Source organism: Buteo buteo, chromosome 7, assembly GCF_964188355.1.
Source record: "Buteo buteo chromosome 7, bButBut1.hap1.1, whole genome shotgun sequence".
NCBI classification, from domain to species: Eukaryota; Metazoa; Chordata; class Aves; order Accipitriformes; family Accipitridae; genus Buteo; species Buteo buteo.
Genome location: NC_134177.1, coordinates 33,053,513 through 33,328,909, shown reverse-complemented (window position 1 = coordinate 33,328,909; position 275,397 = coordinate 33,053,513). Strand labels below are relative to the sequence as shown.

Here is a 275,397-nt window from a genome sequence, read left to right as displayed (position 1 = left end):
ATGCAAAAGGAGGAACTAAGCACGAAAATACAGTCCCTGTAGGAAGAGTCACCTGTTTGTGCAAAACTGCTGCATGCAGAGGAAGATCGGTTGTGGGTTGAAGGTAATGCATCATTCTGGACACAGCACACAAATAGTGACAAATGCATTTCAGCTTTCTCTGTAGAATGAGTTTGACATACTATACTTTGTCAGGTTTTGATTTGACATTAATATTCTGCTAGTTCAGTACCTCAAGAATAAAAGATATGCTGCTAAATGTTCTCGGATTTTTTTTTACACTTATTAAAGAACAGTTCTAGAGTCTGTGAGAGTTCACGAAAAGCAACTTATATGTCTGACTTCTCTCTGAGAACCTCTAGATTTCTATTCTGTCCTTCTGAAATGTCTGACAAAGGGTTTCAGAACGATTGCCTCGAGGTGTGTATTTTTTCAGTTGCATTGAGTTTTCTTTGGTTGTTGTTGTTGTCTTGTCCATCTTCAGTTCCCTTCCAGAGGCTTTGAGGCAATGTTCTTTGGTTAGAGAATGAAGAACCTTAAGGGGTGGGGCATGGAATTTAATTATAATCCTGGGCTGTGATTCTACATCCTTTTCCTTTGTGCCAAGTCAGCTTCAGATCCTCCATTTCCTGGCTTCACTCCTGTTCCCTCGCAGGGCTTTGTCCCCTCTGTTGTACCTACTTGACTGTTAGTGCAGCTGCCCTCTGAACATCTGTGAACTGATGCAGCACAAGAGCCTCCCAGATGGAAGTGCACTTTGGCAGGCAATGTAAACCTTTGTTCTGGTTTAGATTGTAACCCTGTGGTCATACGTGTTTGAGCTGAGATAACTCTGGGTATATGTCTGTTGGGAGAGTTGTAAGGCTTTATAACTGAGTTTTCTGCCAAGGGGACAGTGACATAGAGCTCCACCTTCTAGTCTTTTTGTGGGATGAGGTATGTAGCTGGATGGGGTTTTTTTATTTTTTTTTAAGATGTTCACACTGGCAGTACTCTGTGTAGTTACTATTCTCTGTGTATCACCAGAAAATAAACTCCAGTTATATAAATTGATAAAGTGTCAGTTTGCCAAAGCCAAAACTTCATGGTAAGTATAAACATAAGATCTTAGGGTTTTTTTTTATAGTAGGGCTGTGCATTTTGGAAGTGAAAGTATGTAGCTACTTGACAGAAGTAAAGAATGCTGCTTTCAGAATGGAAAATCTAAGTCCTTAGAATTGAGATTAATTTGTCCTTGGTCAGAGACCTGTTTTTCCATCACCCAATTGCTGTCTATTAATTAGACACTTCAAAATTAAAAAAAAAAAAGTTAAAATGACTGCTCCAGCTTGACACTGGAATCTTACCTGTAGGTTTTTAATGTAGGTCTGTCCTTCTGAGTTTGTACTAAAAATCAAAGTGAAGGACACTCGTCTGCTTTGACACTATAGAGTATAGTGGCACAGGAAAAAAAACAGTCTTTTTTTATTTGGGGGTTGCAGTTTATTTGGATCAGTTGCATGGATCAGTGATAATATGGCTGTTTCTGGTAAAGTCAATTTTAATTTTTTTTCTTTTTTCCTTCTTTCTCCTCTCGAATTTTATACCGATGTACAGCTCTTAAAGGTGCTTCCCTAAGACCTATCATCAGGGCATTTGAAACCACTTGGAACTCCCTTGGCTATTTAAACCCTTCTTGGGCCCTGGTCTAAATTTGATTTGTCTGGTGTCAGACAGAATATTACTGTCTTTCCACTAGGTGTTGCCACAGGAGGATCTCTAAACACAATGAGTTAGGGGGAAGGATTCCACACAAGATGATTAATTTCAAGAGGGGTGTTGGTTATCGGTTAATAACTGTGGAATACAGCAGAGCAATATCGGTTTCCTGAAATCCTGTGAAAGACTAATTAATGAAAACTCAGTTTGTCAAGCTGTCAGTACAGCTGTGTGAAATCATAGGTTGCCTGGTGGTCTAGTCATCAAATCTTAAATCCTGCTATTCTTGGAATAATGGTTGCAGCCAAGAAGGCTGTTGCTCTTGCTCACAAACCTGAACACCTTGTAGATTTTTCACAAGTTGAGGAATGATGCATATTGAAGATGGGATGGCCAAACTCTCCTCAGAGGACTGCTGTCACCAGGAAACAACATCAGAGTGACAAGCTGTTTTAAGCCTAGTATTACTAGCCTTCAAATGCTACAGTGCGATTTCATGGCACAATGTGATGTATAGCTGTACACCTTTCAAAGAGACTGGGCCTAGGTCAAACTCTGTTTAAAGACCCAAATGGGTCAGGGTCAGAGAAAAGTGTTATAATGATGTATTTTTCTCTGTCTCTAAGCAGATGTATGTTTATGATGATTTCCAGATGCTTCAATCCAGTAAGTAAGTAAATGGCTTCATTTATTTAATGTTAAACAAGTTATCTTCAGTGTTGATCGCTTGTGCAACTCAAATGCGTTCACTTAATGGTGATGAAGAGCTCATCCTTATGTTCTATACTCTGGGGTTTTTTTTAAATATCCACTAATGGTTTCTCTAGGTGGTGTAAATGGATATAGAGCAACCGATGCATCGTGCATCGGTCCATCTGCAAATTCTGTCAGTAGAAGCAAGTGTGCTCTGTGCTTCCGAGTGGAGAAATTGTTAACTGTTGTAGGAACCGTATGACATCTTGTCAAATGTAGTTGCAATCTGAGTGTGAATGTTTTCTCTTGCCGAGAGGTAGGGTTGAACAGCAAGTATGCAAATTGGCAGCCAGTGGGTGCATCTGAGAGGTTTTGGAGGTGTTCCTAGGTGGAGAAGTTTGCATACGCATCATGGCAACCAATGCAGGTGAGCTGCAGGAGGGAGAGTATAGAAAGTTTTCTCCCTGACCTGGATGCAGACCATAAATGACACGTGAGAGACGCTGAGCTCCCAGACAGATTCACAAAGAGCCTCAGCCTAGATTGCAGAAAGGTAAAGAATTTTGTTTTCAGAAAACTAGGCTAAGGATCTTGGAGAGAAAGGTGGGTAGTATGCTAACTGGGAAGAGTCACAGGATTAAACGATGCAGTGTATCCGTAGAGGCAGAAGTGGAGCAGTGAGCAGTGACCTGGAGAAAAAGTATCACTGGATGAATGCCATAATTAAAGGTCCAAGTCCGTACCAGGTCTTCCATGCAGAGTGTGGGGACAACGAGAGTCAGAGAGTCAAAGGTGAGTCCAGGGACATGCAAGACAAACCCCTGTCCAGCTGCACGTCCTGAATTGAAGCAGTAAAGTTGAGCGCATTAATGAAGATTTGAGCTACCTGATCATGGCAGGATCCTTGGAAGAATTGTCAACAGAAATGAATGGAATTTTTATTATTATTATATTTTTTATTATTATGCTTCTAGGAGTTACACGTCACCTTTGAGTGTGAAAGATTTACATTTAATGAATGTATCTTTTTTGATGCAATTCCTTTATGAGACAATGTTTGATTAACACATTTCCAGCTAATAAGAATAGTACAGCTAAGCTCCGTGTTAATTTGAATAAGGCCCTGCCAGGTGCCCACCAAAGCCATTCTATCACTCCCCCCTCCTCAGCTGGACAGGGGAGAGAAAATATAACAAAGGGCTCATGGGTCAAGATAAGGACAGGAGAGATCACTCACCAATTACCGTCAGGGGCAAAACAGACTCAGCTTGGGGAAAGTTAACTCAATTTATTACCAATCAACCAGAGTAGGGTAATGAGAAATAAAACCAAATCTCAAAACACCTTCCCTCCACCCCTCCCTTCTTCCCAGACACAACTTCCCTCCCAGATTCTCTACCTACCCCCCCCCCAGCGGCGCAGGGGGAGGGGAATGGGCTTTATGGCCAGTTCATCACACGTTATCTCTGCCACTTCATCCTCCTCAGGGGCAGGACTCATCAGACTCTTCCCCTGCTCCACCATGGGGTCCCTCCCACGGGAGACAGTCCTCCACAAACTTCTCCAATGTGGGTCCTTCCCATGGGCTGCAGTTCTTCACAAACTGCTCCAGGATGGGTCCCTTCCACAGCGTGCTGTCCTTCAGGAGCACGCTGCTCCAGCGTGGGTCCCCCACGGGGTCACAAGTCCTGCCAGAAAACCTGCTCCGTGGGCTCCTCTCTCCACAAATCCGCAGGTCCTGCCAGGATCCTGCTCCAGCGTAGGCTTCCCACGGGGTCACAGCCTCCTTCGGGAACCCACCTGCTCCGGCGTGGGGTCCTCCCCGGGCTGCAGGTGGAGATCTGCTCCACCGTGGACCTCCCTGGGCTGCAGGGGGACAGCCTGCCTCACCATGGTCTTCACCACGGGCTGCAGGGGAATCTCTGCTCCGGTGCCTGGAGCATCTCCTCCCCCTCCTTCTTCACCAACCTTGGTGTCTACAGGGTTGTTTCTCTTACATGTTCTCACTTCTCTCTCCAGCTGCCGTTTCCGTCTGTCCCAGCAACTTTTTTTCTTTCTTAAATATGCTATAACAGAGGTGCTACCACTATCGCTGATTGGCTCAGCCTTGGCCAGCGGCAGGTCCGTCTTGGAGCCAGCTGGTATTGGTTCTGTTGGACACAGGGAAAGCTTCTAGCAGCTTCTCACAGAAGCCACCCCTGTAAACCCCCTGCTACCAAAACCTTGCCGCACAAACCCAATACAGCATGCCACTGGGTCTCAGCAGAGCTACTGAAGCACAGCCACAAGACTCAACTCCATCCATCGCAGGGGTCTATCTGCCATTTCAACAACAGGCTACCCCCAGATTGCCTCCATACAGAGCCTGGAGATTCCTTGCCCTACAGCCATTCCTGCACTTTAATGGGAAACCCCTGCCTTTCTCCCCATGAGCCTGGGTTTCAATTCCAGTATCTAATTCAACAGGGCAACAAAATCAAATCAAGAAAACCCGGCTTTTTCTCCCATCACTTATCTTTGGACAGTTGGCATATCATCACCTTTCTCCATCTCAAGTTCTAACACTGACTGGACCAAAAGTGACAGATGACTAACCACAAAATGTTCAGAAACTTAACATCTGTATGGCTACAAGCATTTCAAACCACTGAAACAGGCTAGAAATCAAGTTCTTTCTGGCCCCATTTGTTTGCAGGCTTGCAGCACTATCTAGTTTGTTTCCAGTTTTTCGGGGGGGATTTTCATACAGCAACAAGGGTGGATCCCTCCCCATGAGAAGTTCTCTTTGCAAGAAAGCACCCTGAAAGCAGAATACACAGAAGCAGGTGAGACTTGAGGAATTTTACATCGTTGTCCAGATTCTTCCGAGATTTGTCCAAAGCTTCCTATGCAGGAAAAAAAAGGAGGAAAAGGGCACTCACACTACCAGACTTTAGGACCACACACTGAGGTACTCAGGGAGACCAGAGTCAGCAGAGAGGGACACTTTTCAGGGATGCCTCTGCAGTAACCTAGAGACTCTGCCGACTCTGCAGAAAGATCAGCCTCTCTATCTGGAAGCTGAAGCTCAGTCCATACAAACACCCTTTTTGCACCCTCACCCAGACCTGCAATATGCTTCAATTAATTGACCAACATCAGGGCTAGGACTTCCAGACCAGTTTTCCTTTGGCACTGGTGACACTCAGCGCCTAACTAGTAAATGTTGTTTCAGCACAACTGGAGGACACTCAAGTAGACTCAAGTGTCTAGTTTCTTTAGGAAAGAGAAGAAAGAGGAGGGGAAAGAAAAAAAAAAGAGCAAGCAGCACCTCAAACCAAGCCCAAATAAAAAAAACTAGACGAGAACACATGCCCTCTGACACAGTGATCTTACACAGTAGCTGGAGGGATAATCCTAGAAATACACAACCTGTCATACTTCACCTAAGACTTGCTTCTCCTCTGTATACTTCCACTTTTCAAAGCCTGTAAAATAACCAAAACAGTATGTTGCCATCACAGAACACAGGCACCATTACAACATCTTTAAAAAACAATGAACAACTCTAAAATTGGTGTGCTCCTTTGCTACCCCAGGGGATATAATTTGCCCTTTTTCTGAGAAAAGCCTGAAGAGCCACACACGCAGTGCCATGAACTGATTCCGTTTAAGCAACTAACCCACAAGGGAAGTAGAATTATGAACGTCACAAGAAGAGCTGTTTGTGAAGCACCCGTGGCAGTGCTCAGCGGGAGTAAATTGTACTTCTGGGACAGGTGCACCTCTGGGAGAGCTATTCTCTGGCCAGGATTTCCACCTGGAGGGAACTGCATTCCTTTTCCTTGCAGGATTTCCATCCAACTCTCCACTACCAACTGGAAATTAAGCCTGAGGCTCACTGCTTGGCATTACTGATGAAGATACTGAGTACAGAGATGAGAGGAACCACAAGGACACAGGCAGACTAGCTCCAGGCAGTCTGCCAGGAACTGCGCAGGGGACTAGAGCTACTCTGTGGTGGTGGCTGTGACCTCCAGCAGAGACAGGAGAACAGAGCACGTCCCAGCCCTGTCTGTCTTCTCAGCTTCAACCAACCGCCCATTCGGCACCAAAGCAGCGAGGTACAGGCACACTCTGCTCCACCAGCAACAGCGGCAGGGCAAAGGCATTCATCCCAGCAGAACAGAGGCGTCAGTAAGCTGAGAGTTTAGTGCCTGCCAAAAGTCTAGCAGGAGCACCCTGGAATCCTGCACTTTAGCTGAGCAGTGGGGAAGACCATCACCCTGGAACGCACACGCTTCACAGCTGAACCCGAAGGCCATCGGACCTATCTTCTCCACCCAGTCCCACAGAAGTTCGAGGGAGTTTCAATGCACAAGGCAGCAGGGCATTTGGGGTAAGACTGAGCCTTTCCTATAGCAAGCAGGATGACAGCAGGTGCTAGTGCAACATGAGCTAACAGCAAGTTACCTCTGTTACCTTGCTACATGGAAAGCTTCTAGCTTGTGTTAGTGAAGCCTGAGGTACGCTCTTCAACCTTGGGGAAAAAAAACAAAACAAAAACAAACAAACAAACAAAACAAAAACAAAAACAAAAAACCACAAACCAGTTCATTTATCACACTGGCTCGTTACAGGAGATGGCCAACCAGAACAGCTAAAATGGGAAAAGCTTCCACAGCCTGGGACAAAAAGCATCCTGGGTTGTAGGCAGGTTATGAAGAACCCATGAGCTACAGCAGCAGCACACTCGGGAACCTTGGCTCATCTGGAAAATGGAGAGATTTAGTTCATTTTGAACAACCAGAACACTCATGCCCCTAGCCCCCATTTTCCCTCAGCACCTCTGCAGGCCCTCCATGTCGTGTCCCCCTGCAATAGCCATGCTGCAGAACAGAGTACGCAAACTCCGGTTGTGCAAGCCAATACCTGGGACAGGCAGAGGAGGAACAGAGATCCATTTTTGCTCCCGGCACTGCTGAAAACTACAATTCAAACACACTTTTGAAAACTCCTGCACTCCCACAGTTTGGGCTTGATGGGCAATACTCCCAGGGAATCCATCCCTGGGCTCCAACAATTACAGCTTAAAATGACCATATTCCTCTATGTATAAACAGTGTCATTAGACCTGTACTTTTAAAAAATAAGATCAACCCAGGCCAGGGACAGGTCTACAGATAAAGCAGTAGCTTCTCTCTTATAAATACATTTAAAGTTGTTTGATTACAAGTAGCCCTCACTCCAGGTAACGTCACTGACACAAAGTACCTGCACACACGCAGCCCCTAGACTTTCACAGAAAGCCCAGGAGCAACCCCTCTCTGAGAAAGGAATCCTACCTCACAGCAAAGTAGGGGAGGGGGCACATGGCCAAGATAGCCTCAATGTGGGGGAAGAGGCATCTGGACTCAATACAATAAAAAGAGATTTCAAAAACCCTTCATATAAAGCATCAAGGAGGTTAAAGCAAAAAACTGCTTCAAAAAGAGGAACAAAACTGCTGGAGACCAACAGAAATCTCTGCCAAAAAATAACTTGCCTTGAAATCAGAAAACAACGGCATCACATGGTTTTGTTGTTAAAAAAAGGAAAAGAAAAGGGGAAATCTGTATAAAGACCAGCATTTGTAAAGAGTTATCATTAGCTCCAGAGACCAGCGCAATTCCCATGAAGTCCTGATGGAAGGGGACCTCCTGCCACAGAGAGTTTTGTCCCAGACAAGTCAAAGCAGTGGGTTTGAAGAGCATTTGGGAAGAAATTTAGGTCAGAAAAAATAGTTCCTCCAGGTTTCATTAGGATTCTGTTAAAGGAAAGGTTAGATTGTTATTGCTGCCAAGCCAACCCAAAACCTTGTCTCACAATAGCCAAAGGTAGCTTCCAGAGCCTAAGAAGAATCTTTTCTATTAACACTCCCTGAAGCTTCAGACAAATCAACTTCCTGAAGACACCAGATTTGTCCTCAGAAAAAGCTTCAGGACATTTGGGCCAAACACTGGAGGGGGGGGAGGTGAAGGGTAGGGAAGATACCAAGCTTCCCTCCTTTTTAAAGTTACACCAGAATGATAGAAAAGGTAATGGCTAGAAGTTAGACAAAGCCATTAACTGCTTTATGAGAACATGCAGGAAATTGAACTCAAGTGCCTTCCATGGCATTACCTCAGGAAGCCACACTTTCTAAAATTGCACACAATTAAATGAAATCACTCTCGCTTTGAGTGCCACGCTACAGGAGCATAGTTTGAAAGGAAGACAATGTCTTTTGTGTTTGAGGTTCTGAAAACTACAGGTCAGATGACATTCAGAAATATAAAGATATAAAATCTAGTTCGTTCATGAATCGGTGTGCAAGAGCAGTACTCAGTATGACTTACACTCAAGCAACCAACCTTCAATACTCTTTCAGAAAGCTTTTGTAGAAAGCAATTCTGCAGCACTTCTTGCATTTCATGCATGATTACAGTTATTGGTTACATGATCACTGTTTTGCTGGGATGCCTTTCATGCAATAGCTCCCAGTACTATAAAAAGAACCACTTCTCAAGCTCTGTGGCACCCCTGTGTAAAAGGTCTCCTACAGCCTCAAGCTACTCACCAGCCAGCCTTTCCCAGTAGTCAACTGCAAAACTCTGCTTCCTCCTATTTCTGCTTCTGTCCATGGCAGGCACAGGGGGGCTTTTCACCCAGAAACCTCTGGGCTCTGATACTGTAAAACAGGAAGGAGCCTTGTCCCGTTCCCACTGTGATGATGTGCTCGTAGAAGCTCACCCATCGAATACTTGTCAAACAAAGAAGGGACATACAACGCAGTGAGGAAGATGGATGCTTCGCCTCTGCAGTGCTGCTGCTTGAAGTCTAGTATTTTCTTTAAGAGGAACTACCTACTCGTATTATCCACAACGCTGAAGCTTCCCTACTGCTAGGGAGCACTTCAGACAAATCCCATGGATGCTACTGAAGCAGCAGCTTCAATTCCATACACTGCTTCCCTTCTCCTCTGAGGCCATCAGCTCCACTGATGGTGCACAGCCAGAAGCTTCATGCTCAGCAGGCCCCAGCTCCACCAGAGAAGCAAAGATCACAAGCCATTTTGGATCAAGAGCAGCTTTGCTCTGTCTTCCACAAGCCTCTAAGGGAACACACCATGAGCTAGTATGTGGCAGCAGACAGAGGAAAGAAGGTCACACTGATTACCCCCATGAGCTCTGTCGTGGTCTAACCCCAGCCAGCAACTAAGCACCACACAGCCACTCACTCACCTCCCTCACAATGGGATAGGGGAGAGAATCAGAAGAGTAAACGTGAGAAAAAAAACCTTGTGGGCTGAGATAAAGACAGTTTAATAGGTAAAGCAAAAGCCGCACAAGCAAGCAAAGCAAAACAAGGCATTCATTCACTACTTCCCATGGGCAGGCAGGTGTTCAGCCATCTCCAGGAAAGCAGGGCTCCACCATGCTCACACCCCATCTAGCTACCTGCCAAGCTGCGATAGGTGACCATGGGAGAAAAACTCCTGTCCCAGCTGCCACCAAATGCATTTTGCTGATCAACAGGCTAGCTGTAAGCAAGTATAACCCTGATATTCACTAGTCACTTTGCTGCTCAGATAGGTCAGGCTCTTACATAATTTTGAAGCTCTCTCCACTCAAATATTCTCACACAAGCACACCTTACTCTTTGTAGCTCTGTACACTTTTAGCACTTCACCCAGCAATGAAAACAGACTAGGAATCCTGCAACCTAAGCAACACCATGTTCCACCACTACATGGGAAGCTACAGCAAGCTTCCCGTCCTAACAAAACATTCTAGCACCATTATGTTGTGCCGTGAGACTGAGTAAAAGAGTACATTTTGCTTTCACAAAATCTAAATGTGAAACCTCAGGTAAACAAGGATCCCTTGGCAAATAGTCGGGGGGGGGGGGGGGCAGTCCTCTATGCAGGAATTTGCAATTTGCAAAACATCCCGTCATCTCATCTCTATTGTGCAAAAGGTTGGTTCTGTGTACGCACTCTACCCCCCACCACATCTATGTTTTTCCTTCCTGCACACCACAACCCCAAGTTACAAACCCTAGGGCTTTTAAAGCCCTCTTTAAACTACCACTGAATTACAGCCTAAACAAGCATTCAAACAGGAGGGGAAAAAAGGGAGTTATGCCAGCTGCATCCACGTGCCAACTGCTGTCACCGTACCAAGTGAGACCAAACACCACAAAACTTGTAACCTACTGGAATACACCCAGTGGTACACATGGCACCAGACATGCAAGAGGCATGGACGCAGCCAGGGAGTTTCCCCTTCCCCTCTGTACAGAGTCCTAACCAGAAACACATCCTCATCCTTCCGCCTCCGCAATCTCCTGATGTTACATCCACAGCCACCAGCATCTGTGACACACACTTCGCACAGGCAAGGCAAACCATCCTGCTCCAGATGTGAGGTGAAGTCCTGGCTGTAGGCTTAGCAGGTGTTAAACCACTGTGCAAGTCTCACACCTGCTGGATTAGATTTACCAGATTCAGGTAAGAATCTCCCACTTCAATTCCGAGAACTACAAAGGCATCTCAGAAAGTTGGAGACATGCCCCCCTTCTCCCCCCCAACCCCCCATTACAAGGGCCTGGCTCTGCAAATACATGCAGAAAGCTTCCAGCCCTCTGCCATCAGCAAGAACAGTCACTTGCCTAAGAGGAGAAAGGCACAAGAGGGGACATCCTCTGATTTTTGTTCCAAAAGTGCTCTTGACAAGCAACCCAGCACAACTCTTCCTTAACAGAAACAGGTGATGGAGGATGAAAGCAGATGGCATATACTTTGCAATGCCATTTATTAATAAAAAGCTGTAAAATGCAGAATGACTGTGGATCTTTCTCCAATCCAAAAAATTAACTGAAGGAATCCCTGATGTACCCACGACTAAGAGGATGTGTAGAACAGGCATTCAAGAACAGCACTTCAAATTGGCTCCTAAGGGGCTGAAGTACCTCAGATTCATCGTTCCCATCAAACGAAAAGCACAACCTGCGCCAGGAACTGATCACGGTAAGCTCTCCAACACGGCCAGCACTCTACCACCTCTGGACCTGGACTACTTGGGTCAGCAAATTGAGTCTTACTCCTGAGAGGCAGGGAGGCTCTACAAATCCCAGAAGGGAAGGAGGACACAGTAGCATGTCCTACACAAGAAGCAGACACAGGGTCTGTGCTGCACAACCTCTGTCCGCTACATTAACATTGCTACCTTCAGGATATAAAGTCAAGGGCACACGACACCGCACTGCATGCCAGTCGAGCAGAAAGCAGTTGCTCTTGCAGATCAAGAACTAGAGTCCAGGGCCTGCACTTCCCTGTACAGCTGCTAAGAAAAGCAACACTTACAAGATCCACTAAAAAGTATTAGCTACCTTCTTATGGGGAGAGGCAGGTTTATACCAGGTAAAAAACAGCGCCAGTTCCAGTCTTAGGAAGCGACCACCTTTCTCTGACCTGCTTTTGTGAACAACACTAAGGATCTGAAGTTGATGGGGACTTACCACACTCCGCAGGTGCATTTGGAAGTTGAAAACACATTCAGGTAACACTTCAAAGCACTTAAAAGTCAACCCAGATGTTAGTCCGCAAATCAAGAGTGAGCCTCCTTTCTAGAGGTGCTGCACCACTCCAAGTCCCAGTGAGAGCAAGAGAAAGTTGAAACACTCAGTATCTCAGGAATTAATACTACCTAAGTGCCTCCACCACCATGCAAAAAAAAAAAAAAAAAAAAAAGTCTGCCTACTATACAGAGCAGAAAACAGCACTGAACAAAGGTGCTCTCCAGACATGAACTGGAGATGCCGCAGAGATACTACCTACACATAGATCATCCCCCCAGCAGGGATGATGGCATACAGCGGCTTTCAGCCACCAGTCACCACTGGGCACGACGCTGCAGTAACTTGGTATTTCTTCCCTATGATACCGAAGGATGACAGCGTCAGGAGCTCCACAGAGCCCTCGCTGACAGTGGGTCAGGTCAAGGACTGCTGCTGGTAAGGTGGGCAGGTGACAACACAAGCTGGTGAAGCACCTTTTCTGCCATCACAGAAACTTCTGCATCTGAAAGAAGCAGACCCTGACATTCATCTAGACAGCACCATTCAAACTCCAGTAACCACATCAGTAAAACCTTCCCAATCCTTGCCTACATGCATTCTCTTTTCATAACTTGCCTGATGGAGATGGAATGCCTAGAGCCCAGCTAAATAAGGACTGCAATTTAGTAGTCTGGGATTCATATAGTTTAAATCGGGCATCACAGCACGGTGTCTTCTCATGCTTGAAAACAAAGGCTAGGAGAAGAAGCTTATGGGACCACGCACCCTGCTAGCCCTCACGCTTGGCCCTGCTGTAAAGTTCCACTGGACATACTGCATCCACATCAGAAAAGGAAAACGGCACACAAACCTGCAAACTATTTTGTTTTGTTTTGTTTTGAAAGAGTGAGCTTTTGTATATTTGAAGCAAATAAATACTCACTGAAAATTAAGAGTCTCACTCATGGCTTTAAAATTACAAAGCAAGCATTCACTCACAGCACAGACTCCCAATATGAGACCACGGAGCAGACAACATGCTTTTTGTCCATTCCCAGAGAAAAATGCAAGAATAGACAGTATTAACAGCGGTACAAAGACTGGATTTGCTTTGAGATTAATTAAAACAGAGTAAGACACAGTACAAAAAGAAGCAGAAGCAAAATGCACACTTTTTAAAGTTCAGTAATATTTGGATAGCGTACAATTTAGTTGATCATAAAAGCACTCATATTGTCTATCTTTAGATTTCAGACTTGCTTTCGTGTTTGGTTTCTTGGTTGCTCAAGGAATACTGTTATAGAACACTTCTGTAAGCTATGTTCAAGGAAGTTGCCGTGAAAAAAACAAAACAGCTAAAAAATAACTTCACCACAAAAACAGACCTTTAAGAGAAAAGCAACAACCTGAGCCAGGGAAAAAAAAACTGAAAGAGATGGGATGCCTTATTTGAACAAAGCTGAGATGATAAAGGCTGAAGCCAAGTATTATGCAAAGAACAATGGACATTTTGGTCAATTCTTTTAGCAAACTCAGCTGTGGCTGCTTAGTCCAGAGCTTAATTTTATGCCTATGGACTGCTGAAATAGACTGCTGCAGGGTTTTTTTATCCTTTTCCCTTGCATATCTGTAATCACCTCTGCTGTTCTCATCAAGCTTAGGAGCTGACTGCTGCAGGGTTTTTTATCCTTTTCCCTTGCATATCTGTAATCACCTCTGCTGTTCTCATCAAGCTTAGGAGCTGACAATGTTTTCTTTAATGCAGATAGTTGGGCTGGAGACTTGCAAGGATCAATGTTTGCATTTAATTCAAAATCAAATTCCAGGATTAGCTTTCTTGCTTTTGGGGGGAAAAAAAACAACAACAACAAAAACCCCAATCTTACTGACCTAACAATTCAGGTATTTGATTTTTATACGAGACTGTTACGATCATCTGTCACCTGCAGTGTGTCACCTCCTCACAGAGAATACTACACCCTGCAGTAGTACTCTACTGCAAAGACAGTAATACTCTATCTGATACTAGAAAAACCAAGTCTAGACCAGGGCCCTACAAACAAAACAAAGGGAAGCACTGTACTGAGACCAAGAAGGGTTGAAATAGCCAAGGTAGTTCCAAGTGTTTTTTAAAAAAAAAAAAAAAACAACAACTATTTTAAACATATGTATGTATGTATATATACAGATTATATATACCACACACACACGCAATCACAGAGTACGTAGGAGGATATAGAAGAATAAAAATTGTAGGTGTGGGTATACGCATACACACACAGAGTAGGATATTAAAGGGAAAAAAACGCCTGTAGGGGTGTGCGTATATAAAGACACCTGTAATATATATATCTATGGGCATGTATAGATATATACACACACCCCTACAGACTATTTTTTCTTTAACTAATACCCTACTATCTTTTAATGAAAAAAAACTGAAGTACAGAGGCAACTCTTACTAACAAGAAAGATCTACACCACCATTCATTTCTACTTATCAATTTACTCCATTTTTAGAAAAAAAAACAAAACCTTCCTCCTCTGCCAGTTAATATTGCAAACCTGAAGACACCAAGGGAGCTGCCCATGCGGTAGCAGCTGCTATAGACACATGGGTAACACTCAGGCCAAGGCTGTTTGCAGTGTTCATACTGCTTGCCATGCTGACAACCAAAGAGGTGGTGCTAGGGGCTGAGGTTGAAGCAGTTGAAGAGGTTCCTGAGGGCTGGAGCAGAGGTGTGTTCTCAATGCTGGTGACAAAAAGAATGAGGATCACAGAGCAAATAAACCACAGTGGGGGAAAGAAAAAACCAACCAACAAAAACCCCCTAACCAATGAACTTTTAAGTAACAGCAGCACATGCAAAAGATAGGCATTATTTATATACCAAGCAAGCAACTAGAGTTGCATGCTTGTGATTTTTAAGTATTCAAAGAAAATTATTATGAGTTCAATTCAAACCACTATATCATCACAAAATTATACCACAGTAACTCAAATCTCACTCCACTGCATTATTTCTTGCCCTTTGCTTTATACTCCTTTAAGATAGTACTTGTTCTGTTAAATAAACTCCTACATCCTTCCGAAAGGCAGCATTTGTTTTCAAAAGACAGGACACTGCTATCATGATTTCCTCAATGCACTTGTGCAATTTAAAAGATTAAAACTGTAGTGCCCCACAACAGAGTCAATGTGATAAACTCAAACACAGACCAGATGTAGGACAGGAACACAGAAGGATAAAGGAGTTCCTGGTTTGAATCCAGCACAATACAGTGCCTTAGCTGTAAGCCAATCACACCTGCAAAACAGTGTCATCAACACACAGAAGCCAAAACAACTCCGACAACAGAAAAGAAGGACAGCTGGACAAGTGTGAATTTTTAAGTTGCTGTGATGGGTTGACCCTGGCTAAACGCCAGGTGCCCACCAGAGCCGTTCTATCACTCCCCCATCCTCAGCTGGACAGGGGAGAGAAAAATATAACAAAAACTTGCGGGTCGAGATAAGGACAGGAGAGATCATTCACTAATTACCGTCACGGGCAAAACAGACTCAGCTTAGGGAAAATTAGCTCAATTTATTACAGATCAGCCAGAGTAAGGTAATGAGAGAATAAAACGAAATCTCAGAACACCTTCCCACCACCCCTCCCTTCTTCCCGGGCACAACTTCACTCCCGGATTTCTCCACCAAGCCCCCCCAGCGGCACAAGGGGGACAGGGATGGGGTTTACGGTCATCACACGTTATTTTCTGCCGCTTCACCTCCTCAGGGTGAGGGCTGATCACACTCTTCCCCCGCTCCAGCGTGGGGTCCCACCCACGGGGTCGGTCCTCCACGAACTTCTCCAACGTGGGCCATTCCCACGGGCTGCAGTTCTTCACGAACTGCTCCAGCATGGGTCCTTTCCACGGTGTGCAGTCCTTCAGGAGCACACTGCTCCAGCGCGGGTCCCCCACGGGGTCACAAGTCCTGCCAGAAAACCTGCTCCACGGGCTCCTCTCTCCGCAGATCCGCAGGTCCTGCCAGGAACCTGCTCCAGCGCAGGGTTCCCACGGGGTCACAGCCTCCTTCGGAAACCCACCTGCTCCGGCGTGGGGTCCTCCACGGGCTGCAGGTGGAGATCTGCTCCACCGTGGACCTCCCTGGACTGCAGGGGGACAGCCTGCCTCACCAGGGTCTTCACCACGGGCTGCAGGGGAATCTCCGCTCCGGCGCCTGGAGCATCTCCTCCCCCTCCTTCTTCACTGACCTTGGTGTCCGCAGGCTTGTTTCTCTTACATGTTCTCACTCCTCTCTCCCGCGGCTGTTTCTCACTCTCCCAACTTTTTTTCCTTCTTAAAAATGTTATCACAGAGGCGTTACCACTATCACTGATTGGCTCGGCCTTGGCCGGCGGCGGGTCCGTCTCAGAGCCGACTGGTATGGGCTCGCTCTCTCTCGAACACAGGGGAAGCTTCCAGCAGCTTCTTACAGAAGCCACCCCTGTAACCCCCCCCGCTACCAAAACCTTGCCACATAAAACCAATACAGTTGCATATTCAGTAGGGATAGAGCATGACAAACCAAACTACCGGCATAAAGAAAAGCAGTAACCTACCTGCACACCCCAACTGGGATTGTACAGAAGTACCCCAGCACAGAACAAGGCAGCGCCTCTGACATTTGTTTGTGCAACCCTCATCCACAGCACTGTGCTCACTACCATTTGCCTTGCTCTCTCAAATGCACTAAATACGCAGGTGACAACAATGCCACATGGCAAACTCTAAAACCATCTGTCATGAGGCATTTGTCATGACATGTATCACTCCATCACCTGCATTTTGCCAGCTAATCTCTCCAGTGGAGACTGCTAACAGTCCACATTTTGGAGCAGTCTCAGAGAGCCACTTCCAAAGATTTATTTTTTTTTTTAAATACATTTGTTACAAGAAATTCTTCCTGTATTTCATCCCCCCATGCCAGCATGAAAGTTTCCTCTGCAGTTGTGTGACTGGCCAGTCTCTGTAATAGCCATTCCTGACCTAGTACAAATCACAAGTGGGAAAGACTTTTTTTTTTTTTTCCACCAGGAGAGAGAGGGCTGGCAGTCCTTCTTCCCTGAGATAAGGCTCCTTTTGGTTCCTCCTGTACTGGGACACAATGAACATTAAGAGAGGGGCTTAATCATCAGATAAACTGACTATGTGACAAACAGCTGTTCAAATGCAAACAGGACTTACCGCATGCCATATGCTTGAAGACAGCCCTGAGGAAGGGGAGAGGCTGCTCTGATGACTGGAAAGGGAGCTAGAAAGAAATTGCAAAGAATTTTTCCTAAAATCATTTCAAATGCACATATGTATGGATATACACACACGTATATAAACACATATGTACATATACACAAACGCAGAGTAGGTAATATGATACTAGTTAAAGAATAAAAGCTGTAGGTGTGTGTATACACATACAGAGTAGGATATTAAAGGAAAAAATGCCTGGAGGGGTGTCCCCTACAGAAAATGTCTTCTTTAGCTAATATCCTACTACCTTTTAATGAAAAAGAGCTGAAGTACAGAGACAACTCTTACTAACAAGAAACATCTACAACACCATTCATTTGTATTTATCAGTTTACTTTTAGAACAAGAACAGTTGCTTCAAGCATTCTGCAGCAACGACTCCTAGACACATGAAGTCCAAAACCAGAAGGCTGCTCACCCCACACACACTTTGTTTCTCAGTCTTTCCCTGAGCAACTGCTGCTGCCTGCCCCCGAGCACTGGCATCCACTAGCTGAGGCAGTGCTTTGCTTTCACTCACTATGCTATTCCCAACATTTTAACCTGCATAACAGTAGTCAAGCCATTCAGACTGCAGGGTATGTGCCCCAGAACTCGGCCAAAGGCCCCAACACACTCCCAAAAGACAGGGCTCAAACCCCCCCCCCAAACCAGCAAATGAAGAGCATCTGCGAAAGCCCCCAAATTAGCCAGACTACCACAGAATCTGGTCATTTACTCAAGGCTGGTTCATACTGTTACTGATTTATCATTGATTTGTTATTAGTTAGAATTAATCATATTCAATTTTAATAGGAACATAGATTTATAAGAAATATTTTAGCAAAAAATTATATACCTATTGCATTTTACACATTTAACCGACAACCAACAGCTGCTGTGAAATCCTCTGTATAACCCTGTACCAAGGCCGGAGGAACTGGTCAAAATCACCTAGTAGGAACATTTAGAACTTGGATAACAAGCTTAAGATTTAAGATAATATGGATATAGTGTTTATTTGTAGGAGTATATTATAGCTTAGAAGAATGTATAAAATGTCAGAATTTCAAATTAATGGGAACCGAGAAGAGTCGAATGAAGCAACTTGTAGTTATCTGCCAAGAAACAGTTAGTTACCTGCCAAGGGCCAAACTGCGCAGAATCACCTAAAGAAGGTCAAGAAGCGGGCAAGTGAGGAAGACTATGAAAGACCACCAGAGGACTCTAGAAGACCACCAGAGACCTTCAATGCTCCTGCATAAAGGACATTAACGTATGCTAATGACTTCCCAGAAATGTAATGAATATGTATGAATAAGTTCAATATAAGGTGTATGATTTTGGTGTTCAGGGGTGCGTGGTTCGTGAGAGGAGTCGCCTGCGCACCCGGCCATCAATAAAGAAGTGTCTGCTTATCTACACTAAATTGGTGTTGATAAGTTCTTTATTCCGAGTTTTTCGGCAACAATACCACTCCACCAACAGCCATTTCCTCTTGGAAAAGGTGAATCGCAACTACCAGTTTGGCTTTATACGCACCCTGTAAAACAGGAAAATAAAGAATCCCCTGCTGAAAAACATCGGCAGGTCACTGCACCCACGGGCTGCTTCCAAGATCCCTAGTCCCTGTTCCAGCCTTTCCCCTTCTCCGCCAGTCCGGACTGACTTCTGCGCTGCTTTTGGCTGGGTCCTGGTACAAAGCACCAGGAGGCCCCTCGCGCCCTCCTCCCCCCGCTGGGATGGGGAGCGGAAAAGAGAAAGAAAAGCTCCTGGGTCGACACAAGGACAGGGAGGGCTCACTCACCAGTTACGGTCACGGGCAAAAAAACCAGACTCGCCTTGGGGAAGCCTGGGGCAGAGTCTGCCAAGTGGGGTGGGAGAGAAAGCCCTGTGCAGGCAGCAAGGCTGGTGAAGGAGGCGCAGGAGGGGCGCCGGAGGAGGGGGTGCCCCTGCAGCCCCGGTGAGACGGCAGGCTGTCCCCCCCCAGCCCAGGGAGGGGAGCGGGGGAGCAGACGCCCACCTGCAGCCCGGGGAGGAGCCCGCGCCGGAGCAGGGAAGGGTGAGGAGTTCTCCCCCCGAGGAGGAAGGAGCGGCAGAGCCAGGGTGGCACGAGCGGACCCCCAGCCCCATTCCCCGTCCCCCGGCGCCACTGGGGGGGGGGGGGGCGGTGGACAAAACCGGGCGTGGAGTTCAGCCCGGGAAGGACGGAGGAAGGGGTGGGGGACGGGGGTTTGAGGTTTGGGTTTACTCCTCATTATCCTGTTCGGATTTGATTCGTAACAAATTAAATCGACTTGGGGGGGGGGGGGGGTGCCCAAGCTCAGTCTCGTTTTTGCCTGTGACCATAACTGGTGAGCGATCCCTCCCTGTCCTCGTCTCGACCCACGAGCTTTTTCTTCCCTTTTCTCCTCCCCATCCCACCCGGTGGGGGCGAAGCGAGCGGCCGCCTGGTCCTTTCTTGCCGGCTGCGCTGAAACCAGGAGATAGGGATTACCGGGAAGCGAATCCGTTCCAGCCCCAAACGGAGGAGAAAACGGATCTCTGCCATCTCCAGCTTTCTGCCCGCTGAAAGCCGGGAGGAGGGATGGGGGAGACCGCAGCACGGCAAGCAGCAACTCCGAGGCAGCTCTTCCCCTTAGAGCTGGCAGCTGCCCGGCTGCTCCGGCTCCAGGCAGCCCCCGCCGTCGGCTCCGACACGCCGCCGCCCCCCCACGCCGCCGCCCCCCCACGCCGCCGCCCCCCCACGCCGCCGCCCCCCCACGCCGCCGCCCCCCCACGCCGCCGCCCCCCCACGCCGCCGCCCCCCCACGCCGCCGCCCCGTGCCTCCGACGCAGACCCTGCCCGCCCCCCCCCCCAGGCACCACCGCCCTCCTCGGGGCTTTCTCCGGGACCCGCCGGTCCATTGCTCGGCCCCCGGCCACCTTCTCCCCCGGGTCCGCCGCAGCCCGGCCTCCGCTCCGCGGCTCCCTTGGCTGCCACCGGCCCCGCCTCGGCCACCGGGGGCGAGGCAGCACCAGCTCCTCCACCGGCAGCCCCCCCCTTGACGGGGGGGGGTCGTCCCCATCTGCCTCACTGCCCGCACCTGGGGCTCTTCCAGCTCCGGCCCGCAGCTGGAGCCCAGCAGGAACGCGGGGGGGCACCGCCCGGCCCCCGCAGCACGGCGCCTCCTGCCCTGGGCTCCCTCCCAGCCCTCCCCTGCTGCAAAGGGAGCGCAAACGCAGCCGGGACCGCACGACGACTCCTGGGCAGGAACCTACAGGCAGGCCACGGGCTGCTGCTGTAAGGCAACAGAACTAAAAAACCTCCACTGAAGAGGAAAGCAGCTTACCAATTCCGCAATTAGTTCTTGAGCTTTTCTTACTGAGCCTGTCATGCCACCTCCTGGCATGTTCTGTTAACCTCCCAAACACGGCTTGGAGCGCCAAACCGCTCTCAAGCGGAAGCATGGAAATCCAACCATCGGTCATCCCGTAGGCACGCAGCGGTGAACATCCTCTGTCTCCTCTGTCCGCACACCCGAGGATGGGAAGCTGCAAGTGCTGTTCAGGTACCCAAGCCTAAAGAGGTTTAGGATCTCTACTGCATTCGGGGAAACACAAGCCTGAGAAAGATTTGCTCTGTACCTAATCACCACTGAAACACTGAATCAAAAGGAAGCCGAGGAGAATGGAAGACACGCCAGGTCTGCCAAGCAAAGAAACCGAGGAAGTTTCTCCGTGGACAGAAGCACAGCTAGAGACATAACTCCTGCTGGCATGCAGTCAGGAGGATTGAACTTCATCCATTTGGGTCCCTTTGGAAATACCAAGCATCTGCATTGTTCTGGAGGATGCAGCATTTTACAGAGGGGACCCTTGGAAAGAATCAGAGAGGGGCAGTTTTATTCCCTGGGAAAGTGCTCTGACACTTACCTGCTTCCCAGATAGGGTAGGACCATTAAAATACAGCAACTCATTAGTAAGAAGGGGCTAATTTCTGGCCCATCATGATTCTAACAACAGCCAACAAATCCCTCCACTAGTTTTGTTCAGACCGTATTTATGACAGTTCTTTTGCTCTGCATTTTGGGGGAAAGCAGATTACACAGCTTGCATCTTCGATGTGGAGAGCTGGGTTTCAAAAGAATACTACAAGCCTAAAAGAGCACAGCATAGTACAGCTTATACATAAAGTAAATATTGCATCATAAGCCATATTGCACGCTTCTATCAGAGAAAGTGGGCTTTATGTAGGCACATGGGAAGTGGGCCTTTTGCTCAAAAACAAAAGAAAATCCTGATTTAAAAAGTTCATATACTAAAATGGTCACGCGATATCCTTTTTGATTCGCCTCTAAATCCACATGTAGATTTTATTCCTTCACTGCCATCTGAATTCGTACTGCTTGAGGCATTTTTCATGTAAAACCAAGAAAGCTCAACTCAGAAGGCAAAGACCCTTCTTAACGGAACTGAGCATCTGTGACTACAATACACCCTCCCCCTCGTTTAAACATAACAGCATAGTAAACACAGTTTTTAAATTCCAAGCAGAGAGATTCCAACTTTGAAGACTACCAGACGTTCTCCCTTTGGCACAAAATACTTTCTTTCACTTACCTCATGTTTCTTGTTTTCCATGCTGCAGCACAGAAAGCCAGTACCCACAGCTGCACAGACTTCCACTGCTCACACCAGCGTGCAAAGCACTGAGGAGCCTTGGCTCAGTCTTGGCAGTACAGGAGCAATCCATCTCAAGTGCACTACACATTTGGCGTTTGGGGGCATCACATAGAGAGAGTTAATTACTGCTTTTCCTCCCAGTAACAACAGCAGAAGAAAAAAAGAAACCCTCCTCGCTTCCACAGCTCTTTTTTCCAGGCTAGAGATTTACGGCAGCAACTACCTATTTTACCCAACCTACATGGCACCTTTTGAACAATTTTCAAAGCTGGCCCAAACCCCAGTTCATAAATAATCATCAGTCTAAAGAAGGACCAGAGGTCTCTGCACTACTAGAGATAGGCAGGAACACTTAACTTACTAGAATCCTTCGTAAAAACAAAATGTTTGTGATGGCATCTGAACTACAAATTTCTTTTTAGACTTAGAGACCTAGTGAATGGGAATATCCTGCCACACTTCAATTGCTTGTTAGCACTTGCATGGTTTCAGAATGCATACGTAATGACACTGACTGTATGGAAATATTTTTGCTATTAGTGCCAAGGCCACAGTTGTGTGAGGCATTACCCAAGCAAATGAAATCCTTGCCCAGAAGAGTTTGCAAACCACTTGTGTGTTAACACAGTCACTGCATTTCAAGCCTTCTACCTGTGACAACATCCTCTCAGGGCGCACACTTGCCTGCTCAGATCAAACACTCACTCAGCACAGGGGTTCCTTCCTGGGGCCTGAACACTGAGCTGTTGGTGTCAGAAGCTTTGAAATCCCCAGCTTTCTAAGTTGCTCATCAGCCAAGTGGCTTGTGTTCATCTGTGTAAAGGCTCAGATTGTCTTCCTGTGCAGAGCACAGAGTTTTGCCCTCTAAGTGCTGCGGGATACTCTGCTCATGCAGACATTTGAACAGCTGTGCTTGTGTATCTCAAGGTGTATAGAGAAACCAAACTGTGAAATCCTTGCCTGTGGGGGGGAAATACCGAGCCTGAGGTTAGAGCTGAGGTAGGCTTTGCTGACCCAGTGTGTCAGGTAGGAAGCGCAAGCACTGCTCTCCAGCCTTTCTCCCTGGTGCATGCACACAGAGCGAAGGGCTGGCTCCTTCCAGCTGGCAGCGTGGGTGGGCACGAGGGTGACAGACACCTCCTCATCCCTTTAGCTGTGACAGTCTCACCACCCCCAGCTGAGACTTGCCATGGTGTTCAATCCCGGCAGCAAGGCTTTTAACAGACCCATCAGTCAGTAACTGGATAGAAGCAAAACTCCTTGTACCTTTGAGCTGAACCATACATTTGATGACAGGCACAAGAGCTTGCCAAGTTTACTGGGACGAACACTTCCACTGTACATGCCAGTTCTTACAGTGCAGGCTGGGTTTTAGACTGCAGTTGTGCTTCCGTGTGGGAGCCAAGCTAAGCTTGCGTGAGCAGCCCTGCTCTTTGCCATCCCCTTCCCCAGTGCTTTCCTCTGCAGCATTAATGCCTTCTAGTGGCATCTGGCCTTACGTTGCCACTTAGTCAAGTGGCTTCAGCTTCTGTGGGAGCCTGTTGAGAGGTAGCCATCTCTATGAAGTAAAGCCATCATTTTGACACTGGCCATGAAGTGAAAATAGATTTGGATAATCCATAAAATCAAGCAATTCTGAATTTCCATGTGCAATGTTCATCTCTCTCCCTTTAGTTCCTGCAGCCATAGCCTCTCCCTCTCCCCAGAGCCTTGGGCCATATCCCTCCCTCTCTCCCAAGTCCCTTCTGCCTGGAACAACAGGGATCATAATGCAGGAGGCCCTCATAGTACAATTTCCCTTATCAGTGGCTCTTAGCTATGAGCTTTATTTCATGAGGTTACCAATTGTAGCTGTCTGTTGCCTGGACTACAGTTAGTTTTGTCCTACAAGCAGTGAACTAGACAACAGTTTAATATATCTTCTAGCAAGCATAACATTTAAGACCTAGGAGGACTGTCACCCTGTTGTGGGCACAGTTAATAAATCTCTCAAATACTGCAGAAAAAGCTACATGGGCTGTTCCGCTGTACTTACTCTTCTTCTTGCAGAAGGAAGAGCTTACGAGGTTGTTCCATTCCCTTAACTTCTTCCTAGTATAAGAGAAGCCAAGGAGAGGGTGAGCTTCTCTGTCTGCTCCTTTCTCTCCTTCATTGGCTTTCAAGGTGGAAGTAAGGACCAGAGAAGAGCGGGCCCTTGCTGAGATGGTGGTCTGACATGGGTATTAGACACTTGCCTGATGTTCTAGTGATAAGGTTTTTGTGAGCAAGAGGAACTTGAAGCCCAGTGGAATGCTAGTTCAAGCAGCAGCTTCTCCTCCTCTTCCTGCAGAGTCTGCCAGATCCCTGGGCTGTGTTGCTGCAGTAAGAAAATGGACTTTGAAGATACTACTAATGCTGGGGAAACAGGAAAGCTGCAAATGAATTCATTCTTGTCCAGCTTTAAGGCAAGCGTAGAGTGTGTAGTGGTGGGGGGTTTTTGTGTGTTTATGGCCTCAGCGGTCTCCAGTGCTAATTACATGGGGCTGCAGCTTACAGAAAGAAAATAGAAATCTCTTCCCAGTCCCTCTTATTTTCTTCTCTCAACTAAGTCAGGCTCTGTGATTTCAGGAGCAGTGCTTCTGCACCCAGGGGATGTTCCCAGATTCCAGCAGTCTCCCACTGGCTGCTCTGCAGGATCAACTGGAAGTAAAATACTCAGTCGGTTTTGCAAATTAAAGAAATAGGACGTATGCAACCACTCGTTCCCTTGGTTTCCTTCCTCTGCTTTTATTTGATAGTCAAAATGTAGAAACCAAACCAACAAAATCAGTCACAGTTCGATACAGAAGTGGAAGGAGTGGCTGAGCCACCAGGAGATCCTGCTGCCACCCAGAGGGACCTCGATAGGCTGGAGAAATGGGCTGATGGGAACCTCCTGAAGTTCAACCAAGGGACACGCAAAATCCTGCCCCTGGGGAGGAACAGCGCCAGGCACCAGGACACGCTAGGGGTGCCTCGCTGGAAAGCAGCTCTGCAGAGAAGGTCCTGGTGGACACCACATTGAAGTTGAGCCAGCAAAGGAGGCCAGCGGTGTCCTGGGCTGCACGAGGAGGAGCATTGCCAGCAGGTCGAGGGAGGGAATCCGCACTGGTGAGGCCAGCCCTGGAGTGCTGTGTCCAGTGCTGGGCTCCCCAGCACAAGAGAGACAGGGACAGACTGGAGAGAGTCCAGTGAAGGGCCACCAACATGGAGAAGGGACTGCAGCATCTCTCCAATGAGGAGGGGCTGAGAGAGATGGGACTGTCCAGCCTGGAGAAGAGAAGGCTGGGGGGATCTTCTCCATATATATCAATATCTGAAGAGAGAGTGCAAAGAAGATAGAGGCTGCCTCTTTTCAGTGGTGCCCAGGCTCCATCTGGCTCAGGGTGGCCCTCCTTCAGCAGGGGCTTGGACCAGATGAGCTCTGGAGGCCCCTGACAACCGCAACCGCTCTGTGAGTGTGTGATGCTGGCAAAACAACCAACAACAACAGGGACCGCCTGAAAGGGGCCTGAGCGAACGGAGAGGTGTGAAGCACGCTGCCAGATGGGGTTTGCATCGCAGGGTGTGTCTGTGAGACTGGGGGAGCTCCTGGGTGCGCCCCTGAGAGTCTTGTGATGTCACCAGAGAGTCAGTCACCCCATGACATCACTTGCAGTGGGCAATGATACATGCCAGTGGCACATACTGCTAGTGGCACATGAGAGGTCGAATCCTGTGGGCAGCGCCTGAGCCGTCAAAGTCCTACCAACAGCACACTAGACGTGACCTGCCAGCAGCCGAGTCCCACCAGCGGCACCCATCAAGTCCCGGCAGCAGCAGCGCTGGAGGGGCCCAGGCATGAGCTGGCGGTGCTGGGACCCACCATGAGGTCCCGGTAGGGGGACATCTGCCCCATCTGCCTGGGTCCCCTCGAAGACCCCGCTGCCGTGGACCCATGCTGGCATGAATTTTGTCACGTGTGCATTCAGCGCTGGGCTGCCACCGCCATCGCTGCCACCTGCCCGCTCTGCTGGCAGCCCATCATGGCCGTCCACCACCTGCTGGTGGAGGATGACCATGGTGGGGTGGGCCTCCATCCCCATGGCCGATTCCATCCCTACGTGGGGCTGTGGCAGGGCCGGCAGGGGTGGTGGCAGCAGCAGTGGGGTCCCAGAGGTCCCTGGTGCCAGAGACTCTCTGTGGGGCATGGGGAGCGCAGCCCCCCCATGCCCCACCAGCATCTCCAGAGCCTGTCTGGGCAGTAGGACAGTGACAGGCGCAGCCGGCCCCACTACCCTCCAGAGAACATCCAAGACCCATCATGGCTGCGGAGGCAGAGGGTCTGGGAGGAAGAGCCGGGCTCAGGGGACCACGCACACTGCCTCCCCTGGCTCCACTTCTAAGCAGGGCAGCCGGTACCCCTGGGGTCCCTCTGAAACAAAAACACCGGGGATGCTGAGAGAGGCCATGCCTGGTTTCTTCCGTGCTGCTTTGCTGATTGCTGCAGAACTGGGGGAGTGGGAGGGATATGGCCCTGGGAACTGGGGGAGAGGGATGCACCCCCAGAAAGGGAAGGGGAAGGGAGAGGGAAGGGGAAGGGAGAGTCCACTGGGCCTCTTCTAAGCAGATCCCCAAAAGGGCCAGTGCCTGCTCTCCTGAAGGCCAGGGCGAGGAAAGAGGCTGAGGTGGAGGTTTGGGGGAGACCCTCCTCTCCTCTCTTGGTCCCGCACACCCCTGTGCTGCGGAGGGCTGCGATCCTGTGGGGAGGCTGTCCAGGCTGGGGGAGGCAGCCCTGGCACAGCCGCCTGCTGAAGGGCAGCTGCCTGCACTGCCCATGGGACAAGCGGCCCCAGCCGGGATGTGCCTTGTATTTCGGAAGTCTCCAGGGAAACCCAGAGCTCCCCCCACTCCAGGGCCTCCCCAAGAGCTGTGCAGTGGGAGCATGCCCCAAAGGGTGCCAGGCCCTCGCTGCCGCCCCGCTCCATCCCCTCCCGCAGACCGGGTGGCTGGGAGCTCCCGGCGTTGGGGCTGAGCTGCTGCCCACACCGGCCTGCCGCCTTGGCAGACCTTGCTTCCCAGCGAGCGGACCCAAACGTTGGTGTCGAGAGTTTTGGCGGCCACATCTGCCCCAGCAAGGGCAGCCAAGCATGAGGTGAGGCTGCTCAGGGTGACCATGGGCTCTCAGTGCCTTCTGCCCCAGACATGGATGCAAAGACGAAAATCTCATGGAGATTTAGATCGGAAAACTGGCAAGCAGGAGGTGGCTCTTTGGCGCTTCCCAAAGGCTCCCTCTGAGCAGCATCCTCTCATTGGAGGTCCCAGGCCATGCGGGGCATCCGGGTGGCCTTTTCTGTCCTTCCCCGGCACTCCAAGAGAGCAGGAGGCAGGATGTTTGCAAGCGGCTTTCTGGTACCTAGAGGAATATCTAGCCCTTGCAGGGCTTTTGGCAAAATCTCCCCTTGGCCCAGCAGCTGGCAGAGCTCCAGCCCTCGCCCGCCATGCTGGCAACAAGATGGGAGCAGGTGGCTTGTGTCACAGCTCCCAACATCTGTTTGCTTAACCTGAGACACGTGGCGCAGCCGGCGCCAGGCCATGTTCCCGTGTTTCATACTACATCCCCATCAATATTGCAGGATGCTGTGTTGCCACCGGCACAGCGTAACCTGCTCTGCACTGCAGCTGTATTGCAGGGTAGTGTCGGCTCATCAGCCCACGAAAGCCACTCTGTGCCGGGCATCAGCCCATGCCAGGGCCAGGGAGGGATTAAGAGGCTGAATCTGTAATTGATCCTCACCAGGCAACAGGTGTTTAAAGGCTTTGATCTGCTGCTTCTTGATTGTATTCCAGCCCCTCGCTGGAATTTCTCACATGTAACCGAGCCCCGCTAATCCATCCTGGCCATATATAATGGATGGCGGTGGAGTGAAGGAACACAAATGTGGCTGAATATCGGTAACAAATGTCCGGGCAGCGGTGCAGCAGGTCCCTCTGCCGAAGATCCCCCACTGCCAGTGCCTGCCCTCTGTGCCAGCCAGCGCAAAACCCTTCCTCTGTCCCCAAAACCTGGCTTGGCCGTGTGCGGGGGCAGGCGCCGTGATCAGCTTTGGCCATTCTCGGCTGGCCCGAGGAGCAGGACGAGGCTTTGGAGCCAAGCCACCGAGCCGCTATTTCCAGGACCGGCGCCGGTGCCACCCACTGAGCCCCGGTGCTGCCACTCGATGCCCCCGTCAAATATTAATGTGCTGTTCACTGCGCTCTCTGCCCTGCCCCAGCGCTGCAGCCGTGGCTCCTGCCCGCTCCAGGGCTGCCCAGCCCCTTCGACCTCCCCTCCCGCCCCGTAGTGCTCGTTGCTCCCAGCGTGGGGACTTTGAGGGTGCAGCTGCACCCACCTTTGGGTGTTGCCCGGGCAGGGCGGGACCTGACCCCCTGCACTCGGCGGGGGGCTCCCGGGTGCCTCCTGTCCCCGGCAGCCGGATCAGCCCCCCCGCGGCAGGTAAGGCCCCGCGGGGCGGGTGGGCCGGGGGCACGGGTCGCCCGGAGAAGGGCTGGCGGCAATGGGGGCAGCCCCGGGCTCGGTCCTCGGCAGCGGGGGCGTCACGGTGTCCTCCGGGGGCGAGGGGTCAGCAGGGGCTCCGCAGCTCCCTCCCGTCTGCTGAAGGAAACGCCCGCCCGTGGGTCTCTCCCGGGGAGGGTTCCCCGCAAGGACCGGGGTGATGTGCCGGGCATCCTCACCCGGTCACGCGTGGGGGACCCTGGGAGTGTTGGGGGCCCATCTCCCCTTGCCTGCCCTCCTCCAGGAGGAGGCCTGCGCCTCTGCCCCCGGCAGCCGCCCGGCCCGGCGGGGGATGGAGCTCGGCAGGTCGGTGCCGGCGGAGCAGAAGCTCCGCAAGCCCTCGCAGCGGGCCAGGATCCCGGCGCCTTTCTTCACCCACCCGGTAGGTCGCTGGCTCCGCCCGCGGCCCCCGGCTCGTCCCCTCGGCTGCCGCCCCCCTTCCCGAGCCCCCCGCCGTGACTCTGCCCGCGCAGGATGGGGCGGCCGAGCCGGCGGACCCCCCCGGGCAGGACCCCGCGGAGGCGGACGCGGACTCCCTGGTGCCCACGCACGACGAGCGGGGCCGCCCCATCCCCGAGTGGAAGCGGCAGGTGATGGTGCGGCGGCTGCGGGCCCGGCTGGCGGACGAGGAGGCGGCGGGCGGCCAGGTGCGTCGGGGCGTCCCGGGGCCGGGGGGGGAGAGCACGCTGCCGGCCCGGGGTCGTGGTGGGGGAACGCTGACGGCCCCTCTCCGCAGGACGCGAGCTCCTGGCGCTTCTCGCCCTCCCGCCAGGCCGTGCTGGGCCCCTTCGGGGAGCTGCTGACCGAGGCAGACCTGCAGCAGCTGGAGCGGGCGGTGGAGAGCCTGCGGCTGCGGCGGCGGGGCGAGGCGTACCAGGGCGAGCTGCGGCGCCTGGCGCGGGAGCTGCGCGCCCTCCTGCCCGCCCCGCTGTTCAGCATCACCGTCCGGAGCCCCCCGCCCGGCCCCGGGCAGCCCCTGCCCCTCTGGTGTGGCCGCCTGGCCGGCGCCGTCAGCAGCCTGGCCGCGCTGCTGGCCCACGCCGAGGGGGCGCGGATCGCCTCCCCCGCCGCCGCCGCCGCTCCCCCCGCCGCCGCCGCCGCCGCCGGCGGGCAGCCGCGGGAGCCGGCGGGCAGCCTGGCGCAGCGGGAGATCCGGCAGTGCGGAGTCTGCGTCCGCAGCCTCCGCGGCGCCTTCGAGCCCCCGTGGGGGGCGGCGGACGGGAAGGCGGCCGGGGGGAGCGGTGCGGAGGCCGCCAGCGACTCGGGCATCAGCTGCGAGGAGGCGTTTTCCGACGGCGGCGGCGGCGGCGGCTCCCCGGCGCCGGGGCCGGGGCCGGAGTGGGGCAGCCTGAGGAAGGAGCGGATCGTGATGCTCTTCCTGAGCCACTGGAGACGGTCCGCCTACGGGCCCCCCCCGCCGGCCGCCGGGGACCCCCGGGAGGCAGCGGGGACCGGGGAGAGGGGGGCGGCCCGCCTGGCGCGGCAGAGGGCTGCCATCCAGCGGCTTCTGGGCGGCTGGCGGGAGGCCGCCTCCCGCCGCCCGCCGCCCCCCGCCGCCGGCCGCGCCCCGCTCTCCCCGGAGCAGTTCGTGGAGGGGGCCGGGGGGGGCCCGGCCGACTACGAGAGCCTGTCGCTGGAGCTCTTCATGCTGGGCTATTTCCGCATCCTGGAGCAGGAGCTGCCCCCCGAGGAGCGCCGCGGCCGCCACCTCCTCTGCTTCGAGGTCTTCGAGCAGCTGGGCCGGCACGGCTGGCGGGCGGTGCGCGCCTTCCACCGCGCCGTCACCGACGAGATCGCCGCCGGCCGGCGGGGCTGGCAGGACGGCTTCGACGACATCAAGGCGAGGTATTTCGGCTCCCCCCAGAGCTCAGCCCGGCGGCCGGGGGAGGCCGGAGGAGAGGGGGAGGAGATCTGCCGCTACATCGACCGCAGCTTCGCCTTCTGGAAGGAGAAGGAAGCCGAGATCTTCAGCTCGGAGGAGTGATGCCCGCTGGCGGGGGGGCGGAGGGCTGCGTGAAGCCGCGGGCTGCAATAAACGCCTTTCCCCTTCTGTCCGAGCTGAGCGAGGCTTCCCGGGGCGACGGAGAAAGCTTTTGGGCGGAGGGGGACCGTCCCGGCACCCCGACCCCCTCCCTCCCTCCCCCAGGGATCGTTGTCTTGGCCCCCGGCCGCCCGCAGCAAGGCGGCTGCCGCCGTTTATTTGTGGCCGCCGAGGAGTGAGATAACGTCCTATATTTAACAGTCGGCCTCGGCGGCCACAGCCGGGGGGAGGAGGGACGTCGCGGGGACCCCCGGCGACCGATGGGGCTGGGGGAGGCGGGGCGGGGCGGGATGGTGGGGGGACCCTTTTCCCCCCGGGCTTGCGGTGCCCGGCTGGCCGCGGAGGGGTGCTTTCCAAAAAGCAAAGCCGCGGGGCAACGGGGATGGGCAGCAGCGGGCAGCTCTGCCTGTACGGTGCCTTTAAGAGCAGGGAGCGGTGTCCCGATGCCGCCTAAAAATAGCGTGTTCCCCCGTCTCGGCTGGATCCCGTGTCGAGCCGGAGTGCCCCTCCCCGGTGCCGGGACTGCGGCCACTTCGCTCCCGGCGGGCCAGCCGCAGGTCTGCAAAGCCCAGGTGAGAGCGGGAGGGAGCAAGCCGGAGCGGGGCTCAACCCAGCCCCAAAACCACCCCCACCCCCGAAAAATCGGTGGCAGACCCGGCAGGGCAGCTCGGAGCGTGGGGAGGAGAAATCACGGCCATCCGTGGAAGTGGGAGTGGGGGGGCTCCAGGGGGTGCTTCTCCTGCCCCTGCTGGTGCCTGTAAATCAGGCGCTGGGAAGGGGCGGTTGTGCCAGGGGAGGGGGGAGAGAGGGAGATGTCATTGGCTTTTCCTGGCAGGGACACCCTTACCGCACTCCGCTCGGGCTCTGTCTGCTGGCAAGGCCCCGCGGCCATCCCCAGCACCATGGTGAGGAACGTGGACGACTTTGACTTCTGCCTGCCTTCGCACGCCCAGGGTGTGCTGGAGGGCCTGCAGCGGCTGCGCACCAACCCCAAACTGGCGGATGTGACGCTGGTGGCGGGCGGGCGGGAGTTCCCCTGCCACCGCGGCGTCCTGGCCCTCTGCAGCCACTACTTCCACGCCATGTTCTCCGGCGACTTCGCCGAGAGCATCGCCGCGCGGGTGGAGCTGAAGGAGGTGGACCCCGGCGCGCTGGAGATGCTGCTCGACTTTGCCTACACTGGGAAGGTCACCATCAACCAGGGCAACGTGGAGGGGCTGATGCGGACCTCCAGCCAGCTCCACTTCCCCACTATCCAGAAGGTCTGCAGCCGCTACCTCCGGCAGCAGATGGATGCCACCAACTGCCTAGGTATCTGCGAGTTCGGTGAGAGCCACGGCTGCCCCGAGGTCTCCTCCAAGGCCTGGTCTTTCTTGCAGGAGAACTTTGAAGCCGTCTCTCTGCAGGAGGAGTTCCTCCAACTCTCCAAGGAGAGGTTGGCCACCTACCTCTCCAACGACCAGCTGCAGGTGCAGGAAGAGCAGAGCCTGGCCGAGGCCGTGCTGCGCTGGGTACGCCACGACCCGGGGCCCCGAGCCCAGTTCCTGCCCGAGCTGCTGGAGCTGGCCCACCTCGTCTCGCTGCCTGACCAGTACCTGCAGAACCTACTTGCCACCGAGCCCCTCGTCCGTGACTCAGATGCCAGCAAGGCCCTAGTTGCCCGATCCCGTGCCATGGTGTGTACCCCCTGCCCCAAATCCCACGCCCTGAGGCGGGGGGGAGGCTCAGCTCAGAGCCTGATGGTCCTGCCCCGGCCTCTGTCAGGGGCAGAGCGATGCCAGTGCCCAGAAGAACTCCCTGACGCCACCGCAGAAGCTGGAGGAGGTGCTGGTGGTGGTTGGCGGCCGTGTGCTGGAGGAGGGCGAGGATGAGGACAGGGGGCTGGAGATGCCATCCACCCCCAGGAACTTCGCCTTCTACAACCCCAAAAGCAGTAAGTGCCCACGGCAGGGATGGGGCAAGCACATACACACACCCCCCCCCGCATGTTAATTAACCCTCCGTCTACCCCAAAGCCACCTCTTGCCAAACGATCTGGTGTCAGGAGGGGCACTGGGGGGAGGACAGGGGAGGGAAGCATGAAACAGGGCTGGCTTAAAAGCATCATCACTGTCTGGGGGGGGGGGTCATCACTTGGCTCTGCTGGGTTTCAGGGCAATGGATGGCTCTGCCCGACTTCCCTGATTACAACAAATGGGGCTTTTCCCTGGTGGCTCTGAACAACGATGTGTACGTCACAGGTAGGTGCCGGGGCTCCCGGTGCAGGTTGGGGGTCCCCAAGGAGCGGGGATGGAGGATGGGGGACAACGATGTGGGCACAGGGTGCTGGTGTGGGGCTGGGGGCTACCCTCCTCCCCAAGCAAAGCCCTCTCCTTGCTCCCCTCTTGGGCGGATCCAGCCTCTGGCAAGGGATGCCCAGGGATGGCTGTGCTCAGAGGGGTTGGCCCGCCTGACCCATCCCTCCCCAGGCGGCTCCCGGGGGTCCCAGAACGACACATGGTCAACGACACAGGCCTGGTGCTTCTGCCCAAGGGATGGTGCCTGGAAGCGCATCGCTTCCATGCTGAAAGCCCGGACAAACCACACCAGCGCCATCCTCAACGGTGAGATCTACGTCATTGGGGGTAAGGCCATGAAGACCCCAAGGGTGCTGTTGGGCCGGGGGTCCGTGGGTGCCCGGAGCAGTTGGGTGGCTGCAGCATCCTACTGCCCTGCAGGGACGACGGTAGACGCAGTGGAGGTGGAACGCTACGACCCCTACAACAAGAGCTGGTGTGCCATCAGCCCAGCCCTCAAGTACGTGAGCAATTTTGCGGCCGCCAGCTGCTTGGGCAAGCTCTACCTGGTGGGCTCCTGCGCTGTCAAGTACAACGCGCTCACCCTGCAGTGCTACAACCCTGTCCAAGGTGAGAGCTGGACCCTCCGCTGCACCCCACCACTGCCTTCCCAGGGAGCAGGACTAAGTGGGACCCCCAGGCAGGCGACACCCTGTGCCGCCAGGCATGGTCCCGTGGGATGCGACCAGGTGCTAACGGGGTCTGGCGATGGCTGTGGCATGGGGCCAGGGGCCAGCCAGTATCATGGCTGCCAGCAGCACGACTTGAGTCGCAGACCTCCAGCACAGCCGGGACCTGAGCTTCAGTGGAGTGGGATCCCCGGGGCAGAGGGGCAGGGGAGGCTGCCTGCCTTAGGGAGGAACTAAACCCCTGTGACAACGCTACCTCCTCGAACAGCCTCTGCACAGTCCACAATGGTCTCCCCATCTCACACCACCACTACAAACAATATCCCCACTTTGTTTTATGCAAGAGCCTCATCTGGGATGGGGCCTGCAGGTGCCATCCTGCCTGGCTGCTCTGTCCCCTCTCTTTCAAACTCCCCCTTTAAATAGCTGCAAGCTCGGCAATGCTTTTTTCGGTCGCTGGCAGCTGCATCAAGAGCCAAGGTTGGGACGTGCTGCTGACGGCTGCTCCTTGCAGATTTGTGGAGTGTGATCACTTCCCCCTTCATCCCCAAGTACCTCTCGGCCCCACGCTGTGCCACCCTGCGTGGGCTCATCTACCTCATTGGGGACAACACCAAGAAGGTCTACATGTACAACCCAGAGGCCAACATCTGGCAGAAGGTAGCGGGATGTGGGGCTGGGCACAATCACCCTCTCAGGGACTTGGGGGAGCTGTTCCCTCCCCGTCAGCAGCCTACAACCATACCCCTGCACCTGTTGCCCCCAGGTGCCAGCACCCCCTCTCCCTCCTGCCCACTCATCCCTTGGCTGTATTAACCCCTGCAGGGCTGAAGCTGCCCCCATCCTTCCTTCCCTGCTCCCCATCACACCCACACTAGGAGCACAGCTTTTGCACCACAATTACTTACAGCGTTCATGCTGCAGAAGCCCACAGGACCCCCCTTTTTCCAGCACCACCCTCTGGAGCGGTGTGCCGGGCTCCTGCGTGCACAGTCCAGCAAAATCCTGCCTGTCCCCTCCACCATCCAGACCCCGCCACTCCGCACAGCATCCCCAACCTTGCTCCCATACAAGCACAACGTGGGGATGCTGCTAAAAGCAAGACACGGCCCCAGGGGCCCCCAAACCTCGCAGAGGGGATGGGCAAGGGGACGCACCCGGTGGGTCAACATCCTCTGCGGTGGGAGCGGGAGGTCCCTGGGGGGGTCCCCGCACATCTCACCCTACCCCTCGCACAGGTGCAGCTCCTGCACACACTTCATGAGAACGGCGGGATGGTACCGCTGGGCGACCAGCTCTTTGTCACCGGTGGCCACTGGAAGGGCATGGACGGGGACTACCGGGTAGAGATGGAGGTGTATGACTGCGCCAAGGACCTCTGGACACGGGAGGGCTCCCTGCCCTGCCTCTGGCTCTTCCACAGCTCCTCCTCCATCTTCCTGGACACCTCCAAGTGGACGGAGGCTTTCCACGGTGCCCATGGGTGGTAGAAGAGCCCACAGCATTGCCTGTCACCCTGCGCAGCTGCTCTCCTGCCTCTCTCCCTGCTGCCAGTTCAGCTCTGGGGGGGGGACAGATGGAAACCCCTCTGCCAGGCTGGCTGGGGCATTGGGAGCACGTTCTCCCCCCCCCCCCTCGCCACTGCAGGGAAAAGGCTTTTCATTATAAACACGCTTTGGCTAACGCTCTCTTTTAGTTTGTTTCTTTTGTTTTTAAGAACTGCTTTTTTCCCCCCCCTCGAAAACCCCAAAGCTTTTCAGGTATTTCGAGGCCTCCCAAAGTGTGGCCCATCCCATCAGAGACTGGCATTGCTGCCTGATGGCCCCTTTCCCCATCACGTTGACCCAGTATGGGGAAACAAACACAAGGAGCACCAGGGGAATCTCTTTCCTGACACCCAAAGCTCTCCAGCACCTCAGTGGCCCACATGGAAGTGTCAGACACACTCCAGTGCCCCATGGAGCAGAATGACAGGAGATAAACCAGTTTTTGGATGCTTTGCATCCTTGGGTGGCACACTGGCCTGCGGTGGGGTGCTTCAGCCTGATTTCTGTCCTGGGATAAGCAGCAAGCACCCCGGGAAGTGACCAGCAGCAGCCAGCACCCTGGTGGCTTGGGGTGCCTGGACAGAGCTGGGCAGTGCCTCCTGCCCCGTCCCCATCTCTGCTGGTACCAGGTGGCAGAGGACGCCCCAGGATGGGCTGAGCACAAGGCAATGCTTCCCCGATGGCCGGTCCCACCACCAGCACCGGGACATCATAGCTCTGCCAGAGTCGTTTGAGGATTAATCTGCTCTGTGTTAGGTTTTTTACTGTTTCCGAAGCATGCCGAGGGGCAATGCGGGTCCTGGGGGGAGCCCCCCGCCTCGGGGAGGGGGGGGGGGCGGCGCGTCCCCCGCTCCCCACGGCTTTCACACACGGGGGGGGTCCCCGGGTCTCTCCCGCGGCAGCAGCGCTGCCCGAGCCCCCGCAGCGGGGCGGGCCCCGCGGCGCCCTCGCAGGCTCCGAGGCGGGGCCGGGGCCGGGGCCGGGGCCGCCCTCCGTCCCGGTAGCGGCGGCGGCGGGATGCGGCTGCCGGAGCTGTGCCTGGCGCTCCTCTGCGCCGCCTGTTCCGCGGGGGCGGCCCGGGAGGGGTCGCCGGGTCCGGGAGCAGCCGCGGGGAGGTCGGCGGAGGCTGGACGCGGGGGGACGGGGGCGGCCGCCCTCCGGGCCGGCGGCGTGGACCCCCGTCAAGCGTGGCTGCTGCTGGCCGGGAGCTCCGGGAGGGGGAGCCGCAGCCGGGACCGGGGCAGGACGGGCACGATGCGGGACGGGACGGGGGCTGGCGCAGCTCCGGTACCCGGAGGCCAATCTCCGGGACAGCCAGCCCAGGCTGCCCTGCAAGTCGGTGTGCCGGGCGCTGCCCCTGCCCCCCGCGAGGCCCCCGCCGTGCTGGAAGAGCTGCTGAGGGAGCTGCACCTCCTGCTGAAAGGTACCCGGCGGCCCCGGGGAGTGCTGCAGGAAGGGGGGGGGGGGGTGAGGGGGACCCCGGGGCAGGAGGAGGGGACAGCGGGGACGAGGCACCGCGGGGCCGGGCGGCAGAGCCGGGCGCCGTCTCCTCTTGGGGCCAGGAAAAGCCGAGGTTCCTTCCTAAAGGCGAGCCCTGGTCGGGTTTTGGGGTCAGGCATGGTGAAGGAGCAGGCGAAGACGCGCAGGAAGGCCTGGGAGGGGCGTGAGGAAGAGGAGGAAAGCGGTGAAGGCAACCCACAGGCCGGGTCGCACCGTCGCGTGGAAGCCGCCTTCCACTGTCGGACACGCGAAAACATCTCCGTCGAGCAGAGAGGGCGGCAGGAGCTGCAGCTCTACTACATCGTGAGTGCCCAACCTGCTGCCCTCTCCTGCCTGCTCCATCTTCCTGCCCATGGGGCACCCGGCCTGGCGCAGGGGCCGATTCTTTAACCCGAGCCTTTCCCCATCCCCAGCCGGAGAGGGAGGGGATGTTCCACCGTGGCCCGGGGCTGAACCTGACCAGTGGGCAGTACACAGCCCCCATCGCGGGGTACTACACCTTCACGGCCACGCTGCACATCGGTGAGCCCTCGGGGACCCCCCACGGCCCCGCCGGGGAGGTCCAGGCCGGCTCTCACCCTCCTCTCTGTCCCAGTGCGCAGAGAGCAGCAGAGGAAGGGGCAGCCACGCAGAGGGAATCGTCTGCGGCTGCTGATCTGCGTGCAGTCCCACTGCCAGCACAACAGGTAGGGCAGGGCAAAGCCAGGAGGGGAGAGGGACCCTGGGCCAGGGAGGGAGGAGGGAGTCCAGCAGCCCCAGGGGAAGGAGGGACACACTCTCCCCAGCACCACCCTCCCTCTTCCGCAGCAATCTGGAGACCGTGGCCCGGCTGGAGAGCGGCAGTGACCTTTTCACCATCTCCGTTACCGGAGTCCTTTACTTGCAGGTTAGTGGTACCAGCTCGGCTCAGGACCCTGTCAGGCAGGAAGGCACCTTCCATGGTGCCAGCTCCAGGGCCGGGCATGGAGTCTGTTTCTCAGCCCAGCTCCAAGCCCAAAGGACGCTCAGGGCTGAGGTCTGCTGGGACACTACAGCACATACTAGGGGTGGTCTGCCCCACCAGCCTCCGTGTCATCCTTTTCCCAGGATGCCAGGGGAGCAGCCCCTCCAGCTCCCAGCTGCTGTGCGCAGGGGAGAGCGCCCTCCTTTGCTCTGTCAGACTGTGCCCAGTGCCCAGAGATGTCCCAGACCCATTATGCCCTCTCTCCCTCCAGGTTGGGCAGTATGCCTCTGTTTTCGTGGACAACGCTGCAGGCTCTCCCCTCACCATTCAAAGTGGCTCTGATTTCAGTGCCATTCTGCTGGGTGTGTGAAAAGGTGCTGGGCACCACCCAGGGAACTGAATTGGTGCCAGGAGCGGCAGGACCCTTCCCTCTGCCAGCCACCATCATGCCTCACCGGCTCAGCACCAAGCCCAGGGAAGACCTTTTGCTGCTGCAGGAGCTTCAGGCTGGCCCAATACTGCTTGTGCTGCAGAACTATCTGAAGCTGGACAAAAGATGAGGGAGGAAAGGAGGAGGAGAATAATAATAATAAGCCTGACAAGGAGCTAAAGGAGTTAACTTTTATCTAAAGGCTGGGGCTGGAAGTTTATATTGGAAAATGCTGCTGACAGTGGCAGCAGCCAGCTGCTTTCTCTGCAGGGCTCAACATCGATGCTTGGGATGAAGCCCCAGACCTCCATTTTTGCTCTCAGCAGATTTCCCTGTCCAGCTTCTCAGCAGCCCATAACAGATTATTTGTATCGCTTTAGCTTCCCTGCAATGTATTAGCAGTGAATATTTGCTGGCAGAAGCCAACATCCTTTGCAGCTAATCTTCAAAGCAGAGCAGTGTTCCGATAATGCCGCACATTCGATTAAAGCAAATTCCTGTCCCGTGGCCTTCCACGCCAGGCGTTCCCTGCCCATGGCACAGGGCCCAGGCCGTGGGCAACTCAGATACGCTCCTTGCTTCAGCCCCGATAGCCGTCTGAGCCGAGGATGGGCGCAGGGCTACGTGCTGGAGCGAGGGCTGCAGGAGAGGTACCAGGGCAGACTGGGTGTGGGGCAAGGGAGCCGCACGTTTTATTTTTTAGTAGCATGTAACACTGGGCAAGCTGTGCCAGCAACCCCATGAGATAGCCCAAACTGCACCCAGCCCCACCTTCCCCAAGGGATCTGTGCACGTAGGCAGGGGAAAGCAGTCTCCTTGCGCTGGACCTTGCTCATGAGGGCCTTCCTGGCCCTGCCTGGCCTTCTCTGCAGGTTCCATCTCCTCAAGGAGCCTAGTGAAGTAGCTGTTGCTGCAGCTCTTCGTGGGTGGGCATGTTTGGATCTGGGGGGGCGGGAGGGAGGGCTCTGGCTGTGCAGTTTTAATGCCGACTTCTTCCCCAAGGCAAAGAAAACTTGTCTCTGAAAGGAAAGATGTGCTTTTCCCCCATCCAAACAGATGGGCAGCAGCATCCTGGCAGAGATGAGGCCTCTGCAGCTCCTGCCCAGCTGAGGAGCTCGTCCTGGGCAGCATCTCCCAGTTACCATGCGTGACCATGAGCCAAGGCAGTCTCGCTCAGATCAGCCACCATCCCTTCCTACCAAACACACCCAAGAAGATACAAAAGGACTCGCTGTTGGAGAGTAGGGCTTGCCGAGCTGGTAAGCTGTCCTCTGCAAGTGAGAAATAAAGAGCCCAGTGCACTTGAACACAAAATTGAAAGTTAATTGAAAGACTTGATTAAGTCAGAGCTACTGGGGGGCTAATTTAGGTGCGGGGGGGGGGGGGGGGGGATTAGAAACTCAGTCAGCCCCAAGGGAGGGGAGCTGCATGAGGGGAGCTGCATGTACAGCACTTCTGCATGGGCCACCCCAGGGTGGTGGTCCCAGAGCTCCCCATGGTAGCACGATGCTGCTGAGCAATACAGCAGGCAGAGTTTATTTTCAGGAAACCTCTTGCAGACCCCACCCTACCAGGAAATACAAGCAAACTGTTTTTTGACTTCCACTAAAGCTGGGGTTGAACTTGCCTTTCTAACTGTCTGGCTACTCACAAGCATGGTGAAACCTGCTCCACAGTGCTTCCTTTTCCCCTTTGCCCTGAAAAATGGACAATAAGATCCATTTTATGGAAACAGTTATTAACTGTACCATAACACTGTGCATTATTGTTCCTAGTTGGAGTTATGCTTTCAATACTCTTTCCAAAGGGAAGGAAAGAAGAGTTTTAAGAGGGAGGGGGAGAGAAGACAGTCAGAGAAGGACAAGCTGATACTGCTCTCACCAGTTCTTGCACTGGAATTAAGAGGGGCTTCCTGGAGGGAGCACCAGAGAGAGGGGTGCTTGGCTCAGCTCTTGCAGCGCAGCACACAGCTCTCCCCAGTGCAAGAGCTGTGAAAAGCAGGAAGAGAAGGAAGGGCGAGTTGCCTTTCTGAGATCTGCCATCAGGGTTTCTTTTGCCACAGACTGAACAAACTCCATACTACTCTGTCTTGGCTCTCCAGATGCAGCTTTCAAGAGCAGAAACAGCAGAGCGTGTTACTAATATGGGCAATTCCTTCTCAGCTCACCCTGCAGTGTAACCTTACATCAGAGTACACAGGAATGGCTGGGAGCAGAACAAGCTGGTGGAGGCGTGCGCGCGCTACCCGAAATACATGCCGGAGGCCTGCTTCCTTCCTCAGTGCTCTGCAGAAGATGCGGAAAGCTAGTGCAAGCTAGACCGTAACTCGGCCCGTGAACTTTAACTGACTTGTACTGTAGCACAAATAGATGAAAGAAGTCAAGTCACCTGTCCCAAACAACAGGACGTCTTTTGCGTGCTCAAGAAAACGGACAGCCCAGGATCCAAGACCATCTCCCAAAGCTCCAGAAAACACAGGGAACAGAAAAGAGCTGAGGAAGCCTCACAACCCTGCACAGGACTATGCACAAAACGGCAGGCACCATTGCCACCAACCTACCCAACCTCTCTCTGGGACTGCACCATTTCTCATGCAGAGTGAGGAGGTTGCGCAAGAAACCACTGCACGGACCCACTGGCTCATCTCCCTCATTGCACTGTCTCACCCACAGGACGGGAAAGTTGAGTAATCTGGAATTCAAGTGCTTTGGTAGCCCAATCTGTTTAGCTTTCACTCTCTCATTTGGTCTTAAGCCAAATTTTTTCTGGAAAACATCACACCAACTCTCTGCAGCAACAGTTGGTAGAGAAATGTGGATGGGATGAGATACAGGACACTTAATAGCAACAAGTACCTAAAACCCGAGATGCCTGCTCCTCAGATAGCACACAGACAAACACAGAGCCTGCCCTTATCTCAGCTGCCTGGCAGGTCCATTTGGTGAACACACTTTCCCAATAAACATAAGGAGCAAACTCCAGCTACTTTTGCCATATTAACAACTGGGATAAAACCTCAATGTTTTCTGCAAGCAGAGGGAAGGTAAGCTGCTGCTCTGCAAGCAGAGTTTGTATCACTCAGCTTCATGCAACCTCACAACCCAGCTTCAGAACCAAAAGATTTCCTTCCCAGCACTAAGAGAACAGCCCACACTGCATCACAACCTGGTGGCCTGGGGTACTGCACAGTCTGTACGCTACAGCCCGACTGGGAGCTCACACTGAGTCTTAAGAGCTCAGGACTCTCCCAGGGCCTCACACAAAGCTCAAAGAAACGAACAGCAGAACGGCACCATTTGGAACAGCTGGCAGAGTTCATGCCCACAGATGCCTGCTCTTGCTAGCACCTCTGCAAAATGGATTTATTTGGTTTGCCAAGACATTCACGGGGGATTGACAGGACAAGAGATTTCCGCATAGGCTGATCCACTGTGGCAGCCACTTAGAAAACACTGCTAGCCAAGTGAGCTAAAACTATTAGAAAAAAAAAACAAACCACCTTTATTTACACTGAAGAGCATCCAGCAGGACCCTCCCTCCCCCGGCCACACATGCACGCACACCGACTTCTTTATTCCCTTACATCCGCTGCAAGCTAGGGATCCTGCTGCCGCACTTCATCTCTCAGTGCTCTATCCGGACCACCATGACCGTAACGTTGTCTGCTGACCCTCGCTGTACTGCCTTGTTGGCCAGTCTGTTACAGGCAGCTTCATATCTAGCATCTGCTTCTAGCTTCCCTTCTCTCGTCTGGATGTTCTTATCCTGTTGGGATGAGGAAAGACAATGCTGATTGCTCCCAGCAAAGCACATAGATGCAAGCACATAGTAATTTCCAAGCATGGGGAAGCAAAACAAATAAGGACAACCTCATGTAAAAGGGAGGATACCCTGGCAGAAGTACATTTCTGCAAGCTGGAGGCATTCCATTTCGTGTCCCCTGCCCTGACAAACCCAGCCCCCATGCTGCCTTCTCCTCACCTCCAGGCAGGATACAATGAAGTTCACAGCTTCTTCTGGTGTAAAGACTTTAAAGAGGCCATCACATGCTATCAGAATGAACCTGGAAATCAAGCAGAGACAGGTTCCAAGGCTGAATCTTTGGCTCCCCAGCCTCAGCAAAATCCCTCCAAGCTATTTTATGAGTACCCACGCTCCAATCAAAAGGGAAGATGCCATAAAGGTCATCTGGAAATCCCTCAGAAGCACCAGAAGTCCTCTGGTGCTCCAGAACCTACCATTCACAGAACTGAGGCAATTCAAAGTACAGGCCAAAGAGTCAGGCAAACAATGCAAGACCTAGATCAGGACATCCTGACAGTCCTACTGACACTACACTGTTAGGCAAGACCATATACCACGCCCTGCTGGAAAGCTCCATTATTTCTCTAAGGACTGCTTCTTTCCTTTGAGTCCTTTTCATTCACGTATTTTCCCTGTGAAGTAGCTAATGCAAGGAAATAGAGAAACACAGCCAGCTTAATACCTTATGTGCATCCCTTTAAATCCTTTACATTTCCATGCTCCTGAGGTATGCGGTAATTTAAATAGAAATATTAAAAAGAAAAGCAAGCAGCTTAACCCAGCAATAGAGGCATAACTGTGATCAGAAAACTCTGCCACAAGGTATTGCTGCAGGCTGCAGAATGTTCAGGGGACACAAAGCCCAAGGCCAGGAGAACTGCCTCCTAGCTCCTCACCAAAGGATGGCAGGGGGCAGCCTGCTGTGCACTCCCTGCCTGCACAGGGGATTGTATTAACCAGGAGCCCTAACCAGAGTCACCAGACAAGGAAAACTACAACTATCGCACAGAAGTGGCCAGACTGCCACAGCAGCACGTCTCTGAAGATGTCGTTTCAGAGCCTGATACTCAGAATATCTTTAGAAATATTTGAGTGGATCACTTGATATGCAACTCTAATCCCAGAAAAAGCAGCAGTACTGGGTTACATTCTCACCTCGGAGAGCCTGCAGGGCCATACTGACCTGAAAGCTCACAGCAATTTGTCATTGCCAATCATATGTTAGTAAAGTATCTCAAATCTCCAAATATCAAGAGCCAAATGCAATGGTATTTGTGGGTACCAATGACTGCTAGAAACAACTCTTGGACAGGACAGGGATCCAAGAATTCAAGCCTTAAACTGCTTCATTCAGAGCATGAAGGAAGTCTAAGGCTCGTGTATGTTATCACTGCTGTGAGGCCAGTTTCTCCAACAGGAGCCTTCACAGCATCTTGACAGAGTGAGGCAGCAGCATTATCCCACTATAGTGGTAAGAACAGAAGCAGAGAGACATCAGCAGTAAGAGCATCCTCTAATTCTGCATGATCAGTCTGAAGTGCCTTGGCCCTAAGAGCAGAGCATACGGCGTTGTGCAGCTTGTGCTACTTCTGCTGAGCAGAGCTAGGATGCAGCCAATCCCCTTGTGCACGGGCATGCTTTACCTGTCGTTGTGCGTGAGTTGGCAGCGTTTGATATCTGGCACAGAGATAACACCACACCGTTTGTACTGGCCATCCCCAATGGAGCGGGAAACCTCCAGCACTCCTAGGACTCTTCCGTCCCTGCACAAGGAAAGAAAACACTGAGAGCCCTCCCTACACACACACAGATCTCACTGCACTGGCTGATGGGACTTCATGGGTGCGTTCAGCTGCCTCGTACAAATCCTGACCCACTTCCCCAGCAAGTTCAAATCTTCCCTTCAAAGTCTCCTTCCCTTTCTGCATGTTTGTGAAGCTTTGGGAAACAAGTGGAGAGGGGGAGGAAGAAATGAAGTCAGGAGAATTCAAGACTGCTTTCTGTCTCCCTGCCCGAACTCAAGTCCCGCTTAGCCTAGCAAGCCAGGGAAGTAAGAGTTATGTGCTGAGCTGAACTCCCAGAGGCAGAGGTTTGAATTCACAGATTATTTTTTGGCAAGGTATCTAGCCAACTGCATTTCAATAGAAGCACAGAGTGCAGCAGGCAAGACCAGGGTCTGAGCCAGCAGCCCCTCCTGTCCTCTGCCTATCAGGACACCAACCCCTATAGACTGGCTCAGCTGGGGGCAGTTCCAAGGAGCAAAAACCATGGCACTTTCTCCTGATCACTTGGTCTTTACTAACCACCGATCACAGCAACCAGTTCTGTGAAACCCAAGTTACAGTCCTCCTTAGGAAGCAGTTTTGTTTGCTAAACTTTTCCAATTAACTGAGTGCTGCCCCAACAGAAGCACCTTCCTACACTCCACCTTTCCAACAATTCAGCATCTTCTCCCCCAATAGGCTCTTCTGTGCACTCTGGAAAGCCAGAAGCTCATTCATCTCTTAGTCCAACCAGCCCCGCTTGAGATAAAAGCAAGAAGTGAGGCACGTCACAGAGAAGGGATCTGATGCTCATGCACTCTGCAGCTTATCTCTTGGGACCAAAATATTGAATTACAAGCAGTGGGAGAGGCTCCCAGGCAGCTGGGGAGATGTTTCCCCAGTTCTGAAAAGAGCTAACAGACACTGGCCCATCTCTTTCCTGCGTGCAAAGATAGATCAGTGCTAAGCATAAGAAGCACCATGTGCTCTCCAGAGATAAAGGGAACAAGGCGCTCCAGACATGGCAGCGTGACAGAACTGAGCCCACCCTTCTCCACCCCGGGGAGGGGGGGCATTCTGCTTCCGCGGGCACCAAGGTACTTCACCTGCACCAAGTCCTCTCTTGTGAGGATGCCATTAAATCAAGAAACAGCCTTCAGAGAAGGGAGAGAACCTAGCCAGGGAAGTCAGACACAGCTGCCCAAACAGCCATGCACACCTACATGCACAGGATATGCATTAAGATAATCCCGCTCTGGCTCCAGAAACCTCCCTCCTACTGCAGACCACCTCAGTGCATCAGCAAACCCTCAGGGCAGCAACACCAACTGACATCAAGGGCTTCTCATGCCCTCTCAAACCATCCCCCTTCTCAGAGGACAAGGAAGGAGAGGTGATGTCACAAGCAAGGAAGTGAGTTCTGTTCACAAAACACTCTACAGTGTGCAGGAAGTCATAATTTCTTAAACAACCAAGTCCAGCTCTGTAGGTCAAGCTTAAGCATGTCCATGCTTGCACCACACTGCCAGGCTTTCATACGGGTTCCTGCCTTTGCAGCACAGCACCCCACTGCCATTGTAAGCCCCTGGGAAGCCAGCCCCCATCAACCAACTCAAGCCACTGAATCCTTAGACATCTCGGGCACCACTGTGCCTCCCACAGACAGCAACAGATTCTCTCTGGGCTCTCACTAGCATATGCACTGGGCTCAGGAAACACCAGAAACTTAGTGCTTGGGCCCAAAGTTGGGCCAGGGTTTAGATTTGCTCACTCACACCCTTTAGGCACTTACCTGACATTTCCCCCAGCTTTCTGTATCCGCATACGCTCCTCATATTGGGTGGGGTTGTGCTCCTTACTGAGGCTTAAGGCTGCATGTTTCTGACTCTCTTCATTGTAACGACACAGAATCGCCTGTGCTGACAAAAGTCCCTCGTGACTAAACAACAACAAAACTGCAGCAAGAAGAACTTCTTGAGAGCAAGCTACAAGTTGTAGTGAATGGGGCTATGTCAGGCTGGTGACCGGTGACCAGTGGTGCTCCTCAGGGTTCAGTCTTAGGGCCAGTGCTGTTCAATATTTTTATCAGTGGTCTGGATGCAGGAGTTGAATGTACCATTAGCAATTTTGCTCACAGTACCAAACTGGGAGGTGTTGTTGACTCTCTGAAGGAACAAGAAGCCTTGCAGAGGGATCTAGATAGATTGCAGCATCAGGCAATCTTCAATAGCATGAAATTTAACAAGTCCAAGTGCTGGATTCTGCACCTGGGACAGAGTAACGCCAGGCACAAGTACAAATTGGGAGAGGAGTGGCTGTAGAGCAGCCCTGCAGAAAGGGATCTGGGCTGCTCGTCGGCAGTAGGCTCAACAGGAGCCAGGAATGTGCACTCTGGCAGCCAAGGGGGCAAACCCCATCCTGGGGTGCATCAAACACAGCATGACCAGCCGGTCAAGAGAAGGGATTGTCCTGCTATATTTGGTGTTGGTGTGGCCTCACCTCGAGTACTGTGTGCAGTTCTGGGCCCCTCCATTTAAGAAGGATGTGAAGGTACTGGACATTCATGTCTAGAGGAGGGCAACCAAGCTGGTGGCAGGGCTGGAAGGAATGTCCTATGAGGAGTGGCTAAGGTCACTGGGTTTGTCTGGTTTGGAGAAAAGGAGGCTGAGGGGGGACCTCATTGCTCCCTGCAGCTTCCTGAGGAGGGGAAGTGGAGACGGAGGTGCTGAGCTCTTCTCCCGGGGATCCAGGGACAGGACACCCAGGAATGGTTCAAAGCTGCACCAGGGGAGGTTCAGACTGGACATCTGGAAACATTTTGTTACCCAAAGGGTGGTCAAACACTGGAACAGACTTCCTGGAGAGTGGTCAATGCCCCAAGCCTGTCACTGTTTAAGAGGCATTTGGACAATGCCCTTACTAATATGCTTTAATTTTTGGTCAGCCCTGAAGCGGACAGGTCATCAGTTGGACTAGATGGCCATTGTAGGTCCCTTCCAACTGAAATAGTCTATTCTACTGTGAGATATGTAGCGTCACCAAGAGAGTGCTACCACACACTGTTGTTTTACACTATGGGAGACAACACAGAAGTACCCTGCACCTACCCAGAACAAGATGCTTTCTAGGAACAGTTGGGGAGCTCAGGGCAACTGGGACATCCCACACAAACACCTCACCCTTCAGGGCTAATAAAGCTCTCGGAGGAACTGAGACGCCAGCAGTGGGCTTCTCCATTCTGCTTACCCGGCTGTCCCCAAGGTTGGCTATGTAGAGAATATTGTCGACAGCTAGGACACAAGTAGCTGTGGAGCCATCTTTCCATGCTGGCTTCCTGAAGGGAACAAAAATGAGATTACTAAGTGGGGAAAACAATGTTTAAGAAGTTAGTCACAGTGTGCTCCTGGGGACTCAAGGAAGTGTCGTGTGCCAACACGCAGCAGTCAGCTAGCACAAGCCCCCAGTAGCTGCCTGCAAGCAGCTAGAGAAACGGTGGTAAATAGCGAGCTGGTCAAGGACAGAGGAGCTGCACAGAGTACTGCCTTCTAAACACACGGCCAATGCCCAACTGGTTCAAATACTGCCAGCCATGCTTCTCATATCAACCCTTCTTCACACTCAGCTCCCCGGAAAGCTCATCTGTGGCTGGAACTGGCTCAGCCCCGATGACTGCCCAGAAGCTATAGCATCATGAGCAAATAAGCACCCCAAACTCATCCTTGGGAGGCTCCTTCTTTGCAGCAAAAGGAAGGCACAGCCACGATTGCCACAGAGTTGCCTTCCTTTTTGCTTTCATTTCCCTTCCTTTTTTCAGCATACCCCTGCCCACCTGTCTCAGTCCTCACCACCCCACCTCAGCAGCAATACCACTCATTCAGGCATTCTCCTGATATTTCACTTCTGTAGTTACGCTTGTATCTCTACAGCTCTAGGTAAAACAAGAAGCGTTTCTTAGATTACAGCTGCCAGACTAGCCCTCCCCACAATGAAGCCCGGCTACAGTGACACACTTCACTGAAACTAGCTTTGAGAAACTCATTTCTAGACATATTTCATCCAGTTCTTCCCAGCTTCAAAGGTGCAGCTGAATGAAGATCATTCATTTCATCATCAATACAGCTATCGCTAGTGATCCTTTATAGCACCTTTGTCGTAAGTCACGTTTCTGACGAAACAGAGACTGGTTTGGGAATGACACTGTTGTGACAGACTCAAAGAAGCTTTTTCCTTTTGCTTGGTCAAACTTGTTGATCTGATTAGGATTAAGAGACTGAGCCAGTTTGCAATTTACTTAAAATTGAAAGTTAGCAGGCAATCTCAGAATCAGATGCACCAACAGTCTGTGTTAGAAGTGTCACTATGAAATCAGAAAAAAAAACCTCCACCCCAAAAAAATGTGTAAAGGACCGGTAACAAAGTGACTGTATTTTAAATGCAATCTATATCTTCCCTAGTCCACACAGTTGGTGTGCCAGTTCAGCAGAGACTGAGAGAAGGTAAGGGTGCTTGCACTCAAAACCCAGCTGGAAGGCAGGCTGGCAATTATCCCACAGAAAGTAGCTGCTGTGCTTTTCAGCTTTGTTTTAAAATAATCTGCTAGAAACAAGCTTAAGATGAGGGACATTCATTATCAACATCTCTGTTTTCAAAAGAGGTGAAGAAAGCAAGATTTAAACTTACATTGGGAGAGTTAAGTCTTTCAACACAGGGCATTAAAAACAACCTCAGAGATGTGCTCCAGCCTGGCAAGCACATACTCACCAACAGGAATGCAGCTCTAAAGAAAGCTGCACACAGCAGCCTGCAAAGTACTGCTCTACAGATGCCCTCCTGCCACTCTTTGATGCCGTCAAACACAGAGATCCCATTTCAGGCAGTATGGGATAAGTCACTTAAGCAACATGCTAAGTCTTTAAAAAGAAGGCAAACAAGATGCCATGGTAAGGACAGAGGTGCATTCGTGGTCATGTTTTGGTTCCTTCCTTTACTACGAACATGTATTTTAGTCTAAGGGGTCCTACAGACCACTTACCACAGAGTAAAACCAGAACGTGCCATGATCTAGCTCTAGCAGGCACTCAGCTGGCAGTTACAGCCTGGCACAGCTAAGCTGTGAATGGGGTTTTGCCAACGCATAGACACAACTCAAGGTTTCCTCTGCCCTGCTCAGAACTAAGGCCTGTGAGATGCAAGCTAAGAAATTGTCATGGTTTAACCCCAGCCAGCAACTAAACAACACACAGCCACTCACTCACTCCCCCCCCCCCCGCCCAGTGGGATGGGGGAGAAAATCGGGAAAAAGAAGTAAAACTCGTGGGTTGAGATAAGAATGGTTTAATAGAACAGAAAAGAAGAAACTAATAATGATAATGATAACACTAATAAAATGACAACAGCAATAATAAAAGGATTGGAATGTACAAATGATGCGCAGTGCAATTGCTCACCACCCGCTGACCGACACCCAGCTAGTCCCTGAGCAGCGATTCCCCGCCCCCACTTCCCCGTTCCTATACTAGATGGGACGTCCCATGGTATGGAATACCCTGTTGGCCAGTTTGGGTCAGGTGCCCTGGCTGTGTCCTGTGCCAACTTCTTGTGCCCCTCCAGCTTTCTCGCTGGCTGGGCATGAGAAGCTGAAAAATCCTTGACTTTAGTCTAAACACTACTGAGCAACAACTGAAAACATCAGTGTTATCAACATTCTTCGCATACTGAACTCAAAACATAGCACTGTACCAGCTACTAGGAAGACAGTTAACTCTATCCCAGCTGAAACCAGGACAGAAATACAAACACATGAGAAGCATTTACACTTACTGGCTGGATGCCTGCTTTAGAAACTCTTCATCTGTGTGTTTGAAGGTGTCCAAAAGGCATCTCTTCACAGTTTTCTCCACGCTGACTACCTCACCTGTCAGACAGGGAAAACGGCAACTAAGCTCCAGCCAAAACGTATCTGACCTATCCCAGTCCCTCCCTTCGCTCATCCAACATTCAATCAGGCAGTGCATCTCTCAGACCCTGTGCAGACCACCTAGGGTGCATCCTGGGCTCACACTACCAAAAATCTGCCCAGTAACGTGTGGAGAATTTATGACATACCATTCACCCCCACAGGCATATTTTAATGCTTGAAGTGGCACTGCCAAAACTGGCAACAGTGCATCTCACACTTGTTTAGCAGTTTACAACTGGCTACTTGTACCCTTGTGCCAAAACTTTCCCGGGAGACAATGCAGTCTCACAGGCCCACTGGGAAAAAGGGATGGGAACTGTAGAACTATGCCCAAACAAATAAGTTTCCCTATCCACTGCCATAATGTCAAGGCAGAAAAGGTGATGGTTGTCCTACAGCCCTTATTCCACTCCTCTCACCTTTAGGAAATTTCTTAATCAGGTTTTGGTGCAGATTCTGTGCTGCAAATTTTGAGGCTCGGACTCCCCCATGGCCATCAAAAACAGCGAAGTATGAGACACGTGTGCTGTGAGGGAACAAAGAGCAGCAGAAAGGGGCTAAGAAAGGCCATTAGCCAGAGGGTGGGATTGAGTACATTTGTCTCCGTAACACCCTGCCCTGTGTCAGCCAGACTGAATAAATAATGCACTCCAAGGCACAAACAAAGGTAGCACACCTCTAAGCTCACACATTCAAGCATTTATGCGGTTTATGTGTGCAAGCACTGAGGTGAGAACTTTCTTGTAATTTTCCACCCCTCAAGAAAACGAAGGGCAAAAGAGAATTTATAGACCACAACTTGGCATAAAATCAGCTAAACATTTCACCCCAAGGGCACTGCAAACTCACCAGCACTACACAGATGTAGTCCCACAGTTCTTTCCATGCCTAAACTTGTTGAAACCATGCTGCAAATAAGAAACTCAGATCCCTCAGCACACAAAGCTCTCGGGACAATATTAGTTCAGAAGCTAAATCCAGTTTCAGGATGATGCTTAAGAGCATTTCTTTAAATACACACACTCCCCCTTACACACTTAGATGTGTTAATTTGCTAAGAGATTTAAACTTTTCAAATGAGAGAGTTCTGACATCTGTTTTCTCTTCTTTGAGTGCTCTCCATTGTCACAGCTAGGGTTTTACACACTGTAAAATCCCCAAAGCAAGGCCCGATTACTTATAATTAAACTGAGGATCTCTAAACACCCACACTTACATTTGGGTAACAGAGGCTCAATATCCAGAGTTACCAGGCCCTCACAGGTATTTGTATATAATAGTCCCGTGATTTGCCCAGGAACACAGCTAATGATTCAGCCCAGGTCTCCCAATAACAAGCCCAAACCACATACCGTGACACACGTGTAATCAAGAGCATCAGCTGCTCAAAAAGGATCATATCATGCGCTTAGCTGAAGCAAGCTGGAGCTCCTTCACCCCTGTGATGGCTGCCATCCACAGCTTTATTCTGGCAGTTGCGGCCCACTTACATTTGGGAGGGCAGAGGCTGGCATTCTTCAGTGATATCGTTTAAGATGACATGTGCATCCTGCATGTCTTCTCTTTCACCTTTCCTCTCTGCCACATAACCCTTCAATCCAAGAATGCCCGCTGACCCTAAAGGGGAACAAAGCAGACACACGCACAAAAATCAAACTCCTCCATCTCCTCAGCTCAGGCTGAAAACCAGTAAATCAGTAACCACTTTCCAGCTTTCAGAACCCTATCCTAGCACTGCAGCAAAGTACTGCCCTCGTCCTGCAACACATCTGGCACTTTCTGCTGAACAGGATATATTTCTTTTGTAACATGGGGTTTTAAGTGCCTCCAAGGTCAGCAGCTATAAAAACCACTTGCCCCCATTTTGGCAGGCAGCTGTAGCCAAGTGGGACTGCTGGCATTGGACAGGGCTCTTGCCAAAAAAGGGGGGCGGGGGGGGAAAGCATATGGCACTGAACCTGCAAATTAAACAAAGCACAGGTTTAAAGAGGGTGCTAAGGACAGGAAATCAGGGTCTGCTGTTTCCAGAACATGTCCCTTCCTTTATACCCCTGAACACATCTTATTCCCAAAGCTGCAACATAACAGGCGGGCACCTGCACTGAAGTCTAATGCCCTATAGGTAACAGCAAGTCCCTCTCTCTGGTTTTCTTAGCAGCCACCCAGTGGAGAGATTTGTGGATGTGGCAAAAGAAACTTGTGTAGCTCTAGTCTTCCAGAGGTTTCACAACCAATCCCCTCCTGCGCAGCATAGGAACTTAACCTACAAACACCAAGGTGCTTGCTGCTCAGCTTCTGCCACTTCAGCAGGGCTGGTAAAGGCCCAGGTGAGGGAGGCAGAGAGTGCCAGGGAGCTCAAGGGGCTTCCACAGACCGCCACAGCAGTTTGTTCCCTATGAGAGGCTGAAAATGCAAGCGGACTGAAGAACCAAAGCTCAGCTTTGGTCTGGACTTACTCAGCCCAACATCAAAAGTACAAATCGAGTACATTTGTTTTCAAACTGTCTGAAAACCTTTACAAACTTTCTTTTCCACAAGTTCTTCCCTGCCATTCTTCTCTTCCTCCTCCAAGGACTTTCTCTTCTCCCCTTTCCCATGGCTCCCTGCTGATGAGACCTGCTCAGTAGCACTGGAGGCTGAAAGAAAGCAAAAACGCAGGTGGCTGAAGTCTTCCAGCTCTGTTTTACTTGTATAAATTCAGCAGCTAGTCCTTTTATACTGAAGCACTCTCAAGTGGGCAGGCTCGCACGCTCACACAGTATTAAGTGACCAGAGGTATTACTGAACAAGACATATTAACTGACCACAAACGCACACACACAACTTCACTTAGCACATACAACCCACGGCACACATCGCTGTCTAACCCAGCAAGTGCTGATTTGATCACTTTATGTTGTATGACCCTACCTCAGGCACAGTACCATTGTGTTTGGCTGGCAGGCTGTCGTTTCTCCCCAACAACCTACAGTTTGTTTCTTAGCTACCAGCCTTTTTTGCAGTTAACTGCTCAGGAAGTTAACATTTCAGGTTGGAGGACTTCTGATTTTTTTTTATTATTTTTATTTGTGTCCATAAATTGTGCCCACAACAATGCAAAGAAGTGTATTTTATTACTCTGAATTTGCTAAGGGTTTCAGAAGACAGGTTACAAATTAAAGCTAGCAAACAAAATACGATTCCCATGATGTCAGAACCCTAGCCTTTTCCTTCTGGAGATTTATTCTCATATGGTATAGCAAATCATCTCACCTCCTCCCAGGTGCTAGCAAACACCTGGTTGCCTGCAGAAAGTCTTGCTAGACCAGCAGTCTGATTTTGAAGACATCTACAGCTAGGAACAAGAAGGCAGTCTGTGCCCACAGCCGAAAAGCAACAGAAGCCAGGGCAGTGGCAGCACCAGGCCAGCGCTGCCATCACTCTTAGCAAATACACAAGTACTTTCACTCCCAAAGCAGGGAGCTTTCAGGCACAGACAACAGGGGTCCTCAGAAGACACTGGAGGGATGTACTGCTGGGAACAGATCTAAGTTTACTTTTAAAGAGTCAGAATCCCGACTTAAACAATCGGGGCACAAACAGATCACCATGACCAGTATCAGCCAACCCGGACACCAGCTTAACTTGCTGTGGGGCCAACAAAACAAGCTACATCAGTGGGTCTTCCCGAGAAGGGCAAGTCAGCAGAGGCTTGGTGAGCTGACACAGCTCCTTACCTGTGTCACCGCTGCTGGCTGGCGGAAGATCATCAAAAAGTAAAGAACCTCCTTTTCCTGGAGCACAAGAAAAAGGCAAGAAGAACTAAATACCTTTGTTCCTTTCAAGGAATAATGCTCTGTGTACACCCCTCCTGAGGTGCAGAAATTATAAAATGCCAGTTTACCAAAGCGAGCCAAATTTCTACTTCTGTTATTGGATGGTGGGGGCAAACTCAGGCCTTACATTTCTTTCAGGGAATATTTATATGGAACATATGTGGAACATCTATAACATTCTGGTTACCAAAAAAAACCACAAGAAGAGGAAAGCAACTGCTCTGCACACAGGTGCTGACAACTCGACTGTCTTTATCCTGTCTAACAAAAAGGGTTTACACGAGTTTCACCCCAAGAAATGCTGATGCACAAAACACGGGAAGCCAAACTAACGGCAGGAAGGGAGCACTCATACCTGAGTCAGCACTGCTGGCTGGTGGGAGATCGTCAAAGAGCAGAGGCCCTTTCTGGGCTTCCTTCCCTGTAAGACACGAGGGCAGAGTCAGGACCCGCTGCAGGCATTCAGGGGTTGGTTTCTGGAGGGACTGCCCCCCACATGAGCATAGGTAGGGTAACCGAGGAGAGCATTGGCTATCTTTCTTCCATCTCTACTTTAGGCAGCTCCTACACGAGCAAAACAACCACCTGCCTGGGGATGACGTGAACTTCTATCTTGAAAACAGATTTATTTTTTTTTTGCTAGCAATTCACTCAACTTGTGTTAACATCCCTCAGCAGCCCGATCAAGATGTTACAGGATGGGAGGGGCCCAGAAAGCACCAAATTATTTCAAGTAACACCATTACAGCTCTCCACGGACCCACGACCCGCAGCAGCACAGAGGGGAAAGCCTCCAGCACGACCTAAACCTCACGGCTAACGCTTTGCATCTGAACGAGTCCCAGGCAAAAAAAAAAAAAAACCAAAAAACAAAAAACCCCAAACCCTGTAATTTCTCCAAGGGTTTTTGAGCCACTCCCTCCCGCAGCCGCCCCCTCCCCCACCCCCACTCGCCCCTCAAGCCCTCTGCTGCTACCGCCGCCCCCATGCTCTCCCTGTGGCGGCGGGAGAACGGGACCGGCGCCTGCCCCCGGAGGGGCTCGCTGCCCCGGCGGCGCTGAAGCAGGCCCGGCGGGGCCCCGCGGCCTGTCAGGCCCTGCCTGGGCGAGGCCCCGCCCCGGGGCCGGGCAGAGCAGGACGGCGATTAGGCGCCCGCCCCAGAGGTGGCGGGCCCCTCACCCGCCACCGAGGAGCCGGGCTCCGGGAGGTCCCCGAACAGATCCATCCCGCCGCCGCGCCGGCAGCGCCGCCGCCGAGGCCGCTTCCTCCTGCCCAGGCGCCGCTCCGGGCCCGCCTCCCCGCCCCCCAGGGCTGCCAATCTCCCCGCGAGGCCAATCAGCGGCCTCGGACGGGCCGGAAGTAGGCGCGCGGCCCGGCGGCGGCGGCGGGGCTGGAGCGGAAGGCCGCCGCTGGGCCCGCCCCCGCGAGGCGCCCGTCAATCCCCCGGGCGGGAGGCGGGGCGCCCCGTCAAACTCCCCCGCCGGGAGGCAGCGCGGCGCCTTCTCCGCCAATGGGAAGGCGGGGCCGCCCTGCCAATCGGTGCCGTTGCCTCGCGCCTTGCTCCGCCAGGCTGACCAATCCCGCGCGGGGAGGGGGGGCGGTGCCCAGCACCGCCCTGCTGTGCCTACCAATCGCTGGCGGGGGCGGGAGGGCGCCCGCCGCGTGCCCGGCAGGGCGGGAAGGGCGCGCGGTGCCCCCTGGCGGCGCCAGGAGGAGCTTCGTGCCGGTGCCCGGTGCCCGGACCTCGTGCGACCGACCTGGCCCAGCAGGCCCCACAGCGGCACAGGCCCCACAGCGGCACAGGCCCCACAGCGGCACAGCCCCCTCGCCCGCAGCCCCGGGCCACTGGGGGCCTCCCCGCTGTCGCTGCTGCCGGCCTAGAGGCACCCGCCCCGCCTGCCCACCCGCCCCAGGAAGGAGAGCTCGGTGTCGCGGGGGCGTTTGCGTTAAATACCACATTTATTTCAGAACCGAACAAGCCTCACGTGTGCGCGGACGGCCGGGACCGGAGGCGCCAACCCCCCGGCCACAGGGCAGGGAGAGCCCGGGGGTGCTGCCGTGGCCGGCAGGAACCGGAGGGCACGAAGGGCACAGCCTCCCTCCTCTGCAGGCCCCGGGCCTGCCTGCCGGCGCTCGCCCGCCCTCCGTGCCACCGGTCCCCTCTGAAATTTCCCTTCTGATGGGGCTCACAGTCGTGCGTAAACCTCAGGTTTGCATTCTTCATCCTGGAGGGCTGTGGTGGTAGAGGGGACGGGGAGGGGGGGGACAGGGGCCTGACCGGGGACACATGTGGTGCTGGCGAGAGCAGAGCCGGTAAGACAGCAACGGTGGCCTGCGAGCCGGGGATGTCCCGCAGGGATGCTGCGGGCATCCAGTGAGCAGCCATGTCGCCCTTGGTCCCCAGTGCGGCACCCCCCAGCCGAGCTGTCTGCTCTGCAGGTTTGCTGGCCTCAGGCACATTTCGGCTCTGGCTGGAGGACGCCCGGCCCATGGCCGCCCCTTGCCTGCAGCACAGGCAGCACCGCCCAGCTGTGGCCGGCGAACCCGTGTCTGGTCCCTGGCAGACACGGGTCCTGTCTCTGCCAGAAGCTGCCTCCAGCCTGGAAGAGCCTCCCCTCTCCCCTGGGGCACCCAGTGTTTCCACCCCAAGCCCCTTATGTTGAAATTTGGGATGGTCCCAACCACTCCTTGCCCAGGGCAGAGGAGCCAGGATGTGGCAGTCTGGGCCCCTGCTTCACCCCAGCTCTGCCCCTCCACACCCCTGGGCGGGCACCTCTCCCTCCGTAAAGGGCGCGAGTCAGCCTCCAGGTCTCTAAGATGGATCACAGGGGGGAAAATAACCCAGCTTGATAGGGAGCTTGTCCTGGGCAGGCAAGCTGCTGCCTGCCCAGGGTGCAGGGCTGGGAGGGGCAGCCCTGCTGTGGCTTCAGGCCAGAGCGATGGGGTGAGACGCCCAAGGAGCTGTGGCGAGGCTGGGCAGAACCAGCAGCGACTCAGGAAGGATCCCCAAACCCTTTCCATCACCTGAAACCCAAGCTGAAAGGCGCCCAGCATGCAACGAGGGGGTCCCTGCAGGCCTCCACCCACCTGCCTGTCCGTGCCTCCCACGACACGAGCATAACAAGGAGAAGACAGCACCACATCCGATACACACACACGCACCCACCCCCCCCCACACACACACACTCCACAAACAGCACAAGGAGGTGCGGCAGAGCCAAGGCGCAGCAGTGCCGTGCGAGGGAAGGTCAGTTGCAAAGGCGTGACAGCGAAGCTGGGGGCGGGGGCTGCCCAGGAGATGCATGGAGGAAGATGCTCGCCTTCCTGCTCAGAGCTGTGCCAGATGCCACTGGCCACTCGGGAAGCCCTGAATGAAAGCATCCCCCCATGGGTGAGAGATGGGAGAAGGAGGAGAGGGAGAGCTGCTGCTGGGGGAGGTGGGAAGCGGTGATGGCTGGAGGAGAAGGTCTTTTCGGCAAAGCCACCTCCGCCATGGGAAGCCCCCTGGATTAACGTGCCAGCGGAAGCAGGATGGGAAGGAGGTGGGCGCCCGCTTCTGCAGGAGGGGAAGAGGAGTGAGAAAACACCAGCTACAACAGTAAAAATAAGCCCCATCCCCACCCTGACACCCCCACACCAGGCTCTCCCATGCTCCTTTGACCTGCTTCAAGTCTGTTCTGCTAGGAGGAGAAAGGATGTGACAGCCCTTTTTGGAAAGGGCGACAAGGATCCTGTGGATTAGGATGGTCGTTCCTACCCCAGCTCCTGGAGAACTTTCCCATCTGGCTTTGGAAGCAGCCACTTGAACCTCCACACTCCCCACAGGGATGGGACCCTTGGCATCCTGCCCTAAGAGCGGGGGAATCCCTTTGGGCAAAGCCCCAGGCTGGGACAGTGGAGGTGGCCTGTGTGCTTTTGGTCAGGAAGGACAGCCCTGCATGAGGTGACAGGCAGAGCTGTCCCCAGAGCCCTCCTTTTCCCTCCAGCAGGACCAGGCTCTGAAGGAAGGTGACCCATCCGCATGGATGTGGGTGCCCCGGCCAGCTGAGATGGTAGGCTCCCCCCCTTCCAGAGGTAGATGGGGCAGGTAGGAATTGCCTCCTGTGGGAAGACATGGTGGGCTGTCCAGCCACCGCTCAGGGGAGTAGTTTAAGCTGCAGGGAGGGCAAAGCAGAGGGTTGGGGAAGGGTGGGGAGCAAGGGTGAGACCTCAGCTGCTGGGCACATGCCGGGGATGTCCCAGGGAAGGCATCTCTGGGACCCTGGCCCACCGCCAAGGCTCTCCCCTGCCTGGGGGAGGTGTTGTCTGGGGGCCAGGACCCAACTTATGGGATTTTTGTGATGTAAATAGAAATAAATACTTTATAAATATCATCTTAAACTACCGACACCTGATCTTACCCTGCCATCTCTTGCAGAAACATCAATAAACTAGGAAATCCCCATACCTAAACTACCACTTTCCCTTCATGTGGAGGCAATTCCTCCTGCTCTTCCACCTCCAAGCTCTACTGCACTCCCACCTCTGTAGATCAAAGACCAGCTTTTAGCCGAAACTGCCCTCCTCGCTCCCTCCCCTCTAACAGGGACCTTTCTAGAGCGTTACAGATGGTGTGACATGAAGGTCACCCATGGGGGGACAGGCAGAAGATGGCATGCGCACGAGAAATCCTGCCCAGGTGGGTCCAGGCTTTTGCAGCTACGAACGGAAGTGAGTTTCCCCCGTGAAGATGTGAATCGAGACAGATCCTTCCATGGAGCAGACAGCTGGGGCAGCAGATGGTGTGAGAGATCAGACGTTAACATGGGGAGTCTTGAGACAGAATCAGCTATCTTATCCTGTTGGCAGATGGATGAGGTGGAGGGTGTTTTTCAGGTTAGATTCTCATCTGGGCTGTTCTCCTTCTGGACAGCTTGGATCTGATTTGGAAAACAAGGGACAAAAGGGGTCAGAGATGTGGACAAGGAGAGGTGTGGTCCCCTGGGTTTGGTGTCCTGGCTCCAGGCTGGTGCTTGAATCCAGCCAGAGCTGGAGGGACACAGAATTAATGTGTCTTCAGCCAGAGCACACAAATTTCTGTGCATTTACTTCTATTCCGCTAGTCTTGCCACTTGAGATGGTCTCAAGAACTTTGTGAGATGCTCTCAAGAACTACATGAGATGCTCTCAAGAACAGGCAAGGGCCAGTGTCCCTGCTGCCAGGCATGGATGTTGCTTTGAACTCAGCACAACAACGCCTCTGTACCAGCCGGGATCTGCCCCTAGACTGACGCATTTAAGTGGGGAGAAGCTGAAATCAAGGTTAATACGGACCAAGTTTTGCCAGCTGAGAGCCTGTCCAGGCACACCTCTGTGCAGGTGCTCCCCACACCTGGCTGGGGGGGGCTGCAGCAGGGAGAGCTGGGAACAGGGCAGGGAGCACACTTGGCTGCCTGCAGACCCCCCACCAAGGACTTCCCTGCACCCCCCTTCCCCCAGCTTCCCCCAGTACCTTATGGACCCAGCCAGGAGGGGGTTGAAGGCGTAGAGCCAGTCGTGCATGTCCTTGTCGCTGCTTGCCTGCAGCAGGATGCCCCGGTGCTCCGTGCACACCGCAAACGTGTTCGGGGTCTGCCAGGGGAGAGCTGGGGCTGAGTCCCTTGCCCGAGGGGGTGTGCAGAGTGGGGCTGGCTGCCGGCGCCCTACCTTGAGCATGGCCTGCTGGTCCTCGCTGTACTCCACCTGGGCCTTGGAAAGGTTGAGTATGGCCCTCTCAACCGCGTCCTTGTCTGAGTTGTAGATGTAGACGTACGGGCGCCGGACCACCACAAAGCGCTTCACCCACCCGTTGGTGTGGGGCTCCAGGAAGTGCAAGTAGCCCTTTTTGGAGACGATGGGGCTGCAGAAGGGACCGAGGTCAGGGTAGGATGCAGACCACGAAGAGGTGGCAATGGTAGGTCATGGTCCCCCCCAGCCCCAAGGCACTTCCCTCACTGGCTGCCCCAGCTGCTCCTACCTGACCCGGATCTCCTGGATGTCAGGCACCAGCAAACGCTGGGGCTCCTTCTCCTCCTCAGGCCGGCGGGCCGGGGACTTCTTCTGCTCTCCCTCTACTGCAGGCTCCAGGTCGGGGCTCTCCGCCCTGGAGGAGATCTGGGGGGGTCTGGGGAGGGAGGAGAGGCTGGGGTGTAGGAAGAGTGATGGCTGGGGAACACCTGTCGACCAGGACTGCATCCCAGTGGTACAGCTGCCCTGCTCAGGGGATGCCAAGGCATCACCCGAACGTCCCGGCCACCTTCTTACCTGACCTCCATGGCGTTGTAGCGTCCTTCCACCAGTGACGGGCAAGTCGAGGAGGGGGTGAGAGTGGTGACCCCCAGAGCTGGCATGGAGGGGTCTCTTATTAGGGTCACGGACATTTCGGACAGCTGTGGAGAAGCAGAGGTGTGGACTTGAGTTTCTGCCCGAAGCCGGACACAGGCAAAGGACCAGGTGCCTGCTCATAACAGGGAGAGGCAAGACCTCCAGCCAGCCGGGTCCTCTCCTGGCACTGTCCTGAGAGCCAGCAGCTCTAGGAACACCAGGGTGAGTGGAGGGGGTAGGGACCCCGGAGCAGGGACCACTCAGGCCATGGTGCCCATCTGGTCCCTGCCAAGCCAGTCCCCACCAGCCACGTATCCCTCCCGGCCCCTGCCAGCCCGGTGGAGCCCAGGCAGCGGCAGTACCTTGCTCTCGCTGGCGCTAATGCAGACATGGCTGTGGCTGTACTCCCTGTTGAAGGTATGCGTGAGCAGGCGCAAGCACTGCGGAGAGAGGAGGATGATGGTGGGGCAGGAGGCACCTTCCTCCACCCTCCTCCTCCCACTCTTCTTGGGCTTTGTCCTGCCGCAACCCCCTCCCACCCAGTGGGAGCCCCTTCCTGACTTCATCCCCACAAGCTGGGGATGCTACAGGATGGTACCTTCACAGCCAGCTCCTTCTGCCTCTCACTGGGGGTCTCGGTGGGAGAGATGCGGCCCTCAGGGGCCCCGTCGACAGAGAGTGGGGAGGAGACGCTGGAGGTGCTTCGGGACTCGGAGTCCTCACTGGAGCAGGGGGAGAGGGTCTCCAGGCCCAGGCGCTGGGTTGTCTCCAGCTTCTCGCGCAGGAGCAGGTAGTGCCTAGTCTTCTCCACCTGGGCACAGGCAGCCAGGCTCAGGGGTGGGCCCCTTCCCCCAGCCAGCATTCTTTCGAGGACCATGCTTCCCAGGCCCCGTTAACCCCATCTGCTCATTAGCTTCGGGTTGCTGGGACCCAGCTAGCAGCAAGCACTGATGGTACAGCCCCACTCCTGCCTCCTCCCACAACTGGGAGGGCTGAGACACCCAGTTGGCACCGGCAGGGCAAGGGGCTGACCTGCAAATTGCACCATCTTGGCCCATTTCTAGCCCAGACTCTTACTTCTTGCAGGAGGCTGAGTTTCTCCAGCTCCCACTGATGGTCAAGGATGAGGCTGTCGCTGCGGGGCCGCCAGCCAGCCAGGTTCTCCTCTCCCCGCACGTAGGCTACGGAGGTGTCCAGTACACGCCGGCGCCGTCTCTGCATGCCTGTGGGGACAGACACACAGCTGGGGGGACAGACTCATGGCCCCAACTGCCACACTGTGCCTCCCGGCCTCATGGTGAACACCCGGGCAGAGACACGGCACCCACCTGGGCTGCCGGCATCGGCCACGCGGCAGAGGCTGAGTTCATAGACTCCTGTCACGCGGTTGCTGCAAGCAAGGGGAGATGAGGTGTTACTGGCTCTGCCCCATCCCCATGCCCCTGTTATTTCGCCCAGGCTGCTGGGATGCCCCTGTCCCCAGGTGATGGCTCTCCTCCCCCAGAAAGGCATGAGCATCCTGGTACCTCTCGGAAGCCCGCAGGGTGCCGCTGCCAAAAAGGTTGCGGATGGAGCGGGACGCAGGAAGCTTGGCATCCCGGGAGTAGAAAACCATGCAGAAGTCTTTGGTGATGACGGCGGGCTGAGTGCAGTTCTCCATCTGCAGCAGGGTAGGGGGGGAGACGTCACGGGAGCTGCAGCCTGGGAGCCCAGCGGGTCTTTCCCACCCCTGGTGCCCACCCATTTCCACTGCTGGGGTCCCCCAGGGCCCCCATGCACCAGGTTGAATCCTGCACTCCATTAGCATTGGTGCCAGCTAAGGAGGGGTTCACACTGGCTGCGCCCTGATGGTGGGGGAAATACCAGACTTTGTTGGCATTATAATGGCCCCGACTAAGGTCCTTGCCTCGATGTAGGCAGAAAGGGTGATGTAGATTTTCTCCCGGTACGGGGTGACACGGTTAAGCAGCAGAGAGTTGTGCATGGAGCTATCCCACGCTGCCTCAAACTGGTAGAAAGTCCTGCCAAAAAAAAAAATAGCAGAGCCGGTAAAACACCCCCCCCCGGACCCCAAGCAAGCGAGCAAGGAGATGCCATCGTCCCCCCCCGCAGCGCTGCGGCAGGCCTGCAAGGACACATGGACATGCACACGCGGTGGGGACAGATGGGGACAGCCACTCTGGAGGACGCAGGCTCAAGGCAAAGGGGGACAAAGCGTGGCGGGAGGGGGACGCGGCACCCTCGAAGCGGCACCCTTGAAGCGGATTGGGGTTTTTGGGGAGGAGGGACTGCGGGAGGAGTGGGGGCTCAGCTGGAGTGCAGGCAAGGCAGGGCAGGCTGGGAAGGCAAAGGAGGGTGCATGCCCCACCCCCGTGCTTGGAGTGGGGGGCTGCCACCCCCAGCACGCCCGGGCCAGGTCCCCACCATCCAGCCCCGGGGTACGCAGCACCTCCTGGCCCCCGCCAGGAGCGGCTGTTGCCCTTCAGGTGACAATGGCCAGAAGGGAAAGGAGGGAGGATGCTCAGCGGTGGGGGATTGCTGCCAGCCCACCCCTGGGAGAGCAGCCCCCCTGCCAGACAGGTCCCCTTCCCCAGCACTGCCCCCATCTGCCAGCCCTGAGCCCCGGCGGGACCCGAGGACCACAATTTGGTGGCTGGCTCCTGTCAGGCTGTCTCCCCTGGCTCTTGCTCTGCCCTGATCACCAGCCCCATTCCCACCAGGCTGCCTCGCTCCCCTCGCTGTGTTTTCCATGGCTCCCAGGCTGGGAGAAGGAGTGGGGGACACCCGGCTCCACTCGCCCGGTGCCTATGGTGTCCCATAGAGGACGGCGCAGCCACCCAGAGCAAGAGTGGCAACCGCCCTCTTCAGGTCAAGGAATCAAGGTGGGGGGAAGCAGGAGGCGGCTCTGGTTCGAGAGCATGGGGGATCCCCATTTCACCCCCTGCCCCACTCCTGGGCTCCCTCCCCGGCCAGCCTTCGGGTTATAGGACACCCACTCCCCACTGCCATCCAGAGCTGCGGCAGCCCTGGCTCCCGCCTGAGCATCCTCAGGAAGCCGTGCCTCAGCCATGTCTCAATGAGGACGCTTCAGCACATCCCTGAAGCAGCATCTAGGCGGCTGAGGGGCTCTTTTAACAAGAGCTGGGTCAGCCAGAAGGAGCAGGGAGAGGCTCTTGGCTGCGATTGTCCTCGCATTGAAAGAAGAGGGAGAGCGACGCTTTCAGGTGTATAAAATACAGAAAAAACCCCATGTGAGACAGAGCCAAGGCGAAGGATCGCTTTGCAGACACAGGTAGCTTGAGAAGACAGTGCTCCCCAGGGAGGAGGAGGAGAAGAGGAGCCTCAGGGGAGAGGGGAAAGAGCAAAAAGCGAAGGGAGAAGGCAAAGGAGAAAGAGAGAGAAGCAGGAGGGACGAGACCGAGCGGGTGTGAACAAAATACCTAGTGTCATTTCCGAACGAAATGCTATAAGTGGAAGGCGACCCAAGGACAAACACACACACGTACACACACAGAAAAACGAAAGGTCAGAAAGCATCGTCCGTACGGGGCTGGCGCGGGAGCGGTGCTGCAAGGAAGGGGAGCCCCTCTCGAGGAGGACTTGCCCCGTATTGGCACCACTGGCTAAAGGAGCTCCTGCCTAGCTGGACCCTGAATCGGAGCCCAGAAGGAGCTCGGTGAGGGCAGACAGAGGTTTACCTGCTTGGGTGAACACCCTCTGCCTCCCACCTTCCTCGTGGTCCAGCAGCTGGGAAGCAAGCACATGCATGCTCCCCATCCCCTTAACTCTGCCCTTGCTGCCATCTCAGGGCAAGGAGCTCCTGCTCAGCGCAGCCCCCCGAAGATGCCCGTCGTGGGGGACCAGCCATCCCACCACCACCCACGCAGCAGGAGATGATTTCTTGGCCTGTCCCCTGGTCCACAGGGAGGGCATCACTGTGCTGAGAGCCCACAGGCAATGCCAGTGTGAGCCCGCATGCTCCTGCAGCGGGGGGCTAGATCCATGCTGGATCCGTCCCCCTGCAACCCAAGGGGACAGGGTGCCACTAGAGGGACAGCTCTGCCCTTGGGCATCTCCGAGCAGGACCGGCTTCTAGCTGCTCTAGGGAGAACAACCTCCCAGGCACAAAGCTATGTAGCCCACCAGGACTTGGGAGACCCCATCCCCTGTCTCCCAGATGCATCCCCCTCTTCTTCCACCATGGGGCACGGTGGCAGGACGTCCCCTCCTCTGGGGCCTCAGCGATGCTCCCGTCCAGAGGCTGGCAGCAGCATCTGGGTCAGGTGGCTCTTGCCCACGCGCCGCATGCCAGGCTCACCCTGCGGTCCCAGCTGAACCCCTTCTGTCCCTGAACAGCTGTTCCCCCCATTACACAGGGGCATAACAGCCTGTGCCACGTATGGGCATGCGCACGCACCATCACGCCTGCGTACAGACGCACACCGCCCGTATGCCGCACCTATGCCCGCGGGACTACTGTGCATGGGGTGGGCAGCCACTGCGCGTGCCGCCACACCGCCCGGCGGTGCTGCCACCGTCACCAGGTGCCTGGGCGAGGGCTGGAGGCACCCCGAAGCCCCCGCCGTGGTCCGCACCAGCCCTGCGGCTACTCCAAGCAGCGCCGGGGGCCGAGCTGGGGCTGGGGCGGGAGGTGATGGGGGTGCGGCACGTTTGGTGCCAGATGCCAGAGAGATGGGAGAGCAGCGAAGTCAAAAAGCAAGAAGAAAACCCAAATCAGGCGATGGGGACGTAGGCGTGCGAGGGGGAGCGGCAGCCAGCGAGAGCGTGGCCCAAACGAACAGCAAAAGGGGGCTAGTGAGCGAGAGGTGCCAGGGCGGGAGGGAAGAGGGTTGGGGCGTGTGGAGGGATGGAGGGCTGGATGTCCAAGTGCTGCCTCCAGTGGGAGTGAGCGCGCTGAGGCGAGGGGGGAGAAAGAACGAAGGGAGAGAGGAAGGGGGATGGGGTGGAAAAAAAACCAATGGAAACAAATAATACCTAGGCATATCCGAATCAAGAAACTGCCTGCAAAAACACAAAACAATCACATGGTTAGTGTGGGCTTGGATGGGCAGCAGCAGCGGAGAGAAGCGAGGGGGGACACTGGGCGCTGCCCCCCGCGCCGCCTCCCTGGGCGCTCAATGCAGGGATGGATGGGGGCCGGGGAGGGAGCCGTACCGCTCCCCCGGTTTCCCTCTGAGTGGCTCTGGGGGACTGGGAAGGCTGCGGAGGGGGAGCCAGGGCTGCTCTGGCCGATGAAGGCTGTGTGGTGTAAGGCAGCGAAGCAGGGAGCACAAGCAGCCGGGGAGGAGGGTGAAGCGGGCCCTGGCTCTGCCCGCTGCCCTCCCTCTGCCTGTCCTTGCAGGCTGCTGGGGCCGAAGCGTGCGTGCCTGCATGCGGGATGGAAGCGGGGGGGGGTTGCGGCGAGCACCCCTTGGCATCCCACGGGAAGCCGGCTGACCCCTCCTCCCCCTGCCCAGCCCTGGCCAGGCTCGACGGGATGGATACAGGATGGATACAGCGTGTACGCTGGCCCGCGGCCCCGATTTGGGGCTGGCCCTGAGGCGCAGACCCTCTGAGCGTGCGGGTGAGGTGAGCTCTTGCAAAACGCAAGCCCATGTCTCCCTGCTTCTCTCCACACCCGGAACATCCCCCCAGCCTGAGCTGTATCCCCTTGCCCGGCAGGAGCCATGGGGGGAAGGCAGGAGCAGGAGGCACATCTCCCCTGCCAGGCTACACTAGGGATGCTGAAGATCTGATCTGGCTGCACCTGGGACCAACCGGCCACATCAGGAGCTGACGTAACACAGCGCAGCCCCAGGAGCCCGCGGGTGCCACAGCCACCCAGCTCCCAGCAGCCCAGCAAAAACTACCACAGCTCTGCTGCGCCGAGCCTTACTTGCCTGACTGTCCCCGCCTGGCCTTGCTCTGTTGTCCCTGTGGCTGTGCCAAAGTCTCCTGGTCCAACACTTGCACACATACCCGACCCCGTGATTCGGCTCTGCTGCCCGGGTACCGCATGCCTGCTGCTCCACCGTGCCCATAATCTGCCCTGGGAGTGCTGCAGGTTGGCACCTCCTGTCCAGACCCCTGTCATCCCCCACAAAAACACCCTGCCGTGGGACAGGCCACCTTGGGGCAGCAGTGACCCCAAAGAAAACGAGGGGAAAAGTGGTCCCCGCTCCCTGCTGGGATGCTCCTACACCAGCAACTGCCACGCACACAGCCCAGGACCAGTCCCACTGCTCCTGGTGCTGCCAATGACTGTCTCCGTCTTGTCACAGCTGCCCGCACACACACATTCTGGCCAGGGACCCCCGCCAGCCCCCTGAGTTTCGCCAGCAACCCTGGTGCAGAGGAGAGCTCTGCCCTCTGCACTCACTGCTCCCCTCCACCACTGCAGAACCCAGCCAGGGAGATCTTGGAGATAAAAAAACCTCCGGCCCCCGCTGCCAAACCCACAGCAGGAGACACAGCCCCTGGGACTGGTGTGAAGGGGCAGGCATCCCCAAAGTCACCTGGCAGCAATGGGGGATGGCTTTCCTGCATCACCCCTGCACAGATAGGGACCAGCCATGGGCACCAAGTGGCCTTTCCAGCGAGTTTGCTGGGACACAGGTCAAATAGCCCTTTGTGGCAGGTGCCCTCCAGCCACTGGGTCAGTACATCCTCCTGGCACCAAGTGGCTCTCTGCACCACGTCATCACAGCTGCCACCAGAGAGCAGGACCCCCACCCAAATTCCCTGTAGTGCCAAAGCCCGGCGCGGAGAAGCCTCGGGGAGGAGGAGGAAGGGAGCTGGCGGCCCTGAACCCCAAGACCCTCTGCTGCTCCAGAAAAGCCCCCCCAAGGCAGCAACAGGACAGCAGGACCCTGCAGAGGGGCCGAGAGCCCCCCCAGGGGACAGAGGGGCTCCCCACATCCTCCCCCCAGCCCTCACCACAGCTGGGGAAGAGCAAGAGAAGAGGCACGCACCGGTCCTCCTGTGAGGGGTGGATGTACCCTGAGGAGAGGATGTTCAGGGACAGGATGTTGGGGTCGATGAGAGACTCGTCTGCTTCTGGGGTGTTCCGGATCCGACCTGCAAGCACAGCATGGGGACACTGCTCAGGCGACAGCTGGTGGCCCTGTGAGGGTCTCCGCGAGGGGCAGGGGCAGCCCACCTGCCTGCATCCCCCAGCAAAGCAGCTCCCCCATCACAGGTAGCAGCCACCCAGCACTCAGCCACTCAGCACCAGGGGTCCTGGTCCAGCTCCTGGGCACGGTGGCCAGGACTGAGGCATCCTGCCCAGGTGGCATCCCGGTGTCACCTGCCGGGCAGCTGCTGCTTTGCTATTGCAGGGCGGGAGGGGAGACGAGGCGTAAAGCCCCACATGGGAACATGCGTGAGAAACAGCCTGAGAGGATGCTTGGGAGCTTGGTGGGCTGGGGGCTGCTCACTCAACCTGGCTCGGCTTACCCACAACTAGCTCCCTCACTTCCTTCCAGCGGATGAGGCTGCCTGTTTCATGCACCAAGGTGACGGTGATTCTCCTCTGGATGCCCTGAGACCCATGAGGCCAGAGAGAAGGGGCAGTGGTTAACACAGGTCCCGGCAGGAGCCAGAGCCAGGACAACATCTTGGGGAAGGGAGTACCTGGTGGAGGAGGAAAGTCCCATGGCATGGCATGCCTCCACGGTGGTCCACGACGGCAGGGATGTAGCTGGAAAAGAGGATCACAGCGTGACACAGAGCCCCATCAGCCTGCCTGGAGGTGCCAAGCACTGGGCAAATCACCGCACTGCCTCCCTCTCCTTCCCACTCCCCTTTCCGGCAGGACTTACTCGCCGTTGGCTTCCAGCTCACAGATCTCAAAAAAGACCATCAGGTCGTACTTGCACTGGCACGGGCCGGCACTGGGCCGAGTCATGGTGCTCAGCTTTGTCGCAGGCACTGCAGCAGGGCAGAAAGATAGCTTAAAGGGCGAGCTTGCTGTTGACATTTGGAGTGAGGCACATCATGGTAGGCAGGGTAAGGGCAGAGCAGGCAGGGACCGTGGGGAGACAAATGGAGACGGCAGCAAGGCAGAAGGGAGTGCATAGAGGGTGACAGCCCCATCCCGGGGACCTCACTGACCACCAGCATGCCTTCTCCCATGCCCAACATGGAGCAGTGAGGGTGTCAGGATGCAGCCAGCCTCACCCATCCCCAAGGTGGACACCCTGAGCCCACAGCCCTGACACAGACATGTCCCAAACCACGCAGCACTTCTCCAGGGATCGCTTGGGGACAGCTGGAGGGAGGGTCCCCCGGTGCTGTCACAGGAACCGCACAGCAAACCACAGTGCTCAGCCAAACCCCAACAACTCGGGTCTCGGCAGCCAGAGCACAGTAGGGACCACGCAGCCCCTGCAGGATGGCGGGGCTGGGTGGCCATCGGAGCCATCCAGGGTGGGTAGCCTCCTCCCTGCCACTCCGCAGGAGGTGAGAAGAGGGCTTTGCATCAGCCGGGTGCTGCGGGAATGGGCGCCAAGGGCTTTTGGGTGCTCTGGCCTGCTGTAGATCTTGTGGTGCCCCTGGGGTCCTAACTGGTCCCCCTGGGGAAGGGGACCTTGCACCCAGCATGGGGACCATGGGCAGGGGGAGGAGCAGAAGGCCAGATCCCCTACCTGGTTTGGAGAGCGGCATCACACGGGGGAAGTGACGCCGGGATGGCCTCAGCGGGCTGCAGAGAGAACCAGCTCGGTTAAAGCATCCACAGGACCCCTGAACTGGGCCAACCACGCCTACGCCCTGGGGCCACCCCCTGCCGCCACCTGCCCCCCCTTTCTCTGGGTCTCCAGGAAGCCGGCTGCACCAGGTGCCCCTGTGGCACCCAGGAGCCAGGGGTGGCCCAGGGTGTGCCCACCTCAGGACATCCTTGCAGAGAGGTGGGAAGGGGTGCTGCTGGTAGTGCCCGAAGACTTCAAATACAATCGGCTGGCTCTTGATGTATTCAATGAAGGACTTGGTCACCTCCACAGCGATCTGGAAGAGAAAGAGCCGTCAATGGTGCAATTTACCTGGGAAAAGGATGCAGGCGGCAACAGCACCAGGGAGCTGGGGGGTGCAAGCCTGTCTGATCCCCCGCATCTCTCACTCAACCCCTTCTCTGTGACCCAGGGATGCTCTCCCCACCAAGACCGCTGCCATGAAATCCCAGCCTTTTCAGGTGGAGGGAAGCAGCTTTTGGTCTTTCCCCCACACATCCGCCTTGTCTAAGCTTGGCTTAGCTGGGTGGCTGTGATGGGCTGGGAAAGCCAGGATGAAGCTGCTCCCCTGAGGAGAAGATCCAGCCACAGCCCCATGGAGACCCCGGCAGTCATGGGGATGAGGGGGTGTGGGCAGGGGAGGGGTACGTACGTTTTGGACGTGATAGAAACCCAGCGGTGGCCCCCGTCCCGTGTTCTTCAAGGGCTCTGTCGAAAAGGCCTCGTCGTGGCGATGGATGAAGCTGTGGAGGGCAGGAAGATGGCTTGGGGGCTGCGGGATGGGGACGTGCCAGAGCATGGAGGGGAGAGAGGGTAGGGACCGGGAGAAAAGCCTGCTGCCCCCAGTGCTGCTGCCCACACCCTGGGCTGGCACAGGACCCCCCTGCCAAAGGTGATGGGAGCCTCTCCCTGCCTTTTGTCAGTTACCAAACAAGGTACCAGATAAACACATGGGCTCATCCCACAGCCCTTGGTTTTGCCTCCCCATCCATGAAGGGCTCAGAGGTGGGGGGGCTGGGGCTTCCCGACGTTCACCGCCAGCCCCAAGGCCAGAGCACAGTGGGAGATGCGGGGCCAGGGGCTCACTTGAACTGGCAGAAGATGTCTGCGTATTCTGCGGAGATGCTGGAGGCTTGCAGGACTGTCACACGGAAAGTGAAGATGCTGCCCAGCTTCAGGTGGTCCAGAGCCGCCTCCAGTGGCCCGTCCGGCGCAGGCTTCTCCGGGCTGTCCAGGAGAAGGTCTTCTGGGGTCACTGCAGGGAGGGGAGGGTCCTCAGCAAGGCGGGGAGGTCACCCCCCTCAGTGTCTGCCAGCAGCCCTGCACCAGGGCAGTGGGCTTTTGACACTGGGGTGGGCACAGGAGGCTGGGTGCCGGCGCGGGGGGGGGCCGCTCCCCAACCACTTGTCAGCACCCCTTCACCTGCGCAGGTGTTGTTGTTGACTTCATCAGCGGAGGGACCCACGTCGCTGACCTGCCCCTGGCCTTCGACGATGCGCAGCTCCTCCTGGGAGGTCCCCGAGCGAGACATCCCCACAGCTGGGCACGACTCCGACTGGAACTGCGCCAGGAGTGGGGCTCAGGGATGCTGGTGGTCCCCGAGGTGGTCTCGCTTGTGCTGCTGCCACCACCCTGAGCACCGGGGCACCTCCAGCTCTCCCCTCCCACCCCACGGCAGCCCCCCCCCGGGACACGGGCAAGAGCAGGGGAGTGCACCGGTGGGTGCCAGAGGGTTGGGGTCTGCCAGGTGGACTGGGAGCACGGCCCCTTCAGCGTGATGCCTGCAGCTCTGGGAGCCCGGTGGTCCCCATGGGGGAGCATCACCGTGGCGGGCAGGGGTCTGCGGTCCCTGGGTACCCACCGAGAGCTGGCCGCTGCCATACCTTCTCAAAGTGCTGGTCATCGAAGGATATCTTGGCCGTCCCTGACTGCCGCACACCGGAGCCGTAGTCGGGGGCTTCCTCATCCGCTGGAGGAGGGATGGGGGTGAGCCAGTGTGGGGGGCATGGAGGATGCGAGGGGCACGTTTTGGGGGGAGTCCCCCTCCTACCTGAGATGGCCTGGACGGCCACACGCAGGAAGCCCTTCACCTCACCCTTCTCGCTGACGATGGCCACGCGGTGGACCAGGGGCACGGGGTAGAGGAGGTTGCTCAGGTAGACGAAAGCCCTGCCAGAGAGGGGGGGGACACACACAACACGGGGGGGAAGCGGTCACTGCTCCCACCCGCGGGTCCCCAGGCGCGGGTGGCGCGGCCGGCGGCGGCCGGGATCCCAGGTCACCGCTCACGGCGCGACCGCGGCGCTGCAAAGCAAAACTAAAGAGAAGGCAGCCAGGGCCAGCCGAGAGGGGCAGGGAGCGGGCAGCGGGTGGGCAGCGTGCCGCAGGCAGGCGGGCGGGCAGCGCACCGCGGGCAGCACCACGAAGCAGATGGGGCTCGCGTACCTCTCCGGCTGTCACCTCCGTGGCGGGCGGGGAGGGGAGGGGGGCTGCGCTGGTGCCACCGTGAAGCTGGGAGGGAAGAGGACCTTCTCTGCAGTGGAGAGCCGGAGGACTAGGGCAGGAGGTGCTGCGACACGACTCGGGGGCAGCTGCGGAGTCACCGTGGGGGGGACAGGGGCAAGGCAGGGGCGGGAGGGAGGGTGACGAGGGAGGTAGAGGCTGGCAGGAGCGAAGGAGGGGAGAGGAGGAGGTCCTGGCTGGAGGCCAGAAGCCTCCAGAGATGAACGTGCCAGGGGGGTCCTGGCCCCGGCTCTGCCCGTGGTGTCGGAGGACCACTGGTGGCTGCAGGCAGCCTTTGCCCGGCTGGGAGGGAGGCTGCACGGCATGGCTGGCGACATCAGCGGTGTGCGTCCCCCTGCCCCATCCCTTCGGATGCGTGGCTTCGGGGTCCTGGGCCGCCTGCCAGTGCATCGCGGGGACGGCACAGCCGGCTTCTCCCTGTGGGCGAGGAAGGAGCTGCACACCCCCCGTGCAGCAGGTCTGAGCCTCCCCGCCGTCCTCCGTGGTGTCCGGGTCGCTGACGCTACTGCGGCAAGGTGCCACACCAGGGTTCAACTTGATGGCCACACGACATCTCTGCCGGGACCTCCCACCAGGCCGCAGCTCCCTGTTTCTCAGGTGTTTTGTCTCCTCTTGCCACCTTCCTCAACCTCACCACCGGCCGGCTCGCTGTGAGACAGTCCTGGAGCTCTGGCAATGGCGGCGGACCGTGCCCTCAGAGGTGACAAGTCACCTCCGCAGCCGTTGGCACTGAGCTCCCTGCCCGAATGGTGCGAACTACCCTTGCCTGCGGGGCAGCACAGCTCCCAGCAAGAGGTGGTGCAGGGTGCCCGGCACCCCTCCCCAGGGCACCCACTGGCATCTTGACACGCAGCGTCTTCGGGTGTCGCGGGGCGGGATGGTGCTGGGGCCAGCCAGGACACTTCTGCTTTGGGAGGCTCCCATGAGGGTTGCATCTCCAGGTGGCTGGCAGTGTTGCTTGCGACGTCCCAACCTCGCAGGTGTCTTTGCAGACATCCAATGGCACCCAAAAGTGCGCAGGGGGGCTCTTGCAGGAGGCCCCAGCCCCACACTTGCAGCCCGAGCCCCAAGGTCCATGCTCTGGTGACTCCCATTGACCTCCAACCGCTGACTGAGGCTTTTTTCTACCCAAAGCATCTCCAAGGACTCAAGTTGTGGAAGCAAAGGTGATGCCCCATCACCGTCTCCTGCTGGGCCCATCTCACCCCATCTCTTCTTGGAGGCCACCGGGGACAGGTGGCTGGCCTGTGCCAGAGCTTCCCGGCAGGATCATATGCCCAGAGCAGAGCCCTGCGACCACGGGGATCTGGATGTGCCCGCCCGCCCGAAATCGCAGGGCAGCTGGTGTTGAAGCCAAGGGGGTGCAGGGGAGGAAAGGGGGGAGGGGCGGGGAGGAGGGGGACAAGTGTGTCACTAGAGGAAGGAGGGCAGGGACACTAACCACAAGATTGGTGAGGTGCAAAGATGGCATGCTCAGACCAAAGAAAAGCCTTTCCAAAGGAAGACGAAAGTGAAATAACCCCAATTTTTGCTAAAGCTTTGGAGAGATAGAGCCAGCAGCTAAAAAAAAAAAAACAACCCAAAAACTAAAAAAAAAAAACAAAACCAAAAAAAAACCAAAAAAAAAAACCTAAAAGGAAAAAAAGAAAGAAAGGAAAATAAACCAAAAGACAAGGATCCAATCATAAACCAATCCAAGCACACTTCACAAGAAATGTGGCCGGCAGAGCTGCTGCATGGGGAGCCAAACCCAGGGCAGACTCAAAAGAAGTCGGAAGGTGCCGAGCTCCGGGGAACATGCCCCCGGCACAGAGCGGGGCCGCTGCCGCAGGGCCTTGTTTGGTTTTTTGAGGTGCCCCCAAGAGTTTTGGGGTTTTTTTGATGTTTGTTTGTTGTTTTGTTTTTTTTTTAAATAAGCAAAAAAGGAAAAAAGAAAAAAAAGAGGGGAAGAACCCAGCTCTTTCGGTCTGAGGCTGCAGGACTCTTACCCCACCTCCACCCTCTCTGCCTGTGCTGGTCCCCCTCGTCCCCACCTCGCTGCCCGCACTCTGCCCGGCAGGGATAAACCTGGCTTTAGCACACCGAGGAAGAGGAGGTCCAGCTCCAACCGTCAGGGCAGTCCCAGCAGGGAGAGGTTCACCATCATGAGCACCTCTGGCTCCTGCCTGGGGCAGAGGCTCTGGGACTAGCTCTGGGTGCACAACCCCTTGGGAAAACCCCGGAGCAGAGCTGGGCAGATTGCAACCGGGTTTGGTGGCACAGCCAGTTTTGTGGTGGCTGGTGGGTTTCTCCAAGACTGATGGAGCTCGGGGGGGTCTCCTGGCCAACAGGTATGAGAAACCAAAGCTCTTATCTTCGGCCGGAGCTGAGGAGGACTTGGAGCCTGCACCCGGGTCCCCGCGATCTCCCTGAACATCTCTTGTGCCAAGCCAGCAGGGATGGCCCAAGCCAAGCACTGGGCACAGGCAGTGAGAGAAAAATGCCACTTTTCGCAGAGCCCTCCTCTCCCTCCTGTGCCCGGCTCTCCCCTCACTCCCATCAGCTTCGTCCAACCGAACGCCTGGGGACATCCAAGCCTCTGCGTCTGGGGGGAGCTCACACTGACCGACGCAGGTGGGACGGCCAAGCTGGTGGCAGAGGCACACGCGGCTTCAAAGTGCCTGCATGGCCCCAGGCAGTGGCACCGTGGTGGGTCACCCCAAGCCAGCTGGGAGGTGGCCCTCCCTGGGACAGAAATGCCCAGGTCCGAGACCCCCGTGCAGCTCGCCCAGCTCCTCTGGTGCCGGAGATGCAGCAGAGCTCCCCTTCTTGGGGGCTGCCCCGGGGAGAGGGATCTGCCTAAAGGGTCTCCGGCGGAGCTGGCGCTGTCCGCCTTCCCTCGCTATTCCCTACTGCCACTGTGCTCATCACACAGCCCTACCTTGGTGGGCACCTCACCGCCCTGCTTGGCGCCCCAGGCTCAGCAGCAATCTCAGCCGGCCAGCCACCCCCTGTGCCTCTGGGACGCCCTGGAGGTGGGAGTCGTGTCCGAAAGCAGTTCCCTCATGCGAAAGAGCTAGTTCCTTCCCGGCATGCTCTCCTAAAACCTCACCAACCTTCCTACTAAACTGAACAGGGGGGAGCGGTCGTAAAACGGATCCCGGCCATCACACAGCGGGCACTCCGGAAAGATGTCTTCCTCCAGGTCCTCCGCCTCCTCCTCCTCCTCCTCCTCCTCCTCCTCCTCCTGCCCCTGGTGCTGCTCGTCAGCAGGCTCGGTGATGTCGGAGTCGGGGTTCGAGAAGGTAGGGGAGGGGGTGAGATCAGCCATGCGCTCGCTCATGCATGTGTTGAAAAGAGGAGAGCTGTTGCAGCCAGAGATATCTGAACTAAGGTTAGTACAACAAGATAGAAGACAGGTTAACACCAGCTGTTCCAAACAGAGAGAGCAAGAATAGGAATTTTGCTTTTTTGGGGGGGTATTTTTTTTTTCTTGGTTGGATTTTGGGGTGGGTTTTTTTTCTGCTTAAACCAAGGGATGTCGGGAAATAAAGACCTGCCCATCCGGTGCGTTTCTAAAGGAAGCCACCAACAGCCGTCGGCTATAAAGGGCAGAAAAAAGAGCGACCCAAGGAACCGGTGCAAACGGTGGGGATTCCCCTCACTGGCTTTGCGGACAACACGGGGACAGAGTGGGTGGCACGAGGCTTGCCGCCACCCCCACCACCGAAGGGAATCTCTCCACATGCCGTGGCATGGGGGGGATGCCTCCACGGCAGATGCGGTTGCTTGGGCCATGCGGCTCAGCCCCCTGCTCCCCCTGCCCGCCAGGGCAGACCCCTCCTCCAGGGTGGCCCGTCCTCATCGCTGGCACCGCACCCTTCCAACCAGCATGCAGGAAGCGCATGGAGACGCGCGGCACATACCGTACAGACGGATGCTTGGACACCAACGCGTGCACATGGACACGTGCCCACCGGGGCAGAGGTCGCGACGGCACGGGCTCTCGGCCTGCGGGACAGCCGCAGCCCCCCGCCTCCCACCGGCAGCAAGCCAAGAGCCCGTGCCTCACAGCACTGTGTTAGGGCAGGCAGCAGGAGCATTGCCAGTGGCTTGTGGGTCCTTCGGGGTCCCGGCAGCCAATGCAGAGGACAGCCACGGCAGGCAAGATGGGCCCTGACCGGCACCGGGAGGGCAATGCATCCTCCCACGGTGCAGCCCCAGGGAGATGAACGCCCTGCACACGGCAGAGCCAGCGTCGCTTCCTCCCACAGGGCTGCCTGCGGGTCCCAGCCGCACTTAGAAGGAGCCGAAGCGCTCACCTGCCGACCAGCCTGAACCAGGGGAAGCGGTCGTAGAAAGGATCTCCGCCGGTCACCACGTTGTCGCAGTCCTCGATGACGCTAGAAGGCACTTCTGCTGCACGGTCATACATTTCACGCATCAGGTCCAGGCGTTGCCTGCAGGCAGAGGGGGATGAGGCAGGCAGCAGTGAGAAATGAGGCTGAGGCCAGCCGAGCCCTCCCCGGCGCAGCCATCGTTTGCCTACCTCAGCTTCTCCAGGGTCCAGTAATGCGTCGCCCCATTCTTCTGGTCCTGCACCTCTACGGCCACAATGGTCCGGGGGAATGGCCGTTTCTCCCGGTCCTTGGCGGCATCAGGAGGCAGCAGGTCGGGAGGGAGAGGCGAGTACAGCGTGTCTGTGAGGAGCACGAACTGGAACTGGACCTGGAGAGGGACAGAGGGGGATGGTGAGCCACCCTGGAGGACAGCGGGCTCCATGCTGTGTCTTCAGCAACACCCTCCTCAGCACTTCCCTGGTTGCCCACACTTGTGGCCTCAGCCGTGGGTGCTGCAGCAAGCCAGAGAGGAGCCCTGGGCACCCACCTTCTTCTTCAGCTCCACGCTGATAGCATTGGCTTCCTTGAGGAAGATGGCGTTGCCCCAGAGCAGGTCGCGGAGGGAGGTGAACTGGTACCACTTCCACTTCCTAAAGGCCCAGAGGGCCAGCTCAAACTCCCGCTCTGTCCACTGCACTGTGGGGACATGGAGGGACAGTCACCTCACTGCTGGGAGGGAGGACATCAGTGCAGAGGTGACCAGGGGACCCATGGTCCACTCTTCTTGCTCCTGCAGAGAGCATCAAAACCCAGCCCTCACCTTCATCCTCAGGTTCTTCCTCTTCCTCATTTGCCTCAGGGTAATACCTAGAGTCCATCTGCTTCTGCAAAGCCTCCAATTTGCTCTCATAGTCCTGGGGGGAAGCAGGGAGAGGGATGATGCAACCCACAAGGTGTGACCTTCCTCCATGCTGCCACACAGAGCTTCTCCCCCCAGCCCGCAGGAACCTGGCTTCCTCCCTCCTCTGAATCCGTGTTTATGAGGACAACACCAGGAACAACAGGTTTGCTCTTATTTTTAGGACACACAGAGCCACCCCATGCAAACATCTGACAGAACTCAGTCATGCCTGGACAGCCTGAGAAGGAGTCAGGTCCTGGCCACCTACCAGCCTCTGCTGCTCAAGAAGGTAATTCGCCTCCTCCCGCTCCCTCCGGTACTGGTCCTCCAGTTCCTGGAGCCTGGGAAGAACGGGGAAGGAGAGGATGACCAACTTAGAGGTGGATACCCAACTCCCCATCGCCCCAGCCCCTGTGCCCTCACCGCTGCTCCATCTCCTGCTTCATGTCAATGCCCTGCTTCTCCAGCAGCTCTCTTTGAGCGAAAGCCCAATCCACGGGCTCGGCGGGGGTCTCAGCGCATGGGGTCCGCTCCCGCTCCTGCCGAGCCTGCTCGGGGTGGTTGAAGCGGAAGACATGGCTCTTCCCCATGATGATGCGGTTTCCTACAGGGATGCACGCAGGGCATGGGGTGAGGGCATGGGTTTAATGTGGGACAATGTGCAGGCCCCCCATTGGATGGAGGGAGGCAGGTTAGAGCAGCGCTGGTGAGCTGGCTCCAGGGACCCACCTGAGCGTAGGATGCTGGGCTCTGTCACCTTTTTGCCGTTCACGTAGGTGTCAGCGCCTTCACAGGGCTCCAGGGTCACTATTACTGCAGAGACAGTGGGAGGGGGAGAGAGGGAGCAAAGGTAAGGTGGAAGCAGAGGGATAAACCCCTCACCTCCCACTCCACTGCTTCTGCAGCCTTAGAAAGGGAGAGCTGCCCCAGCCAGCACCCCAGGTGTGGAGTAGGGGGAACCAGGGTACCCAGCAGCAGCACCCATGCCCTGGGCAACAAATGGGACTCGGCCAACCTTGTGCTAATCAGAGCAGTCCCAAGGACTAGAAGCAGCTGGAGACTGGATGTGAGAGGAGATCAGAGCCTCCGGCATGCATCTCCAGCCTCCCCAGGCTCATCTCCCAAAGCCCCCAGGTTCCTGCTGGTTTGCAGGGTGGGCTCTGCTCTGCGAGAATCATCTACAGTCTGCTCTTCCCTCCCGCCCTGATCTCCCTGGCTTGCTTCACCGTGGCAGCTTCCATGTGCCTTGCATGAGCTTCCCTCCCAGCTAGGTGAGGGCCGTAGCTCACTCTGGAAGCTTGGAGAGACCACGGCCATGCAGGAGAGCCCCACTACTCTGAGGAGGGCCAGAGCCCCGGCTGGGGGCAGGTGCTGGGGACATGCAGAGGGACTGAGGTCCCCAGGGAGGTGGAGCCCCTCTGGACAAGGAATACCTTCACCACCAGTTTTGGTGTCGCTGCGGAAAAGGCAGTGCTCTTCCTTAATGAAGTGCCCGCTGAGAACGATGTCCTGCCTCTTCTCTGCATCTTCCCGGCCAACCCTGCCGGGGGAAACCCAGCTCAATCCTTCCTCAAAGCAGACCCTCCCTGGGCCTCCCCCCACAACCATTCTTGGGGCTAACAGGAGCAGCCCTTGGTGCATAGCTGGACCAACATCCCTAACAACATTGCCAGGCAAACACATTGTTCCCACATGGCTATGGCACTTTGGGGATGCCCCAGGAACAGTGCCCAACCCGGGGACAGCTGTCACCCTGCTGCCCACCCAGGCAAGTCAGGCACTGAGATCCGGGCTAGGCTCCCACCGGTCCGCAGGACCTCGCCCTCACCTTGTTATCCCATCCTTGATGTAGTAGAGAAGACACTCGGACATGAGCGGGTCCTCGTTCAGGTTGACCAAGTGGGGCGTCTGGGAGAGACGAACAAGGAGTCACCCTGGTGCGCCCCACTTACCCAGGTGCTGAGGGATGCTCCTGAGGGAGATGGGAACTCAGCAGCACCTCAGGCTGCCTCCTGCATGGGCTCTCCTGCCCTCCGTAGCTCCAGGACAACATGCCCAGGCATGTACTTTTCAAGGGGACTGCAGAGAACCGAGCAGCTGGGATGAAGATGACCTGCCTCCACATGCCTCTCTACTTTCCTCCTCAAAGGGCTGAGCTCTGGGCACCCTTCCGCCAGCTGCCTTTGAAAACTCGTGTTGCAAACAGGCCCAACATGGAGCCGAACACTTCCAATGGGGAGTCCCTGATATGGCTTAGTGTCTCCTGGGGCAGGACCCTGCTCGCCTGCACTGCGTGTCCATGGGCCCTTGCCTCACCGTAGCCCCCAGCTCTGCTATGGACAGTGTAGCTGAGGCAGAGACATATCCCATGCAACAGCTGGTTTAGGGCAAGAGGAACTAAAAGTGCCTGTTTTCCTCCACTGACGGTACAAGGACAGATAAAGCACCCAAAAGAGCAGGTCCTAGACCAGAAGTTCAACCAAAAGTAGTGGAAACCTGAAGCCACATCTCCAGGCTGAATTTCACTCCCTGGTGTCCTTCCTAACAGCTGCCTCCCAACACTTTCTTCCCCCAGGTCACAAACCACTTTGTTCGTGACAAGAGGGAATTTTCTCCCCCGGCCACAGACCTCTCTGTCTGCAGCTAGCTTGTCTCACCCCATTGCAAGCTGCTGTGATTGCACCTTCAGGCAACAGGCAAAGTCCCAGGAGTATCAGCAGGTAAAGTTCTGAGTTTCCCAGAAATAAGGATAGAGACCGTAAGAAATGTCTTATCAGCCTGCTAACACCGGGCATGCAGAGATTTCCCCCTCACAACAGTGCTACAAGCCCTGGCTGATAGGAGGGACTCACTCCAAATAGTGCAGGAGAGCTGGAGGCCAAGGGGGAAATGCAGGCTCTTCTCCATGGTGGCTAGCAGGAGTAAGTTGGCTGTAACATTTAACCTCAGGCCCCTCTGAGCAAATACGAAGCCACAGGGTCTGAGACTCCTTCAGCTTGCAGTTTTTCTCCAGATTTGCAAGGCTGGCTAGTAGAAGTCAGATGCTTTACCTTCCACTGAGCTCCTTCGAGACGTAACCACCCCAGCAATGGCATACAGCAGGACAACGAAGTCCTGCCCTGCTTTGCCCTTAATGAAACGGGGTTTTGCACACTATCGACGCTAACTTTCCTCACCAGCCACTGGAAGAGTCAGAGAAGTTTCCACCCACCAGATAGATGAAGAGCAAGGAGGCATCAAGACCACCACAGCAATGCCTCACCTCCAAGACCAACCTGCTTCAGGGTATAAACCCCCATGCTTTCTAGACAAAGATCTGGGGTCCTAACAGGCAGCGACTGAGACAAGAATGAGAAACAAAGACAACGGTGTAGAAATTTGTCCTAAGAGCCATGCCAAGGCATGCAAGGGGAAGGTCCCGAAGCTTTCATCAGCGAGTGTCACCACCTCAGCTGGGGACGCACACATCTACTAAGATGTTTGGCCAAGCCAACCAGCATCAGCTGCCAGGGCAGCTCTCAGAGCATCCCTCGGTGTGGCAGGAGAGCCAAGTGAATGCACCCTGGTCCTACCAGCACGTGCCTGCACCTTGGCAGCCCATGCTGCTCTGCGGGCTTCACAGGGTTGGGGCTGTAAACCGGACACCACTACCACAATGGTTATACAGACAAGCGAGGGGCAGTGATGTGCTGTAACTGGTGCTTGGCAGGGTTTGCTAGGACACTAACTCTTTGGGGCACAGACAGTTTTTGCTTAGAAAATACTTTCCAGGATGCTACAAGCAATAAAGAGTATGGAATATTTCCACACCCACATTTCTGAGTGAGGACTTGCTGGTTTCAGGGGCAGCAATTTCGTATACCCCAAAGTATGGATTTTTATAAGCTGATACTGAAGTCCAACACAGCGATCATCAGCAAAGCCCCACCTGAATGGGGACAGCATCCAGGCAATGGAGGCTGGACATTTAGCCATGTATTTCTACCAATGTTTGTACCCAGCAGGGCTAACACTGGGATTTCCCCCATAGATTTCAGAGCCAAGAAAAGGCTAGAGAAATATTTGGGGCTGGCTGGCAGTGACAGGGCAGGTCAGAAGGGAGCTGCAGGGGTACAAAACAGCCCTCGTTTGCCAGGAAGAAGAGAATAAGATAATCCTACCTTTTTAGGAGAGAAAACACCCAAGGTGCCTCCATCCTCCCTCATGGCCACCCCCATTTCAGCCAGCAACGCTTCCCTGAAGGAGCAAGGGAAAGAAGAGCCTGTTAAAGACTCACAAGCTCCTGGAGCCAGCACTAGACAAACCCAGGATGGGACCTCAGCCCATGGGTTTGCCCCACAGATCACAGCCATAGGGCTTGCTTCAGCTAACTCCGTGCCTCAGGAGGGTTTCTCAGAGCAGACCACGTCCATGCAGGCTAACGTGGTGGTGCTGGGGTAGGGTACGGCTGCACGGTCAAATTGCCCAGCTGCCCCCAGGACCTGAACTGCTGTAGGCAAAGTGCAGAGGAGTGGAGATGCCTGGGGAACCCCACACTGTCCCATCCTACCCCAACCCACCCACCTCTCCATCCGGATTGCTTCCGTCCTCCGCAGCTTCTCCTCCCATGTCTCGTTCAGCTCCGCGATGATCTTCTCTGTTTCCTGGTGAGCACGGGGTTAGCAGGAGGTTAGCACACCTGCCCGCTCTGCCAGGCTCTGCCCAGCATGCCACAGCGGGACACTGGTCCCAGTTTCAGGCTGGTTTAAACAAGCAATGGCAGCATTTCACCCACATCTTTCCATCATTGCCATCTTCAAAGAGCAAGGCAGGAAGATCATCCTCTCCATCCCCTTGCTGCCAGCCTGCTCCTGCACCATGCTGAGCCAGGAGCACCCACCCCAAGCCACGAGCGCCTGTCCCGCAGGGCAGGGGCAGCAGTCACCCCATGGGAAGGATGGCAGCACCAGGTAGGCCCTACCATGCCAAACCCTCTCCCATCTGGCAGTCCACAGCATTGGGCAGCTCTGGGTCTGCCTGCTCTGCAAGAGCATGCCTGAGCGTCATTTTCCATGAGCGTCATCCATAATGGGTTTCCAGAAAATACTGAGCCCCCTCCAAAAGCCTCAGTGCAAGAGTGTTGAGCTGAACCCTCCGTCCTGCCAGGTGCTGGCGTCTTACCTTGAGCCTTTCGATCGCTTCTTCACTGCCTGGAGCAAACATGATGCGCTCGTGGAGGCTGGCGACGGAGGCGGCGCGGCTGGACAAGGCCGACAGGGAGGAAGAGGGGCTGATCCCGGCGATGGCATTGGTCACTGTGGAGAGATTGTCATGGCGGTGACTCAGCTCTGCCCCTCTAGCATCATTATTGTTCTCAAAGTCGGACACATCTACAAGTGGGGAAGGAGTGTTGGGCCAGGGAAAGACACATGGACAGGAAGAGAGAGAGAAAGAGAAAGATAGAGAGAAGAAAAGCTGTTGGGAAAAAAAAAAGAGTGGCCGGATGCATCGAGAAGAAAGCCAGGAATTACAAGGAAAAGGCACAGGCGACAGCACAGCGGTGCAGGCAGCAGCAGGGCAAGGGCACACGTGTCTCTCCCCCAGCCCGGGCAGCCCGCCAGGAGCACTGGGCTGTTTCGGGAAGCAGCTGCTGGAACAGCCCTGGAGCCTTCCTGGGCTCCCGGGGATGCTTTTTTGCAACGCCAGATCCTGCAGCCATCAGGTCTGGGATCGACCATCCTTGCCAAGAGCGTGCCACTGCCCCTGTCATCCTCCCCCATCAACACAGCCCGAGTGGTTTTCCCTGCCCAGCTGCCCCAGATTAGCTGGATCTGAGGGCAGAGAACGAGAAGGGAAGGGGAGGAGAGGCAGTGGCCCTCCACCACAAAGGGGCCAGGGGGATGGAGGAGGAGTAGCTGTGGGATCCCCTCACTGGCAGAGCCCGAACCCCTGGCCTGCTGGAGCAGCGCCTTGGCCAGGCAGCCAGAGAGAGAGCAAAGTGAGGGCAAGGTGGCAAAACACCCGTTACAGGCAGCAGCGGTTGCCTGCCGGCACCCCGAGCATCAGCTGCCACTGGACCCCGTGGCAAAGGGACGCAGGTATCAGAGATGCTCCTCCAGGCCCGAGAAGTCGCAGGGCCTCAGCGCGCTGTGCCAGAGGAGGGGAGGGCACAGGCTAATAGGTGCAGCATTAATCACCCATCTCCATCAGCCCAGGGAGCTGAGCCAGGAGGGGAGGGGCCAGGTCCACGTCTCCTCAGGGGGCTCGCCATAGCCCAGGGCAGGATGGGGCGACAGTGCTTATCCATGGGCAAAACCCTCCTGGCCATCACCACACAGCCCTCCGTCAGGAGAGCATTGTGCCAGCCCGCCCAAGCGCCGTGCCGGGCTCCAGTCCCAGCAAGCCCCAGCGCCAGCAGAAGCAGCGACAGCAGCAGCAGCAGCGACACGAAACATCATGACAGCATGGAGGAAGGCATCCCCGTGGGGATTGGGCCCTTGGCACGGCAGAGGACGCTGGTCCCTCCGAGCGCTATCCCAAGCCCAGGCGCTAACTGTGACTCTGCCACCATTCCCTTTGCCAGCTCCCTGGGGACAGCAAGCCCCTCTCCATCAGCTGGGGCTGGCTACGGGAGCCCTTCCCCATGCTGCACAGGTGCCCCTGGGTGCAGCCTATGCCTCCCAAAAGCCATGAAGCAACAGAGAGTACCAGTGATGGGGAATACACACATTTGGATCCTCCCGCAGCAGGATGGGCTAAGAGAGAGAGAGAGGGCAGGGAGTGGGGGTAAGACAGAGAGAACAGAACAAGAGTGGGTTCATCTCAGTAGGATATCCAACAGCACACGGAAGAGAGGCCACGGGCGGGTGCAGCCCCAGGAACATCTTCCTGGCACCATTGCTGGGCACGGGATGCTGAAGATGGGAGGTGGAGGGGGAGAAGGGGAGGTCTGCTGGGTCTAGAGCAGCTCCTCCTCCTTACAGAAGTGGGCTGGGGGTTGCAAATGCGCGCGCAAGGGCTTGCCGGAGGCATCCTAACCACGCTTTGGCAGCGTGATGCTGCCGTGTGGCTGGCAGAGCAGGATGCAGGGTAGTTGCGGGGATACTGGCCCCGCAGGCTGGGGGGACTCCAGGCCACCCCTGCCTGGAGCCACTGCCAGAGAGCACCTGGCGGTACCTACTGTCAATGATGTCCCCAAGGCCTTGGGCATAGAGAAGGTCACGTAGGCGTGCCACCTCGTCCTTCAGCTCCCGAATGAGCTTGTTGTTGGGGTCCTCGTTGATGACGGCATTGCAGCGGATCTGCTTGGCACGGTCAGCGTACCTAGGGAAGGGCAGAGCCCTGAGCAGCGGCAGGGGGGCAAACCCCCAGCTGCTGGGCAAGTGGGAGTGCCACTAAGCCCCTCCAGCAAATGATCCTTTGGAACATCCCAGCACTGGGACAATCCTTTGGCCCCTTGTCTGAGGTTGCAGGGTCCCCCCACAGCACCACCCCAGCCAGGGTTGCCACAGAGGTGAGGAGAGCACGTGGCAGTGCCTGGGTTTCAGATAACCCCCCTGCCCTCGCCCACTGTGGGGGGACAAGGGTACTTCTTCCTACCTGAGGGTGCTGAGGGTCTCATCATAGTTGATGTCGGCAGGACTGAGAGCAGCGACCATGGCCGTCCTGGAGTTGCCGCCTGCCCAGAGAGATACACCCACATCAGGGAGACACTGGTCCCCGCGCCAGCCGTCACCCTCTGCTTGGCAGCCATGCCCGTCGCTGAGCCCACACCTCCCACCCATGTCCTCACCCAGGTTCTCCCGCAGCAGCCAGGTCAGTACTGAGTCCCGGTAGGGGATGAAATCCGTCTTCTTCTTCTTTTTGTTCTGGGGGATGGAGAGAGGAGGGAAGGGCTGTCAGGCTGCCTACTTTCTTCAAAGGGAAGGTGACAGCCGGTCCCCAGCCATGGGGACTCGGAGGAGGATGGCTCTGCCTGTCTACCGTGACCTCAGGGAGCTCTGCTCAGCTCCACAGGTCCTGCATGTAAAATGCCCTGTCTGGGCCAGGGCGGATGTTAAACGCTGGGTACTGAGACCCACGGGGTGAGGAGGGTGAGGAGGATGCTGAGGGCTCTGCCAGCCCCCAGGAGAAGGATGGCATGGGTCTGGGCAGAGCCTCACCCCTAAGCCACCCTGCCACCCACTCGCAACCACCTGTGCTAAAAAACAACCCCCCCTTCACAAGCCCGGCCAGGCTACCTACCTTGTTCGGCCCCGAATCCTGCAAAGAAAGGGAAAAGACTGTTTAAGTGAGCTGCTCCCCTCCTCAGTGCCCACCACAGCTCTCCATCCCCCAAGCAGAGAGCAGCGGGTGCAGGTCCCCAGCGAGACAGCAGCCTTACCAGTCCACCTCGTCCCAGCCCTGGGGGCAGCTTGGGATGTACCTGCTCATCCCTCAGAGCTGGGATGCTCCATCCCTCAGAGCTGACCCCACCCCTGCTGAGCTGAGCCCATTCCCACACGGTGCCACCGATCGTCTGTGCTCCAGCTACCTACCATTTCGGCCAAGGCAGAGATGACTTTCCCCAGTGTGGTCAAGGACTTGTTGATGTTTGCTCCTTCCTGATGGAGAGAGGAAAACCCCAGATGCTCAGGCCCCATTTCGGAGCGGCGCTAAAGTCCAGTGTACAAGGAGGATTGGGAAGTCCCAGCCGGGGATGGGCAAAGAGCAGCTAGTCTTACTGGGTAACCAGCACCTCTCAGGTGGGACTCATGGACTGCAGTGGAACTGGCACTGGGCAGCTTTCAAATAAAACCCCGTCAAGGATTTTGGCAGCATAGTGGGCAAGGAACCGGGCAAGGAAAAGACATGTCACAGCTGGGGACAAGGGGGTAGGACACGGCGTCCCCAACGGCAGAAGGGGACCCCACACCAGCTCTCACCTTTAGTCTTGTGCCCTTTGCACCAGTGGAGTCGGCTCGCTCGCTCCCTGCCAGGTCCACCAAACTGATTTTGCTGACCTGCAGGCAGAGACAAGGCTGTCAGCCCTGGCAGGCACAACAAACCGGGCCCTGGCACAGAGCCGAAGAGGGAGCAAAGACCTCTTGCAAGGTGACACTGCTCTGAAGGCAGAGGCGGGCTCTGCGGGTTCATTCTTGCCGGGATTTGGCCAGGAGCAGGGCTAACATCCTTGCAGGCAGGGCTGGAGGGCACCAGCTGCCAAATAGCCTGTCCAGGGGCCAGTCCCTCGAGGGACTGTGAGCCCAGAGTGTGCCTGGGACTTATCTCCATCCTGTTTCAACCCTCCATGAGGCTGCACCATCTCGTCCCAAGTGCTGTCGATAGCACACGAAGCCCTTCCTGGGTCCACGCAGGTTCCCCCAAGTCCCCCAGACTCTGCTCTCACCTTCTCAGTGGTGATGTCCGTCTCAGCATCATGCCGCTTCTGTGTGAAGATGATGTTGAACACGGCGTGGGAGCGGCTGCTGGTCTCGTTCATGTTGGTGGCAGCCACCGTGCTGCGGGGAGAGGAGGACAGGGAGGTATGACACTCTGCAGGGGACACCAGAGTGGCTGGCGATGAGGCCAGGGCTCATTTCAGGACAGGGTACATGACGGGAAGGCAAGTCTGGAGGACAGGAGAGGACTCTGGGAGGAGATGTGCAAAAGTCCAGGCTTTCTCCTGCTGGCTCCAGGGCGTTTTGAGAGCAGGAAGGAGGTAAGGTGAAAATAAGTGGGGGGTACCCAATGCTCAGACAGGAGGGGACTGCCACCTCCAGAGCAGCCAAACCGGCAAAGCAAGGACATTAAGCAGGACCTTCTGGAAATGTCTGCAAGCTTTCCAAATCCTGGCCATCTCCTGTTCCCCCAACTCACCGGGCCTTGTTCCCAGAGTCCATGAGATCCTGGATGTCGTTGTAGGAGGTCACAGCCAGCTTGGAAAGGTCCTCAACGTACGGGCCCATAAGGGGATGCTCCCTCACCCGCAGGTTCCCCTTGTTCTTGGGGTTCAGGAGGTCCCTCACGCGCTCACAGTATATCTCCATGTAGCTCACCTAGAGCAGAGGGCACAGGCAGGGCTAGCAGCCAGCAGGACGTGGACACTCAGTGTATAGGCACAATCGGGTCCTGCTCACCCACCCCACCCCACACCCAGGGACGGGACCCCCCAAAGAGGGGGCTGCACACCAGCATGGCTTGCAGAGCTGGGTGGGAGGCTGGAGCTGGACAGGCAATGGGGTGCCTACCTCCACAGAGTAGGACATGTTGTCATTCGTCGTGTCATTGATGCGGGAGAAGAGGTCCTCGCACAGCTGCGGAGAGAAGAGCCAGGCTGCTCAGCCCCCCACCAGAAGGATGCCCCTGCCCGGCGTGCCTTGGCCACAGGGATTTCTACCTTCTCACCCCAAAAACCAGAGACCCTGAGTGTTGGGATGGCTCCTGGGGAGCTGGCAGAAGCCCCCCTGCTGATATGGGGAGTTCAGCATCCCCAGAGCACCTGCCCCAGTGCCCTGCTGGACCAGCATGCGGCAGCTCTCAGCAAGCACCGCCGCCACCAGCTTGGCACTTGGACTACTGCTGCTCACAAACACCGGCCTCATGTAGCCAGAGCGTAATTCATCTGGTCTTGGAGGAGTCTGGCATGACCCTCCTTGTCCCCCCGCCCTCCAGCACAGCCACGCTGGCTCACTGCCACAGCAGGGCTGCCGTAGACCTCGGCAAAGCCTGGCCCCGTTCCCACCCTGCTCCCCTCTTCCCTCTCCACTCCAGTTTTCCTTTCGGCATCTCACTAGGACCAGCAGAACAGGCAGCTTTTCACTAGGCAGTACCTGCGGGATGATGCCTTGCTGATCCTTCTCCTGCTTCCCCATCATGGTGTAGGATTTTCCAGCACCCGTCTGCCCGTAGGCAAAGATGCAGACGTTATAGCCTTCGAAGGCATGTTGCAACATCTCCTCCCCAATGTCCCGGTACACTTGCTTCTGAGATGCATAGTTGATGTCTGCGGGCTGCAGAGAGGAGGGGGACAAGGAGCAATTTGGCAAAGAGGTCCTCCCACCTCTCCCCAGCCCAGTGCTCCAGGCAGGCTCAGACCTCCTGCTGCTTACCGTGGTGTGGGACCAGTAGGAATAGTCAAAGCTGAAGCTTTTTGGTGTCTCTTTGGGCTGCTTCGGGTTCAGGATAGCTACGGGCAAACAGATGGGAACATGAGGCCACCTGGCCACCCGTGGTACCCCCGCCACCCACATCCCGCTCATGAGGGGAGAAGGGTGATGGGGTTCAGTCCGAAATGGTCTTGGAAAGCGGGACTGGGACCCTCCAGCTCTGCAGCTGGGTCCAGAGCCCCCAGTCCCCAGCAGTCCCAGCCGAGGAGGTGGATGCCACAGCTGGCAGAGCCTGCACCAGCCCAGGGAGCAGGGCAGAGCCTTGCCCAAACATCCCGCTGGGCACAGAGCGAGGGAAACGACTCCTTCCCTTGAGCTCCTTCCTGCTTTGGCACCTGCCCTTGGGAGACCAGCACCAGCACTGGCATGGGAGGATCACAGCCTCCCTTCACCCCACAGCTGGGGGGCCATGCCCAAAGCCACATGCATCAGTGCTGTGGGGTGGGAGCAGCCACAGCCCCATTGGGGCTCCCCCAGGCCTCCTCCGGCTCCTGCCTCTCCTCCCCTGTGCTTTCTTTTGGGTACCCAGCCCCAGCAGGGTGATTAATGCTTCGTGTTACACCACCAGCGGAAACAAGAGCCTGCTTTTTCCCATCCCCTGGTGAAAAGGACGTTGCCATGGAAATTAGAGACTGCATCACTTCTCTTCCTCACTCGCCACTTTTTTCCCCCCGTAAAGCATTTATGATGGTTTTTTTTCTGAAACAACAGATGCGTCAGAAGAAACCCAAACCGGCAGGGTAATCACGAGATCCAGCCATCAGCCATGTTAGGCGACATTGAAATGACCTTGCAGGCCAGCGCAGCGCAGCTCCCGTGCCCACAGCTGCTCCCTGCCACCACCGGGGACAAGGAGGCCATATAGCACCGAGGCCAACGGAGCTCCCTCCATTGCAGCCTCAACCTGCCCTGCCCCAGGGCCGGCACTCGGCCAGGGCTCGCGCCTGCTCAGGATTCAAGCTGGGACCTTCCCAAGCAGCCCCGGGCATGGTGCAGCCTGCTGCCTGTGGGCTCGGATGTCCTGGTGCGCAGCATTACAGATACAGATACAGATACTTTCTGTTCCCAATTCCTCCTCCATTGCCATGATGGATTCTCCTCCAGGAGGGATCTGCCACTTCTGGCCTGAGACCCATCCATCCCTGCCCACAAAGGCAGCAAGGCAGGCAGGTGGAGGGTGGGAAACGGGGGCAGGATCCAACCTCGACTGCAAAAACTGCAGCACAGTGCTGCTCAGATGTCCCTTGCTGTGGGCAGGAGCCTAGCACCAGCACCAAAGAGGGGCTGGGCGCTGGCTCCCTGCCTGCCTGCCCACTGGAGACAACATGACTCAGATGCTCCGGATGCCTGCTGCATCCCAGGCAGACTAATTACCAAAGCCAGAGCTGCTCTCTCAGGAGAAAGGGCTGGGAAGTGACATGTCCATAGTAACTGCCCATCCCGCAGCCGCAAATGGGAACTTGGAGATCCCCACTGAGATCCAGACCAAAACGGCACCAGACCTTTCTGGGCAGCGCGGGCAGCCATGGGGGCTGCCTGTCCCTGCTGATGCCAAGTCGGTGTGTTGAGGGCGTGCGAGTGGCCGCTGCAAAGAGAAGTGGGTGCAGAGGCCATGCAAGAAGTCAGGTGGAGCATCTCCAATAGCTCCTGGGCTTCACCTGGCATCTCTGCCACGCCAGCCGGCCCCCCTGCGCTTGGCTCACGTCTGCCTCTGCCCTGTGGAGGTGACCCTTATCAGAGTGAACTGGAGTATCTCCCCCCCTCAGTGAGTCAAAAATGGGGCAAAAGCAGGAGCGGGCAGCATGGGGCTGCACAAGGCGGCTGTTCTGCATCCCAGTGTCAGCCCACACCAGGCACAGGGCAGAGGAGCAGCTGGGGACGGCACCAAGCGGCTCTGGGTATCCCAGCTGCAGCTGCCCAGCTGGCCCAGCAGGCCAGAGACTGGAACACAGGGGAGAAGGGAGCACACTGAGAGCAGCAGGTCTCCTGTCCCCGAGCTGAAACGCTCTCCCCATGCCCCTTTCATTCCCATTTATTTGCCTCAGCATGGCAGAATGCTGCTGGTGGGTCTTTTCCTCTCCTGTGATCAGGCATCCCAGGGCTTTTGCAAAGCTGCTGCAAAAGGTTCATGCTCTGGCCAAAGGGGATTAAAAAAGGCAGGGGGGAGGGAGGAAGACAGACATACAGACAAGAGGGGAGGAGGAAAACATCTGGAGATGATCCTTGTATTCGCCCTGAAAAGCCAGCAGCATGGCAGAGCATATAGCAAGCAGGCAAGCACCGAGCAGAAAAAAACGCAAGACCCACAGGAGAGAAAATAATTGCTGTATTTTAAAGCCTGCAGAGGCACAGCTCCGGCCAGAGAATATTAATGGCCTTGCGGGATGAAAGCTGGGGTCCCTTCCTCGCCGTCCTGGCAGGAGCTGCCAGGAGAGGGGCCCGGGATGTTGGTGCCCTGGCTGGTCCCCACGGCCGCACAGAGGGGGGGACGCCACGGGAACAAAGTGGCAGTGTTGGCAGGCGGCCGTGCTGCAGCAAGCCAAGGGGGCGGCGGCTGTAAGTTTGGGGGGGGAAAAGGACGGCAGAGAAGGGCTCACCCGCTCTGGTCCTGGCCCCCGCTGCCCCCCCACAGGGCTTAACGCATTAGGCAGAAGAACAACCTGCCCTGCTCCGGTATGTGCGGGGGTCTCTGCAAATAATCCTGGGAAAAGAGAAACTTGCTCTCGCCCCCCCAAACACATTTATTTTTGGCTTCTCTGTGAGGAGCCAGGGGGGCCGAGACAATCTCACTCTGCAGGGGGTGCAGCCGGCACTATGGGCATCCTCCTGCCTTCCCAAGCAGGCACCAGAGCCCCCCCGGCACCTGCCCCCCAGCCCCCTGGCCAAGGGGATTAGCCGACGGTTTGTCCATTCATGGAGAAAAACCTCGCTGTCAGCAAAGGGCTGGCCGGGCCACTGCCCTGCTCCTGCCCACAGCCCTGCCAGCCCTCCCCGGCACGGGCAGGGGGACAAGGGGCCTTCAGCATGGCCTGGGGAGGGGGCTTGCAAACAGCAGGGCTGGGGGCTGCAGGATGGGCATGGGCAGATCGTTCTGAGCAAACACAGCCGTGGCCGAGGTGGGGGATGCCTGATGCTTTTGACTGGGCCTGGGGGGGGGCAGGTCACCCCCACCCTTCAGGGGCAGAAGGGACGTTTCTCCTGCCTGCACCCAGGCCTGGGCACAGATGCAGCTCCTGCTGGGCCAGTAAAGTGGGGGGAGCAGCTCCGCACCCCAGGCAGACAGAGCATCCCTGCACAACCGGGAAGGGAGAGACCCCCAGGACACCAGAGACCGGCAGATGCTACCCCATGGACCCCCCCGTTCCTGCTCCCCAGGCCTAGGGTGAGGGAGGGACCCGGCGGGGTCACAGAGGCACCCTGCACCCTTGGGTGCCCTCCTCTCCCTCCCACCAGGGTTGTCATGGCAGCCCAGCGGCGTGCACCGCGGGGGCAGCTGGCGCCGGCGTTTCACCCACCGCCGTCGGTGACGCAGGAAGCCCGGGGCAGGCAGGCAGGCAGGGAGGGAGTTATTTTAGGTGCTGCCCCATCTGGAGGCTCCCAGAGCCAGAGGAGGGATTCAGCCACCTCTCCCACCCCATACTTCCCATAGCCATTATTTAAAGAGGAGCGAAAGCCAGACAGGCTCCTGACAGGACAGTTGGCCCCAAAGCCCCCATGCTACATCCCCCCTCCCCGAGCACACTGTTCCCTCAGCAAACCCCCCCACACCCCTCCATCCTGCTGGTGCTGCGGCTCCAAGCCCCGCGGAGGGAGGGATGGGTCGCGGCACACCGCAGTGCGTGGTACCCAGCCAGGCAGTGCCGTCAGGAGCTGCTTGCCGGCCGGTGCATGGCTTCCATGCTTGGGCAGGCGACCACGGGCTGGGCACCCTTGGCCCCACATCCATGCAGCAGCGTTTCCAGGCTCTTCTGATTCTTTGTCCCTCATTGCCTCCTCATTGCCCTGTTCAATACCACCGAAACCCAAGGGCTCAGTGCCACGTAGATCCCACCACTGCCATTTCAACAGCTGGACTGCATTTCCCTGTGGGAAAGGTGACATCACCCCCGATTCCCTCCTCCAAATGACACCAGGGGCTACAGGTGTCCACACCAAAGATCCCAGCAGCCTGGTGCTCGCTGCCATGGCCAGACCATGCGTGCTTCTCACTGTGCAGCATGCAAAGCCTTCCCGAGCCCCTCTGCCCCTGACACCGGCACTCACTGGTGGTGCTTCCCGACATCTGTATAATGCATTTAGATTCCCGGCTCATCTCCCGTGAGTTGAAGGGCCGGACGCGCACTGCCACCTTCACAGATGCTCCCGCCATTGCGCCGGCTGGAGGTGGGTCCTGCTAGCGGGGAGCAGCGGCTGTCCTGCGAGGAGGGAAGAAAAGGGCATTAGGAAAGGTCGCATCCCAATCCCCATCTTGCAGCCGTGCCAGAAAGATGAACAGAAAGCCTATGCAACGAAACCTCCCAGGAATGCTGGTTTGCCTCTGCCCAAAAGATGACATTTTGTTTCATCCCTCGATCTGCCCACATTTTGCCTCTCCCACCTCCCCCCCGTATCTCAGGTCAGGACCCCCTGCTCGGTCCCAGAGGACATCCCTGTCCTTACCCCAGGGCAGCACCCAGAGCCTCCATCACCCTGTGGCATCACTTGGTGGGCACCCACAGCAGGGGACAGGGCCACGTAGGCACTGTCAGCATCAGCATGACTCCCGAGGAGTGTTTTTTCCATCCTGGGTTGCCAACAGCGCTGAGCAGGTAGCCCCTCACCTGCAAGCAAGCCCACAATTCCCTGCCCATCACCCAAGCCTCCTGCCTCTGCTCCAGCCCCAGCAGAGCGGGGACTCGGCAGCAGGACTGGGTGGAGGTGAGGGGGGAGAAAACGATGGCATTCATGTCGAGAAAGGAGGCGGCTGTTGAACACAACTGCTGGTATTTGCCTCTCATTCAGCTCCCGGCAAAAGCAGATGTGCGGCGTCAGCAGCAGCAGCACCAGCCAGCAAGCCAGTGACGATCAGGGTCAGCTGAAGCTCCCAGCTCACAATCATTTTTCCACTCCTTTTGCTAATAAATTATTAATCACAAACCTTACAAGACGAAACAAACTGCTCTCTGACATCTCCCAGAGCAGCCACTTGTCCTAGCACTGGTGTCCGGGCTCTCTGCAGCTGGTCCCACCTTCCCTGAGCCCCAGTTAAGCCTCACTAGCATTGGCCAGAAAAGAATGCTGGGGTCGTTCCCCTGGCCACCAGGTCCTTCGGGATCAGCCCTGACAAAATCCATCCCTGCCTTCTAATGTCCATCCCCTCTCCTGCCCATCCCGTGTTCCCTGGGTCCTCATGATGAGCCTGCCAGCTGAAGAGGAGCTCAGCACCCTGCAGCACAGGCAGGCATCAGCTCCTCCGGTATCCCTCCCTGTGAGACTCCTGCAAGGGTGTTTACAAATGCCCTGGGGCTTTTTGAGCCTGGTCTTTGCCAGCGGGATGCTCACTCTGGGATGAAGGAGATCAGGAGCAAGCAATGGCACAGCTCTGGTTACACGGACCATGACCTGAAGGAATTGGAGCAGCAAGGATGGGTCCTCAACACGAGATGGGTTTTCCCACAGTAGAAATGAAAAATTTGTGGAAAAGGAGGTAAAAAAAGGAAGAAAAAAATAAATCCACCAAAGGGAAAGTGTCCCAAGAGAAGGGGATGGCTTTAAAACTAACTGAGGTTTGACAGCTCTGGTTTCATTTCCAAAGGGAATGGGAGGAAAACCAATGTATACTCTGCCCAAAGGCAGGTATATTCATGGCACAGTGGAAGAATTTGCAACCAAAAAGTATTATAAGCTGGGCACTCTTTCAAAAATGCTTCACCTGTTTTAAAAGCAAGCTTGCATCCCTGACAGCAGGAGGAGGACAAATCTTCTCCCATTAGAGTTCCAAAGCCCTCCCCTCCCTGCCCTGCTGGGACGGCTCTGGAGCTCCCACTGCGCTCAGCCAGCAATCACACCCTTAAATCCCACCAGCTCCAGAGTTCAAGCATTTGGTCTCAGGCTTTCTTGAGCACGGATTATTTTAAGCGGGCGTTTAACACTACCGTTGAGTCCCTGAGCTGGCAAGCGGGCTGCCATGTACCAACAGGCCTCTGTCTTCCCCAATCTGCTGCCTTCTCAGATGGGGGAGAAAGGAAAAATTAAACAGGACTCCTTGCCAAAGGGAAACAAAAAAGTTGGGTTTCTCATGAAACGATGGGATATATTCCTGGGTGGAAGGGCTGCATCCTCACGAGGCCATTGGCTTGAGCTGCTCCACCCTGTGGCACGGCTGGTGCTCAGGGACGATGGATCCATTGCTGGGCTAAACCCCACGTGGCACCCGACAACTGCCTGCGTCAAATGCTTCCCTCTCCTCCTCCACAACCTGGACAGCTCTCTTTCCCCCACTTTGCTGTCTCTCCAGCTCCCAAGGCTACGAAGAGGTGGGTCAGGTCCCCAGGCTTCCGCGTTGCAGCACAGCCCTCAGCAAGACCTACCAGCACCAGCACGGCACACCCGGCAGCGACCCCAGCAGCCCCGGGACCGACCACTGTCCACCACGGGCAGCTTCAGACCCTGCCCTTGTTCCCTCCCACCCCAGCACCATTCCCATCACAGCCCCCTCCAGCCCTATCACTTCCCACAAAGCAGCTCCAGTTTCTCCTTCGTCCCACTTTTCCGGGCACCTCATCTTGCTGTGTGCCCTCCATCGGTGGCTGCTCGCCCTCCTCTGCTGGGAGGCCCCACTCAGCTCCATACCCGTACCCCCTCAGCCCACCCTCGCCGGCTGTGAGAAGTCCCCTCCTCGCCAGCAGAACCTTTCCTCTCTCCCTACCATCCCAATGCCCACATCCCGGCGTATTCCCAGCAAGCCATCTGGCTCGCCTAGCCCAGTGGCACAGGCTTCTCTCCCTGCCGGTATTCCCTGCTGCAAAGCCGCAAGCTCGGCTCCATTTTCTGTCTCCATCCATTTTCTTCAGCTTCCTCGGTCAGCAACACGCCACTTCCCCCCTGCTCCTCTGCAGCTCTCTAGTCCCACCTCTGCCACAGCAGCACAAGGACCCCAGGCAGCACCGCGTCCCCTTAGGGAGCACCGACAGCCCCCTGCCCAGCTCCTTCCCCCGACACTTATTTTCCTGGCTCGGCCACGAGGAGGATTTCAGCCTGCACCCCAAGTAACGTGGCAGCACCACCAGCCACGGCCAGCACTGGCATCACTGGCCACAGGTGCTCAGCATCCCGCAGAGAGAGGGGACACGCTGCAGCGGGCAGGCTGTGGACAGGCAGGGCAGGGGCAGGAAGCCTCCCCCATGGCAGGCAGGCAACTCGAGCCCAGCCAGCTCATTCTGCCTGGGGACAGTCGGCCACCACCTGCTTAATCCGCCATCGAGAGAAATTCAATAAGCCGCTATCAGCCGTTCAGCTGGGAGTGGGCCAGCACCGCGGTCCCACTCCCCGCTCCCTCCCCACCTCCTCCTGGGGCCACCCCACACACAAAGGAGACGGCAGGGGAGGACAGCAGAGTCCCCAGGGCCATGGTGCCGGGGTGCACGTCCAGACCTGTCCCCCAACTCTGCAGGGCACCCCTTCCCCCCCCTTCCTGTGCAGCCCACTGCTCTCTGCCCATCCCTATCGGCACACCCGTCAGCTCTCAGTGATGAGCGAAAGGCCTAGAGAGCGATGATTAACTGGATCAGCTAAGATTAATTGGGCAGAGATTAGCTAACGAGAGCTCTCTTAAGTCTGAGGGCTACTGACTGGCAGCCTCCCTGCCACCACCAAGAGGTGACCAGTGGGACGGGGAGCATTGTCCCCAAGTGCCACCCGCAGTGAACTCTTCCCCTAACGATGCTGCGGGGACATGCCGTGCTGCCTGTCCCCTGGGTGCTGCAGACCACCGGGGTTTGAGCGATGCTAACGTGGGTCGGCACGGCCAGGATGCCCCATTCCCTGCGCCCAGCCTGGGGCAGGGGCTGCCTCGCTGGGGCCGCAGGCAGCTCTGGCAGATGAAGAGCTGCCTGCGCCTAGGGAAATCCAAGGCGAGTTTCTCCTTTTGTCTGTGTGCATCCCCACGTCACCTTGGCGGTGAGGACGGACGCCCTGTCTGGCTGCGCCTCCCAAGCCACGGTCCTCTCAGCCGCTGACAGGCTTTGTTTTAATGAGACCTTCCCTTGCACCCCTTGTTGGGGTCCCCCAGCTCCATGTGGGACCACGGGACACTGCCCTCCCTCTGGGGACAACAGGGACAGTGGCAGACCCTGGGGGCAGCTGCTCCAGATGACGCGGCACCATCGGTGCCTGCCAGCCGAACCTGACGGCTGCTCCCCGCTTGCCTCCTGCTCCCGCGCAGGGCAAGGGGCTGTGACGGTGCAGTTTTCCCCGGCACAGCACCCACAGGTAGGGAAGCAGCTTGGAGGACAGCCCTGGGCAGGGGCAGGGGCAGGTGCCCCCCCAGCCCCAGCTGAAATACAGCCCCCTGCTTCCCTGGTGCCATCATGGGCACCCTGCCCTGTGCCCCCTCACCTCCCACCTAGCCCAATGGGGGACATGGCATCGGGGCAGCGTTTGCAGCTCCCTGAGAATTTCAACATGAATTAAATTTGCAAGTAGCAAATTTAAGGCCATGGATGAGGTGTTTCGCTCGCCGCTGGCCAGCTCCTTATCCCTGCTGCAAAGGCGAGTCATCTCACACTCCATTGCCCGCTCTCTCCATCTTCTCTTCCGCATGCTAAAGCCCATAGCGGAGAAAAGCTGCACAGAAAAGGCAGTGAGCTCCAGCGGGTTACCAGCATGGCTGGGCACAGAGAGGGGTGGGCAGCCGGGGAGGGGGGGGAACACCAGATTCTGACACTCCCCAGGGTTTGGGGGCTGCAGCTCTGGCCACACACAGGGAGGCAGGGGGGTGGCAGTGGCAGCATCTGTGCCAGCGCTGGCTGCCACCTCCCAGACAAAATGGAGGTCAGCAGCAGCGTGTGGGGATGGCAGAGCCCACCACACCCCTGGTCGTACCCGGGGAGGGGGTCTGCTGCCGCCCCCACCACCATGTCACCGAGGCCACCTGCCGAGCGGCTGCTCCGGGCACCGGGGCGTGGAAGGATGGCGGGGGGGGGGGGGGGCAGGGGAGATGCTCAGCTGATTCCTTGTCCTCCCTGAGCCCCACAGCAGAGGTGTGGGACCTGAGCAGGCAGGAGACCCCAGTGCGCAGGGGGTCTGCGGGGTCCAAGGGAGGGGATGCTGCCCCATGGGGGAGGAAGAAGAGGAGGATGAAGAGGCAGAGGACGAAGACAATGGGGCAGGTGCAGGGCTGTTCCCTGGGAGCCCGGGTGGCCAAGCATGGGGCTCTGCACCAGTCCCTCTGCTCAGGGACCACCCCCTTCTCCAGGCAGAAGCCGTCGGCGCTGGCCCGCAGTGACATGGCGTCCCTCGCCCAGCTGCCCCCAAGCGCAATGTCAGCAGCAGCTCGTCCTTGTGGGGCAAGCAAGAGCCTCGGCTTTGCAGCACCTTTGACAGCCACCCCCCCCACCCCCGGCAAGAGCACCAGCTGGGGTGCCCACTGCTCCCTCCAGCGCCATCGTTGACTCTGAAGCATAATGATGATGGCGCAAGATGGCTCAGCATCATGGCCAGAGCCACCTGCTCTGGAGGGGAGAGTGGGGCGGCTCTGGGGTGAAAAGGGGTCCGTGTGCCTCCTCCCACGGGCAGCGGGGACAGCATCCTCCCTCTCCCCACCCCAGGCGGGTGCCGGGGCTGCAGAGGCGTCGCCCTGTTCCCGTGAAGGCCCCCCCCGGTGGGATCCTTCTGGAAGCCGGGGCGGCACCCGCCGCCTGCAGCGCTGGAGACCCGCGGGCAGCCCCCGCCCGGCCTCCCTCCCCCGCGCCTTGGGGGGAACCCGCAAAATGGCCGCCGGCCGCAGCCCCCCGCCCCGCCGGGCCCCCGGGAGGGCGCGTCCCGCTTCCCCCCCCGCCACGCCTCGACCCCGCCGGGGCCGAGAGGGGCGGCACCGCCATCCCAGGACAGCCCTGGACCCCCCCCCTCCACTCGGCCGGCGTCCGGGGACCGCGCCCGCGCTGCCGCAGCCCCACCCGGGCTCGGCGGGGCTGCCCCGTCCCGCACGGTGCCGCCCGCCCCTACCTGTGCCTGTGCCCGTGCCCGTGCCCGTGCCCGTGCCCGTGCCCGTGCCCGTGCCCGTGCCCGGTTCGGCGGGGCGTAGCGCTCAGCCGCGGGCGGGGGGCACCGGCATGAGGCCGAGCCGCTCGGTGCGGTGCGGTGCGATGCGATGCGGTGCCGGTGCCGGTGCGGGTGGCGGCAGCCCCGCCCCTGCGGTCCCCGCCCGCCCCGCCCCGCCCCGCGCGCTGGTTGGCCGCCGCCGCCCGGGAGAAAGCGGGGGGGGGGGGGGTGTGTGAACCGGGAGGGCGCGAGCCGGGGATGGAGCGGTGACGTCAGCACATCCCCCCCACCCCCGGTCCGCGCTGCGGAACCGCCGCAAGGGCGCGGGGAGGGGCGGGGCCCCCCGCGTCGCCCGGCAACCGTCGCTCGGCAACCGTCGCCCGGCAACCGTCGCCTGCCCCCCGGGCGCCGTACCCCGGCCCCACCGGCGCGCCGCCCCGGGGAGAGCTGCCCCCTCCAGGTCCACCCGCCGGCCCGCGGCCCCCTCTCCGCCCCCCAGCCCCCGGCGGCCCCGGCTGTCAGCATCCACCTCCGGGACAGAGCTTCTTCACCCCCCCCGGCCTGATCAGCCTTCCCCCCCGCCGCCCCGCAGACCCCGGGAGTGGCACGGCCGGCTCCGTGTCCATCTGCGCCGGGGAATTTAGACCCAGCGCGGAAAGCAGATTATGCCTTCGCCGCCAGCTGTTTCCAGCAGCGCGTCCTTCCTCGCCCCTCCACGCCAACGGCGAGGCCACACGTCCCCTCCCTGCCCCCAGTCCTTCCTCAAGTCTCCCTGGAGGACGGGCAGCAGGGGGGTCCACCCGCAGAGGGGTCTTCATCCACCCACCCGCCGCAGCGGTGGCGGGTCTCCAGCGGGTGCCTCCCGCCGGTGTTTTAGGGACTGAGCGTTTTGTCGATGCTGCGAGCATCCAGCAGCAAACCCCTCAGCCAGGGGAGCACATGGCTGGGGCACAGGATGAGGACTTGGCTTGGGACCTCTCGGGACATCAGGACTTCTTGTCCTCACTCTGGTAGATGATGGCCGGGCAGCAGTGCCCAGGCTAACTGTAGTTTCCACTATCCACGTGGTGTTGGCTACACCGGCTCCCAGCTCCTCTCAGAGCCGACTATCCAGCTGCCTGGGCAGAAGTGCTCTCCCCTGGCACCATGTCAGCTGCACGCACCCACCCCAAACGCCTTCGGCACCGGCCACCGGTGCCAGCTCTGCCATGGTGGGTCATTTTCCACCCCATAATTTTCATCCCCAGCCCAAAGCTTTGTTCACTGCGTGGCTCCTCTGACCAGGGACCTGCTCCTCGACATGCCAGGAGCTGGCGGCAGGCAGCTTGTCCATGTTTCAGAGTATGGATGGCAGAGAACATGCCGGAGGATGGGCATGATACAATTGGACCATGGGCACGCATGGTGGGTGAGAGGCACAGCATATTGAACAGGCACGCGTGGCCTGTGGCATCATCAGGACACGCTGTGATGCCCTCGAGCCAGGCTGAGCCCGCAGAGCACAGCTCGCCGTGGTGGGGACTGCTACCGTGTCCCACCCATGGCTCTGCCCTTGTGCAAACCATCCCAATGGCCAGCCTCCTCCAGGCGGCTGTTGCTCGGCCAGGCGTCCTTTCTGCAAGGCAGGTCCTTGGTCAGGGAGACCTGGCCAACAGAGCTTTGTGCTGCTGGAGGAGTCATGACCGTGGCGGCTGCGCCGGGCCAGTCCCGGTGCAACCATCCCATGGCACAGGAGCTGCATGCCCAGGAGCAGGGATCCCACCTGCTGAGATGGTGTTGGGAACCATCAACCACCATGTCCTGGGGACCACGGCGACAGGGTCTGCATGGGTGCTTGCCAGTCCCGGAGGCTGGCGTGCCTGAGGAGCAACCTCCCCCAGCACTAGCAAGGGGGGACCCCCCTCAAAATGCAGTGGCTGAGACAGCAGGGATGGTGCTGGTGGCACATTAACCGGACAAGGAGGAGGCCAGGGGCAGAGTCCGGTCCGGTGGGGGTAGCACCAAGTCCCAGAGTCAAGGTCCACAGGGACGCTGGACGCTACTGGCACGGGATGAGCTGTGCTGCAGTGCTGGGTGCTGCACAGGCAGCCTCCACTGCTCCTCTCCTCCGGGCTCGGCTCCTGGGGATGGCAAGGCGCACCATGGCCACCAGCCCGCTCAGCGTCCCCCCGCCCCAGGGGCTGCTCCGGCCCCTGGCTGTGCCAGAGAGGCTGCTGCTTGGGCCGGGGCCCAGCAACGTGCCCCCCCGCATCCTGGCTGCAGGCAGCCAGCAGCTCCTGGGCCACATGCACCCTGAGGTGCTGCAGGTGAGCTGCCCCAGCCCAGCCTTCCTCCCCTCCCCTCCTCTCCCTTACGCCCCACGAGGGGCTGGGACAGCTCTGCCAGGGCGAGGGGGACAACAGCGGTGTCAGTTGGTCCCCTGCCACTACAGGTGATGGACGAGATCAAGGCGGGCATCCAGTACGCCTTCCAGACGCAGAACCGGCTGACCCTGGCCATCAGCGGCACCGGCCACTGTGCCATGGAAGCTGCCCTCCTCAACCTCCTGGAGCACGGTGATACCGCGCTGGTGGCCGTCAGTGGCATCTGGGGACAACGTGCTGCCGACATCACCAGGAGGTTGGGTATGCTGGGGACAGCCGGACGGCACCGGCAGGGCTCAGGGGACCGGGCTCGCGGGCGGGATGCCAGAACGTGACCCCTGGCTTGCTGTCCCCATCCCAGCAGCAGTGGCCAGTGACATGGCTTCCGCAGCCGGAGGGCGCTCCAGGTTTTTTCCAGGGTGATGTCCCTCCACTTACGGTGGTTTATGGCTTTTCCATTGGGCAAATCCACGCGAGGCCAGACCCTGGCAGGCGGCCGTGCTCCTGGTTTATGCATGATCGATTCCCTCGCGGAGCAGGTGGCTGCCCAGTGGGAGGCATCCCCAAACCTCACTCTCCCTCTGCCCAAATCCCTCCCAGGAGCCAATGTCCATGAGCTGCTGAAGCCCCCAGGCGAGTACTTCACTCTGCGGGACATCGAGGAGGTGAGTGCCGGCTGCAGTGTAGGGCAGCAGGCGCGAGCTGTCTTCCAGGAGCGGTCACCTTCCCCTCTGTTTCATGCAGGGCCTGGCACGGCACAAGCCCTCAGTGTTCTTCATCACCCACGGGGAGTCCTCCACGGGGGTGCTACAGCCGCTGGAGGGGCTGGGCGAGTTGTGTCACCGGTCAGTGCACGGCGGGCACCCGCAGGGGCTGGCAGCACCCCAAGGTTGCCGTTGGGGATTGGGGCATTGGGATTTAAATGCCCCAGGCTCTCCTCTGGCTCTGTTGTGCTGGAAGCGGTTGGTGCCAGTGAGACACGTGGCCTTGGGGGGACTGGGATGCCAGGGCTGGAGGAAGAGGGGTGGCAAGAGGAGGTGGTAGGGACACCAGGCTGAGCTCTGTCCTCCCACAGGCATGGCTGCCTGCTGCTCGTGGACGCGGTGGCATCCCTTGGGGGAGCCCCCATCTTCATGGACCAGCAGGGTAAGAGCCACAGTACCATCAGGGACACCCAGGGGACAAGGGGGCTTCACACCTGGGCCAGGGAGGGAGGGCAGTGGGATCAGCCCCACTGCCCATATTTTGGGCTAGCAGCACTAGAAACTGTTCCAGCTGCAGCCAGAGAGCCTGTTCCCCTCGGGAGACTGTCAGCAGTGCCAGGGTGTCCCCCAAAGCTGGCCAACCACAATCAGGACCTGCAGCATGTGCCACCCTGTGCTTCCCACCCGCCGCTTGCAGCCGGGCTGGGGGGCTCAGTGTGTCCCTGCTGGGAGCCTCTGGTCCCTAAGGAGCTGCCTCCCTTCTTGGGCAGAGATCGACGTCCTATACTCGGGGTCTCAGAAAGTCCTCAACACCCCTCCCGGCAGTGCCCCCATCTCGTTCAGCGAGGGAGCCAGGTAAGGGCAGCCCTGGGCATACTGGGGGGAAAGGCGATGGGGCTGGGGGGAGGCTGTCACTCCCCCTGCTTTGCCAGCTCTGCGGGGTCAGAGCCCAGCCCACCCCCGGGCAGCGATGGGTGCTGGAGCCAAGGCACTTGCTGTTGGGGGGCCCTCCCACAGGACTGACCTCACCCTGGAACTGGCAGGGTCAAGGTCCGGCTCCTCCCCAGCACTCTGCTTTGCCAGGGAGAAGATGCTGAGGAGGAAGACGAAGCCCCTGTCCTTCTACCTGGACATGGGCTGGCTGGGAAACTACTGGGGCTGTGACGGGGAGCCGCGAAGGTGAGAACGGGTTGTCCCGGGACAGATGGTCACAGCCGTCCCATCCACAGCCTTCGCCCTTGTCTCCCCCTCACCCTGTCCACTGGTCACAAAGCAGCCCTGAGGGATTTGCATCCCCTCTGTGCTGGGTGCAGAGGAGGGAGGAGGCCACAAGCTGGTTCCCCCCCGCTGCGAGCTGGGTACTGCTCTGCCACGGGGCCGGCCTAAACCACCTGGGTGCCTCTTGGGTGTTGCAGGTACCACCACACGGCACCAATCAACAGCTTCTTCAGCCTGCGGGAAGGCTTGGCCATGCTGGCGGAGCTGGTGAGCGGTGCCATGCAGGCAGGGGGGCACCAGCAGTGCCGGTGGGGTTTGGGGGAGCAGTGGGTCCCAGGACCTTCTCCGTCTTCTCTGCCCACAGGGTCTGGAGAGCTCTTGGGAGCGCCACCGGGCTAACTGTGCCAAGCTGTGCCAGGGGCTGCGTGACCTGGGGCTTGAGCTCTTCGTGAAGGAGGAGGTGGGTGCAGGGCGAGCCCACCACCGTGGTGCAGGGGCAGCGTGAGGACATGGCCCTGCACGGCTGGAGATGTGCCTGGGCAGCTTCTGATGCTGGAGAAAAAACTGCCCTCCCAGTGATGCTATCTCCTGGCAGGCTACCAGGCTCACTGGGGGGACAGGGCCACAGCCAGGACCTGCAGATTTAACCCGGTTTCTCTCTTCCCCAGAAGGTGAGACTTCCCACCGTCACCACCGTCAGGGTGCCTGAGGGCTACAACTGGAAGGACATCGTAGCCTTTCTCATGGACAACCACGCCATTGAGATCGCCGGGGGCCTGGGTCCCTCGGTGGGCCAGGTGGGCAGCGTCCTCCCCTCCCACTGCCCATGGCTGGGCACTGAACCTGGCTGCGGTCACATCCATCAGTAGCGCACCCCATGATTAACTGGTGCTCTCTGGCTGCAAACAGCAAACACAGCTGGATGCATCCCATCGCCTGCAGCAATGCATAGCGGCTCCTAACCACACACAATTGCCGCGCATAATTGAATAACTGCACACATAACTAGTGGGGTGACATGTCTTTAGAAGAAATTCGTGTTAAATAGGATCAAGCAGGGAGTTGTGCACATGCACTCACACCCAGCCACGTGCATGGCTGCTCCTCGCACACCCCCTGCTCCGCGTGGGACCCTGCACTCTGCTGCCGGCCGCTCTGCTCGCAGGGAGGCAGCACCAGGGCATGGCTGCAAAAGTGGGTGCTGCAGGGAGATGGTCTCCCTTCTCCTCCCAGGTCCTGCGAATCGGCCTCATGGGCTGCAACTCGACCAGCAGCAATGTGGACCGTGTGCTGAGCGCCCTGCGAGACGCCCTCCGGTGCTGCCAACGCAGCAGGCTCTGAGCACCCCTGCAAAGGGGGGTTCCAGATGAGGTGGTGTGGCGCTCCCCCCCATGCCCGGCTGCAGGCAGCTGGCAGGCAGAGGGGCTCCCCTACCTCTCCGGGATGCTGCCAGGAAACACTGCAACACCCAGCAACCCGAGCCAGAGCAGGAAGGAGAAGCTGGAAGAGCGGGGGATATGGAGGTGAGGGCTGCAGCTCTGCAAACAAGGGACGTGGCTCAAAACCCCTTCTCCCAGTCCCCGCGCAGGGTCACTACTCACCCTGATGGCCTGACCCCTCAGCTCCTCCCTTTCCCCTGGCCCCGGGGCATGACAGCCCCACTGCAAGCTGACAAGAGGGCTCGATGTAGGATCTGACCACAGGTCCTTTCCCCTCCCACCACCATCACCCTCAGCCATCCCTGCACCAGAGCCCAGCAGCACAGGGTGCCAGTCATCCCCCCCAGATTAGGTATCCTGGGATGAAACACCCGCCCCAGCACCCAGCTCTACTAGGGGAGCCGAGAGGCTGTGCATCCCCACCCAGCTGCAGCAGACATGCACTCGCTCCCCGGTACCATCTTTCCTCAATAAAGCGACTTGGCAGCATGCTGCCCCCGGCTCCGCAGCTTGCCTTGCACCCCCCCGGAGTTTTGAGTCACCCAGATGGGGTGGCAGCGGGGTTCTGCTCAGCTCTGCTAGGGGTTTACTTGCTGGATCTTGGAGAGCAGCTGGGACATTGCCGAGCGGCGCGCGCTGTCCTGGATCCGGTACACCTGGAACTAAGCAGAGGCAGGTGCAGAGTGAGGAGAGAGGGCTCCCCACTCTGCTTGAGCCCTGTGCCCCAGCACTGCCAGCCTCCCGCAGCCTCCACGATAGGGTTGGGCAGCACATGCCATGCCAGTGGCTGCCAAGGGCTGGAGGGCTCTGGGGGGGCAAATTCCAGCACATCCTAAGCTGCCCAGACCAGGTGGTTTCCAGCCGCGCTCTGCCTCGTGAGACCAGCTGAGGGTCTGGCGTTACCTGGCTGAGCAGGATGTCAAAGTAGGCTGTGTCCCAGTAGGACCTGTCCTCGGCGGGGAGGTGCAGGAGGGCTCGGGTGCTGGGGTCTGCGAGCCAGCTGTCAGTGCGTGCAGGGAGGCCAAAATGGAAGCGGAGGAAGCGTCGGGGGTCCTGGGCGAAGCTCTCCACCCTATGGTAGAGGGAGGTGAGGTCCAGGGCCTCTCCTTGGAAGAGGTTCTCCTCCGGGTGCAGGAAGTGGGGCAGGTGCCGGGTGGCCAGGCAGCGGAGGAGGATCACCAAGAGCCTGTAGACAGAGCCCTCCAGGTCCTGCCAGTCCTCTGGGGAGGGGAAGAGCTCCACGCTCCACAGCAGCACCATCTGCAGGGAGGGAGAGAAGGGTGTAGGATCGAGCACTCCCCACAAAGGCCGTGCCTTCACACCCTGCAGGTCACCGTGCAACCACCCATGGGGCTGAGCCCTCAACACAGACATCACGTCCTCAGCAGCCTAGGGCTGCGCAGGCTCTCGAAGCTGCTGCTAAGGCTGCTGCAGGCGCAGCCGATGCCCCACCACTCCTTAGTTTTGAACCTTTGCTTCACTCCCCGAAAAGCCCCCGTCTCAGCTCCAAGGCAGGTCCCAGCTCTGCAGCAGCCCCAAAACAACACACCCAAGCTTTCTGCAGGCACTAAGCAATAGTAGAAAAACCCACTTCTGGTTTCTATCAGCCACTGGCAAGGCAGGTGAACCCCCAGCAGCTGCCATGCCAGCTTCTTTGGCATAGCTTAATGGTCAATGCACACGGTGGGCTGGAGCAGAAGATGCTTTTTTGAAGGACAGATGCATACTGTGCCCTTCTTTTTTAAAAAAAACCCCAAACATCAAAGAATGCAACATAAAGCAAAACCCACAGGATTAGGGTTACTTAGAGCTGGAGCCATTCTCTCAGCAGAAGACAACTTTGCCTCCTTCTCCACCCCAGCCCAGAGAGCCACCACAAGGCAGGGCACACCTGGATTGTGCCACCAGGTACTGTCCCCAGCATGGCCCCTTTCCCAACCAGTGCCACCAGCTGGCATGGGTCCAGAGTGCCAAAAACAGGTTGGGTGGGGAGAAGAGGGTTTTGTCAGAAGAAACGCCACCCTCAGCCCTGCACCTCCCAGTGCACTGGGGCACAGGACAACCTGCGGCATGGCAGGCACAGCAATGCAATCCCCAGCACGGCCTCTGCAGACACAGGCAGCCTGTGCCAGAGGATGCCTGGCACATTGGCACAGACCCCCAGCTCTTAACGCTCAGGGTGCTTCAGGCTGGAGGTTGCTGGTTCAATCCAGCAAGTGCTTGCTGTTTGCAAGGAGGAAGGATCAAACCCCTCTAACCATGGCCAGCAGCGTGCATCCTTTCCAGACACAGCCATGGGGTGTTACATCCCAAAGCACTGCAGGCACTCGGGCTTGTTGCTTGGAACCTTCTTCCAGCAGCGACTCAGCTGTGGCAGGGTGCAGGGGAGAAGCCTTGGCTCTGCCTGCTCGGAGAGCCGTTGTCCCACCAGCAGAACCCACCTACCTTCAGGTGGTTGAAAGTGAGACCGCCTTTCCCAGCCTCCTCTTCCCAGTCCTGGACGCGTAGCTGATCAAGCAGGCGAAGACCGTCCAGATGGCGTCCCTTCAGCATGTCCACTGCCTGGAGCAGTTTCAGGATGGGGAGATGAGTGGAGGATCTGGCGAGAGAAAGCGGGGTCCACTGAGAGGGAGGATGGAGACCCGCATCCTTTCAGCTGGGGAGAGGATACCTGCAGTGACCTGGCACGCGTGGGGATCTCCCCCAGCCACCCATGTGGCCCCAGGAACACAGCATCCTGGATCCACCTCCTGCACCTGCCTCTGACGAAGAGGGACCAGGGAGATTTGCAGCATGATGGGAATGCTGCTGAGCAGCTCCTGCCTTCCTGGGAGAGACAAGAGGGGAGGCAAAGCAGGGTTGTGCTCCCCTACGTGGCAGTGGGGAGGGCTGCAGGCTGCCCCAGAGGGGAGGCTGGATGGACCCCAAGGAGGGGCCGAGCATCTGGCTGGACTACATTGTGCCCAAAATAAGCCTGGGCTGGTCCAGCCAGATGCTCAGCCCCTCCTTGGGGCAGGGTAGCTGTGCTGGCAGGCGAGATGTGTGTCACCCTGGCCCTGCTCCCTCCTGCAGCCCGCCCTGGGAGGCACCTCATCACAGTGCTCTTGAAGCCTGAGCAGGGATCTGAGAGCTGCCACCCTCTGCGTGGGCCAGGGTTCAGCTCCTACGAACAATTTGGGGGGGCTCCTTCAGTTGCATCCCCCGCTCTTTCTTGAGCTGTCTCAAATTTCGCTGAGGTTTTTTCCCCAACACAGGGCAGTGGGTTTGGGCATCACAAGGGGGTGACTTCACTCCACTATCGACATGTCCCTCCACTTCCCCATCCCTTTTTTGGCTGCACCCGGCAGTGCTGCCAGCCAGGGGGGATCCCTGGGGCAGGGTCACCCTGCTATGTGCGCGGCCAAGCCACTCACCTCCAGCAATGGGGAGAGGCAGGGACAAAATGGGCCTCTTCCATGGCCTTCCGGAGGCTGCCTTTGGGGAAGCCGCTGTCACTCTGCTGCCCTTTGAGCCGGAGCGGCTCCTGCCGCCTCCTCACCACTGGGACAATGTCAAAGCGGATGGTCTTCCAGCCACCACGGATCAGCAGGGAGAGCTCCATGGCATCTTCCTGCAGATTTTCGGCACTGAGGTCACCTAGACACAGAGGGTTTGGCTGCGGTTATGAGGTTACCACAGCTGGTCCCACAGGCTGAACTGGGTATGTGCCGCAACGCCCGTGGGCATGTCCCACCCCATTCGACTCATCCCTTTCCAGCACTGCAGTTTGGCTGCAGTTCCCTGGCAAAAGCTGTTCTCCAAACTCTGCTGGGGTGGTTTTCGGGAAGGAGCATCGCTCCAGCAGGGCTCAGGGCCAGGCCAGCGGGTGTGGGCACAGCAGGAAGGCCCAAGTGGCTGAACGGGGCCATGCTGCTGGGTAGCTGAATGGTGCCAAGAAAAACAATGTGGTCCAAGAAAAATGAACCAGGAAACGTCTCAGATTGAGGAGGTAGAGGAAGATGAAGGGCTCTGGCTTGGCCATGGAGGAAGAGGGGAATGGTGCGCTTACTGGGGACTTTCAGACCCTCTGGTCCTCTCACATCACCTTTTCATCAGGGCTGAGATTTACTTCAAGAAGCACCTTTGGAGATGGAAACACATGAAGAAGCTGAAGGGACGCCTATGGGCATTCCCAGGGTCCCTTCCCCACCATGCCCTTCCCAGGGATGCTGCTCCCAGCTGGGGCCCATGTGTGTGCAGGGTCAGACCCATGCACTAAGGTGCCACTCCAGCCCTGACACACTCCCAGCTCACCCTCCAAACAGCCTCCTACAGGGAGCAGGGGGCACTCAGAGGCCAGGAGAGATGGGGGGAATGTGGCTAGGGCGAGCCAAACACGCCAAGTCCCTGAGCAAACCCTCTCCAGGGACTAATGGCAGGGGTGGGTGAACGCTGCATGGAGCTGCCACCCACCAAGAAGGGTGCCATCAGTCCAGGGTGAAGATGGCCGAGGATATCTCTGCTGTCGTGGGATGGCAGGAAGTAGTTTTGCATCTCCCCTTCCTTAGCTGAGGGCAAAGCCTGTCCCAGCGCACGGCAGGGTGCTCGCTCACTCTTGGAGGCTTTGGGTGGGCCACGCACCTGGGGACTCACGCCCCAGCCCGTTTGCATAGAGACCACCACCGAGCTGGCCTCCCCAGCTGTGCTGGAGGCAGCTCCCGGCTGGGGAAGAGCCGTGCTGGCATACGCACCTGGCTGAAGCAGGAAGAGGCGTTGGCAGCGCACGATGGCCGAAACAAGGAGCTCTTTTAGGTGCCGGAGGACTTTGCCCGGAACCAGGCACCCCGCGCCATCTCCCCGCTCCATCACATCCACAGTGCTGGTCCAGTCCTCCAAGTCAGTCCCTGGAGAGGGCACTTCCAGACAGAAGGTGCCCAGCCCTGGACGGTGCCCGGCTGGGGTGTCCCCGGGCCGGCATGCCAGCACCCTCAGGGCATCACCATCGATCCGCAGGGGGACCTCCATGGTGACAGCATCCCCGGAGGCGCAGAGAGCAAACTCAAAGGCCTCCAGGTTCCTGGCGTAGTCTACAAGGAAGCGGGGCTCCCTGGCATGGACACCCTCCAGCAGGGTCAGCAATATGTCCTCAGCCCGCTGGAAATGCTCCAGCCGCTGCCTCTCGCGGGACACAATCACCCCGAGGTAGCTGTGCCAGTGGGAAGCACTGGCTGCCATGGCAGCTCCACGGCCGTCCCAAGCCTGCTTTGAGCGGGAGTGAAAATACGTGGGCAGGGAGGGCAGGGCTGGGAGCTGTGCAGGGCGGGCGGAGGGAAGCCGCAGCCGGGCGTTGACAAGCACCGCTGCTGGGTGAGCGCCAGGGAGAGCTGCCGGGAGCACCGCGTCCCCCCAGGGCAGACTCAGGGCGGGGTACCGAGTCACACCATGGCCCCTCAGGCAGTCCAGCAGGATGACAAGGGATGCTCAGCCGGCGGGTCGCGCCAGGACGACGCTGTGGCCTCCCACACCTCTCCTGGCACCGGGGCCGCGCTGCCGATAGCATCTCCTCACAGCCAGCGCCAGGTGAAGGCGACCCACCGCTCTCCCGCCCTGGCACAGCTTGGCTCGGCAGGCCCAGCTGCCTGGGGCTGCCAGGGCAGGTCTGCTTCCCAACTTGCGTTGCGCCCACGGGAGCTGGGAGCGGGCTCACGCCGGAGCCGGGCTACGCTGCGGTGGCTGTGGGAGGGCTGCGGGACCCCACACCTGCCACGCGGGCGCTCAGCAGAGCCCCGTGGGCCCAGCCCACGGCTTGATCAGGCTTAAGCTCAGGCACAGGCTCAGGCTTAAGCTTGCCAGGGGTGGGCAGCTCCCGGTGCCCCTTGGCTGGGCAGAACCCCCTGCGCTCAGCCCCGCACCCGGCCCCGGCGCGCCCGCTGCGGGCAGCTCCCGGCGCCCCTCAGCAGGGCAGACACCCCCGGGCCCCGCCCAGCTCAACGCGTAGGCCCCGCCCCACCCCGCCTGTAGGCCCCGCCCCGCCCGTAGGCCCCGCCCCCAGGTAGGCCCCCCTCGTCACCGCGGCAACACCGCCCCCGCCGCGCCCGAAGCGCGGCGGCTGCGGTCGCCGTGGCGACGGCGCGGCCCGGCGGCGCGGTTGCCTGGCGACGGCGGCGGGCGGCGGGGAGCATCGGCCCGAGGCGGGGGGACGGACCGGCAAACCGGGGCGTTCGGCCCCAAAACCGGCGGGCAGCGGGAGGTGGCGGTCCTCGGCCTGGCTGCCGCCAGGAGGAGCAGATGGTGCTGAGGCAAGGGCTGTGGCTCGGGCCCGTGCTCCGATGGGAGCGGGGTCTCGGTCATCTTCCGCCTCCCGAGAGCTGCCCGGGACAGGCTTAGCGCCGGGGCTGCCCGGAGTCAGGGCAGCGCCGGCCACAGCAGCGCGGAGACTGGCTGTTGGTTCTGCACAGCCTTCCTGGCTGTCGCCTGCTACCTGCACTCAGTCCTTCAGGATCTCCCACAAACCCCAGAGAGGAGGGTGCGTGCTGTGCTCTCCCCGGGGCAGGTTCCCTGGCTTTACCGGCCCAGAGCAGGGCTCTCCCAGCAGGACAGCGTGCTTCAGTAATCCCCGGCTTCCTTGCAAACCGTTCCTGCCCTTGGTCAGAGCAGGGAAGGGAGCGGGGGAGGCTCTGCGGCAGTGGGAACCCATGTGGGATGGGGGTCACAGCTCAGCGTGGGGCCCTGGGACCACTTCTGGGAAGGGGAGAGAGAGCCATGGGGCTCATGGCTGGTCCTCCCACCTCCTGCGGCTCAGACTCTTTATGGCTGTTTTATACAGCCCAGATGAGGTTTCTGGATCTCCCCAGGGTTGTTTACAGTTAGTCCTCCTGCCTTGTTCAGTCCCACGTGGCTGAGGAGCTGCCCTCCAGGCATGGCTCTGTCCATCTGTCCTTCTGCCAGCTGAGCTCCGGGGACCCCTGCCTGCCTTCCAAGAGGGAGCAGGGCCAGAGCTTCAACCCACAGAGCATCCTCACGCACCTGCAATACAGAGCCACAGAGGTGAGTGGGAGCCCACACCAGGCTCCTCACCACCTGGAGACTGGGGGTGCCCAGGACTGGGGACCCCCAGCCAGATTTTAAACCCTGTCAGCAGGTGACAGGCTCTGCATCTCCTTACCCGAGCCCTGCACTCCCGGTTTCAGCCCACCTGAGCAGGGGGCACTCAGTCCCCTGTGACAACCGCTGTCCTGACCAGGGCTGAATGTGCAGCTCGGTCTTGCACTCCTCCATCATGTGGGGAGAACAAGCTGGCTGGCAACCTGGAGAGGAACCCAAAAGCAGCAGGACTCCCTGCTGCCAAAGCAGGGCTCCTGGGGGCTTCACCCTCCCCATCAAAGGGGTCTGGGCTCATCCTGGAGGATGCTGAGCCCAAGCCAGGCAGAAGAGACGACTGCTCCAGGCCCTGATGCAGGGAAAAGCGGGCAGAGAGACTCAGGCCACCACTTTTCCAGGGGTGGTGGGGCACGGCTCACTGGTGGCAGGGTCGCTGCATGCCCCAGGAGCATCACTTTGTCACAGATGGAGTCCCTGCTGTGGCAGCAGCCAGGACAGTCCTTCAGCCAGCACCCAGCAGGGATGCTGGAGGAGGCCAAGGGTGTCACACAGGAACTGAACTGGGAGCGGGAGCAGTACTGTAGGAAGGTAAGGCTCATTAGGGTGGGGAGACAGGGCAGTCCCCCCGAGTGGCTTGGTGCTGGTGGGGGAACCATGCCCTCCTTGGTGGGCAGTGCTGGCTGACCCCGCAGCATGACCCTGGTGTCCTGGTCCCACTGCTGGCAGAGCTCTGGTTCTGGGAGGACCGAGTGCGACATGACCCCCCCACAGCTCCTTGCTGCCTTTGGCACCTGCACCTCGCAGACCTCTGGGTGGCACTGTCGAGAGGTGGGTGCTGCAAAACGCTGCCCTCTGCCCCTTCACACAGGCTGAGGCCTTCCCCTTTCCCCTTCCTCTTTTCCCCTTCCTCCTTCCCCCTTCCCCCTTCCTCCTTCACCTTCTCCTTCCTCTTTCACCTTCTCTTTCCTCCTTCACCTTCCCCCTTCACCTTCCCGCTTTCTTTTTCCCCTCCCCTCTCCTTTCCCCTTTCCCTTTCCCTTTCTTTTTCCTTTTCCCTTTCCCATTCTGTTTCCCTTTCCCTCTCCCTCTCCCTCTCCCTTTCCCCCTCCCTCTCCCTTTCCCCTTTTTCCTTTCCCTCTCCCTCTCCCTCTCCCTTTCCCCTCTCCCCTTTCCCCTTTCCCTTTCTCCCTTCCTCTTCCCCCTTCCCCTTCCTCTTCCCTCTTCCCCTTCCCCTTCCTCCTCCTCTCCCCTGCAGGCAAGAGGCTGGGAGCAGGCCCTGGAGGAGCAGCTAGCCTGCTTTTGCCAGGCGCAGGCAGCAGCCCTGCTGCAGGCACAGCACGAGAAGGAAGAGCTGGCCAGGGAGCAGTGCTGGCTGGTGGCACAGCTGGTGACACATCTGGCGACACAGCTGGCCAGCTGGCAGAGGTGGGAGCAGCCAGAGGCACTGCCGGATGCTGCCCAACGCCCTGGGCTGGGGGGCAGCTCAGTGGTGTGGGGGTGCAGGGAGGGGGTCCCCCTCAAAGCAGGGAAACAGCCACCAAGGCCAAGCAGGCAGCTCAGCCTGACCAGTCTGGCCCCTGCCTGTGCTTTGCCTGCTGGAGGGAGGTGGTCCGGCACTGTGACCTGTGCATGGGGGCCATGGGGCGTGAGGCCACCCTGCGCCTGCTGGCATCCCTCCCTGCCGCCCCAGCAGAGCCAGAGTTGGGCGCCGGGGGAGGCTGAGGCAGACGGCCCCCCAGGCAGGAGGGAGAGGAGCTGGTGTGGGGAGGGGATGGCGCAGGTCAGGATGGTGGGGAGACAGCAGAAGCTCCATCCCGTGCAGAGGAAGCAACCGAACGCCGGAGAGCTGAGCCCTGCCCGGGGTTGTGCCGTGCGTGGGGTGAGACATGCAGCTGGGCATGGCACAGGGCTGCGCGTTCAGGGCAGCGCCAGGATGGTAACCCAGCGATAGGCTCAAACGTAGCACAGCTCCGTCGGAGGTGAGACGTGGGGGAAAATCTCCTAGGAGGAAGGTCAGTTAGGCCGTGGAAGACACGGCTGGAGCGCGCAGTGCTCGGGCTGGACGAGTCATCGGGAGGCTGGCGGGGAATGGCCTGGCACTGGCAGAGGGGCCGGGCTGAATGAGCTAATGGCTCGTTTTCCATCTCGGTATTTTATGGCTCTATGAATTTTCGCTCTGTTAGAAACAGGAGAGAGAAAACAACCCAAAAATAAGAGTAAGGGCAAGCAAGAGAGAGGAAAAAACCCAGGGGGCATGGGAGCACTTGATATGGCAGGGTTGGGCGAGGGGCTGCAGCGAGCCCCCGGCGTCCCTCACCCAGCTCGCCCCTCCGTAGCAGTCCGTGCGCAGCGTCACCACTGGGCCCCAGACCCTGCAAGATGCCATCGCCACCCAGCAGAAAGACAATGGGGGGTTGAGCTGGTGGGTGGAGGAGCTGGCGGGGGACAGGGAGACCGGGATGCGGGAGGGAGGTGATGCTCTGCCCCAGCACCCCGGCTCCGCACCAGCCCCAGCGGCGGCACCCCTGTGCCCCACGAGCCTCCGGCTGGGGCTGGGAGCCCGCCCAGAGCAGCACGGCCCCCAGCAAAAAAGCTGTGATGGGGAGTGGGGACGCAGGCAGGGGAGGTAGAGAGGAAGGGAGAGTAATTTAACATGACAGGCTGTTTATTTTGGCAAAAAGGGTCTCTTTTCAACAGATTTCAAAGCCTGGCCCTGGGACTGGGGGGGGACCACACAGAGGAGCAGGAGAGCAAGGGTGTGAGGAGGGGTTCAATGGGGCACCTGGACCAAGAGAGATGGAGAGGAACCCCTCTGCTTGTTTGTCCCTGGGGAACCACTGGGTTTTCACAGCTCCAAGCACGTTCACAAGCTCCAGTGGAGTGTGTTCCCCGACCCCAGGGTGCCCCCACAGGCGCCCGCGCACTCCCGCACACACGTGCTTGCCTGCACGCACCCCCGCACGTTCGCACGCTCCCCCAGCCCCTGCTCCTTCCTGCGGGCCAGAGCTCAGCTGGAGTCTTGGCTTCCCCCAGCGACGTTTCAAAAGAGGCTGTTTATTAAAAAAAAAAAAAAAAATTTATAGGAAAGAAATAATTATTATAATCACATTAAGAGCTTTGGCTGTAAAAGCCCTGAGAGAGCGCGGGGAAGGAGCAGAGGCTGCTAACGGCAGGGAGCGCGGGGGGTGGTTTTCCTGCCTTGTGCTCTTTTTTTTTTCAGTCCTGGTCCAACCCCCCCCCCCCCCCTTTTCCTGCCCTTTATCCTGGGAAATGAAAACAATTTATTTAATGATGGATCGTCCCTTTCTCTGGTCACTGACCTTCTGGGTGAATTTCTGCTGAGCTCGGCGGAAAACGCGAGGCTGGGTTGTGGATCCCATCTGTGGGTGGGGGCGGGGAGGGGGGGGAGTTCACCCTCATCCTTCCCAAAAACCACAGCAACAGTCCTGGGGAGCACGATGGGGCCGGCGGGGAGGGTCCCCACGACAGCGGGTGGCTTTTCTGCAGAGGCTGTCCCTGCAGCCCTGGCCCCGGCTCTTTGGGACCAGATGCGGGGGCTGCAACGACCCCCAGAGCCTCCCACCCCATCCCCTTCTCTCTCTGGGAGACCTGCAGGGGTTCCTGGCGCCCACTGCCTTCTTCCCGACCTGTCCCAGGGTGCAAGGGCTTGGCTGGGGTGCAGTGCTGGAGTGGGAGCAGGGGGACAGAGGAGCTGTACCCAGGGTGGGAGCAGGGAACAGAGGAGGGGTCTCCACACCGCCGGCAGCCACGTCCCCCCTTGCTGTCCAGTGGCGGGGCGGTGAAAGGGCTTTCTTGGCTCGGGGTGGCTGCGGGAGGTGGTTTTCAGACCTGGCCAGGCAAGGGAACCGGGCATGAGGCCGGGGATGAGGTCAGGGATGCGTGTGGGGCTGCACGGGGCTCCCAGCAGCGGCCAGCACCATGCACCCCACAGCAGGCGGTTTGGCCCTCGGCCGGGCTGGTGCTTCGCTGGGCTCTGCTCCCTGGGGACAGGAGGGGAAGGGGCAGGATCACACCAACCATCCTTCTTTCGTTTGGGTGGGCTGTCAGCACCCAGCGTGCATCGCCCCGGGGCCCTGGGCATGGGTGCAGCCCGGCATCCCCCCCCAGTCATGCTCAACCCTGAGCTGACCTGCGAAGCAGGGATGGAGCAATCCAGTGTCCAGCCCCCTCCCCTCTGGCCTTTCCTCTGCCATGGCCTGTTACTCAAAGCATGGTTCTTGTAAAAATGCATAAATATTTATACAAGAATAATTTAAAAAACATGGTCTGTCAAATAATCAAAGCAGCAGAACATCCGAGGAGCTTTCAGCTGGATTGAGAAATCCGGTCTTGCTTTCCGATGCTACGCTGCGATGCTGGAGGTGCTCGTGGCCGGCCCCGGCCCTGCAGGCTGCTGGACTTGGTGGCACGGGTTCGCGGCAGGTTTGAGGTCTTCATTAATGTGGTTTGGGGACCACAGCAGCGGGTGGCTTTCACTTGCATCAACTCGAGCCGCTGGCTGCCAGAAGCCCCAGCCAGGGATGGGACTTTGCCAGGCACTGGTTTCAGCCTCATGTCCTGGTTTCAGCACTGTCCCCTGCACTGGGACTGTTCCAGGAGCTGGAGAAATCCTTGGGTGAAGCACTGCATCCCTGTCCTTCCCCGAGCTGCATGACAGGGACGGGGACTGGTGTGGGGAGGAGGAGGGTGGCAGCTAAGCTGGCAAGGTGGTCCCTGGGGCCATGGGGTGGCAGGGGTACGGCATCCCCATCCCTCCAGAGCTGGCAGCACCCTCAGCATCTCAAAAGCTTGGCTTTGCAGTGGTGGGGTGAGAGCCTTGGGCCAGGGTTTCTCCCAAGGAATGAGATTTGTGTCTGTCTAAATGGTCCCACATCCCCGTTTGCACCGGTGTCACCAGTCACCAGCACAGCCACAGCTCCTCTCCTGCGTCCTGGTGACACCATGTCCCCCCAGCACCACCGATAAGGCCCGAGCTGCCGCCCCCCGGAGAGGCAGGGGAACAGCCTTAAAATGGCAGCACCTGGAGACCCCCAGCCCCATTTCCTTCTGCTTGCTTGGGGCTCCCCTGGCTGGGCAAGGCAGGGGACACAATTGCCACCAAGTGATGACCCTGCCACCGTAGCTCAGCTGACCCGCAGCCACCAGATGCCTCGGCCATGCGGTTCAGGGGGTCCCAGCCTGCTGGGGGAGGTGAGGGGGTGGGAGAGAGGAAGGAGTCCCCCCTCTTCCCACAGCCCCGTAGAGCCGGAGGGCAAAGGCGGGCACCGCCGCAGGCTTGGGCAGCACAGGGGGAGCGGGAGCTGTGTGTTGCAGTAACCTCTGTCCTCCTGGCCACCCTTTAGCCCCTTCCCACCACCCGCATTTATGTGCGTGATTCCTGTTCTTGCATTCTTTGAACCCGGGCCAGATAACGAGTTCAAACCCCTTCATTAAAACCTCAGCTCCCCCCCCAAATGCCTGCGCACCATCCTGGGCTACCTGGCCGCCTCACCCACCCTGGGGACCGGGGTCCTGGGGCTGGTTCCCCCCTCGCTCCCCCCACGGGAGGTGATGCTTGTGCCGCACACATGTTCAACATCCGCGGGAAACGCTCTCTGTGCTCAGCTTCATTAGCTGGAAGGGAGGGGGAGAGCCAAATCCAAACCATGTGCTGACCTGCAGGCCCCTCCGCCTGAAAGCATCCGTGCTGAACACTCTCTGGATCGTTAATAGCTCCCCGGATCCTTTCCGCATGTCCCCCCCTCCCTGAAACGTGCGGGGCCTGGCCAGGGGGTGGGGTGGGTAGGGATTTGTGCTCTTTCCCAATGGTTTTCCAGGGCTGCCTTTCATGGGAGGCAGCAGACAACCCTGGGGCTGTGAGTGGCAGCTGGGAAAAACCGGGGGGCAACTGCCTGCAGATTTGGGGCAACGCTGGGGCTGTGATGCCAGGGAGAGACAGGCTTGGGGTCCGCCGAAGGACCTCTGCCTCCGTCCCTTGCTCCCGGGCATCTCCCTTGGGTGCAGCTTTGCAGTGGGCGAACTTGTGCCGCAGCGTGCCCGGTGCCTGCCAGTCTCCTCAACCTGCTCGCCGGGTGCCTGCAGAGCCTGGGAGGAAGCACCAGGTCCAAACGCTGCTGGGACCCGCGCTGAGGCGTTTCGCAGAGGAGCATCGCCTGTCACGGGGTCCAGGAAAGACGGGAAACCTGGGATGCCCCCAGGACCTGCATGGTCCCCACCCCAGCATGACAGCCCCACCAAACCCATCCCCCCCAGGGTGGGCGCAGGGGGTGTCCTGGCCACGTTTGGGAAGCCACTGAGAAGCCGGGCACCCTGAATGCAGCTGCGGGTGGAGAAAAGGGGCATTTGCTCCCGGAGAGGGAGCAGGCAGCCAAAGTTCGGCCAGATGGTGCGGGGAAAGGGCTGCTTCCCCCTGTACTCCTCCCAGCCTTCCCAGCACAGATCCTAGCTTCGCACCGGCTCCAGCTCCTGGCCCAGAGGAAATGGCTGCCGGCCGGGGCCCACAGCTGTTTTCCCCGCTCGGTTTGCTGCTTTCAATTTAGCGTCCCGGGGAGCTGGATTGGGACGACGCAGGGGGAGCATTGCGGTGCTTTCCCGTGCGAAGCCTGCCTGGAAGAAAATCCTTCCCTCACGCTCGGGATGGCTGCCGGCACGGCTGCTCCCTCCTGCCTGCCCTACCCGTCTCCGGAGGGAAAACCCACCGGCAGAAATCCAGATGGCCCCTGCGGGGATGCTCATGGCGGCAGGGGGCAGGTTGCTGCCACCACGTCCCCCCGTATCCCTTGGGAGCTGGGCTTGCAGTGGGGCCTGGCACGGCACGGCAGAGCCAGGAGACAGGACTTTTTGGAGCACATGGCACGAGGTGGGCGCAACGCCCGCCACAGGAGTGTAGGGCTCACCCTCCTGGCTGCGAGGTGGTGGATTGTGACAGCCAGAAGACCCCCCCTCCAGTCGCTCTCCAAAAGAGATGGGTGTCATCCGGCACCCCTGGAGCCACGGATAGGCCATGAGGAGAGAGGGTGGCGGTGCCCCCCGCTGCATCCCCCCCTACGGCGTCCCCCCGGGCCGGGGAAGGGGCGAGCAGCCTAATGCCTTCCAGATCAGCTGTAAATGGCTGGGGAGGGTAATTCATATCAAACTCATAAAGCCTTTATTAGTGTCTCAGGGGAGAAATCCGGATGTGGCCGTTTATTTATTTTGGATTTCGCCTTTTTTTTTTTTTTTTCCTTTTAACATTTTCTTCCAGGAGATTTTTAAAGGGACAGGGACGCCTCGCCGTGTTTGGCAGCAGGGCTTGGCGGGGGCTGGCTGCCTGCGGCACATTTGGTCCTGGAGCGTTGGTGTTGGCCGAGGTGCCCTGACATCTCAAGGGGTCGGGCAGATCTCAGGGTCCAGTTTCAGGACTGCTCCAAGGGGGGGCAGGTCCTGGTACTGCCGAGGGTGCTGTGAGCATTTTGGAGCCCTGCAGCTTTGCCCTAGGTGCTGCACCCCTGCTGCCCACAAGGCCCCCCGCTGCGCCCAAGCCCCGCTTTCGGCCCTCCACCGCACGCCTCAGTTTCCCCCACTCTACAGAGAGGCGACGATCCCCGTGCCAGCGCTGCTGCCTCTCGGGGCGGCCAGCAACGCGTGGGTGAGGATTTTGGGAGCACCCTCACACCGATGGCAGAGCTGGGCCCCGGTGAGGCAGACTTTCCGCAGCAGTGTCCGCAGCTGGTCCTAACCCAGTCCGGCTGTTGTTTGCTCCTCCGCTTTGCACTTTACATAATTTGTTCCTTGGCCCCTTTTCAAACGTACCTCGCAATCGTTACAGCAGAGGATATTTATACAGCGGGGGTGTGGAATAACATGGAAAACCTCTGGAGCCAGGGACCGGATTCCCACACCAACCCAGCACCGGGGGCAGGCGACAGCCCTCCCCAGTTTTGCCGGGACCCTGGATGGGGCTGGATGGGGTTCTCCCTCACATCCTGCCCCCCCCCACCCTAGCTGTGCCTGGGCACCCCAGAGACTCCTGCCATGGGACAGGTTGGGCGCAGTCATGGGGGCACCCAGAGGTGGAAGGCGATGGGGTCACCGAGCCCCCTGGTCTGGCTGCAACCCTCACCCCAGCACCTGCCCGGCAGCGGTGCAGGCAGCACCCATCGTTAACTCTCAATTAACTGTCAAAACCCACCGGTGCTTTTTAGTGGGGTCTCCCAGGGGGCAGCCCCAGCAGTTTTCTGGGGGACTTGGGCTTTCTTGATAAAACCATTTGCTGATGATAAATGTAGGGTGGGTGTGGGTTGTTTTTTTTTTTTTCTCCAGTGGAGACAAAGAGGCCCTTGAGCCTAGAGCGTAACTTAAAACATGGCATTCCTGAAAAGAATTTCCTGATAATATTTTTAGCACCTGAAAAAAAAAAGGGGGGGGGAGCAAAAAAAAAAAGCAAATAACACCATTTTTTTCCTCTTACACTCTTTTTTTCCCCTCCAATCCTCTGTTTTAAAGGAGCAGAGGGGACCCGCTGCTGAACTGCAGCTGGGGATGGGGGGTGGAGTGGGGCCGCGGCTGGCCCTGGAGGGGGGCTCTGCACCCACGCGTGTCCATGGGTGGTGGCTACTTTTCCCCCGTGGGGGGGTGAGGAGGCGGCGAGGGGTCCCTCCGCGGGGGGCTTGGGAGGAGAGGGGGCGGCAGGGAGGGGTGTCCCTGCGTGGGGTCCATCCCCCCCCTGCCCCGTGGGGGGACCTCCCGCCCCGCCCACCCGAACCCCGCTCCCCCTGCCCCGCTTTATTTGCATACCCCGCCCCTCCGCCACCGCCCTCCCGGCGCGCCGAGCGCCCATTGGCTGGCCGCACCCGGGCTATGCAAATCACCCGCGGCGGGGCGGGGCTGGCAGGGTGAAGGGGTCCGGCGCGGCGGCGGAGGTTCGAGCAGCAGCGGCCGCCCGGTTCCGCGTCCGCAGCTCCCGGCGATCGGCAGCTCCCGGCGATCGGCAGCTCCCGGCGATCGGCAGCTCCCGGCGATCGGCAGCTCCCGGCGATCGGCTCCGCGCAGGGGCCGAGCCGAGCCCCGCGCTTCGCCATCTCCGAGCTCCGTGCCCGTCCGCGGGTGCCCTTCCCCCGCCGCGCCGCCATGCCGCGGTGGCCGGTGCCGGCGTGAGAAGCGAGCGGCGGGACCCGGCGGCCATGCGGGGCCTGGCGGGCTGGGCCGTGCTGGTGGCCCTGGGCGAGTGGCTATGGGCGGGCGGCGTGGTGCCGCTGGCAGACTTCTACCCCTTCGGGCCCACGCAGGGCGACGCCGCCACGCGGAAGCAGGACGACGGCGGCTCCGAGCTGCGGCCCCTCTCCCTCCCCTTCCCCTTCTTCGGCGCGGGGCACACCGGCCTCTACGTGAGTACCGGGGGGCGGCGGGGAGGGCCTCCTAGTTCGTTTTAGTTTTAAATTACTATCCCGCTCAGATGGCTCCAAGTGCATCTGGGTTTCCGCGGGGGCCCTCGGGTGGTCCGCATTGAACTCGGAGCATCAGAGGAATGATGGCGTGCTGAGGGCGTGAGGAGATCCGCTGGGGTCCTGGGCTTGGGAAGCGTGCTGGGCCCCCAGCTCGATGGGGCCAGGGCCACCTTGGGTGGTGCAACCAGGGTCCTGGCCCCGCCATGCTGGGGATGCTGGACGAAGCGCTTGCCCGTGGTGGGGAGCCCTGGCCTTAGCCCTGGCTGCAGCCAGAAATGCCCCCGCCTCGGGGGACTGGCCCCTGCAGCAGTGTGCGGTGGGGGTCCCAGAGGTGGGGAGTGGGGCATGGCTGGTGGGCAAGAGCTCGGAGCAGGCATGCTGCAGCCCCTGGATGGCAGCCCTCGCCGGGGAGGAGGCGTCAACGGGGCTCTGGGTGCAATGCAGAATAAACACAGCTGCCCTTTGGGTTGTATTGCAGCGGGCTTGGCTGGCTGCTCTGCACATCCCACTCTCTCTCCTCTCCTCCCTGTGCCCGCTGGGACGACCGGGTTACTGGGACCCCAGCTGATGTGCTCCCTTGCAGCTCCTGAGCCACCTTGAGGGGACCGTGGCTGGAGAGCTTGAGTCATGCCTGGCCCCTCGTGTCCCCCACGGCTGTGGCCGTCAGGTAGAGGAGCAGCTCCGAGTGCCCAGTTGTCCCTGGAGCCTTTTGGGTGGTGCTAGTCCCAAATGCCAGCCCTGCATCCTGGGATGGGGGTCTGTGCTTCCCACGCCAGCTCTCGCCTGGCGCAGTGAATCCTCCAGCATCCTGGTCCCTTCTCCCTGGTTTGACAGACGATCCCAACCCAGCTGACAGAGGAGAGGGCTGAGCATCGCCTCAGTGCAATCTCAGAGCTGGGCTAGTGTACCATCCTGCTGCCTCGGATAAGCACAGGAGATCCTTGGTCCTCGCCGGTGTTTTTTTTCCCTCCGATAAAAGAACCAGTCCTGCCATCTGGCAGGAGGGACCTGGGCTTGGGGCTTGAGTCATGGTGGGAGGATAGAAGAGACTGGGAGAAGCCAGGTGATGTGATGGATGTCACATATGGGATGCCCAGCCCAGCTCTGGGTCTTGGAGGGGCTGCAGGGGTCAGAGGGCAGTACATCCCCCTCCCCTGAACCTAGACCCCCCTGGTTCTGCAGGGCCAGCTCACCTGCCCCCATCATGGGGGTCTGCTTGGCAGGGCTGCTGCTGCCCGGGGAGCAGCTGTCCGAGGGAAGCTGGTGTGGGGCTGGGCTCACCTGGAAACCTTCGTCCTTGAGGGCTGCCTCCAACCACCGCCTCCTTCTTTGCAAAAACCAGCAACAACAAAAAAAGCCCTTCTTGGCTCCGGCTCTCTCCCATCTTGCTTTAATCAGGGGAAGAATGTTCCTCTGTGGACACCGCGGGGTTACAGAGGCTTTGGGAAACAGGAATCTTCTTCCCCTTAGTCACAGCAAGGACTGCTCTGTGCTCACATGGAGGGGCTGGGGACCCTCCTTGGGGACTGGGGACCCTCTTCAGGGGCTGCACGAGGCTGTCACAGCCCATCATCCTCCCCCCCCCCTCGCCCCCCCAGCCTGGGCCTGCAGGCAGCCGGGGCGCAGGCATGCTGGCTTCGGCATGGCTCCTGGCGGGACGCTGGCTCCCAGCTCCTTGTCGGCACGCGAGCATGACACTGCTGCCTGTCCCTGCCTGCTTCGTGCCAGGGCTGCTCTCTCCGCTGGAGAGCCTCTTGCCTGCACCGTGCCCCCCCTTTCCCACCCTGCAGCCCAGGGGCTTGCCGGGCCAGTGCTGCCGGAGCCAGGCATTGCACGCTAGGGAGCTCAGCTGGGGGGCTGTGTACTCCTGCCTGTCCTGCTGTTGCTTGCAGGCAGCACCGCAGGCAGGGGAGTGGAGCAGCTGGGAGCTGCCTGCCCCACTGGGATTGCCACTGCAGCAGGGTGCTGGCAGTGTCTCCTCCTGGGAATTTGGGGGGTCAGAACAAGAGCGTTTCCCTTTGATCCCTGCCCCCTTGCTGCCTGAGCAGACATCAGTGCAGGCAGGGGTTTTCCTCCCCTTCCTCCCTCTCCCTGCATCCCCAAGCCAGGAGGCAGCACTCCAGGCAGCAGCATCCACTGTCTCCAGCTTCCTTCCCTGGGCTGAGAGCCGCTTCCACCATGTGTCCCTGGGCCAGGCATCCCAGGACCCTAATTGCCGCAGTTAATTAGCGCTGGGGAAGGGCTCAGAGTTTGCAGTATCTTGCCCCGGGTGTCTGGCATCTCCCGCTTTAATGAGAGCAGCCTGCTGAGGCCCAGCCAGCATGGGGGGCTTTGCGTGGGTTGGTGGCATGAGCCCATTAGCTCGACCACTTGTTAGCTCACTTGCAGCACCATGCATGCCGGCGGGTGGATTCCTGCCCAGCAAGGCTCCCCCCCATCCTGGGCCGGTGGCTGCCTGGCTCGGGCACGACCTAGACCCCAGCCCCACAGGCTGTGTGTCAGCCGTAAGAGAGCAGGGAGCGAACAAAACAGCCCCTCGTCCCCGCCAAGAACACCAGAGTGAGCTGGCCAAGTGCACTGGGTGCTGTTTGTTTAAAGCGCTGGGGCCGCCGCAGTTTTCTCAGCTGTTCCCCCTTCCCCTGGCCTGGCTGCAGCGGAGAACAGGGCTGGGTTTGTTCGGGCAGCTGCCTCCCCGCAGCCGCACTCCAGCGAGCGAGCGGCTGGGGTGGGGGGCTGCGGGTGCCGGGGCACGTCTCCGCTTCCAAGGGCAGGAAGGGGAAGCGCTCCAATGTTTGTGGAAAGAGGGGGTGAAAAAAAAAAAAAGGTGAAATGGAAAGCACCTCTAAACATGGATTCCTGCTGGCGGCAGGAATCAACCGTGGCCACCCGTTTCTTTCCCTCCCTTTCTGCAGGTGAACAACAACGGGATCATCTCATTCCTGAAGGAGGTGTCCCAGTTCACACCGGTGGCCTTCCCCATCTCCAAGGACCGGCGCGTGGTGGCTGCTTTCTGGGCTGACGTGGATAACCGGCGGGCAGGCGATGTGTATTACCGGGAGAGCACTGAGCAGCCCATCTTAGAGAGAGCAAGCAGGGACATTGCACAGTATTTCCCCGAGTTCCCGGGGTTTTCCGCACAGTGGGTCTTCATCGCCACCTGGTACCGAGTGACCTTCTTCGGGGGCAGTTCGTTTTCACCAGTGAGTAGCAGGGGCAGAGCAGCCATTAATTTAGGGGTAGGGGTTTTTGTTTTTGTTTTAAAAGGAGCATCTTGCTGGAGCTTCGGTGCCTTCCACAGCAGTGGCACTCCTGCCGCATGTGGCACAGAGCCGTCAGCAGGACTAAGCTGACCCCGGCGGCTCCATCACGATGCCTTGCCGTGACAGAGCAGCGCCAGGCTGGCAAAACCAAACTCTCCTCTTTGTGCTGTGTGGAGGCTGCAAATTGCTGGTGTCCCCCTTCTGAGGCAGCAGCAGGGTGGTGTTTGCCTGCCTGCCTGCAGTTATGCTGAGGAGCTGGTCGCTGATGGGGTTTGGTGCCTTTCTTCCAGAGGACTGATAACCACATTTCTCCCCATTTTTCCTGTTCCCCTGGCAGGAGAAGTGAGCTATCCTACTGGCTGGGGTGCTGGGCGGGGGGATCACAACACCTTAGGGTTAAAAATAATTAAACCCAACTGTCTTTTCTTGCAGAGGAGGACTGGGGCTCAAAGAAACACCTTTGCTAAATGCTCTTTCCATCATTTTATTTTCTGACTGGTTTTTGGCTGGCTCACCTGTCCTCTTCCTGCCCACTCACTGCTTTCTTCCCTTCCCTGCTGCAGGTAAACACTTTCCAGATTGTTCTCATCACAGACGGCAAGCTCTCCTTCACCATCTTCAACTATGAGTCCATCACCTGGACCACGGGTATGCACGCCAGCAGTGGGGGGGACTTTGCTGGGCTCGGCGGCATCGCGGCGCAGGTAAGCGGCAAACGTGGCCCCTGGGACGCATCCGCCCTGCAAGCTTGTGGCTCCTGGTTTGGGGTTTTTTGGAGGTGGAAAGCCTTCCCCTGCTATTTTTTTTTTTTTTTTTTTTTTTTTTAAGTTCTTAAATATCCGTGTGTGCTCTGGCTCCCAAAGCCAAGACCATACAGGGGGCTTTGTTATCCCAAAACCACAGGTCTTTGCCTTGGCTGCTGCCTCTTAGTCCCTTTTCCTTCCTAACCTCAGCCTTTAAGAGCAGCTGCCGCAGCTAGCACAGCTTTTGCTTGTATTTTTATTTCATCCTTGTGTGCGTTTTTGTATTTAAGGGAAAAAAGGCCAACACCCACACCCGCAGAAACCCCAGTACCCGTTCGGATGTGTGAATTTACTGGCAGTTGATCCGTGCTTGGCTCTCTGCCCGCCAGCCTGCAGCAGGCAGGATGCTGCAGGTGGAGAGGAAGCGGATGGGTTTTGAATCCCAGGGGAGGGACCGAGTGGGCAGGGTGGCCACTTCGCCCCGTCGTGTCGGCTGTCGTCCCGACGTGTGGACAGGGCTGAGTGCTGGCCGGTGGCTGTGGAAGGGGACAGTCAGTCTGAGCGATGCTGCTGCCAGTGCTGAGTGGCAGGAGAGATGAGCCCTCATGCTCTAGCCGCCTTCCCCCTTGCACTAGTGATGTCTCTTTACTCTCTGCCCTTGTCCTCCCAGGCAGGTTTTAACGCCGGTGATGGAAAGCGCTACTTCAACATCCCCGGATCCCGCACCGATGACATCGCTGACGTGGAGATGACGACAAATGTGGGTATCCCCGGGCGCTGGGTGTTCAGAATCGATGATGCCCAGGTGCAAGTGGGGGGCTGCAGCAATACAAGTAAGAGGACAGCAGTTAGGTTTATTTAACTCCCAACCCAACCCCACACTGTTCTCCAGCCCCGTCTTTCCCTGCCTCAACCCCCACCTCTGCGGGGTGGAGGAGGTGGCTCGAAGGGCTTGGGGAGGGAGGGGAGGCAGCCATGGGGGGACTGTCCTCAGTGCCTGCTGTGGCTGGGGATGGCACCCACAGGTGCCCCGGGGCTGGGAAGGGGCTGGGAGAGCAAATGGGGAGGGGAGGAAGACTTTTGAGACTAAAAGAGCCTGCGCGGAGCTATGAGGGAGGTTGGGGAGGAGGTGACGGTGCACAGGCGGGACCCCGCCGGCCCGCTGCCGGGCAGGGCAGGGCACAAGGGGCTGGCACCCTCGGGGAATGCATATGTCCGTAAGTCCCAGGTGGCTGGGGCGAGCCATGTGGAGGGCTGCTGGGTGCCACTGGCCGGGGCACTAGGGCTGGGCCACACTCCCCACCCCAGGGGTCCTGACACATCCCCTGCAGGGCTGCTAGCCTCCCATTCCTCATCCCTGCTCCCCCCCAGCCATGTTTTCCCACCCGTGATCTGCGTGTGTCTCGCGTTACTGGTGGGTTTGCTGTACGCGGGCTCTCCTGTCCCCCTTTCCCTCTGCCCTGGGTGATAAGCGAGGGCACGTCCATGTGCCTCTGGCTGGCGGGGCTGACTCTATGCAGCCTCTCCCCCTCACACAGGAGGAATAAAAGAGCCCCTCTGTCCCAGGGGAGCCTGTGAGGAGTGGACCCTGCCCTGCCGTGAGGCAGGCAGCCCCCATGGGCTCCCCGAGCACCCTGGGGAGCCGGGCGGGCACGGGGATGGACCCTGGTGCTGGTGTGGCTGGAAGGCGGCGGGTGAGCCCTGCCGGGGCGCAGGCTGACGGGGGGGCACCGGTGTCCCCACAGCCTCTGTCTGCCTGACACTGCGGCCCTGCCTGAATGGGGGGAAGTGTATCGAGGACTGCATCACGGGGAACCCCTCCTACACCTGCTCCTGCCTGGCTGGCTTTACTGGGAAGAGGTGCCATGTCGGTGAGTGCCAGCCCTGAGCTCCTGGCACTTCGCCACGGGGAGCAGGTCTCGCTCCTGGCATCACTGCTGTGTGCTGGCTGTCCCTGTCCCTGCCCTGAGCTCCTGTCCCCACACGGGGCTCTGTTTCAGATGTGGACGAGTGTCTCTCCCACCCATGTCAGAACGGAGCCACCTGCCTCAATGGTGCCGGCAACTTCAGCTGCAGGTGCCTGCCGGGCTTCAGAGGCACCAACTGCGAGACCGGTGAGTATGGGGCTGCTGGTGTGGCAGGACTGGCTCTGCCACATTTGAAGAGCAGAGACCCCAGGCTTGGGGGGCATCGCCACTCTTGGCGGGCGGGGGGCGGGCGGGGGCGGCTCTTCGAGACTGGGGCTCCTGTGGCAGCCGCTGGGCTCGAGCGGTTTACGATGGCTGGTTGGATTTCAGCTTGATGCAGGCAAAGGAAACTTTGCTCTGGCTGTGAGCCCATCCTGCCGCTGGCAGCCCGCTCTGCCGAGGGCTTGGCTCAGCCCTGCCGTCAGCACCTCTCCCTGCCACCGCTCCCTTAGTCAGAAAAACTGGTGGTTAGTGCTTAAACAGAAGTCTTGGAGGCCCTGCTTTCGCAGGTGATGCTCTGGTCCTGAGCCTTTCGAAGCCAGCGGGGACTCTCCTGGTCCCTGTTAGGGGCCATGGTGGCCACTTTCCCCCACCGCTGGCCTCCGCCCGCCGGTGGAAGTGCTGCCAAAGTGTTTGGCTCCCAGTGAGCCTCCAGGCCAGTGGAGAAGGCAAGCAGGGAGTTGACTTTCAGGGAAGGGAGGGAGGGAGGGAGAAACGTCCAGCACAGCGCGCTGGCATCTGAGAGGCGCAAGGGGATGAAGGGTCTGAGCTGCCCAAGGAAGGGTTTTGGGAAGAGCCGCGGCTGGGGACGCAGCTGCCACCTCCCGCCGGAGGGTGTGTTGGTGGCTCCAAGCTGCACTCTGCCCGGCCCCAGCATCACTGTGTGCAGAGGATGCCACGTGCCGGTCCTGGGCCTGGGCTGATCCCTGCCCCCGCTCTCTTTTTTTCGGTGTCCCGCTGCAGAAGAGTCGCCATGTGAGAGCAGGGAGTGCCAGAACGGCGGGACGTGCCAGGCGGTGAACGGGACGGCAGCGTGCTTGTGCCAGCCGGGGTACACGGGGGCAGACTGCCAGACAGGTGGGTGGCAGGAGCAGGCACCGGGGGGAGATGGTGACAGTTCACGCCTCGGCAGGCTGCCTTCCCACCGTGCTTCATCCCCGGCTGTAGTTTTGGGAGGAGAGGGCTTGGTGTTGCCGGCAGCACTGATTTTTTTTATTTTTTTTTTTTCTGGCTGTCGCCTTCCTCCTCCCAAGCATCATCCAGGATGGGAGGCAGCGGGTGAACCAGCAGCCTGGCAGTGCCCGCGCTTGGCCTGACCGCCCCTCCCGGCCTCCCCTTGCAGAGGTGAACGAGTGCGAGTCCAGCCCGTGCTTGAACGGTGGGCACTGTGTCGACATGGTTGATAACTACACCTGCGTGTGCCTGGAGCCCTTCGTGGGACAGCGCTGTGAGACAGGTGCCTGCTCCTGCCTGCGCCCCGGGACCACCCGCACCAGGGACTGCGTCCCCCATGCTCCGCTGGCCATCACGGCCCCTCTCCCAGGGCCAGGCTCTGCTCATTACATGCTCGCTTCCTTTCCCCCCCCGCCAGACTCATCTTCCTGCGAGGACCGGAGCTGCAGAAACCGGCAGACGTGCAACTACATCCGCCCCGGCCGCTACATCTGCACCTGCTCCCCGGGTTATTACGGCAACAACTGCCAGTACGGTGAGTGGAGGCACGCCTTGCGCAGCATGGCACGGGAACTGGTTTCGGATGAGCCAGGCGGGAAGAGTCTAGAAGGGGCTGTATCAGCCGCAGGCAGTGCCAAAAGCTGGCAGGCAGCATGTGCAGAGGGGTTGTGGTGCTGCTGGGGGGGAGCTCCTTCCATCGGGGCTGCTCAGCTGCGGTGGGGTCTCCGGCATGAAGGTGGGCTAGACCAGCTCTGCCGTGGCTCCCCCCGTGATGGAGGGTGTTCCAGCTCCAGGCTGGGGTGGCTCTGGCTCAGCCTCCCCCTTCCCCACAGGTGGGCCCCGTGTGCCTGGCGCCTGCCTCTCCCACCCATGCCAGAACGCGGGTAGCTGCCTGGAGACAGAGCAGGGCTACATCTGCGAATGCCGGGAGGGCTACACCGGGCAGGACTGTCGAGACAGTGAGTACCCAGGGGGGTCTCTCTGGTGGGGTGTCATGTCTCTAGGGGAGTCCTCGTGCTCCTGAGAGGGAGAAGCAGCAGCCCCGGAGAGTCTGTTCAGGGCTCCTGGACTGAACAGTGGGTCCTGCTGAAAGAGGCTGTGCCTGGGTGTCTGGGGGGGGTGCTCGTGGCTGCTGTCCACCTGAGCTTCCCCCATGGGTGGCATCCAGCAAGGCTGTGTGGCCTCCAGCCCTGCAAGCAGGAGGGGTCCTGGGAAGCTCCTGTCTCCTCTCTTGCAGAACTCTCGGAGGGCTGTGAGTGTCGCAATGGGGGCAGTTGTCTGGAGGGGAATGTCACCATCTGCCAATGCCCGCCTGGGTTTTTTGGTCTCCTCTGTGAATTCGGTAGGTGAGGGCTTCTCACTCGCTGTGTCTGCTCCCTCTCCTGGATGCTTGAGCCAGGCAGGCTGCGGGCAAGCAAGGAGACATTCTGCCCATGCCTGAGCCTAGCACGGTACCAGGGGCACGCACTGAATTTGAGCCTGGAAATACTGTCCCCTGGTGAGGAGGCAATGCTTCCACCTCCACTGCTCCCCCTTGAGCTGTCCCTCTCCCAGCCCCTGGCCCCAGCCCAGCCCCCCTGGGTAGGGAGGGGAACCGCAGCCTTCATGCACTCCTGCTCCAAAGCTCGCTGAGCATCCAGGCTGGCCCTTGCCATTCTCACGGTCTGTGGTGTGGGGTACAGGGGGTCCCTCCTGTCTCATCAGACCCTGCAAAGTTAGGAGACCCCTGTTTCTGGCCAGGCAGCTGGCTGGGTGTCCTGCTGCTGGCTGACAGAGGCTGGTGCTGGCCCTGTGTTTGCAGAAGTCACCACCACGCCGTGCAACATGAACACACAGTGCCCGGATGGTGGGTACTGCATGGAGTATGGCGGGAGCTACCTCTGTGTCTGCCACACTGACTACGGCACCAACCACAGTAAGTCTTGTCCGCAGGGATGTGGGACCAGCCCCCGGGAGGGACACATGCGACGGGCCAGAGGTGTGAGCAGGGATACAGTCATCAGCCAGGGAGCAGCCCTTGCACCCCTGGTCGTAAGTCCTCAGTGATGCCCTGTGTTTGGCTTTGCAGCGATGCCATCCCCCTGTGACTCGGAGCCCTGCCTGAACGGGGGGTCCTGTGAGGTTCATGATGATTCATATACCTGCGAGTGTCCTCGAGGCTTCCTTGGCAAGCACTGCGAGAAAGGTACCCGTACAGAGCTCCCTGCTAGCCCCAGGACCTGGCAGGGGATGGCAGAAAAGCCTGGACCCTTGTGGGAGATGAGCAGCCGCTTGCTGAGCTGCAGCTGGAAGTGGGTGCAGGTTATCCCATCCCACAGGGTGAGGGAGGATTGTTTGGCTCCCTTCACGGCCCCTGATGGTCACAGCCGCCGATCCAGTTGTGTTTCCTGCACAACACCATTGCTTTCAGAGTTCTTTTTGCATGCCTGAGCTTCTGGCCTCAGGAGCGGCCGTCAGTCCCCAGGCATCATGCATCCATGGTCCCCCGAGGCCCCAGCACACATCTGCACGGGTGGTGTTTCAAGGTGTTGCTGAGGCCTGGGTGCACTCGGCTTTCCCATAGTGAGGGGTTTGGTGGGGTGCTGGTGGGAGGTGGTGGCTCTTGGGGTGCCAGCAGCAGGGGGTGACCCCCGCTCTCCACCCTCTCTCTGCAGCCAAGCCACGGCTCTGCAGCACGGGGCCCTGTCGCAACGGGGGCACCTGCAGGGAGGCGGATGGCGAGTACCACTGCACCTGCCCCTACCGCTTCACCGGCAAGCACTGCGAGATCGGTACGGCCCCACGGCCCCCACCCGGGGAGGAGAGGCGGCAGTCATCCCACTCGCTGCTCAGCTCCTGCCTGCCCTCTGTCCCCAGGTAAGCCAGACCCCTGTGCCTCGGGGCCCTGCCAGAACGGGGGCACCTGCTTCCACTACATCGGCAAGTACAAGTGTGACTGTCCCCCAGGCTACGCTGGCCGTCACTGCGAGATTGGTAGGTGTGAGCAGGGTGCACCAGTGCTGCAGGCTGCCTGGGGAGCTGTTGGGGCTGCCGGCAGAGCCGACAGTCACGGTGGTGGCAAGCGAGCCTCGCTGCTTGCTTTGAACCCCCTTCCCTGTAATTTGAAGTGCTTCAACTCTTCTTTGCACCCTGCCAGAGGTCAGGGCAGCGCTGCTGGGGGGGGAAAGGGAAGGGCTCCAGTTCCTGGCCTCTGCCAACTCTGCAGCAGTCGGTCTCTGCTCCGTTCTTCTTCTAGTGCCCTCCCCATGCTTCCTTAGCCCCTGTGAGAACGGCGCTACCTGCGAGGACCTCGGCGGGGGCTATGCTTGCACGTGCCCCATGGGCTATGTAGGGAAGCACTGCCAGTCTGGTAAGGGCCTTGCTCTGCCCCTGTCAGCCGGGAGCTCGGGGTGCCTCTGTAGGCCCTGCTCACCCCACCGTCTCTCCCCAGAGGTCGACTGTGGCGTCCCCAGCGAGGTGAAGCATGCCCAGGCCTCTTTCAACTCCACCAAGGTGGGCTCGCTGGCTGAATACCAGTGTGAGCTGGGCTACACCCTCAGTCAGCACAACCACCCCCGTGTCTGCCGCTTGCCAGGCGTCTGGAGCGACCCCCCCGAATGCGATGGTGAGGAGCACCGAGGAGTGGCTGAGCCCTAGGGGACAGTCCCAGTGGGCCATGGTCACGACCATGGCTTGGTGACCCCAGGACATGTACTCCAGTCCTCCCCTGCCCCTGTCTGCAGACAGAGCGCCCCAGGGACCCCTGCCTGGCGCTCACGTCTCTCGCCTTGTCTCTCTCCTGCCCAAATGCCCACAGAGATTGATGAGTGCCTGTCCCAGCCCTGCCTGAACGGTGGCCAGTGCAAGGACCGCATTGCCGAGTTCCTGTGCCTGTGTGAGCCAGGTTATACCGGCCACCACTGCGAGTCGGGTAAGTGACTGTGCTGGGTACGCTTCAGGGCTGCCACAGGCCACTATAGGAAACCCTTCCTCGTCCCACAGCCCCCAGGGCCTGAACCCCATGACCAGGAGCTGGGCTGCCTGCGGTTGTGTGCGCTGGCTTCAGTCTCCCAACTGCATGCTCAGATCAGTCTGCAGCGAGGGGTCCTCTCCCAGAGCCCCTGGCCAGCTCTGGATGCACTGGCAGGGAGACACTGCTCCCAGTTGGGCCAAGGAGCAGGCAGGGCTGCAGGGGCATGTGCACTACTTCTGTCCTCCCACTAATGGATGCCGTGTGGGCATTTCTGTCGCTGACGGGGCAATGGCTTCTCCTGAGGCATGCTAAGCCTGTGCAGAGAAGCCCCAGATCTCAGGATCTGGGTGGGAAGCGCCCTGCCTGGCTCCAAAGCTATTGGCCAAGATGTGGGGAGAAAAGAAGCTTGATGTAGCACATTTTTGGCTGTGCTGTGCTCCTGCTCCTGTGTATGCACATGGTCTTGGTTGCGTGCGGGTGCTGGTTGAAGGGGGTGATGGGCAGCATGGGGGCTGGTGGCACTCTGTGGCAGGCAGTTCAAGCCCAGCTCCCCAGGGCCTGGCAGAGGACAGTGGTGGGAGAAGGTGGGATGCTTGCTGTGGGTCAGAGAAGGGGACCTGCCACAGGCATCCTAGGTGACCTCTTGGCAAAGCCCCCCATGCTGCCAGCCATACCCAGGTGTCCCTGCGGGCATGTCTCCATGCCCAGATCCTGCTGCAGCCCCCATGTAGGGGCAGGTGTGGGGCAGTGGGCTCCTGATGGCCTCAGGAGCGGGGCTGTTCCTGGCTGGTGGGCTTGGGGGTAGCAAGCAATGTGGGGAGGGTCTGCACCCTGCAGGAAAAGCACTGCATTTCCAAGCTCCCCATCGCTATGCTGAGCTGGCACCTCTTCTCCCACCACTCCCCAGATGTTGATGAGTGCCAGTCAGAGCCCTGTAAGAACGGCGGGACCTGCTGGGACCTCCCCGGGTCCTTCACTTGCTACTGTCCCGAGGGCTTTGTGGGGACCCAGTGTGAGACAGGTAGGGACTTGCCCTTCCCGGGGCAGTGGGGGGCTGGACTGTGGGCACCGGCACGCTGCCAGGACCGGCACCGATCCAGGCGGCTGGTCGCTCTCTTGGGCACCTTGACCCCGAAACTCTGGTGGGGAGGGAGCGAGGAATGAGGTGTCTGCCAGTGACGGATCCCCTTTCAAAGGCGTCCACCCCATGCCAGGGGATGCAGCCACCACAGTGCTTGGGTGGGATTCTGGGTCCAGACCGGCTGTGCTGAGCCCCACGCTGTGCATCCGTCCTGCTGCCCCCTTGGGAGGGATCATTGCCGTGGCTTGCCTGTGGGAGCTGGCTGCCGGCATGCTGGGGACCCCCGCTCACTGCCGGCCTCCTCCTGCCTCCAGAAGTGGACGCCTGCGAGTCAGCCCCTTGCCGAAATGGAGGAGAGTGCGAGAGCTATGGGGGCTCCTACCTCTGCGTGTGCCCAGAGGGTTTCTTCGGCTACCACTGCGAGATAGGTGAGGCGGGCAGGGCAGCTCGGTGTGGGGCGGCCGCTTGGCTAGCTGGCACCACTAACGTCACTGGGCCTGACGTCTCTCCTGCAGCCAGCGATCCGTGCTTCTCCAGTCCCTGCGGGAGCAGAGGCTACTGCCTGCCCGGCAATGGCACCCACAGCTGCACCTGCAAAGTCAGCTACACAGGCAAGAGCTGCGAAAAAGGTAAAGGCCCTCAGCAGCGGCACCAGGACGTGGCGCGGGGCTCGACGCCGGCCCGGCGGTGGCCACCGTCCGCGAGGGGCTCGACGCCGTCCGGGACCAGCAGCTCTCCTTGAGGCGGGCAGGGCTGGGGGCCTTGCCTCCGCGGGGGGCAGCCCGGCCCCACCGACGTGTCGGGCGTGCGCTGGCGTGCTGAGCTGCTGCCACAGGCGCCGGGCTCCGCACGAGGACGCCGGGGACGGGTTTCCCTGGTCCCCCTGCGGCGACGGCGATCCCTCGGATGCCCTCAGGAGGGGAGGCCGAGGCGTCCGAGGGAAGCCTCTCGCTGCCAGCACCGGCCTCCCCGGGGCCCCTCGCCCCGTCTCGCCGGCGCCCTAGGCCTGGCAGGCGGCGGCAGGTGCTCGGCCGCCGGTGCCGCCGGGTGGCGGTGGCCGGGAGCGCTCCTGGCGCCCTGGCTCCTCCCGGGCCGGTGGCGGCTGGCACCCGCAGGGCCCCTGCCAGGCGTGCCGAGGGAGAGGGCCCCGTCCTCCATCACTGCCACTCTGCCTCTTGCTGCCGGGGTCTGTTCTCTAAAGATTCATGGCGTTACCTCTCCCCTTTGCTTTTGCCCACACCCTGAAGAATTGCTGCCACCAACCTCATTAAAGGTGGAAAGGGTGGAGGACACTGGTGTGTTGATTTCTTGGCACCCACCTGAGGACGCAGCTGCCAGGCAACTCATTGACGGCTACGCCGTGACGTACGTATCCCTCGACGGCTCTTACCGCAGGACAGATTTTGTGGACCGAAGTCGTTCTGCCCACCAATTGCGGGCACTAGCCTCCGGCAGAGCCTACAATATTTCTGTCTTTTCAGTCAAACGCAACGTGAACAACAAGAACGATATCAGCAGGCCCGTCATGCTCACCACACGCACTAGTGAGTAGCGTCCCTGGGGGGATCGCGGTCGTGAGCACCTGCAGCCCCCGCAGGCGCCAGGGCTTGTGCCACATCCCCCCTGTCACCGGCTCCAGCCGCAGCCCGGGCCTGTGCCAAACCCTGGCGGGTTTGGTGGTGCGGATCCTAAAAATCCAGCCTGGGGCCTTTGGAAAGCGCTCAGCACAGAGAATTGCTGTTCTCTGCTGTGAGTAAAAGGGGACAGAACACACCCGCAGCTCACCGGGCCCCTGCCCGGGGGCTGGTAAGGGAGCCGGCAGCGGGGACTGCTCCTGGATCCTGTTCATCAGGGCCAGGCTGCGCCTGCCGCACCAGTTACTCCTTATCACCGAGCGCAGGGTAGCGCGGGTCCCCGGTGCTGCTTGGCTGAGCTGGAGAAGCCCCCGTGCCAGTGGGCCAGCAGGGCTGGGCAATCTCTGACAACGAGCCCCATGGGCGAGTCACCCCATCATCCCGCCAGGCTCGGTGTGGGGATGTGCCAGAAAGAGCAGAGGCTGGCAGGGACCTCTGCTCCGCAGGCAGAGGGAAGGGGGGCACAGTGATGCCTCTGTGGGAGCATGGGCAGGCGGAGCAGCTGCGGTCCCGCTTTCTAGGGCAGGCGGATGTGGAATTCAAGTGCAAACTGAGGATGGAGGGGATTAGACCTAGAAAAGCTGCCCTGTAACGAGAAGGGGATGGTGGCAGGAAAGCCTGCGGGACCCATCCCCCCACCCCCGCAGCAGGCTGAGACCGACTGAAGCCCAGGGAAGGAGAAGGCACAGTATCTTGGGAGGCCTCAAGCCAGGGACGGGTGCCGGGGACAATGAGAACTGCGCTCAGGATGGCCTCCTGGGGTGTGCTTAGGTGGGCTTAGGGCCAGGGCCAGGCACTGTGGCTCCTTTGGAGCTGGTGGGGGGGGCTGGGACCAGAGGAGGACAGCCCCAGGGGTGCCATGGATGGCAGGAGGCCTTGCAGGCAGGGAGAGGATGTGCCTCCTGCCTGCCCACAGGTGGTGAGGATGGGAGAGTGTGAGCCCGGCAGGGCAGGTGGTACGGAGCTGCTCCTGCTGGGGAAGCCAATCCAGAAGGGCAGGCAGGACCCCCCTCTGCAGGGGCACGGGGAAGGGACAGGGCAACCCACAATAACCAGAGGCTGACCGCAGCCCTCTCCGCTTGCTCCGGCCAGGACCGCGTACGGTGGAAGGCTTTGAGATCACGAACGTGACAGCCAGCGCCATCACGGTGCAATGGGCTCTCCACCGGCTCAAGCACTCCACCGTCAGTAGGGTGCGTGTCTCCATCCGCCAGCCGGGGGACCTGGCAGACCGCACCGTGGAGCTGAACAGCAGCGTGGCCAAGTACACCTTCCTGTGAGTGGGGTGGCAGGCGGGTGCCGGGCCAGCTGGCCCTTCCAGGCTGCCCAGTTTACCCCTTCCCACCCCGACTTCCTCTTCCACAGGGACCTGCAACCAGGAGAGAGGTACATCGTCCACGTCACGACGCTGAGCGGCCTGGGGACGGATGACCACCCCTCGGAGAGTCTGGCCACGGCCCCCTTCCATGTGTGGACAAGTGAGTGGGGTTGCTTTCACCACACCCCACCGCTGCAGGGGCCCTGGGGCTTGGCAGGCCCAGGGCAGCCGCGGCTCATGGCCAGCAGGAAAGCTGCAGGGAGGGGAAGGTGTGAAAGCCGTCAGCCTGTCTGGCCAGCACAGCGGGTAGGAGGCATGCAGGCAGCTCTTGGGAAGGGCAGGCAAGGCAGCAGCACGTTCTCCCCTGCCAGATGTCGTTCACTGCCCAAGGGCAGCACGAGCTCAGCCCCACGTGGAGCCCACGCGGGCCTGATTCATCCTCTGCTGTATGGCAGCTGGAGGGCAAGGGCCAGACCCAGGTACAGTGAGGCCCTGTCCACTTTGGCAGGGAGCAAGCGCTGAGCATCTCCTCCCGGTGCATTGCACAGCTGGAGCTGGGCTGAGGGCTAGCCGCGGCATGGCCAGGAAAGCTGGGGCCCTGGCACGCTTATAAGGTGGCGTGTGAGCAAGTAGAGCAGTCGCCATTCGGGGACACCAGCGCTGACCCCTTTTCTCCTTACCTCCTGCCTGCCTCAGGGCCTCTACCCCCCCAAAACCTCACCGCCTCCCGAGTCACCACCACCTCTGTGTCCATGGTGTGGGAGCAGCCGCCCACCGGTGCCGTGGAGGGGTACATCATCAACGTCACCACCGCTCAGAGTGTGAAGAGCCGCTACGTGCCCAATGGGAAGCTTGTGTCCTACACGGTGCGGGACCTGCTCCCTGGGCAGTGGTACCGCCTGTCCGTGACGGCTGTGCAGAACACGGAGCAAGGCCAAGTGCACAGTGAGCCCATCCACCTCTACGTCACCACCTGTGAGTGTCTGGCTCGCTGGGGCACTGCCAGTTTGCCGCAGCACAAGGGAGGCAATGAGCTGATGGCGAAGGGGGGCAGGGGGTAGGAAACCAGATGACCAACAGAGTAACAAGCCCATGGAGACTTGCTGCCCCAGAACCAGGTGCCTGCAGCAGGCTGTGGGGACAGGATACAGGTTCCCTGCAATGGGAGGTGGGGGGTTGCAGGGTGCCCTCCGTTAGCAGAGGGCAGATGCAGAGGTACAGCTCGGTGATGCTTCACAGGGACGAGGGCTCACAGCCCAGGCATGTGGAAAGTGTGCACATGTTCCCAAAGAGCCCTAAATGGCAGCCTGGGGACCAGGGGACTGGCTGGGAGTTGGGTTGCTGTGCTGACTCATGGCCTGCCTCCTGCTAAGCATAACCCTTTGGTCTGCAGTGCAGAGGGATGGGGCTCCGGAGAGACGGTGGAGCCAAGGTGGACACCCCCGGGTCCTGCGCAACAGGCTGCCCCCAGCTTTCCTGCCCGAGCTCCGCTTGCTAGCGGATCGTGACACAGCTGAGGAGCCCTCGCCAGCCCCCAGGTAGGCACTGCTCCAGCACTCCTGGCTCTTCACCAGCACTCGGTGCAAGCATCGGGCTGAGCACAGCCCCTTTTCCCAGATCCTGTGTTCGGGGGTGCGCATGGTCAAGCCCTGCTGGGTTGCGCCTCTTGCCCGCCTGCTGGGGTCCTGAGCCAGGCAGGCCCTTGTCCTGTGAGCAGGTCCCCTACGCTGCCTGCAGCTGAGCCCGCAGGACTTGCACCAAGCCTGATGCCACCCAGCAAGTGCTTTATCCAGCTGCCTCCAGCCCTAGCGCATGGGGCGGCTGTGGCCTGGGGGACCCACAGTGTTCTGTACCCTCATGGCTTTCCTGTCCCAGGTTCACCGAGCTGGTGGATGGCAGAGGGAGGATCAGCACCAGGTTTGGCACTGCGCTGAGTAAATCCATCACTGTGAAGACACGTAAGTGCTCTGCTGTCTTTCTGGTCTCCTTCTGTCACCCAGTGCCATCTCCTATGCCTCCCCCCCCCCGGACAGGGTGGCAGCCGGGCAGGCTGTTGTAGGGCTGGGGGAGCCATAGAGGAGGGCAGAGCCCTCCCACCTCTCCCTGGGCAGATGAACATCTGACCTGCTTGCTAGACCCCTATCCAGGCAGAGGGGTGACACACAGCCAGCTGGGGAGCCCAGAGAGGGACTTTTGGTGACAGGAGGCAATGCTGGCTGTGGTACAGGCTGGCCTTCTTCCCTGCCAGCAGGAGCCCAGGCAGTGATCCTGCAGCCCTCCAGCACAGCCCCTCACACTTGAGGAGGGCACCTGGGCAAGAAGCCCCTCACTAGCCCAGGACTAGCCCCCCCCTCCATTGGCCGTCCCTGGAACACCAGGGATATAAGTGCCAGCTCAAGATATCCTACTAGGCCTGGGAACCCCACACTGTGGGGTGAGGAAGGGGCCTAGCACACTTGATGGCTGTGTCCCACAGCCCTCCAAGAAGGGTGAGGGGGTCACCCTAATTCTAGGGGTGCCAACTGGGAAAGGCTAAACCACTGCCTCAGGCCTGACCAACTCCCTGATGGCTGTGGGCAGGCTGGATCCTATCAGAGGGGCTGCCTTTGGGTCTGGCTCTGGCTGGAGGTGACATTTGACCCTCTCGTTGCCCAGAGCCGGAGGCTCCAGTGAAGCTGGAGAATGCCGAGGTGTCCAGCCAGGGCAGTCTAGCACTGCAGCTGCACGAGGCAAAGAGCAAGAGTAAGTCCAGGGGGAGATGCATGAGCAGCAGGGACCCAGCCTGGGCCCCACAGGCATCCTCTTGTTGCTCCCCTGCTGGGAAGCACACAAGGGACATGGCATGGGCCACTGCCAGCTGCCCCATCCCTGCTCGCCAGCTTGCAGCTCTCCCCGGAAGCACCCTGGCACATTAGGGTGGGGTGGGCAGGGCTGTGCTGTGGCCCTGGGGTCTGACAGCCATATGTGTTTTGCAGGCGAGGGGCAGAACTGCTCCACAAACCCCTGCAGGAATGGAGGCACCTGCACCAGGGACGTCGAGTCCTACCACTGTGACTGCCGCCCGGGATTTAAGGGCCGGCTCTGCGAGCTGGGTGAGTGCTGTGCTGCTGCCAGAGGGCCGAGTTCCCTCTGCCTGGGCACGTGCCCAGCCTGGCAGCTGTCCCAGCCACAGGTCGCCCAGGGCTCAGGTCACCGAGCACACTCTGTCAGCACCTGGCTCCTTCCAGCTGAGGGGGCTCCCACCATGCCCAGGCTTCTCTAGAGAGGGCTGCACTGTGTCAAGAGCAGAGAGAGGGGCTGGGCTCTGCTTTTGCCAGTTGGGGCAGATCTGGGAGCGCACGTCTGCTCCCCGCTTCTGGCCGAGCCCTCCACTGCTGCCAGGCAAGTCAGGCTCCTGCCTTGTCCATGTAGTTATCTGGGCACTGCGAGGCTGGGGGCTCTGCTTTTCCTGCCTGGTCAGCTCTGTTGAGGCCAGCCCTCCAGGACAGCACAGGGGAAGCCAGGGGGGCCTTGCCACCCCCCTGCCACGGGGCACAGGCAGGCAGGGCCAGAGACGGGCTTGTTGATAGCTCCCCTCTCCTGTTCCCCAAGCAGCCTGCAAGAAGGTGCCACACTCGTGCACGCGGCTGTACTCGGAAACCAAGTCATTCCCTGTGTGGGAAGGAGGCACCTGCCACTACCTGTGAGTACTGCCTGCAGGTTGTGCTCCCCGCTTCCCCTTGTGCTCAGAGCCGGGGATGTCTCCCTGCAGCTCAGCTCCGGGGAAGGGAGAGCGAACGCGAGGCCATCGCAGACCCCCGCTGGCAGCTGCCAGGTGGCTGCAGCTGCCCTCTCCCCAGCGCAGGCTGAGCAGCCTCGTGTGCCCTCGAGCCCCTGGGGCTGCCCCACCAGCTGCGTTTCAGGGCAGGGTGTTGCTGAATTGACAGTCCTATAGCGATGTTACTCCCCTATGTGGCAGTGAGGTTGGATTTGGTGTGCGTGACCCCCCTCCAGGCAGCAGCAGATCCCCTGCCAGCTCAGCTCCTAGCTGCCTCTCCTGTCTGCAAGCAGAGGGCTGGGGCCAGCCCTGCTGTAATGCCAGGGCATGGGGGCCTCTGCTCTGCCCCCTGTCTCGCCCAGCCTTCCTGCAATGGAGGCACAAGGGCCTGGCTGTGTGGCGTCAGCCCTCAGGCATAGCAGGCTCAGACCTGTTCCTACCGAGGCTGGCTACCGCAGCCTGGAAGGAAATGGTGGAGACCCTCAGACTTCCCCCCTCGCACTCATAAAAGCAGATCTGTCCCTGTTATTCCCTACAACTCGCCCCTCTGCTGTGTGTGCAGGTACAGGAGAGTCTACAAGGTACACCAGGACATCTGCTACAAGGAGAGCTGCGAGGGCACCGGTTCCGAGAAGACAACCAGCAGGTACAGCTAGCAGCAGCACTCCAAGCACGCCAGCCTTCCTGTGGCCCGAGACAGAAGGATGCAGACAGTTGGCATCACCCAGCACACACAGGGATCCCCACGCTGGGGGTGGACTGGGAGAGGGGTGCAGGCACCCTGCACAGAACAGAGTGTGACGAGCGTATGACCGAGGCTGAGATGTCAGCTCTGCATGCCCTCCCTGTGAGCAATGGCTGTGGGGCTGCAGGGCTGACGCTGCTCTCCTCCCTTCTCTTTCAGAAAACCAAGCAACAGTCACACACTGAAGAAGCCATAGAGTAAGTACCTGCTCCAGGCCCTCCTCAGCCACGGGCGGGGGCAGCTCCTGCCACTGCACTGGGAGTTGGGGAGGAGAAGGGTGGAGGCCAGAGTGCAGCCCAGGCTCATGCTGCCATGTCGAGGGGGTGCGAGGGCTCTCCAGCTGCCGTGCTGGTCGGGCTTGGGCACACGGCTGGGGGCTTCTGTTTCTGGCTGGGGTGGAGGAGCAGAAGGCAATGCTCTGCTTCCCTGCAGCTCTGCAGCTGCATGAACAAGAGATTCCTGCACAGAAAGGGCCCAGCTGCTGCCTGCCTGTGCAAGGCAAAGGCTGGAGCCCTGGAAAGGGCAGGTCCCCTTCTCCCAGCCCGAGATGGGTGCGCAGTGTGGGAAGAGGCAGCTGTGGGGCTTTTGGGGGATTCTGCACACCAGCTCATTCTTCTCCTGCTCCTTCACAGGGTTCAAAGCAGTAGAAACTTCGTCTTTCCACATCTAAGGGCTTTTGAAACACCAGGAAGATCAGATCTGCTCACTGGGTTGAACACAGCGGGGGAACCTTCCTGCCTGGCATCAGCCTCTCCCTCTCCTCCAGCCCGTTAGGGACATGCAGCCGGATTGGCACGCCGAGCAGCACTCCCCTCCCTCTGCCGGACCAGCACTGCCTTCGCTCTGGCTTGCCTTACTCCGGCTGCCTCTCTGCCCCTGAGGAGCTGAGCGCCAGTGTACTGCAGTGGCTGGCTGGCTGCCCCTCGAGGGGACCAGCCCCGCTTAGCCCCCCTCCACCTGCTCTGCACGAGCAATGGGCTCCCAGCTCTGCTCAGGCATCGGTGGGGCTGAGCCCAGCTCCCTGCCACCAGCATCTGCACCAACCTGTTTTCGTAATCCAAGGTTATAAATTACCTATAACCCCCAAATAAAACAGTTTAATGCAGACCGAAAAGCCTTAGCTATCACCTGAAATGTGGCCCACAACAATCTGGTTGGAGGAGACCTTCCCTATGTAGACAAGTTAGAAATGGTGAGCAGCTTCCCCCAAGCAGCGAGGTGAGTGCGGGCAGTGGAGGCACATCCCTGTCTTCTCTGCTCTAGCGGGGGAAATAGAGGCAGCTTCTACTGCCTGCCTTTTTTCTTTGCTTTGTAAAGAATCCCTGGTTTTAACCAAATTTCTAGCTCAGAAAGCAATAGAGCGCCTAGAAGGAATTTTAAAAGTGATCTGTAGGGTGAAATTTATCAGCTGAGGTGTTAAAACCACATTTGTTCTGATGCTGATTGCCTCTAAGCCAGGGCAGGGCACAGCATAGGCTCGGTGATGAAGCAAGCTCCCCGTGCCATCCCCCTGAGCTGCTTGCAGCCTTTATGTTCCCCATGGCACCACCCCGTGCCCAGATGCCAGTGCTGTGTTGTCTGCGCAGGAGAGGACCAGCATGCAGCGGCTGCCCCACCAGCTGCAGCAGGGCAGGCAAGGAAAAAGTGTAGCTTAGAAACGTTCCTAGTTTTTGTGAGTTTGTATGACAACACTAGTTAAACATAGATTTGTGTATTAACGTACACAGTGTATATTATAAATTAATACATACCAGAGATATATCGTAGTTATGGTATAGAGTGTTATTTCCCCAGCAGCTTGGGGAGCATCCCCGCGGGGCTGCCCTCCCCTCCCATGAGCATCGCAGTGCGCTTTGTTATTCAGCCATAAGTGTCGAGCTGCAGCCCAGAAGATGCTCTCAGAGCAGAACAGGGCCAGGAGTTTCGCTGCTCCTGCCACCACCCTCTCCCTCCCAAGAGCCGCGTAAGAGTGCTCTGCCCGCAGGAGCGGCTGCCGAGGCATCCGGCAGCAGCCTGGGAGGGGCAGGGCCAATGTAAAGCCAGGACCAGCGTGATGCTCCCCTCCTGCACAGGCTCTAGCTCTGCTCCCAGAGAAGAACTGGAGTCAGAGATGGACTTGCCTCATTTTCCTCCTGCTGCAAGGTGAGCCCAGGCTTCCTGCCTCCCCCAGGGAATGAGAAGCCAGTCCTTGCCTGGAAGAGCAGGGCCAGGGGAAAGCCAGAACAGTCTCTGCTGCCCCCGAGGGAGGGGAGGTTTTGGGGCTGCTTGCACCCCTACCTTGTCAGCCATGCGACCAGCGCCAACAGAGGTTGCAAAGGTGGAGGTGGCCCCGCCATGGGACAGTCCCCTTCCAGCACAGCCCCTGGGCCCAGCCAGTGCTGCTGTGGGGCCTGTCCCCACAGCGAGGGGAAGCACGGCCCTGCTACGAGCCGGCACAGCATCCTGCCGCCTCCCGCCCCACAGGCAGCACAATATGTAACGCAGCCAGAAGGTTTTAACCTAGCCTTGGAAATAAATTTGTTATTTTGGTTTGGTTGTTTTTTGTTTTGTTTTGTTTTTTAAATAAAAACGCTTTATGGAAACTGGTTATTTTTTTAAAGTAGTTGGTCAAGGAGGAGGAACGAGGATTGGTGTATTCTGATATATGGAATTTATTGCTGCCCCTCAGCGGAGCCCTGCACCTGGAGCCCAAGCAGCCACCAAGGCTGGTGCCTGGGTGGGGTGGTGGTCCAGAGCACCCACGAGTGCAGTGGGGCCAAGGAGTGTGCCAACATGGGAGAGCTCGGGCACCTTGGAGCCTCACCGCCTCACTCCCGGGCCGGTTTACTTTCTTCACTGTCCAAATCCTCCTCCGCATACAGTGCATCCCTGTCCTCCTCGTCCCCGTCGTCCTCGTCCTCCTCCTCTTCTTCCTCCTCCTCTTCTTCCTCCTCCTCTTCTTCCTCCTCCTCCTCCTGAGCCAGCAGCTTCTTGAAGACCTCGTACTCCTCCGGGGTGGAGTGGGCCAGGCTGGCCAGGAAGTCCTTCTCCGGGAGCTGGAGGATGTCCTTCAGTTTGGGGTTACTGGTTTGGGTCTGTCCCTTGTATGGGGTCTGGTAGAGCCCCCGGCGCTCCAGGAAGACGTGCCGGTTCCTGAGCTCGGCAAAGGGCATTCGGAAAAGACGGGCCTTCACCATCTCCTTCTGCCGGACCCCCATCCTGAAGTACACGTACTGCGGGTGCGAGAGGGTCTTTCAGGCACGGCGCCGGGGCGGGTGCCCGCCAGGCCGCAGGCGCTGCCCGCGGCCGGCCCGCCCGGGCCCCTCACCTGGAAGTGGTGGTGGAGGCGGCGCGGCTCCTCCAGCAGCACGGCGGGGCACGTCGCCAGCACCTCCCGCAGCTGCTCCGCCGTGAAGAGGCACCGCTCCCGCAGCAGCCGCACCGCCGCCGCCATCCTCTTCCGGGGCACGGTGAAGAGCTGGGGGCAGCGCCTCACCGCCCTCTGCAGCCGACCTGCGGGCACCGGGGTGAGCGGGACGGGGGGCGCCGGCGGCCTGACCCGGCCCGGCCCGGCGCCCTCCCCGCGCCGCCGCCCTACCTCCGTCGAGCCCCAGGCGCCGCAGCTCCCCGGCGCGCCCCTGCAGCCGCTCCGCCGGCAGCTCCAGCAGCGCCGGGCTGCGCTCCAGCAGGCCGAGGGCGGCCTCGGCGCTCAGCCCCAGCAGCAGGAGCTGCGCCGCCGCCGCCTCCCGGCGCCGCGGGCCCAGCCGGGGCCGCAGCCCCAGGAGCCGCCGGGCTTGCTCCTCGCTGAAGCCCATGGCCCGCAGCCCCGCCGCCTCCCCGCAGCCGCGGCGGGGGCACGGCCCGGGCGCGGCGGGAGGGCCGCGGGGCACCGGGGCCCAGCCCGCCGCCGCCGCCGCCCGCCCGCAGCCGCGCAGCAGCCGCCCCGCCATGGCCCGGCGCGGGGAGGAGCCGCAGGGACCCCGCCAGCGCCCCGCTCCCCCTGCGGGCGGCGTTTGAGAGCAGGCCGAGGAGCCTGAGAGCGGCCGGGCTGGGCCCTGAAATGGCCTTACGTTAACCCGCGTCTCAGTAGTGTGAGTTGGTTAAAATTCTCTTTATGGAAGTCCGCTTTTCTTTCCAGTATTCTTTGACCCCCCCCAAAAAAAGGGGGGAGGGAGGGAAACCCTACATCATGCAGTTCTGTGTCTGCTTTTGAGGCATCGTTTGTGCGCACAAACTCCCATCAACATGCAGAGGGCAGTCGACGTTTATTCGTTCACTTTTCAGAAAGAGTGAAACTACATATAAAAAGTAAAAACAGGCAATAAAAATACATTCTAACTTATGACCAATTTAAAGAAGACATTGAAATCTTCGCCTCTCAGCTTTAAAACACATCCTGTATAAGAATAATTCTAAACAATTATTAGCGAGAAGCTTTTCTAGAAGAATCCTGCCCAGGCAGAGCAGCCCTGCCTACTGCTCAGTGCTGACCACCAGATCTTTCTACAAGAGAGAAGCAGCAGCAATCTTTCTGCAAGAGAGAAGCGCTTACAATTAATTCCTGTTGGTTCTTGAGCGTGTCCCCTGTAGTAAGGGAGTTACTGTTCCATGGGGCGCAGTGGAGAGGGATGGCCACAATGGCCCAGAGCTGAGCCCTGGCACTCCACAGCTGCTGCTGCTTCTTCCCAGCAAGGGTCTGCACGCTCACAGCTGGGACCATTCAAGCACGGCTCACTCTCCATGCGTGGAGCGGGGAGCCTGTCTCTGTGTGCATGCTCGCTGGAACTGTTTCGGAATCTGCTGCTTTCTAGGGAGAAAGACAAACAGCGAGGGGTGATCCATAGGTCCTGCTGGACAATGGGCACGCCTTCAAACTGAGCACATCTGGATATCAGCAGGTGACCTTCTGGTGAGAAGCATCTTGCTAACCATAGCTCAGTCTTCTCTTATAAGTCATTCCTGTGTGCCTGGCGGGCCGCGGGTGGAGGAGAAAGCCTTCAGAGCAATGTCTCACCTGTCTCAGCAGAGATGTACACCTCTTCCCAGCTATAAGCACCCAGGTTCACAGGCTGCTTCAGCCAACAATCCTCTGCTAACATGGCTAGAGTTGTGCGCTGCTCCGGAATAGGGTGCAAAAGCCCGGTGATGAGATCCATGAGACCTGGGGAGAGACAGCAGTAAGAGGAATGGCTCAAGCTGTGTTTTAGGCATGCTGGGAATGCAAGACATGGTCCGTATCCAAAGGATGCAGATTTTAATTACAAGTCCTCCTTGTTAATCCCTTGTGCAGTACTGTTCTCCCACAGCCTTTAGTCATGTGTGCTCAGCTCTGGGAATGACCTGAGATTTCCAGGTTGGGAAAAGAGAGGATCAAGAGCAGAGTTGACACCGACGAGGACAGAAATAGAAACAAATGCCACAGAGGCAACCCTGGCCCACCGCTTCCAAGCCCAGTCTTGTCCTGCAGTCATCCCCCATTTGATCTGTGATTAAAGGTGCACTCAGCGTTCAGGGAAAGCTTCCAGAATTTACCAGTCTATTGCGGCACCCTGAAGCTGTATAACCACAGTGCTCTCAAGGACCCCAGAGGACTTGCTGATGAAGATTGCTTTAGCCTGACATGCAATTAGTTTTCTATACCTCCAACAGAAAACAAGGCCAATGTATCTTTCCTGTGAGGTCAAGGCATAGAATTAATTTGGAAATGATAAATTAACACATTATCATCCATCCCAAAAGTGACATGGCATTGATTGGCAATAGTTCAAGTGAGGTAAAACTTGCATTAGTGTTACATGGGTGCTATTATTGATCTTAAAAGTTATCTACTAGAGCGAACCTTCCCATCAGGCATTATTTGTTCTGGTTTTCTCAGGTATAAACCTCACTGAAGCTTCACAAGCTGATAGGCTGGGTCATTGTAACAAATGAGAGGCCTGGAATTTGAAACTAATAACACATAGGGCAGATAGCTGTGTTCATTGCAGGCATGAAGAACTGCAGAACTTGCCCAAAAAGGATACCTCAGATAACTCTGCTTCAGTGAGCAGCTTTTAAAATTGCAGAGCACATTTGGAAGCACTTTTTAGTCTTCCCCTTTATTTCCGGGGAATAAATACCGCGCATACTTTCCCAAGAGATCTGCTCCTCTAGAAAAGCAAATAGGAAAAATTCACCTTTTGACACAGGCCGAGGAGGATTCAGGACAGCTGCCATAGCCTCCTCCAGCTCGCAGAAGGGATTCTCTCCCAGTACTAGGGTGTAAAGCGTGACACCAAGTGACCACATCTCCAGCTCAGGGCCATAGTACCTATGCAGACATAAACTTGCATAAACTCAGACTGCAAATACGTAATAGCGTGCTAAAGAAAGTAAAGAGAAAAAAAGGTGGCTGATAGCCCTTATTTCCAATTTTTAACATAAGAAGCTTGTGAGAATTCTAATAAGGTTCTCATGTGTTTTTGAGAAGTCTGTATTACACTTCTCCATGAAAGAAAAACAACCAAAGATCAGCTGACCAGTTTTGGTTGATGAGTATGTATAATATGCACCTAGACTTCCACACGCGTAAGCTGGTGACAAGAGAACTTAAGCCTCCTCCTTCTCCACCATAAGCCACAAATATAAAGTAAACATTTAACTGGAAGAGCAGACACTTCGGTGAAATCCCATTTGCCTCCTTCCATCCCTTTCAAAACAGAAGTTACTTGGAAATAAATATTAACTATCTAGACACCATCTGATAAAAAGGGTCAGTTTCTTCACACAGGAACAGGCTGAATTCCCAGGGCAGCACTGCTTCATCTTCCATCTCATGCCCAGCAGGGATTTCCTCTCCTCCTTGCATAGCATTTTCCCCCCGCCCCATTAAGAGGAGCTGCCTGAACGACCCATGAAAACAGCTGTGAAACGAGAGCAAGATAACATACTTGTACGTACAATTAATTTTTACACCCCTGTGATGGGAAGGCTTCCCTCCAGGAGTGTGTGTGAGACCACCAGCCGCCACGTAAAGAGCACTCGGAGAAGGAGAGAAAAGGGAAAAGACAGCTAAGATTTGGGCAGCACGTCCAAGATAGCAAGACAAGCTGCAAGGGAAGAACCCTTGAGTCCAGAGGAGCACAAAAATCAACGGGGAGATGAACAATGGTCAAACTGCAAAAATTCATACAGGGAAGCAAGTAGGATAGAAGGGAACAGACGAGATGAGAGTGGGAGAAGTATAAAACCCAGGCATGGGAAGGAGCAGATGTTACACAGCAATACTTGCTTATACCACCTCTCTAGAAGAGCAGTTTTTGGTAGAGACATGTCAGTGTGTTCATACGCAGGTATGAAGAGAAGGTTAGCAAGCTGATGTACATATTGTGAAAGATTAAGGAAATAGGACACATTCAAGTCACAACACAACTCATCCAGACTCTTCTACCAGGCTGGAAATTACAATCATAGGCTTGTTCTTGAACTCAGCTCTGCAGTAGGACAAACATTAGTACAAGGCTTTGCAAAACATCTGACCAGAATAAGAAAGCCTGTCGACAGACTTAGTCAGAAACAACTTTGTATGCATTCAAACCTTTACAAGTAATTTCTGTCACTGCAAGTGCCCTAAATCTCACTGCAGTTTTCCACAGTTAGATACTCTAGCAGAGCACCAATGGCAAAGCAGCTTGGCTTCTATATTCCAGCCCTGCACATGCATTTTTTTGGTGTGATGGACACAAAAATTACTTTTCAGAGGGTGACATACGGTTTGCCAGACAGCACTTCTGGTGAGCAGTATTCAATTGTCCCACAGAAGGTATAAAACAATTTGCCGGGTTCCAGGTAAGCAGCTGAACCAAAGTCCACTAATTTAATTGTGAAATCTTCAGCAATGACAATGTTTTCATCCTTGATATCTCTGTGAAGGATGTTTCTACAGTGGAGATACCCAACAGCTGATACAAGCTGAAAGAGGAGGAAAGAACTAGGTGTTACTACACAGAGGTGTCCTTCTGGACAATCTACATAGCATCACAGAGTTCCAATAGCCACGTTTTGGCACTGTATAAACAAGATACAGATCCTGATTTTGGTAGCTGGAAACGAACTTGGGCATGCCGGTCAGCATTGCTGCAGTGGGTGTTACAACGCTCTTGGGAGAGAGACTTAAAAAAGCCTTTGCTTTCCTCTCACAAATGTGCAGGAAGATGGCATGCTGTAGTCACGATGCACTTGTTTTTTTGGTTAGAAGCATCAGAGCTTACTGTTACAATCCTGCAGGTTACTCTATTTTTATCCCAGCTTCATTTGGAGGGTCCTTTGATTTCTCCAGAAGGATATTACTGTGTGCCTCCAATACTGCAGGATGACAAAGCATTTAAGAGTGATGTTTGGTATAAATAATATAGTCACTCCTAAATTCCATTCTTCTTGCTGCACGATTCATGCTATAGTGCCATAATTAAGAATAGCATCAGAATTATATCACCTTGGTGACAATCGTGATCCCTACCACAATACATTTAAGCAAGAAAAGCAGATGGCTGAGGGAGAAAAGTTTCTATTTATAACACAAAGCTCACTCTGCAGAGAAATACTGTACAGGTCTGAAGTAACAAAGCACCCCTACAAACTCCAGGTTGGTTTAGGAAAAGGGCTTATCCATCAGAAGTCTAAAGGGACTATGGACTGGAATTTGTGAACACACACTGCACAGCAGACACCGAGAAGGTGAATCACTTTGGCTACCACCTTCCATCAGTACCCCCAGCAAAGGGAGTGTGGACACAGCGGTGGATTACCATGTGCAAGGTAATTCTTGCATACCTTAGAGCAAGGAATTTACTCCAAAACACGTGAGGGGGAATTACTTGAGGACTGCTGTTGTGGTTGACTCAATGAACAAAGGACAATTCAGCTCTCAGGCGAGCTCCTGACTCACAGTAAACTACCTTGAGTTATTTTGCATTATGCCACGTTAAAATCCAAGATAATTTCTTGATTTTAAATTCCTTAAAAAGAGGAGAGCCCTTTAGCCCCATAACCAATCTAAATCAAGCATCTATCAAAGTAAAAGCATGGCTTTTAGTGAGGCTTGGGGCAACTTCTGTGCACTTTCCTCCTTCCACAGAGGAAATGTGACTGCTACAGGAATGGGCATCCAGGTGACAGGGGGTGTGTGCTGCTACCGTCACAGCCAAGAGGCAATGGCTCTACAGGAAACCCTCATATGAAGTAAGGTCCTGTAAAGGTTTCTTTGTTACAGGCTTCTAAGTAAACCTTGAAAAGGTTTCTGCAGGTAGCAGTTCAGTTAGCTAGAAATCAGCTCTACAGAATAATGAGGAAAAGTTCTGCAGGTATTGAGCATGACTGATTCAGCATGCCTGCTGATTAGCCAGTAATTCTTTTGAGTGAAATAGGGTCCTGGTTCTTATATTAACCAAATCTCACCTGCACATAGCAACTATACATTCCCAGCTCTCACCTGTCTGAATATATAGCTTGCTAATGGCTCATCCAAGTTAGGCTGATTATCAATGAATGTAAAGAGATCCAGACCAGATCCATGCTTCTCCATCACCAGCTGGAAGAAGTGCTCATTTTCAAATACATCCAGCACCTATAAATAACACTTTTTTTAAAAATGTGCTTCATCCTCAAACTGCCTTTTTTTTTTTTTAAACAAACACTGCTCTCCTCTTGGAGATTTAATCAACGTATATTACAGTCTTTGAAGTCTCATTTCACTGAGCACAAATGTTTCCTGAAAAGACAGCATAATTAAAACTGAGAGCAGAATTAATACCAAGAGGAATTCTCTTTCAGGGGGGAAAAAACCCAAAACAACAAAACCAACAACCCCAAAACAAAGAAGAGGAATCAAGATATGTATCCAGATTATTTACTGAACTAGTATACATTCAGATGTGACATCGCACTTCTAAGATATGAATTGTATCATCTTGAAATAACGTACAGGCTTTTTTTTCTGTTAAGAGTCACACCTTCAGATCTATGTTTACATCAAGTATTTGGGGTAAAAGTGTCAAAGCAAGCAAGTCTGCTGTAAAATACCCTCCAAAACACAGCAGGACAGGTGGGTTCCTTTCTTTCCTGCAAAGGTAGATTTAATACAGGACACTTCCTCACTCCTGAAGAGTAACACGAGACACCAAGTATTTAAAGTTCAAACTGCATTCACTCTGAGTTCACTGTACCTTAATGATACTGGGGTGCTGCAGCTTCAACAGGATTGCAATTTCTTGAGTAACTCTCCCCAGATCAGGATCATCTACCCAGCAGTCCTCAAGCACCCTCTCCTTCCAGATGAACTTTACAACAACCTAGACAGACAAGAGAATTCAGCATCACCTGCAAAAGTATGGCTTTAAGTGTTTGGTAAGTTAATTTCCAGGAAAAACATTAGTGACTCATATTACTAGAAGGACAGAAGTAACCTAATGTGCATTGCTTATAGTATCTTAGAAGCTAAATGATGCACAGAAATGGAATATATCTATTTTCTTTTTATTGATGCTCCGAATTGCAAAGGCTTTGACAGGCCAGTTCTCTTATCAACCCAGTTACAGCAGTGGTGACTTCTGGCATAGGGGTGCAGTGGAGGGAAATGAGCACTTGACATCCATGCAGAGAAACATGAGAGCTTGCCACTCAACACCCAAAATACTTCTGCTGATAAAGAGGAGGGTCCCATAACCTCAACATGTCTACTCCACATTCTTGAGTCGTGGCATGGTTGAAATTTGTCATTCTCTTTAGTAACGGAAGACTAAAACCTGTAATTCTGTTAAGCTTAATGTATACTTCTTTCAACTGGTTAAATTAGCTACATGGTCAGACTTATTCTGTGCCTGTTGTCTTAGGTAACATTCATATACTACACCAATGCAAACATTTTGCTGTCCTGTTTCCATGAGGTTAGTGATTTCAGATTTCTGTTTAAACAAAGGAAAACCCCAATCTACCAAATAGCAGCTTTTAATAGTGTAGTGTTGACAGAATACGAACACTCTAATCTTTCAGTTTATCCTAAATACTTATTGCAACGACATCTAAAAGAAATATTTAACCTCCTGGTGATCTTTCTTGCCCCTGGCAGTCCAGACAAAGCCAAAAGATCCTTTGCCAATAAGATGGAGAGTGTTGTAATTTTTTGCGTATTCTCCCTCACATGCCCTTAATCCTTCAAGCTCTTCAGCTCTTCGGGAATTCTCAAAAAGTGAGGTTGATCTGATGGACTAGGTACAGGTAAAAAAAACATAGCAAGAAAAAAAATGAGCAAGCCACAGAATCATGTTTATACACACCTGCAAGAATAGCTAAAAGGAGTAAGTGATCTTTGGTTTTGATAGCAAGAACTGTATGTTGATGTAACCACCATACAAGACAAGTCAACAGTCAGCTCTCAGCAGCTACAAATACTGCTTAATTCAGAGAAACGTAAAGAAAACAGAAACATATGCACCTTAAATGCTTACACAAAACTCTCTGTGCAAGTAGGAAAATGAATTAATTGTGGTCTATCACCAAATGATAACTTTATTTGATGAAGAAAAAGTAGGTTACTTCCAATGTTGTAATTTTTCCACGTAAGTGTATTCTAGATGGACAGAACTAAAAAGGTGCTGCTTTAAGCCCTGTCTATAAATTTGACACTTTCTATTTGCCTCAGTAACCTAACCTAAAAAGAGTTAGTATATTAAATTACCAGTGTTTACCAAACTTTCTGGCAATGCTGGCAAGCATTTCAGTTCTGTAGATTGGTCTCTCAGCAGACACAAAGAGCAAACAAGTTCAAGGCATACCCTCCTAAATTTTAACACCCCAGTAAAATCCCTAGTAAAGAAACGTCACATGCCTTCCTACCAAGGCCTGCAATGCTGCATGAGAAATTAAACACAACAGAAGTTTTCTTGCTCTGAGGATAGGACTTGGGGTTGTTTGTCTCAGCAATCATTACGTTTCTCCACCAAAGATGGTGTCCAAAATGCATGACAACATCTTCACGTTATACATAGCATCGAACAACTTTAGATGTTATATAACATCTTTATCACATACTGACAGGAAACACAACAAATCTCATGGGGGCGTTTGTTTGGAATAGTGAAATTTGGAGTTATACATGAAATGATCAGAACTGCTTGTGTTTCAACATACATGTGCATGTACATGGAAGATGATTTTCTAAAAGGTAAACAAGAGCCGCCTTATTACTCAGCTCTCAAAGGTCTCATAAAAAATATTCCAAATAGCAAGTTTTGCCAATAGCCAAGCTTTTTACTCAAATATCTACTTTATTTTCCAGCTCACTGATTAAAAGTGAGACAGGAAAGAAACTACATCTCTAATTTGCAGTACATTTCAATAAACAGCAGCTCCTTAGAATCTCCTGTAGTTTGAAACTGTCACCACTATATGTGTTACACAAGTGATACCTAAATATGTATGTACTTCTCTGTTAAGGTCATCACAAAATCCAGCTACGTAAAGATCTAGGGAATGCTTACATTTATTCAATGGATCTAGAAGATCACCATTAGCTATTTCAATTGATTAAAGATACCATTGTCCTCTACAGCCTTGGTCAAAGTACTGTCAGTTTTACACCCCACTACTAACTAAAAAGCAGGCCTGAGCAGTTCTGTGTTTGGATTTTATGGCATTGACATGTACCTACCATTAAGCTATGCGGTGTTAGCTTTCTGAACACTATCCCAAATGCAGCATCTCAGGAGGCAGCTAAAAACTGCAGTTTTCTTTTGTTGACACAAGTTAGTCAAGGGAAGTTTTCAGCCTAGTATTTCCTCTTTAAATAATGTTGTGTCATTGGTGCCAGTGTGATTGCATTCGTTTACAAATTAATCTCACCACATTGGTGCAGACTTCTATTGTAGATGTACTTAAACCAGACTAAGAACAAATTTTAAATGAAGTGCTTTCATTGTTCAGACTGGAAAGGTAACTACACTAAGCCAAACACACACTACTGGAAATGTTACAAAATAGCAATTTGAAACATTTCTTTTGACATAAAAATAGGGAAACAAAGAAACAGCAATATTCACCCACCACCTCATGACATTATTTTAATTGGAAAACTTTTTGACTTTAGCTTCAGCTTAACAGTCAAACAAGGAGAGAATTATACAATGGTAGGATTTCTTACTTCTCCAAGATTATTTGTGGAAAGATCAGCAATAGACTGGGCAGAGCTTGCTAGACTGGAGAGCAAAAGCTGTCTCTTTGCTACAGCTTCCTTCTGGCTCTGTAGAAGGTCTTTCACCACCCAGACACAGAAAAGTATGGCGCAGCCCTGCAGTTCTACACGTTTCACTTCAAAGAGTATACCTGTAGAAACAGGTGAGGAAGTTAAAATGGTAGAATGAAACTTTAGTGTTGAATGAGACAACAGACCTTTTAGGACAGAATTCTGAGCTCTTAACAAAATGAATTCCTCCATTATTCATTTGAGGAACACCTACTCAGTAAGGAATCATCAGAGGGGCCGACAAAAGCACAGCTATTCTAGAGATACTTGGCGGCTATCTCCATAGTTCCCACCCCCCAGCAGAAACTTTTGTCAGTGTCTGATTGTGATTATTAATTTCACATCGTTAGTCTAAATTACATAAAAATGAGGATTTTATACAACAAGCCACAGAATCCAGCTGAAGGAGTAAAGGAAACATTCCATTATACAATTTAAATACAAGTTTTACAATGGACTTTGTATTTTCTGTTCAGAAGAAGTTATCAGGTTCAAATCTTTTAATTGTGTTTTAAGAATATTTCTGACCATTCAGTCTGGATTAATTTCTTAGTAGCTTTGTATTTTATACGACCTGCTTTTCCAATACCCTCCGAGTAGACTTAAATACCATTTTTTCTTCCTGGATGCTACAGCTTCTTCCTTCCTCTCCACTGTGAGCTTCTAAACAGAACTGTCTGCCTTCTGCAAAAATGTGGGTGAAAAAGAGCACCCCAATAAAAGTTGTGGGAAGGGGAGAAATAGGTTTAACTTACTTAATTGTGAACCATCTCTGTGGCAGCAATTCCCAGTGTAGCTGCCTTCTAGAATCTCCAAGGTCAAAGGAGCTGCTGGATTCAGCCTTCCTTCTTGTTTCACTGGGGTCGATGTTACTTTTATCTCCATATTTTGCTGCCCATGCAACTGGCAGTCTTCTTCAGGACTACCTTTGCTTTTCAGTGGGTTTCTGTTGAAGTTGTCCCCCCCAGTCTCTGCAAGAGTTTCAGGCTTCTCAAGAAGTGCTTTGGAGGATTCCTCAGAGTCTTCTACATGCCTTCGGGAGGCCAGCCACCCAGAACCATCTTCTATGGCAACACCATTCAACAGCTGCCTTTCTTGCCCAGTTGAAAAGGCACTGTTTTTCTGAGTTAGCATATTGCCTACAGCCAAGTCTGCTGCATTAGTGGAGGATGCTCCTGCAAGAGCTGCAGTAATACCTAAACAATTGTCTGAGTTCTCCTTGACATCAATATTCAGACCCAGTACCTCAAGACCAGAGCAAACACAGTTCAGCTCAGTGTCTGATTCTTTAACATCTTCAGAGGATGTGGCAACTCCTGGTGCAGAAGCACTGCAACCCATTTTATTTCCCGAGCAAACATCATGGATAATATTTCTTCCATTTGCAAAGAAGGATGAAGCATCATTTAGCAGGCAGTTTTCAACAACAACATGCTCAAGGCTGGAATGTTTTGCATCACACATCAAGTTTGTTTTTGACAGCTGCTCTGTAACCATGTGGCTTTGAAAGCCTTGTTGGTAGTCCAGTGTTGCCCCAGACAATGGTTCATCTATTGTTGGTGTTCCAGGTGAGTTACAAGTAACATCAGAAGACAGCTTAATTGGGCCATAGGATGCAGTATCTAGATTGCCTTCTAGTCTAGAACAAACAGGCGACCAGGCAACATTTGCTGAAGAAGCCTGTTCCCAGGCATCAGTGGAATGCTGATGCTTCAGCATTTCATACGGTAATCTATAGACCTGCTGACAATTTACTTCCTTGAGGTCTTGATGACAAACTTGTAGTTGGTTAGGCAAGATACTAGTCTCACTGGCATTTTGAGTCTCAGATGCACCAGATACTGCACTGTCACTGCTTCTTACTGTAATCTTCATGTTCTGACCTAAATCCAACTGTTCTGAATCAGATGACATGGGAGAGAGCCTTGCAGAGAGCATCTTTTCAGAATTATTTGATCCTGCCATTTCCACTGTTCTACACTGTTCCACTGCTCTGATTCTGTCAAGCCAGGTTTCAGGGTAAGGCTCTCTATGGTGGGCTGACAGGTCATTGGTAGCAATGCTGTCTTTGCTGCAAGGATTCAAAGTTATTAGTGATATCATGATGACAAAAGAATGAGAAAACTGTCATACTGTATACAATCCACTCTTCCATTACCATGGTCACTGTTTAAAACCTGCACCAATTGTTTTAAGTTTAAAAGAAAAAGGCAGAAAGCTATTGGCACAGGCATCCAAAATCCTAACAAATTCCATCTTGGCCAAAGAAGAGCAGGTACACTCGAATGGCACTCTTTCCCTACGGATTATGTCCTTCTCTAGCTTAATTTCTAAATATATATCAAAGATCCTTCACCACAACAAAAAGCCAGTACACGTGGCAGGATACTTCTAGTCTTGAGAACAGAAGATCCCTTGTCTGTCCAACAGAAGATGGATGTCCCCATCCATCAATTTAACCATGGTTCACTGAAACCCATAGCACAAAGTATTTTACAAACATTTCTATTACTAAAAATGCAGAGTAGCAAAACAATCCATGCAGCAGAGCACTTACAATCCAATTATGACATGAGAGGCATAAACCCAAGAGAGCACAAGGAAACAATGAGACTGTCAGTGTCTTTAAAAAGCAGCAAGAACTGTGCTGTAATAGTCTATATATTAAAAAGGGCAGTAAATATTTTTTGAGGGTTAGAACTGTTAATGTGGAAGGCCTAATATTTAACTTAAGATAAACCATGTGCATCATATAGGTACTTGTGCAGAACTTCTAACCTCCTAACAGGAAAAAAACCTGAAAAGGTACAATAAAAATGGCTGGACTTAAGTAACACAGTACCCTGTTTTAATGGATGACCTGACAGTTACACTGAGTGCTGGAAGGAATAACATTTAGAATTCATTCCAGGTAAGCTGGCTTCAGTGCAACACCAGCTGGTGGTGGATACCATGGAAGGAGATAAACATCCACTGCTTCTGATCTAGCAAAGATAGAACCTAATTACCTTCCCTAGCTTGGGTGAAGCATTTGGTAGCCGTTAGAGATGAAACTCCTATAACTTTACAACTGTAGATTGTACAGATCTAAACAAAAATCTAAGGTAGGCAAAACTCAACCTGTCTTGCAAATAGTGCTCAGATTCTAAAGAGAGCAAAGTGTGGAAGGGTCTTATTACACCTTCCCACAGACAACATAGAGGTGAAAAAACAGTTTTTGCTGATGATTGCCACCATGGCTCTTAATTTTTTAAAGTGAATATGCAGTCCATGAAATGCCTACCTATTAGAGGGTGTGGATGCCACTGCAGGAGGTGAGAGAGTAGAAAATAAACCAGTCCCATTCTTTTGTTTAGTTTCATCATGTATTAATTTATCGTCTTCGTGTCTTTGTTGCAATTCCTGCTCTTCATCTCTTGACAGAAGGCTTGCTAAAGATGCAGCCAAGAAGCTGCTGTCTGTACCAAACAAGAAACAAAACCATACCAACTTAGCCTTTTTTGTTTAGGCTTCAGAGACTACAGCGATTAAAAACAATCTTGGAACTGCCTTGGTCTGTCTCGTCCCGAAGGAATTGAGTATAAAAGACTTGATTAAGGCAAAGTGGTGCAAATGTGAGCACTCCACTCTACTTCGGCCTGAGAAGTCATCACATGCAGGAATCTAAATGTTTCAGGGCTGCTAAAATTTGCCTTCCTATCAAAGCTCTTGGACAAGTATTAGCCTTCTGGGTTAGCTACTTGGATTGAAGTTCAGAGACCTAAAAAAAGGCCAATGACCATACAAAATCTGGAAATAAAATGATCATACAAATAGCAGCAGCAAAAAACCCCCAAACCAATGAAAACACACATACACTCTCCATTCCAAACACTTAAAATGAAAAGGTTTAGACTGCATTTATATAACTCACTGAAATTGCAAGACAAAAAGCATACAGTCTAAATATGTTTAAGAGAAAGACTAAGACAAGAACTTCCTTCCTTCCCCAGTGACAACAGATCAAAAGAGAAAAACATAAGTCTGTAAGATGAAGCAAACTAAGTATTGTTAATGAGTGAACAAATCTAGACTTGAATCTAGAAACATCCTTCCATTTAGTAAAGGCTGAATGCCAACAATGCTTCCTCACTGAAGAACTGAATTACTCCTAGATTAGAGGCATCACTTCATCAAAGAATTACCTAAGAAATTGCATACTGTCTACTAACTCTTCTTTGTTCCAGTAGTGTGCATTGGTTTCAATGCAGATTTGCATTTCTAAGCAAAGAAAAGAGAAAAAGAAAACAGGGGAAAAAAGAAATGAAAGAGGCAAAACCAGCATGAAAGATCTTTTGCAATACAGATGAAAGTATGCACTTCCTTGTGTTCTCTGTTTTGGGCAGAGTTAGCTGGAAAGACAGATTTGGAGACATGAGGCTTCCTTGCTTCTGTTTATTCCTGTTGTGTTCAGAGAAATACAATTTTGACAAATTCTTTGTAAATGCAGCGAAGTGCATCAGAGGAATATGCGATGACTCCTAACAGAAACACCACAGCAACGTAACATTGAATATTAGCCACCAACATGAACCAATTCAGAAGAATATTAGAATTCTTCCTTAAAATATTAGTCCTAAGTATCTACAGTTCCGCTGCAGTACTGTCACAAAAGCTATATTTTACACGTCTTAAAATACTCAGAGATAGCCTAACAGGGGAGGGAGAGAAAGGGAAGTGCTCGTTAAATACAAAGCATTCTCTATTAACAGTGTAATTTCCAACTTGGATATTCAGTTTCATCTTCTTAGCAACAAAGAGAGAAGCACAACCTTAGGTGAACAATTCTGTTTGCCTTAGGTTACAGTGGAAATCCAATTTAAAAACTGCACGGAGGTACGCTGCTTTTACAAATCATGTTCCCATGTTCATAGGCAAATCTCTCGTCTCTATTCATTTTACCTTTGTTCCAGCAGCCAGAGCCAGTTGTATGGCAGGCAGTAACATCTTCAAAGATGCACTCACCCTCTGTCCCCATGGAGTCGTCAAGAGGAGGTAATGGCAAAGAATAGTCACTGCTTCTCTCCATGTTGTTATAGAAACCAGGGATCAGGAATGTAATGTTCTAAAACACGGAATGAAACATTACAAAGCTAAGCTGACTCTCACAGGTTGGGGGCAAATGCTAACAATCCATGTTTGTGGACCTGATTCTGATGAATAGCCAGGCAAAAGTGATCCACCTGACTGATGGAGGACATGTACTTGAAATCCATACTAGCTCCTCAGCACTGCAAGACTTAGCAGTTACAGCAAGGGAATTTGCATATCATCCGACAACTCACTCGCCGACACATGAAACACAGAGGTTTTGTGACAGACAGAAACAAGTGTAAAAGACAACTTTACAATTCCAATGGATATGCTGCCATACGTAGCAGTCTTTTGGGAGGGATTAAAACTCCTACCTTACCTTTCCCAACAGTTCTTTCTTCTCATAGCCGAAGAGCATTAAAGCAAAACTATCCTTGATGCCACAGATGGTTCCATCTGACTCGACAGTAACAAGACCACTGATGGTGGAGAAAACCACGACTGCAGCAGAGTAATGATAGCCTGTGAAAGAGCCTTCTTTTTCTGTCTGCGGGACACCATCTTTCTGCACTGCTGCTTGGTCCTCCTCCAGAAGGCTTACTTGCAGCTTTAAACTGAGAGGAAATGCATTACCCTCTCTGGATCGGCCTACAGCTCGCTGGATCCTGAGGTTCTAAATTAAAGCAAAAAAAACCCAAACCCCAAACAAACAGAAAATCTCTAACTAACCAAATGTTTTGGTTTTATTCAGTACTGATATAAAATTACACAGCAACATTCTCAGGAAAAAGGAGCAGGAAAAGAAAAATGAACCAATCCTGTGAATATCAAAAAACCAAGTCTGGTTTTCTAAGTATTTAGAATCCAGTGTTGAACTCCTGTGTGAATATCCTGATGATTAAGACCAGGAAAGTCCATGCTGCAGCTTTTCAGCAAATGAGGCATTAATAAGGCCTCTTTCGACTATCTAGCTGCCTAGATAGTTGAATGCCATGCAAATGCCAACTATATTGGCATTTGCAAGATCTGGGTATTCTTTAGACTTTCACTCCTCAGAAAGACGTGACTGAAACGGGCTAAAGAATTCAAAGGAATTTTAGGGAGCTGAGAGAGAGAGCATGGTTTCTTATAAAACCAGGATTGGAGAAAAGTGTCTTTCACCAGGACAGATTCCACAGTGACAGGTCAGGGCTTGGTCTCATTCCTAGTTAGGAAATATTCAGACAGCAGCTCCATGAATAAACAGCATACCCTTTTTCAGGGGACTTACGCTTCTCTCTGAAAAGGCTTTCTTCTGTTACATAAGGAGGGAAAAGAGTGTGCCCCTATGTTCCAGATGGGAAGGGTATGGAAGAACATGGTTGGTGCTGATACTATACCTTTGGGATTTTTTTGTCTAGAGGAGGGATCTGCACAGAAGGAATCAGGTCCTTTATGTGGAGCCCAACTACTTCTTCCAATGTTGGGTAGCCATGGAGATGGGCAAAAAGGAGGTCACATGATGTAATCTCTCCCTTAGGAAGAAAATTTACGGGACTATTTTAATTTTAGCATTTTAGCCACAGTCCACTCAATCCTTTAACAACAGTTTCTGCAAATATCTAAGCAAACGGCAGGAAGTTTCATTCTGCAGTCTCCTCATGGATACAGCTACCTCAGTAAAAGCAGACATAGCATAATGCAACACTTCTCCGACATTATCGTGCAGAGACCCTGCCCTTTGCTGCAGGGGAGAAGCAGGGGAGTCCAATGCTCCTCAAAGAACTTTTCCTGAGCAAGCTGATCCCTTCACAAGGGCACCCCTGCCATGAATAAGCAACCCCCTGCCGAACTGTCACTGTTCAAGTCTAAGATGTCCATGGGCAACAGACAGTGAATTTTAATGTGACTTGTTGAATACGTCAAGACGAGATGCATGGGAGAAATATGCACAGGTCCTGCACATGCAATACCGGTTTCAGGCAGTGCTATGCACACACTTCGTGTTCACAAACAGTAATGTGCCTGCTAGCTTTTAGACATGTTTCATTCACAAATTAACTCTCACAAACCGCCATCTGATTTGATCATTAGGAAAACACTCACGTCAACCCTGAAGGAAACAGAAGCTGAAAGTCTTTCCACTGGTTCCAGCACAACCACACAACACTGGCTGTCCTTGCTTCTTATTCGCCTCAGCCAGACCGAGACAGGGATCTTCTCTTTGAGACGGCCTATAATATCCACCTTTCCATAGGATTCAGAGATGTAGTCAGAATTTACTAAGACTGTGGTTACTTAGCAAGAATTTCAAACAAGAATAAGATATTGAGCCAGGATATCTCCCCATCATTGGTAGAAAAACATTATTTCTTGACTACTTACTAGTTTTTTACTGGAAGAAACACAGTTTTTATATAGAGATGAAAAGGTTTGCAAATAATTCACTGATCATACACAAAATTTCATTGTTGCTTTTGTATCTTCTCTCCCTGCCTCAGGAAGACTAAAGGCATTTCCTTCAGCATAATAAATGTGCCAATCTAATACCTTGCATTCAGTGAGAAGTGCCTTTCAGAGGTGCCTTATTTAAGGGATGTCCCATGGCGTTAATGAATACTCCACATTAGTAACACAGTTCTTACTGTCAGCTGCAAAAATAGCAGTTTAATTGCTTACAGGAGAAGATTCTCCTCAAATCAGAAAATGTTTACTTATCTCATAACCTGCAGTGTTCATATCAAGCCTTTTATCATTTTTATGTGATCCTGACAGAATGGGTTTATGAATTACACAGTGACTCCTATAAAGTACTTGGAATGGCTATGGCTTAGAATTAGTGCCTTTATTAGACAATTCATTTTAATCCTGGATTTCACTGAATCACACTTAGATATTTCCCCACCCCCCCATATCCAATTGAGGAAGATCAAGCTCCGAGATGCTGACAATTTCAGTACAAAAATAACACACCAGGAAGAATATGAGGTCATTTTCCAAGTGACAGCTCACAAAAGCAGCAAAAGAAAATAATTTTGAGACATTTCTCATGCAGTTCTTTAATAAACAACCCCACTATAGGCAAAATATCAATTCCATTCTTTTGCACCAACTAGGTGTTTTGGCACAGACATTTCACGGTATTTGACCGACCTGCAACTTTATAATATGCACAATGCAATTTAAGATAATTTTTAAAATATTTTAAAAGACCAGACAATCTGGAACTTTTCCATAACAGGTTTTTCCATGTTAAGCAACTATATTGATTTTATTTTATTTTTTTTAAATCTAATGTCCTTTAAGTTTTGATTTGGTCAAGTCATCATGACTATACACATTAGCAGCTGCAAGGCTCTCACAGGTGCCTCCCAAAACATCTTTTGGCCTTTGAATTCCCACATCTGCAAACTTTTAAACCGAATGGTCCTACATATGACATAATTGCCAAATGCCCACAAAGTTAAATATATCAGGAAATTATATTGCAAATGTCAAAAACACCCCCAAAACCCCAAACGAAAGCCTACAAAACCACTGTATATGGTTAGGAATATTTCCTTGAACATGTCACGTACCACAGTTCCTGAAACCACCGATGAACATTCATCAGTTTCTATGTACTCCTCACCCACAGCTTCCCATACTTCTTGACTGGATTTGGATATCAAGCAGGACAGCTTTTGACCAATGACTTCCTGACTACTGCACCCAAGCAGCTTGCAGGCTTTGTCATTAGCCACTAGGATCTAGAAAAGCAGAAAAAACCACCAAAACAGAACAAAGAATAAAAGCAGTAAGTTTTGTTAATAGATAATCATCTCCTCATGTTGTTGCTTTAGTGTCTTATAATATCCCTTCTTCTTGGTGGAAATGGAGGGGTTCTTTAAAAATCTGAATTCTTCAAAAACAGTTCACTAAAGCTTCTTATTCTAGGACATCCCTTGCCCACACATTTTCTTGGTTAAGGAGGTTTGAGATATTGCTTTCTTTTAGGTTTCCTGCTTTCTTTTAACTGCCTACCAGCTCCAGCTTCTTGTGTCATTTAAATAATTACATCCATGGAGGCAAAACTGCAAAGTTGTATTTGCAAGCAGAGCCTAGGCAGACCACAAAATTTTATCCACACCTGAAGGCATGAGGTAATCACACCAGTCATTGACATACTTAAGCCTGTGACCAAGTCAGGATTAAATGCCTTTAAGATGGGTAAGCTCAAACTGTCAGGTCAAGCTAAAAATGGCACAGCTCTTTAAAGTTTTCAGTACTCAATTTTATATTAATGTTTACTCTCAGGACAGAAACAGAGAAATTCTCTTCCTCCCAATGCAAAAGGCATATTTACTGGGGCAGATAAAGAGGCCTTGTGCTACCACAAACCCATCCCAGGGTTGGCACTTAACAGACATAAGGCTTGAAGAACATTCTGCTTTCCTTTCTTCCCTCGTGCCACTTCACAGCTGAAAAAAGACTCAAGACATGCGTGCTTCTGATATGGTCTTGCATATTTTGCTAACTACAACCTGCAATGGAAATAAATGCATTGTCAGTCTTTAGAAGATTACTGAGCTTGAATAGACTATAAAATGCCTTCATGACTCTCTGATTGCTTGCAGATACACGTAACAACAACAGGCATTTTAGCCTGTCTGATGTCATACAACCTCTACCAGTTACAGCCTGCTTAGTTTTGCAGTTACTACTGCAAATACCTCTGTTGTGTTGACATCCACGGTGAAGATGGCTTTGTTTGGATTGCGTGCAGCAGTTGGGAGGTGCTGGCTGGATTCCTCCACGGCGAGGGTATGCAAGAAGGAGCAAGAAGCAGAACTTCCAATGGAAGTGGAGAGAGAGGCAGAAGCCCATTGAGCCCATGAGTTACCAGTTTTGCTAGTACAAATGTTACGAGCTGCCAGTGAAGACAAACAGTAAGAGCTCCATTTCTCCCCTGTGAGAAGATAAAGATCAGCTACTTAGCTATAACAGTCTACTACAGGAGTATTAGAAGAATGAATAAAAAAAATAGTTGTCAGCTGAAGCAACTGTCAAATAATCCCAAAATATATGCTTCTAGATTTTTAAAGAAATTACAATAAAATAAAATCAATGAAACTAAAGAAAACAGAAACAATTCTAACAAACATATCTTTTTGAATCACAGCCACTGGAACAATTAAACTCAGTCCGTAGGCTAGAAAAAAATTGCCAACATCCATAAGATTCAACCAGACTAGTTAACTTTTATTTTTCACTTAACATGAGTTTAAAAGGTTTTGAAATCCCTCAAGTTAAAATTTAAACTGTTATTAAATATAATTACAGTAAGTGTTCAAGCCCTTATTAAATACTGCATTAGTCAGAAACCAGTTAATTAACTCTTCACAAGACGTGACACTGAAATATCTGTGCCCACACCAATGTTTTATGTTACACAATGCCAAGTGATTGTACTAAAATTTTCAAAGGTTCTGCCTGTAAAAAACATTTCCCTGGGAAATGGCAATAGCAGAAAAAAGCCATCACTCTACTCCCAAAACAGTAAGCACCTTTGAAGCTTTAGGAGTACTGGAAGAAGCATTATGAACAACTCATCACAAGGACATCTCTGCATTTATGCACCGCATACAGTATGAATAGGCTCACCATGTTAAAAAAAAAGGAAGGCCTGGATCTAGACGCATTGTAAACTGCAAAGTTCTTCCCCTCCTAACAGAATCCAGCATAACAACATCTTTCTCCTCATTGGGAAATTTTTCGTGTTTTAGATACTAATACAAGATGGCAGGATGGTCCAATGGCAGCCAATAAAAGTTGCCCAGGAACAAGTGCAAGTGCAGAGCACCAATCCAGCAATGCATCCCCTGTAAATTCTCCCAGCCTGCAGTAATTTCTGTCTTAGATGCTTATTGAACAAGTGCTTTCTGGCAGCTACTTATTGCTATTCTCTCTAGGTTTGAGGGAGGGGAGGAGAAAGATCTGAAACTGTCTGAAACACATCACCTTCACTGCTGACACTCAATCTCAAAATACTGTGCTCACCAGAAAGAGATGCTCTAAGACGGCAGAGTTCAGAGAGCTGACTTTTCCTGCTTTTTCTGTCCCAGGGGTATGATCTACTTAGCTTATCAGAGTCATTCAAGAGAGCAAGGGCTAAGCCTATTGGTGAAGGCCGAAGGCCCCCTTCAGAGGAGCTATAAGCCTCGGCTGCCATGGTCACGCTCTGGTTGCCACACCACACCTAGGGAGCCACGATCTGTAACAGAAACATAAGAAATTCAGTCAGCCTTACAGTCAGGTACTGAGTCCCAGCTTGGGACACTGGCAGGTAACGATGCCTTCTAACCCAAAGCACAGCCCTGTTAAGTTACAGCAAGACCGCCGCTCGTTCTTGCATGTTCGATTAACTTTTGGTCTGTGTTGCTAGTGCAAAGGTGACTGTATTGACTATTATCCTGCCCTGGTGGTATAGAATACCTGTGATCAACAGGACATGTCCACCATATTTCTGTAAGAGCTACCAAGCACCCAGCGTGCACCCTCTCCCCATTCCTGCTCGTTTTAAAAGCAAAAGTTTTGGTAATTTGGGAAGTAATTCCCAGTTTTGAGTCAGCAAGTGTAGCACAGCCTCCTCCTCTCCCACCCAGGGTGCCGCCCGCACCGTCCACCCTCCCGGGGCTGTAGCCCTAGCTCACCGGCAGTGAAGGCCCGGTCCCGGTCCCGGCTCCGGTCCAGGTCCCAACCCCAGCCCCACCAGGACAGCCACCGCCACCGCCACGGCCACCACTCCTCAGGCCGGTCACCACACAGCCAGCGGGCGCGAGGAAGTAGGGGGCGGGACTAGGCAGCCGCATCGCCCAATAAGCGAAGGCAGTGGGAGAGCGGCACGGAGGAGAGCCAATGGGGCGCCGGCGCGGGAGGAGGCAAAACTGATCCGGAGTCGAGGAATCTGCGGCTCCCTCCGGCCTCTCTTCCCCCCCACAACCCCGCCGCCACACGCGATGTCCTGCTTCGAGCCGCCTACTCCAGGCAGCCCCGGCCGACCTGCCCCGGGGTCCCCTCTCCGGGGGTGGAAGGCTGCAAGTGGAAGGCCCCTCCGCAGGATGACAGCCATCCTCCGAAGAATGCGTAGGCGCAACGACGAGGCCGAAAGCAGCTCGTAACGCCTCAGGCCCGAGGCGCTGATAGGGAGGGAGCAGGTCCCCAGCTGCTGCAGCAGCGCCTGGCGCTACGACCGCTTCCCGCCCTGCCGGCCGAGAACTACAACCCCCAGAAGGAAGCGGGGCCGGGGCGCATGCGCGCGGGTGGCCGGGGCGCTGCCCCGCCCCCTAGGGCACCACCTGCAGGTGTGATTGGCTGCGGCACGTCGCCAGCGCTGGGCTCTGATTGGCTGCGGCGACGGTTGAGGCGGTTTCCGGAAGGGGGCGGTGGGAGGAGAAGCAATATGGCGGCGGAGAGCGGAGAGGGACCGCAGGAGATGATGGAGGGTGAGAGCCGGCCGCGGCCGCTGAGGGGTCGGGACGGCTCGCCGCTCGGGCACTGCCGCTCGGCGGGGCAGCTGCCAGCTGCGCGCGGTGGGGCTTGTGGTCCCTCTGCGGCCGGGCAGCCCGCGGGTGTCCACCCCGACGGTGTCCACCCCGAGAGCGGCTGCCCGGGGGGGCGGGAACGGGGCCCTGGCTGGTCGCCGAGCCGGGGCGGGCCGCCCGAGCCAGGGGGAACGGTGTGTGTATTACCTGGGGCATGGCGCGACGCCTTCCCCCTCCCCGGGGGCTCCCGGCGCGAGAGGTGGAAAAGTGGGTTTGTGGAGATGAGCGTGACGTAAAAAATAAAGATAATAGGAAAGAAATCCCCTGGCATGACGTTGGTTTTCCTTAGTCGTCCCGTGAAACGAGAGTAAATACTGAGGGGGGAGCGAGCAGCTTCAGGTCCCTGGGGCCAAGGTGGCCAGCAGAGTTGTGGCTGGGTAAGCGGTGAAGGGATCTCGCAGGCTATGCTGGGGAGACGGTTGCTTTTACGTGCAGGGATTTTTTTTTTTATCATTTTTTGATGCCTTCACTTCTTCGTGTCATTGGTACTATTGTACACGATACTGATTTTTTCCTAAAAGTTTTAAAAATGTGATAGTTCTAATTCCATCTCCGTAATCTTTGGAATTGCACTTCATTGATCTAAGAAATTTCCTTTTTCCTCCAGTCTTCTTCCCAGATTGTTGGTTTTAGGAAGATGTGATGGGAGGAAAAAGTGCATCCAAAATCAAAGTAGAAACAAGGGGTAAGAGGCCTTTTATTTAAGACTAAACCTTTCATTTAGTTAACTTAGGATTTCTACTAACTGCATAGTGGTATATGTGAATCCTGGTTATTATATCTGCTTGTTACTTCTTCCCCCTTGCCCCACAGCTGAAAATAGCCTAATTCTGCTATTATGTATCTTATGCAGTTGATAAGCGGATTGAATCGGAGGAGTCGGGAGACGAAGAAGGGAAGAAGCAAGCAGTTCGCTTAGTAACAGACCTCAGTCAGCAGAGCCTGAGAGATGAGCAGAATGGCGAGAACTCCGCAGGTACCTTGCCAGCCTAAACGATCGTGTTAGGAAGTGTCATCTTACAAGTGCATACAGTAGTGTACATGTATCAGTCCTTCATGTTTCTTGTGGCTGTGTGATGGTTGTATCAATGTTAGTGAACAATGTGAATCTGCCCCAGAGCAGTTTTCTCTACAAATAAACACATGATAGTGTTATTATTGTTAAAATAAAGCTGCCTTCTTTTAATGGAACCACTGATATTAGACCTTTGGGTTTTTTCTTATTTATCCATCCACATTTCCCTTTCAAACCTTTAATATCAAAATGCAAAACACCTTTATTCATACTTTTGTTATGGAAACATACTAACTTTCTGTGGAAAGATGCTGGAGATGTTCATTAGAAATAAACATAAGCAGCTTTTCATAATTCTGCTTTAGTGTATGTAGTTTTTTTACCTAAAGAGTTGCCAGATTCGTTTGGAAGGCAAAGATGACTATTTCTAGATAGATTGAAGGAAGCTGTCAATTTTATTTTCTAAATTTAAAAATTCTAAGACCTATCAAAATTATATCTGTTTTGAATCCTCTTGACTTTAAACTTTTGCTACTGTATTTACTGTTTGTATTAGAACATTGGGTAGAAACGTAGACAGACTATTTTAAGCCTGTGCATGTTTGGTGGAAGGGTTTGCTTTTCAGTAGCTTGCATAGAATTTGTCATGAGCAGATCTGTTTCTGAAGACCCTGTATGGCAATATGATCTGGACTTTTGGTGCTAGCTAACAATCTGAGATGTAATAGTGTCCTTTTGATAGAGATGCTTGTGTGATTATTATTGGTCGAAATGGAAGTGAAATAATGCAGCAAACTTTAATCCTTTTTGACTGTGCGTCTGCTGCAGATCCCCCCTAATCTTAACCTTGCCTGTTAGAATTTGCAAAAGTATTTTCCAAACTAGTAAATTATTATGAGAATTTTAAATCTCATCTCCTAACTAAATGAACTCTATCTAGTCTAATTCATTGTTGACCATATAAAAATCCTATATATTAATGGAAAAATGCTGTGGTGATGTCTGTAAAAGTGTCAGAGCACACCTTGCAAATTGTACATCCCAAGCACTATATGATTAATACAACCATGAAGATCAGTCAGTCACAGTTTTCCTTTGCATGCGTGTAATATTGAGCGTTCAGCTGACGTAATTTAGCTGTGTGTTTGAGGTTATATTCTGTATGTTGTTCCCCCAGGAATTACAATATTAGAGAAAATATTTCAAGTGGCGTACTTTTATTCCAGTGAAAGCAAGAAAAACACATTCGATTTGGTCACTGAGTTACACTGGGTATTATTTAATCTAATGGCTGTATTGTTACTACTTCTTCCAAACTGTTAGGATTCAGAAAACTTCTACTAGGGCAGCAACCAAGCAGAGGAAAAATTTTGGAACATTTGAGTTAATTTCCGCAGCCAGCTTTGAGTTTCTCAGTGAAAGGAAAATGAAGAGTTTTCCACATTTGTCACAGAAGATCATAAATAGAAAGAGTTCAGGCGGCTGAAATTTCAAATTAATCATTTAGCTAATTATCTGAGGAATAGCGCCTCTGTTTAGAAATCTTATAACTTAGCTATTTATAATATTTTTCATGCATATGCAGTTAAAAAGTATAGTTAGGCTTTTAGTTGCTTTAAATGCTTGTGGTACTGTGAACTTACGTAACTCAGTAACTACTGCTCCGTACTGCGGAATTTGGGTTTCCTGAATGTCGTATTTTTTTCCTACATCTGCAAAGCTGTGTAGCTTGCAGGCATGGGTTACACAAAAATTCACTTAAGTAACTTCACTGCCAGAGCAATGTTTTTTTCCCCTTGAGAAACCTACTGCATTAAAAATCGTGGACTGAAGTGCTGTCTGCGTACTTACTGCATGCAAGTGAAATTGCAGTTTTGTTCATAAAGTGATTGTAGAAGGGTCAGTTTAGGGTGCTTTATGTCCACTTGGTTCGTAAATAAAATGTAGGTTGACAATTGATAGGACTGTAAATTTGCTAGAACCATTTTTCTTTCTCTTTGAGAGAAAATGTATTTTAGCATTCTAATACCAAGACTGAATTATGAGTGTTCTCAGTATACACATCTCACTCAGAGTGCTATATGGAGAGTGTTTTATACACACTGCATAAACTTTATGAGAGTTGATCTTGTTATGTAAATGCTATTGCCTCTGTGTTCAGTTTTAAATTGCTTTTATTTCAGTGAATTCGGTATACATATCCTGTGTGATTTGGTTTTGTGCCTTCGGACTTGAGTGCTTTTTTCCCCACGTTGGCTCTACCAGGACTGGTCACTTGAAGCCATATGGCAAAAATACAAGGAGCTACCTACCCTTTGACAGATCCTGGAACAGAGTATTTAACCCATTGCCAAAACCAAATGTGTATAAATGGTCTGTAATGGGTGCTGTGATGACACATATAATTTTATAGAGAAGCCTGCCAGCCGAACCAGGTTGAAGAATTTTTTTGGCTTGAATTTTTCTTTTGTTGAAGATTGTTGTTTTTTTTTCACTGAGTGCATGGCTGGCTTTATTGTTGGACAACTTTGAAGTCTCAAAAGGACAAGTTTCTTCACCATGAGCATTAACTTACTGCTAGTGCAACTTAATGCAAGGGAAATAGTTTGGGTTTTTATGTGATTATCTCAAATAACTGTTATTCCAAACTTGGGCTGTGTTTCTGTTGGCTGTAAATTCAGCTAGGGTGCTTGTTTGTCTTGGAGCTCTTTGTGCTGGCAGCCTTTGTACCCTAGACATAGGTCAAGGAGATGCAACCTTGGTAGCAGCAGGGTAGGGTACCCCAGTTCCCTGGTGAAGTGCATGGCTCCTGATCTGGAAGAAAAATAAGAAAATTCAAGCGTTGCCCACTGCTAAAATGCTGACAGGCATATGTATGCATGTCAGTTGTGGTGGCATTTCGATACCGCTGTTCAATGTCACCAAGCCTACCAGCTCATTTTGCATCTCCAAAATATACTTCATGCTCCCTGCTAATTTATGCTATAAAGCATATTAAAAGATGAGGGGAAGAGGATTGCTTTTCAGTCTTAACTTCTGTGAGTCAGTTCAGTTAGTGCTCGTTCCTGTTTGAATGCCCAGGCAAGAGCAGTAGCCTAAATACAGCAAGGTAAATGATGGTGTGTGGAGCTATCAAAAACTTGGAGTTTGATAGTAGTATCAAAGATTGTAATGCTTGTACTGTTCATCCTTACAATACTACTTACAATGCCAAGCATCAGTAGGAAAAACACTTGTTAAGTATAGGGGACATTGGTCATTTACAAGAATGTTGTAACCGTGCTGGGCTATAAAAATAGTCATTACGTCTGGGTTAATGGAATGAGCTTGCATACAGTAATGCAGGAGTTATTGCAAAGCATTTGGGATTTGATCATAATTAAAGTTCCTTGGTTTTTTGGTAGTATGTACAGAAGCTACACACATGAAGTGGAAAGGGGTTGCGTGTTGTATGTCTGTTTTTCAAAGTCGAATTAGACTTTCTTTGGAAATCGATGCAACCAGCGCATGATCTTCAACAAATGGGAATTGGGCATGAATTATTCAGCATGAATTTATCCGGTAAACTTCGCTCCCTCTTGTGCAGTGATAGAAGCACAGCAAATGTTGGGCTGTCTTCCAGAGCTATAAAGGCATTTCCCAAGAAAATGTATGCAGTGTGATAAACGATGTTTTCTAGCATATTAGTGAGTTCAGCCAAACAAAAGAAGGGGGATCCATGCAAAAGCGTGCACAACATTGACATAAACTGGCAGTATTTATGAAAGAAAAGCTGAAGGGTGGGATTGCTGAGATGCTTGGTCCCTCCCGGCACTATCACTAGACAGTTTAGATTCCTTCCTGTCAATGTTGTATTAGGTTATTGGAGGAGCACAGGCACTTTGGATGGTGTATATTCAGAGGGATGATGGCCCTAAGCATAAAGAAAAGGAATCCTGCCCAAATCAGTCTTGAGCCAGCATTATTCAGCAGCCACACAGGCAGACTGGGGAACGTGCTGTTTTCTCTGTCTTTTCCATCTAGGCATGAAATTTTCTTGTTAAGAAAGCTTTTTTTTTTTTCACGACTAGCTGTCACAATGAAAGCCAAATAGGTAAAGTATATTTTAATGCATCAGAATATCTGAACTGTGCATCTCGTGTTTTTTCTTCTGAGGAGCATTTGCTCCCTTTGCCTTGCCTCTCCAGATGTTAGCCATTGTCATCTTGTCTTTAGCTATCAGGTAGCAGAAGTTTATAATATATTTGCTTCTCCTGCAGGAGAAGCAGAGACACCAGTGGACATGGAAACAATTAGCCTGGACCCAGAAGCTGAGGTAAAGGCAGATTTTTGTCCTTACGGACTTTATACAGCGGGAAGAAAAGGTGGGCAAAGGCAAGTATTGAAACCTGGTTAAAAGATCTAATTCTTCTGAAGGTGCTGGCTACCATGATCTTCCCTGGAATTGGTTCGAAGCCTTTAGACTAGAAGTAGAGGTGTTTTATTCTTGATCAGTAGCTGAAACTTTTTTGTTAGTAATTTAGAATTTTAAATTAAGCATGGAAGCACTGAAAGTGGAGCTATGCTGCAAGCATTATCGACGGGCTATGAGCTTTTGTGAGAATATCTTTAATGAACTGATTGCTGCTGTCATACCCATGATTTGTAATAGGCACAGCTGCTTAACCAGCCTTGTGCCTTGGCACTGGCAGCCTCATGAGCCTGTTAGCTGGAGAGTTTTTGAGCTTGGGTGGTGAAGTGCTCTATTTATTTTTGATTGACTGACCTGCAAAACTGGAACATCTGGGGCTGGACAGCACAGATGTGAAGTGCATCAGCTGATCACCGGTGCAGAGTTAATGTTCACAGAACCACCAGATATTTGAACTGTCAGTGGTTCCTGTTCATCTGAGGCCTGGAACTGGAAATAGCAAGGTGTGTTCCAGCTAAGCCCTAGCAAAGTGGGTAAGAGAATTTTATGCAATGCTTTATTCATGCTAGACAGCAGAATTTGTCTGTCTCAGTAAATTCAGAATTTACTGCAAAAGGTTTCTAATTTTGGCGAAACAATGCTCAGACTCAGGAAAGGGCTGTTGCCTTTTCGCAGATGCTGTGTTTGCAGTTGACAAGCTTAGGCCACATGCTTCACCTGCGATGGTAAAGTCATGTGCCAAACCCAATTTTCACAAGCTCTTTGAAGGGAAGTTTTAATGAGCTACACATTTTGTAAGACTCTAGTTTTCCTTAGAACAAAGTACCAGGTTGGTCTTTGAAGAGTGTTCTGAAACAACTGTTGAATCCCTCCATTTCTCTTTCAGGATGTTGACTTGAATCATTTTCGAATTGGGAAGATTGAAGGATTTGAGGTGCTCAAGAAAGTGAAGGTAACAGTCCTAAGGAATAGGGAATGCCTCTTGGAACTGGAGATTTTGCATAGCTAACCTATAAGAGGACAGATACAGGAGTCTCTTTTTAACTGAGATCCTAATGAGTTCGCTTCATGTTTAACTGAAGGAGGTAGTGTTTACCCATTTGTCAAGCAGTAATAAAAATCCTGGGGTTTTGCAGATTGGTTTTGGAAGTGGATGAGAGATGATGCATGAGGGCTCATCCTAAGAGATACATTCTGTACTTGCACAGCAGGCTTAACATACAATAATGCAGCTTGGAAAGACCTCTGGAGGTCTCTAGTAAACGCTGGCTCAAAGTAGGTCCCATTAGAGCGTGTTGCTTGAGGCCTTCTCCAGTCAAGCTCTTGAGTATTCCCAAGGATGGAGATTACATAGCCTCTTGGGGCTGCTGTTACAGTTTCTGACCATCTTTGTGGTAAAAAGATTTTCTTCTGTAGAGTTGGAATAAAACAAGAAAAGATTCTATTTAAAAAAAAAAACAAACAAGCAACAACAAACAAAACCCCAACAAAACCCCCTAAAACTTAATGGGGAAAAAAACCTCAACCTTGTTGTCTGTATGCCAAAAGGCATTACATGCCATGATTCATATCCATTTTCCTGTTTGTTTTTAAACTTTTCCCCAACTATTAGACTCTGTGTCTCCGTCAGAATTTGATTAAGCGCATTGAGAACCTGGAGCAATTGCAGACCTTGCGGGAACTGGATCTCTATGACAATCAAATTCGGAAGATTGAGAACTTGGAGTCTCTGGTGGAACTTGAGTGAGTCTGGGGGAAATCACCAGGATCAGGTTGAGGGTGGTTTGCCACTCACTGAATTACTCATGCTGTACTTAACTGCAGTATTTATCACCCAGGCCTTTCTTATGATTCATTTGGGTGCTCTGTGAAGGATAATGTCTGTTCTCCATTGATAGTTAACCTGTGCAGTAAACCAGTTTCATTATCCTGAAGCTCACCAGGGACAGTCAGCTGGAAATGAAATGTGTGCTGTATAAGGCAGCAAGAATGATAGGTGGTTGCAGCTTCCATGCAGGTGTGGAAGCACTCAGGTACCCCTTGCTCTTGGCAGCAAGAGCTCCATATAACAGGTTTTATTCCTGCAAAAAAAGACAAGAGATTTCAGGTGAGATTAGGACTCTTTTTGGAGGGTGTTAGGGAAGGAGTACTGCTTTTCCCAGTTTCTGGCACTTGTCTGTGATCACTCTGGAGATACATTACAAAACTGTTCCCACTGCGGTGAGGAGGACTAACCTACTTCCCACAGTCATAACTGCTTCGTGCTTATGGGACGCCTTGTCATTGTCCTGTCAGAGGCAGATCTTGTAGGCACATACCTTTCCCAAGAAATATGTGGTATTGAAGTTTGGCTGCCTCCCACAGTGGCAGCTCCATGGCTGAGCAAAAGGATAGCTATCTTCTGCATGTGACAGATTTTTTTTTTTTTTTACTTTTTTCCCTGACACACAATAGAAATATTTTGAAAATTATATTTGTTGTCATTTCTGATAAAAAGAAATGACACTTATGGCTCTAGCTTCAAGGCCTAGCAAAGTGCTTGATCTCTGCAGATAGTGAGGTTCCCCACCGATTTACAAGTGCCTCTTCCAGAATCATCCATGCCTGATGGACTGAAGAGACCTTTGTTCTGTTTTATCTCAGGATCCTGGACATCTCCTTTAACGTTCTGCGACACATTGAAGGACTAGATCGTCTTGCCCAACTGAAAAAACTCTTCCTTGTCAACAACAAAATCAGCAAAATTGAGAATTTGAGCAACTTGCAGATGCTACAGATGTTAGAGTTGGGATCCAATCGAATTCGGGTATGCTTGCTCTACAAGATGTTAGCTGGAGAGTTTTGTGCTCTTTGGCTTGGGATTAGCCTTTTCTGAAAGTGCACTTCATTGATTTTTTTACTTGCAATTTTGTTCTTTTTTATTGTTCCTGTCATTTAATGTGTAATTGCTTATTGCTGCACATGCTGGATCCTTTAATTATGTATGCATGTACTGCCTGGCTACTAAATTACTATTTATGAATTTCTCTCTTTAATGAACTTGTGCATCCCCTGTGTGTTGCCGTTTGCAGATGACAGTTTCCTCCTGCAAGAGAGCCAAGCCTATCAAAACTAGCAATTATTGTTTTCTCTTACCTTCCTAGAGGCTGGAGCTGTGTCGATAAAACCTATTGAATGCAAATTTAATTCTAGTTTGATTTGTGTGTGTAATTGATAACCTGCTACATTGGTCTCACTCAGGAAAAAGATTTTCTTGAGGCTTTGCTCTGAAATGCCTGAAAAACCTGGTACTGTGCTGCTGATTACTTTTTTTTTATAGTGCAATTTGTGACTTTTTCAATTTAGGTGATTTAAAATCTATGCCACATAAAGGGAAGCAGTTCTGAGTAGTCTCTCCTGTCCCTAAGGTATGCTTTTCTGCATATTGTCCAGTTTGTAAGAGAACTGGTGAAACAGATGACACAAAAGACTTGCAACGTGCAAAGTAAACTATTAATTTTTTAGAAGCTTTTTCAATTATATATGCTTTAGAAAATCCTTGTAACAGAGGAGTGCATCTCAATCTGAAAACTCTCTAAGCTGGCACCCCCATTTACAAACTCTGAAAAATTACTTGTTATGCTGAAGGAGCAAATTGGGAAAAGAACTGTTTTTCCTCTGTATTTCAAGCCTTGTGGAAGCACACTAACTAGTGGTTTTTTCTGTTTATCTGTTAATTGTATTCTGGCTTCTTCAAATAGCACTGCTCTATGCTTCTAATTGCTTTACTGGAGTGAGTAACCTGTGCCTAGGCTAGGCATGAAGAAATACATCTCATGTTATTTGGAGGCACCTAGAACTCTTGTAATAGTTTTCTGTTGGTGGGGTGGCCTGGCTATGTGCTTTACAGATGGGCATATCCTTAACTCTTTAGGGTAAAAGCCTATGGACTCTCTGTTCAGGCAGCTTTCTTGGCTCTGAGGTGCCTGATATACTCATCCCCTGTGCATTAAAGCTTCTGCAGTGATGCTGTCTTAGTCATTTTGCACGCACTCTAACCTTTCGGAGCACACTTACCCTGGAGTCTGTCATGACTTAATAAGTACTGTAGTTCTGTTCCTTTTCTATGAATGGTGGGGAAGCAGAACTTCATGCTTGAGCTGTGACATTTCATGCTTTTTTTTTTCCAAAGTTGGACTGAGGCAACTATAAGGCAAGCACTTCTTTATTTGTTCCTTAGGTTTTTTTTCCCCTCGTGTCCATCTGTTTCATACTCTCACTTAAGTGTGGCTTTTTTTATAGCTTCAAGTAGCTTTTTTTTCACCTGACTGTTTCTTCTCAGTGTCCTTAGAGTCACAAATATTTCCTCTTCAGGGCTGGGGGAGCAACAATGAGCAACAAATATATCATTTTCTTGCAAGGTCAAAACAGGGGTAAGTCCATAGGCTAGAAGGAGGGTAAATCCAAATCTGAGCTGATAAACACCTTATGTTGAATCTGTTGGCAATTGTGGGATAGAGGTTGAAAAGCTTCTTTCCTTTCCAGAGTGTATCTATAAATTCATAGTGTGTGTGTGTTTGTGTCCATCTTCCTCTTCCTTTCTTTATACACGCACAGGTAAACATGCATGTGCACACACACACGCACACACACACAGAGTACTAAGTGGTGGTAGGACGCAGTGGCCTGTCTCACCAGCACTGCTAGTCCCTGAAATTCTGCCAGGCAAGAAGGATGTGGAAAAGCTGAGATGTCACAAGGTACTTGAGCACAGATGCACAGCAGTGTGTGTTTCTATGTCCATATTACTGTTCTTCTGTGAGCTGAAGTATGTTTTTTAAAATTCTTGTCTCTTTTAACAGCACTTTTTTTTTAATTAAGAGGCTTTGCCCTGCAAAAAAACATTGTGTTTTCTTTCCTTCTGTTTACAGGAGCCTTTTCTAAGCCCACCCTTTTCCCCTTTTCTTGCCCTTTTTTCTCTCTCTTGTTTGTGCTTTCTGGTGCCCTGTCCTTTGTAAATAAAGAATATGGTGGTTCTTGATGCCTCACAGAGATTCTTATTTTCTCCCACTGAAGGCTGAGCTCAGGACTTAAACTGGTATAGTGTATATGTTTTGCCAGTAGCGTGTATATTTAAAACATGTACATCACTTAAATTGATATGTGTATGTTTTGTCAGTAGCACGAATATGTAGCCAGTAGTTAAATATATTAACACATACACCCATGAGACAGTTAACCTTGCTTATGACAGAGAAACTGTTGTGCAGAGAAGCTAAACAGCTTGCCTCTGTGTTATACAGTCACTGATGGTCAGGACTAAATTTGCAAATGGTATTTTCTCCTCCCAGATTCTCTTTCCATTCACTAGTGACAGATTTTTCTTGCTTCACAAATGAGTATCTCCTGCCCTGGATACACCTTATGGCCCAGGGAATGCCACTCTCAGTGCTCCCTGAGCCTTTTCATTCTCTGCTCTTGCTGCCTTGATTGTGGACAGTGGAGGCAACAGCTGGGACAGAGCAACATGACCCTCGCTGAAAATCAGTGAATAGTAGTGCCACAAGCCAGCTGTCACACTGGCTGAGGTTCACTGTCACTGCACAAAGTCCTGCACTTACTCTGCTCTTGGGTCACAAGGGAGGTCCTACTTTCTGCACGCTTTGTGTGTGGACTTGGCAGGCTCATGTTTATCAGGAGCGCAGCTCCATGGGTCAAGGCTGTAAAATGCCAACCACGTCCACAGGTTGGAGTTTTGCATCACAGCGATAACGCTGTCTCCTTTGGTCATTTTGCAGGCAATTGAAAACATCGATACTTTGGCTAATCTTGATAGTCTGTTCCTTGGAAAGAATAAAATCACCAAGCTCCAGAACTTGGATGCGCTGACAAACTTGACTGTGCTCAGTATACAGGTATTGATTCTACTTTGTACTGTTATGTTTTGAACAGCCTTGGTTAGATGAACCACCTTGTGATTTAGGCTAAGCTCTTCTGAATCAGCAGGTCTTCAGTGTCTGAGTCAAACTCCTGTACTGGAAGGAAGTGTGATATTCTCTGTGCTGTCTTTTCTCATCCTTTAATACTAAATGAGATTGACAGGCACTGATAAAATGATAAAAAAATGTTTGATTTTTATGGAAGAGAGAAGAGGAAATGTACGTTATCCCCCATTTTCTTCCTGATGTACTGTTTCCTAATATGTTACAATAACATCAAATGAGTTATGCCAGGGAAGTTGTTATAGTGGCAGCAGGCTCAGTGTCACTACCTTCTTCCTGAAGAGGGAAGAAATGTGAACAAGCCTGTGCTAAGTGAAATTCGTCCTTAATGAGCTTATGGAAAGTTTATTCCTTTGTAAGAGGTGGGATGAAAGATACTCAACTAATTTTTTTCATTGAGTCTCCCTCTCATCCATATGCCAATGCTAGTGCATTCCGGTATCTCTTACAGCTGTTGCCGAGAAAGGCATACTTGCTACATATGGTAGTACCTGTATGCATCAGTATTCTATTAGGACATAAAGAATTATGTACAGCAGAGTGTATTGAAGTGTTGCAACTTCCATTCTGACCCATCACATTAAAAAGACCTACAAAATGAATGCTATTAATGCGTAGGCCTATTGTTTCTAAAGACACCAAGTGGAAAACTTTCACGCTACAACTTTTGATGGGAAGGTCGGAGTCTGATTCTTCTAAACTTAGACTTTGACTCCCATGGTGCATCGGTGGTAGAGAGATCAAATGAACTGAGCTCATGAGATCAATGTGGATCCAAGCAGACTGTTTCCCCTTCCCATCCATACTTCAGATAAATGCTTTTTCTCCAATGACTCGCTTGGGTTTTGGTTTGTTTAGAGTAGACTTAAACCGTTGTTACACTTTCAGAATAACCGTCTGACCAAGATTGAGGGGCTGCAGAGCTTGGTGAATTTGCGTGAGTTGTACCTCAGCCACAATGGCATCGAAGTCATCGAGGGACTGGAGAACAATGTGAGCAGGCTCTTGCTAACTGTGTGACAGAATTACTGCCCTAAGCTGCTCCCCTTAGTGGCTGTGCTTTTCTGGAAGTTTTTGTTCCTCAGTTTCCCCAGTTACATGGGGGGTCCCGAGTCTCTTGAAACGACCACAAAGATCCAAGTATTTGTTATGTTAAAATATCTTGCATGGGTGAAGCTCCTCCAGATCTTTTGGAGTAGAATTGTTGTTATGACCTGGGGAGGGGAAGCACAAGGTGTGGTTAATGCAGTGGCCTGGCTGATATTCAGCAGTGGAAAAGCTGATGGCCACAGCTGGCTGTCTCTGCTGCAGCCTTTCAGACAGCAGGTTATAGATAATCATGAGTTATTTTCAATAGGACAACAACTGGAGCTGGGAGTAAGGGAGACAAGCCGTGGCGTGTGGCTTGCCTTCGTGTCAGTATACATTTGAGATTTCTGGATGGGACTGATTTCACGGAAGCCTGTAGCATTTTCATTCTGACCGAACAGTGGATGGCATTGTCAGAGAGCAGAGACAATCTGGAACTTAGTTGGCTGTGTGCAAGGCAGGAAAAAAACCTTTTTCTAAACCTGTAGGCTTTGCCACTGCAAAAAGTTTGTTCAACTCTGCTGCTTGAGAGGACGCTTATGATATGATTTTTAATGGATTCCTCTTCTTAATGTACTATGAGGAAAGCTCACTTTTTAGGAGCCCTTGGCTGGCAGTTGCCATCTGGCCAGTAATTGCTTTCATTTTTGTCACATGGCTTCTGGGAGGTCAGTAACCCAGCTTAATCAAAAACAGTCTTCCTTGCTATATTTAGGCAGTGAGAGGTCTTGTGTTGTATGTAAGCAGCTGGCAATAACATGTCTTTGCTTCTGACAGTTTCCAACTCTGGGCCTGAAAAAAGTGGGACAGAGAAGATGAAAGGAAATCCAGTCTAATGTTTTTGTGTTTGCTTGTCTAGAACAAACTCACAATGCTGGACATTGCATCCAACAGAATCAAGAAGATTGAAAATATCAGTCACCTAACAGAGCTGCAGGAATTCTGGGTAAGCACAGGCTGGAGCTGTTCCCTGAAATGTCTGTGCAACAGTGAAAGAAACCCTTCTGATGGGGAGCACTGGGAGGGTGGTGTACATGTATGTCTTGGAGTAAACTCTTCTTGTGCTGGTGACCAGCTAAGATCTTAACAGTGTACATGGATGGATTATATGATGGTTTCTTCTAAGGAAAGAGTTGAGCTTAAAAAAGTCTTTGCAGGGCTTTGCTTAGTGGTAACAAGCCTGTCTCTACCTAGGAAATAGGCCCTGCCTTCCTGCTTGTGATGGTTATGAAACAGCCCTACTGTGTCCTATTTTTGCAGATCTCATCTTTCTTTAAGTGAGCATGACAGTGTATGGGGGAAGCTGATACTGTCTCACCACTGCACCGGAGCACAGTACCTGTTTAGAGCAGAGTCGATATGTTCATGTCGTTATAAATACAAAGAAAATGAAACCATCTTCCGGTTTACTTCCATTCCTATGAGGTAGATAACTGCTTAGGGTTGCTTCTATTTCTTACTGGCACCCTAAATAGCTAAGCCCTTTGTCATTGATAAGTCTGGGGAGGAAACTTGCAGAGACACCCCCCTCCTGAAGCATCTGTACCCTGCCATATCTGGGAGCGGTGCACAAATCTGCTGAAGTTTGGGGGGGAAAAAGCAGCAGATGTCCATGAGTTGGCTCATGCTTTAGCTCTTGTAGAGTTTCTGCATGTCAAGGCTGAGAATAAGAGTTGTGCTGCTTAATGTGTGTCATTTGGAGTTCAGTTATTTCAGTTCTTGGGCAGAGGCTGAGATAAAAGGAGTAGAAAGCAGCTGCAAATGAAACCAAGCTAGAGCCTGGAGTCCAGGCTACCTCGATCATTTTCCTCATCTTGCAGTGTGGCTTAGCAGATGGCCAGTGGTGTTATCTGGCTGTGCCTATTCCATAAGGAACTCTTTAAATCAGGAGCTGAGAAGCCCGTTTAACATGACATCTTTTGGGTGGTAAAAATGAGACAGTGCAGTGTGGCTGGTGCAGGACCTGTTGTGATCCTTTGCAATTTCCTCCAGTCTTCCTCTTTGCTGTTGCTCTGCTTATAGAAGAAGGCGTTGCACAGCTGTTTCCATTTGTTTTACAGAAAGTAAAGGGAAGATCCTAACCTCATTGGACTTCCTTTGCAAGAATATGAGTGCCTTTGTCAAAGCAGAGCATTGGCCCAGATCTGTTAGCTGAACCCAGAAAATGCCCTTCTGCCTTTTTTCCACTTTAACACTGCTTTTAAAAAAAAGGTTATGTGCTTTTTGATAAAGAGCAGGGCAGGATTTCCTTTGATGTGAACAAGTGTTGCATCTACTAATTTATATTTTATCACTGACTGTGGAGTTGAAGCCACATAACAAAGTCCTTTAACACCTTAAGGAAGCAGAACTTCACATCCTAGATACAGCGGGAATCTTTTAACAGTGTCCTAGTACCACCTCAGTGGAGGGACTGAGACATCTGAAGGTCAAGTGGCATGGCCGAAGTAATGTTGTGATGAGCTGTAGCAGAATGAAAGAGCTAGCAGGTTTTCTTCAGCTTCTTAGTCCAGGGACTTAACTACAAAGCCATCTCCAGCTGGGACGCTGACAGTCCCAATGGTGAAGCAGTTTTCTTTCACTGAACTAGCTGGAGGGAGGCAGCTGGAGAAAATAGAGGTGCTTATCTGCCACCCAGTAAACAGGGTGCACAAAGTTTCCAGTTTACTGTTGGGTGCCTGATGTGAGGAAAAACAGTTGTTGAGGGGGGCCAGAGCCAATCTGTTGATTTTTTTTTTTAATTATTTTTATTTTTTATTTAAAGGTGGTATTGCTGTAGTGACTGCCTCTGTATCCAAAAGCAAAGGGTGGCTGAAGTCTCTGGGTTGGAGAGCACATGGCCACCTTGCACTCTTTGCTTCCTTGCCAGGCAGCTGAAGCGTTCATCCCCTTTCATGGGAATTCCTTTGCAGTGCCAGCAGTGGGGCAGCTCCAGGGCTGACAGGAGGAGAACTGGAATCGGAGAGCTTGGTGCTTTCTGCAGAGTACAGAAACAGTTTTTGTGGGGAAGTAATGTGAAGGGGAGAGGAAAATGCCACTTTTCACATCAGTTTGGGACCTTTTTTAATGTTTCCTGGGAAGCCATGAAAGTAAAGATAGATGTCACAGTGGAAGAAAATCTTCACATAATGATTTCCAACCCTTAAATGGACAGCGTATGGTCTGGGACACTGTATAAAGAGACTGTCTCAGTGTCTTGCTTGGTATTTCCCAGCATACTAGTTGGACTGGATACGCTGTCTGAAGGGTGGAACATTTGACTGGCGGCCTTGGACAGCATGGGGAGGTTGGAGATGGTTAGCGAGGCCTGGAGTGTGTGACTGGAGAGCACATCTCAGAGGTTCCAGGGGGAGAAGGATCATGTAGACAGGGTCATTTTATATGTGTGTGAAGACTGTACAGTGTTACTGCTCCTGGGTAGTAGTAATCCTCCTGAGCAGTGTCAGTGGGGCTAGGCTCCTGCTAACCAGGTTTAGCTTGGAAGTATCTGTGTGAGTGTGCCTGTATGTGCTCTGCAGATGAACGATAATCTCATCGAGAGCTGGAGCGACCTGGATGACCTGAAAGGAGCAAAGAACTTGGAAACTGTGTATCTGGAGCGAAACCCTTTGCAGAAGGATCCCCAGTACCGGCGCAAAATCATGCTGGCCCTCCCGACTGTCCGGCAGATTGATGCCACATTTGTTCGATTCTGAACCTCCTGCTGCCCTCTCTCTCCTGCCCTCCTTGGAGAAGTGTCCCAGCTGGGTTTTTTATCCACTTACCACTCCCCAGGTCTTCAGTACACTGACACTCGCAGAGCAAATGGTCAATAAAAAGCACTGAATACCAGATCTTGTGTACAATGCACTCATTGTTTTTGAAATGTTGTTGTTATTATTATTATTATTAAATCTTAACACAAGAGGCTTCCTTGTGCTTGTGTCTGTTATTTATGGGGGCGGTTTTGGCAGTGAGCATTTGCAACAGGCTGGAGCCACTTGCTGACTTTTGTAGACTCTGTGACACACCTTCAGGTTAGTAATGTCCTTGCAAACATCGCTTCCAGATCAGGCTCAACAGTGGTCTGAAAATGTGAAAAGGCAGTGACGGTGTTGATGTGGGGAGGAATCTGATAGAGACACCCATCCAGGTTCTCAGGTGTGAGTCAGGGCTAAATATCTGCTTGTAAAACTCGGGGAGGGGGGAAGGTTAGCAGGTTTTATTTTTTTAAACATGGCTGCAAGCTCATTAGAGGATTGAGGACATGTAGCTTGAAGTATGAAAGCAGTGTGGGGGTGTACATGCCTGGATAAGCTACCAGTCTTCACAGAGCCACTAGTGGTAGGGCTTCCATGTTTAAATGTGCTGTAGACAGAGGTGGGAACTGGAAGAGGGGTTAAAAGGAGTGAGGTAAGAGGGCCTATGGATTCCACGTGAGGAGGTGAGGGGTCTAGTCTGTGCTTACAGGTTCTCTGTTGGTGGTTGTGGCTTCATTTACCTTCTGATTTCCCAGGACTGAGAGCAAAGCACAGCAGATTCTGAGGTGTGTTGCTCATCCTTCCTGGGCTAAAGCCAAGGCTGCTTCCAGATCCCTTCCAGAATAGGGGAGTGCTGGATGTGGCCTGCAGGTCCTCGATGCTTGTATTGAACATCTCCCCAGCCAGAAGTAAAGCTGAAAGGCTCAGTGAACGTTCTGATTGTTACTGAAAATGAGTGGACCTACTCCAGAGGGAGCCACTGATGTAGTATGACTTCAAACATGTCCCTCATCTTAAAAATGCCATCAAGGTCCCTTGGTAGAAACTCATTATAAAGCCCACCTGCCTGGAGTGCCACACACTTGGACAGCAGTTTTGGCAGCATGACTATAGAGAGGAATAAGGCCTAGCCCTCTATAAAGGGCTAAAAAGGGCTTTGTACTGATGTGGGAGGAGACAGCAAGATTACTGTGGTGTAAAGCTGCTGCTTGTTTCACTGCTGTACATATGTCTGTCATTAGTTATTTGACCTCTGCTGAGTGACAGCTGTCATCTTCAGGCTGTCAGTGCCTGCTGGAGCAGGCTTTATTTGTGATAGGAGTCCTTAAGCACTTTTGTTAATACAGCCTCTTGCAGTATTTAGGAATTAGTCAGGTCTGTTCTGCAGCCAATGTATTCAGCATTGTCTTAGCATCATCATTTGCTTGTTATTAATACTGAATTAATACAACTGATATTAATATATTAAATATACTAATGCTACTGGTCAGCAAGGTAATGGTTTGGTAGCACTTTGTTACAGATGGTATTTACACTTGGGAAACAATATGAATCATGTCCTGCTTCCAGTAAATACGGCAATGCGGCATCGCCATCTCTCTGCACCCATGTTGGATCTGAGCAATTGAACTTCATACCTCCAGTGGCTGGAAAACCTCCCTGGAAGCACTTGCCACCTGTGACTGTCTAACAGTTGTGTCATCGGTCTGGGGGAACAGCCGCTGCCTGGGGTGGGCCGGTGTGGGTGTTTCAGTGTGTGCTGACTGGGAGAAGAATTGAGTGAGTGGGTCTGCAGCAGGCACAGCGGAGATTTCTGTGCGTGCCAATCTGTTCAGTGAACCTGTGAGGTAGCTGGGAGACATTTTCAATGTGGTCCGTAGCGCTTGCAGAGGAACATAGCAAAGAAACTTATATTAAATATGAAAGCTGTTCAAGGAGTGTGTAGGTTTGCAAGTTCTCTGGCACAAAAATGCAAATTCTGGCTGTTTTTTAAGGAAGCAGATCCCTTCCCTCTGTTGGGGATCAGACCAGAGCCAATAGCTCTGGTCGGGTGGGGTGTCGGTGTTAGCAGGAGATGTGCTGGTCTCTGCACATCAGCCTCAAAGGTTTCATTGGGCCACTGCCCATCAGAGCTGCGTTCCATCCAGCTGCCTTGTCAAACGATGGAGAACTACAACAAAAAAATGGGAGGGGTGTTCAAAAATTTGCTCTTGGTGGTACTTGTATTCATTCTGATCTTTGAAAGAGTGGGGTGAATCCCTGCTTCTTAGCAGGAGGTGGGCAGTATTAAGCAGGACCATGTGGCCCTGTGGAAGCTTTTGGAGGTTCCCTTTGCAGGCTGGGTTCCTTTTGCTCACCTGGCACAGCTCTGCTTCGGACTGTGATGCCACAGAAGCTGCTGGAGGTGGTGGGGTGGTGCCAGGCTTGGCTGGTGGGGAGCTGCACCCTGCTACGCTGCTGAACCGGGGCGATTCACCTCATCCTGCCGCAGGTGTGTGTGTTTGGTGGGGTGAGTTTCTTTGAGCCACCCCACTCGGCTCCACAAGCTCTCCCTGGGGACTGTAAAACCAGCGTGTCAGCTGCTCAGCGGCCATCACCGTTGCATGCCCACGTTGTCCCCTGGGCTGCTGGCTGGCGGCCTGCCCCTTGGTTGGCAGCACCTGAGAGGCAAACCAGAGCTGGGTTTTTTTTTCCTCTTTCCTCCCCAATGTTGCAAAAACCAGCAGAAACTTTTCTCTTGCGGGTGTGAGGTGAGCACGGTGCTTAAAGCTTCCCTGGCAACCCAAAAGCCCTGTGCCTTGGCCAGGCACAGGACTCCAGGGTGCAGGGGGGGAACCTGCTGCCCCTCGCTGCCTGTCCGTCGCATGTTGCACGCGTGGCCCCGAGCTCTGCCAAACCCTGTTTGTTCAGGGCCATTCGGGTCCCCACCTCCAGCTCAAAGGCAGGGCCTCCTCCGGGCTGCTTGGAGGAAGGTACTTGCAAACCCGTTCTCCCCTCCTCCTCCTCTCCCCAAGCTCTACCCCTCTTGCGCAGGGAGCCTGGTGTTTCCCCAGATCGACTGCTGGGTTAGCGTGACGGGGTGGCACTTGTCGCTCTCTCCCCACCCGAGGAGAAGCAGGTGAAGAGCGGCGGTAGGGCGGGTGGGAGGACCCCTTTGCCCCGTGCCGTGCTGGCGCTCGGATCTGGCGCCGTGGGAGGAACAAGCGCGGCCGGAGCCCTAGCAGCAGGTACGGTAGAAAAAGCTGCAGGTTTGGGGATCTCACTGGAAGCTGCGGGAGCAGGGCAGGATGCGGCAGACCCCTGTGCCTTCATCCAGCTCCCCGGCACCGGCCTGGCCTTGCCACTGCTTCCCCGCCACGCTCTCCCTCCCCAGCTCCGAAGCAGGGCTTGAAGGTGCCTGTTTCTTGGGCTGTCGTGGAGGTCGGCTGAGGTTTTTATCACCGTCTGGTGGGAGCGATGACCAGATGCTGCACCCAAAGGAACTCTGCTGCCAGGTGCTCCAGAGAGCTAGGTCCAGACTTGCTTGCTCAGAAGAGATGCGTGCCCATGTGCTCCAGCTGTCAAAAGGACTTCTGGGCGTGATGGAGGCTTTTCAGGGGGTAGGTCAGCCCAGAGCTTTACAGGACATGGGTGTGTTTCCTCAGGGAGATTCTGCACTTGGCAAGTATTGCCCCAACCCTCCCGGCTAGTCTGACCGGGGCTTTGAAAGGTCACAGGACCCAAACCTAGCAAAACTTGGTGCTGACTAGCAACCCCCTTGACTTGGTAGGAGATGCAAAGGGTATAAGTGAAGCTAGAATTTGGCCCAAGGTGTGGAAGTTTAGACGGGGTTGGCCGAAGGTGCCTGGGGGGCTGAGGTGCTGGAAGGCAATTGGGTGGAGGTTGGTACCTGCGCTTCTGCCCGGCTCAGCAGGGCTCTGCCCTGATTCCTGAGCACATTCCTGGTTTTCCAGGCCCGCAGCACATCCTCCCAGCATGACTGACTTCATGTTCACTGCTATCTCAGGTGTGTCTTCATCTTGTCGTGCGGGTTTCTTGCTGGTTGCCTCATGTGGTTTACCTGGTGGGTTGTCACAGCATGGTCGCAGGGCCATTTTTCCCAGGAGGGACTTGGCGTTTTCCAGGAGCCCAGCTGGGGACATTTTGGGTGGTGCAACATTCAGAAGCTCGGGCTTTTCATGGCACCTTGACATCTCTTCACGGTCCCAGCACGTTTTATCTCCACACTAAGTAGTCCTTACTGTAGGAGCAAGAGGCCCAGCCTGTTCCCATCACTTCCTTGCTTCGAGGAATGAGTTTCTAATGCTTTTAAGTGGAGTTAGTAGATGTCTTCCTCCTGCTCCACGGATGCTCAGAAGAAACTCTTGTATCAGAAGAGCTCTGCTGGTGCAGGTTGTCAATGGTTTCTGCAAAGGGAGGCTTTGTCCACCTTGCTTTTGGCCAGGAGCACGTGGGGATTTGAGAAACTGAGGCTGGCTGGCATTTCTTCTTTTACACCACCTGTCTTGAAAGTAATGATGAAGAGCCACCTCATTTCTGAGGAGCAACCTGACATCATTAGAAAGGCCAACTCCATCTCCTTGCTGTTTAGCAACGAACTCAGAGCCACAGTGCAGAAGGCCGTAGCTGTGGGCACGTTGTGTGATGGTGGAAATGAATTGAGCCAGTCCCCTTCAAAGATTTGGAGAAATGGGAATGCATTTACCCCAGTCTGTTACTGACAGAGCTGGTTCCCCTGGCTAACGTGTAGTCCTCACTGTTGGCAGTGCTGCTGGTAGCTTTTATCCAGCATCCTTGGAGTGCACCACCAAGTCAGCTGAAACACAAACATCTGACTCAAGGAGCACAAAACTGAACCAGCAGCTCTTGCTCCTGATAAGTAACGGTCTTCATGATAACAAAATATGTTAATGAAGGACACATGGAGATTCCCAGGCTCCTTTGTGGAGGATGCACTGGAAGAGAACAACTTTTTCCTTTTGCTCCATGTGCAATGTCCTCCCTGCCAGGCTGCTGTTGATGCTGTTGTGACACCTTCCTGGTCCCCCCACCTCTGAAGAAGGCAGCTTTCTGGCTCATTATTCAACTTCCATGTGTCTCAGCCAGTGTCAGCCATTGCATGAGGTTCCCATCTCCTACCTTGGCTTCTTGAGGTGTTTCCAGTTCCAAAACTGAGAGCTGGGGGAGCTCAGTTTGCGATGTCTTTTGGACTTAGAGTGCTTGGGCATGGACTGGACCTGGTTTCTGGGGTGGAGAGGGGGTCCCTGGCTTCTCCATCATGGGGTCATGCGTGCTGGTGGCCATGCCTTCGAGCTGGGTCACCGCATGGAGAGGGTGGTGGAGAGTCCTTCCCCACAGTGACAGAGCCAACAGTTGAGAAAAGGTGCAAGGGTGGGTGGTTCCTCGCCATGTCTTTGGCCTTATTGGTAGAAGAGAGGGGCCCTTGAAGGGGGTCTAGGTGGTGGTGTGAAGGGAGGACACTGCACAAGGCCACTGACCACTCATATCTCCTTGTTTTCCACCTGGAAGCATTCCCTATGGTAGGCAGAGCAGGGTCTCAGGTCTCACCATATGTGGGCAGGAGCTGAGGGGCTGGCAGCGAAGGAAGCGAGGCCACATTGCCAGTGCTGGGGCTCCAGCACTGCCGGAAGGGGTGGTGGGGCTGGGGGGTGTCCATGCACTGCGGGTGGGCGCCAGTTGCCTGGGTCTGCTTCTCAGCACCAGGAGGAGGGGGCATGAAGGTTTGCCATGCAGCAGAGGAGGGGCATGAAGGTTTGCCATGCAGCAGAGGAGGACCATGGATGATGCCCACTGCAGCCTGGTGGGGCAGGATGGCAGAGGCACTCACTATGGCAGTCTGAGTGAGGAAGCCATCGAAATCCCCCAGGTAGGTGGCTGCAGTCTGTCCCCCTCGCAGCTGAGCTGCCTGGGGAATCGCTGCTCTCATCGCCCCATATGCCTTACTTACTTCCTGTATTGGTTTTATGTGGCAAGGTTTTGGTAGCGGGGGGGGTTACAGGGGTGGCTTCTGTAAGAAGCTGCTGGAAGCTTCCCCTGTGTTCGAGAGAGAGCGAGCCCATACCAGTCGGCTCTGAGACGGACCCGCCGCCGGCCAAGGCCGAGCCAACCAGCGATAGTGGTAATGCCTCTGTGATAACATTTTTAAGAAGGAAAAAAGTTGGGAGAGTGAGAAACAGCCGCCGGAGAGAGGAGTGAGAACATGTAAGAGAAACAAGCCTGCAGACACCAAGGTCAGTGAAGAAGGAGGGGGAGGAGATGCTCCAGGCGCCGGAGCGAAGATTCCCCTGCAGCCCATGATGAAGACCCTGGTGAGGCAGGCTGTCCCCCTGCAGTCCAGGGAGGTCCATGGTGGAGCAGATCTCCACCTGCAGCCCGTGGAGGACCCCACGCCAGAGCAGGTGGGTGCCCGAAGGAGGCTGTGACCCCGTGGGAAGCCCGTGCTGGAGCAGGTTCCTGGCAGGACCAGCGGATCTGCAGAGAGGAGCCCACGGAGCAGGTTTTCTGGCAGGACTTGTGACCCCGTGGGGGACCTGCGCTGGAGCAGTGTGCTCCTGAAGGACTGCACACCGTGGAAAGGACCCATGCTGGAGCAGTTCGTGAAGAACTGCAGCCCGTGGGAATGGCCCACTTCTTTGGAGAAGTTTGTGGAGGACTGTCTCCCATGGGTGGGACCCCATGCTGGAGCGGGGGAAGAGTGTGATCAACCCTCACCCTGAGGAGGTGAAGCGGCAGAAAATAACGTGTGATGACCGTAAACCCCATCCCTGTCCCCCTTGTGCTGCTGGGGGGGCTTGGTGGAGAAATCCGGGAGTGAAGTTGTGCCCGGGAAGAAGGGAGGGGTGGTGGGAAGGTGTTCTGAGATTTCATTTTATTTCTCATTACCTTATTCTGGCTGTTTTGTAATAAATTGAGTTAATTTTCCCTAAGCTAAGTCTGTTTTGCCCGTGACGGTAATTAGTGAATGATCTCTCCTGTCCTTATCTCGACCCTCAAGCTTTTTGTTATATTTTTCTCTCCCCTGTCCAGCTGAGGATGGGGGAGTGATAGAACGGCTTTGGTGGGCACCTGGCGTCCAGCCAGGGTCAACCCATCACACTTCCAGCCCAGCGACACAGCCGTGGACCAGAAGAGCACAGACAACGTCTCCAGCGATGGCTGTATGAGGATAGGTGAGGGAGAAAGGCTGGTCTTGGAGGTTGGTTCCTCTCCATCTTGGCGAGAAGGCTGGGGCTGGATGGGGCCCACTGGGTTGAGGAGGATGGGGAAAGCCCCCGGGCTCCATGGCTGGACCTGGCAGCAGCAGGTCCTGCTGACCGCAGCTGATCTGTACAGCACGTCCAGAAGGCATCAGACCTCCTGCAAGCCATGGCAGGCACTGCCCTGCTCGGATGCTCAAGCCTTTACCTTCTGCAAGACAGCTGCCATCCTTAACTCATGTTAATAGGGTCTTCTAGCTTCCTACCTCCCACGCTAGAAATACCCAAGCGAGGTGGCTGGCAGCCCCTTCCAGACCAAGCATGTCCTTCCCTCGATTCCTTGTTTTAATCACAACACCCAGCCCCATGAGAGCACCAAGTCCTGCAGGAGAGGGACACACAGGACAGGGACGGCTTGGGGATCTGCTGCCCTTCCTGGCCGTGGGGTGGGCACGAGCTCACTTTCCTTGCCACAGACTTTGTCCTGGCGTGGGAAACTGTTCCCTGGGAGCTGAGTGGGCAGCAGGACAGCCGCAAGAACAGGGACTTGCAGGAGAGATCTGCCACCATCCACAGGACCTGGCGGAAGAAGTTTCGGGATGAGCTTCATGCTGCTGGAATCCACATGGAAAAGGTACCTGGGGAACTGACCTCGAACTTCTACCCCCCTGTGATAACTGCAGCCTTGCTCTGTGAATTGGGCAGAGGGATGCCACGCTGTGGGGGCCCTCGCACGGGAGGGGAACCCAGGCAGCCGAGCTAGAGCACGGGGTGGGATATGCTTGTGCTCTTCTCCACTGGATCAGCTCTGCCAGGCTGATCCACACCAGCGTGGAATCACCACAGTGCCTCCTGTGGGGACTGTACGGGTGCCAGCAGCCTCATGTCTGCTGGGGTCCTCTTGTCCCAACAGCACGTGACCCGCATGGAGAAGAAGGTGGTGCACTACCTGCTGCTGAGTGAGCCCTGGAGTGTGCTCTGCTACTACGCTGAGGAGTTCCAGCTCCGTGTGCCACTGCAGGTGAGGGGCTGCGGTGCCCAAGCATACTGGGGATGGTGCCCCCAGTGCTCCCAGGTATCCCACTCTGGGTGACAGGCTGGGCAGGTGCTTGCTGTGGGTCTCTGATGCCTCCTTGCTTTCCAGTGTACCCAGCAGTCCCCTGTCACCAGTCCTGTCCCATGCACAGTTATGGGATCCCACCTCATTCCCCTTCTGAACTTCTCCTCCAGCGCCCCATCCCCTCCTTCCCCGGCCCTCGAAGAGCAGGCTCCTGCGTTCGGCACAGCCCAGGCGCTATTCCTCCCCAGCTTGGCTGCCATCTTGATCCCGCTCCCTCCTCCTGAGATGTTTCCACTCTCCATGCAGGCACTGCCCAGACAGACCTCCAACTGGTTGGCCAACGTGCTGCAGCGGCTGGGCATCCCCAACCTGATGGCCCAGGAGGTTCCCAACCTGCGGCTGGACTACTACACATGCCCCTTCAAGGCCAACAAGCTGCACTGGTGAGCACCCCAGGAGGGCCCGTGTCGGGAGGTGGTCCCCATCTGGCGGGCACGGCAGGGACGGGGTGCCACACTCCCCTCCCAAGCACCAGGCTCTGCTGAGCTGCTCCTCCACACCCTTCCAGGTTCCTGGGGAGCAATGAGCAGGACACCTTCTTCTTCACCACCCAGTGGCACCAAATTGTGAGCACTGGGGCCACTACGGCTTCTCTTCCCCCGTCCCGGGTAGGCTGTGGGGTCTGGGGAAGAAGTGCTGTGAGTGGGTGTGTTGTCATGGTCTCAAAGGTCCCAGACTGGGTTGCTGTGTGCTAATAACTCCAGGGGGGATTAAAAGGCTTGGATGGAAACCCTCCTCCTGCCATTCAGCATCTGGGAATCAGGCTTGGAGCTGGTAGCAGAAAAGCCGACTGGTGGTGGGGACCCTTCTCCCCATCGCGGGGGATGGCTGCATCTCCCCCTCACCTCTCCCGGTGTTGCCCTGGCAGATCTACGAGATCCTGGCCAAAACACAGTACGACCACTCCGGGGAGCAGGAGGGAGGGTGGGCCGGCTGCCGAGCGAGAATGTCTTCGCTGCTGCCTTCCCGCTGCACGAGGCAAGACCCTGCCATGCCCCAGGGAGCCGTGCTGACCAGCTGGCCGTGCACCCCTGGCCAGCCCCTCGCCCACCCCCTGCCTCTCCCTGCAGGGTCCCTACAAGCTCTGGCCAGGGGAGCTGGCTGCCGGCAGCCTCAGCCAGCGCCAAGTCCTCTTCCAGTACTGGGCCAGCTGAGGGAAGTGGAGCAAGTACCAGCCGCTGGATCATGTCCGCAGGTACTTTGGGGAGAAGGTTGCTTTCTACCTCGCCTGGCTGGGTGAGTCCTGCCTGCTCCAGAGCAGCCCTCGGCTCTCCCAGGGAATGGCTCCCTCGGCCTCTTGGTGCGGGGTAAGGGGCTGTGGGCAGCAGCTCCTGGCTGCTCTGGGATGCAGATGCAGGTCTGACCTGGAATGCTCTCTGTTTCAAGGGCAGTGAGTGGTGGCACCACAAGCTGTCGTGGTTTAACCCCAGCCAGCAACTAAGCACCACGCAGCCGCTCACTCACTCCCCCCCCATCCAGTGGGATGGGGGAGAAAATCAGGAAAAGAAGTAAAACTCCTGGGTTGAGATAAGAACAGTTTAATAGAACAGAAAAGAAGAAACTAATAATGATAATGATCACACTAATAAAATGACAACAGTAGTAATAAAAGGATTGGCATGTACAAATGATGCGCAGGGCAATTGCTCACCACCCGCCGACCGACACCCAGCCAGTCCCCGAGCGGCGAATCCCTGCCCCCCCCTTCCCAGTTCCTAAACTAGATGTGACGTCCCATGGTATGGAATACACCGTTGGCCAGTTTGGGTCAGGTGCCCTGGCTGGGCATGAGAAGCTGAAAAATCCTTGACTATAGTCTAAACACTACTGAGCAACAACTGAAAACATCAGTGTTATCAACATTCTTCGCATACTGAACTCAAAACATAGCACCGTACCTGCTACTAGGAAGACAGTTAACTCCATCCCAGCTGAAACCAGGACACAAGCTATGCCCCATGTGTCCTAAAAGGACTAGGTAGAGCCTGACGGGTACTTTGCAGCCCCGGGTCCATGCTCAGGTCCTCCAAACCCTGTGTGGTTTTAGGCTGGTGCTATGCTGCACTTGGGCAGGTGTCATCCTTGGTGGCTTGAGCCGCTCTTGGCTTGGTGGCCATGATGGAGGCCTGCAGAACTCATGCTCCCCATCCCTGCTGTCTCCAGGCTTCTACACAGGATGGCTTTTGCCTGCCGTGGTGGTGGGGACGGTGGTGTTCATTGCTGGCATTTTCCTGATGATCAATGACGTACCTTCGTAAGTGCCCCGACCTCCCCACTCGCAACCTTCCCTGGGGCCATGCTCCCTTCGCACCTGGGGCGGTGGGGAGGAGGGTGGGGGGTGCCTGCACCCCTGAATGTGCTGGTGCTGGCTGGTTGCTGGGGCTCGACCGCAGCACTTGGTGCAAAACTGCCAGTGAATGGTCCAACGGGGAGCAGTGGGAAAGGCTAAGCCCTGACAGGCTGCTGGTGCTCCTTCCTTGCCCGTAGGCAGATCTGTGTGAGCGAAGAGCAGTACTGGATGTGTCCCCTCTGCAAGACCTGTCCCTACTGGCAGCTCTCCAAAATCTGCAGGAATTTCATGGTGAGGTCCTGGAGGGCAGCTCAAGGCCAGGGTGGAGATCTCCACCCCAGCGTTAGCCTGTGCTGTCCCAGTCTGCCTCCTGCCCTTGCTCCCTACTACCCCGGAGCTTCCTCTCCCACCCATCTTCCCACTCCTCCCTCCCTGGCGAAGGCTCCCAGGTGGCCCCTTCTACCTTTCTTCCCTGCCTGCCCCATGGCTTGGGCACACCGAGGACCATGGCAGCTGTGCAGAGGGCAGCCCCCCGCTGCCCTGCCTGGTCTCCTGCCTGTCCCTCAGCCCCACTCTGCCCACAGGCAGGACGGCTCTTTGACCATGGCGGGACCCTCTTCTTCAGCACCTTCGTGGCTGTGGGCAGTGCTGTTCCTGGAGTTCTGGAAGCGGACCAATACGTCCCTGGCTCACCACTGGGACTGCTCTGAGTTTGAGGACATCGAGGTGGGTCTGGCCCTCTGCAGCACCTTCCAAAATTGCATGGACCAAAGCCACCGGGCACCCCTGATGCCTTTCCTCCTCTTTCTGAGGAACGCCTGCGGCCCCAGTTCGCAGCCATGGCTCCTATGACAATAATAAACCCTGTAATGGGGGCAGACGAGCCATATTTCCCGAAGCGCAGACGCCTCCACAGGATTTTGGCTGCTTCAGTGGTCATTACAATGATGGTAAGATAGCAGGGGCTGGAGCAGCATCTGCCCAGCGTCTGTCCCAGGGCAGCGGGATGTGGTGCGATGGGATCAGTTTGGGGTAAGAGAGCATGGGTTAAGCTGAGGATGAACATGGGTGTCCCTGGTCCATGTTGGAACCTGTGGCTCTCCACCAGCTCAGCCTGCACCCCGCTGCACCCAGGCTTGGCTGCCTGCCCTGGAGCTCCCCTGGGACTTGTAGTGCCCTGGATTAATGGTGGAGTTTTCCCTCCCGACACAAGCTGCTCATACCCCACGTGCTCTGTTTGCAGATTGCCATGGTGGTGATGTTCATGGTCTCCATTTTCCTCTACTGAGCAGTGGTCGCCATCCTTCTCTCCAGCTCGGGGTACTTCTGGTCTGTGGCTTTGGTAAGAGGTGGCTAGAGCCACTCTCAGACCTGTTTCACTTGCTGGGCTTGCTCACCACCCTCTGTGCTCTGCATGTGGCTTCTCCCTGCAGGCATCCCGCATCGCCAGCATCACCGGCTCAGTGGTGAACCTCATCTTCATCCTAATCCTCTCCAAGATCTATATTTCCCTGGCTCATTTCCTCACCAAGTGGGGTAAGCTGGCAAGGGCCCTGCAAGTCAGATGGTGATGGGAAGGAGTGGTGAGTAAGGGCAGAGCACCAAACACAGTGAGCTTGCTGCTGGGACACGAGCTCCATCCACAGCCTTGGAGGGAAGGCTGGCTGACACTCAAGAGGGTGATGGCTATGGAGGAGAGGAGAACTGGGAAAATAAGACCTTCACTGAAAAGTGTTTTGACAACAGAAAAAAAAAAAAAAGTGTTAGGTTTAACTTCTGCTCAAGCTTTTCTGGGGGATTTCAATGAAAATATTCAAGCTGACTTTTGAGGTCTGGGGGAGAAAAGCATGTGGGATATTTTTGTTGTATTTAATGAGACACAAAGCCTGTTTGTACTGAGTGGAGAGGAGGAAGATTATTTTTCGGTGCAAAGCAGATGGATGTCTCCAGACACTGAACAAGTGGCAGGTGCCTTCACGGGTACCACAGCAGGTTTGGGGACCCTGTGCTGTGGGGGCTGATTAGAGTGAAGTGATGTGGGGTAACTTTGGCTATGATGTGGAAGAGCATCCTGGAGCAGTGTAGGGCCATGTCCCTGTGCTTCCCCCTGGCAGAGATGCAGCGCACCCAGACCAAGTATGAGGATGCCTTCACTTTCAAAGTGTTTGTCTTCCAGTTTGTCACCTTCTACTCCTCTCCCGCTTACATCGCCTTCTTCAAGGGCAAGTAAGGACATTGGGAGGAGCAGGGGGTCTCCCCCATCTCCTGCAGCACCCCAGGCCTCCAGGCTTTGCATGGCTGAAGGACGGGGAAGTGCTGCTGCCATCATGGGCAAGGAGCACTGTGGCAGGCAGGGACGGTCCCATCAGAGAGTGGGGGCCTTCACAGGGCCACGGGACGCCTGGTAATGAGGGCAGTGCCAGCCTGCTGTGGGCTAACTGGTGCAGGTGGTCCCAGTCTGGGACTGGGGGACCCTTTCCATCAGAGGCACCCACTGCCAGCCCTTTTGTACCCCTTGGTGAGGGAGAAGAGGGCTCTGGGTGAACCAGAAAAAGCCCTTCCTTCCCTGGGGCCGCTCCAGATGCATCCCCGGACTCAGCGCCTGGGGTCCCAGCTCATGGCTTTGCTGTGGCTCCTGCAGGTTCATTGGCTTCCCTGGGAACTACCTGAGCTTTCTGGGGGTCTGCAACGAGGAGGTGAGTGCTGGGCGGGAGAGACACCGAGCCGGCCGCCCCAGCCGGTGCGTGCTGCAGGGATGCCTTCCTGTGCTCAGGGTTCTCCCATCCCTGTGTGCCGGACCCAGCAGGCTGAGGGCCCCTTTCTCCCTGCAGTGCAGCCCAGGTGGGTGCTTCACCGAGCTGGTGCAGAAGCTGCTGGTCATCATGGTGGGGAAGCAGATCATCAACAATGTGCAGGAGGTGGCCATCCCATGAGTACGCTGGGGCTTGCCAGGCTTCAGGGCTCTACCGAGGGGTTGTTGAGCGGTGCTGGCAGGCTGCAGCGGGAGACACGGCCCCTCTCGTTTCCCCAGAAAGCTGAAGTGCTGCTGGCACAAGCACAAGCTCCTCTCCCCCAAGAAAGCAGGCAAGGAGGGGGAGTCGGTCCTGGTGGAGCAGGTGCCCTGGGTGATGGACCACCAGCTGCTGGTGTTCGAGGGGCTGTTTGACGAGTACCTGGAGATGGGTAGGGACCAGCCTTGGGTTGGGGAGGGCTGAAGCGCTGGGAGAGAGAAAGCCGGCGGGGAAAGGCAGGAGCTGCAGGAGCTCCCTGGAGGAAGGGACCAGCTGCGGGAGCTTTTGCCCTGAGCAGCCTGCAGGTGCTGGAGGGAGAACAGCTGCCCTGCTCCCCACAGGATAGGGCTGGGAGATGCCACAGCTGCTGCTGCCATCTCTCAACCTCCTCCTCCTCTTCCTCCCAGTCCTGCAGTTCAGTTTCATCACCATCTTTGTGGCAGCCTGTCCCCTGGCACCCCTTTTTGCCTTGCTCAACAACTGGGTGGAGATCAGCCTGTATGCTCACAAGTTTGTCTGTCACTACCGGCGGCCTGTGGCCGAGCGGGCACAGGGCATCGGCATCGGGTTCTCCATCCTGGAGGCCATCGCTCACCTGGCCATCATCAGCAACGTATGCTGGGTGGGCAGACAGGTGGTGAGGGGGCTGCAAGCAGAGTAGGGGAATTAGGGGGGGAAAACTCGTTTGGCCACTGCAGGACGCTGAGTGACGAGGGGAGCTGCAGCGCCTGGAGTGGGTCGACCTTTGCAGAAGGCACAGCTCCAGTCACGGGCAGTGGGAAACTGTCACCATCTGGGGCATGTGGCCCTGCTTGGGTTTAACCGAGGGGTGAGAGCAGGACACAGCGGCCACGAGCAGCTTGCTCCTAAGACCAAGCAGCTTTCATGTCTGGTTTGTCAGGCTGGGGGCAAAGAGAGGCAGAAAGCCACCTCAGGAGCACAGGGTGTGGAGAAGGTCCTGCCAGTGGCGATGGGGTGTCCCCCAGCTGCAGGACCTGCTGCAGCACATCTCCCTGCTCCCAGGCCTTCCTCATCGCCTTCACCTCCGATTTCCTGCCCCAAGTGTACTGCAAGTATGTCCATGACAGCAGCCTGCACGGCTCTGTGAACTTCACCTTGGCATATGCACCATGGGACTTTGTCCTGCAGAGTAACACCACGTGCAGGTGAGAACCCCCCTCCCGCCTCGTCTGGCTCCTCTCCTCGTTTGCTTATGCTTGGATTTGGTTTTCTCTGCCACCACCACAGCAATTGTTTTGTTTAGCACAGTGGCCTTTAGCCAGGTCCAGGTTGTCCACCCACTTAGTCCTGAGACCCTTGGGGCCCTCGCTCGTCCCAGGGCTGAGCATGCGCCGAATGTGCCCGTGTGTGGGGCAGTTGGGGGGTGGGGAGTCGCTTGTCCAGCCTGGTCCTGGGGCTGAAGCAAAAGCTCCCTGGTCGTGGAGGGAGGTGCTTTTGCAAAGAACAAAGTCCCCCAGGGCTGGGCTACCTGCAGCCGCCTGGGTCCTGGCTGAGGCTGGCCCAGGGCTAGCACACCCGGCTGGGAGCCGTGATCAAAGAGCACCGGCAGCAATGCGCAATGGTGACACCCGCCAAGAAAGGGACAGAGGCAGCAACAACTGCACTTTGGTCCCACAGATACAGAGCGTTTAGGGACCGGGATGGCAACTTGACCTTGACTTACTGGCAGCTGCTGGCTGTACGCTTGGGCTTCATCATCGTGTTTGAGGTAGCAGCTGCCGAGCCCTGCAGGGTGGCCCAGGGCACAGTGCTTGGGCGGGGGGTGAGGACCTGCCACCTTGGCGAACCTGCGCGTCCCCGCTCACTTCTAGCGTGTGGTTTTCTTTATCAGACATGTGATTGCGTGGCTGGTACCTGACATTCCTGAGTCCGTGGAGGTCAAGGTGAAGCGTGAACGGTACCTGGCCAAGGAGGCCCTGGCTGAGAACAAGGTGGGCTGTGGCAGCTCCTCTGCCTCCTCCTTTAAAGCCTTTTTTGCTTTAAACTTGTGCAGAGCCACAGGCAAGCAAGGCGGCAGCTCCTACTAGTGCAAACCTCAGCTCCCTTTTTCTGTGGTTCAGGTCCTTCTGGACAGACGGGAGACAAGCAAGGCCAGCGTCACAGATCTGGCCGCAGGCAGGGACTGGGAAACCGAGCAGTTCGCCAGCAGCTGGGTGCCGCAGCACGCCCCGAGGCCCGTGGCACGGTTCCAGGACTGAAGGGCTGCTGACCAGCCTGGAGCCGTGGGGCAGCAGGCATGGCTTCCCTGCCCAGCTGGCACACGGGCATTTGGGGACGGCTACTGCTAAAGGCAGGGAGAGACGCAGCTGGTGCTGGGCGTTTGTCCAAGCCAACCGGTATCACTGCAAGGTAACTCCACCGCTGTGTAAACTACCTGGCACGGAGCCAATTAAAGGAGGCTGGCCACACCACATCCCTGGGCCGTGCTCGGCTAGTGCAGGGCAGCGCCTGCCCACAGCAACCGCACCGCTGGTCAGTGCAACTGCAGCTCCACTTGCCACTCGGGGCGAGCGAAGGTAGGGCTACAGCCTCCTGCACCGGCTCCTGCCCCTCCTGCCTCCACCTGTGCTGGAAGTAACCACAGCTGGAGGGTTTGCTCCTGCCAGCACCAGCAGGTACAGCGGGAACGGCTGAGCTGCTGGTGGGAGGGGGAGAGCTATGGATACAGCGGGTGAACTTGAGAGGCGTGCTGTGACCGTCCAACACGGCAGCCCCTGAGCCAAGCTTCGTCTATCGGAGAGCAGCAGCTTGGCCCCGGCTGGTGGGTGCTGTGCGGCGGTGCCAGTCGCAGAAGGCAGATGGCAGGCTCTGGTTATGGAGGAGGTGAGCAAAAAGACCATGGCTGGTGCCGCCTTCTCCTCCCCTATGCTGGCAGCATCCCTAGAACCACCTCCCTGGGTGCGAGCAGGTCAGTGGCTCTCCGCAAGGAGGGCGCAGCCTCCACCACTGCCCGGTGCTGCTCTCACCTCCTCCCTTGACCCAGCCGCTTGTTGCGCAAGTCTCGCTTCAGCAAGGGCATCGCCGCAGCAGAAGCTCACGCATGCAAGCTACAACTCCTCAAACTGGGCTAAACCCAGCCAAGCAAGGGCTGCCTTGGATCTCAACCCACCAGTAGAAATAATATCCGTGACACTCCAAGCTGTTTCAGGTTTTATTTTAGAATTTATAAAATTCCAGTGTCATCCATACTCATGAGCCTTTTTACATGTTTGCATATAGTCTCCAAATTCCAAAGTTAAGGCCAAGGGATCATTGCTATGGAAACGTACAATATGGAAGATGTCAAAGAGAGGAAATGGACACATGCCACAGTCTGCTGCGGAAGGAGGGTGGTGGGGGGACAGTACTAGGTACAATCACTTCATGACCTTCTTTAGAGTGGAGGGTCGGGCTGTGGGGCACGAGCCTAGATGGTAGTGCCCCAAATGTAACTCAAGCCTAGCTGTGCAACTGGTGAGGGCATGGGGGGGGCGGGGGCATTAAAGAGGAAGAGGGGGGTGATAGGCTCAGTGATGTAGGACAGACCTAAGCTACAGGGGTAATAACCATTTTCTGACAGACGCAGATGGGAAGGTGTCACCCTAGTTCTGCCTGACCCACCCTGTCTCCCGTGCTGGAAGAAAGGCCACCCTGTCCTTCAGGGGCAGCCAGGTGCCCTGCAACGGGCCATTGTCAGCTTCAGTCATTTCTCAAACTTAAGGAGAGCACTGTGAGGTTTTGGTTCAACTTCTGCATAGCAGCCTCTTCCAAGAAGAGCTGGCACGGGAAGGAGAAGCATCAGCATGTCAGGCCTGCCAGACAGAGGGAAAGGCAAGAATGCTGGGCTCAGCCTGCCAGAGTTTTGGGCCTTTGCTCCGAAAGCAGCACTAGAGAAGAGAGGCTAGGGACAAGAGCTGAAGCAGCTGGGATAGAGGAATGGCTCAGACTACAACCTCTGTAGGACTGAGGCAGGGGAAGGAGGGAACACAGAAATCCCACGCTCCTTGCCTCCCTCCACAAAGATGTGGTTTTCCTCTTACTGGCTGGAGGACCTTGGACACAGCCCCCTTTGAGCGAGCCATGGTAGGGCCTAGGTGCAAGCGGCCCAGAGTACAGAGCATGGATCACCCTCTACTACCCATACGATGGAGGCCTCGGGGAGGGCTCAAGGCACCACGCCATCAGCCCCCCAATGCCATCAGAGCAGAAGCCTGGCTCACAACCTATGCAGCTGAAGGCTGTGGCAAGGCTGCACCTACGGCCTTGGGGCTGAGCCCTGTTCTAGCTCAGCAAGCAGTCCTACAGTTCTCTCTGATTCACAGCCTGCCTCATTGTCACCATGCTCAGCTTCCCTCCGGAGGAGCTCCCACAGCCACTGGAGACAAAAGGCTCCTCTTGCTTCTCCTCCACACTTCTGCTCTGGGTGCCAGGGCAAGAGCTGGAACAGCTGCTTACCCACTTATACTGAGAGGCCACCATCATACTGACTTTTGAGGTAGAAAGAAGGCAATAGTAATAGGTAGCCCTACCGCTCATACCTAGATGCTGCAGTGCTAGCAGAGGACTACAGCTTCTCAAGGCTGTGCTTCCCACCAGCTTCTCCTGGGCCATGCCACCGCAGCAACCTTGGCCGACCCAAATCTGTCCCATCCGGTAATATTTTCATGTGCTGGCGCGCCTGCCTGCTCACACTGTTGGCTGTTGGGAAGGGTGAATGAGGGAGCGCGGGGAACTAGGAGCAGGGTCTGTCATCACGCGCTGGAAGACTCGTCAAGCGTGCAGGCTGGGGCTGTGCTTGGTGTGGCGCAGGGGCGCACTCACTACGTGCTGCACTCAGAGGTGTTTACCTGACCAGGGTAGCCATACGTTGTTCTGGTCCCTTCCATCTCTGCTGCCTCTACAGCCTATTGAAGGTTTTGTTCCTTTAAAAAGCAAGTTTCTGACCTTTTAGATTATTTTAAGCTCTCCCCACAGTCAGCTATCAGCATTAAATGAGTTTTTGGCAGTTAAAAGGAAAAAAGTTGATTGCACTCTACAAAGGTAAGGTAAGGCCTGGGATAAACACAAAGGAAAGAGGGCAAACGTTTTGGCTTTAGAAAGTCAAGGAAATTTATTTCCTGAGGTCATGAGACAGGAAGTAGATTCCTAGCCACAGTAAAGGAGGTCTCCTAATGAAGGCGAGAATGCCTAGTAAGACATGCTCAAAAGAGCAGATTGCTCTGCTAGCGCTTGGGAAGCTGCAAATCTTAGCCACTTTGAGTCAATTATGAAGTTTCTAACAAAACCACACACATTTAGTGTTTGAATCTGAGTGGAAGTCTTGTTCCAAAGAGGAAAGAATATCCATCAAGAGATGAGGGTGGGTCCTAGCCACGGTGATAGCTGAGGGGAGCAGGATGGGGTCTAGCACTCCAGACACCATTAGGAGACCTCTTGGGGCAATTGACTTGTGCTCCAGCCGCTGGGTCAGATTTCAGACAGGAAGTATTTGTGGCAGGTTAGTGTCAGGTCAGCGGGCTGGAGGAGTTTCTGCTTCCAGGTCATTATCGTTTGGGTCCCCAGGGAAGAGTCTTGGGGGCCACTTGAGCCCCAAAGCTGGGGAAGTCTTCAGAACTGCTCATATCAGGGGCCTAGAGCAAACAAAAAGGGAACAAGTTAAGCTCCTGCCCTGCGAACCTGCACAGTGCGCCCCTGAGCTAAGCAGCATTTCTGATGTCCCATAAGTAGAGACAATGGGTGAGGGCTGAAAAGGATCATTATGTCCTTAGGACTGCCCAGGGTGGACAGTCAAGCCATCTAGAGATGACATTTAGGAGGGTGCAAATAGGAGCAAATGGCAGGCGGATCAAGGGCTCCGAGGGTCCAACCTCAGTAACTCGATCACTGGAGTGGGGTCAGGCCAGTCCTGCAGCAGCGCCAGGGCAGCTGAGGAGAGAGCTGCCACATGTTCCAGCTTGCTGCTCCCAGCCAGAACAGAGCTGCAAACATTGAGCCAGTTCTGTGCTGCAGCAGAGGAGTCAGAAGTCCCAGGGCCTCGTCCCTACCCCTAAAAAACAACAAGACCTGGCAGAACACTAGAAAGTGTAAGGTAAGGGTCCCCCATTCCCCAACAGCTCCACAGTGAGGTAGTCAGTGTGGGCAAGACATTTGGAAGAAATAAGACAGCAGTGCTTTGGAAGCTGGCGAGGCAGAGCCCAGACCCTCTCTCAGCTTGCAGAGGCCACAAAGAGCAGGAGGGCCCTTCACTGCTTTCTCTGCCACCAAGGGAGGGAGAGTGCTCTGTTTCCCCATCCGAGATAGGAGGGCCAGACCTCAGAGTAAGTCCTTGGCAGAGGCTGCCACACACCCTGTGCCCCCAGGCCTGTAGCAGAAGCAGCACTCACCTTTTCATTGTTGACAGTGGCCCAGGGGGCATCTCTCACCACAAAGCCCTTGGATGGGGCCTTGGACTCTTCATGTGAAGAGGGCTTCATATACACCTGCATTGCCTCGTTGTCCACCACATCTGCAAGCTGCAGTGACATGGCCCAGTTAGGGGGGGATCTTGATAGTTCCTCAAGCTGGTATAACACACCTTCCTGCCACCACCTCACCATGCTGCAACCTGTCCAATGGTCCATTCTACAATGACTGAACACATTGTTTCTGCACTAGTCTGAGGGCCACCAACTCCTAACTGATGCAAGCTGCAGCAAGGCAAGCATGTGCACATCCTGGCGGTGTCCCAGCATTCTCATTCACTGTCCTCTCCTGGACAGTGGGGCCAGTCCTTGCACTGCTTCGCAGAGCACAGCCTGGGGCTCTGCGCCCAGTTGGTCTGAGGGACAGTTGCAGATGAGGGCCAACTGCCACCTGCATAGGGCTCGAGTTCTCCAATGCAGTGGTAGAAAATACCACATGGAGATACTTCAGTCATCCAGTTCTGTGGCAGAGGAAATCCTTGCTAAGCCCCTGCACAGATTTGCTGAACACTTACATATTCCTCCTCCAAGTTCAGGATATGATCGATAGCTTCTTCCACATTCTCAGGGAGTCCTGTCACAGTCACACAGTTGGGGTCAGGAGCTCCGCTCTGGGGAAAGCGAATATCCACCTGCAACGCAAGAACAGGATGGGACTTACATCTGCACATGTGAAAAGCCACAGACTCCCCATGACCCTCATCATCAGATTCACAGAAAAGCCCTGATCTGTCACTACTGCAAGTCTGTTTAGGACCTCCATAGTTCAGACGCTGTGGGGTGCACTGGCATACCTGGCCCTGAAGCCTGGCAGAACAGAGCCTGCAGTAATGACCCATCTTCAGCCTCTGCTCTTCTCACTGCTGAGAGGCCCACTGCTTTCTGTGCAGCACTTGCAGTAGAGGCAGAAGAGGTCTGCATTTCCAGACAGTGTCCTCACACTGCTGCAAGCATTTTCACCATCAAGCCATTAGCATGAAGCACAATAAGCTTCCTGTCTCCTCCACAGATAGGGTAATCCTGGCTGACAATCACTTTATGGAGCTGGCTTAGTGTACCCCATACACAGCCACTGAGCTCTCTCACAGCTTGCCTTCCAGATGGGTGCAGGGAAGCCAAATAAGACAGGACCAAAATCAAGGGCTGCTCATTTGGGAACCAAACAGCTTATTTCAACAACTGAGCCAAGCCAAGATGCAAGTTTCCAAGGCCTCATCACTCTGGATTCACATTCACTACTGCCCCTGTGGTAAAGCACACTACTGCTGCCACATGCTGTCAGGGGCAAAGGTCCCTGCCCTTCCCAGAGTCAGTGGACTTTGCGAAATCTGGAGCCCTGAGAGTGTGTCAAGATTCCCAAAGTCAAGCGAATCAACAGTGGCCGAGAGAGACAAAGACATCCAGAGGATTTCCTTGAGTTAAGCTCAAGCTGAGGGGGTCTGGGCACAGTCTCCTCCCAGAGCGCCCCTGCAACAGGCCTGGCTGTCCACTTCCAGTACCTGGAGTAGCTGACATAACCAGTTCCTCCCTTTGAAGGGCATCTGGGACCCTGTCTCCAAGAAACCCACCAAAATGGCTGCACAGAGGGACAGGGCTCACTGCTGTTTGCAGGGCTAACCCAAAGCACCAAGGAAGCATTTCCAGGTTCCTCTTCTGGCTGTGTTCCAGCAAGACAGGAAGAGCTCAGCCTTCTCCCTGCCTGGCTCCCACAAGAAGGGTGACTCACAGCTGAGGTCATGTGGGGATGCTTCAGCTGGCATCTGGGTGTGGTGTCCAGATAGCCCAGCTGCCCAGGGCACACCAGGGTGCCGTGGCCCAGGGATTCTGCTCACATGCTTGTGGTGACAGAGCTGGAGGTGAGCAGGACAGCACTGGCTTTTCTTTTGTGCCTGTTCCAGCTCAAGGTGCTCAACAGGCACAAGACACAAGGACCACAAGATGTGAGCCACACACTCCTGAATTCAGCCCCTAGCACCAAGCTGCTACCAAGCTTTTAGCACAGGAGAAAGTGGCACCACTGACCACCCAGCCCCAGTCCAACCTGTGCTGCATCGCTCCACCGCTCACCTTGAACTCATCCATGATTTTGCGGATGGCTTTACCACGTGCACCAATGATGCGTGCATGAACGCGATGGTCCAGAGTCACATCCTCAGAGACCATCTGCTCCAGCTCGCCAACAATCTTCATGATGGCATCCCGGGCAGCCTCAGCATTCTTCTCATAGCCAGTGATGGTGATCTGGTCTTGGGCCTGGGGCACAGGGAAATACGTGAGAGACAAGGCTCATAAGCAGCTGAGCAAGCCTTCTCCCTGCTAATCCCTTTTACACTCCACCTTATCCAAAGACAGTGCAGGGCGTTCAGAGCCCTAGAGAAGATGCTGTGCTTCCTATGCTCAGAGACAACCATCAGCCTTCTTTGCACCCGTGCTGGTTTTGGCTGGGATAGAGTTAATTTTCTTCATAGGAGCTAGTATGGGGCTATGTTTTGGATTTGTGCTGAAAACAGTGTTGATAATGCCAAGATGTTTTTGTTACTGCTGAGCAGTGCTTAAAGAGAGTCAAGGCCTTTTCTGCTTCTTACTCCACCCCACCAGCGAGTAGGCTGGGGGTGCACAAGAAGTTGGGAGGAGACACAGCTGGGACACCTGACCCCAACTGACCAAAGGGATATTCCAGACCATATGATGTCATGCTCAGTATATAAAGCTGGGGGACATTGGGAGTTATGGCGTTTGCCTTCCCAAGTAACCGTTATGTGTGATGGAGTCCTGCTTTCCTGGAGATGGCTGAACACCTGCCTGCCAACGGCAAGTAGTGAATGAATTCCTTGTTTTGCTTTGCTTGTGTGTGCGGCTTTTGCTTTACCTATTAAACTGTCTTTATCTCAGCCCATGAGTTTTCTCACTTTTACCCTTCTGATTCTCTCCCCCATCCCACTGTGAGGGAGGTGAGTGAGCGGCTGCGTGGTGCTTAGTTGCCGGCTGGGGGTAAACCATGACAGTACCCCCTCTGACCTCTCACCTGGCTTTCATCATCCTTGTCGGGGAACTGGATGTTGACCTCATGCTCTGTGCGTATCTGGGTGATCACTGCTCCCTTCCGTCCAATGATTTTAGGATGATACTTGGGATCCACAGTGACTGTCAGCTTGAAGCTTCGCAAGGCCTGGAACAGAAGCAGAGTGAGCTACAACAGCAGGGAACACACTATGGCTGGTCTAGTGATGTCCATCTAAGTCCCTGCATTTCCTTCTGGCTTTTCAGATGAGGGAACAGATTCTGCAGGGTCCTCCTTGAGCATATGTGGCTACAGAAGGGCACCCAAGACATCCATCTGCTGGGGCCTTGTGCTTTCGCCAAGATCGGCAGGAAACTACAAGTAGCAAACAACCATCCAACTCATCCCTAACCTATTTGTTCAGAGCTGTGATAATGATTCAATGAGAATAGGTACAGAGACACTCCTAGCACAGTGAAGTTCCCACCCTGCGGTGTCTTGAAGGTACATGAAGGTGTGATAGAGCCCTGGACAGTCCAAAGTTACCTAAAATAGAATCCCAAAACTCTCCTGTCAGTTCACGTTAAATGAGTTACATTTGGGTAACCCAGAGCCCGAAGGGTGCTCTTAAAACGTGAGGGGTTCCAGGAGTCTGCACAACTTCTGAAAGGAACATTCAAGACGCTGAAGCCTTGTTTGGCTGGAATGAAGAAGAAAGGCACAGGCCTTACCCGATCCTCTTGTTCAGCTTGCAGCTCCTTCACTCTTTCCAGCAGCCCTGCCTTAGCACGGTCAAGGTTGGTAGCCAGCCCAGTGATGGTGATGATATCCGACTGCAGCTCAGGAGCAGGGACCTGGATGTTCACCTGAGCAACAAGTAGCGATTATTGGTTTGTATCACTGCTCATTTTGCATCACTTGTGATGCCTATCACTGCAGGTTGGCATCTTGCTGATCTACCCAGCCGCCAAGACCAGCTCCCACCCAGACAGCCTAAACCACAGAATGGCTGAGGTTAAAAGGGACCTCTGGAGGTCATCTGGTCCAAACCCCCTGCTCAAGCAGGGCCACCTAGAATCAGTTGCCTGGGACCATGTCTTGACTTTTTTGACTAGAACCCTGTTTCTTCAGCCATTATCAGATTGCTTTGCTGTGGGGCTTCAGCCCCCAACAGTCCTTGTGCTGGCCTGGAGAGGCTAGGAAACAAAATGCATGTTCAATAGCGCTGTCTGCAGTCAATCTGCATCAGCCCCAAGAGTCCCTGTGGGCTTCTGGGGAGTTCTCCCAAATGGGCAGGCACGGCAGAGCTGTTTCCCATGGCCTAGGAAGAAAACAACTCTCACACTGGTGAGGAATCTCTGTAGGCACCAAGCAAGTCATGCAACACTCACATCATCAACTAACACAGCTTCAGCACAAAACCTACCGAGCCCCAGAGCCAGGGACTAAATCACACAGGTCTCATTTTCCTATTACAGAGCCTGTATTCCACAGTCAAGCTATGACAGTCCTGAGTATATCGCAACTGATTGCCACCACAGAAACATGGTCACTCACAAATTCTCCAGGACAGAGGATATGGAAGGAAGGGCAACAACTTACTTCAAACTCATCCATCATTTTGCGGATCCCACTTCCTTTCTGGCCAATGATGTAACGGTGAAGATCAAAGGGAACTTCTACCTCAATGGTGACAGGAACCAGAGCCTGCAGGGGAGGGAGCACAGTTTACCAGTTGAAAGACTTCTCCTGTCTTTCAGCTTGCCACATACTTGCCCAAAAGAATGTGTTGCTGAACTGGGGTACATTCCTTTGTAGTCAGGATACAAACTACAGGAAGAGAGAATGGCTGCGAACACCAAGATGACCTGTTGGGTGTTAAAGCATTTTTTCCAAATAAGCAATCTTAAACTCCGTCTCTGGGGACAGGCTGTTTTCATATCCTTGGCTTCCATCTAGCAGAGACTTGGAAAACATCACTAAGGGAGCATGGCAAGGTCTGCTAAAGCTAGAATGATTCAGCCTCAATCAGACTTTCCAGCTGTGCTCCATAAAACAAGCATGTCATGCTTTTATGGCAAGTAACTCAGGGCTGCCTACAAGCTCTAGCAATTGCAAGGTCAGGCACTACGATTCAAGCTGTCAGGCTAAATCACAGAGCAGAGGACTTCCCTTGTGTGGTACAGACCACCTCTACAGTTAGCATCAGTGACCAGCTGGATTGCAACCTTGACTAAGTAGCTTTTATTACCACCACTAAAACCTGCAGTGAGCTTCCTGCATCAGGGCATCACTACATCACAGGGCTAAGGGGCTTAGAAAGCCACATACCTGCAGTGCCTCCTTTGCTGCCTCACACTTCTCCCTGCGGCCAGAGATGATGATGATATCACACTTCTTTGGAGAGCTGGGATCTGCATCTTTCCCATCCTTGCCTTCCCCACCTTCCTCACCATTCTCCTGCAGAGCTGGCTCTGCAACAGGGGCTGGAAACATGGAAAATCTCACGTTAAATGCACAGAGCCCTCTCCTTGCTCATTATCAGCCCCTCTAGATCCTCAGGGTCAGCCTGGGCTTTGCCACATGAGGTCAGACACTACAGACCGTAGCGGAGAAGGTCACTCCTAGTACAGGCAGCTTGCCATGGCTTAGCCTGGAATGAGCAGAACAAGAACATCCACTGAGACAGTCTGCTCAACACCTCTCTGCAGAGCACTGATATTGCCTTTGCCTGCATAGAAAGGACCTGCAGTTGTGCTACGGAAGCAGAGGCCACACTCTTACGTCAGCAGAGGCTGCATTCCTACGTTAGCAGAGGCAACTAGTAAAGCTGGCAGTTTCTTCCCCAACCGGGAAGTTCACCAGCACAGCACTGGATGTTAGAGCAGGATGGCTGGTGCTAGGCCAGAGTATCCAACAGGCCCCAGCTGTGCTGCATTCAGCACACCCAGCAATGAGAGCATGAGGGCTCAGAGAGACCTTGGTAAGCCTGTAGACCCCTTTTTGCCAAGGCAGGTCCTCGTACTCCCTGCACTCTGCAGTGAGAACACATTCAGAACACCCAGGTCTGTGGTTTTACCTCCTAAAGCTGTCCCCTCTTCCCAAGAGAGCAAGGTTGATGCTAAGCCCAGATTCAAGGACTGTAGGGAACACCTGGGGTCAGTTCTCCACAGATTTTAAGTAGAACACCTCCACTGATATGGAGTGTAGGCTACACTACAGGCAAACATGCATCCACGTGTATACCTGGGTTCTCCTCCCTGTCAGGGAATTTGATCTGGACACCATAGTCCCGGGTGATCTGCTGGATCCGGGATCCTTTGGGGCCCATAATGGAGCGGTGAAACTTTTGTGGGATGGTGCATTCAATTGTCACTTGAGCTTCCTGTGAGAAAGCAGAGTTGCCCTATTGCAATGCAGCCTCTTTCACACCAGAAAACAGGATGCTTGTGCATGGCGAAATCCGTAATGGACATAGAGAGGAGTTAGAAAAGATAATAGCTGCTGACAGGGTAAGAACTGAAAGCTTCCCAGAATCCTTCCTCTCAGAAAAGTTAGCAGAGGATTTCTTAATGAAGGCTGCCTCCAATCCATGATGTTAAAGGCTTCCAAGACCAAAGCTCAAACTCTCTATTTTATTACCCTGAAGGGCAGGAAGCATTAGAAGAAAGGAAAAAGATAAAGAAGAAAGGAAGGGAAGAGAACAGGTTTGACAGCTGTCTGCTTCCAAAAGCCAATACTAACAGCACAGGAAACCCCAGAGAGCAGCCACTGTCCAAGGCCAGGCATGGAGAGGCACAAGAAGGCACAAAATCTTTTAACATCTAGAAGTACACCGAGGAAGGGTCTCCTATTTCCACTCCTAAAAACCAAGAAGATGGTCAGAGGAGGCAATTCCTTCATATAGCATTGCCATTAAGGAGCCAGGTGCCATTCCCCAGGCCACTGTCTAAAGACAGCAAAGCTTCAAATCCCAGAACTACTGTGGGACTTGTTCACGTAAAGCTTGGCTGTACACAAGGTTCCCTTGAACCTGCACTACTGAAGCAACAAAATATAGAAGAAACTGTTTTCCTGCAACATACCAGGTCCTCGATGATCTCCTGGATGCGTTTCTTGGCTGCCTCCACGCAGTCCTTGGCTCCCTTGAGGGTGACTTTGTCGCTCTGGGTGCCAGAGCGTGGGAAGCTGACCATCACACCACCATACTCATCTGCAATCTCACGCAGAACTTGCCCTCTCCGGATGACAAAGTGGCGGTGGTGCTTGGGGTCAACCACCATGGAGTCTTCAACCACATTATCCTGCCAATAGATGACAGCCAGTCAACCCTGACTGTCCTGGTATTAAGCAAAAGTTTGCTGCACATAACAGCAACCAGTTTACAACCTCACCCCAACAAGTAACAGCAAGAAGGATCTTCCCGAGCTCCCATGAAGGGCAGCAGATGGTTTTAGGACAAGCAGGTCCTCCACACTGACTTGCTACATCTAACTACAGTGATAGGCAAGAAAGTAGAAAAAGTAGTTCATACCAGGTTCTTGATGAGGGCCTCCAACTCCTTCTGCGCCTCTTTGACAGCCTCCTCAGTTCCCATGATAGTAATCAGTTCCTGATCTTTGTCCTCAGAGGTTGGGAAGATGATGCGGGCCCCAGTGTTGTCACGCACCTTACGGATGTTGCCACCACCCTTACCAATAAGGAATTTGTGGTACTCTGGCTTTGCACGGAGGTCCACGGTGTAACTCTTTGTTTGCTGAAAGGAGTCAGATACCCACGGAACATGCCATTATATAGAAAATACACATCAGCATCAACAGTAAGCATGTAGGCATGTTACCTGCACCCACATACACAGTGTTGCAAGAGCAAGGTAGATGTCGCAGTCAAAAGGTGTATGATGTCTTAAATTAAAACAACCACTCGGAAGATGTTCTCAGGGCTGAAAAGCTAACTCTACACTCAGCACGACTGGTGAGAATACGAACAGAAAAGACTTCCCTAGGAGAAGGATCTGACACTCACACAAGACAGCATAACCATTTGCAAGCCAGGCAGCAGAGGCACCTAATGATCAGGAGAACATGTTCACATGCTGGTATTAGGGTTTTTTCCTGCTATTAAGATGACCAGTCAGTCAGCCACAACTCAGAGCAAGGTCTTGTAACCCTAAGTTCTCAAACCAGTGAAATAGAAGAACCGGAGCTGGAATTCAGAGACCAAGAAAAAAATAAAGGAGATACGCAGAGTAAGCTGTTTCAAAGAAGTGTGGATACCCAACAGCATTCAAACCACAGGAATAGGGAACCTTAACCCTTTGAGTATATCCCCAGCCTTGGCAGAGAAGCATTACAGCCAGTTCTTCCACCCATCGGGGAAGAACTCATTGTCATGAGGATGGAAGCATAGTTTTCTTTTAATCATCCAATCTGTACTCAAATCCCTCCAAAGAGGATTAGGCCATCTGATGCCAGAGGACTCCCAGCAGACAGAAGGGATCACTTCAACCCCCCAAAAGAAACAGCTGGCCAAACCAATCTGCTCCTTTCCCTATGAGACAAGCCTCACCTTCTCCTCTGCCAGGTGCAGCAGCTGTTTCTTGGCTTTCTCCACATCCTGGGCTGGGCCCCTGATGGTGACAGTGTCACTGCCAGAGCCCTCAGTGGGGAAGTGGATGTGGACTCCACCACACTCCTCCATGATGGAGCGGATGAAGCGGCCTTTGGCGCCAATGAGGGAATTGTGCAGTTTGGAAGGAATAGAGACCTCCACCTCTGTGATGTTGGCCTAAGAGAAGACAGTACTAGGCTGTTAGTCAAGCTGCAGAAATCTGTTTGTGCCCACTCTACTTACGCTCCTACTCCCACATTGCTAGGAGCTTTATAGAGCTGTGTGTAAGAAATGCCTGACCAGAGGGACTTGAGACTGGCTACTCCTGACACATGAGCAGTCACAAGAGTCAATCATGGACTGACACTCACATTTGTCTCCTCCCTGCCCTCCCCCACTACAAGCACTTCTGTAATTATGTCTTCTAGCAACATATACAAGTCCCTCATCTGCAACACATCAGTTATTTCACTTACCAGCTCCTTCTGGATGGCAAGAATTCTGTGGCGAGCAGCCTCACAATTTGCTCTCTTGCCTGTGATAACTATTGTCTCTGAGTTGCTGTTCTCTGCTGGGAGATCAATTTTGGTGTTGCTTTCTTCACGGATCTGCCACAAAGGAAAAAAATAAAATAATCTCAGAGGTGTCCCATGTCAGAAAAAAGCCCTTGGAGGTTACATTTGACATCACCAATGAGCAGGAGAGAGCAGCGAGCGGGATTTAGCTGCAGGCAGTGACCATAATGAGCACTGGAGATAGGAAAGATATCTCACCTTCTTGATGTTGGCACCTCCTTTCCCTATGATGTTCTTGTGGAATTGTTTGAAGATGGGGACAGAAATAGAAAAGCTGTTTTCAACCTAAGGGAGAAAGGAAGGGAGAACTTAAGATTACACTGCCATGGCAAGCCAGGCCCCGTCCCAGGGACTTGATAAACAAGCTCTTCACAACAGACTTAGTCCCAAGGAAGTTCTCTGTACGAAAGACTTGCAAGAATAAGCAAAGGCAAGTACCTTCCCCTATAGCCCTTAAAAACCAGGTATTACTGCCCTGCCCCCAGCCAGCCAGAACAGTGTCCACAGCTCCCTCATCTTGAGATGTTTCAGCCCTAGCCAATCCAGTACACCTCTGCTTTATTCCAGGGTTATTCAGGCATGCAGGAGAGAACAGCAGACTGAAGTCCCCCTTACCAGGTCTGCCACCATCTTTTGCATGTACTTGGTGCACTTCTCCACCTCATTTTTGGGACCTCTAAGTTGGACGATGTCACTCTTGTGCGCAGGGTCTGGGAAGTTGATGATAACCTGCAGGAGGCAGTCATTTATAGCGAACTCAAGCAAATGCAAGAATTGTTGTGTCAGACACATGCAAAAGTTGGGGGGATCCTACACATCCCCTTTCCCATTCAGAAAAGGGTAACCATGTTAGCAGCCTCTGGCCAAAAGAACTATCTTCTCATACATACTAGATACAGAGCCACTAAAGCCGCTGACTTCAGCGACGATGTGTCTACTACCCAAGTAAGAAATATCCTCTCTGGATCCCTCATCTAGAAAGCCTTACCTCTGGGAATTTCTCCCGGATTTCCCGGATCCGCTCGCCCTTCTGCCCAATGATGGTCCGGTGGAATTTCTGTTCAATGATTAGGTCCTTGGTGCGTTCATTTTCCTGATGAGAATAGAGTTTACATTGAGTGTTCAGCAGGAGAGCCACATACTTTTATTTACCAGTTTGCTGCCTGACAGTTTACTTGCCAGCATTGTCCCTCTTCTCCTCTAGACAAAATTCACTCTAGGTTGACAGAGAAGGGGTGTCCAAGGGAATAGAGGAACACATCTGTGAAAAGGAACTCGCACTTGTCATGAGATCCAAGTGCTTGGTGGGTAAGGGGAACACACTTGCACCAGAAGGTTATGAGGGAACAGAAGAGCCCAAACCCTGCAGCCTCCCAAGCATCACATCCTACTCACCATACGGGAAGCGAGTTCCAGCAGCTCTTTCTTGGCCTGTTGGACCCCCTGTGGGTCTCCTTCAATTCTGATCAGGTTGCTCTTCTCATTGTCCGGGGGAATGCGCACAGACACCTTGTAGAGGTCCTTAATCCTGTTAACTTCAAGGCAAGGACTGTGGTGACACAGTCTGCTAGGCCAAGACTTGGAAGCAAGGCACCTTGATTATCACTGCTTAAAGGCTCTTTAAGAAGTAAACCAGCCTCTGAGAAAGGGCCAGTGGGGTCGGGTTGAAACAGGGGAAAGTGCCTCTTCACCCTGGAGTTCAGCGAGAGCAGATCTGTGCCACACAAGAACCTGTACAAGTAAATACTGTGGCATCTACAGAGCCAATTGTTCACTTGCTAGAGTGAGGCATTTGTTTCTTCCCCAAACAGCACCACATTTAGATCAGAAGATGACCACTCATTTCTAATCCCAATTTCTTTCTTGCAGAGAAACTCACCAAGCAGATTTCCACCACCCCCAATCAGCTGCTAAAATGTAATTCACATAGAGCAACTTAAAAGAAAAAAAAGAAAAAAAAAAAGACGACACAATTCTCCAACCAAAAAAAAAAAAACTTTCTCCAGGACACGGCAAAGTGATCCCACTACTGTTCAACCTCCCAAGATGCTTTCACACATTAAAGCCATCCCAAGGCCTCACTGCCCATTTATCTCCTTGTGCCAAGACCACTCTAGAAGATCAGAGGAAATGTGACGGAGATGGCACACTGGATGAGCTGCAGAGCCCCTGATATGATCTACTAAACATGGAGAGGCCCAGCATGGGAAGGATTAGAAAGGCACCCCACTTACTGTTAGCTCCATTCTTGCCAATGAGGTGTCGGTGGAATTTGTGGTCAACATTGATTTCTGCATAATCCATCCGGTTGATCTATAAAGAATTGTATAGGGTGTTGTGGTTTAATCCCAGCCATCAACTAAGTACCACGCAGCCACTCACTCACTCACTTCCCCCCCCGCCCAGTGGGATGGGGGAGAAAATCAGGAAAAGAAGTAAAACTCCTGGGTTGAGATAAGAACAGTTTAATAGAACAGAAAAGAAGAAACTAATAATGATAATACTAATAAAATGACAACAGCAATAATGAAAGGATTGGAATGTACAAATGATGCGCAGTGCAATTGCTCACCACCCGCCGACCGACACCCAGCCAGTCCCCGAGTGGCGATTCCCTGCCCCCACTCCCCAGTTCCTAAACTAGATGGGACGTCCCATGGTATGGAATACCCTGTTGGCCAGTTTGGGTCAGGTGCCCTAGCTATGTCCTGTGCCAACTTCTTGTGCCCCTCCAGCTTTCTCGCTGCCTGGGGATGAAAAGCTGAAAAATCCTTGACTTTAGTCTAAACACTACTGAGCAACAACTGAAAACATCAGCGTTATCAACATTCTTCGCATACTGAACTCAAAACATAGCACTGTACCAGCTACTAGGAAGACAGTTAACTCTATCCCAGCTGAAACCAGGACGTAGGGCTAGGTAGGGTAGGCCACCACTTGTGCTCTAAGTAACTGCCTACTGCCAGTATTGGCACTGACTCTCCAGTACTTGGCTACAAGCACTCCTCCTGCTATTAAGCAAAGCAGAAGCACTCCTCTGGTTTGAGCAAGATCACCATGCTTGTGAAACATTTAAAGGGACTCATATGCCTCTCCAGCCACGACTGAAAGAGAATCTTTCCTTCTCTGCATCAAAAGATTTAAGACCTGCTGCTGATTTTTTAAGAATGCTATGGACAAGCTTCGTAACCAAGGATTTCATCCATCTACCACACAACTTGTCTTCTGCAAGTTCTGTTAAGCATGTCAAGACATCATATGGATGTGATAGACACCTCATCATCTCTGCTCTGTTGCCTCTTCTTCCTCCACTTTCTTCTTATCTACTCGAACTAGTAACACCAACTTACCAGATCCTTGACCATGACTTCAATCTGTTCCTGAGCCACATTCACATCTTCTGTAGGTCCTTCCAAAGTGATTTTATCCTCTCCTTCAGTGAATTCGATGTGAACCTTGAGACACAAGGCAATGAATCCAGTAAGAATTTTCCAAGATACAAGCCAGGTCAATGCCATTAGTCAGGCCTACGCTATGAAGCCCTGCCACTGAGAGATGGTTTCCTTCCCACGAATTATACATATCATTCCCATGGTTTCAGAAGTAGGTAACTTACAATCCTGGCCGTCTCACAGTGTCTAGAGCCCAAGGCTTTGGTGCTGTCCTGGAGTCTGCAAGGGCCTTGGAGAAGTTACTCACCTAGCCTTTCTCTAGATATCATCTAACTCACCAGGGAGAAGCCTCACTGAAGTCAGCATTTGCAGGTGTCCTGCTACATCAACTCTCAAAATAGTACCATATAAAGCCTCCTTTGAAGGGCTCAACCCACGAGAATAACATAGGATGAGCAGTGTTTGCAGCAGTAAAAGAGAGGCTTCCCTTAATATTAAGATCTGTGTCATTTCCTCCCTGGTTTTACCCACACCAGAATACATTTCTCTTCTACAAATAGTGATCTGGACTAAACCATATTCTACATCAGAGGGTGCTAAGCTAACTGGCTCATCCATACCTTTGGCATCTGCTGAGTTATTTTGGCCAGGTTTTGTCCTTTCTTTCCAATAATGAAACGATGAAGCCAAGAGGGGGCAGAGACCGAGGAGACGGTAAAACTGTTGGCCTGAGAGACAGAAAAACAGAGAAGCTGGTTGATGGACAGACTGGAAGATGTCTTCACAAAAATTCAGTTCCAATTCCTATGCTGCACCCTCAGTATTGACATCTAAGCTGCATCTCTAACAGCCCAACAGAGACCATGCCCCCACACCTGTCAGTGCTCACGGATGTATCTTTATAGGACTTTCAAAGAAGGCTTAGCCCATCTCATCAATACCTTTGCATAGACTTCAGTCAATGCTTGCCCAAGCTTTTCAGGCTCGCCTCGCAGTATCACCGTCTCCGAGCTACTGTCAGTGGGTGGGATCTCGACAGAGACTCCAGTTTTCTCCAAGATCTCCTGCAGGGAATTCCCCTTGGGGCCGATGACATACTTGTGCTGGGACTTCTTCACCTCCACTGCAATGGTAGTAGTCTTCTTTTTCTGTAGGGACAGAGGCACTGGGGCATCAATCACAAGGGGGTAGGGAAGGACAAGAGCGAAAGGAAGAGGCACAAGATGCAGTGAAACTCTGCACCCAAGAAAGAGCAAAGCAAAGGTGAGCACAGTGGTTCTGCAGCACGCTAGCACCCTTTAGGCCCCTGCCTACAGAAAGCCTTGTCCTCAAAAATTCACAGGTGAAGTACAAAACTCATATTCCGTGTCAAGCTCCCTGGAAGACTACATGGAAGAGATCACATACACACACCCCCTCCCTGCACAACAGGGCTCAACACCCAGCTGTCCCCTAGGAAGTACTGTAATGCAACACCATGTAGGCTACTAGGCTATAAGCTGATTATCTTTGTTGAAATCCAGACTGGTACAAATACAGACCTAACCATGAGGAAAAACAGCCCAACAATCCACAAGGATATTCACTGTGACATCGGCTGTGGAAAATAAACTGGAGTGAAAGTCACTCTTCAGCAACTTCTACTTATGTAGCAACTTTGATACTGTCAGATGGCCACCACTGTAGACTTCATACTTCCTTCCTTAGTAGCACCTGTGTGAACAAGAGCCAGGGGAGCTCTTTGTGGTCTGCTAATTCCCATGACACAGAAAAGTGAGAAATCTGTCACCTCCCTGGTAGCATCACCCCAAGTCCCACTCTGCTGAGCGAGGAAATGGTAAGATCCAGGGCCATGTACTGCAACGGCTGCTGAGCCAGAGCTGACGTGAGGAGGATGCAAGAGAGGGATGCACAAAAGTAGAACAAGAACAGAAGAGGGACTGTGAGCAGGTTGGGGGAAGATGGGAAGCTTTATGGACCATCCATACCTTTTCCTCATAGATCTTCTTAACACGAGCCACGGCCTGGGCTAGCTGCTCCTTTTCTCCTGTGAAGACTATCTCTGTCTTGTTGACGCTGGGTGGAGGAATGTTGATGCGCGTCCCTGTGTCCTGCATGAGTTCGCTCACCAGCTTGTTGTAAGGGCCAGCAATGAAAGGGTGGTACACTTTCTCCACATCCAGCCGCTCCACGGCACGCTTATCCTAGAAGAGCCCAGAACAGACCTCAGTGGGAACTGCCCTCTGTATTACAGTCACTGCCAGACACAGCTAAGTCCCCAGTGTTGTCTTGCTTGACATTCTGGCCCAAGCACCCTTTTCAGTTTCCAGGCTTGTAGATCTCCAACCCTTTCAATCTGTAAATACTGCTGTTGCTGCTGCTGATTTATGATATTCACCTCTGTAATCTCCTGCCTTACCTCAGCTGGCACCTAATATGGTTCACTTCAAATATGAAACACGCTTATCTGACTTCAGAGATGGACAAAATGGAGGACCACAAGTTGCAGAACCTGGCAGCAGCGCTCATACAGCCAGTGGCACAGTATACGTCTCTGTTCAGACTAAAATATTAGCCACTGACTGTGGTCATGGTGGCTACAAACATCTAATATACCATGCAGAAGCAAAATGGCTGTCCAGCTAATGCCATGAGAGCGATCACAGTACTGAAGTACCTGCTCAGCAGAGATAAGCAGGATCTCGTGTCGGGCCTTCTCAATCCCTTCTTTAGTGCCGGTGATCTTGATCTGGTTGCTGGGGTCATCCGGGCGGGGGATCTGGATTTTGGTTGCAGTTTTGAGCTCCAGGTCCTGCAGTTTCTCGCCATTCTTTCCAATGACAAAACGGTGGTGCTCCTTAGGGATGGCAACTGTCGCTGAAGCCTGCAACACAAGAACCAAGCATCTGTGAGAACCTGCACCTGCACTGGCAGATCCACAGGAACAGAGCCAGGGGAAGCAAGTTAAATGCTTAGCAGTACTCACTGAGGAGCAAACACAATGCCTTCCCAGCACGTTCTGTTCAAGGACTGAAACTGTACCAGAACAGTTGATCTACAGTGCCTGTATACTAGGAGTCTAAACCCCACCCTTCCCTCAACCCCCTTCTGTTTAGACAGGAGTAGTACTCTGAATTAGCTCAGGCCTTTAGGCACAGACGAGGAGGTGCCTGTCCTCCAGTGCAAGTCATTGGAGCAGTACCAGACAGCAACTGAGATGATGGCTCATAGGTGGAGTTATCTGAACTCTGACATCTGCTGCCAAGGCTACAGAGAACAGGACACACAGTCTAACTCCTAGGAAACAGAAATTCAACACCAGAAACCTATTCCAGCAGGCAGACAACTAGGAGATGCTTACCGCTACTAAGCACTAAGGTGTCTTCAATGTAGCACATGCTGCTCTTCTAGAAGGCCCCTCTTGGAAAAGGAGTCCCAAGAGCTTCTCTCAACCTACCATTAAAAGGCTGGTTTGTAACAGGGATTCTCGACTTCTTCCTTTCTCACCGAGTTTTTACTGACCTGGTAGCTTATGATTGCTACCATGCTCTCCATGTCTGTGAATATGTAACTACTAACAGTAATTAGATACTTAAAATTCAAGCTACAATATTAAAAAAAAATCAAAAAAGATCACTTGGTGTGACTCTTCAGCTCTGTGTCCCTGTACTGAAGCTAACCAAGCCTAGGAGGAGTTGGGAATACAGACACACCTTTCAGACCTGGGGCCAGGGCAGTAGGAGGTATATTAGAGGACAGTGGGTCATGGATCTGTGGCAGTACATCCTCAACTATTTTTTCAGATGCACATTACATAGGAATTGTCCCTTTCTCGTCCCTCTGGCAGGGTATGACACATGGGCTGAACAGCACTAAGCAGAGATGGTATTAACTATTGCATTAACTACCTTTGACATTACACTTTAAAACACACACTGAGACCTGGCTGTGATATATCTTAACAAGAACTACCACCTTGATTATGAACTCAAGAATCTGAAGGTAAGAAATCAAAACCTAGAGGACTGAAAAGAGAAGCAACTGAAACAACAGGGCTCCAGCTCCTTACCAGTGTGGCTTGAGTTACACAATCCATAACCCTGACCTGAAGCTTTCAGCTTTTGGCAGGACTTCCTCTTCTCTACTTTTCTTTCTCCCATCCCTCCACATTCTTCTCTGGAGGACTTCAGAGAAAGCACAGTCCCATTCACACTACTAGCTTTGTGTGAGGGGCCTGCACCCCCTCCAGCACCAGCACCTCAGCACAAAGTCACTGTTTGCAATTCAAGTGTTCAGAGATTGCAGACTCCACCCTTCATGCAACACCATGGCCTGTAATTAGCTTTGAACCCTATTTTAAGCCTCATTTCCATTCCAAATTGCCAATTGTGTGCTTTGAAAATACATGGCAAAGCTGAATTAGTCATCTAATAACACCTCTTCGGCTTATAAGCACACATGCCCAAGGGTCTCAAAGCATTTGTGAGTCTTGGGGAAGAGCAAAGATGAAGTGAGAAACAGTTAGATGCCCTTACCTGAGTCTGCAGCCGAGCGACAATCTCTTTTCGAGCCTTCATGACTGCTTCCAGCTTGCCAGAGACCATGATCGAAAGGCCCTGGTCCTTTGCGAGAGACAGCTCCAGGTGAGCTCCTGTCTTCTGCATGATGTCAAGGCAGATCTTGGCCTGCTCGCCTTCTCCAAACTGATTCATGTCCTTGTATTTCCTCTCCTCCAGTGGCACATGAAACACCTGCGCAGCCACACGACAGATAAAAGAACGGCACAGCAAGCAGTCAGTATGCTTTTGATTGCTAGTGCCTCTCTCTCTTATTGCCATACAGGACTTTACTGGCATACTAAGTTCCCAGGTTTGTGCAACCCATCAGCTTTCCAGTGGAGACACCAGCTGCAACCAGGGAAAGTGCAAGAGCATTGCAGCAGGCAGTCTGCCCCACACTGGGTGTCTTCCTAAAGTTCATGCTATGGAGGGAATACTTTAATGGATCAGTGCTCACTACTTGAATTCTGCAGTCCTCCTTTCAGGCCTGCTCCAGCTATTTGTGGAACAGGGATGCAGAGTTTTTTCTGGACAGTTTTCCAATGCATCCCTCCCCTCCAGAGCAGTCCTAGCTCTCAGGCTGCAGTCCTCCTCATGCCCCAGGGTAAGATACAGCAAAGAGGCTGTCAATCTGACACACTAAGGATTTCATACTCCAGGGAAAGCTTCACTTCACCTACTTCTTGGAGGAAGGAAAAGGAGGGAGATAAAGCCACCCACTTCCACCAACCTGAGTGATGACAGAAGCCTTTATTGGTCGGATTTTGCTCCACGGCCCAGCAGGTTCCTGGGCAGCTTCCAAACATGGTGCTTTCTCAGGGAGCGGAGGGAAGGCTTCCTTGTAGGTTGGAGGATCATTCTCTTCTTCAGAGTTTAAAGCTGTAACTGGGGTGAAGCAAACAGGGTAAATGAGATGCTCTCCCAGCAGAAATGCCCCTATTCATAGGCAGCCCAATTGTATTTAGGCACTACTAACAAGGGAGAGCAAATGACGTGCACTACTATTAATCCTATTACAGTTATGCTTGTGGAGCAGCCAAGTCCGGAGCCCAACTGACCTCAGCACAGACTGCAGTAGATGCCATGAACAACCAGCCTTGTCTGAGCTGGCACTACGGCTGCAGGAAGCAAACGTGCAAGTGAATGGTGGCAGCAAACAGCACATTACTGCCAACTTTGTCAAGAAGGGCTTAATTAGGGGAGAACAGGCTGAACAGAAAGAAGTGAAAGGAACAGAGCAAGGCTGCAGGTCAGAAGCGGGTAACACAAACATACACCCAAGAGGAAGGCAGAGAGAAGCACTACAGTTACGGCAGAGTCCAGGGAAAGCCTGTACCCTATGTTCGACTCAGTTGTGCATTGGGCCATGCCAAGTGGGCCAGCTTGCAGCTGGACGATGGGTGCCGAAATCCATCAGTGAGTCAGTTAATACAGTTATACTGACTTTCCCCAGCACCTGGCTGAGCAGAGGAAGGAAATGACAGCCCAGCACACTGATCCCATGAGGCTCTCTTGTAGCCCAATGCCCCACTCTTGTATGTGCCCCATCCCACAGCTAGCAGCATTGCTAGCCAGAACAATACGAAGATCTGAGGCTTGCCTTCTCCTGGCCCTGCACTGTGCAGCATCACCACTGTGCTGCTGGTGGTGGAAAGCCAGAGTTTGGTGGGCCACCAATCTAGGAATGGAGAATGCAATGTCTGCGCACTTGTGGGGAACCGGATACATGGAGCGAGCTTGGGTAACAGCAAGGAACCTTGCCTGTGCAGTTTGTATTTAGAGGCAGGAACTCAACTGTGTTTTCTCACCTTTCACCTGCTGCTGAGTCAGGCCGCTGCGGTGTTCAGCAAAGCTCTCCTGGGTCAAAACTGCCACGGAGCTCATTGTCGACTTCCCACCCACACACAATCCGGGTATGCCACTGGAAGAGACAGAGGTGGCAACACTATTACCAACACCACTCAAGATGCACAAAAGTCACTCCAGGAAGACAAAGTATGTGTTATTGAGCACTTTTCCAGTCAGCCTCTCAAAAAGCACCTATAGAGCCAGAACAGCTGCCCAGTTCTCTTGTTGAACCAGATAGGAACTCAGGGGGACTATTTCTTCACAGCACAGTAGTCACCAAAACCAGAGCTCCTCATTAAGAAGGCAGAGGATGTGCAACCTAAGAAGGTCACTGGAAAGGGGGACACCAGAAGTTGTTAAAGCATACTCTAATTAATCTATCAATTATTAATGGTGTGCAATTTTTAAATGAGTATCTGAAGGTCTGGATAGTCAGTCCAAGACCATCGTGTAACCCTGGAGAGAAAACAAAAAGCACCTAGGATGATGCCTCTTCCTGAAAAAGACTTTTTAGGTGCCTGAACTCCTGCTGACTTAGGGATACACTCAGAAAGCCACTCTGATAAGCAAGCTCAGAAACAGCAAGATCTTTGGCTCTCCCAAAATAAGAACTTACCAGCTAAATGGTCAGTAGCCAGGGAGTCCGTCCTGTAAGCTGCCCGTTTGTCAGCCTGCCAGCTTTTGCTTTACAGAGGAAAAAAAAAAAAAAAATTATGTGACTGCTCCAAGACAACAGGAAAACATGACACCCCTGTTACTGTAACTTTCAAAAGAGCACTGTCTGTAGTGTGTTTCAAACTTGCACCCTATCCAAAATGTTCTCATACTGAGTCAGATCTCACTATACTTTACCTGTCACTAGAGCTACAGGCAACACCACTATCTACTTAAACGTCACAGCAGGAAGCCTAGAGTAGCTACTCTTTCATCACACTGGCTACAAGAGCAGCCATCCAGTATCAGGCAAAAATACAGTCAATTAATAACAGATGTGCAAAATAGACATGAAATTTCAGGGTTGCAAGCAAGAGCATCAACATCTAGTCAGAGGAGACTAACAACCTGAAAACCTGCCAACAACACTGCCATCAGTCAGAAGTTAGGAATGTAGTTTAGTGGAGCTTGGGTGAATCAACACAGACGTCCTCACAAATTAAGGCAAACACTCAGGACTTTCCACACACAGCTGCTGGTCAGTCCACATCTTCATTTTTTTAGTGTAATAAGATCATGCACCAGGCACTGAACTCTGTCTCCAGGCCTAAGTCTGCAGGTTGGAAGAACAAAACCCATGCTGGTTTACATGGACTATTTTAAATGTGTACACAAGATGGAACCAGGAAAAAAAATACACTGTTGGTGGGAGCTTTACATCTTCTGTATCTGGATCTGCAGATTTACTGAAAAAAGTGTTTAGGAATATAAGTAAAAATGTAAAAGCTGGTACAGTACACACTCTGCCAGATGTATAACAGCTTCCCACACCTGGAGTCCCCCTCAGTGGTTACGTGTGCTGTCACAGGGCTTGCAGTCTCCAAAAATCTAGTGCCTCTGACTGCACACGGGACACAAGGCCCCTCTCCCACACAAACCCTGCAGTGCTGCTCGGACCTTTGTCTGACCACCAAACTCAAGACACTTCAGTAAACTGACAGCTGCTGTTTCTGACCTCCCCATGTGTCAGAAACAGGTCCCAAAAACACAGCATTGCTGATGAGGTGTCTCACATCATGCTTATGTTGTAGCACAGTAAGGGAAGGGGACAGCAACAGAAGGAAAGGAGGGAAGAGCAAGCAGAGCAGGAACGCAACTGGGCCATACAGGCCTGATCTGCATCTCAGTGAAGGTCAGAGTGTTTCCCCCTACTTCAACACACCTCTTATCAGGCATAAGGCAACACCACCTGTGCTATCAAAGCAACAGAGCTAATGTTGCAATTAATCCTGTAAGGATCTGCTACTACGAGGTGGCAGCTACCAGGACAGCCAGCCAGCCATGCTGTCTGTAGCACAGCTGTTGCAGCAGGCAGAGGCTCTGCAAGGCATTTGCTGGTATACACAAAAGTGCGGCCAGTAATCTGATCTCAGAGAAATACCCGAGTTCTCCTTGCTGTCCATGGTTACACCATGGTGTAACACGTGGTTACATGTCCAGGGTACACAACTGCGCAGCTCAAGCTGCCGCAGAACCAAGGAAAGCGCATTAGCGGCGTGGCACCTGTCCCAGACTATTTTGGCAAGGCCTGCAGACTCAGCCGTCGGCTCCTCCAGCCCGTTGGGTCACTACTGAGGGTGCCACCACCTCATGGCAAGCTGCAAATGGGAACGAGGGCAGGAACGAGAAGCATCCTAGACATCACAAGTAGCTGCCAAGGTCTGGCTAGAGCCTTGCTAATGGCACGGATGTGCTTATAACTCTCAATTCTCAGGAAAGCACCACCTGGCTCATCTTGCATGTGCTCTGCTCCTTAGAGGAGGAGGGTAAGGATGAGAAGTCAGTGAACGACACCCAATATAGCACCTGCCTGCGAGCTGCGACCTCAAGGCACAGCTGCTGGTTTCACTGTATCCACACCAGCTGCAGAGATCTTCCTTGCAGCCTCCACCTCACAGAACAGCCAGACATTCAAAGAGAAATCTAAGGGCAGTGTTTATCCATATGAATTTCTGCTTCATCACCCATACAGCAAGCTAAGAACAAATGCTCTTCATCTCCAGTAACCCCAAACATCTGGAACATTGTAGGCCTCAGGGATTCATCTCTGGCCAAAATTGGAGGCGGCCATCAGAATGGTATGTTAAAACGTAACATCAAAACCAGCAGCTCAGGCATTGCATTTGGAGCCCACACCTCCTCGACTTCCCACTTTAGGTTTTGAAACTAAGGTTACAGCTGCGTCATGCTAGCGTGTGGCTGACTGGGTCAACAGGTTTTGAACTGCCTAGTTTATGCACTGTCTGTAGCACAGGCTTTGTGCGCCAAAAGAAGTTTCAGAAGTCTAGAGCACACTTAGAATAAAGAGAACGAAATCATCCTAAAAATAACCTTCGGCAAGGGCCAGACCTAACCACAGGGGAAACATTTGTATGAAGAGAAACAAAAGCAAAGTCGTGAGTTACACTGCCAATACAATCAGTACTTGTGGACAGAAATGTCAGTTACGTGTTATTTAAAACTCTGTTTAATAAAAATATTAGCATTTTGTTAATCCAGGTAGCTAAAGTCAGATGCAGCTAGGATCGCATGCAGCAACAGGGCTGGGCTGGTTGTGGCAGCCACCGTCCTCTGTCAGATGTTCACGCAGGGCAGGGTGATCTCTTGGTAGGTGAGTGGTCACATATGAAAATACTTGCTTTCTGACAACCAACTGGCTCTCCCAGATATTGAAGGCCCAGGCCCCTTGGTGTTGAAGGGATCACGCAGGCAGCCAGCTGCTGTGCAGCGCAACGGAGTCTTTCCCCTCGCAGCGATTCCTGAAGCAGTACATCTGAGAGCGCAACACGACCGGTGCCTTAGACGCAGCCAGGCTTACACCTGACCTGTCCGTCCACTCTATTTGCTCTTCCACTATCGCCGTGACCTGCCACCTTCCCCCAGGTCACCTTCCCCCGTCACGTCCTGCCCTTGGATGGACGGGAGCTGTTCTGTGCCTGCCCAGCCGCTCACCGGAGCCCAGCCGACGAGAACACGCACCCGCCCGCGTCCTCCCGGCCGGCCCCGAGCGGGGGCAGGCCACGTCGGTGCTTCTCACGGGGCCCGGGGGAGTGCTTCCACGGCCGCGCACCGAGAGGGGCAGCCGGTCTCGGCGAGCGCCCGCCTTCCCCGGGACAACGGCACGGAGCAGCGCGGAAGCAGGGGCGCCGCCGCAGCCGGGCGGAGAGCCGCCCCTCCGCTTACCCCCCGCGGTGCCCGGCCGCGCCGAGGAGAGGCGAGGCGAGGTTGAGGTGAGGCGGGGGAGCCGCCGGGCCCCGCGGGCCGGGCCGGGCGGCGCCGCCAGCGCCACCTCAGCACTGCCGGCACCGGGGGCGGGGCGGCGCGGCGGGGCGGGGCGGCGCCCTTAAAGGGCCCGGCCGGGCCCCGCTGTCACCCGCGCCCCCCGCGCGGGGCTGAGCGGGGGGGGGGGAGATGGGCGAGCCTCAACGCACCGCCCGGGCGGGAACGGGGCCGGGAGCACGGCGGGCGGGGCGGCGGCAGCAGCAGCCCCGGCCCGGCCCTCTGGGCTGCAGGCCGGGGACGGCCGCGTCACGCAAGGGGGTGAAAGGTGCTCCCGCGGGGGGCCCCGTGACAGCCCCTCGAGCGCGGCCGGGCACCGAGTCCGGCGTTAGCACCTTCCCGACGTCCGCTCGCCCCCGCCGGTGGCCCGAGGCGCCCGCCCCTCTAGTCACGGGAGCAGCGGAGCCGCTCGGCCCCCGCGACCCGGGGGAAGGCTGCCCGCCGCCAGCTCTCCGCCGGCAGATCCGGCGCTGGACGGACGCCCGCCCGCCGCCGAACCGTTTTGGCTCGTACCAGGCGCAAACCCTCCGACCGCCGGGGACGACGCGGAGCCGCCTTGACCGCCGCCGCTACCCCTCTCCTCCCGGCGAGAGGGACCCCGCTCCGCGCCGCCCCCTCCCCACGCATCCGCGGGGCCCAGCGTCCCCATCGGCCCGGCCCCGGGACGGCGCCGCACCCCGGCGCTAACCCGGCAGCTGCTGCCGGCCGGCACTGCCGTGTCGGCACCGGCGGCCGAGGCCGCGCCGCCGGGCCGGACCCCCAACCCCCCCCCCCACCCCGCCGGACATGGCCCGGCCCGGCCGGCGGGAAGTTGGCCCGGAGTTTCCCGGCGGCGCCGACGCGTCGGTGCCGAAGGGGAGGAAGCGAGGCCGCGCCGCGCCGGGCCGCTCCCCCCCCCCCCCGCCCCGCCAGCCTCCACGTCGGCCGCGGCGGAGGGGCCGCCCCCCGTCCCCCGTGACTCACTCCGGCCGGTGCCCGCTCGCCCGCCCTGCTGGAGAACCGGAGCGCTCCTGGGAGAGCGGCGCGGCGCCCGCCCCGGCGCCTATATAGGCCGGGCCGCTGCCAATCCCCGGCCCGCACGTCAGCGGGACATGCCCCTTCCCGGCGGGGCCGGCCCGCCACGCGTGCCCCGCGCCGCCGGGGGCGCCCCGCTGCCTGCCCGCCGCGGCGGAGCGGAGAGGAGCGGAGCAGCGCTCCGGCCCGGGAGCCTCCGGCTCTGGCGGCGGCCCCGCTCCCGCCGCTCGGCCTGGCCTGGCCCGGCCCGGCCCGCGGGGCTTCACGGCGAGGGAGGAGAGCAGCGGGTGGCTTCTGCGCGCCGCGGGGCCGAGCCGCCGCCTCCTCCCCGCCCCAGGCTGACACCCGCGGGAAAGCCCCCGGCCCCCTTCCCTCAAACAACGGCTTCACGGGCGGAAAGCGCCTCCCGGCCGTGGGCCGGGTGGACGCGAGAGCTGGAGCTGCTGCAGGAGCCAGCCCGCACGGCTGGCCGGCCCCGGCACCGGCCCGGGCCCCTCTGCGGTCCTGGGAGTCAGTTCAGCTCCCCGAAGCTGCGAATTACCGACTTTGTTCAGCTGAGACCGGTTTCGTGCAGGGTTAGCGAGCTGGAGCAGCTCATGAGGGCTCCGATCAGTCTTAAAACCACGGCTGGCACTGGAGAGCAGCAAACACCTGGGGCCTCTGCCCTGTTCCACAAGCGGGGAGGGACACTGAGGCTCCAGCCCCAGAAGGGCACTTGTTCCTCTTGCGCAGTCTGTGTCAAAGCAGCCGCTACCCCATGTGGAGGTTGCAGACAAGGGAAGGGGCAAAGTAGGAGCAAGATTAAAAAACATGAAATAAAATCCCCCCCCCCCCCCAAAAAAAAAAAGAGCACCCCTCTCCTTATTCCAGTCTCTAATTTGGCAATAGGGAAGAGTGAAGGAAGGGAAAGGCAAGCCAGCGAGCACAATACCCTCCTTTCCTGCAGTGAGGATGTTTATTAGAGTTTGTGCAATATAGATGTTTTTAATTATTAGCCCTGCACCCTCAGGGAACTGAGGAAAAAAAAAAGTCACATCAGTGTAAAAATACATGGAATTTGAACTGATTTTTGCATTAGCTTGGTCTCTGCCCATTTTCCTACACAGGACTGATTTTCCTCATCATTCATAACTTGCACTTAGTGACTGGTTTTCTCATTCATGCCTTGCTCTCTCCCAGACCCTGGCAAACTAAACGTAAGAACCTGCTTTGCGAAGCTCTGACCACAGAAATTTGAGGTCTTTGGAATAACTGCTTTTGATTACATGCAGTAATTTTTAGAGATATTCATGTGCTGTATTTATGGAAACATGGATGGTGTTTAGCCCTAAGTAAAGTTATGATTACTTAGTATTATTGAACAAGAGTAATTTCTCCGGTTTTCCTCTCTTAATCCTGCAGCTGGAAGGACATCATTAAAGCATTTTAACTTTTTGACACAAACAATTTATCACTGTAAATAAAAATAAACTTGTGAGTGAAATCAAGAAGTATGTTAAAGGGAGGAGAAGAGTCGTCAAGAGTTGACACCCTGCCCAGGCACCACAATGATCCATCTCCCCCAGCCCCAGCCTCTCCTCAAAAAGTCTGTTGGTCTCTGTGAGGATGCAGGGATACTGCTCCAAGCATGGGGCTGCCGCACAGAAAAGCAGCAACCACTGCTGCCACGTCATATATGCTCCAAGAGCTGGCTCAGGCTCCTCCGACAAAAAATGTCTAGGCTGCAGATGCCAGCAGCACCCCGTAAGACATGCAAGCAGGCTGGTGCCTACCGAGACAGAGATGGCTCATGCAAAAGCAGAGCTTCGGGGACCTGGGCAAACCACAGCACCTCCAGACTTCAGACACTTCTGCTTCCATGCAGCAGCTGGGAGTGCAGGGGGTTGTAATTTGGGACTTGGAGCCTAGCACTCTGAACCTCGGTCGAGGTGGATGATGCTTTTCTGGTGCTTTCAATCCCTTGTGTTTATCTCCCCAGTGCAAAGCAACCAGCCTCCTTTCAACGCTCTAACTTTGCTGCATCCAATTAACTCTGACATCGGTAAGTACTGTGATCCCCTGTGCCAGGGAACCAGAGAAGCATCACAACCCCCAGACTAGAGCACCTTACTGAAACACCAACATCCTTCTCCCTCAACTCCACCTCATTATCTGGTTCAGCAGGGGCCCTCTGTGGGGACATGACACCTCGGCACTATGGGACAACCATATGCCCCTCTCCTGCTCCATCTATGTAGTGCTGCTGCAGCCACTGGAGTTGCTAGGACATTATGGATTTCTGGCTTTTATCACAGCTTCCTCTCCAGGACTGTTTAAGAGGGAATCTTCCCCGCATGTTTCTGCAGCTCTTCATTTATTTACAGCTGCAAGTGGTGGGAGGGAAGCCTGCCAGGCCCAGAAGTTACTGGAAGGCCTAGAGCATCTCACTGTGTGCCACCCTCAAATAATGATTTCTGCTGAGGGAAACCTGCCATGGGCTGTTCTCCTTGGAGGAAGACAGTAGTGGCGGGGAGAGCTCACCTTTTGTCACACATTCAGTAAGCACAGAAGTGTCCTGCGCATGGTCAAAAGCACATTTAGAGGGTGCTAGGAGGCCTATTTCAACCTGCCTCTCCTCCTGCCAGCACAATATTGACCATCTGCATCCCACCCCGTCCCTCTTCTTCAACAAGGCAATGGGGTACAGGCAGAGAGAAGCCTGCAGGGGCTGCTTGGTGCGTGTTCCATCTACTTGTCCACAGGTGCAATCTCACATCAAAAAAACCCCAAAACCCAAAGCAGGATGCTTGTCATGGAGATGTGTGTAAAATGGCTCCTCTATAAGCCAGGTGTAGGAATTTTTGGTAGCCGAGGGGAAAGGAGACAGAAGGTGGTACCCAACCCCTTGACAAACACTAACCTGCCCCTCTCCCCCTAGCATCCTGTATTTTGGCAACATTACAACAGACCCTGGTCTCATGACTTGTGAGAACAACTGAAAAGGAAGCCTCCCAAAAAGAGCACCAATGTGTGACAGAAAGGGTGGAGGATTGGGCAATACATAGTTTCCGTGGCTTATCAAATTGGCAGCTCTTATCACCAGTCTGAGGGAGGACACAGAAATGGACCAGCAAAAATATGGAACGCACGCAGAGATAAAACTAACACTGAACAGGTTTGGGATTTGTTTTTTGGAACACGTGTTCACCAGTGTGAAAGAAAAGGCTGAGGAGTTAAGAAGCTTTCCATAATCACACCACCCCAGGAGTCTTGGGGAAGGGAGAGGAAACTTTCAGCTCCTTAAACCACTGGAGCAAAGACCACAAAAAGGTTGGTCTTTCCTGGCACATTCGCCCTCAGCTGAGCTAGGATTTTGCAAAGGATTTCTTCTAGCCTGTTCTTATTTTCTGTTGTTACAAGAGATCCCTATTTTTCCTGCCAGAAACTGCAAACCTTATTTGGAAAGCAACCTAAGTATGCTCCAAAGAGTGTGTGCTGTGACTTTATTTCCTGTTAAATGTAACTCCAGATTTCTAGAACTATACAAATAAGCACGCTTTTTGTACTCTGGGTGCTTATCCTACACACTGAAGTCAGAGAACACCACAAAAGGACTACCCCTGAAAGTATCCATTTCAGCACATCCCTTACCAGTGGCATGAAGAGAAAAGCAGTGGGGGAATACTTTGGATCACACTAGAAAAAGAAATGGAAGAGGATTCAGGACACAGGGCACTTGTATGCCAGGGAGTACTGGGGTTCTCAGCCCGAGCAAGCAAGATATGCCTCTTGGCTCTAAAGCTATCATGATGGCTTGCCATGGGATCTTCTGATAGAATATTTTTATTTCTACAGGAAAACCTCTATTAAACTGAAGTTAAGGGTCAAATTACAGAGATCCTTCTGCTAAGAGAATGAAAAAAAGTTTCATCATAAAAAATGACTGAACGCAAGTCCACATTGCTTATGTCTCAGTGACTTTGAGACCAGATTTCTTTATTTTTCCATGAGGAAGGAAACTTCCAGGGATATGCAGGTCAGGCACCTCTCTTCCCCATTCACACATCAGTACTAGGAAGGAATTATTCTGTACGCTAAATTCTGCCCCTTGGCTGTACTTAATGCAACCCCACCATCTTCAGAAGCCCACTGTAAATACCCAAGTAGAGAACTGCTGGTAGAAACTCCAACCATTTAGTCATGTGAAGAAGGGAGGGAGATGGAAGATGAGCAACTGCACATGTTTGTCTCACACAGGACCTAGGTGGTATAAATAAGGGATCCCAGGGTAGTGTGACACCACTTGCCTTTCTCCTCATAAACCTATGTTGTTTATGGAGGGTAATTCTCTTGCACAAGCAGAAGAAGAGCTGACCAGACATTGAAGGAAGGTGACTAACCTCAGCAGGCCTCTCAGGCCAAAATGGTTAAAAGACTTATTTCCTGGGCACCCTGACAATAAAATTATGCAACCATCAGCCAGCAAAAAATATATACACTGCCCTTCCTAGACTATCACAGGGTGCTCTATGAAAAGGGGCAAGCAAAATAGGTAGGAAGAACAGAAGCAACTTACTGGTGTGGACAGAGTTCTAGTGTGAACAAGTAGCTTCAAGACCTCTGGCTGCAGAGAGAGGAAAAGCTGCTAGTTAAGTGATAGATATGCATGTTTTACACGAGAAGACTGAGAAAACTAGATTTAGTGGTTAATGCAGACAAACCAGTCAAGAGGCTTGAGCTCTACTCTTTAATTTTGCTGCTGATTTGGTGAATTGACCAGCGAAATTCTCTCGGTTGCCCTGGCTGCGCACACACAGCAGTCTTGATTTACTCTGTGGACTCATTATTTCATTTCAGGTTGTTCAGAATGCTGTGATCCTGGGATGCCAGGTGCTAGGACAAAACAAATGCCATTTCAGAGATGAGGAAGAAAGTCAATGGACAGTTTAATAAAAATCAATCCAAAAGCAAAACAAAGAGAAGCCACTGAGAACAGGTCAGAGTCCGTCCTTCCACTTATACTGGGAGAGAAATCTGATTATTTAGCACAAACTTGGCTTTCAGGAGAGGTTAGGATTTCAAATAACCAAGATAAAATGGCATAGATAAAATGGAATGAGATGAAAACAGTAGTAATACATTCAGACCAAGAATGACTGAGGCAAATTTCCCACCTGTATTTCGGAGGTGGTTATAGGCAAATTTAGGGATTGAAAAGGTTGTCAATGTAGAAGCAAATTTCAAGTTCTTGGCCTTGGGAAGCGAATAAACACTTCGAAGAGGAATACTTTTTAAACATGAGGGACAAAATGAAATACAGTATCTTCCCGTGTTGCTTTACAGTTTCACAGTAAAGCAAAACACTGACTTGACTCAAGAACTGGAAAAGAGATTCAGAAAACAAAGATTCCCAATTTCCCAATGCCTGGAAAGTGACAATAGCACAGAGTAGCAGAAATGAAAGAAATAACAGAAGTTCAGAACATCCTGCAACAGGCTGGCGGTCTGAGTCTCCAGGGTCTCTAGTCCAACCTCCTGCTCAAAGCAGGGTCAGACTAGGGTGTTCAGGGCTTTCTTCAGTCAGGTCTTGAAAACTTCAAAGCTGCACAAACTTTCTGGGCAACCTATTCCAACACCTGACTATCCTACCAGTGAAAGAGGTTTCTTACTTGCAGTCAGAACCTTTAATTTAAATTTTGGTTCTTTATGCTGATCTGAACTTGCTTTTTAATTTAAATTACCACCACACTGTGTGCTCATCATACACAGGTGCTTTCAGAGTGGTGCTGCAGCAGTGCTCTCTGTTCAACCTGCACTGCAGAAGAAAAAAAAAAAATCTTCAACAAATAATTAGCTGAGAGCTACTTCCCAAAGCCTGCTAATATCACAGTTACCCAAGAAGAGAGGATTGCAGAGATACTGCACAACAAAGCACACGCTATTTCCTTTCTGTTCTTCAAAAGGAAACTTTCACTTCACCCTCCTTTGGCTACAGGGTTGGAGCTCTTTTGTTTACCTTTTCAGTGTCTCTTGTTCCCTCTCCCTTGGCAACTGCAATATAAAATGAACACGTGGCAATTTTTTTTTTTTTTTTAGAGAGATGTTGCCAGAAGCTGTCATGCACTACACATCACACAGCTTGGAAAAGCAAGGGACTTGCAAGCCCTACACTTGCCTTTTTTCACATTAAGTGTCATATATTCAGAAAATTCAAAGCTGACCGTGTCCCTCAGCTTGAATGTGTCACCACACTCCCCAAGACCCTCCTAGAGGTACTCTTAGGCTGATGTTTTGCAGGGCAGGATTTAAGGACCTGCTTACAGCAGTTTATAAAGATGACAACCACTTCTTTTCAGAGAGACTCAGGTAAATATATACAGCAAATGAAGAAAAAAAAAAATTAGGTGGCAAACTAGATGAGATGTCCCAACCGACATTTTTCAGGGGGGCAAGGGGACAATTTGCAACTTAAGCATGGAAACTGTAAACAGAAATTTATTTTTGTCTGTTTCATTTTTTAAAAATCTTGCTTAGCTACTTTGATTCTAGGTATTGTACAGAAAAACCTAAGCAAGGTTGTTCACGGCTCCTTGAAAGATTTTAAAGATTCCTCAGTTACTAATGTTTATTGGATAACAAAGACTTAAGAGAATGCCAGAGCTCCATTTTTATAAACTTTCTATATGCTCTGGTATGTTTTCCTCCCAAGTTCCAGTTCCTCAAGTCACACGGCTTCACAAGACTCCCCAATTCTGTAAATTTTTTTACTTTACTTCTATCTTTCAGTTACAATAAGCACTTTGAAAATATGATCCAGAAAAGTTCGCATTATTGTGACAAAAACCTCAAAAGAATAAAATAATTAAACTTGCAGGGAAGCTTTGTTTGGAGAGGGAAGAAGCTATTTAAAATTGAAAAAGAAAATCCTCAGTTTGGCAACAATTCCTTTGAAAAATCATTAAAGTAAATAACTGATTCCAACTGCCACTTTTTAAAAGCAATGATAGGACCCTCGCTATTTAAGCACAGCCTTCCCTTTGTCCTATTCATAGCACATGCAACAGGGGCTCAACATATCCACAGACAAGCACTAATTCCTAATCTCTACTAGGCCAAGCAAAAGGCTCTTCATGTGTTAGACAGAATTACATCACGGTGATCTAAACTGACAGTGAAAAAACCAGACAGTCTTCTCTTCCAAATCTGCAAGGCCACTCTAAGCCTGCTATGAAAGAAGAGAGAGAGAGATAGTGAGAACTCGGAATAAAAGTATTTCCACTAATTGTTACAAATAATATTATTTTATGCTTAAAACCTCTTTTCATAACTGAATCATTTCCAGTTCCACCCCGCTCATCTTCGGGCTGAACTAGAAGGGTACACGTGCCATTTTAGGTACAAATTTTTTTGCTTTGATACCTCACACTGTACAGTCCTCCACCCACACATTGTTATTGTCTTTTGGATTAACAGAATAGTGCCCTGAGCAATACAAGTTTTCAAATAAAAAAAGAGGAGCTATCATTTCTTAAATTTCCAAGAATTCCTAAACTCCTCTAAATATTCGTTGCTTGCTCTCATTTTTACCCACAACTCTGCTGCAATCAAAAGAGCCATCAACTCAGTATTTTAATTTCATGAAATTATTTATAAGAGCAGGTGTAGAACTTTAAAGTTTCCTCAATGCTACTTAACCAGCTCTACTTTTAAGCAAGAGTCACAGATCTACCACTTGCTATTCTCCAGAGATTTCAAGGGTCCTTGTAAGACCACGTGCCTAAATCCCAGCAGGCTATACCAATGGCTGAAGTATTCATTTTGAAAACAAAAGCATATGCAATAACAGGCCAGCCATAACATATTTCCATCTGTACTCTCACCCTGCCTGCTCTGTGAGTTGTTCTTCTCAGTTTTCAACTGCTCCAACACGGGTTTACGTTCAGCTTTATCACTTGAGCAGAGATAACAGCAAACTTACTTTCTACTGTGCAATGGAAATGGTCGGGGCCTGGTTTGCAAAGAGCAGAGCCCCGCTCCCTTCTCCAGGAAGGGCAGGGGCGGTCAGACAGCCAACACCATCTCCAGTGCCCCCTGGAGAGACACAAATGCCCCCAGCTCCTCACCCAAGGTTGCAGCTGGGGCAAGCAGCAAGCCCATTTTGATCGCTCCTGGCCTCTTGCCCCGCTGGAGCTTTCTCTGGCTTTGCCTCTGCCAGTGGGGAAATCTTCCTTGCTTCAACTCTGGCCCTTACACTCTTCCTTTTTCCTAACTCAACCCATGTACTCGTCCCATGCCTGAGGTCCCTGTTCCTGCCACACAGCCTGGCCTAGGCTTTGTTTGCCACTCATCTTTGGCAAATATCCAGTTTATTTTGTGAAATATCCAGTTTAATTCTCAGTGCCAGAAACGCAGGGACAGACAGAAACACCATACTGGAAACAACAGGAAGAGAAACAGCAAGTGGTACTACTGCAGCTGGCATCACGCAAGTTGAGCAACAGCCATCAAGGTGTTCAGTGTTCCTCTAAAAAAAGGCCTTTGCTGATTTTTCAGACAACCCACTGCAAAAACCTTTTAAATACCAGTCAACCAGAACTAGCAGGGGTGGGGGAAAAGGGACAGGGGAGCGATGCCCACGCTACATGCCAATATCCTAAATCAAGCATTATTCCAGTTATCCAACCCTTGCTAGGGTTGGATATGCTAGAGGTTAGCTTTATGAAAGCTAGCCATACCAGCCTTATGATATTTGTTATGAGATATGATACCAGTAACCTTCCTTTAAAACCAGGGTCCTGATATGCACCTTATGACCTGGCCCATGTACAGGTCAGACAGCACTTTTATGGGCTTTGACAGAGACCCCAACAAGCAATTACCAGCTTACTAACAGAGAGAAAAGGCTGGGTCCTGCCACCTCCAAGCTGAAGAGTAATAGTCAAAACATGGCAGAGTTCCAAGTGTTTCCTCCTTAAAATCCAGTCAGTTGCTGGGATATCTGACTACTAAATGCATAACTACAGCACACGAGTATCAATTGTCATGATAATAGCACTTGCTTCCAGAAATTTTCATTCACAGGCATTTCTTGTGCAGGTAAAAGGTATGGTGTACACACAAGTTATATGCATGGATGCTTTTACCAGAATCACCCTGATTTGTGACATATGTTTATATGCAAGTCACTTGTGGAATTCTGTTTGTTGGTTTTGGGTTTTTTGTTTGCTTGGGTGTTTGTTTTCTTTTCTTCCATTAATGCTGACTAAATCCATTGCTTCCAGCCCCAAACTTTTCCCAAATGGTTCCTTCTCATCAGTGAAAAATCTTTAGAAACGACAGAACTGTTGCTGGAAAACAGTTCCAGACACCGTGCTGCTGAGTGTAAGAGAATCTGGTACTACTTCCATTTTGCATCAACAAGTAAATCCATTTTACTTTGCAATTAATAAACAGCATCATTTAAGGGAGGTTGCATGAATATTACTGTGCCATTCAATCCTCTCAAAGGCAAAACTTTTCCTGTGAATCATCATTTCTTGGTGTCTTTAAGCTACTGAACCAATCCCTTCCCTTCTTCCAGGGCTGTTTTTCCATTGAAGTTAAACTCATTATGATTTCCTCTAACCAAGCCTTTTGTGGTCCATCTTTTCTCTCAGGTTTCTCCCTGTTTTTTTTCTGGCTGCCGCTTTGCAAGCGCCTCTTTTGTGACTGTAGCTGGACACAGCTCCTTGCTTCAACCCCTGCTCCTCACAAAAGAGTGACATGCTTCCGTCGCTGCCTCAGCAACACAGCCAGCTCCCACGGTATGGGCAGCTGTGGCCAAGGTCAGCCCTCCGCACCCGTACGGCCGCTGGACTGAGACTGCCCTGCTCCACCTGCCTGCCCCTTCGGCTCCACTCAGGAACCTGCTCCTGGCACTGGGGCCACATGCTGCTCCTGCTGGGGCCAGAGGTTTCTTCCTAAGTCCAACAATTACCAAATGTGTGATTAAAGAGACTTCACTGAGGTAAGAGCATTGCTAGGACCCATAAGCATAATGACAAGTTTTTCTCCCCCCTCTAAATACCATTTTGTTTTATTCAGAGCAGTAAACGGAAATCCAACCAGCTTGCTTATACACAAATGCGTACGTAAATGCACAGCCCCATCTTCTTTGCAGAAGCTACCTATTTAGCCCTTCCCAAAACACAGGAACACACAGACACCAAGCCAAAGTTACAGTACACCAAGATTAAACCAAATGTTTTTTTTTCAATCAGCTGAAGTCAAGAAATTAACACTGCAAGGTATAAATGTACCTAAGGTATTTACATGCTAATATATCTAGTAATAATATGCAAAATATTACTAGATAACTTCAAAGCTTGAAAGACCTACCAGATGCAAGATTCAACAAAATTGAACCAGTCATGAGAGACAAGTGAAGCTGACCAGCAAGTTCAAACACAAGTATCTGTATTATATGGTAGCTGCTAGAAAGGATACTTGTATTTCTGTGAGACTGCTGGGAAAATACCAGAGCTTGTGTGGGTAGAAACACCTTTAGATCACCTAAAAGATGGAAAAAAGAACCACTTTGGCTTTAACATATGTAAGTTTCTTATTACACAAAATAAACCCAGAACACTCATCACAGCCTGACTACCTTTCCTGGTTAGAATTAAAACCTTAAAGACATAAATCTTCTAGCAACCCAAAGTCACATAAAATATTCAAAATAAAGCAGCTTTTCCCCCTGCTTTGGCTAGAGCGTTTCCTCCTGGTTTATTGATACATCTTTTTTCAACCCCATTCCCTGATTCTCTTCCACTGAAGTCACACCATGAGAGCTACGGGGCAACATCAGTTCACAGAAGGAAGATGGGGAAAAAGGCCATGAGAATTATTAGGTATGCAGGACTCCTCCATTTATAATGGTAATGTAAATCAAAAGATTTTTAGTACATAAACAGTCTTTCTTTTAAAGCTAAAGGACACCTAAATATAAAGCCACATGCTGAATTCTCTCAGGTATAATTCCACATCCAGGATAAACCTGTAAGCCAAAATTATTCTTCTAAAACTAGGAATTTCTAAAATGAAAAGAGCTCTTGAAACAAGCCCCAAACTCAGGATGCCAGACTCCTGCCTGAATTACCAGCCTAGCACAAGCACCTGGGGTCCGCAGACCAGCTCTAAGTGTCCCTTGAGCTCCTACACAATCCCCCCCCCGACAGGCCCTGCTGACCAGGACCCTCCCTTCCACTCCGAACGAAGTCTCACAGCCCATGATAAATACCACAGCCTCCTGGCAACACGGACTCTGCTGGAATAGCTTCTAGACCAAAGCCCCAGAAAAACCAATAAGCAAAACAAAAAGACCACCAGCAAGCCCCACCACGCTACACAATACAGCCTAACACTCTCCTTTCAAGGTTAGGGTAATTAGGAAGAGGAACAGAGGCCTAATCCTGCAGCTGGGTTTTACTTTCCTATCTCTTCTTTATCTGTTTTCATATTTTAATACAAATAACACCTACTTCATTCTTGCACAGACCCATATTGCAAAAGTTTTACAGGCTCTGGGCCTCTCAGTAACGTGCTCTTGGACAAGTTAGACTCGTTACATCCTGGGTGAACATGCCTTTCTCAGCCCACTTTAAAAACCCCTGTTGCAACTTCTTTAGGGTGCATGTCTTTGTTAAGATTGTAACAGCACTTCCATAAAGGTAACACTGCAGGGAGGAGGCTATTATTGTGCTTGGTCCACGGGGCGCTAAAAGGCTTGTATTTCTTGTTACCGTGTCTTGCCAGGGTATGCTTGGGTGCCTACTCCTGCTAAGGATGAGACTGACTTATCTGCCAACTTCTCTCTTTCTGGCGGCAAGGAAAGTGCAAAGGCAGTTTCCAGACCCTGTCTTTACTGCTTGCCCGTTTCAAAACACCCACGAGGACACTTGCCAGTCTTGCTATTTTGCTTTAAGGCTCATTTTATAAGCTCTGCACAGTATAGGCCTGAGGATTTCCTTCTGTAGAATTCTTGAATACAAACCAAAGTTGAACCATTGTTGAATGACTTTTTTTTTTTTTTTAAGGAGAAACAACACTTTCACATAAATCTCATATTCTACAGAAACCCATGCCTCAAATTATCAGATAACCTCTCAGTCATGGTGAATGAACTTTTTCAGCCACATACCTGCATTCAGTTTGAACACTGTAGACCAGTCTCAGTGCCACTGCTGACTACTCTAACCATCTGACTGGTAGTGACCTGGGTGAATTACCTGAATTCTCACAGTAGCACAACCCTAAGTGCATTTGTACCAGCTATATGCAAAGGGAAGAGTATGTTTTGGGAAAGGCAGTATCAGCTGAAATACTGTAACTGATAAAACACCCCATTTTTTTTTGAAAAAGCATAAACTGCACAGGCTGGCTTGTCTGGGATGGCTCTCCACTCTGATAACAGCTATGAAATCCAAGGTTACAGATCGCTCTTATAGTAGACCATACTGTCTTCAGGAGCATCTTAATGTAAACTGCAAAAAAGACTAGCTACTTGACTAAGAACAACTGCCCTTATCCTACCAAAAATAAGTGACTATTGTTACCATTATGCTACAATGATAATGTTATGATTCATTTCCAGATCAAGGGGAAATCTCTTCCCTGATCATCCCAGCCTAGAGAAGCGAGACCAGTGAGAAAGTGGGGAACACAATAACCTTTAATATGTAAGAAGTAATGCCATAATTTTTCACCTTTTCAGGCAGAATTGGGGGAGAGGAGGGAAAGAAGACAACAAGAAATCAGCTTAACTTGCAACAAAGGAGGAGACAGGAGTGAGTATGTGTCACGCTATCAGGAGCGAAACACTGGAACAATTTATATAGGACAAACAGAGCATCTTTCTTAACCACTTCTTAGAAGCCATTTAGAAAACAGTCTTTTGAGAATGATCCAGGTTTACTATGTCTTGCTGTAGTGGCGAAGCTCAGACTAGATGGTCGTGCTGCCTCTTCTACCCTACATTTTACAGGCCTCCAGATATTGTTACCTCCACATCTAGCGAGAGCTTTTCCTGTGCCTGTCATTCTGATCTGTGAAAAACTATACTACTGTGGACTTTTTTGGAAGTAAAAGGTTGGGGGTTTTTTTGTGGCTTGAGTATGTGGGTGGCCCTGCCTATGATGTGGGTCATGCTGTATGAAAATCCATGTACAAACAGGAAGACTGTTTTTTCCAACAGCTTAAATCTAAACAAACAAAGGGTTGGAGAAACAGAGCTTTAGCAGACACACAGCTATAAATTACATTATTGCTTCCCTTCCTGCCTTGCCTCTGATGTATATTCCTCTACCAGAGGGAAGGATATCCAATCCACCTATGAAATGATACATGAAACACCACTTTCCAATCTGGTTTGGGGTGGGGTGGGGGGAGAAAGCCATTATACTAGCTGTTCAATTGTCTTCTAACTGAAAACAATTGTGTAGCATTTGGATAGCAACAGTAGGAAAAATGGAGACTAAATCATCAGGCAGCAGCTTCACTTGCCTTACTAAACAGAGAACTTGCAATAAACCAATGCAGCATGTATCTGTGTGCAGAATTTTCTCTGTCATTACACAACAGCATAGGAAAAGAAATGGCTCCTCCAAACTCCTTGGGACTGAATGTCTCTAATCTTCACTTCCCAGCTGCAGAGTTGTGAATTGGCATTCAAATTCTAGACCAGAGCTGTGAATTCAAGGACCGTGGCTCATCTTATCAGTTATGAGTGAGCTGCTGTCGCTATTACTAACATTCCCAGCATGACCTGCTCTCTTGCTTCTCATCTTCCAGTGGAATGAATTGCTCTTGCCAGTCAGGAATCCTTCCTACTGTTTGGGGAAGGCCAGCAATGGGAAGCACTACTTATCATGTGTCAAGCCACTTCAGCTATAGCCAAGCTGGGCCCGAGAATCATGAACTCCCCACGCTTAACGCTCTTCAGAATCACCCTGTTCTACAAATAACCGGCAATAAAACCACCCTACAGAACCAGAGAGCAGTCCGGTAAAGAGGCAGAATATCCCCTCTATCACACAGAAGCGCCTGGCTCTACCTGAAGAGCCACAGGTGAGGCAGAAACCCTTCTCCAGAGCAGTCCGTGACCGGAGCCTCGGCTTTCGGGCCCACCGGCGCTGCGAGAGGGGACTGCTGCACCTCTCCAAGCACTCCGGAGCAGACCGAGCCTGGGGACACAGGACGGGGTCCGCCGCCGTGCCAAGGGGGCGGGCGGGGGAAGCGTGGCGGCCGCACCCGCGCCGTCACGGCTGCAGGCGTCCGCGTCCCCGTCCCCTCAGGGCCGGCCCGGGAACACCGCCGGTTGAGCCGCGGGGCGGAGGGGAAGCGGGGCATGACTCATGTTTTTTTGCCCGCTCCCCGGCTGGCACCGGAGCGTTCCCCGTCGCCGACGGAGCGCGGGGCGGCCGCTGCCTGAGGGACCGGCGGCGGGGGAGGCCGGCGGCGGGGGAGGCCGGCGAAGCGGCGCCCCTCCGCACCCCTTCTCGATGGTGGGGGTGGGGGGCGCCCCGGCGGCACGTGGCCCACCCGGCGCCAATCGGGAAGGCCGAGACCATAGAGCAGAGCCGGGCGCCCGCTAGACGTTCCGCCCGCGGAGGCCGTCTCTCTGCTGCCGCCATCTTGTTGGAGGCAGCGGAACGCGGCCGGCCGCAGGGCCGGGCCCGGGCCCGCGCCCTCCTCCCGCTTCCCTGAAGCGCTCCCCACCTCCCGCCGCCCTCCCGCGCGGCCGGCGCCACTGGGCACCGGGACCGGCTTTACCTCTAGTAGGCCCGCAGCGAAGCCTATGCTGGGTACAAGGCCGAGGGGCCGGCCGCCATCTTGGTAAAGAAAAGGGCTGTGCGTGACCTACCAACATACGGGTGGTCCCTCCCCCACGTACCCTTAGCCGGCGGGTTGCTATGGGAATGGGGCGGACGCATGCGCGCCGGCCACGGCGCCGCGCCTCCCGGCCCCGCCCCGGGGGCGGGGCCTTCGGGGCGGGGCGGAGGGCCTCGGCTCCTCCCCCCCTCCTTTTCCCCCTCCCCCCCGACGGTGCGCGCGCGCGGGAGCGGAGGTTGGGGTCGTTGGCTGTGTGAGGCGCCGGGAGGTGAGGTGAGGTGAGGGGCGCTGCTTTCCCTCGGTGGGGCTCGGGGGTCCGTCTGCGCGACCCCTCTCTGGAGGGGCGGTAAAGGAGAGCCCCTTCCCCGGCTCTCCCGTCCGGGCGCTCCCGCGGGACGCGCTCGGCGGGCCGGGGCTGAGGGAGGAAGGGGCTGAGGGAAGGCAGCGGGACGGCCGGGAGGGGTGCGGGGGAGATGCTGGTGAGGAGGAAGTGGGCCGATGGGGGCTGCGGGGCGGGGCGGCGGCTGTAGAGCCGCCAGTTGCTTGGGGGTGTCGGAGAGGTTAGGTAGCGCCGGGCCTGCCTCCGCCGAGCGCGGGGCCTTGTGGTCGCCTGAGCGCCTGAAGTACCCGCCGACGGGAGGGCCTCGGAGCTGCGGTTCCCTCTTTCCAGAGGGGGTGAGGTAGTCGCTCCGGAGCACTCTGCGCGCCACGCTTCATGAGACGCTCTCGTAGAAAACTCCAGCCGGGTTGTTGAAACCGGAGGGTAAGGAACATGATCGACCAGCTCCAGAGGAAAATCTGGACTGCTTTGAGACTGCCTGCTCCTGCCTGCGTGGGAGTGCTCAGCCGCTGCCCTGAAGGGAATGCTATGGGAAAGATCCTTCGTGAAAGATTTCTGTGCTTCTGTTGGTCCATATATTAAAACGTAATGTAACTACAGCCATCTGCATAAGTAGCTCTCCTTTGTTTCTTGGTAGCTGTGAGAAACTTTCCTCTGCTCTTAGCCTGCCTCTGAGAAATAGTTGGGTGACAGACAAGCCTCGTGAATTAAAAGAATGTTCTTCTGTGTTCTGGCGGGATCTAGTTTTGTTTGGCATTGAAAATCTCTCATGGAGAATGGTTAAGCAGGGATCAATGACATCACTCGGCAGGAAACACTCTTGGAAGGAAGAGTTGCTATTGGAGCAGTCTTGCATGGTGATAAAGGTCTCAGAAATAACCCCTTCAATAGTTGAATGCTTTATAGGTCATAGACCAGCTTATTGACTGAAACACAGACATTACAGATACTAGATTTTATTTTTAGCATGAAATTTCACTTGAGAAGCATGTTGCCCAGTTTTTCTTCTGTGTGTGTAATCAGGATGCGTAATGATGGTGAGCTAAAAAGTTGCATCTTAATAAACCTAAAGAAGGTTGCACTTTTAGATATATACATATCCAGCAGCTTTGAGAAGCAAATGCCATAGCTGCTGGAAATCATCAACAATTTGCAAACAACTTTGCCTTCTGCCTGGCACAAAGAAAGTTGGGCTCTTGTCCATCTGACACTGGGCAGTTTGCTTTGACTTCAAGATGGCTTTTTGATGGGAGTGTCATACATTGAAGCAATTCGGTGTCGTTTCACATGAAGCTGAACTCACTGACAAAAATCTGCTTGGAAGACGGGAAGAATCAGATGGTGATAATTTCAAATACGTAGAATGAAACTGGGAGTGAGCTAGATAGATAAGAAGTGACTATGGTAGTGGACTTTGTGAGTGGGAACAGATACCTTTTTGGTTAGAGGGCAAGCCAGTGGAGGGACTAGAAAGGGGACTTGGAGCACTGATCACTTGAAGATACAGCATATGCTGACATTTTTATATTGTCATAGTAATTTATATGATCTCTTGAAGTCATGCAAGTTAACATGATAGAAGTGTTGGCAGGTCTTTGTCAAGAGACTTTTTTGCATAGAGGTGTTAGATGAGAGATTATTTTTGTGTGTGTGTGTGTCTGCTTTGTATTTCAAAGTGATGCAGCTGCATGTGAAAATCTTATCTTCGCAACAAAAGTTAAAATGACTGAGTTTGCAAGCATCCAGACAAGAGAGGAAGAGAAAATGTTTTATTTTGAAGCTGTTGACTCTTCACAGAACACTCGAGCATGAAAGGAAATGTTGAGGGGAAGGAGGCTTAAAAAGAAAAAATAATACCCGAGTTGGGTTTTTTATTTTTGAAAAAACTGTTTCCTGTAAATAGTAAGATGTCTTTAAGCAGTGTGTTTGGTTTGGTTAGTTTCCGGAAAGGATGTGAACTTTTCTTTTTTAGGCTTCAAAATGGTTTATTGTACATCTAGTGCCTTTAGCACCGTGCATTCATGTTGCTTGAATTTATTGCCCAGTGATGATAATAGGAACAATGGTTGCTGAAAATTTTGTCCCTCGTTAATACCGAAGAGTCAAATACTTGTACTCTGTGAAGCAATTGACACTGTTTCATATTCTGGACATCCAATCAAGAATGTTTCTTTTTTATGTGCGATGGTGGATATTATATTGTTTTGTGGGGGTTTTTTGTTTTGCATTTTTTTTCCTTGTATGATTTTCAATAAACTGAAAAACATTATTTTTCCAGATTCGTTCCTGACCTTCCATAAAAATGTCCAAGGTAAGAACAACATTTCTATCTTCCAGTGTAACAATGTGAAACAGATATTTTGATTTTAAATATTAATCTGCAAGGGCAAAATGTGTAACTTGCATCGTGTTTGATGGTGATGCATATGCTAAATTTTGGGTCATAAGTAAGAGAGAATTCACATTTAGAAGAAATAACATTGAAAGGTTGAGTGATGTAAAACATATTAAAGTAGTTTCCTACAAGTATAAACCTTTGGAATTAACTAATACTCTTGGAAGGATTTAGTTTTGGTCATGGAGTTGCATACAAGCTTCCTGGTGCATTTTCATTGGAACTTCCATTCTGCTACTGTGTTTTGAACAGGAATCATTTAAGAAAGGATGTTCTTAGATTTAGTTTCTTCATTTACTAATAGCATCAATTGATCTTCCAGTAAAATCCTTCATAAAACAATGTGATAACTTAAAATATTTTTGACATGCTGGCGTTCATCTAATTCTTGGTCCCCTGCATTTGGTATAATGGGTAAACCATCCATGTTAGCTTATTGGAGTGAAATGAATGATAAAGGGTGCCTAAGTAATGTGTTTGAAGAGGGAAACTAATAGAGCTAAAGATTTCGCTGCAGTATTTGTAGTAGTGGGCATTTGAAACACTATTGTGTAAATTCCCCCTCCCCACCCCCCTTTAAAAGAGATCTCTAAAGAGGACTTCCAGCAAATGGCTATCCAGGGTTTTCATTTGGATGTACTAAAAACAGATTAGAAATGGTCACCTTATTTAAGTCCATAAACATGGGACACAAGCTTTTTTTATTTCAAATGTGTGTGAAGACACTGTTTAAAAAGTGTGTGATTTGTGAATTCGCTTTATACTTGAATGAATAAATGTTTGGCTTTTTGTTTCTTTTTTACTTCAGGTGATCCTGTCTGGGTGGCTGACTAAATGAATTCTTTTTTTTTTTTTTTCTCTTTTCTTGTAAACTCTAGGTGAATGCAGTTGTTCTGTACTTCATTGTGAAACCCCTGAGTAGTAGGAACACCCTTGTAGTTTTCTCTCTGTATGTCATGTAGCTTCCAACCATTTGAAATAACTGAGGAAGGCAGTTATACAAACAAGTATGTCTTGAGTGTTGCTTATTATTTTCTTATTTTTTTTTTTATTTTTAGCAACAGCCTGCTCAGTTTACCAATCCAGAAACCCCTGGCTATGTTGGATTTGCAAACCTTCCCAATCAGGTTCACCGGAAGTCTGTGAAAAAGGGGTTTGAATTTACTCTTATGGTAGTTGGTAAGGAAACATTTTATAGTCTTTCTCAAAATTAGTACTTGCTCACAGGAAATTTGGAATTAACATGAATGTTACTTCCACCATTGTAAGGCTTCAGCTTGCCTCAGAAAGCTCTTCTGTGCCGTAGCATTCAACTTTCTTTTATAGTTTATTAATTCATGCAGCAGTTGTTTTCCACACTACATACCATGTTTGAATACAATGATAAGTTTGTGGGTGGAGAAATTCTGTTGTGCACTCCAGTGGTCATTACTTCCTTCCTTCGCTCCTGTCTTAAAGAATTCAAGCATTCTATTTAAAATATAGTTTTAAACTGGTTTTGCATTTGAATACAATCTTTATTTGCTTGCATGTCCTGATTAAGAGACTAGTATTAAGGAGACTATTCTATTTAAAATGTTCTTTATGCTTCCATGGTTCAAAAGAATCTGAACACTGGTCTTTACACCCCTTCTAAATACTCTTGTAAGAGAAGAATGAGGATTGGATTAGTTGTTTTTGATGCAAGCTGTTACTCTTTAAATTGATCTTGATTTTCTGTTAGCAATTATAACTTAAAGTTTAATTCTATTCAATATTTCATTGAGAATCTGTGTTGATATCTGGAATTGAAAGAAAAATCTAGTGTGACTGCAGAAATACCTTGATCCTCTGAGAAGTTGGTGTTATTTTTGCAAATTAAGTAGGCTCCCACATCAGGCTTGGGCATCTTCTGTATCTCTCTTCGTCATACTGCTTGGGAGCTGTAACTTCTGAGTTTTGGTGTTTGAACTCTGTAATTGTCCCTTTTAAAATAGGCTTTGCAAAAAGTACCTTAATAGAATTAGGTTCTTTATTACCTGGCATCACAAGAAGTAAATCCCATTTGTGTGTTAGAGTTGTCCAAGAGACTTCACAGTGTCATTGCAATGAGCTGGAGAGGTGAGGCAGTATGTGATAGGAGATGTTTAAGTTCTTAATTGTTTTGGATTCCAGTAGTTACAGAAAGAGTCTGTGCTCAAACCTTTCATTAGTTTTGCCAAATGACAGCCCTAGCATTCCTTTTATCCTGTTTCTCTGTTTTGTACTTCAGTGTTGGGCAGACTTGGCCCTTATTTTTGTCTTCCTAGAATTTTATCATAGTTGTTTACTATATCTTTCATTGGATTTGCTTAGGATAATATCATAATGGATCATAAAAATCTAAGGGTAAAGCCGAACTATAAGGAGATGCTTCACATTATGGTATCTACTGTGACTCTTAAGAATTTACTGTTCAGTGATCCTAAAAATCTGAACAGTTCTGAGAAACAAAAGATGTACTTTCTCTGCTGCAGCTAAACTTAATTTCCAGATCTCTTTGAGATTAATTGCAAATAGTCCTATATGAAACAGTTCTGGCAGAAAGCTGTGTAAAATTATGTAAACCAAACAGTTTTTTCTAGCCTCTTGTAGAAGAGAAAATAGGGAGAAAATTACATGGTGTGAGAGTAATAGAAAGGCAATTAACCCCACCCATGTCTCAGAATAAAATTTAACTTTACAGTCATTGCCTGCCAGTGTTTTAAGGGATAAATGAAAGGTACAGGAAGAGAACTTGGAGAAAAGTAATTTCATTGAAAATTTGGAGTGATATTTTACGATACACTAGCAGAGGGAGGCAGTCAATGTAGGATAAAATAAACTGTGCTTTAAATTGTTGATTGTTTCAACAGTTTGGAATGTGAATTCTTTCTCTTGAAATGTGCATGGGGTTTAAGTATGTTCTCTTGCGGGCTATATCACAATGCCTGTATTGAACTATTATTCTTCATTAAGTTTCCATGCTTCTTAATTTCTGAGCAGGAGAATGTTTCTTTAAAAGCTATCTGCACTGACAGAGTCCTAATCAATTATTTTTCTTCTTTGCATTGTTTTTTTCTGCCATTGTTTATTCTGGTTTGTGACAATATGAGCTGGGGTTTATAAAAATTTGGCTGCTTGACTGTGTTGCTTCCAAAGAAATCCTAACTACTTGCATTTATTAACAATTTCATGTTCATTCTCATCATTAAGCTGTAACTTCATCTAAATAGTTATTTCACTTGACAGTGTGGTGGGTTAACCCTGGCTGGATGCCAGGTGCCCACCAAAGCCGTTCCATCACTCCCCCTTCCTCAGCTGGACAGGGGGGAGAAAATATAACAAAGGGCTTGTGGGTCGAGATAAGGACAAGAGAGATCACTCACCAATTACTGTCACAGGCAAAGCAGATTTGACTTGGGGAAAATTAACTCAATTTATTACCAATCAACCAGAGTAGGGTAATGAGAAATAAAACCAAATCTCAAAACACCCTCCCTCCACCCCTCCCATCTTCCTGGGCACAACTTCACTCCCGGATTCTCTACCTACCCCCGCCAAGCGGTGCAGGGGGATGGGGAATGGGCTTTATGGCCAGTTCATCACATATTATCTCTCTGCTTCATCCTCTTCAGGGGCAGGACTCATCACACTCTTCCCTGCTCCCGCGTGGGGTGCCTCCCACAGGAGACAGTCCTCCACAAACTTCTCCAATGGGGGTCCTTCCCACGGGCTGCAGTTCTTTATGAACTGCTCCAGCATGCGTCCCTTCCATGGCATGCAGTCCTTCAGGAGCACACTGCTCCAGCGTGGGTCCCCCATGGGGTCACAAGTCCTGCCAGAAAACCTGCTCCACAGGCTCCTCTCTCCACAGATCCGCAGGTCCTGCCAGGAGCCTGCTCCAGCGTAGGCTTCCCACGGGGTCACAGCCTCCTTCGGGAACCCACCTGCTCCAGCATGGGGTCCTCCATGGGCTGCAGGGGGACAGCCTGCCTCACCATGGACTTCATCACGGGCTGCAGGGGAATCTTTGCTCCAGTGCCTGGAGCATCTCCTCCCCCTCCTTCTTCACTGACCTTGGTGTCAGCAGGGTTGTTTCTCTTACATGTTCTCACTCTTCTCTCCGGCTGCTCTTTCTGTGTGCCCCACAACTTTTTTTCCTTCTTAAAAATGTTATCACAGAGGCGTTACCACTATTGCTGATTGGCTTGGCCTTGGCTGGCGGCAGGTCCGTCTTGGAGCCGGCTGGTATTGGCTCTGTTGGACATAGGGGAAGCTTCCAGCAGCTTCTCACTGAAGCCACCCCTGTAACCCCCCTGCTACCAAAACCTTGCCACACAAACCCAATACAGAGAGTCACTAAACTCTTAACTAAATGTGGCCAGTAGTTAGAATAACTACTCTTTTCATTAATCCTTCACAGTGACTATGAAAACTGTTTTGTTATACATGTAATATTTACCCAGACTGAAAGTATGGAATGTGCCACTGGTTAAAATCATACTTTTTTTGGTTTTGCTGAAATGATGCCATGTTACGGTAGAGTTTCTCTGGCTGCATGTCTCTTCACTGGTGAAGGCTGCACAGATAAAATCTGATCTGAGAGATGCATTCTGTAAGGCATTAAAAACTGTCAGCTCCTAGTCAAATCTTTATTTAAAAAATAATTCCATTTCTTTTTTCTTTTGTTCAGATATTTTTGTCAGACTCCTATAGTCTGTGTTACTCAGAGGGGTCATGCGGCCCATGGTTTTTAACATCTAATTTTTTAATTAATTCTATCAACACCTGAAATAAAACCAAAATTCTAGAAAAAGATTTGTTCTGTGAATTCAAGTACTGAGCACTTTGAGTTGCTGGTCTTTTTTATGCTGTGAACATTTTTTGAACTTTCCTCATGGCTTAGTCGGCAGCCCTAGAACAAAAATATATTTATGGTACACTTTGGTAATCCCCAGTTTCATGAGTGAAAAAAATGGCTCTGTGTCTATGCTCAGTGGCCATGTCATATTCTTCTTCCCTTGGGTTCTTGTTTGCTGTGTTAGTATAAAAAGCAGAAGTAAATCACAGTTTGTGATGGCTGGCTGTGCAGAAGTTCAGTAGTGCCTTTTTTATTGTTTAAATTCATGATATAGCCTAGGCAGGATCTAGTTTCTCACTGTGTATGATCTTTTACATTCTGGATTGATAGCAGAAAAGCATGCCTTAAAAAATCAGGAAACATGAAATGGGAAATTTTAAGTCTAAATTGATCAGAACTCCACTTGACTAGCAGATTTAATTACAAGTCATCAGTGAAAGCTCTGAGAAAGTCTATTATAAAGCTGAGATGTAAAAATTGTTATTTGACCTTCGTGTGCAAACTTTTCTAATACAAAATTATACACTGTAAATTTTTAAATTGAAAGATTTACATTTAACATGAAGAAATGTATAGTCAGATGATACTGTCTGGATACAGTTGAAATTATTTATGTAAATATGTTGAGTTTATCTTTATATTGAATCACAGGTGAATCTGGATTGGGAAAATCTACATTAATAAACAGCCTCTTCTTGACAGATCTCTACCCAGAAAGGATAATTCCAGGAGCTGCTGGTAAACACACCTTTGTTCTAGTATCTCTGTTCTTGATATTTTTGGAGTTGAATGCTTTTGTCTTTGGATTTTAGTAACAGCCAGTAGTGATTTCTAGCTTTAATAATTGCGAATGTATTTCCTTATACTTGAACTGTTTGATAGAATTGGTTCCCTCTATATGCAGGATGTATATGGGGTCTTTGTTGTTTAGTCCTCGGATGTATTCATATTGGCGCCTAGAAAGTTGATCCCTTCTTTTGCTTAAAAAACGTCATTGTGTCACAGTAAGATAAATAATGAACTAAACCAATCAGAAACTTCCTTTAATTTTTAACCTATTGCAGTTCTAAACATATGCATTGTTTATGTCTGCTTGGACTTGCAACTTGACTCCTTTGCTTTGGGTTGATATTTAGTGAATGTGAACTTCACCTCCTTTTCCTCAGTCCCTTGTTCCTTTTCTATTCTGTTAACCAAGGCATACAATAATCCAGCAAAAGAGAATGTTGTAAGAAAATAGAGGAAGATGCTGTTTTTTTCCCTCTTTTCTACTTGTTGAATGACTGGCTTTAATAATTTATCATGTTAGCTGATGATTGCTTATCACTTTCAACCTTAGGAAGAAAATCCATTACATATAATTTAGTATTGTTCTCCAAATTCCTGATTACCTACAGTTTTTTCTCAGTCCTTTTTGCCTTAGTTTCTACATTATATTTAAGAACACTATGAAATTTCATACAGTCTGCTAACAAAATCTGAAGAATTTAAGTACTGAGCCTTGCTGTTAAGTTATCAGGCCTTAAAAGGTAATTCGTGGAATAATATTTATATGATTGCATCTGCCAATTAATCTTTTGAGTCTGTCTCAAAATGACATAGTCTTATGAATTCTATTCTGAAAGATCAAGTTTATTGTCTTTTAGAAAAGATTGAACGCACTGTGCAGATTGAAGCCTCAACGGTTGAAATTGAAGAGAGGGGTGTGAAACTACGTCTGACAGTTGTGGATACACCAGGGTATGGGGATGCTATCAATTGTCGAGACTGGTATGTACACGGTATATATTGATCTATGTATGAAGACCAACATCCATTTCCTATTTGTTCTGGGGGTGGGGAATAAGTAACTGAAGTGGGGCTATATTAATAATGATATGCAGTTCAAAGTAGGATGGCCCAAGTGGCAACCCTAGCTCTTTTAAATGCTTCCATTCCAAATTATACTCTTAAGTCATTATCTTCCCTTTTTTTGGTGTGCTATGCAAAGTGCTGAATTTGAGGTGTGATTTTTGGAGAGATGGGCATGTTTTCTAATTTTGAGGAAGCTTAATTTAAGTGTTATGAGTTCATTCAGATACATGTAAAAAGGCATGAAGAACTTCCACACAACTTGAAATGAATTTTGTGACATGGATATTTTTTAAGTTTGGAAGAGTTATAAGTGAACAGTGACCTTGACATTTTTATAGTCAGAAAGCAATGGAACCACTGGGACACAAGAAATTCAACAATACTCTGAGAAAGTAGTTCATCTAGTCTTTAGTGCAAGTAAAAATCCACCTTTAGATCTTGTCATAATGATTTGAGCATTCTCAGATTCTGTGCTTCATTTTTAAGTGCACTTTCATCATCTTTTGAGTTTGGTTGGGGTTTTTTGAGAAATTTACATTATAATAAGCAATTGAGTACTTAAAGTACTAAAAGTACATTATAATAAGTAATTGAAAAATAATCTTGAGATCAATGGCAATCAGTTTTCAATGGTAATCCCTCTTCCCCGATCTCTCAAGCCCCTGAACTTCAAGGCAGGGACTGGGGAATTGAAGTCCCTCCCATAAGTGATGATCAGGTTTGAGGCCACCTGAGGAATTTGAATATACATAAGTCTATGGGACCTGACAAGATGCATCCCATCTCGTCAGGTTATCTATGGCAGATGTAGTTGCCAAGCCGCTCTCCATCACATTTCAAAAGTCACGGCAGTCAGGCAAAGTCCTCACTGACTGGAAAAAGGGAAACATCATGCCCATTTTTAATAAGGTGTTATGGCTTAACCCCAGTCAGCAACTAAGCACCACGCAGCTGCTCACTCACTTCCCCCCCGCCCCCCGCCCAATGGGAAGGGGGAGAAAATCAGGAAAAGAAGTAAAACTCGTGGGTTGAGATAAGGATGGTTTAATAGAACAGAAGACACTAATAATGATAATGATAACACTAATAAAATGACAATAGTAATAATGAAAGAATTAGAATATACAAGTGATGCACAATGCAATTGCTTACCACCCGCCAATCGACACCCAGTTAAGTCTCCAAGCGGTGATCCCCTGCCCCCACCCTCCCTTAGTTCCTATACTAGATGTGACGTCCCATGGTATGGAATACCCCGTTGGCCACTTTGGGTCAGCTGTCCTGGCTGTGTCCCCTCCCAACTTATTGTGCCCCTCCAGCCTTCTTGCTGGGTGGGCATGAGAAGCTGAAAAATCCTTGACTGGACACAGAGGTGAGGCTAACTGGTCAGTAGTTCCTAGGGTCCTCCTTTTTAGCCTTTTGTCCTGGTTTCAGCTGGGATAGAGTTAATTGTCTTCCTAGTAGCTGGTATAGTGCTATGTTTTTGAGCTAGGTATGAGAAGAATGTTGATAACACACTGATGTTTTCAGTTGTTGCTAAGGAGTGTTTAGTGTCCCTCAAGGATCCGTAGTGGGACCAATACTGTTTAATACCTTCATCAATGACATAGTGGAATTGAGCCCACCCTCAGCAAGCTTGCAGACACCAAGCTGAGTGGTGCAATTGATTCACTAGAGGGAAAGGATGTCATCCAGAGGGATCTTGATAGGCTTGAGGAGTGGGCCCATGCAAACCTCATGAAGTTCAACAAGGCCAAGCGCAAGATCCTGCACATGGGTTGGGGAAACCCTCAATATCAATACAGACTGGGAGTTGAATGGGTTGAGAGCAACCCTGCAGAGAAGAATTTGGGGATGCTGGTGGATGAAAAATTGGACATGAGCCGGCAATGTGCTCTTGCATCCCCAAAAGCCATTTGTATCCTGGGACACATCAAAAGAAGTGTGGCCAGCAGGTGAAGGAACGTGATTCTCCCCCTCTACACTGCTCTTGTGAGACCTGCATCCAGTTCTGGGGCCCTCAGCACAAGACAGACGTGGACCTGTTAGAGCGGGTCCAGAGGAGGACCATGAAAATGATCCAAGGGCTGGAACAGCAATGAAGAAGGGCTGAGAGAGTTGGAGTTGTTCAGCCTAGAGAAGAGAAGGCCCCATGGAGACCTTACTGAGGCCTTTCAATATATAAAAGGGGCTTATAGGAGAAAGACTTATTACCCGGGCCTGTAGTGACAGGGCAAGGGGCAACGGTTTTAAACTGAAAGAGGGTAGATTTAGGCTGGACATAAGGAAGGAAGTTTTTTACAATGAAGGTGGTGAGACACTAGGACAGCTTGCCCAGAAAAATTCTGGATGCCCCGTCACTGGAAGTGTTCAAGGACAGGTTGGATGGAGCTTTGAGCAACCTGACCTACTGAAAGATGTCCCTGCCCATGGCAGGGAGGGGTTGGACAAGATCTTTAAAGGTCCCTTCCAACCCAAACCATTCTGTGATTTTAAATCAATTTGGAACAAGAAGCTTAGATTATCTTTAGCATGTGTAATTAATACTAGCCAAAAGACTAACCCGAGATAAATTTGCTGTAGCGCTTAAGATGTGTGTTATATGTTTGTATATTTTACCTTAATAAAAAAAACATTATGCATAGTAGTTTGTTATTCTGGAATTCACGTAAAAATGTAAGATTTATGCTCTTCTACTTTCACAGTCTTACAGCACCAGTAAATGAATTTTTGTCCACTAACAGGTTGGTTCATCAGAAGGATGTCTTGCTGTTTTAATATTACCTTTGAAACATCACTAAAATTATTGGCCATTTGGGAACGAGCATGATTTCTTGAATCCATATTTGTTTTACAGTTTTAAGACCATAATCTCTTACATTGATGAGCAGTTTGAGCGATATCTGCATGATGAGAGTGGTTTGAACAGAAGGCATATCATAGATAACCGGGTTCATTGCTGCTTCTATTTCATTTCACCATTTGGTCATGGGTAGGTGTTTCTCTGTCATTTTATTTTTTAAATTATTTTACTTCGGGGAGTTGGTTTGTGCCTGTTGACTTAAATTTTCAGAATCAGATTGCCATTACTTAAGGAAGTCCTAGAACAGCTGGAATTAATTTGGTATGTCCTTTTTCTCTGTAAGGAGAGAAATCTTATTGGTGTGAAAATAAAATGGTAATTTAGATTAAAAATAAATTAAACTTTTTCCGTATTTTAATCAGCCTTAAGCCTTTGGGTAATTTAGATTAAAAATTTTCCGTATTTTAATTTTAGCCTTAAGCCTCTTGATGTTGAGTTTATGAAGGCCATACACAACAAAGTAAATATTGTACCAGTGATTGCAAAAGCTGATACACTTTCTCTGAAAGAGCGAGAAAGACTAAAGAAAAGGGTAAGTATTTTTCTAGCTTGCTGAAAAATGTTGTACTTTGTTTATAGTAGCATGGTTACTGAAGAGAGGGGCATTCTCATTTAACCTTCCTCTGTCCTAGCCAAGAAAAATATAATGTCATGTACAGTGTAACATTATTTAATATGTAGTTTGATATCTTGTAACTTCTTTTATTATGTATTTAACTGAGAAATTGTCCTTAAAATGTTGCCTGTGAAATGGCAGGTTGGCTACATTTACAATTACATGATGAGTGACTTTTGAAACTTTGGAAAAATATTTAAATGTGTTTGCTAATGGTAATTGCTCCCTAACCTGTTTAATGAGTCACAAAGCAGAGATGGTATCTGCATCTACAATGTGCATGTATTTTTTTACCCAGTCAGAATTCTGATCATTGAAAAATAAGATTTTCAGAGATTTTTCTGATTTTGGGGTTGTTTTTCTTCCCTTGTGTCACCCTCTTGTAATACATTCCATTTTTTTCTTCTGTGGGCAAGACCCCTTAACATATTCAGTCTTGCAGGACTTGATGCTATATTTGCTGAGGTGGGGTTGGGGGGCAGGAATGCAACAAACCATCATAAGTTAATAACTATGAAATTTAGAAAGAAATGTTAGAATTAACTTGCCAGAAGGCACACTTGATCCAGTCTTAGCTGTAATATTTAAAACTTTATGGTTTTTTCAGTTATTCTGAACATCCTTATAGTTATCTTACCCAACTTGCAATAAAAAGAGACATATACTTTAGTTTGATATATGTGTTATGCTAGAATTCTGCAGAACTAAAGATTTTAAAAATTTTTTTATAAAGAGCAAAATTCAGGTTTATGGCAAATGGATTCCAGCTGCAGATGCCATTCTTAGCAGTCATGAAGACAGAATAAAGTATTTCTTGTGTCTGTAGCTTAGTTAGATTTTTAAACACTCCTGCCCCTACCCCCCAAATAGTAATTCAGAGGCAAGAGCAAGGAGTTTTAGGCTGTTCAAAGCAATTACGACTTCTGAGTCAATGCTTTCTAATTAAAAAAAAAAAACAATTGCAAAGGTTTAAAAAAAGCACAATTTCTTATGTGTAATCCACAAAGGATGGTGTTAATTTGAACGCTATTGTTTGTCTGAAAGTCTGTGGCAAGCAGTTGTTGAATATCCTGAAGAAATATGGTGTTTAAAAAAAAATACTTGCTCAGTAATTTGGATCAGTGAGATAGGCCCAAATTTCTCAAGACACTGTCTATAACTGATTAAGTAATTTTACCTTAAGATCTAAAAGTACTGACTTTACATGTATATTAACTCTATTTCTTGTATGATAAATCTCAGATTCTGGATGAAATAGAAGAGCACAGCATCAAGATTTATCACCTGCCTGATGCCGAATCAGATGAGGATGAAGATTTTAAAGAGCAGACCAGACTTCTGAAGGTATGACTGGCTTCATAGGTTACATATGTGGAAAATATACTGTATCTTTTTGGACTGCTCAGGTGGCTTTAGAACAAGATACATACAGTGAGTGACCTGCGATGAGGCCTTGAGTGAGTCACTGTGTCTCTGTGCCCAGGCTTCCCTATCTGGAAGATGGTGGTAACAATTGCTTTTTTTTTTTTTTTCTTTACACCTTCAAATTAAAAGCATTAGGAACTTATTACCATAATACGCAGTGCTGAACAGAACAGGAGTTGTTCTTGGAGTTGTTTATTCTGGTTCATTATTAGTAATTTTTGCATTTTTGGCTTTCAGGCCAGCATTCCATTTTGTGTAGTGGGATCCAATCAACTCATTGAAGCCAAAGGTAAAAAAGTTAGAGGTCGACTCTACCCATGGGGTGTAGTTGAAGTGGAGAATCCGGAACATAATGACTTCCTGAAGCTGAGGACCATGTTAATGTAAGTTAGAAAATTCCATTTGTATGGTAGTTTAAAAAACAATCGGCAGGAAGATACTCAAACACTGTATTGGGGGTTTGGAGTGGTTGTGGAGTCCTTGGAGACATTCAGAATTTGTCTGGAGAAGGCAATGAGCAGCCTCAACCTACCTGGCCTAGCCTAGGCCGGGACTGGACCACATAGGCTCCATAGGTTCTTTCCAATCTGAATTACTCAGTGATTCTGTGAAAATAATCTTTCGTCGAACAGAGTATTATATTGCTATTCAGATCCCCAGGAACATAAACCAGGTTGCTTCACACCTTGTGCTAATTTAAATATAACTGTATGTAGATACGTCTGCAAAGTTAAAAAGTCCACCAGGCTTTGCTACTCTGTTTCCCCTGCCCAGCACTGCTTCATCAAATACCTCACCCAGGAGGACAGCTTATGTCAGGGCTGCCTCAGGGTCTGAGGTGGTCTCTGTATATGTCTTTTATTGCACCAATTTACCTTAAATTGACTTTAAAATTAGCACGTTAAATGGGTGTATGTGCTGAACACATCCAATACAGTGCTGAATGTGAGAGTTGATTAAGCAAGCTGATGTGACACAAGTATGTTTTCTCTTAATTATTTTTCTTCCTCCAGCACCCATATGCAAGATCTTCAGGAGGTGACCCAGGATCTCCACTATGAGAACTTCCGCTCTGAGAGGCTCAAACGAGGTGGCAGGTTGTCATCTTATGGTTACATGCTGTTTCTTTCTCTTCTGATTTTTTTGTCTCTCGCTGTCTCTCCTACCATTTAATTGCTAGGATTTGGTAGATCATGGACAGCTCTCTAGCTCCAGTCAGCACCAAGTTCAGTCAACCAGCTTACACTGAGTGTAAGGAAAAGTATTACTTAAATCTGAAGAGACAGTTGTGGCATTAAAAGGGGATAGTTAGATCTCTGCTTTGTTTTAAGGCTTGAACACAGTTGGATTGGAATCTTGGAAGTAAGTAAGTAGGGCAGATGTCTATGATAAAGGTTATCTTAAAAAATCTGCAAGTTAGGTCAGTGCTGATATGTTAAAAAAGGGTTTTTTTTCAGAATTAACTACTGGAATATTTGGACTGCATCTTTAAAAAGAGAAACTCAAGTCCTTCTGCACTGCTTTATTAAATGTGGTATACATAAATAATTTTCTTTGCATAGCAGTCATAGGATAATGTCTTTCAACCCTATTTTGAGCTGTGGTGGGTAGGGCACAGCTCTCCTGGTAAGAGAGACAGGCAGAACACCCCATTTTTAACTAAAATAGCAGGGTTTGTGAAGTTGGGTTTGTGAGTTCTTGTTGAAAACTGGGTGTTTCCTGGTTTAGGTTTTTCAGTTGCTTTCTCTTACTTCAACCACTAGAGGGTTTCATAATTGCACATTTCAGTGGGTTTGATACATTTGCAAAGCTTTTTCCATCATGCTGTTGACATAGGGTTTGTCAGGTGCCTAGTCATTTTTCAGGAAAAGGAGTTTGTCTCTGCCTGTAGCATTGGCCTAGAAGTCCAGTTTACCCTTCAGGCAAGATGACACGCTCTTCTCCCCTGACTTCTAAATCCTGTCTTCTGAAGTTCAAGCTAAAAAAAATAATATTTTTACCAAGTTCTGGTGCCTGTTATCCAACAGGTATGTACAAAGGTCTTAGAAGTAATGTAACCTAGGGTCATCCAGAGTTAAAATAATGTTTAGCAATTTTTAGAGGATTTAAAGTTGCCTCTGCCAAGGACCTGTGACAGTAAATTGCTGTTAAGTTGGGGTATCTTTCTTTGTGAAACTAAAACATGTTTTTGTATCTTGTCTAGTTAAGTGGCCCATATGTCTTTGTTTTCACATTTCTGAAGTGGTGCTAGAATGTAGTTGTTTACTCTAAGTGAGGGTAGTTCGTGTGTGAATTTATTTCAACCTTGCACCTATCCCAGAGGCAGTGCTTGGCAATTAGTGCTTGTTGACTGTATTCACTAATGTTCTCAGAGGCTTTTGGGCACAGAGGATTTTTTGACAATCTATTTCTCTGTTAACCTTTCTCTGTTAACCTTTCAACAAGCATCAGTTTGTTCACTTTGCACTTTTGATGGGACTTGTGTGATTAGATCTGTTAGCAGATCTTCCCCATTGCAACATGGGATAGGAGAAATCTATTACAAAGTGGTAGGTAATCTTGGAAATGTAGTACATAAAAATATTCTTATGTTTGGTTTCTCAATGTAAAACTGGAATGTCCCAATTACGCAAGAGTTTGCTGAGATACTGGTTGAGAGCATTTGCTTAATTTTGACAGAAGTAATCAATGTGCGTACTATACTTTAACATGTTATACAAAAGAAATCTTTTGGACTTGCAAAAAAAAAAACCAAAAGTGACTATACTAGAAAAATAATCAAACCTCAAAGTCTTAAGAGGAGCAGAGGATAAAGAGTTCCTCCAACTGGAAGGATTCCAGATATGTACAGTGTTTGTGTTCTATGGTTTTGGTTATGAGCTTTTCAGATGTTTGGGAGCAAACATCGTTCATGAAGTTAGAGATGGGCTAGAACTGCATCAAAGGAAGGTTCTGCTGGGAGGTAGCCAGGTTTCCAGATACAGAATTTCTTAGAGCACTGGTTATTTTACATGTTGCTTCCATATTTTTGTTAACATCTTGTCCAGCATTACCTTGAACTTACAATTTGATTTAGTTGTATTGATTTATTGCACCAATGAAAGAGAAGAATTGAGTATATGTTTGCAGTATTTTTGAATTTGCTACAGCTGTGTGGTACTCAAATTGCAATTGGTTAAGATACTGTTATGCTCATGTAAATTGTTATACTTGAATACTGTTCAGAAACAGTTTGTATTGATGCCTACAGGCAGAGATCTGTCGCATTTTAAAGTCATAGCTGGAATGGGTTTTGAAGTTTGTACTTGTTCTGGGCATAACTTTATGAAGGAGTAAGGGATAAATTGGCATCTTAAAAATAATTTAAAAACATGAATTGCAGCTATATGGGGAACGTGTTTCAAGGAATTTTGTTTGTATTCTGAAACTCTGACACATCAGATGTGTTCTAAGAGCCTTGATTTTGTCAACAAAGCATTCTCTGGAAGTTAAAAATCTGGAATGTATGCACATTATTGAACAATATCCATCTTGTTTTAGGAAAATAGAAGATGAAGAAGTAAATAAAGACCAGATTCTGCTTGAAAAAGAAGCTGAAGTAAGATGACAGAACTCTACTCTTGTGATGGGGGAATTTTTATTCTTGTATCACTATTTCAGGTCAAATTATTTATATGATCATGGTAATTTGTAAATGAAAAGACAGAATTTGCTAATACAAAGTTATTCGAGGTACAGTAACAAAACTGAATGTGAAGAGGTGTAGAGGAGTCTTGGGATACTGATTTATTGGAACAGGTGGAATCTGGTAAAATGCCTGATTCCGTTGTACTAATCAGCGATGGATGTAATGCATGTTGTGTGGGGATGGAGAGCCATCCTCACGTGAGTAAAGGTTCTAAAGTTAGCAACTGCAGATTGGGAAAAAGTCAGTTCAGCTCTGCAGCAAAAGAGAAAACAGTGGTAGGTATTGTCAGGAATAAAGAAGAAAACAGAAGTTCTCATTCTGCTGCTATGATAAATCCATAGTGCATAGCTCTAACACTGTTTGCATTGTCTCCCTAACCCAAGAATGATATGGCCAAGACTAGAAAAAGTACAGTGAATAGCAAAAAGTGGGCAGAAAGGCTGAAGTGGAGACCTGATCCTGTACAAGGGGAGATGCGGTTAATGCTCTTGTTGGGAAGTAGATGACAGATGGGAGGGATATAGTAAGGGGCTTTACATAGTCATAGATGATGGGTGAGGATGAATGGGAATCTACAACAAACAGGTCACGCTTCATGAGATTAATAGGTGGCGGATTTAAAATAAGCAAGATACTTCTAAGATAGTCTGTAAATTGTGGAACTCATTAGCATGGAATTTTGTGCATAGCAAGAATGCAGATGAGCTCAAAAATGCTGAGAGACTGGGGAGTTTTACTTTCTCCATGAATGTGCTCACTAAACACAAAGGTAGAATTTTCTGGTCTAGCAAGTTCAGAATTGACAGATTTCTAGAGTTCGAGAGCATATGTCAGGAAATACTGGGTGTGTGCATCTGGCTGTTAGGCTCTTCCATGCATTTGCTAATAGCCAGTGTTGGAGAAAAGGCTGAGTTAGATGGACTTTTTGGTCAGCCCTAGCACAAGCAGACACTCAGTCTTCTACCAGTGGTCTTAGTGGCTACCCAAGTCCCAAAAGATAACTAGACTAAAAGTGAAGAGGGTCGTTGTTTCAAGGAATATGAAAAAAGAATAGTGTAAACATTTCACAGGTTTAACTTTTCATTGTTAAGCTTAACACTTTAGTTTGAGTTTAAAGTGTAGGTGCACAAAGGCAAAGACACCCAAAAATATTTTCAGTAGTGAGGTTGACTTCCCACGTGTCAGAGTTGGGTACCATAAAAGAATTTAAGTATCGTGCATGCAACATGGCTGAATTAATCTTAGTAGTGAGTTACGTGATTACCCTGTGTTTAAATGTTGCAGTGCTCTAAAATTGAGCTTCAACCATTTTTAATAACGCTTAGGTCTCCTTGGATGATTTGCCTGTAATACTTGCATCCACCTAGTCATCACTAGCAAGGGAGTTGGGAAGTAATCCTGCCAATTTTTTTTTGTGACAGATACAGGTGTAGTTTGGAGGGATGTAAACAAGCTGTTTTTCTTCTGGTCATAAGCTTTGGTAACTCTAAGTGTTTGTTCAGCACTTCAGCACCATCATTTTTATGCCTTAACTTTACAGGAAGCAGAGACTTCCATTTAGAGATGCTTAAAAATCTCATCCCAAATTACAGTAATAAAGCCTGCTTATTTCAGTCACTAAATTTCCAACCTCTTAAGGGATGAAGAAGAGCAGTAGAGGATGCCATAACCTGAGGTTGTTACCTGTTGGATAAAGATAATGCAGATATGTGTACCCTCTTTAATATAAATAATTAATAGTGTGGTGGCAGCAAAGAATCCTATTCTGAGGTGAGATTAGGTTACAGAATTCTTCTGTGCTACTTTTCCAGCTTCGTCGCATGCAGGAGATGATTGCGAGAATGCAGGCACAGATGCAGATGCAGATGCAAAGTGGAGAAGGAGATAGTAGTGCAGTTCATGGACACCATGTATAAAGTCTTTGGTAAGATGTTCAGACGCCACTTAAAGGGTTTTTCTTTTAACTACTCGTAATTGTGGTTGGTATTAAGAAGTTTTGGAAAACTGTTTGCAAGGTGGGTTTGTATAGGTTTCAGTCTTAATTTTAATTTTTAAGGTTTAACTGTTGTTTGTGGAGTGAAATGGCTTGGAGCCAAACTAAATATTAGCGTGGTTTTGTGTGTGTGTGAGTGTGTGTGTGTGTGTGTATATATATATATATACACACACACACTCAAATTTTCCAGAAAGTCAATAAAATATATGCTGGCAAGAATCATGGAAGGAGTCTTTGAAATTGTGTAAAGAGGTGATTCTCAAACTCATGATGAAGTCACTGTTTCATTGTGACTTTTAAAATGTGTGCAGTTCTTTTGGGTTTCTAACTGTAAGAAGATAGCTGATCTTAAATTGTATTTTTATGTCTTGTTTTTAGATTACTTTATACCCTGACTTAAAAGAGAACTTCTGGAGTTGAATTACGGTGGTGTTATACCAGAAAGGAAGCCTTTTGCTGAACATGTGACTTGGAGTTTGCTTTAGAGTTTAACGTGGAAATGCATTGTGGTAACTCTTGTGATACGTATTTCATAACATGTAGTCAGTGGGTATTTTATATATTATACACATCTGACTTTGTTTTTGTTTAGTAATTCTTATATTGAGCTTATTTAGCTTATTTTCAATTTCCCATTGTATTAGGGATACAAAATAGACATTGAAACTTTTCTAGCCTGGTATGGCGTTAGATAATAATTGCTTTTTTTTTAATATGGCTTATTAGCTCCCTGCCTTTAACTTTGTATCACATTTAGAAGTAAACAGCTGTCAGTGATATCTTGTTCAGTGGCATGTGATAGTCGCCTCACTAAGGATCCCTGCAAGGTTAATTTTATACTTTTTGCAGTGTTTACAGGTGTGTGTCTGTGAGACCATCAGCCCTTTTTCTGTCTTTGCTCAGTGCGGATGATTTCCTTGGCCTCTGCAAGTATCAAACTAAAATTCAAGCATGCCTTGTGTCTTAACAAAAGAAATAAGAGGAAATGCCTCTTTAAGGTGCACGCTGTATTTTAGATGACAGGCATTATTTCCTTCAGATTTAACCTTGAGGGATGTATATTCTTTATTGTTTGCCTAAAATCTCTTATACTATTGCAGATAATTTTTAAGAGTTTCTTGTAGGTCAGCCCAAATCAGTCTTGCTATTTTCTTGCATTACTGTAGCCAAATAAACTTGAATAATGCTGATCTTGTTAAATGAGGTAAACCCCCCAAAGAGTAGTTTTCTATGCATGGGTGTTTCCTATATCCAAATGTGTAAGAAGTTCTATCATTCCTAATGAGTATTTTCATACTATTGTTAGGGCATTGCAAACTGTTAACTGTAGTATAAAATATATACTAGCACACTTCTCTTTTTATAAAGTGATCTGTGCCTGACAGGATCAATGCAAGCTGTATTTTAAGGTCTTGCTCCAAGATGGAGTTAGCAGTATTACTTTGGAAGTGACTCTGGTAAGTTACAGTTGTTGGGGTTTTTTTAGGCCAAGGTCACTTTCCTTAACACTGATAGTAAAGGAGACTGGTTTTTAGCTTGGCTGGACTTCTACTACATATCATATCTGGTATTGTATTTGCAGTACGTAATAACAGCTATAGTATACAGCTACATAGGTGGTAGCTGATAGGGTAAGCAGTAATACACTGTGGTTGTTTTTTCTACCACTTCTGATAAAGCCAGCAATCAGATTTCCTAATCTGATCTGTTACAAAACATTGTTATCTGAACAGCTAATAAATAGGTAGAATTGCAACTTCTTTCTCTTCTTTGAGCTCAGGTGCAGCTGTGACTTTTATAATTTTTTTAATGTTTCTTTGAAAAAATTAATGGGATTTCTACAGCTAATGTATAATTGCAGTGGTACTTAAGTGGCTAGATTAAATGTAAACCTGCTAGGCAACTGAAATTTTTAGCTGCCTGAAACTACTGCTTATGAATTGGTTTATATTTGCATCTTTTGAAAAATGTGAAGTAAAATCCTGCATCGTAGCCTTTGCTAGGGAGCTCCAGTTTTCTTCTCAAAAGTAATTACTGTCAAAGTTTTGCACAACTAATTTGACCTTCCCTAACCTTGAGAAAATTGAAAATGAGAACCTTTTTGTATGTTGAGATGCACAGAAGTGTTAAGTCTCATTTTGTCAAATATTTACATATGAAACTTAGATGGAAAAACATGCACTTCTAAGTTCTTCTCTTGCTTTTTTGAAAGAATGTGTAGAAACAAAGTAATGTGGCAGTATTGTCAGAAAACACTCCACAACAACTTATTTATTTCTTTTGATATATTTTTGTGAATCAGTTGTCATAAATTTACCAAAAAAACTTACTGTAAACTTAAGTCATCAAATACTTTGTGAAGTCTCATGCTGTTCTTCAGTTGCCACAAATCTGGTTTCTGATAACAGTATTTGTCCACTTCTAAGCTATTTGTCTGGTATCTCTCTGTTAAATGTTTTAAACACAGCATGCTTCAGGCACTGTCTGCTTTGCCAAGGGGAGCAACTCTGGGACATGCATATTTTCACCTATAAGCTTGGTAGGGTATGGTAAGCTGCAATAGTGCTATGAACCCGTACTTGAAGAAAAACTGTGAAATCTAAAATGTACGTAAAGGGGGACTGGTTGTACATGTAACTTTCTCTGGGTATGTTGGTTTGATAGTTTTTTCCTATATTTTCTAACATGGGAACAAAAGCAGATTGTCCATGCATCTAGTGCTGTTTGGTCACTACCTGTGGAATTATTTTAAGCAATGTCTTATTCTTTGAAATATCTTGTATCTATTAAAATATTTGATCAGGATAAAGTATTCTGTTTGATTCTTGGGCAAATAATTTTTGATCTACAAATTCTAGCAGGAGAAATATTTTCATATTTGTTTTGCTTTGTTTTGTTTTTTAATAGGAAAAAGCAAGTTTATGGCACTTGCCATTTTAACTGAAATACTTAAGACAGCTAATTGCTTCTTCTTCCCAAGTCTTTGGGGCAATCATTTGTAGTGTTCCTGATGTCTCTGAAGGTCTATTTCCCCTTCACTTTTCTTGTGATGGTCTTGTAATTAATGGTTTCATCGTAAGACATGAAAAGTGAGACTACCTTTCTCAGATTGTTTCAGACAGACTCAGCTAGTGGTAGAAGAAAGACAGAGACAAAAGGTAGATGTTGTTTGGTGGCTTGCTGAACTGGCCACAATTTTTTTCTGTTACAGCATTGTAACGGTTTTTATTTTAGGAGTCAAAATACTTTGGAATTTGCAGAGCTTTATAGTTGGTAGCAAAAATTACTTGCTCTTGGTACAAAAATCTGTTATATTCTGTTTTATGTACTGCCATTAGCCAAATCTATAATAAAAAAACGCTAAAATACACTTTTTTGTTGTGGTTCATTATTATAATCAACACTGGCAATATGAATTTGTTTGTGGTGATATGTCTTAAATAGACAGGAGGAATGCAGATGTGGTTGAAAGAGAACACATGGATGAACCTGCATAAAATATGGTCATTGAGTATTGTATGCTCCAAGTGTATTGGTACAGTGCATTTCCCTATGGGTGTTCCCAGAGCTGCCAAAGTCCTGCCTATGGGATCTTGCTTTTTCAGCAGCTTTCACCAAGCTTGCATGTCCCTTAATTAATATGTTAGCATAGAATGAAACTACTTGTTGTTAGGTGGTGCTTTAAGTGTTAAGGGTCACTGTTTTCTTCAGTTAATCGTGCTTCATCTCTGGAGAGAGGGAAAGGGTGTTTGATCTTTGTTCTAGATGTTCCAAAATAATTTAGGGTTCCTTTTCCTGTGAAACAACTTCAGTGACCCCTGTGGCTGTTACAGATTAAGAGCACCAGGCTGTGTCCTTGTGTCGTGGTTTAACCCCAGACATCAACTAAGCACCACGTAGCCGCTCACTCACTCCCCCCCACCCAGTGGGATGGGGAAGAAAATCGGGAAAAGAAGTAAAACTCGTCGGTTGAGATAAGAACGGTTTAATAGAACAGAAAAGAAGAAATTAATAATGATAATGACAACACTAATAAAATGACAACAGCAATAATAAAAGGATTGGAATGTACAAATGATGCGCAGTGCACTTGCTCACCACCCGCTGACCGACACCCAGCTAGTGCCCAAGCAGCGATTCCCTGCCCCCACTCCCCAGTTCCTAAACTAGATGGGACGTCCCATGGTATGGAATACCCTGTTGGCCAGTTTGGGTCAGGTGCCCTGGCTCTGTCCTGTGCCAACTTCTTGTGCCCCTCCAGCTTTCTCGCTGCCTGGGGATGAGAAGCTGAAAAATCCTTGACTTTAGTCTGAACACTACTTAGCAACAACTGAAAACATCAGTGTTATCAACATTCTTCGCATACTGAACTCAAAACATAGTACTGTACCAGCTACTAGGAAGACAGTTAACTCTATCCCAGCTGAAACCAGGACACCTTGTCTTTGGATTCTTGAGCTAACTGTTAATACCAGAGGATTTTACAGCAGTACTTTAAATTTGGAATGTGTTGCTTTTGCATGTGCCCTGGTCTGGACAGCTTGCTTTGGGTTGCTGTACGGGATTGCTTTGCATTGCTGGGGGGCACACATTATGTAGTCAGACCGCAACTTATGCATGTTGTGACCCTTCATGTATGGTTTTAAAGTATGTTTATGTTTCATTTATCTGAAGTATTTGGTGTGGAACTGATACATTAAAGGAAGATTCATCTTTAGGCTATAGTGAGAGAAGAGGCAAGGAAGCATCCTGAATATGTCAGACCTGCTTTTTGAAAGAAGACTTTTTGTTTGTACTGATTGTATTTTTTTCACAATGACATCCTTTCTGCCAGGTATGGAAGACTACTTTTGTGGAATTCAAATCCAATTTTGGAATGGAGTGCTGGAAAAGAATTGCTCTAAGAGTTGCACAATGAAATAATTACTGGAAAATTTATTATAAAAAAATCTTCCAGATTTGTTAGTTCCATGCTCGTAAACAAAAAGAATGGTAATTGTGGACAGCGACTGAAATAGCATGCCAAACTGACATGTGAAACACCTCACAAAACTGGGTAAACATATTGTACGCTTTCTGTTCAGAAATGTGTGGATTAGTGCCAGTGGTCTTCTCCAACCTTTCTATTATACACTCTGACATAGGAAGAAAAAGGAAGATTGGGCTTGAAAAAAAATAATTAAGAGATTATGATGGTTTGGTGTAAACATTATTCAAATCATTATAAACCTCACTATCCACATTGATAATGTAATTTGTACCTTGTTTTGCCATTGACAGTGCTGGAAGGAGTGTTACACTAATGCATTTTTTTAGGCAGCATGTTGACTTGTGTGCTGACATGCTGGAACAAGTTTTATTTTACTTTAAATGTTCTTAATAAGCCTAAGCGATCCCGTTATTTTGGAGGCATTGCAGTGCATTGTTAGTATACGGCTATGCAGATAAACTCATGTTTTTATATGTGGTAGCATAACACAGCTGAATATATTTGGATGCAGATTTTCTGTATAACTGTGTATGTGTATCTTTTTTAACCCTTTTCTCTGAATTCATTTCTCATCCACTTTATGCCCGTGCTTCTATGAATATTTCTTTTCCAGTCCTTTTCGCCCACTGTTACCGTTCTTCAGTGTCCTTAGGTTTTATTTTCTTCTGATCGTCTCTGTGCTATTCAGTAGATGTTTCTCTTCTGTCTTTAGACTCCTGCCCTTTGCTTCTTCCATTTGATATCCTGCAAATTTCCAGCATTTTTCTTGTATTTCATCCACACCTTTGGGGTAACATTCTTGTAGATTCCTCTTGTTCTAGTTAGTGACAGTGGCTTGCCTACAGAAGTGTTCCCTTTTCTAAAGAGGGTACTTGGAGCTTGCTCCCTGGGCTCTTCAGCAAGGAATGAGAAAGAAGATCATTTAGAGCCTCTTGTGTACCTGTTTCAGGTCATTCTGAATATCAGGATGGTTGGGCTGGAGATCAAATTTACACCACTTGCTCCTAGGCTTCCCATTTAGTTGACACCTGTGGATGAATTAGTCATAGTGCTCTCTCTTTCTTCATAAACACTCTAATGACCTCAGAATAAGTGACTGAGAAGAAAGCCTTCTTGTGATGCTAGAAGAAAAGAATGCTTGGCATTTCATTAACAAATTCTACCAAAAAGGACTATATATTTGGCCTTTCTCTTAACAATGCACTTGCAGTTTACTATCCTGGGCAGCAGTATCAAAAATGCAAAAAGGGATGGAGTTTTTTATTGCTTTATCTTCAAAAAAAGCTGGAAATTAGTAGGATATCCTCACAAGACTCCGAAAGAAATGAAGTTTCAGACTTGTGAATTGTAACTTTGTTTATATCTGAGTAGACAGCATGAGTGCAGAGAAGTGTCTTGTTTTCAGGTAACTATCCTGCACCACACAAAGTCCTGTTTATCATGTGGTCAACCAGACAAATATTGCATGGTTCTTTCTGAGCGTCTAGTATGGATGTGGCTAGGCACAACTCATGCATCCATTTCATTGACTACTCAGGGGCATTCTTGCTGGTTTATCTTGCATCCATGCCCTGAAAGAGGATTTCCATCAGGATTTTGCTAGTTTGTTTCACAGATTTAGTGGTTTAAAAAAAAAGGTGAACAAAATATCTGTTAACTCCTGTTTCTTTACCTCTGTGTAAAGAAAAATGTCACTTTTTCTGCATTTTTCTGGACACTTGGTAGTAGATCATGAAATGCTGCATGCTTTATGGGAGTATCTGAAATAGAGGGCAAACAAGGTTGTTGATTGGTGACAGTCTGGGGAATGTGCAAGAATATAATCTGTAAAGGCTTTGGGAAGAATTGAAACTGTCGCTTGGAAAGACATTCTACTAGAATTCAGTACAAAGAACTCCATGAAATTATATGATCTTCTGTATTTGCTGTTTTCCCAACGTTGTGTATGGAACAGTGCACAAAGAGCTTAACACTGGGCTCCTGCTTGACAGACAGTGAGAGAGCGCCAGAAAAAAACTCTTAAAGGATTCTTGCAGTGGAAAGAAAGGTTTCATTTGGGTGATTAAACCACTTTATAATTCAACTTGCTGTAGACCTTTTCCCACAGGCAACAATTCCAGAGTGCATTTCTCAGGAGTGTTAAAATGAACAGTTCTGCTAACAACTTTGTTGTCTTAGAGCCCTGTTCCCACCATTATCTGTTGCTTCTTTCTAGAGATGCTTGATACTGGCTCTGGGCCACAGCATGTCCTATTCATTTGGGCAGCCCAGAAGGCAAAAAGGCTGGGAATGCAGTCGGGTTTACCAGTGAGGCAGGTATTTTCCCTGTAGTAGAGCAGCTATTGGTATTGTAGCTGTGTCCTACTGGACTAGCTTTCTTCCGTGTGGCACCCTGCTGGCGGAGCACACAGGCAGACTGTTACAGAGCACAGCGCTTTAAGGAATCTCTTCAGCATCCAAAAAATGGGAGGTGCTGTTACCTGCTCATGTGTCCTTTTATGTGAAGATTTGAAAGATGCTGAAATTGGCCTGTTGTCACAGTAACCAGGTGAGAGCGTGTGCTGTGAAGTCAGCTTTGGTGTAATTCTGGGTCGAGTCCAGAAACTGGGAATGGAGGGAGTATGAGAAGGAAGAAAAAGTTTGGCAAAGACGTGGTTTGATGGCTGACTTTGTTGACAGTGCAGCCCAGACGTGACAGAATTGCCTGGGTCTGGCTCATAGCCATGTAAGGGTGTGTCAAAGTTTCAGGTGCGTTGGGGAGTTTCTACAGTGTTTAGCAAGGCAAGATCTTCTGATGTAGCTGTACGTTTGCAAGTTTAGTTTCGGTGCTTGAAATGCAGTAGACAAATGAAGCTTCCTTCCACCCACAGGAATGAGAGCCTGTAAATCTAGCAAGACGGAGGAGGTGTCCAGCTATCTCAGACAGAGAACAACATGCTTTTCGGAAACTACCTCTGGCTAGAGCAGAGGCGGCCCTGCAGACAGCCTGTTCAGTCATAAAAGACAGGTCCCACAAAGCAAGAAGTGCAGTGCTTTGATTGCTGTGGGAAAGACTGAGCTCCTTGATAGGAAAAGAACAAGGAGAGTTACTAACTCTGCCAAGCCTGGGGCTTACTCCTGCTCACTTTGAAACCCAGTATAAATGGTTTGGTAAGACTGATGCAGCTAATTGTTTATGCTCTAGTCTCAGCCAGCCCTTCTCAGATCCTCAGCTTTGCACCTATCTTCTGAGGTGATGTAATCGGTGCTTGGCACATCAGATTTAAGGTATGGCTGTGTTCCGAGAGGGGTCCACGTTGCCAGATACAAATTTCTGCTCAACCACATAAGTCGCAGGAAGGAAAGTATGGCAAAAAGTCAGAGATATTTGAGTTATAAGACATGCCAGCCATTAGCAACTTTGCTGTGTTGAGGTATCGTGCTTAAAGTGCTGTAAGCTGGCTGTCCTGGTTTTTATTGAGAAACAAATTGAGGCCGGTGGGGCAAAGAGACGGAATCGCCTCATTTTTATAAGCAGAAGCCAAAAATTCATGGGAAAATTCCCATATAGGAAATGGAGGAGCTCCCAAGTTATGTGAAGATAACTCAGCATATTCTATAGAATGGGTAAATAAACACACCCTGAGAGCTAATGCAAAACACTCATTAAAACAGATACTGTGCTGCTTCGACAGCATGTTTATTAAAAAAAGGGAAAGGCACTGACAGTAAAGCACTTCGTTCAGAACGTGCCCACTCCTGTGCCTCGTAATTTGCAATTCCCCTGTTGTTTTAATGTTTTTGATTAATTTTTACTTTTAAGAAGCTTTTCCATAAGGAAGAGCCTAAAACCCAGGCCAAGCTGTTCCTGTAGCAGTACTTGCTCCAAGTTCAGAGCTTTTTCCCCTGAAGAGAACATGCGGTTTGGCTTGCCAGTGGTATCTCAGTGAAGCAGTTAGCTTGCTGACTAGCACTCTCTTTGGGAAGTTTATACCCAGAGCAAGAAAACTGGTTTTAGTCTTCATTGCATGCCCAGCAAACAGTTTCAGGCTGCCTACTTCATCTACTTTGAAACGCAGAAAAACAGCGTTGCAGGAATGGCAGTCCTTGTGTCTGACAAGCTGTGCGCAGCCCTGGGCCATGCTCGATTTCTGCCTTTCGGTGTCCGTGGGGAGTTACGCCCTCTCGTTCCTGGCACAAACAGCTGGAACAATTTGCTTGGTTTGGGGGGCAGAGTGAGGAATCTTAACAGTTCACTGGTTTGCTAGCAATCTACCATTCGGTTGCCTCATTTTTTGGAAAGTAACTTAAGGTAGCACAGTTAGTGTTACTGAAAACCTCAAGTTGGGTTTATTTGGTGGTAAAATAGTTGCCACGCTTATCTGTGATTAGTGTTTGTTTTTTCTTTTTGTTCTGAAGTATCCTGTCTATGAAATAGGACTAGGCCTTTCTCTCCTTTATAGTTATGATACTTTTTTTCGAAACGTACATTAATCGGGCTTTCATGTAGTTGTGTCGACTAAAGTTTATTGGTATGTGAAAAAGAGATGATCTTTTTTTCTTGTTAGAATTTCAGATTTTGGGGGAGTGGTGGTTTCTGTTTGGTGATGTCTTGTTTCCCACCCTCTCCCTCTCCAACCACTTACAGAAGTTTTTGATGTAGATCTTTGAAGCACTGTGCAAGTCGTGACTGGATTGAACTCTTGTGCAGCTCCTCTGAGATAACAAATACTAGTCTGATTTTATGGGTAGGGAAATTAGATGAAACTCAATGAGATTAAAAAAAAGGGGGGGGGGGGGAGAGCTTTCTGACACTCCCAATTGTATGGGGTATTTTTTTTAGGCCTTGCTGCTTCAGACATACTTGGTTAACCTCACTGTGCAGGTTTTGTTAAGTAAAGAAGAGAAATAAATTGCAATGTTGTAAAAATTACTCTTTCGTTAATGTTTAGGCTGTTACAGTCAAAGAATTAACATCTATTGGAAAATCTTGGGATTCAGTTTAAAGCAAATTTAGGGGAATTCTAGGGATATTTATGCTTTTCTGCAATAGGAAGGATTTACCACATGGGGGCAATGTGCGATTGGACTGTGCCTGTTCTTTTGCGGCTACCTATAGATGAAGAAAATAGGTGCCACGGTTGGCAGTTTTTGCCTGGACTTTTGTTTCAGTCTTGTGGCTCAGCAGCCGTATTACTTTGCAGCTTGTAGCTTGTGTATGCTCTTCGTTTTTGTGCTGTTGATTCAGAACTGCTGCTGGCTATAGACTGAACCTTCTGGGCAAGAACATGTTTAGGCAGGTACATTAATCAGACTGAAAGAAGTTGCAGAGCAGGTGCCTGCGTGTGTGTGTGTGCGCGCGCACGCAGGTATGAACATATGTTGTGCTTAATTTGTTTGGTGTAATTGCCACTTTCACCATGAGAGCTAACTTAAAATACAGATACAATGATGAAAGTCAAAGTAGGTGATTGCAAAAAAGGATTGCATCCACTAATTTTTTCTGTTAGCAGAGTAGCAGAATTTTTTTCCTGCACTTAAGTGCCCATGCCTGTTCTAAAGAATTGGTTAATATTGAAGGTTTAATTCTAGGTCATAGTCTGAGGCTAGTGGACTTTGCACTTTATAAAGGTCAATGTAATTGCTAGGTAGAGTGTGTGTAGAAGGGCTCCCAAAAAATGCCTCAGAGGGGAGCAACCTGAAAAGCCCAGAAGGGTTGTCTCAATTCCCTGTGAGAAGTGCTATATCATGACTGGGGTGGGGGAGGCAGAAGTAGTTAAGATTGGAAGTGGAACCCCCCCTCAAAGAGTCTACAAGTTTCTGTAGCATGGAAATTAGTTTCTGTAGTTGGTTTAGCTAGATGCTGCTAATGATGAGTACCTCTGACATTGTATCTCTGCCAGTAGAACAAGGTGCATTCTGCCTGTTTTTGAAGTATCTTCACTCATAAGTGTTGAAGAACAGTATGCCTCCTGTGCCTCCAGGTCAACTTTAACAGTAAGTGAACCTGGTGTAAGAGAGGAATTCCAGAAAATGATATGTACAGGTATGTCTGTGTTACTCATTCTTTTTGCTGATCACACCAATCAAATCTTCAGGTACCCAGCAATTCCTGTTCGCCTTGGCTTGAGCCTTTTGCCCTTTGCTTATGATCATTGTATCGATCAAATCAGTGTATTGATCAAATTCTGTGATTTCACTTTCTTCTTTTTCATATTTTCCTACCATCTGGGGTACAAGTGGGCTGCGAGTACAGAACAACACCTGGCTATAATCGCTGAAATTGGCTTGGTTTTCCTATTTGAGAAGTGGTCTGATATAATTCTGAGCTGTTAGGTAGAGAACTTGTTTATCACTGATGAGACAGGTTGAGGAATGATTCGCCAATCCGTGTAACGCAGTTTCTACTGAGATATCTGAGTCAATGTGGAAGGCAATCCAGAGAAGGGTTTAGTGGGACAAGACAACTAGTCTCCTGTCTGGTTCTGCTGCACCGACCGTTACAAACTGGAAAGTAGTTGACTGAGCTCTTCCAGGATGAAACACTTTCAGATCAGGAATATGACCAGGGTAGTCACTAACTGTCATGACAGTCAGCCAAAGATATGAACACATTTGTGGAAATGAGAATTTTTCCCTTGGTGGACACTGAGATGCTCTACAGCTGGTACTGTGACACCAGGTCCTCAAAGGTGATGGGAAAAGAGTGATCATCCTGTGAAGAAAGCTATCAGCCCTTGCAGTTGGTCCTAACTAACACTGCGCTTAGGCTTAGGTTAATGATGTGTACAGCAAATTGTTGAATATCTCTAGGTAGTAATTGACGGGAGAATTGTAGCACAATGCACTGCACTACATTGAACCACCAAAGTAGGACAACAGCAGTGAACTGTGGCATTCAAAGCTCTGTGAACCTGCTCCCCCCAGGGATTCTGGTGCTTGGGTTGGCCCACCTGCAATGAAACCCATACCAATTCATCTTCACATCTTCAGCCTTGGCACGTCTACACGTGTTGTCATTATACAGTCCCAGTGCAACATGCTAGAGAAGTGAACTGGTGATGAGCAGCCCAGTTAAAGTGGGGAAGCATGGTGTACATGGTACAAAATGCTGGCTTAAATGATTGTAACTATTTCTATTCTTGGCTGTACCTATCTTCTGCTATAGACAGAAGGGGAGACATCATATAAGTTTTTGGAATTGCTTGTCTTGTCATTGTGAGATAGGAGAGCTCTAAGAAACAAAACTTTGTATTATGTATTTGGAAAATATGTGCTAATGAAATTAGCAATAAGTCTAATTTTTCAGTCTGCAGAGTTTCTGTTTGCCATAATGAAGGATTTGAACAGGAAGAAGCTTTTCCAGCTGCTGTGTTTCTTGGTTGGATAAGAAACCTACTTTGAAGACTTCCTTCACCCTCATCCAGAGGGTGATTAAAGAAAGTGATGACATCATAGTGTAGTAGAAGGGTAATTCTAATTGTCCCACTCAGGCCAAGAGGAGAATATGGTGTAGGTTATCTGTAATATTAGCTGAGTGAATGAGTTACACCTCATTATCAGTTTTTTATCTCACAAGGATAAAATTGTACTTTGTCCTGACACAGCATCCTTCCAACAGTAACAGCTGACTTTCATGTGTAATGACATTATTCTTCTAGCGTTGTTCTCTAAACTTCCTTCTCCTGTAAAGGATTAAAACATAACTGCCTGGATGGTCAGAAAATTTGCCTTCATGGGAGTTAAGGAAACTCAGAGGTCTTTGTGGATAGCTGTGAGGAACATATTGCCAAGTCCATGTGTAGTGGGTTAGATAACCATCCATTCCCTCTTTTAGGTTTCAGATCCAGTCACCAAACACCATATCTCAAGCACATTTTGTGCATTCCAGTTGCTGAGCAGTTTTGTAAACAACCAAGTGTGTAGCACAGAGGTTCAGCTTGGTAAGGCACTTCCTATTTGTACCCTTTTGGTTGGGAGCAGGAATTGCATCATCTGTTCACGGCCAGTTCCCTGCCAAACGATTCAGTGAGTGCAGAGCTGTCTTTGTCTTCTAGCTCGTAAAAGTGGAGTCTTGTCCCTTCTTGTCCCTTCCCCTGCTTCTGGTGGAAGGAACTGAAGATGACAGGTGGTGCCATGTCCCTTCATAGCCTGCTTCTTAAGCACGCGGGTAGGAGTGTGAAAATGGGTGGTGACTTCTCTAAGAGGGAGAAGTCACCTGTTACAGTGACTTGTATGTATGTTATAGTTTTCTTATATATATCTCTCTCTATGTAGGGGGCCTACAAGAAGGCTGGAGAGGGACTTTTTACAAGGGCATGTAGTGATAGGACAAGGGGTAATGGCTTTAAACTGAAAGAGGGCAGATTTAGATTAGATGTAAAGAAGAAGTTCTTCACTGTGAGGGTGGTGAGGCACTGGAATAGGTTGCCCAGAGAGGCTGTGATTGCCCCATCCCTGGAAGCGTTCAAGGCCAGGTTGGATGGGGCTTTGAGCAATCTGGTGTAGTGGAAGGTGTCCCTGCCCATGGCAGGGGGGCTGGAACTAGATGATCTTTGAAGATCCCTTCCAACCCAAACCATTCTATGATTCTATGAGATATATATATATATATATATACACACACACACACATATATGAGAAAACCTGTTATAGAAAGGTTTTAGCATCTAGGTAGCGATAGCTGCCAGGTACCATCAGCATGGATGGTATTGTCTGCCCTGAAGAATTGGGAATGAAAAGGGTATGAAAAGGACAGACTTCTTAAGGTTCTGGTTCATGGCAAGTAAACTGGTCTCGGAGGAATACTTGTGCATCCTGCTAAACTCCTCATGCTATGACAAAAAATAATTTTTTTGCCTGTGGTACGTAGAAAGGCTAGAAATGAGGTGCATGTAGAAACAGAGGTACTGGGTATGTGGACACTCGAACACACACAACCTTTGGTGCCTTTTCATTACTGGATTGTTTCAGCGCAGTAAATTATCTGTGGTTTGTGTGAGCAATAAAAGTTAGCAATATACAGCGAAGCATAAACAGCAGGGTGTTGACGCTTCTAAAGACTTTACTCTATCTGTAATTATTGCTTCCTCTCTGATTGCTTTTAAAGTGATCACATGAGATTTGTTCTCCAACTTGCAAAAGAAAGTTTTTGTGCTCTTTTTAGATGTTAAAGTCAGTGACAGAAAGGAAGATTACTCTGAAGTGTCTACACTTTAAAGGATGTGAAACTGTGTTAGTGCTTAAGCTGCAAATAAAATCAACTACTCCATTTTCATTGCCTATGGAAGAGCAATGCAAATGCTAGGCAAACCAGGATACCGAAACATCTATTTCACTTATGAAAGCACTTCAGTTTATTGGAATCACAAATGTTTTTACGAATGAGTTATCTAAAATGCTGTGTATACTTTTGCAACTTTCCTGATTTTTTTTGTATGCATGAGGTTCTTCAGCTCCATTTCACTTTTTAAGGAGAAGAGATAATGGGACATATTTTTAAAACCTTGTGTCCTTTTTCTTTTAAAGAGAGGAGAATGTTGCTAGTCAGGAATTACTCATTAAATTTGTGAGTTGCTTCTTTCTGTGGGTGAGAGTGGTGAAGCTGCTCCAGGTTGAAAGGGCTGTTCTGCATTATTTATGTGTTTTGTTAATATAAAAGTCATATGCTATGCTAATATTTTGGTTTTCAAATTGTTGTGAAAAGGTCAAGTTCTCAGAAACAAGGTGGCTCTTGGCATTTCTTGTGCTATTGGCCATCAACCCTTTCCTAGAGAAATCCAAGTATCTGTTGTTTCTTGTCTTGAAGAGCAGACTGCGGGGAGGTGCGGTCCCTCTGGGTGACCGGGGGTGTTTCTCAAAGGCACCCCTTTTCAAGGACCGCTCTTTCCCTGGCCGCGCCATTATCGCTAGGCCTTGCCATCTGCTTTTGAGCAGACTCCGAACGCCGAAGGTGCAAAGGTGTGTTCAGGCAGAACTCTCTTCATCCTGCGCTGAATTTCCTACAGCGTTTGCTTCTTGTCTGTGGTACTTGGCAGACCGGCTCGCTGGTTGGGGACC

The 275,397-nt window shown here is 52.4% G+C and overlaps 14 protein-coding genes across 48 annotated transcripts; 8 read left to right on the top strand and 6 right to left on the bottom strand.

Moving 5' to 3' along the window:
• Positions 1-27,038: 27,038 nt before the first annotated feature.
• ESPNL (espin like) lies at positions 27,039-30,538 on the top strand. The gene is made up of 5 exons (XM_075033164.1): positions 27,039-27,043; positions 28,302-28,384; positions 28,689-28,750; positions 28,831-29,091; positions 29,181-30,538. The coding sequence occupies exons 1-5, from the start codon at positions 27,039-27,041 to the stop codon at positions 30,426-30,428; spliced, it is 1,659 nt and encodes a 552-aa protein (XP_074889265.1). The 3' UTR covers positions 30,429-30,538.
• Positions 30,539-30,913: 375 nt separating this feature from the next.
• KLHL30 (kelch like family member 30) lies at positions 30,914-35,138 on the top strand. Of its 4 annotated transcripts, XM_075033306.1 has the most exons (9): positions 30,942-31,057; positions 31,321-31,747; positions 31,865-32,161; positions 32,250-32,418; positions 32,639-32,725; positions 32,954-33,109; positions 33,203-33,391; positions 33,965-34,110; positions 34,689-35,138. In XM_075033306.1, exons 2-9 carry the CDS (start codon positions 31,388-31,390, stop codon positions 34,938-34,940), a joined length of 1,656 nt encoding a protein of 551 aa, XP_074889407.1. In that variant the 5' UTR covers positions 30,942-31,057; positions 31,321-31,387; the 3' UTR covers positions 34,941-35,138. The 4 variants fall into 4 exon arrangements, with proteins under 4 accessions (XP_074889409.1, XP_074889410.1, XP_074889407.1 ...); XM_075033308.1 differs by lacking the exon at positions 31,321-31,747 and having other exon boundaries at positions 30,914-31,057; XM_075033309.1 differs by having other exon boundaries at positions 30,920-31,057; positions 31,321-32,161.
• An 876-nt stretch (positions 35,139-36,014) lies between these two features.
• Positions 36,015-40,401, top strand: ERFE (erythroferrone). 3 transcript variants are annotated; one of them, XR_012651038.1, is made up of 7 exons: positions 36,015-36,420; positions 36,613-36,800; positions 36,911-37,019; positions 37,093-37,183; positions 37,305-37,383; positions 38,927-39,129; positions 39,972-40,401. XR_012651038.1 is itself a non-coding variant. In XM_075032344.1 (6 exons), exons 1-6 carry the CDS (start codon positions 36,015-36,017, stop codon positions 38,978-38,980), a joined length of 927 nt encoding a protein of 308 aa, XP_074888445.1. In that variant the 3' UTR covers positions 38,981-39,164. The 3 variants fall into 3 exon arrangements, 2 of the variants coding, with proteins under 2 accessions (XP_074888445.1, XP_074888443.1); XM_075032344.1 differs by lacking the exon at positions 39,972-40,401 and having other exon boundaries at positions 38,927-39,164; XM_075032342.1 differs by lacking the exons at positions 38,927-39,129; positions 39,972-40,401 and adding an exon at positions 37,712-37,951.
• Positions 40,402-41,165: 764 nt separating this feature from the next.
• ILKAP (ILK associated serine/threonine phosphatase) lies at positions 41,166-54,508 on the bottom strand. The gene is made up of 12 exons (XM_075032341.1): positions 54,391-54,508; positions 53,567-53,632; positions 53,113-53,169; positions 51,910-52,032; positions 50,887-51,013; positions 49,816-49,922; positions 49,258-49,351; positions 46,684-46,771; positions 45,230-45,351; positions 43,318-43,437; positions 41,852-41,933; positions 41,166-41,635 (listed from the first exon to the last, which is right to left on the bottom strand). The coding sequence occupies exons 1-12, from the start codon at positions 54,434-54,436 to the stop codon at positions 41,495-41,497; spliced, it is 1,173 nt and encodes a 390-aa protein (XP_074888442.1). The 5' UTR covers positions 54,437-54,508; the 3' UTR covers positions 41,166-41,494.
• A 2,621-nt stretch (positions 54,509-57,129) lies between these two features.
• On the bottom strand, positions 57,130-91,517 carry KIF1A (kinesin family member 1A). Of its 17 annotated transcripts, none has more exons than XM_075033288.1 (48): positions 91,412-91,517; positions 87,092-87,168; positions 86,813-86,992; positions 86,231-86,296; positions 85,860-86,038; positions 85,390-85,501; positions 84,926-85,003; positions 84,539-84,604; positions 84,246-84,263; positions 83,794-83,869; positions 83,601-83,679; positions 83,182-83,324; positions 82,730-82,756; positions 81,183-81,391; positions 80,586-80,665; positions 80,183-80,258; positions 77,851-77,930; positions 77,456-77,562; positions 76,752-76,835; positions 76,446-76,626; positions 76,291-76,363; positions 75,942-76,035; positions 75,669-75,817; positions 75,331-75,509; positions 75,104-75,241; positions 73,898-74,170; positions 70,330-70,448; positions 70,163-70,248; positions 69,702-69,840; positions 69,366-69,534; positions 68,932-69,022; positions 68,438-68,556; positions 68,199-68,254; positions 67,374-67,482; positions 67,186-67,252; positions 67,009-67,093; positions 66,525-66,630; positions 61,460-61,574; positions 61,080-61,213; positions 60,882-60,943; positions 60,631-60,776; positions 60,152-60,364; positions 59,916-59,993; positions 59,494-59,618; positions 59,207-59,353; positions 58,897-59,089; positions 58,703-58,821; positions 57,130-58,130 (listed from the first exon to the last, which is right to left on the bottom strand). In XM_075033288.1, exons 1-48 carry the CDS (start codon positions 91,515-91,517, stop codon positions 58,088-58,090), a joined length of 5,451 nt encoding a protein of 1,816 aa, XP_074889389.1. In that variant the 3' UTR covers positions 57,130-58,087. The 17 variants fall into 17 exon arrangements, with proteins under 17 accessions (XP_074889389.1, XP_074889394.1, XP_074889395.1 ...); XM_075033293.1 differs by lacking the exon at positions 73,898-74,170 and adding an exon at positions 64,549-64,575; XM_075033294.1 differs by lacking the exon at positions 73,898-74,170 and adding an exon at positions 62,994-63,017.
• Positions 91,518-99,513: 7,996 nt separating this feature from the next.
• On the top strand, positions 99,514-103,013 carry AGXT (alanine--glyoxylate aminotransferase). The gene is made up of 11 exons (XM_075033285.1): positions 99,514-99,693; positions 99,819-100,011; positions 100,351-100,415; positions 100,495-100,595; positions 100,826-100,896; positions 101,225-101,309; positions 101,538-101,633; positions 101,870-101,939; positions 102,037-102,132; positions 102,341-102,469; positions 102,906-103,013. The coding sequence occupies exons 1-11, from the start codon at positions 99,514-99,516 to the stop codon at positions 103,011-103,013; spliced, it is 1,194 nt and encodes a 397-aa protein (XP_074889386.1).
• MAB21L4 (mab-21 like 4) lies at positions 102,736-108,340 on the bottom strand. Its single transcript, XM_075033287.1, has 6 exons — positions 107,842-108,340; positions 106,525-106,747; positions 105,557-105,710; positions 104,015-104,371; positions 103,702-103,773; positions 102,736-103,210 (listed from the first exon to the last, which is right to left on the bottom strand). Exons 1-6 carry the CDS (start codon positions 108,323-108,325, stop codon positions 103,103-103,105), a joined length of 1,398 nt encoding a protein of 465 aa, XP_074889388.1. The 5' UTR covers positions 108,326-108,340; the 3' UTR covers positions 102,736-103,102.
• Positions 108,341-119,101: 10,761 nt separating this feature from the next.
• Positions 119,102-141,860, top strand: SNED1 (sushi, nidogen and EGF like domains 1). 6 transcript variants are annotated; one of them, XM_075032335.1, is made up of 33 exons: positions 119,102-119,577; positions 122,550-122,837; positions 123,461-123,601; positions 124,311-124,473; positions 125,386-125,511; positions 125,641-125,754; positions 126,571-126,684; positions 126,950-127,063; positions 127,199-127,315; positions 127,614-127,739; positions 128,018-128,122; positions 128,582-128,695; positions 128,849-128,965; positions 129,435-129,551; positions 129,637-129,753; positions 130,016-130,129; positions 130,211-130,384; positions 130,577-130,690; positions 131,640-131,753; positions 132,128-132,241; positions 132,329-132,442; positions 133,061-133,357; positions 134,540-134,723; positions 134,813-134,925; positions 135,462-135,740; positions 136,159-136,303; positions 136,641-136,723; positions 137,421-137,507; positions 137,741-137,857; positions 138,357-138,447; positions 139,085-139,168; positions 139,427-139,464; positions 139,900-141,860. In XM_075032335.1, the coding sequence occupies exons 1-32, from the start codon at positions 119,374-119,376 to the stop codon at positions 139,461-139,463; spliced, it is 4,338 nt and encodes a 1,445-aa protein (XP_074888436.1). In that variant the 5' UTR covers positions 119,102-119,373; the 3' UTR covers position 139,464; positions 139,900-141,860. The 6 variants fall into 6 exon arrangements, with proteins under 6 accessions (XP_074888436.1, XP_074888431.1, XP_074888434.1 ...); XM_075032330.1 differs by having other exon boundaries at positions 119,225-119,577; positions 138,360-138,447; XM_075032333.1 differs by lacking the exon at positions 131,640-131,753 and having other exon boundaries at positions 119,225-119,577.
• A 38-nt stretch (positions 141,861-141,898) lies between these two features.
• On the bottom strand, positions 141,899-143,225 carry MTERF4 (mitochondrial transcription termination factor 4). Its single transcript, XM_075032340.1, has 3 exons — positions 142,845-143,225; positions 142,575-142,759; positions 141,899-142,479 (listed from the first exon to the last, which is right to left on the bottom strand). Exons 1-3 carry the CDS (start codon positions 143,194-143,196, stop codon positions 142,075-142,077), a joined length of 942 nt encoding a protein of 313 aa, XP_074888441.1. The 5' UTR covers positions 143,197-143,225; the 3' UTR covers positions 141,899-142,074.
• Positions 143,226-143,477: 252 nt separating this feature from the next.
• PASK (PAS domain containing serine/threonine kinase) lies at positions 143,478-164,386 on the bottom strand. 4 transcript variants are annotated; one of them, XM_075032336.1, is made up of 18 exons: positions 164,267-164,386; positions 163,614-163,827; positions 162,287-162,522; positions 161,153-161,323; positions 159,681-159,821; positions 158,975-159,109; positions 157,975-158,268; positions 157,464-157,626; positions 155,806-155,980; positions 153,278-154,593; positions 152,421-152,602; positions 150,322-150,489; positions 149,449-149,574; positions 148,716-148,850; positions 146,997-147,196; positions 145,423-145,556; positions 144,261-144,407; positions 143,478-144,053 (listed from the first exon to the last, which is right to left on the bottom strand). In XM_075032336.1, the coding sequence occupies exons 2-18, from the start codon at positions 163,783-163,785 to the stop codon at positions 143,845-143,847; spliced, it is 4,104 nt and encodes a 1,367-aa protein (XP_074888437.1). In that variant the 5' UTR covers positions 163,786-163,827; positions 164,267-164,386; the 3' UTR covers positions 143,478-143,844. The 4 variants fall into 4 exon arrangements, with proteins under 4 accessions (XP_074888437.1, XP_074888438.1, XP_074888439.1 ...); XM_075032337.1 differs by lacking the exon at positions 148,716-148,850; XM_075032338.1 differs by lacking the exon at positions 150,322-150,489.
• A 577-nt stretch (positions 164,387-164,963) lies between these two features.
• Positions 164,964-181,562, top strand: PPP1R7 (protein phosphatase 1 regulatory subunit 7). Of its 2 annotated transcripts, XM_075032328.1 has the most exons (11): positions 164,964-165,058; positions 165,765-165,842; positions 166,011-166,133; positions 170,432-170,487; positions 171,470-171,535; positions 172,196-172,326; positions 173,227-173,389; positions 176,361-176,477; positions 177,453-177,557; positions 178,513-178,599; positions 181,172-181,562. In XM_075032328.1, the coding sequence occupies exons 2-11, from the start codon at positions 165,800-165,802 to the stop codon at positions 181,346-181,348; spliced, it is 1,068 nt and encodes a 355-aa protein (XP_074888429.1). In that variant the 5' UTR covers positions 164,964-165,058; positions 165,765-165,799; the 3' UTR covers positions 181,349-181,562. The 2 variants fall into 2 exon arrangements, with proteins under 2 accessions (XP_074888429.1, XP_074888430.1); XM_075032329.1 differs by lacking the exon at positions 165,765-165,842 and having other exon boundaries at positions 164,985-165,058.
• Positions 181,563-187,190: 5,628 nt separating this feature from the next.
• On the top strand, positions 187,191-197,250 carry ANO7 (anoctamin 7). The gene is given in 25 exon segments (XM_075033163.1): positions 187,191-187,280; positions 188,517-188,583; positions 189,087-189,244; positions 189,524-189,631; positions 189,977-190,113; positions 190,239-190,296; positions 190,599-190,653; positions 190,656-190,708; positions 190,801-190,966; positions 191,894-191,984; positions 192,218-192,311; positions 192,605-192,654; positions 192,656-192,746; positions 192,833-192,970; positions 193,264-193,362; positions 193,454-193,556; positions 194,135-194,246; positions 194,662-194,716; positions 194,852-194,953; positions 195,056-195,203; positions 195,439-195,644; positions 196,055-196,197; positions 196,670-196,760; positions 196,864-196,983; positions 197,113-197,250. Coding segments are annotated over 25 exon segments (2,673 nt in total).
• Positions 197,251-198,190: 940 nt separating this feature from the next.
• On the bottom strand, positions 198,191-240,406 carry HDLBP (high density lipoprotein binding protein). Of its 3 annotated transcripts, XM_075032324.1 has the most exons (29): positions 225,434-225,451; positions 223,831-223,964; positions 221,094-221,161; positions 220,438-220,550; positions 219,360-219,514; positions 218,606-218,821; positions 216,748-216,954; positions 216,059-216,274; positions 215,012-215,218; positions 214,691-214,798; positions 214,029-214,133; positions 212,913-212,991; positions 212,074-212,213; positions 211,667-211,771; positions 211,294-211,407; positions 210,877-210,963; positions 210,580-210,711; positions 210,062-210,280; positions 209,028-209,249; positions 208,579-208,797; positions 207,740-207,878; positions 206,825-206,979; positions 206,096-206,200; positions 205,225-205,359; positions 204,518-204,661; positions 203,560-203,745; positions 202,008-202,124; positions 201,415-201,543; positions 198,191-200,661 (listed from the first exon to the last, which is right to left on the bottom strand). In XM_075032324.1, exons 4-29 carry the CDS (start codon positions 220,511-220,513, stop codon positions 200,575-200,577), a joined length of 3,804 nt encoding a protein of 1,267 aa, XP_074888425.1. In that variant the 5' UTR covers positions 220,514-220,550; positions 221,094-221,161; positions 223,831-223,964; positions 225,434-225,451; the 3' UTR covers positions 198,191-200,574. The 3 variants fall into 3 exon arrangements, with proteins under 3 accessions (XP_074888425.1, XP_074888423.1, XP_074888424.1); XM_075032322.1 differs by lacking the exons at positions 223,831-223,964; positions 225,434-225,451 and adding an exon at positions 240,272-240,406; XM_075032323.1 differs by lacking the exon at positions 223,831-223,964 and having other exon boundaries at positions 225,434-225,520.
• Positions 240,407-240,506: 100 nt separating this feature from the next.
• On the top strand, positions 240,507-263,733 carry SEPTIN2 (septin 2). Of its 3 annotated transcripts, none has more exons than XM_075032326.1 (13): positions 240,507-240,609; positions 242,950-242,982; positions 244,125-244,245; positions 248,579-248,665; positions 249,574-249,697; positions 252,639-252,773; positions 253,059-253,176; positions 254,503-254,604; positions 254,923-255,068; positions 255,699-255,782; positions 258,226-258,283; positions 260,185-260,297; positions 260,748-263,733. In XM_075032326.1, exons 2-12 carry the CDS (start codon positions 242,974-242,976, stop codon positions 260,287-260,289), a joined length of 1,089 nt encoding a protein of 362 aa, XP_074888427.1. In that variant the 5' UTR covers positions 240,507-240,609; positions 242,950-242,973; the 3' UTR covers positions 260,290-260,297; positions 260,748-263,733. The 3 variants fall into 3 exon arrangements, with proteins under 3 accessions (XP_074888427.1, XP_074888428.1, XP_074888426.1); XM_075032327.1 differs by having other exon boundaries at positions 240,527-240,599; XM_075032325.1 differs by having other exon boundaries at positions 240,529-240,604.
• Positions 263,734-275,397: the final 11,664 nt, after the last annotated feature.

Excerpts from the sequence above, each read along its gene's own strand:
- ESPNL (XM_075033164.1), top strand. Across the intron at positions 28,385-28,688 it reads GATCAGCCCCCCCGCGGCAG|GAGGAGGCCTGCGCCTCTGC; the intron begins GTAAGGCCCCGC and ends GCCCTCCTCCAG. Across the intron at positions 28,751-28,830 it reads CGGGGGATGGAGCTCGGCAG|GTCGCTGGCTCCGCCCGCGG; the intron begins GTCGGTGCCGGC and ends CCCACCCGGTAG.
- KLHL30 (XM_075033309.1), top strand. The coding sequence starts at position 31,388 with ATGGTGAGGAACGTGGACGACTTTGACTTCTGCCTGCCTTCGCACGCC. Across the intron at positions 33,110-33,202 it reads TGAGATCTACGTCATTGGGG|GGACGACGGTAGACGCAGTG; the intron begins GTAAGGCCATGA and ends ACTGCCCTGCAG. Across the intron at positions 33,392-33,964 it reads GTGCTACAACCCTGTCCAAG|ATTTGTGGAGTGTGATCACT; the intron begins GTGAGAGCTGGA and ends TGCTCCTTGCAG.
- ERFE (XM_075032342.1), top strand. The coding sequence starts at position 36,015 with ATGCGGCTGCCGGAGCTGTGCCTGGCGCTCCTCTGCGCCGCCTGTTCC. Across the intron at positions 36,421-36,612 it reads GCTGCACCTCCTGCTGAAAG|GCATGGTGAAGGAGCAGGCG; the intron begins GTACCCGGCGGC and ends TTTTGGGGTCAG. Across the intron at positions 36,801-36,910 it reads AGCTGCAGCTCTACTACATC|CCGGAGAGGGAGGGGATGTT; the intron begins GTGAGTGCCCAA and ends CCCCATCCCCAG.
- ILKAP (XM_075032341.1), bottom strand. The coding sequence starts at position 54,436 with ATGGATCTGTTCGGGGACCTCCCGGAGCCCGGCTCCTCGGTGGCGG. Across the intron at positions 51,014-51,909 it reads GGAAAAGAAAGTTTGTAAAG|GGTCAGCGGGCATTCTTGGA; the intron begins GTTTTCAGACAG and ends GTTCCCCTTTAG. Across the intron at positions 41,636-41,851 it reads TCATTGTATCCTGCCTGGAG|GATAAGAACATCCAGACGAG; the intron begins GTGAGGAGAAGG and ends TCATCCCAACAG.
- KIF1A (XM_075033288.1), bottom strand. The coding sequence starts at position 91,517 with ATGGCGGGAGCATCTGTGAAGGTGGCAGTGCGCGTCCGGCCCTTCAAC. Across the intron at positions 81,392-82,729 it reads TGCTGCGGGAGGATCCAAAT|ATGTGTCCGACTTTGAGAAC; the intron begins GTGTGTATTCCC and ends CCCCACTTGTAG. Across the intron at positions 66,631-67,008 it reads AGTGAGGGAGCTAGTTGTGG|GTCGGATCCGGAACACCCCA; the intron begins GTAAGCCGAGCC and ends CTGTGCTTGCAG.
- AGXT (XM_075033285.1), top strand. The coding sequence starts at position 99,514 with ATGGCAAGGCGCACCATGGCCACCAGCCCGCTCAGCGTCCCCCCGCCC. Across the intron at positions 100,416-100,494 it reads CTCTGCGGGACATCGAGGAG|GGCCTGGCACGGCACAAGCC; the intron begins GTGAGTGCCGGC and ends TGTTTCATGCAG. Across the intron at positions 101,310-101,537 it reads TCGTTCAGCGAGGGAGCCAG|GGAGAAGATGCTGAGGAGGA; the intron begins GTAAGGGCAGCC and ends CTGCTTTGCCAG.
- MAB21L4 (XM_075033287.1), bottom strand. The coding sequence starts at position 108,325 with ATGGCAGCCAGTGCTTCCCACTGGCACAGCTACCTCGGGGTGATTGTG. Across the intron at positions 106,748-107,841 it reads CCTCTTCCTGCTTCAGCCAG|GTGACCTCAGTGCCGAAAAT; the intron begins GTGCGTATGCCA and ends CTCTGTGTCTAG. Across the intron at positions 103,774-104,014 it reads TTGACATCCTGCTCAGCCAG|TTCCAGGTGTACCGGATCCA; the intron begins GTAACGCCAGAC and ends GCCTCTGCTTAG.
- SNED1 (XM_075032335.1), top strand. The coding sequence starts at position 119,374 with ATGCGGGGCCTGGCGGGCTGGGCCGTGCTGGTGGCCCTGGGCGAGTGG. Across the intron at positions 122,838-123,460 it reads GGGGCAGTTCGTTTTCACCA|GTAAACACTTTCCAGATTGT; the intron begins GTGAGTAGCAGG and ends TCCCTGCTGCAG. Across the intron at positions 125,755-126,570 it reads AGGCACCAACTGCGAGACCG|AAGAGTCGCCATGTGAGAGC; the intron begins GTGAGTATGGGG and ends GTCCCGCTGCAG.
- MTERF4 (XM_075032340.1), bottom strand. The coding sequence starts at position 143,196 with ATGGCGGGGCGGCTGCTGCGCGGCTGCGGGCGGGCGGCGGCGGCGGCG. Across the intron at positions 142,760-142,844 it reads GCGCCTGGGGCTCGACGGAG|GTCGGCTGCAGAGGGCGGTG; the intron begins GTAGGGCGGCGG and ends CGGTGCCCGCAG. Across the intron at positions 142,480-142,574 it reads GCCTCCACCACCACTTCCAG|TACGTGTACTTCAGGATGGG; the intron begins GTGAGGGGCCCG and ends TCGCACCCGCAG.
- PASK (XM_075032336.1), bottom strand. The coding sequence starts at position 163,785 with ATGGCAGCCGAGGCTTATAGCTCCTCTGAAGGGGGCCTTCGGCCTTCA. Across the intron at positions 155,981-157,463 it reads CTCTGGCTGCTGGAACAAAG|ACAGCAGCTTCTTGGCTGCA; the intron begins GTAAAATGAATA and ends TGTTTGGTACAG. Across the intron at positions 145,557-146,996 it reads GAAGTGCTGTCTGGCAAACC|GTACTATGGCCCTGAGCTGG; the intron begins GTATGTCACCCT and ends ATGTCTGCATAG.
- PPP1R7 (XM_075032328.1), top strand. The coding sequence starts at position 165,800 with ATGGGAGGAAAAAGTGCATCCAAAATCAAAGTAGAAACAAGGG. Across the intron at positions 170,488-171,469 it reads GCCTGGACCCAGAAGCTGAG|GATGTTGACTTGAATCATTT; the intron begins GTAAAGGCAGAT and ends TTTCTCTTTCAG. Across the intron at positions 173,390-176,360 it reads TGGGATCCAATCGAATTCGG|GCAATTGAAAACATCGATAC; the intron begins GTATGCTTGCTC and ends GTCATTTTGCAG.
- HDLBP (XM_075032322.1), bottom strand. The coding sequence starts at position 220,513 with ATGAGCTCCGTGGCAGTTTTGACCCAGGAGAGCTTTGCTGAACACCGC. Across the intron at positions 216,275-216,747 it reads TGCTTATCTCTGCTGAGCAG|GATAAGCGTGCCGTGGAGCG; the intron begins GTACTTCAGTAC and ends GGGCTCTTCTAG. Across the intron at positions 215,219-216,058 it reads AGAAGATCTATGAGGAAAAG|AAAAAGAAGACTACTACCAT; the intron begins GTATGGATGGTC and ends CTGTCCCTACAG.
- SEPTIN2 (XM_075032326.1), top strand. Across the intron at positions 253,177-254,502 it reads GAGAAAGACTAAAGAAAAGG|ATTCTGGATGAAATAGAAGA; the intron begins GTAAGTATTTTT and ends GATAAATCTCAG. Across the intron at positions 258,284-260,184 it reads TGCTTGAAAAAGAAGCTGAA|CTTCGTCGCATGCAGGAGAT; the intron begins GTAAGATGACAG and ends CTACTTTTCCAG.